Source organism: Motacilla alba, chromosome 4, assembly GCF_015832195.1.
Source record: "Motacilla alba alba isolate MOTALB_02 chromosome 4, Motacilla_alba_V1.0_pri, whole genome shotgun sequence".
Taxonomy (NCBI): Eukaryota; Metazoa; Chordata; class Aves; order Passeriformes; family Motacillidae; genus Motacilla; species Motacilla alba.
The window spans coordinates 38,190,664-38,441,909 of record NC_052019.1 but is presented as its reverse complement, the minus strand read 5'-3'; the positions used below and the strand labels follow the sequence as shown (position 1 = coordinate 38,441,909).

Genomic DNA, 251,246 nt, shown 5'->3' with positions numbered 1-251,246 from the left:
GTTAGCACCTGGTTTTCCTTAACATGCTACCTCTGTATTTCCCCTTAGATTGGAGTCCAGACAAAAAGGAATTGAAACACATAGGGTGGCTGTGGAGATGGGCAAATGATACTCTACTGTAAATGCAGCTCAAAGCTACTGCAGCAGTTCAACAAATGTAGGCACAGGCAGCAGCTGAGCAGTGGTTCAGGTCAGCACTTGGAGGATTCTGCCTAGTTCTTTTTATTTTGCATCAGATGCTTAGGAAAATTTCATAGTTATTAGGTTACTGAACTGATTTTCACCTGCCATTTTGTCTTAAACTGGAAAAAATATTATGGGAATTGGCCCAACAGTGAGCATTTGGTCCCCCAGCACAGCACAGCAGTTTAACAATGCCTGTGGGGAGTCAGACAGAGGTAGCTGGCCATACAGGAGCCCCAGAAGACACTCCTGGTACCAAAATGGCTCAGAGAATCTCCCATCATACAGCATTGTGCAGTGCAGATATACCCAAAGTATCTAGGCCAGGGCAGGCAGTCCCACTTCCAACGTTTAGTAAATCCGTCCCCCTATGTTTTGACCAGTGCAGAAGTGCTTAAAATGCTGAGTCTTTAGGGGTTTATTGAAGTATTTAATTTTATAAAGTGTGCTCATTGAAGGCAGGTTTTGCTGTCATCACTACAGATGCAGATCTCATCACTGCATCACTGAAGGTTGCTCTTGGGACTTGTAGCTGAGCACTTTGTCCTTGCGTTCCTAAATACAGAGGCAAGAGGTTTCAAAACCCCTCATTCACATTTTAATGTATTTAGACTCCTTGCTACCATATTTTTAATGATACCCTATATGAAATGAATAATCTGTGACACTTTCTATATTTGTGTGTTCCCAAGCTTTGAACACACTTGGAGCTAATCTTGTACGTACTTCAGCATCCAATCCATTTAAAATATATTTCACAGTCTTATTTTCCTTCATCAGAAGCATCTAGCTACTGCTTGAGGCATTTATAAATTATTCGTAGAAGCACATGCAAAAATTATATTGGATCAATATTCACAAACCAGCAAGGTTTCAAATAACATGCAGGCATTTTGCTCTAAGCTATTAAAGTCTGTTCCAGTTTTGAAAGAACTATTACTTTTAAATCCTTATAAATCTGTGGGAAATGATAATATTGATCCTTTTATTTTTGTCTTGCTGCACATTCAATTTGTATCCTACAGAGTGCACTATATAACTTTTCCTAAAGTAAACAGGACAGGATCATCTATACAGAAAAGAGCTGTGATATATTGCACGTATAAAATAGCTTTATAGTTGAACAATGATTAAAAATAAGATGTGCATTGAACAAATCTTATATTTCTGTGTTCCTACACACTGTCAAGAATTCCTAAGAAATGTGCTTATCAAGAATTGACGGAGTATTATGCAAACATTGACTTTTTATTGCAACTTCAATCTGGATTTATGCCTGAAAACCTCTGCTATATTGTTATTTTGAGTAATGAGAGGCATTTGTAATGCACTGAAGCATGAACAAATTTTGAAGGCAACTGTTATATCTCTCTGAGGTCTTTAGCATGCTGAGAGCCTGCAGTTGAAGTCTTCCAGGCCCAAGGATTTCTATGACAGCTACATTTCAGATTTTTTAACATACGAATTAGGGATTTATTTTTTTTACTCTATCGGGACATATTTTAAGCACTCCCAGTCATTTTGAAAATGGCCTGGGATTCGAGGTTAATTCAGATCCAGATTCACAGTTTCCTGAATTATACACCTATGCACAAAAAGATAAAGAGGTAATCTAGAAGGAAATCAGGTACATTTATGATCAGACCTGTCTGTTTTTCACAGGAATTTTGTTGGAAAGACATATTCCTGGGAGGTAGTTAATTTTAAAGTAGCATTTTTGTTTAGGGCAACATTCTGTCAGAAAATTTAGAGCTGTCATCACCAGGTTTTGCTGCTGTGCTTAGAAATGGCTGGTGAAGGTCCCAACATTTCTGCGTAGAGAATGGTACTGTTTTCCTTTGCAGAATGAGTTAAGCACTGCCACAGACAAAAGCTTCAGTCTCCGTTACAGCAGCCTGCTGGGACGGCTGAGTCTCCTCTCTAGTTCACATTCATGCATTTGGAAAACACAATTTCCCCCACATCTGCTACAGAGAAGGCAAGCATGTTGTTAGGCATTTTTAGCTCATCATTTGTTAAATGTTTGAGCAGAAGAGGTGGATAATGGCTTAATCTTCCTCTTCCAATCTGTATAAATAGTTCCAGAGATGCTGATGGCTCTGTGTCCTATAGCATTAACTGTTTTTTAAATTTAAATCTGAGGGCAAGTGCTGTCCTCTTTTAATACAGTTCTCAATTTTAATGACAGAATTCTGAACAGAAAGAAAAAGTAGTGTTGCTTTAATTTGGGCCTAGACTGGAAAGATAGAACGGTCTTTTGCTTTTCTTAGTAATTCTATTATCAGCTCACATAAGGTCTCTAAATGCTTTTTTCCTCAACAGCTTCACTAATGCCCTGACAAATTGAAGTTATTTACATCAAAAATTATCTATGTTACTAGGCCTTTAGGGTAGGACATATATAATTTTTGTTTATACACACTTGGGTACTTGTGATGTTCAAACAAAAAACAATGCATCTCTAATGGTATGCAGTGACACATCCCTATGTGGTGTCAGAGCAAGGAAGTGTCAAAATTCCCCGAGTTCTCTTTTGAACAAATCCCAGTATAAACCTTTTATTGCAAAGTAGACTGGTCACAAGCTGAAGTTCCTTACTGGATTGCTGTAAAAAAGGCATGATGGCTTTCTGCACTGGAAATTCAAATGCCTGGCAGATGGACTGTGCTCAATTTCCAAGCCAAAGAATGGGAACTTTCTTAATTGCCAGTAATGCAACTGAGGCAAATGCCTAAAATGCAGGAAGAGTCATAAAGATGCTGCCCTTAGAATTAGAATAGAGACTATTTAATGTACAACTGGAAGGAAAAAATTTATTTTTGTTGGAGTTAAGGAAATATTGTTTGTTAAGCAAGTGAGAACTAAAATTCAGAGGGTGAAGGGATCAAGCACTGTTTGATCAACTACCTGACTGGCTAGTATCTTTACAGATTGGCACTGGATTTTCACACCAATACAGACATAATTTTCAGTTTTGTTGGTGTATGAGGTTGAATTTCATAGCAGCTCAGGAATATTTTGCTGATGGGAATAGATAAGGAATAATTCAGATGTAGTTGAAAAAGTAACTGCATTTTTTTCATGGAATAGTACAGACTTTTTTTGAAATATCATGATGAATACTGCTTTTAGTTCTATTTTTAATGGGAAACTACAGTAGAATGTACATAATTTTTTTAAAGCTCTGTATTTTCAGTTTTAACTTTTATTTTCCTTTTCTTCCCTCATTAAAATAAGGAATTATGTCATCTGGGATTGTTGTGTATATGTTGCCTTTTATTTTGACTTTTAAAATCTTTGCCAAGCTTAGAAAAATAATTATGGGAAAGAGTGAAAAAACCCCACTTTTGAAACTTTGCCATTGTGTGCTGAAAGTATGGAGAGATTTTGAAAAGACAAAGGGAAGGCGAAAATATGAACATAATTCATTTTCTTGTAGCTAGTATCATAGAAATGGGAGTACAACACAAATCTAAAAGTCTGATATTTAAACATTTATGTTTCCAATGTTTTGTAGTTTCTTGCAAACTGTTGTTTGAAAAACAGTACCCAACTTTAAAATTTGTAATTATTTTCTAAATAGTTTTGCAATACCTTAATGAGTTCTAGATAACCCATTTTAAGGTCATAAAGTATGAGATTATCTTGGTCTCCTTGTCATTGTTGCCAGGTTCAATTCTTCAATGACCAGAAAGTACTCAGCAATGAGCACTCAGTAAAGTAGCTCCATTTATTTCAATTAAATTATAGAAATCTATCCCTGCTGCTGATCTGACCTACATTTAGTGCCTGCATGAGCAGCTATGAACAGGTTTGATTCTCGTTACCACTGAAGAAACTCACAGTAAAGTTAAATCTGTTGTAGTTTAGAACACCCAAGAAATTAAATTACTCATGTGATGGAAAACTTAGCTGAGTAATGGCTTGTGAACCATGAAATAAATTATATTTGGCTTCATAGCAGGACACAACAAAGTGATAAATGATTGAAATTTATTTCTGCCAGACAGTCTCAAAATTTTTGAAGACACTTTTTTTTTTTTCTGACAAGAAAAGACCGCAAGGAACTGTGTAACTTGTCCATGTCTCTTTTTAAGCAGCCTATTAATGTGGTGTACTGACAATTGGTACAGCTTTTGAAGTGGTGTTAGCTGCTTAGTTGAGATGAGAAAAGCATTTTCAGTTTCTTATTTTGTTTCACAAGATGCAAATTATTTTATCTGAGGAATCAGGGGCTTCTCTGTTTTGTTTATCATGGAGTTATTTTGCTCATTTAGCCTGATGATTTTTTTTTAGTTTCATTTCTAAAGCTATCTCATACCTAGTCTTAACAAAATTCTGTTCACAGTTAGGTGTTGCAATGTAGAATCTTAGAAATGTAGCATATTATTAGGAACTTAAATAGCAAATGAATGTGCAGTGATCATTACTGACCACTTATGTTGTGCTTAGTTTTGACTAGAAAAAAGTCTCCCTTAAGACATTCAGAAATGGAAATGCTACTGACATTTTTGGCCTTTCCATTGAATTTTTAAGACATATAGTTCAAAAGTTGAAGGCAGCCATAAAACTCATGAAAAGTGGCAACATCTTTCACAGAATTTCAATACAAGTAAGCCTTATTTGTTCCTGCAAAATTCACCAGGGCCATCTTCCCATGCAGAGCTAGCTACACCACAGAGCAAAAGCTGTATTCTGTATACTTTAACTCCACCCCACACTGAAGTCCCTGAGTACAGTATTCTTTGGCTGTCATTCAGTATCCAGAAGCCAAATCATCTGTGTTTGTGTAACTTGGTAAAAAAGAATTTTTAAAGTCTATTCAGTTTAAGGGAGCTTCTGCTTCTAGGTCAGACAGACAATAACTCTTCTCTTTACTATAAAGCCTTACATGCTGAATCAGTAATTCTAGGCCATCTGAACAATAATATCTGAACATTATGGTATCATTTATGTATTCCCAAGGAACTAAAATGAGTGCTTGAAGAATGTTTTTCAGGCAGTTTTTCCTTGAATAATTCTCCCTTGAAAATTTGAGGCCACATAAATGAATTGCACATGTAAAGTCTCAGATTCATGTGTCAGCTTATCTGAGCAAGCGCTTAAGTCTCAGTTCACTCTCCAACAATCAATACACAAATGTAAGAATTCATTTGTCAGTGCAGGTGTCTCAGGAAAAAGTGTGCCTATCTTTTTGAAGTAGTACACAACTATTTTTTGCACTAACTTTCTGTAAATAATAAGCATGTATATGACTATTTCAACAACAAATTGCTGCCACTTCTACATTAACTATTCATGTTTAATGCAACTCAAGTGTTTATATCTTGCATGAAATAGATGGTCATTTCTCCCAATCAGAAATGTCTGGGTTATTCTTGATCTATACAGCAGAGGAGTTTTAAACTCCTAACGAATTCCAGTATTTTTATTAGTTATTCCCTATCATGCCAGTCTGACATGTGATCAGGTCACGTAGTATAAAACCAGGACTTAAAAGGTGATAATAAGATAATTGTATGCATGTTATTGAAAAAGATTTTCCATGGATTATATTTCACTTAGCCTTAAAATCTGCCTCTGACTGAAGGAGGAACAGCAGAGCTTCTGGATTTTAAGACTACCAGCAACCCTGATGACTAAGAACCACGTTTTTCAGTAAAATGGAGATCCATCAGCTGTTGGTATTTAAAGCACATGTCTCCAGTTTGGCTGCTTAAGAATGGGTACCCAAAAGGTCACTAAAAAATAAAAAAAATTGATTCTGAAAGATCTACCATCAATGTCTTGGGGAAAAAAAAAGCAACAAACGAGCATCTTGGATCTTGCAGTCTTGTTGAGCAATGCAAAGTAGATTTTCTAATCTTCTAACTTTTATTAAGATTTTACTCAGATGGTTTTAGATTGAACTGTATGGATTCCATGATTCTTCTACTTTCTGCTAGAAATTAGCCAGAAGTTCCAAGAAAGCTTGGTTTTGAAAACATCTAGCATGCCTGGTCCTCCCTTAAAGAAAGTTGTTATGCACTCTGGCTACCCAACTATCTGCAGTAATAGTTCTCTTAAAGTGAAATTCTTGTGTGGTTTATCTCTGTGAGCTTTTTCAGTGGCCAGTAGCAAGCCCTGAAATCTTTCACTTCAAGTCTCATTCAAGGAGAATTTGCAGCAACATCCATTGCCAAGCAGGAATTCTTGCCCACCAGAGATACAGAGCTGCAGGCTAGTCCTGGATTTTTCAGAGTCTATATTCTATCTTTGCAACAGATATCCTCAAGTAAAATAATCTGTTCAAAAATCAAAGAAAACAAGCAGGAAGAAGGAATGCCTGGGCTACTCAAGAGTCAGAGCCCAAGAATAGCCTGAGCCATGGTTTTCTTGGGGCTTGCCCTGAATCCAGTGTCCCTTAATTTTTCCGAGTAAAACACCTTAATCCTGGAAAGTTCTTGGGAGTTTTAGGATTGTTTGGGGTTTTTTTTTGGTTTGGTTTGGTTAATTGGTTGGTTTTTAAAATTTGTTTTCAATTTTTCCTCTGAGGAAATTTCCAGCTATCCCCTCTGAGTAGTAAATTAAATTTAGGAGATGTATTACGTCCAGTATTGACTAGAAGCCAATTTTCATTTGATATTCTCTAAATGTTGATATTCTCTGAATTGGTGTCCACAAGGGTGTTACAAAATGCTTGACCCCACTCAGAAAGATGGAAAGGAGTTAATCACTGATTTAGAAGTAGCAGTCACCCAGGTACTTGTGATCATATTTCATGCAAATCAGTTTATATATTTGGAATTTTAAAAGTAACAGTTTCCCAAAATTTTATGCCTTGTTGCTGTAAGTGACAAGGACCATGAATTCAAAAGAGAAAATGTTCATGGAAACTGGTGTCCAATTAGACAACCCATAAGAAGTACAAAAAGACATGAAGAAATTGTGCTGGGCAAAAAGTAATCTGATTGTAAGTGTTAGAACAGTACTGCAAAACAAAAAGAACAAAAAGCTACATGTTCTGATGAATTTAAATAATTAGTGTCAATGACTGTAACTTAGAAGTTTAAAAGTGTGTCTGGCAAACAAGAAACTTAAACCCAGCTTCATACCAAGACAATCAGAAAACATTTAAAAGACAAAGAAAAAGAAAGCAGGAATTCAACTTCTAGATGCAGATGTTAAAATCAAGGATCATCAATGCAAAAATACAGTCAATAGTTATTCCAAGTCTGTATTTAAAACTAAGTTTCAGGTATCAAAAATTTATGGAATAGAATTACATTTAAAAAAATATTTAAAGCTTACTTCCTGGGGGAAAGGGAAGAATAAAACATATCTGTTTCCCCCACCACCCTCCCCACCACTCAATCAATAACTAAGTAACTAACTCTCAAAAACACATTAAAAGAGCTCACAGAGTCATATGAGAAACCAGAAATGTTTGTTGGGGGCTTTTTTTTGCACACTTTATAAATTAATAGACTATTATATGGTTTATCCTTTAGTCTAGTGCCAGATTCTGTTTACCTATTTCTTTTTTAGGTGAAGTTATTCTAAGAAAATTTTATTTAGAACTACAAAACATTTTATGATTGTAGCTATCCCATCCATTGAGGGATATTGCTGCATGTGGTTGAGGGACTGATGAGTTGGATAGGTCAGTTTCATGAGCTTCTCTGTGCTTGATCATCTTTGAATAATTTTCATATTAAGTTATTATTCTGTTCTAGGAATATTTTAGGGATGGGGAGTGGGGAAGTTTAATTTTTTGGTCTGAAACTGGAGAATTTCCTACATCACTTCAGAACTGATGTAGGATTGATTTCCATTGGCCAGTGGACTGTAACCAGTTAGCAGATGACAGATCACAAACCCCTAATAAAAGATGTGGAAGTGCTAAATTGGCCGAGATTGAGATGAAGTCACTGTATTTAATTGAAGCTTTGCCATAACATCCTTACAGTCCGTGATCAAACATATCCCAGTGCATTATACAGCTGCTCAAATATATCACTGGTTAGACAGCAGTATGTTTTTATTGGATTCAGCCCATGTGAATACCCTTTCTAGGGGTAGCATTTTACACAAATTACGTTAATTTCTTCCATGAGTTGTTAGGCTGGAAGTGAAGTCTCCTGTAGGAGAAATAAATACAGTCTAAGATCACCGGTTCTATTTATTGCATCTCAGAGGGGAAAAAAAGATTAAAATATGTTTATTACATTACTGAATAAAACAACTTTAAAATCATCCATGCCACAGGAGTCTCCTCTCCATTTTCTAGACATTTCAGACAGAAATACCCCTGCTATTTTGTGCTTAGGTCCTGACCTTCCTATTTTTTATAATAAAAGTATGTTCTTGCCATTGAACCTCTATTCAGCATGAAGAACTACTGCTAAACCTTATTTTTACTGTAAAAGGTTTCTTTTCATGCCTGCCTGCCATGTCTTTTTGAGCCACTGTACAGAGATGTACTCTGTAATCCCTCATGGCTCATGCTTTATCACCAGAAATAAAACTGAAATAGCTCTTCACCTAATTTTGTGTGATGAATTTGTCTGTATTCTGCTGGGGTAAAGAAATGGCAAGTTTTAGGTGAAGACACTATATTGAGAAGCATAAGCTGGTAAAGCCATTTATATTCAGTTATTAAAATATTATGAAGAGCTCTTTTCATAGTGACAATAAGAATGAAATTGGACGGTGGGAGTGTTGCGAGCTGGTAGGCAGAGGACCTCAAAGTTGCTGTCATGGAAGAGAAGCAACCTAAAGAGAATATTCTACCTTGCTTGTAAATGTTCACTGGGGACAGTAATGCAGCGCAGGCAGCTGTGTGCCATCCACAGTTTTGGCTGGCTCTGTGTGGAGCCTGGGAGTGTGATGGGTCTATGGCCACCAGCCTCTTACCTATAGTGGAGCTTTGTGTTTTGTGTGTGGCTTAAAAACTGCTGCTTGCCCAGGTAGGATTTGTGACTGGTTATAATTTCGGAATGCTTCCAAGGCACCTTGCAGATGCCTTGGTGATCATCATTTCTGCATTGTGCCAGTCACATGTTTTATACTGTATGGTGTTATGTGCCACTGCCTCATCATAGGTAAGGCGTAGAAAGTTGTAGGGCAGAAGAAAATTATCATCTGAAGGAGTATTATTTGGTTTAACTTGGGAAATATTTGCAGGAATTCTGTTGCTGGAGATATTATATTAAGGAATATAAAATACAGGTGCAGGAAATTTGCCTGAGCATGGCCAGATTCCTAGGTCAGAAATTTACAGAAACATTGCCAGCATGGATGTGCCTGTGATCTGTACAGAGGGCTGGACTATGGGAAACTGAAGTCAGTAATGCCTTTTCCGACTGTAGGAGATATGTGTTCTTCCACAAAAAAACTACTGTAAAGCATTTTGCTGCAGATAGGAATCTTATCAAATGCTTAGATAGGACTTCAGAGATAACTCACAATCATAAAAGTAATTGTGCTCAAACAGTCAAATATGATTTTTTTTAAAGGCTGGAAGTACATTGACACAAGAAAAAGTTTGGTTGGTTATTTAAGAAAGAAGTTATTTTATCTTAGTTGCCACTGTAGAACGTAGCAAGTGGTATGATTTAGCTGGTTTAATATTTCACTTTAAGAACTTCCAACAGAGTCCTTTCCTGCCCAACGCACTCAGCTGCGGTTCCCCTGGGCTGTTTGATTCATGGTTACAATTGCTTCTCTGACGTGCGTCACGTCCCTGGCCATAGGAAGCTTTGGCATTAACAGGTACAATTCTTTCTGAAGCCCATGAGATATCCACTCAAGCTGTGAGCTGGGTTTTACTCCTCAACTGTAACAGAACAAAAAGTTCTCCCTACAGTGCGGCCGAGAACACACCACGTCTTGAATCTTTCTTTGCCTTATAACTAGAAATTGTCTTTGCAGCTTGCTGTGAATATGTTAATATGGCACAGGCATGGAATTGCAGACTTTGTGTGCTATCTTCACTGCTGCTTGGCTTTGATGGTTTTACACACATTATTGCTTTAACAATTTTATCTTTCGTATTTGCCCTTGAATTTGACGCTAATGTATACAATATTTGTTGTGGCTTTTTGTCCCAGATGAGGAAAATTTTTGTTACAGAACAGAGAAAACATCACAATTTCTTAAAAAAAATATAACTTGGCTTTGATCCAGTCAAAAAAACCAACAACAAAAAGCTGCTGTCTTTATTAGCAAACCCAAGGGGACCACTAAATTGTCACTGATGCCCAGATGAAAACATTTGCTTTGCACTAAATTATTATTTTAAATCAGTATAAAATTTAAATTTAAATAAGATGTGTCTGGAAAAAATTTCTTGAACTGATGTTTTATTTAGATATTCCTTATCTCTTACTGAATAGAGATATTCCATATAAATTATACTTGTGGGAAATAGTTTTGTCTCTAAGCTCTTTTGCATTTAGGACATAGAATAAAATCAGTAGCTGTTCTCCTGCAAAATACCTGTTGCAACAGGACTGTGGTTTATTTTCTATCAGACTATCAGTACTTTTAGGATTTAAAAACATATTTCTAACTTTAAAAGGAGGTTTAAGCCATTATAAATAATTTAATGAAGTCATTAAATTTTCCATTTAGCATTAGGAACTCAACATTGTGCTTCTGAGAGAGTGACCTCAATATAAATTGGACCAGAAAGAGCTAGAAGGAGAAACTCTATGGGAACAAAAGGGATAAAGTAGGGAATATCTCTCTTGCAGAGCCAATTGCAACAAAGCCCCTAAAACAGGCTAATGAAGTTCACTAGATGAAAAAAAAAGAATCCCAAACCAGAAAGTCCCCCGGACCACTAAAATAACTAACCAGCAAGCATAGAATACCTCTAACATTTTCAATACTAATTACTTGCCTTCTACCTGCAGAATATATTGCTTGTCCCTTTCTCCATTCTTTGTCTAGAGCATCTCAGTTTTTGCCTTTTTTCTATAAACTCTTCAGGCTGCTATTTGCACATAATAATTTTTAGAACATCTTTGCTTCACTGGGCCGTTTCTCCCAGTTGTTCTCTCCTGTCATTCTGATGGTCTCAAGGACTCTGAACACGTGTTCCTATCCAATGAAACTTTTTTTCTCAAAAATTTCTTTCAGCCTGTTATCATGATAAACTTAACTAGAAGGATGGGCAGGCAAGCGATTTTATTTTATCACTTTGTTAATGTCAATCAAACATCCAGTCTAGGCTATGGAAGATAGTACTATTTTTCTCTTGAAATTTGTAGGACTCTGCACTAGAATCCCAACATTGATCACAGATGTATTCAACAGCAGTCATGGGCAAGGCTGGTGACTAGATGCCCATTACGAAACTATTATGGGGATTTTCACCTTTTTGTGTTTCAGTACAGAAGCTGAGTCTCTGTGTTGCAACCAAAGATCAGCCAGGTAGAAGACAGAGATTTTATAACTGGCTGAAGAGAGGTTCTGTCTAAAGGGTCTCAATGTTTTAGATGTTTCACTCTCATTTGATCTAGTGTCATATAAACAAGTAATTCCAATAAGAGATTACAAATTTTAATTAAATCGCAACATATTCCTGAGTGCAAACCCATGACTGTAAGTTATTGTCCAAGTAACACTGTGGGCCTTAGAATGTAGGCTAAATTTTCACCTCTGATAGATTGATATGGAAGGGCAATTGGAACAGAAAGGTCTTGTCTTGCTCCCACCTCAGGGACTTATTCTTGTCACTTTGCTTTGGAGATGGATGTGGTTAGGAATATCCTATTTTCTAAGCTCAGACCTTCACTCAGTTTCAAGAGACAGTTAATTATTATGAAGATTGGTAAATAATGCACATTGTTTTTCAACACGTAGAGCTCTACTGGAAAATAACTCAACCATCATAGATAATTATTTCACGTGATGACACATTTCCAGGGATAATTCCATGATGCTTAGTACATCTTCTTAAGTGCTTGGGCTTGTAAGTGGTGAAGATATTTTACAGAGTACACATTATATGTGGTATTTCTTGGATAGCAAAATTAAGTCTCTTTTGTTCTGGTTGAATCACCTGTTCCTAACTTCTAGTAAGAGTTATTGAGAAAAAGTCTCATTTGAAATTATCACTTAATGAATTAATAAATCTTGAAACAACATAGATAAATCCTGCCTTTTATTTAAAAACCTCTTATATCTAGTGTGATTTTCCAGAGGAAACTGAACCCAGATGTAGAACATCCATGTTCTGCATGATTGTTTTTCATTATGGCCTTTGATGGCTAAATGGGATTTTTCTTTTGGTGATTACTACAGCCAACATTTCAAATGAATCTTTTCAAATAAACAAGTGGCTATTGTTATGTTGAAATTCTTGTGTGGTCAAACCCTTCTCCTGAATAAACTTTGTTTAAATTTCTGTCACTTTTTTATGTGCATTATGAGCATTGGATCTCTGTAGGGCCATCTTTGATGATAAACTAAAAACAATCCTTGGGTCTTATTTTTAATCATGGATCCACTTCACACATGAGTTATATCTCTTTTTCCAAACAAATATTTACTAAGAATGCATGTTATAACAACTCTTGTGAATATGAATGTGTTTTGAATAATTATACTTTCATTTGTGTAGAGTTAAATCACATTCTGTAAGTGAAAGAAACTTCTCCAGTAGCAAAGGCACAACATTCAGTTAGCAGAACTGGGCCTGATTAAGTGTTTTTAAAAGACACCTGCTAAGTTAATATCCATTTCTCCTGTTGGCTCTGATCAATCCAGATCTGTGAGTAAAAATTTGTAGCTTAAACATTGGCTTGCATTAGTTCACACTGCATTGTTTTGCTACTGTCAAAAATTAATTGTTTTGCAAGACCTGACAGTTTCTTTACTTAGTCTAACTATGTTTATTTGTCAGATGTAGAGGTCTACCAGCAGTTTTCAAGACATACCTCTCAGTTGCATTATAACAAAGATGGAGGTGAGCACCAAAGCTGACAAATTCTTCATTCAAGAAATCAATTAATTATTTTTTACTCTTATCCAGTTATTTGGGTAAAACATAAAGACCTGGCTTATAAATAGTTTCTAATATATATTACTGTTCTGTAACTCTTAGGCATTTACATTTTTTTTTAAGCCAATGGATTAAATTAATATTTATCTGAACACTAGCACTTTCATGGAAGGGTCCTTATAGTGCAAAGGCTTTCATAAGTTATCCAGCTTGCAAGAGGGAGTTTTCAGGGCACTTAGAAGAGAAGTTAGCAGGGTTGTTTGATGTTGTGTCAGAACATCTGGGTTTTGCACCAACATAACACTGTCATATGGAAGCAGTACATTTCCTTAAACGGGCTTTTGGCTTTGTTTTACGGAATGCTTGTTACAGAATTTATAGGGGATAGTAAACATAAAAGATCTTTACTCTAAAGCTTAGTATAAAAACTTCTGTATGGTTTATTTCACTGTGTAAATTTATTTTCTTCTCAAGTGCTTTTGAAGCAACAACATTGTGAATCTCTGCATTCAGACATTAATTAGAATTTTTTAAAATATCATTGAGAATCAATGTAGATTGATCAAAGTTGTAGATTGTCCACTGAGTTTTTCTGTTTGCAATTAGAGGGTCTTAAGAGTGAGTTTTTTTCAGAAGTCATGCAAAATAGTCATCAGAGCATGGTCAGAAGATAAGTTTTCTCATTGACCTGGACTTGCTGTCACAGTAGGAGGAAACATTATATTGTAGTATAAGGCACACTGCCCAAGTCCAAATCTAAAGCCAGGCTATGTGGAACAACTGAACAAAGAAATAATCAAGAAATCGTAATGCAAGTTTGCTGGCAGATTCCTTATTCTGAAATGTTAGAACTGAATGGCACTTTTTAACTTTGTCTCTTTTTTCATTTTTCTCCCTGCTGTATAACCTTAATGAGCTTGAACATAAATAAAATATGTACTAATTCAGGTATGCTGACCCCTAGATAGTGTCATATTTTTGAGGGCTTTCCCTGAAAGTAGGAAAGGTTGCCTTCTTTACATTTCTCTAGCTCACAGAAAAGAATAACATAAAATTTTTACTGTTCTTAATGAGCAACATAATTGGATAATCCATATTTTAGAGGCAATCTATATCAGTCTTGCAGTATTGCTTGTGTATACAGGAAAGTGGACACTTAAAAGCCATTTAAGGCTGAAAATCAGAGTGCAGTATAACCAACCAGTGAAGGTGGCAAAAACTGACTTTCACTTAGACTAGGGAGAGGTTGCCCAGCTTCTTGATTTGGTTTATAGGCATCTGGTTTTCATCTTTTAATTTCAAAATTAAGTTTTAAATGCCACCTTTGTTTTGTGCAGGTGGAAGGTTCTGGATTGCCCTTGTTAGGATCTTACACTATTTTTTGCCTGTCTGGGGAAAAAAAAAAAAGGATTTTTCTGTTTGTTTGTTAGTTTGTTTCAGGCTGACCTAGGATGTTTTCAATTTTCTGCCCAAACACTAGAACAGAAGTCCTTTCCTGCCACACAGCCCGAGTCCTCTTTGCGTAACTTTATACCAGAACAGAAGTGTGAGCCAGTTTGCTTGGACCATATTCCCATGGACAGCCTGCTATTTTTCAAGTATCTTCACATCAAACAAAATCAGGAACAAAGGAAAGATTTGTTTTTCTCTTTTAAATCCAACAAAGATAGAAGAAGGGCAAATGAAACTCATGTGTGTTGAAGAGCAAAAACTGATGGGAGAGGTAAATAGTCCTCCAAGTTGGCACAGATTAGAAACAAGGTATTTTAACAAAATTATACATTTAACCACACAGTTTCTTTAAACTTCTTTCTGACTTGAATTGCAGCTTCAGCAAGGCTCATGATCTTGCTGAAGAAATGGTTTTATCTGTGTTGTCTGTGACAACAGAAAACAGCAGTATTACTGACAAGGAATTATTATAGAGATAGCTCATCATTTTAAATGTAAGACAGGAAGTAAATCATGGTCATATGTATCGTTTGTCTTGCTTGGAATTATCTCTATCATGTTGGAAGTTTTTATTCGGAAGTCTGTGTTGACTCTCATGATTAGGGACAGGAATCCCACAGCTGACAGGAAAGTGACCTATAAATAATGGCCCATGATGGACTTGTCATATAGTCACTAAATGAAATATTCTAGTACCAGTTTCCTCTGTCTTGTTTCTCAGTTTCCGTCTTGTTTAAGGTTATTTCTCTTGACATATCCCACTAGCTATCTGGTAGGAGTGAGCTTTGTGTTGTAAATGTATTCCATTTTCATCAGAAAATTATCATAAAAATATTATTGGATTTTTTTTTGTGAACAAGAATTTCACTTGAATATTATTAAATATACAGTTGATAACAGATTTCCAAGTCAAAAATAAATAACTTTTTTTTTTAAGTACAGGTTTATAATTACACAGATACCAATATTTTATAAAATAGGATTAGAAGGATTGTCTTACAAAGTATCATGAATTCGGGATTTTTGAGCAAATGAAAATGTTACAGTTTAATAACAGTTTAATAACAATATAAATGTACAACACACCAAATACACTATAGTAATAATCTACATGGATTTTCTTACTATCATGCAGTAGTAATAGCTATAGAAAACCAGTAAGCTCATGATACCAGCCCATTTACACTCTCTGAGTCAACAAAAAATACCAATTTTCCAGCAAGGAATAAATTATTTTATTTCATTTACTAATGGTGAAAAATGTGCATATGGGATGATAACATCACGTAGCAGATGTGCTCTGACTTTGCATCGTAATTTGTGTGGTCATGTCTCTAATGGTAAGAACCTGATGCTTCTAATTGATAGTTGCAATAAGGATCTGTGCTAAATCTGTCCTCAAAAAGGGGACGTTCCTGTTATTGAGGTGGAGAAAGATGTTAGGAGAGAGGAATCCTGCCTCCACTCCAGCCCATGTGAATTTTACCATTCAATTCATTGAGTCCAGGGTTTCACCCCAAACTTGTAGCTCAGATGTCCTTTATTTACTCATGAGTTAAGAGGCAAGCAGGAACAGCCATGCCAAATGTGCTTGGTTAGCCTTGGTTAGGCTTCAGCAAGCCTGCCAGGAGTGAACTCCCCTTGCAACACAGTTCAGTCAGTGTTGCACACATCACACTGGCAGCTGACACTGCTTAGAAGACTACAATAAAACACTGCATGAAAGAAGAGCCATAAATCTGGGGTTTGGGCCACCTATATTTCTGCAAAACTTGCAGAAAATTTATGTTGGCAAATAAATTTAGTCTGTGCTTAATAAAAAGTAGTAACTCAGTTGTTTTGACCTTTGTTTTGGTTTATAAGATTATGACATCTAAAATAAAAGATTATATGACAGCAAGACCCACATTGTTGCATCTGCCAGTCTCACCTTCCCTCCCTTTTGAAGTCAAGGTGATTTACTACAGGAATAGGAATAATAAATATGTCTGAGTGGCTTAGTGGACCAGATACTGCTGCTTGAGATTATGCTTGGTTGATGGAATAAATTACAGTACTTGTGGTTTTTTTCTCCAGTTGAACCTAGAGGATAAATTTTATCTCATTTATAATTGAGATCACTGTGTTTGAGTAACTCAATACATCACTGCTTAGTCATACTGAATTCAAGCTTTTGAGTCCACATAATTTTCTAGAGTAGAAAACATGCTGTGATCTGTGCCATGACCATTGCTTGTAATGCTTGTGAGACAACTGGAGTTACTAACATAGTTCTTTGAAGACTACTCCTATATGCAAGATGTACTTATGATTTAATTTGCTTTATCAAGGTTGCACATCTGCTCATTAAAATGTCACTTCTTGTCCAAGCTGGAAACGATGTTTTTCCACTGCAGAGCTGCAGTTCTTCTACTCATCTGTCTAGTCACACACTAACCACAAAAAAGAGGAATCACAGTTCATAACTGGAGATGGAGCTATTCCACTCCTATTTCCCTTTTGTTTAGTAAACTTCAACAACTGAGGAAATACAGCAATAGATGGTGAAAGGCATGCCTGCAACAGTGCTAATAGTAAAAGCCCTACAAGTACCAAAAATCAACTTGCTGTTTCTTTTCTTCTCTAATCAGCTCTATTAAACAGTCTTGGAGGAAGAGAAACAAAATACAATAGTTGAGAGAAAGTTGATAGAAACACAAGGTAGCTGATACAAACAGAGTGGCCTTAAATGTGTAAAATAAAGAAAACAATGGTTTCACACTTGTACTGCAAGAGTTTGCTTTAATAGCCATAATTGTATTAGATGGAGTCAGCTACATTTCAGTCAAACTCTTCCTTGTGGGCCTTATTTACGTACTTATTTTCAGTAAAAAGAGTGTAGATTCCACATTATGATCTGAATGGGCTGAATAACATATTAGTCTTGAAAAAAATACTAATATTAAAATAAGTTATGATCTCTCTGTGATGGGAAAAGATTGAAAGCACATCAATATTTCCAATGCACCATGTGTGTCCTTCCAGATTGTTCATGTATCAGCTGGGCAACTAAAGGAGCCCACTGCATTCACTGCCTGTTTTTTGTCCCCTCATCCTCGTGTAAAACAAACCTGTCCACAACCAGCTTGCTATAGTGAAAGCATGCTAAATGCTTCTTATCCAGACAGCTAGGTAAGACTAAGAGTATATAATAAATATATAATGAATTATATATTATGAATTAAGAGCCTATAATGAAATAAATAATTGCATGCATAATTCAATCTGTAAAAATCCTTTTATCTAAACAAAAATAGGTGGAAATAAGGCCTTTGGATTTATCACTGTTTGCCTAGTTGAGAAGACTTAAATGTGTTGAATCTTAGGCTCTTTAGCTTTCAGGATAAGATCAAGCAATTAATTTTAATTTAGGATATTTTTATAAGCTCAGAATCTCAAAGTTATATAGGAGTTATATAGGCATTGTATAGGCTTGTTGTCCATCTATTAGGAAATAGCACATTATGTTTTCTTTTCCAAGTTAAGGCTGGGTATTTATTACCTCATTTCTGCATTTTTAACTTTTTATTAAAGGATTCAAAAAATCCATTTTGTATGCTCAGTTAGGAAATCTGAGATCCTGAACTATTTCTCAGACTCCTTGAAATGCATTTAAAAACACATATGGTAAACTGTTCGATGTGAGTAGCACACCAGGAACATGTAGATTTTCAATGATGCCAGAAATAGAGTTTTGATTTCTTGGTCTTAGCATTTTACAGTTTGTTTATATCAGCAGCAAACATGTTTGCAAAAAACCCCTTCTTTTCCAAATGTGAGTTTCAAGGTGGCATCAGTACAAAAGATTTGAAATGCTGTGCCTTTTTAGTGAGACAATTTTAACGGATGTTCTGATGTAACTTCCAGCACTTACTTTTGCATAATTCTTTAGTTCTAATATACTTGAATGAATAGTAGCCTGTGGAGTAATGTCAAATAAACACATATTTCAAACAAGAGCAGGGGGAAGTGTAATTTTCTACGCAGTAACAGGCTGACCATATATTCAGAAGAGGTATTTGGCAGGAGTGTGATTCAATAAGTTATGAATAGCCACTACCTGCTGTTTTACTACACCCCCTACTCAGGGCTGCATCAAGGACCTGCAAAGTCTACAATTGCAAATGGGACCTAAATTCCAGGGTGGTAGGAGTCCAATATTTGACCTCAGCAGGAGAACTACAAAGCTAGCAATGGTCAAGGAAGAAACAGAACTCTAATCAAGACTGAATTAATGTTGACGTGACGATTTGAAACCCAACATGAAAAATAAAACAATTGCAGATCTGGTCCTATATGGTTTGATATTGCCACCCAGCCTGAATTGCTGTTGAGAGCTCATAATTTATTGCACCAGCATGTCTGATTGCTATCATTGTGCCAGAGTTTTGGTACTCCTGAAATCTGAATGGGGAAGGAGAGTAGATCGTATCTGAAAATAAACCACCAAATGAAAATTTCTGTGGCAGAGGCTTGTTTACCATATCTTCAGATAAGCAGCTGGAGGTTGCTGAGTATGAATTTCATAAGGATCATATGGTGCTATTAATACTCAGCATTTTTTTTCTGTAAATCTATACAATGAAACTGAGCATTTTTTTCTCTACCTTGTGGCTTTAGAAACCAAACTGTACAAGTCTAAGGAGAGATTTTGCATGAAAAAGGAGTTTGAATTCCAATTCCCTCTTGTGGCAGAAACCCAAGTCCACATAGGACTTGATCTAGAGAAAAACCAAAACAAAATAAAACCACTGGAAAATCTTCAATGGATTACAATTGAATTTGAAACAGACCACAAGTCAGCTGCATCAGAGAGGCATAACAGAGCCCTTTCTATGTCCTCTAGCTAATGGCCAAAGCAAAACAGTGCAGCAGTAACAGCTTCAGACAGCTATGATTTAACTCAAAGGACTGATCTTCCATTGATTTTCGTCCTTTCCACACTCACTGAATCAAAGACTCACTGAATCAGAATGGGTACGCTCGGAAGGGACCAGAGTGGCTCATCTGGTCCAGCATTGCAGAGAATAAAGCAACAACAGTACGTTACTGTGGGCCTGTAGGCTGATTGCACTGAAACAAACATCTCGTTAAAATTTGTATTACCAGTTGTTCTCCTTGTATGTCTCAATTTTAAGACAGTAGCCAATGAAACTGTCATTTTGGCTCTCATCACTTGGCTTTCTAGCTTAGTGTAAGGCCATCTCCAATCCTCAGGCACTGTTAGAAGTACTTTTCTTTAAAACAAACTTCCATGAAACCACTTCTGTGTCTACAGGTTCAAGAATCTCGACTCTGTGTTGCTGACATTTTAGGCTTCAGCAATACAGTAAAACAATTACATTAGGTGGGGTTTCCCTTCTACTTTAGAGATCTTGAGCACAACTTCTTCCATCCTGACAGCAGCTACTTGACATTCAAAGCATACTAGGGGTAGATAATGTACTAAGAACAATGACAAATTAATCCAAAAACATTTTGGAAAAGCAATGAATAAAAGGCTTTAATTGCTTCAGCCATGTTGGTCAAAAAATTTCCTAAATCTACTAAATCTAGATTCAACCACACCCTAGCCAGTTGTTTCAAGATTGCAGGACCAAGCCCATTAGTACTGGGTCCTCTATTTACATTTTCATGGTAGTACATAGTTCAATCCACATGTTAGTTTATTTATGTCCAAATACGTAATAGAATTCCAACTGACATGGCATACAGTTGCTTCAGAATTGAGTAAGCTGTATTGAAATCAGAGAGGCATTTGAAGTGCAACATGTTATTTAGAGAAGATAGAAGAGAAAGTCCAGCTAAAAAAATACAATGAGAAATGTTTCTCTCACATTTATTTTCAAATTCTTTGTAGTGGTTTGATTGCTTTGTCTCCCTTCACGGCTCATAAGAATGACATCTGTTCTTACTGATAACCTGCAAACTGCACATCTGCTATCAGAATTTCATATCAGGTACCTTCTGTCTTCATCACGGCTTGCTTGTTTATATACTTAAGGTGCTATGTTTGTTACTGAATATATAAGCTCTTTGAAACAGGTATTTTTGTAAGATCTTGAAGTGACCTGGCTCTGGACTTCAGGTCTCCTACTCTCTCTCTGTCTAATTATATCAGTCTTAGTGTGTATGTGGGTTTGTAAATATATATAATAAATTTATAAGCAAGTTGCTGGAGCTGAATTGTAAGAAAATATAAGTTAAATTAATTTAACTAAGTTTTGCATCCTTAAGTTGGTCTGACTTTGAGCATACATGGGGCTTAAAGCCCGTGTCCTATTGAAATCTGACTGTTCTTCATCTACAGCAGGTGGTTCAAAGAAAAACAATCCTTAGTGTACTTTAGCTTTGGGCTGTCTATTTCCAGAGAGATCCATAAACTTTGCAAAACAGATGGCTATACTGACAGCTTGCCAGAAGCCTAGGGACCACACTTAGTCTAAATAGAAACATGAACAAAATCGCTATTTATTTCTACTCATGACACGTCTAGTAACTGAATTAAACTGAACTGCTGCTGTTTAAACCTAACAGTGATGAGTTTTATTGTAAAAAGCTGGGGGTAAGTGCTGATGACAGTCCTAGTTGAAGACCTTTTCAGGTAGTATCTTAGATAACCCTTTCTTGATAAATAAATAAAAAGGGACCTTAGTAGAAGCCATTTAATCAAGCATGCTGGCAATGCGTGCTTCGGTTCTCTGAAGGGAGGAAATGGGATTTCCTGGCATGGTGTGCCAATGTGAAATGCATTACATGCTACTGAGGGAGCTCCTGGCCCACCCAGTGCCAGGAGGCTCATTTAAAAGTTTTGCTAACATGGTTTTCAGAGCAAGATACCCTGCTTCTCTAGCTCATTAACCTCTGCTGTGTTCTGAATACACGGGGTACAGACAAAAATAAGCTGCAAGCAGTGGTGTATACCAGCTATGTCTAAGATCAACAGCTTTCCCTTTATTCAGAGAGAGTCAAGCAAAAAACAGAGGACGCAGTCAGCAACCCTTGCTTTCTATAGCTTTCTGCTGACATTCAAACGTAGAAAGTTTTTTTGGTTTCATCTTCAAACTTTGAGCTCTCCATCTAACCTTGAATATCACCAGGAAGAAATGCCACCTAAGTCTGAGAGGAGCATACAGCAGAACATAACATATTGTAGCTGCAGTTCTTAGCAGGTTTTTGAGCAGCTGCTGAAACTGAAGGAATCAAATGTCTATCAAACAAATGCAGCAAAACAGACCAAAAAGTTTTGTGCTAGTAGGAGGCTGAGTACACTTTGTATCATACATTTTACTCCTTCTGCTTTCCCTCTTGTTCAAACAGCAGGACTTCAGGGCAAACAGCCAAGATAGATTCAGCCCTTTGCCGAGGCTGATGATTCTACAAGCCTGACATCCTTCCACAGGCACAAGGCTATGCCTTTGCAGAGCACAGCTTGATTGACACTTCAGTGTGATGACTCATAAAGTCAATATTAGGATGCTATGTTTACCAGTTGCACAAAAAAAAATGAAGATTCCCTTCTAGGGTCTTTTGAGCTGCATGAAGCCTCGAGTGCAGCCTGACCTAGAGCTGACCTTAGGAGCTGGCAGTAGAGGTTTCTGGTTAGTTTATTAGGCAGCGGAGGGATCTTTCTGTAGGGTGAAGTTTGGGGCTCCTGTGCAAAGGCCTGTTGGAAGAGGGGGTCTTTACTGAGCTCTTTCTTTCACTTTAAAATCCATGTGTAGAGATTTATCTTTTAATGACTGATGGGATTTGCAAGGAATCCCATTGCTATCATCCTGGACATATATGCAGTCCTGGCAGGCTAAAGTACTGTTGGCTGCAGGGATGGACCTCATGATAAGCACCTGCTTTTCCAGTATACCACACAGCTTAGAGAGCTGTTTTTCCCCTCAGTCTCAGTATTATGAATGGTCCTCGTGAAGATGAGATACAGTATCTCTGAGCAGTCCTCTTATTAGGTGGCTGCCTGGGCCTGCATCAGAGAAGCCTTATTACTGTGTTGCCAAGAACTGATTGGGCTGGGAGTTATCTACCAGATTTTACAACTGCTATCTAGTAGATAATAATTCCTGTCACAAGTGCTGTGACCCCTTAGCTCCCACTGCCCTCTAAGCTCCATAAGTTTTATTGTTAAGGGATTTCCAGCCCATCCCTATTCATTACCCTGGAAACATAAACAGAAGCATTACTGAAAATGTCTAATAATGAATTTAGCCTAAACACCCTGCTGGGAGGTAGAGGAACATTATTATCCCCATTTTACAGTTGAAGAATAAGTTGCAGAGTTCAAAGCTGTCTCCCAGATCTCCTTCTGCCAAGTCTGTTCTGCCTATATGACTAGGCTATTAACTTGAATTCCTCCTCTGACCACTAATACAACAGAATCAATTGCAAGATAGGTGGTCTCTCATGTAATCAGATTTGAAACCTTTGAGGCTTACTCCAAATTAAAAACAACAGTTTCAATCCTGCCCATAAACTTGCCAGCATTCACTACAGGTTTCTGCAGCATCACTTTAATAGACTCTCTCTGTAAAACACTGATTATCAGAAGGCAGAATGCAGCTGCTGGTGCTTGGTAAGTATATCATCTCTATATGCAGCTTCCTTGCAAATCCCAGAGCAACAGTTTAACGTGACTGAAAGCCATGTTCTTCTCACTCTTTCACAACAGAGATGAAAAAGTCATGGGTATCTCAGTTTTCCATGTAGCTACAGCTATGCTTATTTTAAGCATTGAGAAATCAAGGCATTGGCTTTAAAATAATGATATTTTAAACAGATAGAGTTCACTGAACCTCTTCTTGTTTTGTGTGAGGAGGATTCATGTTTTAAAGTATTTCTCCAAGAGCAAAAGAACTTCAGGTTGGGTGGGGTTTCTCAATACAGGAGAAAATATTTGTATAATCTCTTGAATCCTATTTTGTGGATTTCAGCAAGCCAGCACAATTCTGGTAAAGTTGAAAGATATGGAAAAATCTCTCTTGCAAGCATCTTAAACTCTGAGGTGGTTGTCACAGAAAAGCAGATGTTGCCAGTGGCACAGAAATTAAGAAAATATCTCATATGGGAGAATGGAACAAATAAAATCCCATTTTAGCTGAAATTTTTTGTCAAATTATAAGTCAAGTAAGGCAAGTTCAAAGAAATCTTGATTCTATATGCTCCAGCAATAAATGCTACTCAGAAGGAAAATACTGAAAGAAATGCTACTTTATACAGTTTTAGTCTATGAAATACTTTTCTGTTAACTCAGGCAGATAAAACAAAACTGAAGTTATAGTATTGTAATCTGGGTAAGGAAGTGTCCTAGGGTGATGGGAAGCAATGTGGAATGTGGAAGAGACATTTTGAGAGGGTTGAAAAGAAAAATTCTATTTGGAGCCCATGCCCATGTGAAAAGGACTAGCAAAGGGACTCAAAACATAAAGCTGATCTATATGGAGACAGATTTCAGCATGGCAACCAAGACCAGTTATGCAAGTCAAAGATCTGCAAAAAGAAACGCACGGGATGCAATTTGGGTAATGTTCATCATGAACAAAAAGGACAATTATACCACTCACTCAGATGAATGTTTTTTAGCTCCAAGCAGGTGCAGTTTCAGTGAAAGATGAGTCTTTCCTATAAAATAGAGGCTTTAGTGTGACAGAGAAATGCAAGAAAACACTTAGAAGATACACAGGTAGATTAAAATTCAGGACACAAGTAGGAACACTGAAACTAGAAGAGTACATGAATCACTTACACATAGTTATTAGATTAGAAGACACACAGGAAGGTGCTAATGATGAGTACATCCAAGGTTGGATTAAAAGTCCATAAAACCTTTGACCTCATGGAAGGGGGGTGTGTATTAGAGTGGAAGACAAATGTGGTGAGTGAAGAGCCTTTGATAGTTGTCGGAATCCAGAACATCCCTCTGGGTGCCCTGGATGGCCAGAGCCGCTGGCAGGGGCCTCTAAGACCCTGGCATGAAGCCAAAGACACACGTGGGGTTTTGATCGTAGCCCGTGGAGCAAGTTACTAGCTCTGTATGAAGAATTACAAACCACACACAAAAGTTTAGACAGCATAGTAAAGATAATCACGAAGTGAAAGGAAGGATTTTTGAGTGCTGTACAGGGGGGTTTTAAGCCTTGTACGCAGGGGTCCAAGTTTTGTACATGGGAGTCAGGGGATTCTAAGATGGAGGGATTTGGGTGTGCCCTGTCCTCTTTCTTTCTCCTTCCTAGCCTCTATGTCTTTGGTGATGTTGGCACTCACAGATTGGTTTAGGGTAGAAAGTCACTATTCAATATAGATAGTAGGTATTGGGGGAAAAGCATAAACATGTAGTACGTAATATATGATATAAAAGATAGCACCAGCCCCCTGAGAGGGCAGAGTGCCTTTGTCTGAGCTGCTGATTGGCCACAGCAGTTCAGGAATCTTTTAGATAACCAACAATAAACTACCTAAAGAACAGACAACAGAAGACTACTGAGTCTTTCTTCGAAGGCACGGGTTGGAGGAGGGACTTTTCCATCTTTTGGGGTCACCCCAATCCAGGGGTGAAACCCCACATCTGGCATTCCTGGGTGGGAAGGAGCCCCGACAGATAGTGTTTTCTTGGAAATAGAGTAATAATCAAGAAGAGAACAGAAGTATTCAAGCTTTCCATGCACTAAGTTACTGGGAGAAAATGAATTATGGAAACATTCATAAAAAAGAGGAACATTTCTAAGAAGGAAGGGTGCTGAGGATAAGGCAAATGCCACTTAACTGTGTATGCTTGATAAACCTTCAGAATTCTGGCAGGTACTATTTGAAGAAAAAGATCCATTCTTGCATGCATCACTTACTAGATTTTTTGGTTTTTCTCTGTCGCTTGAACAACAAAGTGTTTCAAAAGGATTCACAGAAAAAAAAATAGAATTCAAGGCACCAGGAGAACAGTTTTTCAATGACAGGAAAACAAAGTAAAGTGGTATAAAGATGGATTATTTCGGAAGGAATTTGAGCTGCTGCACAAACAATAAATCCAGGGTGCACTTACAAGAAAAATTAAAACTCTGAGTTGTATGGTTAAAGCTGGCAAAAGGCAGGATTCTGTGGCTATCGAAAAAGGTTCCGTGACAAGCTATGCAAAAAAAACCTGAAAAAAAGTGCTTACTGTGCTTGCTCAAAAAAGTAACCTGAGTGTGCTATTTGGAATAGATATGCAGAGTACATGAGAAACAGCTCCTAATAAACAGTTTGAGAGATGACAGTTAATTAAACTGCAGCCAGGAAGGATGTGGAATAATGGCATAATGAACCTTATTCTATTACACTTGTGCTGTCAGCTAGGTCCAGGAAGAAGGCTTGAAATGGGAGGCACTGGAAAGCCTTAGGAAACAAGAAACTTGTCCCAAACTATTCTTGCTAAATCAATAGGTATTGGGGTTTGTATACAAAGGTTAGGATAGCCTATTGGAGCTGTGGGTTTGCCTGTGAAGAAAACCACTGGTTAGGCCAAGTATTTATTTGAACTGTGCTTTTTTAAAAATCTTGAATACTGGGATTTGAACTCGTGGTTAGGAGTGAGAGCACAGATGGAGTGGATGGGGGCTAGACTGAAAATTTGGAACAAGGAGACAGCTATTTTGTTTTTCTTTAGAGTAATTTACCAAATTCCTATAAAGTGAAATACAAGTGGAGCTGTATTTTTCTCCAGCTTTCTGGGTGACATAGCAGAAATGTGCCAGGATCATGCTTGGTCTTGAATGGACCTAGGAGCAGCTGGGCTATATTTGTAACCCCCTGCTCAGGGGTAAAGGACTCCTTCTAGACAGGCACATCCCACCTAAAATATAAGCTTCTGCTGTTTCAACATTTGGGGGGCGCAACTATTTCTAGTGTTAAAGTACTAAAGAGATACCCTGGAGAAATAAGGTGCTGAGCTAGATATGGGTTGCTAGTCAGAAAAGAGTCAAGGAACTGTTGTCATATCCTGTGTTTACAGAGCAGTACACCTTATGTATAAATTCTACATTCACGGCATGAAATGTGAGGAAGTTGATGGCACTGGCTGGGAGCCAGAAGTGCTGGTCTTGCTCCTCCATGGCAACAATTACAACAGTCCAGTGAATAAATGTTCATTAAAATATTAGAAACTTACCACAACATCTCAGTGTCTCCATCATTTTATGCCAAATTCAGGGTAATAGTTGGTAGCAATGCCTTCCCCTAACTACCCTGCTGCCAGGCTCTCTAGTGGGAGCTTTTCTCAGTCTCTGCAGCATGAGCTCTTTAAATCTGCTTTAAAGCTATAAATACTAAGATATATATGAGGCCAGGTTGGATGGGGCACCTGTTTAAGTGCCTCACTAGATGGCCAGTCACTTGGACAAACAAGAGTGCTATTTTCTGTAACGAACAAGGACAGCTGTAACCACTACAGTCACCAGCACAGGTCAAAGCAAGATCCCCTCCTCCAAAGGTGGGATCACTCAGATTCAGAGTATTTATTTTAGCTTCTCTTATCCAATAGCTTATCCAATTTACGCCTTTCTGTTCCATAAATCTAGTTTCTGTAAAACCAAAGCTTTTCTGGCTGAAAATTTTCAATATTTTAGATCCAAACTGTTTAGTCATTTGGGGTGAACAAAATGACACCTTCTCGGTAAATGAGTTGTTTGTCCAAGTTACCTGCCTAGATCTAGCAGTGAACATCTTACTCATATTTTTATTGACAAAGGCAATAATCATGACCTCCACCACATTGCTCCTCATGAGACAAAGGCCCTTACTCATGTTGTGTGGCAATCACAGCATGGCTTTCAAAGCTATTTCCTTGAAAGTTGTGTTTAGCAAATAAGCTATTCAAGAATTTGCAATCTAAAAGGACAGACCAACACCAAAAGTGGAGAGTGCCAGTCTTTACTCTATTTGCACTCTACTGCAGGAGCTATAAGCCTCTGATTATAGCTATAAGCTGTTCATCTGTAAGTCTGCTGATAGTAGGGAGCTTGGTGCTCTGTGGAAGCTGAATCAGGAGAAATGACGATGCACACTGGCAGATGATACACAGAGAAAGGAATGGAAAGCTCGGGGGGGAAATTATCACATATGGAGTCAAGAGCAGAGCTGAAAATCTGGCACTTGAGGAAAAGGCTAAATGAATTGTGAAAGTCTCCTACAGTAAAGGATGCAGCTGTCTCACGTTATCCACCTAATCTTCCATCTCCTGGAGCTAAAGATCCTAAATGAATGATGCCAAAGTTGCTCTCCTTGCACGTAGAACATGATGTGTAGAACAACATTCATGAAATGGAATCTATCCAATATTTCTCTTTCTGAATATCCTATGTTAGTCTTCCTCAGACCTTGGTCTTCCTCTGGGGAAAGTTGTCCATTTGCCACCATCACCCTCACCAACAGAGTTATACACACATGTTAGCTCCACCAGTATCTCTTACAAAAAAATTAAAACTATTGATAATGCATATTCTGTTCTTCCTAATAGCTTCAAGACCCCCTGTTTCCAACATAGAAATACCAGCTAAAACTGGATTTTGGATAAATCATTAACAAGACTACAGTTGGGCCACCTCATTCATTTGATAGAGTGATTAAAGGAGAGTGAGTTAAGATCATTTTCATACAGGTGGGGGTAGGCATCAAAATATTGATTCAACTACTTTATATGCTGGTAACTCTGGGTATTCCTGCTGTTGTCAAGACAGAACATTTGCAGTAATGTATATGGTATTTAAAAATTAGCAGGTTATTAAACAGAGGAAAGGTACTGTCTGAAACTTGTATGAGAAATATACCATGTGTTCATGTCAGTAAATATTTTTCTGAATCATGTCTAAACTCTTGGTTAGTGCTTGGCTGAAAATGAGGGGAGGATGATCTTAAATGTAAATGCAAATAGAGCTGCCTCAAGTTAGTGGCTTTCTCTGAGCTTTGAAAATTCAACCCTTTCTTTTAAAAAAAAAAAAAATTGACAAGGAAAGAAAAAACTCTTGACTGGGTTTGGATTTATTGAATGACTTATTCAGTCATGAAAGAACATATATTATTATAGATTTTAATTTTATGCATCTATTTTATTACTCCTCAGTCTCCCCTCTCTTGACCATGCCCACACAGTTTAGATATATTGAGGGTATAAAAGTAAAAATGCTGTGTATCAGAGGCTGTCATCTCCAATTTGTTTCTAAAGCAGACAGGTAGGTAGCAAATTTTGTGAGTAAACAGCACATTAATTTATCATCTTTGGTACTTGGAAAGCCCCACATAATACATACATTTGGCATTAGTGCCACTTTTCATTAAGACCCCCAGGGTCACAAAAGGCTGTGGAAACTCTGAACACTCATGATAGAACCTTTAAATGAATAGCAGAAAGAAAAACTCTATATACTTTCAATTCTTTTTACAAGTCTGCTTGTTTTAAGAGAAGGGTTGGCCAGAAAACAAGAATTCTATTTGTAAAACTATTTGAGGTTTAAAATATACAACAATTTTGCTGTGGAACATTCACATGACCTTTTAGAATTTCTTATAAGTATTGATTCATTCTGGCATAACTAATTTCTTGGGCAGAAAACTTTTCTTAGACTGTGGGGGATTTTATACTCAAGGTCTCTTTCCTCTAGTGTATAGTGTTTTTTCTATCTGTCTTAATATTGGTATTTAATAGAAAAATACATAAAATGGATAAGATAGTACAGCTCTTATAGAACAGAAAACGTTGAGCTGGGTAGAAGATGGAGTCTGAAGCCCGAGTCTTCCAGAATCCCTTCAAGTGGTCAGGCTCTTAATTACTTTGGTTTTGGCCAGCCAGTTCATTCTGGACTGGAAAAAAAAAATTGCCAATAGTGCTGACATAGAAACCTGCATGATGATTTGATAAATTGTCAATTCTGTGAGAATTTTTGATGCTCTTGCACAACCTGGAAGTGGTTGTCTTCTGAAATCACAGTTAAGCATGATTTAAGAAATTGTTAGGGTGTAAATGATTTTTTTTTAAAATCAGTATGTTTTCTTTCTTCTTTAATGTGCCTTGAAAAATATGGAGGACATAATTCTTGTCCAAGCACAAGACTTGTAACTACAACAATTCAAAATCAGAACTTAGATTAAACTATGCTTCTAAAGTCAGTAAGAAAGCACATCACTCAAGGTTTATAAAATCTTTCCCTTCCTTGCTGCACTCAATAAGGATTTCTTTTAAATTTTTGGCTGGTATAAGTTAATTGCTGAGTGTGTGAGGAAAGAAAAGAACTACTTAGAAATTATAAACTGCATCAAGTTTATAGTTTATAAATCCTTTTAAACACACTGTAATCATTCAGTATCCAAAGTGCTGATGTCTTCTGGAAAATTCTCTCCCTCAAAGAAAAATAAAAAATAATACTATTAGTCCTTAATTGTGGGTGTGGAATACTTCACAGTTCTGGCTCTGACCTGAGCTCCATTACACCTAGTGATACTCATGCACTGACATATGGATACACCCTCACATCAGCATCCTATTTCTATTTGGCCCAGTTAACTCTTAGAAAAACAAATATTTCTAAACCAGCATAATTTTCTTTGGTTCTGGCATGAAATAACTGAGCCACAGCATCAGATGATGTGAAAGTGCTCTGCTTTCCCTGCCTTGCCCATGTCAAGCGTCAGTCTTCCACATGTTTTCGTGACACAGTCTTGTAGGAGTCAGCAGAGTGCTGTATAGACTTTGGCCCAAACAGCTGGATGACTGACTGGATCTGCTCACTGACTTCAAATCACATGTTATCAGTGAAACCTTTGCTGCTGTGTTTCCTTTCATTGTGTCCTTAAGCTGACCATTTCCTGTTCATGTCCTTTAAGCAGAGAATATGCAGAAGATCAGGGTCAGCCCCGACGCTGCAAACGCTTCGCTTATGGTTTGGGAAGATAAAAGTGTTATTTTAATAGGGTTTGAACAAACATAAAAGTTGCCTACACTTCTGTTTTTCCTAATCAGTCACAAAGAACTGATCATAAAAATCGCCTAACTCATCAATTTTTAGCCAATATTGAACTGATTTTTTTAAGTTTAGTGTGTAGTTGCAGCTGGATACATGCAAGCTATTGCAATCTGGTGGAGAAACCAGAGTGTTTTTAAATGACCCTACACCGTAACCTAAGCCAAGTAAATATAATGATTCACCCCGGGAAGATAAATTATTGCCTGGAAAAATGCCAAAGCATTTTAATTTGTAACTCCAACATGTCTCTCTTGGAACCCATTGCAGGGTGTCTGGGATACAAGTTTATTTTCCAAATTGTTATATAACTTCATAATTCATTGTGAGGTTTTTTTCCTTTCTCATCCAGCACACATATAAATATGCTTAATTTAGACAAAAAGTTTGCTTTAAATAGCCACCTGAAAATCTTCCGCTATAACAGCATGGGAGGAAAATTACCTTAGTTGTGATTATCAGTAACATTCAAGATTTCAAATTAGAGCTGCAGCAGGTGTCAGAGGACTACTTGTCACCACAGCTTGGAAATGTGACAAATCAGAGCTGGTTGGATGTCCTAGGCTGTTATTAGCCATCTGTTTGCAGCTCTGGGAGGGTCAGCTGCCTGGACTTGACCAATAGCACCCCTCAATTACAGAATTTACAGTTTCAGCCAATTTACAGCTGATTTTGTTTACTGTTTATAAAAGAAAAATGCGTCACATTCTGGGAAGGCTTGTTTCTGGGATTTTGTGGAAATTGTGATATACAGTTTAGGATTCAACTGCCTAAATCTCCCCTGGGCACAAAGTGGGTGTGAGTCTGTGCCTCTGTGCCCTGCTCTGAGTACCTTCTCTTCTGACATGTCAGAACTTTCAGCTGGGAGGGAGAAGTTACTGTTTGCCTGTTTACGTTTATTGTATGCCATCCTTACAGCAACCAGACTCAGGGTTACTCTTGGAAAGTCCCCTCGCAGCTCCCACTGCTTTCAAGAGCTAATTTATTCCTGCAATAGTTCCCAGAGAAGTCACTCACTCCACTGGAATTGAGAAGTTCAGTGGCTAAAAAAGATTAAAATACTGTTGTGTCCCATTCCTTTAGCAGAATGCTAAAGTTTCATCATGGTCCTACCATTTCCAAGACCAAATAAATACTTGAAAACAGAATAGTAAGAACTGTATTTTGATAGCTCTAGCAGGCTTTCCTTTTTTTTCTCCAAAACATGTTTGAAAACACTCTATAGCCAATTGGAGTTACTCTGCGAGCCAAAGGAAGTTGTGATGAGGTTAACCAAAAATAAATTATTTTATTGCATTGTATACTTCATTAACTATCTAAACTATATCATTATATTAATCAGAATAGAAGGATATTAATGATTCCACTTCTATTTTTAAAAATTTCTTAGTGTACTAACATGTCTGAAGAAATTAATGGCACACTTAAAGTCCTGACAAATTCTAGAAATTATATTTCACTGTGCTGGAAGAGGAAAGAAAGTTCAGTACATTTGGTTCTTGCTTTCTGTGCTGTTAAGTTTTCTACTTGGGAAGAAGTATGGGCAATGAAAATTATCTAATGAATTGTGCCTTTTTCTATTGTTTATAACATAATTTGCTTATTAAATAATAAACATGGACAGGAACATGTATTGTGTTCTGGAATGTTAGTCAAACTCACTCTGACGCCTCTTTGCCATAATTAGCCTGCACCACAGATTAAAATAGCTGTCATGAACTGAGTCTTTAGTATCACCTCCTCCTTCTGTGGTCATAGCCTTTAGAGCTCTGCCAGGGTATACTAATGCAATATGAATTGACATCTGCCCCAAAGTTTTGTTGGAAGATCAGGCAAGAGCTTTCCCTTCTGTTCAGGAATTGTACAGGACACATATCTAGAACAAGCCTGGATCTCTCCTTCTACTTCTACACCTATAGTGCACCTCTGGACATCAGAGCCATAAAAGCCTTAGAAATCAATAAAATAACAGTTTCTATGTTTTGTATATGATGTGCATCAAAATATAACATGGGCAATTCTGACTACAGAGAGTATAGTTCTACCGAGAGTTTCTGCTAAGATAATGCTGTAAATCAAGAATGGCTTGCACAGTTTAAAGAATATTAAGCTAGCATTCAAGATCCTTAACTGACGTTACCGAGGTTTTACTTCAACAGTGGATGGATTAGACCTATATTGTGTGTACCTGTGTGCCTCTGCACATGTCCTACCTATCTCTCAGAGCAAGACTTGGGTTTGTGAAACTGTATGCAAGATCTAGTGATCCTTTCTTTAGGGCTTGAAACAAAGATTTCTTTGAAATAGCATTTTTTCCTCACTGAAGTTACTAATTTCCCATCTTTCCACCTTTAGCATTTCACAGAAACAGGTGTTGGGAAATTTTCATTAGCCTGCACTATTTGTCTGTGGTAACAGAATATGTCTACTACGTTATCACATATCCAGCCAGCCAGGTTTTCCTTGGATGGTAAAGTGAGCAAATGCAGCTCAATGAAACTTTAGAAAAAATCACTTGCCAAAGAACTTTAGGACAGGATGAGGGGGTAATAGTTTTATACTGAAAGAGGGTAGACTTAAATTAGATGTTAGGAAGAAATTCTTCTCTCTGAGAGTAGTGAGGCACCAGGACAGGCTGTCCAGAGAAGCTGTGGATGGCCCATCCCTGGCAGTGTTTAAGGCAATGCTGGATGGGGCTCTGAGAAACCCATCTATTGGGACATGCCCCTGCCCATGTCAGGGGGGTTTGGAGATAGATGATCTTTAAGGTCTCTTCCAACTCAAATCATTCTGAGATTTTATGGTTCTAGGACAAGGTTCTCAACAAAATTCTATAATTTTGTAGTAATATGTTCTACAGCTTTTTACTAACATATGGAAGTGAATTACAGCTTATGCTTCAAATATATTGTCTATCTAGGTACTCCCCATCTATTCTAAATAGCAATGGAGATGCATATAAAGCACATAGCATTCAGAGTTTATGCCTATATATCTTGGCTCTTCCCAGGGAAAACAAGGAGGGAAGAATTTTATAGTAAGTGTCAAAGTATCCAAAGACATAATAAATGAATTTTCACTTATATGACACTTGCTAAGAAGTTGACATTGAATCAGTATACATAATCTGCCTGTGTAACTCTCATACACATTTAAGTAATTCCTTAAATTTTAGAAAAGCTTCTTTAAGTGGAAAGGACACAAGTAACGAGTGTGCCACACTAAACAAGTAACTGTCTTGCCTCACTGGGTATTGTGATGTATTTGTTGATTCACAGGGATTTATGGACATGCACTCACTTAAAATCAGTATGACTGATCAGAGCTGTAATTGGATGGATTTTTTTTCTTGATTTCTAAACTAAGAAAACACTTCCAGGGAAAGAGAAAATTGATATATAAGAATAAGGTGGGAGACAGGTTGATCTTACGTGTGTGTGTGTGTGTGTGTGTGTGTGTGTGTGTGTGTGTCTGTTAAACTCGGTGTCTTTCACTTAAAACTGAAAACAAAAGAAATGGGTTTTTTTTGTTGTTGTTGTTGTTATGTAGTAAATAGAAGTTTGTCTGGTTTTAAAGATCTGGTTAGTAAAAGATTTTTACTTAATTGGAGCAAGGAGTGTCCAAAATCGTCTTTTGTCTGTGGAAGGATAACTAATTTGTAATACACTCTCTCCTCAAAGGGAGCAGATTTATATTTCCTAGCAATAGTGGAATGTCTGGACCACAGAATGAGTCTTAGAAACCCTGTTTTGAAGAAATCTCTGCCAATACTGGATTGTCACAGCAATGTTTCTTTTTCCTTCTGTTTTTCATGCATTATTTGGGAGGACCACACACCATAGGGAGCAGTGGTGTACCATAACTGCCACTGAAATAACTGCAGTCTCAGAAACTGTGAGCACAAGGAAATAGAAGATATTCGGGTTGGAACTACTGAGGATTTATGCCCCAAAGGCTGCAGAAATGTTTATGTTTGTTTACATTTTAATAACAGCAGGTTTCCAATTTCTGCTGTGATCAAGTATTTTATGGATGGATACTCAAAGGATGCTACCAGTCACTGGCTGTGCTTAAACGTTATCCAAACACAGCCAATTAAGTACCTGTTACTGCTTGTTCCTTTTATTTGCAAAAACCATAGCTTGGTCTGCTAGGAGTCCATAAATATAAACACCAGATTTTAAGGCTTTTACTCTGAGTTTGGAGTTTTTAGAGAGTAGAACAAATTTTGTTTTAAAACTTGGTAATACTGTTTCAAAACTAAGTGGGAATACTTTTCTGGAGAACAGCTAAGTTTCATTATTAACAACAATAAAGACCTCGTCAATCAAATTCAGCACACTAGAAATCAATGAAGAACAAAAGTATAACAGCATCAGACACCATGCCAATGGTGTTAGGCACTAATTGGCCTAATTTTTATGTTATGACATTAATTACAACTTGGTTGTGTCTGTCAGGTTGAGCTGAACAAATACTAAACATGGCATGACTGAAATATCTGCTACAAACTTATTTGGCTTTTTATTATTTTTAACTGTTAAGTTTACAGGAATATAAAAGTCATGAGTAAAAGCTCACATTTCATAGTTGCATTCTCTGTTTCAAGTAAGATCCACGTTGAATGTTTCAAAGTTTATTAACATCTGTCAATAATTTGTATTCTAAATTTTGACCATAGTGTAATAAATCAGTGAACAAAGTAGAGTAATATAGATGTCTCCATGTTGTAACTATGCTTAGAAGGATATTTACATATGAATAGGTCAATCTTTATGCAAAAACGTACCTTAAACTGCACAAATTATTCCCAAGTGCATTGTATGAATTGAACCTCATTACTCTAAATGATACTGACCCAAAGACACTTCACATTGAATTTTGCTCTCATACCCTCATATATACATGTATTAAAAATGGTCATATTTAGCAATTTCATATGGCAATTAAGACTTTAAGCATTGGCAGCACTTCAAGTCAATATATATTTCAGAGCTATGTGTGTTGTGGGGAAGCTATTGATGGGGAAGCTATTTTAGGGCTGGATGTCTGCCTCTCCATGAATTTGAGCTGAGGCATTCTCTTTATGCAAACGCACACTCTTTTATTCTCCTTTTGTAGCTTAATTACATACCTCAGTCTTCTCCCCAAATATCAAACTTCACTGAAATTGTTAGTAATTCTATCATGACATATGCAGATATATTGGGGAAAATACACTGAATGTTTAGAATGTCCTTGTTAGTGAACTGGAAAACTGATGTCAAATTTATCTTTTGAAAAGTGTGAATTGTGAGCTTTAAGTGTAAAAAGGATGGTTTAAACAGTCTAGTTAATTCAAGTCCCTTGAACCAGTTCCAGTCATCTTGTCATTTTTTAAATCTTTGCTAAGATTAAAAGGTTTTCATTAAGAAATGCACTGGGCAAATTTTGCTCAAACTGTCAATAGCAGCAGCTGCTTTTCCTTTATGAATTATCTGTAAAGACAGACACATTTGGGAGCTTTCAACAGGGAAGAAAACGTATTACTTGCTATAGTGGCAAGTTTTCCATTTCACTATGTAGCACCACTTAAGGGTCATCCTGTCCCCTTCCAGAGCCATGTTTGCACAAGAATCGTTTAATGCAAAATAATAGGACAGGGAATTCTGTGTTCCTGCTTTGTCTGAGTGCAGTGTAGCAGATGAAGTAGGAGTGTAGTGGGTGACTAGATGACTCTCTCTGAAGACAGAAAGTAATCTCCGGACCAGTTATGGATTATAGGCCACAAACTACTTAACAAAGGATGTATTTGAGCTGTTCATTTCAGCTAGGATTTAAGATTTCTCTCTGTTTCAGCTAACTCATGGCTGCTTAATATTTGTGGTCAGTGACCAGATGACTGAAGAAGAAAAATCAGAGGTTTGAGAAAGCCCTAATGAACATTCCTAGGCGTGAGCCTTTGTACAAGGACTCATGAGACTTCTTGTTTTCCTCAAGCATTTTGGCTAAAAAAATATTCACATGTTTTCTGAAAATAAATACAAAAGGTCATAAATACCACTGAGGTGAATTCATGGTTTTACTGTAATACATATCTCTGAGTACTTACTTTGCAGTATTCACCCATGTCTGAGTAGTAACAAGGGAACTCTTGGAATGCAAATGTTCTTTATCAGCTGGGAAACAAGAAAAAATAATCTATGTTATACACAGCATCATGCCTCTAGATCTAAATCTGCCACACATGCAAAAACACAGAATAAAAGTAAAATTGTGGAAGTAAAATTTCATTATGCCTGGGAAAGGCTGAAGTAAAACACCATTAAAAGTAAATCACATTTAAACTGTGCAAAAAAACCTGCTGTATAGACTGCTAAATGCTACTGAGGGACTCGATGTGTTACAGCTGCAGATGTTGATTTGTAATAATAGGCTATGCAAATGTTCTTCTAGGGACAAATACACTGCAGAACTAAAATATGACTAAGTTAGAAAAAAAAAAGTAATATATAGTACAGTTCTTTGTTTATGGTAGAAGCCTCAAATCTGCAAGGAAAATCATTAAAAAGGTATTCTTAACCTAACACAGCTGATGCATGCAATCTTAGAAAATTATCTTCAGAAGTGTAAATTTTAATAGAACTACTGCTATTAACTAGTTCCTATGTACATTTTAAACGATTCATCACAGTCCTGCAAGCAGAGCAGGCAAATAGGAGCTCTGGGGACTCAGTGGACCTCATTGACTGAACAGTGAACACCCAGTTTTTCTTCATTCTGTCAGATGTTTTCTACAGAATGCTGAGCTGCTTCTAAAAATTAAACTAAATGGGAATTTTAGAAAGCCTGGATTTTCAAAATCAACTTACATTTCATAAGTGTATGTATTCTCCTTTAAATACTTTTATCTATAAGCGAATATTCTTTTCTTCCTGTTTTAAAAGAGAAATTAAAATGTTGCATTTGCTCAAAAGAACTGACTTGGTTTACAGAGGTCCAGAATGACTGTTGTTCTTGTATCCTTAATAAATGAGAAGTTCATAAGATTATTTTAAAGTAATTTTTATGAAAACAGAGTAGGTTAATATCTGTAGAAAATATTTGCCGTGATGTACAAAATGGGCAATTCCATAGCATGACATGAGAGAAAGGTTGCTATGCACAGAAATTCTTATTCTCATAAAAAAATCTGCTGTTGAATTTTTAAAAAACTGATGCGCTATGAATTTCTTTCAGCTGCAGTAATCTACTGGTCATGGATGCATTTTCTGAATCTTGCCTTAAAATTTCTATTGAGTTGGAAAAACTGAAAGTTAAAATCATCAGGGTGACAGGGAGAAAATGATTTACACCTTGTATTCAGATAAGAACAAAATAACTGTTTCCCTTTGACATTCTTGCCATTTTTTGTTACTTGACTTATAAAACGGGACATTCTTATTTGAGCACCCTTTTAACACTGCTTAGTATGTCCTTCAACGCATGCACTATTGATATCAAAAGTTCATTGTTTTAGAAACTTTTTATTAGGATTCATAGCCTTTGAACTTTGTATTGTTATCTGCCAAAACAAAATGACAATCAAATAATTCTGCCACGCCACCCCTTTTTTTCTGTCCTTCCACTTTTTTTCAACTTCCTTGCTTTTCATTATTACTGTTACTCTGAAACGACATTATCACAGTGGAACATAAACAAAAGATTAGGTATCTCATCTGGATTAGCTTCACAGCCTCTCTCCGTTTCACCCCCAAAAGCTCGATGACCTGCTAAAATATGATATCAGCTGCGTTTTCTTTGGCCAGCTTGGTTCACTTGACTTGACACTAGCAAGATCAAACTACTGCAGACTGTCAGCATAAGGGATATCCTTTGAAAAACAGAAGTTTTTCTTCTTTAGGGTCACACTTTTTTCCTAACTCCTTTCTCCTCTGTGTTTTGGATTCCCCTTCCCATCTTCACAGAAGGAAAATAAGTCTTTGTACAGCTACAGTTGCACTTTCAGTGTTGCTCTATAAAACAGCATTATATATTAAACATTGCAGCAGAAATGAAAAACCTATTCCAAAGATAAAAAGCAAGTAATGTTTTTCCTCTATCTTAAAATTCAGACCCCAAAATTAAGAAAATTTTACTTTCAAGTTTGCAGATGTTTAAGCAACTGAAAGGTAACTCCTGAAAATTATGGTGGTTTCAGATTCTGATATTAACATTACTTTTTTCTAAACTGCATTGTAAAAAGGAAAAAACTAAATAGTTTTGAAATATTATCCTACAAATAAAGCTAAGAATACATGAGCATGGAAAAGCTCTTCCAATGGAAGATAAGACTCTTTACTGGGTGAAAATGTGTAATTGCATGATACTGTCTGTCTTTACATGCACATTCAGAAAAAAATTGTTTGCATGGTTAATGATTACACTTGTTTTGATAATGACCAGTGCAGTAAAGTTCTGTCCTTCCATCAAGGATGCCATTACAGACATGGGTCTGAATATTCCATTTGGTCCTGAGGGCATCATGAATTCTGAACAGGGTATGGTTTTCCATTTGATTCATTCGTTCTGCTGCTGCAATTGCTCTGATATCAAAGGATTTTAGGGAACAGCTTAGCTTATGAAAGCTGACTATGATGAATGTTTTCAAACCTCTTCCACAAGTCTTGTGGAAGGAGAGGAATTATGACCTAGTAATTTCTTTTTCTTAATTAATCTGAAAATGAAACTGTGTGTCTGTAGAGCTTGGAACTCTATAATGGTAAAATATGAGACTTGATGAAATGAAGATAGCACTACAGTTAACAAATTCAGGGTTGAAAGAATCCAAATTAAAAATGGAGGTTGAATAGGAGGTTGAAGCAGCTTCTGCTGCTTCAGGCAATTCAAACAGATTTCATGCAGCTGCATAGATTGAGTAGGAACCCAATGGCATTACTGAAAATTTAATATTTCTGGTTGAGCTTTCCTGGGTGAAGGCAGAAACCCATTTCTATATAGTGCTATTTTCATTGTTGTTCTGAAAGATACACCAGCTTTATCTGTATGCTTTGCTACTGTATAGGAGACTGAGCTGTATACAAAAGGAAGACCTATATATAAACACATAGCCTGAGAAGCTCAGCAGGGTATCAAAGAATAAGTTGACCCACTAATATGTAAGGGGTATGAATTTTATAGCTGTGATGTCTATGAAATCTCTTCAGTGAACTGTATGATACTTTTGTGTAATGGTTATGAAATATTCAAGTTCTAGCCTTTGGAAATATTATAGTTTACTGAAAAATAACTTCAAAATAGCAGTTATTTTAGATTAGTAGATAGCAAGACAGATGGAAACAATATTGCTATGAAAGAAATTTCAATCACAGAAATAGAATACAAAGAACTGCAATACATACATATAAGAAAATATGTACATACTATCTGTGTGTCTACATCCTGCGCAACTCCAGAGGCAATGTTATATGATCCCAGTTTTTGCTTATAGGAGACTTTTTAAATTTATGATGACATCTCTCAAAGATGGTATCTGTACTTAGGTATGAGGCTTGGTGATTGCAGGTGTAAGTTTTATATTTTACAGTATATGAAATTACAGTGAATTGCAATCAGTGAGAAGCTCCAACTTCTGACTGCTTTTCTGCAACACTGTTCCAACAGTGTCACTTTGTGACAAGTCTCTATGCACATGAGGAAGGAAAAAACTGGGCAAAAGCTAATAGTTACTGGGGCTGCCAAAACCCCCAGTTAACAAAGGCTTCTGCCTCAAAGCCACAGCATTGACAGGCAGACGCCAGTGGTGGTCTGGCAAATGTCTTGGGCTGTGCCCCTTGTTCTGTCACCTGTAGCCCCATTTGTAGGGTCCATTTTTATCCAGCTCCTGCTGTGCACCACTAAGCTGGCTTTGCTTCATGCTCACATACACTTTCTTAGCAATTCCCGGTGTTGTGCCTATCTTCCCCCTCGCCTGCCTTTGGGCTGTGCTCTTGACTCGCTTTCTGGGATGTCTCCTTCAACCTCTGGCAGTAACCTTGTTTTGCCTTCTCCCTCGGTGTTTCAGGTCAGCTGTCTGTGCAGATGTGTCTGACCCTTCAGTTACCTGCCAGCAGCCCATGCTTAGCCACCAGGCCTACCTGGACATGTACTGCTGCAAAAAGCTCTGTCCTCTCCCTGAAGGCCAAAACTAATCTTGAACTCATGCATCAGGGGCTCACTCTCACAATAAAAGATTTTACACAGGTAACTAATATGGGATGGGAGCTCCACAGACCAACTTTGCATTTATTTTTCTCAAATAAAACAAACAAAACAAATTTGCTGTGTTTCATCAAAATTGGTGCACAGCCTGACTACAGAAAGGAGCTGGAGTCAGACATTCCACTCTGCTCAGCATTGAGAGTCCTCACGTTGTCCAGGCAGATGGAATATGTGCTTCTCTGCACAATATGTCATTGTGAGCAGGAATTTCCATCATTATAAATGCAATTTAAAATGCATTTCCATATTAAATTCATTGCCAAAAGTTGTATTAGAGATGTTTGTTTCCCCTCATGCAGGCTTTCCAGACACATCTTTCTCCTTCTGAGATAACCAATACTGGCTGTGAACTGCTAGTGTATAATGGACTTGCACTTTACAAGTCATATTCTTATAGCTAATACAATAAACATTGAAGTGGCTTGGATTGATTACAGTATGCTGCATGCACAAAACCCAACAGTTTCAGGGAATAATATATTTTTAAGAGATTCTGTCTATTCAGTGTATTCTCTGAAGAGGCAGGCCACTGAGCCAACGACTGCTAACAAATTGTACTTCTCAGGTTTTATTTTTATGATGTATTTTATGACCTAGTGAGCAGCATCCTTCTCCACAGGTGTGGAGGACTGGAGCTAGGTGATCTCTAAGGTCCCACCCAACTCAGGCCATTCTGTGATTCTATGTGTTTATAGGATTTTTTCTTTTTAGTCTCTATAAATTTACAGCAAAGTGCAGAGAAGCAGAGTGATTGTTAATAGGGATAGCAAATCTCCCTGTTGTAGGCTACTGCTTCTTAATCTGGTCCTGAAAATGAACTTCAAGAGGAGAAAATCCCTGCTGTGAACCAACAGCTGTGGTGTGAGTCACATATACCTTTCCAGGGCTGTTGGACTTGTATCACAGTTATACAAGACCTAAAGAAGACAATATTTTCATTAGTAACATGTTCATCTTGGAAACTTTGAAAGTAAACCAAAAAGAGAGTCACACATTCATTTCTGTTGCCCATATGAAATGATGGCCTGGATTGATATGAAATGATGGCCTGGCATAATCTGGTCAGCAGTTTCATTGTAGAACAACTCAGTCAAAATATTATTTTGCAGTCTTTATGAAGACTATTTTGAAGTAGTTCAGATTTGGGGAAAATTTTTTCTCTAAATTGCCTTTGGGTAGTAAAAGCTAGAGCTCTCACAATAAACACTCACAAAAGCAGAGGTAAATTTCACTTTGTTTTTTGATAAACTATTAGAGTTGAGATCTTAGCTTCAAGAAATTTTTGATTACAGATGATGCAGACAGGTGATCAGATACTCATGTTTTTCAATGTGAAAATGCACCCCATAATCTACATAACTTTTGAGATAGCAGCATCTGTGGGAGAGTGATCCTCTACAGACTAAATAAAACCTTTCTCACAGGGAGAATTGTAAACAGTGAGAAAAATTGGCAGAGGCATATACATGGTTGGGGGTTTGATCTGTGAGGAGTACTCTAATACATGGAGCAGAGGCTATTCATAAATATAATTGGAAAAAATGTTATATCTGTTGTGGACACATGATATTCTGTTCTCCTTTAAAACTTGATTGGAACTGAGTTTTCACTTTCACTTGACTGGAAAAGATATTTTGATCAGAAAAAATATTTACTATTCCTTATATCCCTGGCATTCTCAGATACTTGGGGAATGAGCACAGTGGTCCACATGAAAAAAGTAAGACAGAAAAAAGAAATCAAGTTTTTGCTTTGTCTTTGATTTCTGTGGTACTGGGTTCTTAAAATAAGCCTCCTCACATCCTTCTTAAAAGAGGAGGAGGAGGAAAAAAAGTAGTAACCATGCCCCATAGTTACTGGTGTCCTTCTAATAAAAAAATATAGCAGGGCCAAGTGGTTTGTTGATTGGCCTGGCTGCTGATCACCCTAGAGCTGATCAACCCATATCCTTCTCCCCCTTTCAGCCAAGTCTGTTATGGCCACAGAAAACAATGCTGAAGACACAACTTCTAAAAATATAATTCTGTCACAAAGGCAGATGTTTCATTTGTTCCATTCAGCAACTGTTAGCTTGATACATTTATTTATTCTCTATTAAAAGAATGGAACATACAAAAGGAGTAGCTTCCTGGATGATAGTTATGCCAGGCTCTGATGAAGCCTCTTATTTTCCAAAAATACCTTACAGCTAAGCAGATTCTGAGGCTTTTATATTAACAAGACATATATATATTAAAGGTCAACTTCATTGAATTCATGGCATTTGGATAATGTAAGTAGATAAAGGGAAGGAAGATAATCCCATTTGAAGTAAAAGTACTTTTAATAAACACAATAGGGTCTAGAAACATTGTACTCACTAAGCATGAAATAATCAAAACTACAAATAGATATTTGGCATGTTACTGATTTAACGCCAAAGTTTTAAAGTTTCTCTTTATTTTTAAGTTTTCAAATTTCATATGCAAAACTGATATACCTGTAAAATTTGTGAGTAAGGAAGAGAAATGTTTCTGATGCAAAGTGCTTTCAATAATGAATATAAAAATTTTACTCATGCAGTCATAAGAACAGTATCACAATTTATGCAGTAATTAGCACAAGTTTTAATTATATTCCAGATGCTTTTACTCACAGAGTGTTAGTATCCTCCAGTTACAGGGACTTGTAAAATGGCTTTTTTAAACTATAAAATGAAATAAACCTTCTCATTTCTTGATGTCCTTTACTATGCCCAGAGGTGAAAGGGAATATGTATTTGTCATTGTAATAATTTTCATTTCTTAGCCATATGGATGCTCCAGAGCTTTTATTGCAGACAGATCTGTCCTGTTTCTGCATGCTGGACAGCCTCCTGTCTAAACCATGTTCCCCTTGAGCATACTGTTGTGTCAGCTGTGCAACTGTTCAAGACTGGTGCTTGGCCTCAGTGTGCTTCCTTTTTCTTCCTGGTCATCCTTGAACATGTGCCTGGGGAAAACCCAGTTCCCAGCAGTACAATTTTACTTGCACCATGCTACCAGATCTAATCCTGAAGAGCTCACTTGCTAGTTTTGCCTGGAAGAAACTGGTGGGGGGATAACAATGGGTTGTAAAAAGGCAATTTCCTGCTCTTGGTGCTCTTGACTGTCGGACTCTGGTGTCCTGTGTCAGGCTGTACCCCTGCAAGCCCTAGTGGACCCCTTGCCAGGCAGCACAGTGAAGGTGTTCGTGTCACAGGGCTGTAAGAGTATTTATAGTTGTATTTACTGAACAGGTTTTCTGGTAAACCTTTTGCTGCATTTAGAAAAGATGAAAAAAGCAGGCAAGTTTAATTTAGCTACAAGGAGCAAATATTACTTGAGGATGCTTTCCTGTGCTGGTTTCTGATCATAAGGGAAAAGCCAAGGAGGATGAACATATGGTTTTGAAAGAGCTGAAGGGTCATTTTTGCCTTCAATTCTGCACCATTTTCTAATGGTGCTTTTTTTCTTTTTCATCTGTATTACAGAATCTTTATAATTAGAGGCAATTTCTTAATGTTTAAAAGATGTGGGAAAATAATATTCAGAGGAAGAAGCAAGTATGTTTTAAGGCTCTGTTCTGCTGAAGGTAGGAAAAGTCAGGATCAGGATTTGGAAGTGTCAAACAAAATCTGTGCATGCAGGGCTAAAAATTAAGGAATATTATAAAATATTGGTTAGAGATTTTAAAGATTCCACCGTTCTGATATTAAACATGCATGCTTTGAAAATGGGGATTTCTTACTTGTGAAATATTTTCTTTTCTTTTTCCTCAATATGACTCCCTCTAATAGGTCTACAAGAGATATCTTAAAGAACTTCCATTTTGAAATTACACAGGGGGAAATAATCTTGCCAAGATGTTTTCCATCTCAAAGTGCTAGTCCCAGCTGAAAGCATGGCCAGTCTCATTGTGGTCAGCCTTGTGGTCAGCCTTCTTTCTCTTTCTTCCCCCATTTCCTTTCTATTGTGGAAGAGCACAATAGAAACTTCACAAAGAGGAAAATACTTGTAGTATTTAGGGTGGACCAAACACTAATACAAAGACCAAAGAGGACATTCATCCAAATAGCAAGATATAAAAATTATGTCTTAACTAAAAAAAACTATGTTCTCCTAGACGTACCATGTTGGTAGTCGATACTAAATTCTTTTTCTCAAGTTAAGTTATTAATTATAAATCATCACAGATACTCTAAAAATACTTGAAAAACTAGCAATGTGGCAGGCTGCTGTTTATGATACTGTTTGAACTTCTACCTTTCTTTCCCCTTTTTTTCCACTTTTCCTTTTTTATTACTTTCATCACAGATTGCACCCAGGTGCCAAACACTGGAAAAATATTCTCCCAGAAGGAATAATGTAAGATGTGGGCTGAAAGCCTCGCTTTCTCAGGAGCTTTGCTAACTGTTTTCCAGATGCCTTTGCTCAGTCTAATCAAGGTGTCAGGGTAATGTGGAAACACTACAGTTTCCTGGAGGTAGATGAATGCAACAACTGGCTAAAGATATTTTGCTAAACTGCTTAGTATTTTCAAGGTATTTATTTCTTAAAACCAAAAACCATATTAATCAGTACAAAACCATGTTAATCAACTCTGGAATTAATTTGCTGATTCTAAAGAATGTATGAGCATTGAACATTTTGATAAAGGGCACTTACAGAAACCTCTTTTGGGACATGCTTTAGATTTTGGTACTACAATGCTTTGCTCAGTCTTTACTTTACATGTGTAAGTAAAGTGTAAGTCTCTGATGGAGTGTCAAATCCCACTGACTGTACAAGTAAGTAGTGAGGATTCCATCACCTGTAACACAGGCAGGGCTCCTTGCAGCAAGGATATGTTAGTACAACAGCAGTGTAGGAAGAAGACATGGGTATTATTTGGTACAGAGCCAGAGTAGCTGCAGGGAACTCTGAGCTATCTAGGTCACAAGAAGAACAACAGTATTTCTATGGGTAAACAAGACCATCACCCCTTTCCAGCTAATGACAGAATTATTTTGTTGCACTGGCAATGTTTATATGGGGAGATTATAACCAAGTCCTTCTCACCTATTCATGTACATTCCTATAAGTTTTGTTCCTTTGTTGGTAAACAGCTGGATTGTCCATTGTAGTTACCATTCTGTGAAAGACCATGTGTGAGTTAATGACAACAAGCTTTGTAAACCTCAGCTGCTGTTGCTGTAACCAAATAGCAAAAATACTGGGTTTAGAAGTAATAGTAATTTATTTTGTCTTCCTTTTTCTTTTCCCTGTAAAGAAGGTGTTTGCCTTTCTGGTTCCCTGTGTATTCAAACTAGATACCTAGGAAAAAAGAAAACTGTGTAAATAAATACCTTTTTAGAAAAAAATCATAGGGAGTCCATCAACATATGCTTCACCACCCAAATGGCCATCAGATCCACTACCATTAGGCACTGATTTTCACTCCCTATTTCAAAACATTTTCACCAGTTTTTTCCCTTTATTTACAGATCACCCTAAATTTAATTTTATTGCCTTTGCAAACCACTAACATTAAAAATAAATTTTAATATAACCTTTGCTAACAAAATAATATGCAAAGCATTGTCAAATTTTAAGACTGTTGCATTCAAATAAAAGCTCAAACTTTCAGGAATTGAGTATTAACTGGGTATAGATTGCTTAGTGAAAAAGAAAAGGACTTCAGGAGAGCAGCTGAAGCTGCTGAAGCAGCTGGTTTTGGTCTGATGTCTACATATTTTTCATAGTTTGCAGGAAATATTTTATTGGTTTTTTTTTTCTATAAGAATTTTGTAGGTGGGCAGCTGACAAATGGATAAAGCAAAAGGACCCATGCAGTGTCAGAACTGAGCTTAACTGAGCTTACTCGTCTGCTAAAGCACCATGAGCTCATTATATAGCACAGGCCAAAGCAGTGTCAAAGCTACGGTATAATTTAAGAACAAATGTGGAAAGAAGATGTGAAATACACAGAAAATTGAACACTGAAATTGTTAAAATAAATGCTGAAAATTAACTGTCTTTTAATTAAAGACAGAGAATAAAATGTGCCAGAGATTTGACAAAATGTACAGCTGGAATAGCACTAAAATGAAAACAGTTTCTTTAGTGTCTCAGGTTTAATACTTGGCATAGGTTTTGTAAATTAATTTGACTCGCAAAAGTCAAAACTTGTAGATTAAATTTTAAAAAGCATTTGTTTGGTGGGTGTAAATATATTAAGAGGGGTCAATAAACCTTTTTCTCATTGTGAGTGCATTATCAGGCAAACCTATATTGCCTCATGCTGTGATAGGAAAGCAGATAAGGCCTTTGCCATCTGTTCTGAAGGTCCTGAGTTTAATTCTCCATGGGAGTTAGTACATTATGCTGGTAGGAGGGAAGGTATTCATTTGGGAAACAGTTTATCTTTCCTTCGGAGAAAAAACATTTTAAAAACAATATTGTTTTAATCAGAAGAGATTTCAACTAATTTCTCTGCTTTTTTGAGGTTTACAGTGAACTTTAAGTAAACAATTCTTGTAGGAAATAAATGACTATAGGAGTCAGGGATATTTATCAAAAGTGGACTTTTATTTTATGGTTTAAAAGCAATGTATAAATATCCTGTTTGTATTATATCCATCTTCACAAATTTTGCATGTGTACTACTTTTTAGACCTTAACATTGTCATGACGATTAAACTCCATTCACACAAAATTAATAATATTCTTATGTCTGAAAGAGAAAGAGCAAATTTCTGATACACAGCAACTGGTCTCTTTTATTTTCTTGTTTTACTTTTTTCCCAAGTAGCAAACAAGTTTTCAGCCTATTGGTCAGAAGATGAGTTCTTTACTTCTGGTACTTTTCTTCTAAATAACAAACAAATGCAGGACACTCGAGTGTCTTCTTTCTTATCCTTCCCTACCAAAGACATTTTAAACAGATGATCATAGATGTCAGTCACATAGAGCTACCACCTGCTGACTTCTTCAAGTCATATGAGGGTTCACTTAAATCTGTGCCAAAGACCCTGCTTTCTACTTGTATTTCCACCTTTATCATTGTGTGCACAGATGTATTTCTGTATTTCACAGATGAAATATATACATGTGATAAAGATTTTGCACACCAGCACAAGGCGTTGGCTCTGGCTGGATATTTCAGAGGCTTTTTTACAACAATGTCCTTTTACAGCCAAAATTAACAAAGCCAGAAAGCCTCATTAATATAAAGTGAAGCTGAGTTTGTAACAACTGGTTCTCTTTACTGTGCTGTCTCAGAGTTTCATGACTTTTGCTTCTGGGATTGATTATGAGGGGAAGTGGTAATGGTATATGAGCTTATAAGTGATTCTGTCTCACATATTGATCTTCTCTGACTAGACATGTTCACAAGAGAGGCAGGAAAATGATGTGGATGTGGTTGTGTTCTTGGAGGAATGGGAGATGCAGTTGCAGAGTTACACAGCTGTTTTGTTCAAGCTGGGAATACTGAGATCAAAGGAGCTCTGCACTATTAAATGGGCTCTCTGGAGAGAGGGAAAGAGACAGTGAGGATAGAGGGATGCAAATAGGAATTATGGGTCTGCTGTTCTTGCTGACGAGGCGGACGTGAGACATGGATGTGGAGCCCAGGGGATGCAACATGAAGCATTTGCAGTGTTTCCCCAGCTTCTGGGGAAGAGTAAGAGATAGGGAATGATAGAAAAAAGTGCTGGGCTGTTTCAATCTTGGAGATACTTCTAATTATGCTTTGATCCAAGGAGGCTGCCAGGTACCAATGGCACAGCTCCTACAGGGACCAGAAACCATAAGCCACCACCGCTGTTCCAGTTGGCAGTGGCGAGAGCTGTCTGCACATAAAGCTTTGCTTTTGGGCGGACTGACTCCACAATCACACCCCGAGGGAAGTGACAGCTCTGCTTATGAGGCAGGGAAAGTGAAGTTATTTGGAATTGTTCTCTAGTGACATAGAGAGCTTTTCTTTCAGGAGGCAGTGAGACAACATTGCTGCAGAGAGACCCAAAATGGGTGATTCAAAATCTCACATTGTATGTACATAGGTAGCAATCTGCTTTCCTTACACTACACTTTTCATTAAGAAATTCTGTCTATTTTCTAGGTTTCATGTGTACAGAGTGGCTGAAAATCATTACTTTAACAAGACAATAAAAAGCTCTTAGAATTACTTTTCCAGGTGTGTTTTAAATAAAGCAAATTTTTATTATGATTTCTACTGGTTCTGATCATAAATAAGGTATAAGAGTTTGGTGATTGTAATAGTATTCAGGTTCACAAATTTACACAAATGTTTTGTTTCACCTTTGAAAAGGTCCAGATCCTTACAGTTAAAAGGCATAAATTGAAATAAAGGATCAATGACCTTATAGTCCAACAGCAGGATCTGTTCTTGTAATCAGAAATTACTTTGAATAGAAAGACCTTTCAGAAGCCAAAAAACCATAAATGTTTTGGTTCCCATCTGGGTTTAAAGTCACGGGATTTATAATTCTAACTTATTTAAGTGCTTATAAAAATGTTGCCCTTGTGTATTAAAAAATGCAACAAAGGTCCAAATACACTCAAAGTTTAGATATACCCCTAAGTTTCTTTGATTTCAAGGCAAATTGAGAGCCTAGAGGCTTAGGAAAATTCATTTAAACACCTAGTTCAGCTCAAAAGATGAAGCCCGAGTTTCAGTCTTGTGACATAACTCTATATAGAATTGATGCAAACATTGTGGATCTGGACCTCTGGACAGTTTCACCTCTATAACATTAATTACTGGTCAATCTTAAATGTAGTTTATTTTGAGATGACATATTAGATGAAATATTAGTGCTACTGGGACTTTTTTTTTCTAGAAAATTTGCCTTTTACTTTTTTTCAGGGTAATTGAGTGATTCTTTAAAGTTAACCGGATAAGCAACTCGATAGAATTACTTAAAATTACTTTAAAATATTTAAGTAATTTGCAATTTTCTAAACATTTTCCATAATTGTGTTTTAAGCCTGGATCACTTCCGTTATGTGCTCTGCCAGTATGGAACTTCTTGAATTAAACAAATGGCAGTAATTTAATTTGCAGCGTATTTCAATATAGTATTACTGTAACATGAGATTGAAAAGCTGTAATGTAATTTGTGTAATTCAAGGAAAAAACCAGTTACTTAAATTAGATTGCCAAGCACCTGTACTTACATTGCTTGTCTTTGCACAGCTAAGGAATGCAAAGAATAAGGTAGCAGAAGGAAGCTGTGCTGGTGTGTGTAGTGCACCTGTGTGTGCACACATTTGCAGACATGCTAATAAATTGATTTTTTTTTATACTTTCTTCCATGGCTGATGAGTGTGGAAGCAGGATGTACTGTAACTCAACAATACTACAGCTGCCTAAAGGTGAGATGGGCAGACCAACTGTGCAGTTTGGATGTGGAATGACTTGGAAATTTTCATGTTAAAATTTTTTTAGAAATTACTTTGAATAAGAAAACACATAGTGATTACAAGAACCTTTGCTGATCAATTTTAGGACAGAGTTTTCCTAAATAGGTGTTATCAGTTATTATTTTTATATCCACACTCATAAATTGGATAGTAGTAATGTATCATAAATATAGAAAATATTTTCAGTTATAATGAAATTTTCTGACACATCCAAATTGTTTTGACTGCACACATAAGAAAGCTGGCTTGAAATGCTCAAGAAAGAGGTGGTTCTCCTGTATGTCTGAGTGCTAGCACGCTTACTTGGGGTACGTGAAAAGAGCACAAATTCCTCTCTCAGCCTGGTAAGAAGAAAGTTTTCCCACCTTCCAAGCAACTGCCTTAAGCCTGGGGCTGCCAGGCATTTTGAAATGGAGATCTCCTGGGAAGATATCAGGCTGATGGAAGGAATGATCCTATAGCTGTGCTACAGTATGAATAATGCCTTATAAAAATGAAGCATCTTATCTGTTTCAGTTCTGTGTGTTTGGATTGACGTCAGACCATTTGTCCTTCTGTTCCCTAGCTCATCTTGCATGACCTTTTGAATAACAGCAGAAGAATATTGGTACTGCTCCAGTTTTCTGACGTTGACTCAAGTTATTAAAAAGTCTCAGAAAATAAAAACAATCCGTTGAAATCCTCTCAGATTCTCTTCTGGGAGTCCTATGTGGAATTTCAAAATATTTAACTCTAGATAGCATAAGGTTTTTCTACATATTCTGTAGTAACTAGCCCCCTCTGAAAACGTTCATTCTTCCTTAAAGATGGAGTATCTCATCCTTCTTTCCAGATAGAAAACAGCACTGCACAATTACCTGCACTAGTAAACATTTTATTTTTGCTTTAGTGATTGCCAAGTACATATACTTTCTTGATCTTCTCAGTTTTCTTTATGAATTTTGCCTAGGTCATTAATTTTATGTAGTATATTTCTCTTGTTGTAAATGTGGTACTTTCTAAATCACAGTGGAGTTGCTGTGTGCAGAGGAATGGAAACTGCCTAATAACCTGATGGTTGTAATATCCTACTGGGAGAGAGGAACCTTTTTCCAAGTCAGTGAGACTGAGCACGGGAGCCGCAAGTAACCTTTGGCTCTCAGACAGAGCCAGAGCCATTTCCGGACGCGCTGGTGAGCCTTCTCCCCGGCTAACCTCTGCCCAAGTCCCAGCATGTAGAGCAGAAGGCCCAACAGAGGGGTTTTGGCTGGCAAATCACTGTGATTTTTGAACTAGAAACCTACCTAGAAGCTGAACCCTCCTTCCGATGGTCATTTGCAAGATGTTGCCTGACACAAATACTGGCGGAGTTGGGCTTTGGCCTTCCCAGATTCCCTCCCTCAGCCTGTCCTCCCCCTCAATCCTGGTGCCCTTCTCATGCAAAGGCACCAATATGTTTATAGTTAACGTCCTCTGTGCTATTCTATTGTATGCAATAGGTCAGTGAGGAGTTTTGGATTTACTGGAAATAGTGCACACATTTCAGCACGCCATTTGCTGGAGAGGATGGTCAGCACATTCAGGTCTTCACCAATGCGCAAACCAAAGAGAGGAAAAAAAATCTCAGTCCATGTTTTCCTTGTGAGCTCTGGCTGCTATTGATTACTGTGCAGATGAACTGTATCCTGGTGTAAGCTTCTTTATCCAAATCACTTTATTTTTCCCACTCAGATGGCAACAGAATAAAATCAAGGCAGGAAGTACCTGAAATTTTCAGAGTGGAATGAGTGCATATCTAACAAGACCCAAAAAAAGTATTGTAGTGTTTGCAGAGCTAACAGCAATTTTGATGGTCTTCTAGAAACAGGCATCAATAGTATGTGATAAAGCTAGAGATAGGGTTTCATTTGATTAGATCAGTAAGTGCTTTGAAAGCATGGAAGAGACATTAAATGAATGTAGTTCTATTATACAGCTGGCTTTATAAAATGGCTTTGTAGTTTATTGGTTTGTGACATGTGGCCCACTTCTGGCACTTTCTTTAGATGTTCCAGGGATCTGTACTCCCTGATACTCATCAACTATCCTCGTGTATTAACGACAGTTTGTGTTGTTTTGGGATGGAGCAGATTGAGGAGAGGATCAGAACACAGCTTGTGTTAAATAGGGGGAACAAGTCCAGAAAAAGATAGTTGTTGGATATGAAATGAAAGTCATCAAAAGAAACCTTATACAATAAGGTTTTAGAGATGGACAAGAATACAAAACTCTCTGGCCTTATCAATCAAAGAACTGTATTTTGGAAGTTGTCTCAGCATCTACTTCTGCCAGAAAGAAAAAGAACCCAAATCTACTATGTATTGTTGAGCTGTTTTATTTTCAGGTTTGATGTTAGGATTCATTGCAAGTTTGGAATTTCATTGTTCTCTTTTTATTGCTTGATACAGTGAAGGGTCGAGGTGTTTGCACTGAAAAGTTCTGATGTCTAGTTGCTAGGATACTGCCTTTTTCAAATCTTTTATCAAGTAAAATAGAATATAATGCTGTTTATTTTTTTTCTAACATAGATTTTGCATCAAAACACAGCCATGAAAACTGGTGAAGATTTGTTTAAATCCTGTTTTTTGTTGTCTTGCTAAAGGTCTCTTAGCAGTTCAAACTCAGTACCTGAACACAAAGCTATTGCTACATTTAAGTCAAAAGTCAGTGGTTTGCTGCTATTTATATTTGGCAGACTACATCTCAATATCTGAGACACAATTTCATCTATTCTGTTTGTATGTACTAGAATTTTCTATAACTGAAATGTGCACTGTATATGTCCCAGAGTTACATTTCAGAATTTGCTAAATGTTCACTCATCTCTGAAGAAGGAGCTTATAATTTGTGTACATTTAAAATATATTTATAATATTAAAGAAAATTATTTAATTAATTTAAATGCACAAGATGAGTTGCAGTGGTGAATTAAATGTTTTTGTAATTATCAAAGTATTTATAAACAAGCATGACCATAATATAAAATCTCATTTGCCTAAAGATAAGTCAAGAGAGTAGAATCTGAAAATCACAGAATGGTTGAGGTAGGAAGGGCCCTTAAAGATTATTTCATTTCAACACCCCCTGACATGGACAGGGACACCTTCCACTATCCCAGGTTGCTCAAAACCCCATCCAACCTGGCCTTGGACACTTCTGGGAGTGGGGCATCCAGAACTTCTTCGGCAACCTGTTCCAGCACCTCACCATCTCCACTGTAGAAAATGTCATGCTTATAACTGATCTAAATATACATTCTTTCAGCTTAAAATTCTTGCCCCTTGTGTTGCTGCCCCCACTGCAGACCCTGGTAAAAGTCACCATCTGTCACAAAATCTCCATGAGCCTGTTCTTCTCCAGCTTAAGCAACTCCATCTCTCTCAGCTTTTCTTCACAGGAGGGGTGTGTGCTCCAGTCTTCTGGTCATATTCATGGCCCTCCTCTGGAATTGCCACTAACAAGGGAATTTTAATTTCTTCCAAGCCCTCCACCTCATTTCATTCTGATTTATACATCACTAAAATATGTTCTCTGCTTTATGCATAATTAAATGTTTGAACAGTTTCAATGTTGTATTTAATTTGAGTTTATGTGTTTTCTAACCAGAATTATAGTTCAGTTGCATCAAAATTCTCCCAAGAACAGCCTCTGCACCAGAAAGAGGACCAGAAAAACAGCAGTTCTTCAGGCATTTTAGTCCTACTTTGTATCATCAGTAGAATCTTTTAGTAAAACCAGCAGTGATGAAGCTGATCATTCTTGCTCCAGGCCAAATCTTGGCTGCTCCAAATCTGCTACACCACATTAATGAACTCACCTCACATACTGAATGTTTTTGAAAAGTCTGTATAAAGGGTTCCGTTTAGCACTGGCCAAATGAATTACTAAATGCATATTTATGAATTTTGATCATCTTCTCATTTAGAAAGCTCAGAGTGCACTGTATCTTGAAAATATATAGAAATATGTCACTAGAGAGAAAATATATAGAAATATATCACTAGATTGGAAACAGTCCACTGGAATAATGAAGATATGTAAAAATTCAATGATAAGCATACTTATCTAACCAGCATAATTTATTTTATGTAAGCAGTCAAATCCTGCATCTCTAACAGCTTGTTTTAACATCTGAATTGAGGTTGGATTTTCTAGCACTTGGATAGCTGTCCAAGTACAAGCACATAAGTCATGACACCACTTTGTTCACTCCGTGGTCTGTAAAGCATTTAGACCATGTTAGCAGGGAACCGTGTCTAAGCCTGTAAATCCTGCTTGGATGTGCTTCATAAAGAGGTTGAGAGGGTCAGCTTCTGAATCTCTGAAGAATTTTGGGACAAGAAAATCTTGTTCACTGCTTGGTCAGAGAGTGAGTGAACTGTTTGCATGCAACTGTACAGGGACAGATCAGCGAGTAACAGCAGGGGTGAAGTCAGCAGAGTACCCTGGTGCTACACCCATTACTCTAAGATGATGTGTATCAGCTGTGTTGATGGGTGCAATTTCTTGTTGTCACAGGTAAACATGGATTTTTTTGGTGTGACTGTTTGATTTTCACAATGTATCTGTACTGCTCTGAATGCTCGGTGCATCTGAAGTCCAGTGTTGCATGGCATCAATAAGGCCAGTGAAGTTCTTCCACACTGAGTTTCCTGTCTGCTCTGCCAACAGTTTTTGGTTCCTAAACAGGGAAAAGGAAACAGAACACAACTGAGACTATGAGCTGCTACCTTTTGTGTCAGAAATTATCCAGTATAGGATGGTGCTTTCTGGTGCGAAATCTTAAAAAAAAGGTGCTCTGGCAAAACTCATGAAACAGCACCCTAACATGCCCTAAGGTTCAAGTGATTATGAAACATTTTTTCACCATCAGTGCCACGCTGCTTTATTGTGTTGCTGTGCTACTCACCACTTCTTCTTCACCCTAGAAAAACTTAGAAATAGTTCTTGGAAGTGGAGCTCCAAGCATACGTGATGGAAAAAACTCCAGGAGTGAGGAACAAAAGGTTTCACAGACTTTTTGCTTCATTGGCTCTTGTTCCCAACTTTAATGAGTTCAACTAGAGTTGAGGAACTTGTCCAGTACTGCAGTCCCCAGAAGTTTACATTTCAACAAACATACAATATGAACAAAGGAGACAAAAAGAACAGAGAAAGGAAGGATATGGCTTCAAACAAATGAAGCCAATATAAGTCAAAATATAACTAAAGAAAGAAAGGAAGAGTAAATCCTTTAAATAAGTGATATTAGCCACAAAGCCCCAAATGAATATGGGAAAAAAAAAGAACAAATGGGAATTATTCATAGGAGCTCACACCCTCCTCTGAAGCCTGCAAACTACTGAACATGCTGAGGCTCTGAAGGCCCACCTATTCCTAGTTTAAACCCCAGCACTGAACATTCCTCAAGCCCTGAGTGCACCAATAGGCATTAGGGTCCCTGAGCACACTCACCTGGGACTCCCACCCACACGCCCTCCGCCCACAGGCCCTGGGGCTCCATAAAGCTCAGACCTGAGAGTCCAGTCCCTTATAGAGCTGTGTTGGGTCTATCTGTCTGTTTGTCCATCCCTGCTTCCCTTGCTGGACCTTGAATTGCATTGCAGGTAGTCTGTTGCTTAGCTCTATCCCCTCTGTTTCCTGCTGCAGCCTTAACTCAAGCCTTGTTTCCATCTGGTCCCTACTGGAGTGCCTGGATGGGCCATGTGTCCAGCTCCTCTTCTGCCCATGGTGTTGGTGTGCTGTGGGGCTGTGCCAGGCCTGTGCTGGGCTTGCCCTGGGCTCCAGCTCCTGCAGAGCAGTGCTGCCTGTGCTGCTGCCTGACAGCACCAAGCGCTGGAGCGCTGCTGTGCTCAGACACAAAACGTGAGGCGTGAGCGTCTGAAATCTGTTCCTCTGCAGCTTCAAAACAAAGTGCTTTCCAGATCTAGAATTTCAGGGAGGAGGGATGTTTTTTCAAAATAATCTCTTGCTGTGGGATGGCTGTCAGGTCTTGCAGAAGATCCAGCTCTCAGGAATAGTCAAAGAATAATGACTGCCTGAGTTTCAGGCTTTTAGCTTCCAAATGAGCTGTACATGTATCAGAGACTTGTGCTGTGGGAAGGGAGAATGACATCCATTTTAGGAGAGATTCACAAACTTAATATTAGAATTTCTACAAAAAATTAAATTTCCTTCAGAATGGAATGACCATTCTGTGTCCAACTTGACAGAGCACTCAGAAGAGAAATTAAAGAGAACAAGGTCTGTAAGATCTCTGTGTTTGTCAGGTAGGCCTGGGGAATATGAAGAGACTCAGCATCCTTCTGAAGTGAACAAGTCTGTGACCTGGTGGGAATCAAAAGGCAGGATTTGAAAACAATTTAATCTGCCAGAATTACATTAAAATTGAAACATCTCTGGAAAACATATAAACATTAATGGATAGGCAAATTGAGAATATAATGTTCAACAAAAGGAGCAGTGTTGTTGTTTTCCACTCCAGTTGGATCCACTGATAATTCTACTTGCACACCATAAAGCAGTAGTTGGTATGGTTCCATGTGGCTAATTTTTTTTGGGTTTTTTTTTTTTTTTTGTTTTTGGTTTTTTTTTTTTTTTTTTTTTTTTTTTTTTTTTTTTGTTTGAGGTTTTGGTTATTTTAAAATGTCTTTGCTCATAACTATTGATTTAGAAAACAAAAACCTCTTAATCACTCAAGAGTTAAGAAATAGAATTAAGACTGTTGAGGCCATTATAGTTCAATCCCTGTGTACATTATGAGATAGTCTTTAATTACATGATCTCATCCTTTGTTTTCCCACAGGAATGCCTCATTCAGTGTGCAGGATGAACAGTGCTTGGAATGAATCAGCACAACACAGTGAAAGAGTCTGTTGTTTGCAAGACTCATCTCAGTTTTGTTGAGGAAGTTGGGATATGTGTTTCGAATGAGTTGGGATGTCAAGAAAAGAAAGGATGGTCTTGTAGCTGAGGAAACTGTGTGTTGCCCTGGAGAATGAGTTTCTGTCACTGTCTTTGCTAAAAAGATCTTGTGAGGTACTGTTTTGGGAGAGAAAAAGCAAAACACCTAATTTCCTGAGAAATCTGAGGGCATGGGTCCACATCCTGTACTATCAATATGAAAAAAAGTGTTGAATCCAGTGATTACTATTATTCTTGCACTTTGGGGAAAATGTAATGTGTAATCACATTAAAAGTTGTTTTGCAAGGGAGCAGTGTAAATGTATCTTGTGCTTTCAGTACACCATATTCTACACTCATAGCTATTTGAAGTATTAATAACATATATCTTTAATTTAGTCAACTGTTAAATAGAAAACTAGAAAAAGTCACTAGGAGTAAGTTAGTCTTTGGTATATATGAATATGAAATAGTACTGCAAACTACCAAACATATTAATTACAAGTCTCCTAATTTATTATGACAATGTGCATTTATCTTTGATACTCAGATCTATATCCCACTAGAGTAGCTTCAAACTCTCTGTGAAGGACTTGTTTTCTTTTACAATGTTTTGAAATTATCTAGTTTCTTTTGATTGTAAGGAATTCTTTTAAAATCACAACCAAAATGAAAGTGGTGTACCAGCTTTCAAGAACGCAGTTTGCATCTGGTCTGTTCTCCATTTACCTCACTGTGATTACCCTTTCCATTTCAACACCTACTTTTAGACAACAACTTAGCCAATGTTACCATGATGCAGTCAGAATTAATTTTTCCTCATTCTAGAACAAAGTAGAAGTAATCCACTTGCTCCTGTGTAACTAGGTTTTACTTCGGAATAGTTTAATCAATGAAGAGTAGGATCCACACTGCACTTAAAAGCTGCACTGCTGGCTCCAGTCTGCTCAGACGAATTATTACTAAAATGTGAATATGATTTTTCTTCAAATCATAGTATCATAAGATCAAAATAAAAGTTTTTCCTCCTTATCTCTGACATCTTCAAACTCTGTCCCTTTCAGCTATTCAAACAGGATCTCTATGTCATAGCTCATAAGGGGATTCCCACCTTTCTAAGATATTATTGGTTTCTATTCCTCATGCTTTGAAGTCACTGCACTGAAAATCACTTTATTGCTTTAGAGTGGAAAATCAACCTGAGATTCCCAAAAATGCTATTCTTATTTTCTACGTGATTAAATACTTGGCAAATATTCCCATTATCTCTTCTCCTATTACATGACAAAATGTAATGTAAATGGCAATACATTAGTAATCTAAAAATATTTTCTTACATGTGATCATTTATCCAACTTGTTATTACTCTGCATATTGAAAAGTTTGTTTTAAGGAATTGAATGTTTAAATCCTTTTTAAAAATTTTTAGTAAGAATTTGGATTTTGGATTGACAGGAAACAATAAAGGAAAAGGTAACAAAAAGTGAGATCAATCTGATGGCTCTGCTGGATACTAATATATTTTAAAGTCATAAAAGGTTATCTTGCTTTTAAAGTAGTTATTCATCATAGAAGCTAGGCAAAATCATAAACTTATATCAGATGTTTTTACTTGAGTTTTTGTCTACAGCAATCAACCTTAGTTGGGGATAATAAAGACTGAGATTTATGAGAATATCCCAGGGTTGAGGAGGGTCTGGATGTGGCTGTGATTGTGAGCCTGGCAGTGTGTGTACTCAGCTCGGAGGAACAGAGCAATATCTCTGACACTGCAGCACAAGCAGCCTGAGCCACAGAGGAGTCAATCCAGCTGAGTAAGTGAGGCTTCCAGCCAAGGAAGGGTATTCTCAACAAAACAAAGCTCTACTGGGGGCCACATCGTAAGATGTAGCTTAAATCAAACTTCTCCAAAACAAGGATATTTGATTTAGAGGTTAGAGAATGACTTAGAGAAGGCCAGTTAAGTCATAGAGCTTATTCTGTTGATTTCCTGCTTATGTACAAAAAACTGTGAATCTTCCAGTACTCTACTGAATCTTACATTAGAATCAAATTACAGCAGATTCTCTTATTAAGAGTAATAGCTATGGGCCATTTCCAAATGGTCAGAGCCATCTGTTTCCTTAAAACTTTCTTTGGATGAACTCTGAGAAGTGTTTGATTTTTCCTATATCCTGTATCAACTATAGCAATCTGATGTAATTCAGGTGGAGGCCAGTATTTCTAAATCTGTCATGACAATGGGACTGTGTTGAAATAAATTAATTCAAAAATAATAATTAACCTTTTGTCCCATTGTTACCCAGAGATGTACAAATGCAGATACTGTGACAGATCAGGTGACATCAGCTTTTCCTTAACACTAATATTAGTATTTAGCCTGGGGATATAGAAAGTTCTGTGCAATTCACTGCCTTCTTTCTGAATGATCAAATCTCTTTGTACGAGAAGGGCTATAAATACTCTCTTTGTTTACTCTGCAGCTCAAGGGCAAATCTGTGATAGAGACAAGATTCTGCAACCACAGAGTTATAGGGAACTCAGCATTCTACTGTACCATTAATAGGAGCTTCTAAGTACTTTTGAGTTGACCTAAAAATAAGTCAGTGTAGCTCTACAGTTTTATGGACAAATTTATTAGAGACATGGTGGGAGGGGGCCAGAGAAGACAAAAAAGTTATATATAAACAAATCTTTAGAAGCAACATTTTCTAAATGGTGTGTGTTATGGAAATACGTAGGTAAAACTTGCACTTAAGTAGATGGCCAATGTGAAATCCTCATCTAAATTAAATTCCCTAACTCAAAAATATTGGTTGTGAGCCAGCCAGTGCTGAGAATCAAGCAGCATCTAAGCAAGGTGCTTTTCAGTAGGAGTGAAGAAGGATAAACCCAGTCTAAATAGATTCCAATCTACTACTGCAGAAAACCCACAAACTCTCATCTGTTCCATTTCTCTTAGACCAGCTCAGACTGCCCACAATCAATGGCTGTAAGTACTTGACTTCATCAATAGATAAAGGTACAGCGGCAGGTTCAAACCTGTAAAGGAAATGAAATATTGGGCCACTCAGGCCTCCCTGGGACACAGATTCCATCACATTCTTAGAGCAAGCAGACAGGTCATATGTTCTCTTTTGAACTCTCTTTGAAAAGTAGATGGGATTTCTTCCTTTATTATTCCTTTTGGGCAGTGGTGTCAGACTCTCTTTACCAGATTTAATGTCATTCTTGAGCAGTTTGTAGACTTTCTTTTCTTGAGTTGATTTTTTCTTATGTAGTAATTTGTTTCCCACCACTCTTAAAGGAACTTAACATATCCCTTCAAATGATTGTGAAGCTCTCTTAATAGTGTCCTGGAAAAAAGGCTCTCCATTCCTTTTATAAAAAGAATGGAATACATGCACCATTTCAAGTAATGTTCATTGAGCTTGTGATAATGTCATCAATGTTTCTTTTTTTTTTCATTGAACATATCTTGCCTCATAGATGCTTGGATTGTGTTTCTCTTTCATGGGTATAGGAGGTTGATAATAATTTTGTTTGACTATCTAATTAATATCATTCTTCAATCATTCTTTATGCCTGAGATCCCAGAAACAATGCTTGTTGTTATGCTTTATTTATGACCTTGTACTTCATACAATTCATTTTCATCCAATTACTATTACTTTGGCTTCCAAGATCATTCACTTCCAGTATGGTAGTACAATTCTCTTCTGCGTGGATAATTCATCTCAATAATGCATTATCAGCAGATCTCAGCAGTAGATTTTCTTTTGTATGGTAAGCTTATGAATGAAAGTATTAAATAATACTTGCCCCATAGTGGCTTTCTGAGAACTCCACTAGAAAATCAGAAGAACTTTTTGGGGTTCTTTTTTTGGGTCCAGTTTACTGTCTGTGTAAAGAAGGTAGACTCATAATTTATTTAACTGAATTGTTGCTCCTTGCAACATTTGAGAAACACAGGCAAATCTTATATGAACGTTGTGTTTGCATCTATACAGTTGATATTTATTTGAAAAATAACTACAATAGAAAAGTTTTAAAACTTGAAATGGGTTTATAGGAAAACAATGTAGGTTTCTGCAGTACATTTATTTTGGTAGTGAATCTTATAGTCTGACTTACATGGTAGAAAAACTGGCAGTGCAAAAGTTGTCTTTCATGTGGAAAATGACAAGTCTGCATGTCTTCTTTCTTTGAGAAGAAAAAAATACAGTTCTCTATAACAATATAAAGCAATGCTGACACCTACAGAGAATGTATGTAAATATCAACTTACAATTTGCATTTTTTTGTGAGAATTTCCAGAATTATTTGGTTAAAGAACAAATTACTTATAGAAAGGTTTTATAACAATTCAGAAAAAATAGATCTTCATTTTCTGCTTAGATCAGTCTTCAGTAAATAGATACACAAATCTGAACATAAACTATATGCTTTAAAATTTATATAATTTACTTTTAGTAATGTACACTTCCAATTGCATAAAGATATTTTTAAACAAATTGATTTGTGCAGCAGTGAAGGACCCAACAGCCTTGAACCAAGCCATCAGCCTGATGTACGTTGCTGGACAGAATCAGGTTTACTGTTTCTGATAGACTGTTTGCCCTCCCCTCTCAGTGTGACACAGCAGGATTATACTGGTATTTAGAGGGTTTGCAGCCTCTCTGCTCTGCCAAACAGTTCTACAAAAACTCCTGTGTAGTAGGTTGCCCATATGTGGCGTAAAGTTAAAGAAAAATTAGCCCAGCAGATTGAGGAGAGATTTTGTAGAAGAGACACAGCTCTCTTACTATTTGTTCATTGATGTACTATTACGGGTTATGCAAGCTGTGATATTCACCACACTGCTGCAGAAAGGTGAACTCCTTTCTTTCCTTTGAAGTACATAATAGATAGGTGTTTTAAATACATAAAAGAAGTATAACTAACAATGAATTCTCCACACTAGTCATTTTCTCAGAGGCAATATACAGGTTTGACAGTATGTTGCTTAAAGTGGTGATTTAGCAAAGTGAGCAATGGATAGGAGGCACTAAACCATGTAAAAGAAACTTTGGAAAAATAGGAGATGGCAGTTGTAGGCTTGTCTAACATTCATATTATCCATGCTCCCATTATACAAACCTCTGTGAAAATTTCAGCTCTGATAGAAAATCGTTTGAGTGAGTTCAAAGTAGGCTTTTAAATCTGAACTGCTGAAGATATTTAACTTTTAGTTTTGGTTGTAAGCAGACAAAAACTTTTACGAAGACTGACTAGAACGCTTGAATTTGGGCTTAGTGGGTTTTAGAAGGCTACAAATCAGAAGACAATTCTATTCATCAAAGGCAAGCCATAATTATTTTGATGTAAAACACTGAATAAACCCCCCTCATTCTGGCCTCTACTGCTTCTTTAGAAATGAACATATCACAAGATATTAATATGTGTCTTTGAAAACCAGGTGCATTTCATATCCTGGAATCTTTTAATCTGAAAGATAACAATGCTTCTCCAGTACGATAGTCAAGATCTTCCCACTGAAAAAGTGATATTATGTGTATTATAATTTCTATTGGATAATCACACTATTAAAGTTCTGGCATGTTTATTTTTAGCATTAGGAGAATTGTTTGCATGTTTTATTTGTTAATTGTAGGAACTAAAACAGCAGACTCCCCCCTTTCCTACTGCAGCTATGGCCCTACAAATGCGTGTACAGCACACCTCTGTACAGAACACAGTTTGACATTTACCATCGTCTCTCTGTTCAAACACACATTCTGATGCGCGTATACCAATTTGATCTTAGCTGAAGGAACTGAACCAAGTTGAGAAATGCCCTTTCCTCTTCAATAATCACATGTTTACATTTTCAGCTTTTAATTCATGTATGTGCTTAGAACACAACCAATCATTGTTTTAAACGCCATTGTTCTGGGGGATCTGAGCATGATGACAACAGCGTAAAGCTTAGCTTGCAAATCTGCATGCTGTGAGACTAACTTCTCACCAGTGTTTCCCTAGCACCAGCGGGCAAACAAATCCGTTTCCCTCCGGATCGTCACTATTTGCAAAGGCTTAGGCCTTACATGCGGATAATTAAGTAGAAGTGGAGCCGGCAGTTTTCTTTCTGTCGTCCTTTTCTTCCCTGGGGTATGTAGAAGATGAGTCCTGTCTCTCGCCTCTCCCTCCACTCCCTTGGGAGTTGACAGCAGCTTTTTGTGAAGTTGCCACACAATCAGCGCATTGTTTCGAAGCAAGCAAAGGCAACGCGTTATGATGTTTTTATAGTAGCTTTCAGTCGGTTAACGGGGGAAACGGAAATCCCAAGGGAGATGTTTTGCCCTCGACCTGGAAACAGCCGCAGCCTGGCGGGAGCCCGCCGGCGCTGGCGGCCCGGGGCAGGGGCAGGGGCGGCCCCGGCTCTCACTAGGGGTCGCAGGATGCCAAAAAATCACTGCTTGCTCGGAGGGCAGGGATGCCACCGCCCGTCTGCACCTCACCTCCAAGGCCGTCGCTTCCAAACTGGAGACGTTTCTTGGGAAAGCACGCGCAAGCGTCGGGACGGTGTCGGGGCCGTGCGCTGCCCTCTCTCCGGGTGGTCCTGGCGGCTTGCTAAAACCGAGCTTTGCTCAGGACAGGAGGGCTGGGTCTGGGAAGACGACCCATCTACTCACTAATAACTACATGTGTTGGTAATCTGTAAAAAAGGCCTATCGCTGGGACAGGTGAGATTGTTTTTGTTGCAGACCTTAACCTGGACGTTAACAGCAGACTTGGTCAGGGTGTGTTTTCTGTATTATGCTCATTAAGTGCTCACTGTTGAAAATGAATAATAAGTGTTATTTATAAGTACCAGTCTCTTTTACACAGAACCCTTGCTTGTGGCATTTTATCACTTCTCTGGCTAACTACCTGATTAACTCAATTATGTGTACACTGTTTGAAGAACTAGGCTTCTTCAGCATTAACATTCCTTGTTAATGTTCTGATACTAAAGTATAATCATAGATTTGATTAGTTTGCCACTCCTTTTTAAACCAAACCTCAGACACGTTCCAATATCTTTATTTCCCCAACAAACAGATATTCTGTTCCTGTGGTGACACTGACGGCGGAAGTTACAGGAAGAAACATAACAGGTGATAATAACCAAAGATCCAAATTTACTGATGGAGACACTTTGCAAAGTGATCTGTTTATTAAAGCGAATGGAACTTGGATAGGAGTTGAGAACTTGTTAGAAATACATAAAGCGGCTGTATTAAAATAAAATGAAATATGCAAATATAAAAACTGTATTCAATAGTTTGACATTTGACACCAAAGAAATAATTACTTATAGAGATCAAAATGAACTGACAGTATCAATTTCTATAGAGAGCTGAGTGACAAAGTAATGGGTTTCAGCATATTTATGACAGGTTACTCCAGTAACCATAATACAGAGAGAAGAAAACAGGTTTAAGAAGGAGGAAAAGTAGTAGTAGGAGAGTTTCCCACAAAATGAAGGCTGCTTGAGTCATTTAGAAGTCATGATTTCTTCCTTTAATGTAGGTTAGTCTCAAACCAGGAATATTTCTGACTGTTTTCACTGCTAACATTTTGTGCAAAGTTTATCTGCAATGTCTGTCCTGCAAACTGTGGCTCATGTCCCCCAGTGAAAAAGAGGATCCATGCAGATACAAATTTGGCTACGGTATATGAAGGTAGGGAGTTTTCAAGATGTTGGAAATTAAGTGCAGTTTTTATATGGTAAGTGCAATTCTTTAACAAATAACATGCACATGCACACACATTACCTGTTGTGCAGTTCTACATAATAATAAACAGGAATACAAATGTAAGCCTTGATTCTTATGCTTTGTACTCAAAGACTCTGAGTTGTTCATGTATTCAATGTTTTAAGCCTGTACTCATAAAGTAAGGGCTTCAGTGACTAATTTGACAAGGGCATTCCTGCCAGCACATGGGAAACACAAACTTAGATGTCTGGAGAATGTATAATAAATCCAACTCTTCAGAAAATCCTCACTGCTTTTGCAGTGAGAATGGATTCTATTAAGCGCAACACAGAACTGTGCATGCACAAGTGGTGCCTGGGACCTCTTTCACCCTTTTCTTGGAAAGATAAAAATTTTATGTAAATGCTGGTTCCAGATTCTGGAATTAATTTTGGAAGTGCTTCAGTCTCAGAGTTTTGTTTGGGTGCTTTGTATTGAGTATTCATAGATATGTGCCCCCAGTTGACAATAGCTATCTCTAGGCAGTCGTCTGTGACATCTCTGGTATTGCAAATTATATAGCTTTGAGGTGGGGGGGCAAAAAATGAATTGCAAGAGCTCAGTACTGTAATCATTCTGAAGGAAAATTATACTAAAATGGCCGCAAGTTAAGCTCAAATTGTAAAACATATGTGTATTCCATACATATGTGTGTAATTACTGTGAAATATGTATTATTTACAGCAAATATTGATTGTGCCTGCACAAAATTATCACCTTAGTGAGTGAAAGAGCATTCAGCTTTAGAATACAATATAATCCCTGAATTCTCCAGACAGAGGTTATTAATTATTGCTGCATGGTGCATCAGTGCCTTCTTTCAAAAGAAGCTCTTGCAGGAAAATGTTCTATTGTAGTAAAGAAGAATTGACAATAAGCAGAGTGCAAATAATTTTGGATAGGGCTGGATAATGTGGATGCAATTAAATTAGTTTTGCCATAGACATTTGTGATCTTATGATACTGAAGATAAGAAAGAAGTGCCAAGTAAGACACTTTAGGTATATGAGGATTTTTTTTTTTTGATAGCTGCACCATGAAATTCACTGGGTATTTTACCACCTGTATTAATGAGAAATATATGTTAGACATTGTTGAAAAAGGTAAAAGTTCTCTGCTGTTTAGAGAACTTTTGTAAGTATTACCACAGCTACAACAATGCTGATAACTACAGGACAATATTTCTGTCATTGATAGTGCTTGTACCATAGTTTCATGCTGCTTCCTGTAAGACAATTGCCATTCTTCTTCCCGAGCGCTGGTGATAGACCTTATTTATCTTCAGTGAGCCAGAGTTGGAAGAATACTTGTGTCTACATAGACACCCAATTAGGGCAAGGTTCCTCTATTTGCTTCGATTCCTTACCTGTCACTGTTACATGTTTTCTGACGTAAGTGCCAGAGATGTTATAAATGATAAATTACAATGCAAACTAAACCAGAGGATTTTCATCTGAGTGGCACATGGCTCAAAACAGTGACTCCTGTTTGTCAAGGTGCTGAGCTGCTTCGTCTTCCAAAAATGAATGGAAGATCAAAATGCTCAGCAGTCACTCAAGATCAGGCTCATTAGAGGCTTTCTTCTGTCAAAAATCACCCACTGACTCCCAGCTATGTGACAGCATGCTGAATACTGGAGGGTAAGATTAACCCTGCACACCCAGTCAGTCTAATAACAATTGTCACTTCTGAGTCTAGCAGCAACATTTGTTCATAGAAGAACAGGTCTGGGAGTAGTACTATCATTTTTATCTTTTATTACACTTACATTATCACAGAATTGCCAAAGAAACTATGTTCACCAGTTACCAGTGTCTACAGTGATGACTGATAAGTGACCCTGATCAGCTCTGATACAAATCAAATGCAAATTTGCTGTCAACTTTGACGAGGAGCAGCATCTTACAAAGCTGAGAATTGGATCCTGAGTGATTTATCAAGCTGTAAACATAAACTACAAACTTCAAACCAAACAGCTTTTAGCTATTGTTTTTGGGGGGTGCAGGGGGTGTTGGTTTTTTGGGGGTGGGGTGTTGTATTTTTTGTTTGGTTTTTTTGTTTGTTTATTTTATGTTAGACAATAAAGTAAAACATTTTGATGCCAGTTTTTCATCTGGCAACCTCTGTCTTCTGAAGAACTGCAAGCTAAGCTCTGCTAAGCTCAAAACTCACAGACTTTGTTTTTTTAATTAAGAGAAGGTCAGGATGCCTTCTAATACTTGGAATACAGCTGTTTTCAGACAAGTGAATATTTAATATGACCTCGTATACTAACCTCTGAGCTTTGAACATTGCTTTAACAATTAAGCTCTTCTGGCCTTGTGTTTAAAAAGCTGTCCACAGCTACTGCAAATTGATTTATTGCTTGATGAGGATCAGGGATGCTGAGCAAACACAGAACAGTTTCTAATTTAAGTAGTGCACCAGTGGTTTTGTTGTTGTTGCTTGATTACTTGTTTTAACATCAGTATATGTTCTCAATGTGGTTTTGCTCGCTGCAGCTTTTAGAGGATTAAAAATGGAGAGAACATAACACAAATCATGTTATAAACACAGTCTGGTTGGGTGTCTAATATTAAATTTTCTTGACAATCTCTGCTGGTAGATATTTTTTAAGTTGCTTATACACCTTTGCTTAATTGTGAAGATTTGGCATGATACTTTCCATGCTAGTGCCAGCTATGAGCTGATTTTCAATTTTAATTTCTTCATCAACCTTTCTTTCAGAACGTTAGCTTAAATTATCAAGACATCATGAAAATGAAACATGGAAATAAAAGAGTTTGATCCTAATAAAAAAATCACAGCAGTATTTTTGGAAGGGCTTCAGTATACTTAGCCTGTAGGAAATGTAAATGTTAAATCTTGAGCAGAATAGAAAGGAGAATACACCTTATGTAATGAGATGTATCTTTTTTTTTCCCTGTTAACATTGGTACGGACTTACACATGACCACAGCCAGCCTTGAATAGATGCAGTTGTAACAGCTCCCTTACCCGAGTGTGCCACCTGTACATGATGATTTTGAGCAGTGCCTTGCTTGGATCTGTAACTTAATTGAGAAGAAGCTGTAATTCCAGATGCTTAAACCACCTCAGCCATACCTGTGGGATGGGGAGGGGAAGGTTGTCTCACTTGAATAGATGGGGAGGAAGAACTGATTTTGCAGCATGGTAGAGCCAGCACGAAGCTCCTGAAAAAAATGTGGGGTGTGATCAGGAGAAATCAGCAGTGGGAATGATAGACGTATTTTGGGACAACAAAATTTTTCGTGTAAGGAAACTGTGCCTGAGAAGTAACAGAGTGAAGAGGTAGATGGAAGGTAGCAAACAAGCAAAAAGTGCCTCAACAACAATGTGAGGACTGGAGCAAGGACTTTCCCTCAGCAACTGGGAAATATGGTCAAGGAGCAAGACCAGCTTTGTGGTGCACACCTGGAGTAAAGAATAGACAAGGAGGGTGGATGTCAACAAAACTAAAAGTTAAATCAGGTGAGAAGACAGAAGAGAAAGATCAACTAGGTAAAGGGAGTGATAACAAAACAACAGCAAAAGCAACAGCAAAAGAACCCTGCATAGCTAAAGATGAATCTGAGTGAGAAGTTCCAGAATGAGATTAAAGTAAAGTGCAACTAGGGCAGCTGGAACTGGGATGAGAATCAAACACTAGCATTAACTAGATAAGAAAAACAAAAGTGGGATCAGCCAAGACTGAAGAAAGAATGAAGACAGGTTTGAAATAACAAGCAAAGATAAGGCAAAGCATGGACATGGGACTCAAGCAGATGGGAGTGTGCTATTTAAAAACACCCTCTCCCAGAGTTTGGAAGGAATCCCAAGATTCTCTCTTCTGCCATGAAACCCAGTGGTGAAGAGAGAAACATCTTTTCAAATGCTGGGCCAAACACAGCATGACATAGTCATGCTAACAGGTAATGTGTTAAGGAGCAGAAGATTCAAAGCAGTAGATGAATTATGTGGGTATTATTAATGATGGGGCTCTTGCTGGCAGGAGTCTAGCTGTGTTTATTCTAGAAACTGAAGGAAGCATTGAAGAAAAAGAATATGGGAAGACAAGTGGTGTCAAAAGTCTTGAGAGAGCTGAACAGTTTGAAATTTGTGTCTTAGCTCTTGTCTCTGCCACAGAGTTCCTTGACAGAGCTGGTTCAAGGCTTTTAAATTACATTTCTTGATAAATTGCTTCTCATTTTCAGATGCTTGAAAACTTCAGGGTTTGATTAGGTATAGTTAGTCACTGACTAAAATTACTACAACTGAAAGCAGTGGGAACCAGGCCTTGAAGAAATAAGCTTTTCTATAGTGCCAAGTCCTGACAGGTCTACAAGATATCAAACCAGGTAATTTGTAACTGTTTCTCAAATGCAATGTTCATATCCTGTCATAATATCCCCTCATCTGAGAGGTGTATTATAAAACTAAAATAGTTAATATTTTTGAAGCCCGTGAATACTGTAGCAACAACCTCCATAAAATGCCCATGAGGAAATTAATAACTCTGTATGCAGAATAGGGTCTGAATAAGTGCGTAATGAATAAAGCATGGGACATGCTTTCAAAAGTAAAAGAGAAAACATAACATTGAAGGGCTTTTTGTTAATTAAGCACAGAGGTTTGTAGGAAAAAAATTATATGTGAACATGCAGTGAGCAACTTTCATAATATATGAGTACATGTAGGAGAAAAGGGAGAAGTATGGTTTCTCTGGTGAGCTCACTGCTGTTATTTTAACTTCAAAAGTTTAATTTTAGTTTATATGGTTCACTCAGTATAGTGTTACGATTGTGTATGTGCATGTTTGTTACTGTAGACACTTCATTTGTCACAATGTGCTTTCAGCTTCTGTGCTTCCCTACAGAATGACCACTCGGGGAGCGGGAAAGTACTTAAACACAACTACAGCTGTCTCAGAAGTGCTCTAGGTACCTCAGGGTGAATGTGTTTATCAGGAGATAAGGCAGGAAGGTAACCAGCTTCTGCAGAACTTCTCTGTTTTAGCCTCCTGAAAAGTCCCATGAGTCCTGGTCCCAAGGAGCTGACCCACCACGGTCTTCAGCCTTCAAAGCCTTAGGCATGTGCTGAGCTTGATGTTTGTGAATAAGCCCATTGTGTCCACCCACCTAAAACTCCACACTAGATGGAGGCCTAAGCAGCAGACAGATAGCCAAAGAATGAGGAGGAGGTGTGAGCAACGATGTTTCATATGTATTTTTTTTAGTTCCGTGATTGTGTTTGTCTTTCATACATACTTGTCCTTTTTTAAAAGTTTTTTTGGTTTTGGTTGTTTCTTTTTTGTGTAGGAAGAGCTCAAAAGCCTTCAGCTTTCTGGATTGGAAAAAAATAGTAATAAATAAATACATATATAAAAATACCACCACTACTTTTAACATAACTACATTTACCATTATCTCTGTCCCTGTAATATACCCACAAACCAGGAAATTTAAAAGAAAAGGGAAAATGGCTTTGTTGTTGCTGTTGTTGTGTTCCTTTGGTTGGTTTCCTTCCAGCTTAAGCATTCTGTCTTCCTGGCTATGTATTCGTTTCTTTGGAAACGGCTGTAGGATGGATTTTTGATTGACTGTGTTGTCAGATGGATTATCAGAGTTGTGAGCTTTTTGGAATGGTAGACATGAATGTGTGATAAGGAAAAAAAATTTACTTAAAATGTTTCAAAAATTTGCATTATGAAAGGAGTTAAGTTGAATAATTAACAGGTTACTTAGGGAAAAAAGTTGTTTTTTTTTAATGTGGAACAGTTTAGTTACTAGGAAAAAATTCTTTTAATATAAAGAAAGCTTTTTACTAATGCAACTGATGGGAATATTAATACCTAGGCAATGTCGAATAGTTTCTGCAGAGCTGCAATGCATATTTTAAAGAGTAATTCTAATCTGTAGCTGCTCTGGTTTACAAGCAGAAAACAGCTTTTACCCTGACATATACACACATTTGTTACAGCACTCATGTGCCCAGATTTCTGCATGACTCCCATCTAGCATTTCGGAGTTTGTTTCCTGTCTTAGTCAGGGCTCTGCAAGGCCAGCTGTCCTCAAGGCTGTGAGTGCTTGGTGCTGCTCTGCCTGCGCTGGGGATGCTGAGGTCGGGGGCAGATTGAGGCTGAAGGTGACGTCAGTGCGTACCTTGCTGGGAGAGTTAATCTCCCGCTGCAGAGGCTCTAGTAATCTCATCACTTGGGAGACTGGCATGCTGAGGATTGCATGTTGTACATTCCTCTTCTTGGGCTGTAAAGCAACCAGCAAAACCAGTGTCTCTAAAGCTCTGTTGACAAACATGTGCTTGCTAGACAGAGATTGTTCCTTTTTTGGGGTGGAGGTGCAAAGGCACAGGAAAGAAAATTAACTTTTTAAAGGTGTGTATATATGAAGCAAAGTAACAAAACCGGGCTAGGGGGATCCACTTTTTCAAATGAGCATGCAATTAATAACACTGCAAAATAAACTGCCTCCTTTGCAGGCATAAAAAAATAACAGAAAGCCTATTTCAGATTGATCAGGCTGGTTTCTTTAGCAAAACACAACCTGCCAAACCATGACACTGCAAACAGAGGTAGTCATCAGCCCTGACACTGCTCTGAGGGACTGACAGAAAGGGTCTCAGATAACTTCCTTGGAGTCAGTTCCAAGTGTCTGAGATGGCTGGTCATAGAAAGTATATTGAGGAAAAGGGGAAAAGAGCAGGCCACAAGTTTCTCAGGCTTTTCTTTCATCTGGTATGTCGTGCTTTTTGAGGGCTTTATGAAGCACAGCAAACTGAACTGCTGGGACAAAGACTGCCTAGTGAAGGCTGCACCTTTTTAGTGGCAGCTACCTATTCCTTGGCTTTCAAGTTTGCAGTAAAAACACTGAGTTAGGAGCAATGTAGACACAACCTGCATGCCAAAAATATAAGGAAGCACACGGATGCTTCAAAGACACTGACGCCACTCGGTGCCAGACTTCTTAATATTGTTAAACACCTATTAGCTGTGTCTTAACCGACCTTTCCAGTTTTAATGTTATGACCTGCCGAGAGCGCCTATCTATAGCAGCGCTAGCCCTTCGTTCGCCGGACGGCAGGGGCAGACGCAGAGTGGCCGGGTAGGCACTACAGGTTTTCGTCACTCGAAAGGAGGCTTTGCACCTTGCCCCCCCCCGACCCCCGTATTTTGGGGGCAGCTAAGTCTTGTCAGCGGCGATAGGAAGCTGTGTCCCGTTCTTCCTTCCCTCGACAGCTGCGATAGCACAGTGGGCCCACCCGGAGTTTGCTTTAAGTGCCTTCGGCGCGCCCCCCGCCCCCGCGGCACCTGGAGCGGCCCGCGGGGCCAAGGGGCGCGCCGCCGGCGCTGCCTGCGCTCCTGGCACAGCCAGGGGAAGGGACTGTCTCCGGATTTCCACCCCTGCCACAGAGGGAAGGCTACCGGGAAGTGCTGCGGGGAGAGCGAGCCCGTGCGGGCTTGGACGCGAGAGAAAGACGAAGCCACTTCTTCGCGGCAGCTCTTTCAAAAGTCCGTGTTAAATGTGACACCCCGGGGAAATGGGAGCAGAAGAAACACCCCTCTACCCGCCCCTCGTCGTCCCCCCCGCCCTTTTCCATGGAAACTCGTAAAAGGAGGAGGAGTAGAGTTTGCTACGGAAAAGTCTCACCTTGGTCTGAAACAGTTTCAGGCGTTCCTGCAGGATCGGAGCTGCCCGTCTCGGGGGAGGGGAGGAGGCAGGCAGGGAGATCTCTAGCTACCTATACATGTATATGTATTTTTTTTTTTCCCCGCTTGATCTTATTTTATTCCAGCAGCACGTATCTCAACCCCTCCTCCCCCTCCCTCTCCCTCTCCAGGTTGATCGGCTGAAATGAGGCTTTGCGCGCTGATCCCTTCTCGGGCTTTAAAACAAAACCCGGCCCCGCGCAGCCGGCGGCAGCTCGGGGCGCCTCGGCGCTGAAGCGCGGCGGGGCCAGGCGAGGCGAGGCAGGACACCGCGGAGCGGGGCGGTGGCTCCCGCGGAAACTTCGCTTGGAAAATAAACCTCCACCACTTTTCCTGGAGATCCACGTGAGAGCAGGAAAGCCCGACCGCAAGATCTCTGCGCTGCTGCTGCTGCAATTTTACTTTTTGTTTGCCTTGATTATTTTTTTTTCTGTTTGTTTGTTTGTTCTTACTTTCATTTTGGAACCGGCTCCCAGCTGCGTGGCTGAACTTCTGGAGACCAGTGGACCTTTTATAATGCCTTCTTCTGTTTTAAACAAACTGTGGGCTCTTAAACTTTTCTCTTTCCCCCTCCCCCTCGCTCCTTAACCCCCACCCTTCAGCTCATGGGGCTAACACTGCAAAGCAGCAGCAGCAGAGGGGGAAATATACAGCCACTGATTTATTTTTCTGTCTCCTAAATTGTAGTTAATTCTTCCTATCGTCCTCCTCAGCACCCATTTTCTCGCGCTTTTTTGGCTGCCGGGTGTCGATCTGTGCATTGTTTTATCTGATCTCGATCCTTTTGTTGTTGTTGTTGAAATGCCATGCACCGCTTATCTAGAGAGAAAGCTATATGGAGATAGAAGCGTATAGTGAATGCGCGTGTGTTTCCATAAGACACACTATCAAGGGAGCAGATCAGAAGCAGCCCGGATCCTGACCCTGACTGTATGAATAAGTAAGCAGGATGCTGACGACTGTGTGTTAGTTGCCTGTAAGGTTTTCGTAAGTTAAAGGGGGACGGAGGAGGGGGGACAGGACAGAGACAGAGCTTAGAGTGTTTGTGCAGAGGGGGGCGAAACTCTGACACTTTGCTCCTTCCAGCATAGCTGCTGCCTCCCATCAGTAGAGCTCCGCGGTTTGCTGTAGTGCACCCCACCTCCCTCTCCCTCCTCCCCGCTCCCTTTTCTTCCCTTCCTCCTTTTTTTTTTCTTTTTTTTTTTTTTTTCTCTTTTCCCCCCTCTCCCCGAGGTAGTTTGCTGATGTGCAGCCCGGATCCATCTTCTGGCAGCATCAGCGGGACCGGGGTCGGCGGCGCGGCGGTCGGCGGGCGCGCAGCGGGGCGCGGGCCGGGCGCGGAGCGGGACGCGGGCAGCAGCCGCCGCCGCCGCCTCCTCCTCCGCGGGAAGTTTGGCTGGGTTTTGACAGAGACGAGGGGAAGCCCTGACAGACAGGATCTCCCGGACTGAGTCCACCCCCTGCGCCCACCCACACACCCAGCGACTTTTCCCCGGCGAGGGGGCAGGGGGGGCAGCGACGCTCATGCTCCTCACTCAGTGTCGCACCCGTCTGACTGGGGCTACCTAGGGAGCACCGTCTCTTGGAAGAGCCTCCAGCTGGAGAAGGAAAAAAAAATACCAACCTCCCCCAAAACCTATGGTTTCTCCATCCCTTACCCTCCTTTCCCAAGCCGGCGTGGACAGCAGAGCCGGCCGCCTAGTTCACCCTCGCCCTGCACGCCACCTCTCCGCCCGAGGGAGGATGAAGATGCTTTGCTGGAGGATGGCACTGTGGCTGGCCGGGTGGACTGTCTGCGGGAAGCCTTCTTCCTGCTCTGGCCTTGATTATGACTACACTTACGATTTCACTGAAGAGGATAAAGCCGAGGCGATAGATTATAAGGATCCTTGCAAAGCTGGTAAGTGACTTCCACGTCTAATGCAGCTCCCCGCCCCCTCCCCAGATGGTGACTTTGTCTAGGCTTTATTTACGCGGGGTGCGTGTGGGGGGAGTCCCGGGCTCACCTGCTCCCTCCCGGGGCAGCGGCGGCGAGCGCGGCCGGAGCCCTGCATCCAGCCGCCTTAGCTGGGGAAGGTACCCGGGACCTGCTTTTCTGGGACTTCCCACTTACTTCCCTCCGGTCTCCGGCTGGGCTGGGGAGAGGCGCGGCGGCGGGCAGGGCTGCACCGGCCGCCCCCGCTCCGCGGCCCCGGGGGCGTCGTGCCGGCCGAGGAGCCCTCGGGCCACGGCGCCGCCGGAGCCGCGGAAGTTGCAGAGAGCATTCGGCGGGGCTCGAAGGTGTCGAGGCGGGACTGCGCCCCGCAGCACCAGCCGAGAACACGGAGCGGCCGGGCCGGGCTCCGCCGGAGAGTGGCGGCTTCTCCCGGGGCCCTGCCCGCCCCCGCGGCGGGAGCGGGTGCCGCCTCCGCCTCCCTCTCGCCTTCTTCCATCCCAACCTGTCGCTTCCCGGCCGGGCACCCCTTCCCGTGGGCCGGGGCGGGCCCTCAGCGCCGGCCGGCCCATGGAGGTGGATGCGATAAGCGCGGCTGCCGAGCGGGCGGGTTGCGCAGGGGTGGTGACTGTCTGCCGGGGTTGCAGCCCACGCGTCCCGCTCCCATAACCCGGCTGGTGGTGCTGCGGGCTGGTGCTCCGCAGTGTGTGCCGTGGTGCCTCCCGTGTGCTCGCTGCCTGACAGATCCCTTTCCACGCTGTGCGGGAAGAGCTGAGGTACAGCCTCTTTTCGCTTTGTCCAGTGGTTTTCTAGAGCCTTTATTCCACCGATATAGGACTGCAGCCTCTTCAATGCCAGATACGATTCTTCACCCATTAAAGTTATCAGTAAGAAGAACTGACCTCGAGACCGGGTTCACTGGTATTTCAGTAGACGTGTATCTCGGTGATGCTTTTTTATCCTCTCCAAGGTGTTATCAACAGCAGTGGTTGTCCATTCCCAACAGCTCTATTGTTAAACAAACGCTCAAGTTTTCTAGCAGCCTCCTTTGCATTAATTAGTTATTTTATATTCTGAAAACTAGTTCATCCAAAGGTTGTGTTCTTTATATCTGTGTGGTTTTCTTTAATTTATTGAAGAGAATGTGGTGAACATATATGCCAAATATGCAGACGCTCTGTTTTTCTAATCACAAAAATATTTTGTTCCTAAGTGTGAATTGTTAGGTCTGACTTGCTTACAATTGAAGAATGTTCAAGTTCAAATAGAACAGAAGCAACTGCAATCAAAACATTACTTTTTCCTCAATTAACACTCACAAATAATTATAAGTAACTGGTCACTGTTAACATGAACTCTTTTCTTCTGGTCTGTAATTATTGAAGAGGATTCATATGCATCATTTCATATAATGAGAAATGCCTATTTACTCTCAAGTTTGCTGTGGGATTCTTGTTTCATAGTGGGATTAATTAGCAATTATAATTCATGATACTAAGTGTTTTGAGGTTATGCATGAGAGAAAGACAACAGTAGGAGACTGCAATTTGATCTGCATTGTCAATTCTCTGCCACCACTTTGTTTTGCCTGGAGAAAGAAGCATTCGTTTGGAAAATTTGGCCCATGGAAACATTTTATTGAAGTTCTTACTTGTGCTGCTTCACAAGTATAGGGAGCTAAGGTACTACAGGGACAAGAGATAGGTAGGTGTATGAAGAGTTACCGTGTGTAGTTCCTGTTAATCTTAAAAGCTGTCACTTTAAGGATGTCTATCCAGGAAAAAAACCTATTTTTTTTTTGTTTGCTTCTTAGTGCGTAGTTCTTCAGAAATAAAAATGCACCTCAATGCTGCACACTGGGTGTGTACCATGTACCCATCATTTTTATAAAAAATTGAAAACTCTATATATCAATGAAACTGATCCTCCCAGAGTATTTCCCAATTTACTTTCCCTGCTAGACCTTCCTTAAAGGCTCCATTAATTTCAGCCTGTAAAGTGCCTGATCAAAGACTCTGGGAGCAGCGGGCGCTCAGCCTCTTTTAGCAGCACAGCCGAAGTGTGTGTTTTCCCTAGGTCAACTCTTATCGTCTGGGGTGGGTTTTGGGCTCCCAGGAGTAATTTTACTGATCTCTACCATTAGGATGGGTTCCACAGTGAGGCCCTATAGAAGGACAAAGCCAGGCTTCACACTCAGGGGTGTGAGACAGTCACACTCAAATTTGTGTGTCACTCTATGCGCAAGGTAACAGGATAAAATAAGAGAATTCTTGCTGAGATAAGGTATGCAAGCTTTGTAGATATAATTAACACTTGCTTTTACTGCATCTTGAGGGCCTGCAGCTGAGCCTGTAAAAGTGGTTTTTTTTTTAGCTGTTCAGGCTGGTCAGTTGGGTCAGTGTTTTCTGTTAGGAACCAGATATAAGTGAGTTTCTGCAGCTTAGCAAGCACCCAAAGTCATTTATGGTTTTACCTAGTTCAAAAACTTCAGTGATACCCATGCAAATCTTAGGCATGTTAGAATAATTTGACCTACTCCCAAATATGCTGATGCAAGATTCTTTCACCTGTATTTTAGAAGTTATTTGCATTCAAATTTTCTCCAGTGAGTGGTGTTTGCTGCTTAGTTTTTTACTGAGTAGACTGTGTTTGCAATCTTGTGACAGAAAGCACTGCACATGAGGCATGAGATCCATAGTTAGATGAAGTTATATTTCTATATCTCCTTGTAGACACCTACTTCTGTTGAATAAATGTTCTCTTGGTGGGTCCCTTTCTCCCTGTTTTATTATGAAAAACCGGAAGGAGTCTACCAGAAACACAATGTGACAGCCTCTGAGGGGTTATTTATGGGTATTCTGTGGGGTTTTTTTATGGGTACTATATATGTGTTTTAACTTTTTCACAAGGAAGGGATCATTTTAGTGAATGTGCCTAGAATCACATTGTTGCTTTGACTTAAAACTCCCAGGAGCAGCACAGTGCAGGATGCTATAGAGGCTGAAAAGTACATTTTCTTACAATATTTCCAGCTTTGTGAAAAATCTACAGATAACAGATGTCTGTCAGATGCCCTGTAGAGCTAGGAGGTGTTTCTGGAGCTGGTGTTGCCATTTGCATCTAAAACTAAGCAGCTATTTTATGCAGCAACCCCAAAGTACAGTCTCAGTAGTAAAGTCAGCACGTTGGGAGCTTCAGGGCATAGAAGGGCCTGGAGAAATGCTGTGATGCTGTTGGGGAGACAACCATTGGAAGGAAGCTGTTGACATTATGTAGAAGAACTTGATGAGCTGTGTGGTTTCCCGTAGGTTTGTCTGCAGACCTTTAACCTGTGTGTGAATTTTGGGTCACGCTACTCCTCCTTATAAGAAGAATCCTGGCACACTGTAACAGCGGGATGTGATGTAACACAGTTTCTCTGCTTCTGATGTCTCGGATGTTTCCTTGTGTCTCTCTGCAGGATATTGCCCTCAGTGTTTACCACTGTGAGTTCAAGTGTAAGGCATTCTTAGTTCATCCTCAAGATCTAATTTGCCAGAAGATGTGAAGCTGCGAGTGCCATACTCTGAGGACATAGATCAGCATTTGTATAATCAGATACCATGCCAAAGAAGAAAATGCTGGGTTAGATTTCAAGGGGCATCATCAGACTTTTCAGATTGCAGCATGCACCTGCATTTCTTTGTGGATTCCTGAAGTTTTTCTTTTTTCTTTTTTTTTTTTTTCCCATTTTTACCACAGTTTATGACTTATTCAGGATATCTGCTGAGAAACAAAGAGAGTGAGGTGGTTAGAAAAATAATTTCCCATCCTGTAATACTTGTTCATGGCCTGCACTTAGTTGATATTTAAGGTTTTTTGAAGGCTTTTTTTTGTTTTCTCAACAACTTTGTGTTCCTAAAACAAAGCAAAGCAATGAAAAAAAGTAGTGGGTGTACTCTGGTGTGGTCTTCCAATTAAAATACCATGAACTGTGGGAGATTAGGCAAAAAGTCTTAGTTCTGTTGTATAGTTGCAGTGCTGAGGTCTGTTTCAGCCTCTGGACAGCTGACTGTCCTCAAATAAGTCTCTTTGAGCATTTCTTCTGTGAGGTATTTCATTTCCTAAAACAAATGTTAAAGGTTTGGGGAATAGGCTTGAAGTTGAGTCCCTTTTGTGGGCCTGTTTTTTTTCTGGGGGGGGTGTTTTCACTACAAATTTTGTCTTATACTATGAGAAATTATCCCAAGGAAAACGTCACTGAAATTTTTACAGTTTTCACTGCAGTTAGTTTGGATTACTCCCCCAGCCAAGACCCAGTTAATTGGGAATTTTTTTCCTTTGAAATGATGCATGAATTGCTTTTATTTTTTTTTTCCTTCAGTGAAGCTAGATAAAAATGTCAAAAAAAAGAAGAATATTGTAAACAAGCAATTAAATGTACAGCTCTATACCTTGAAACTTGGTTAGCATGCAGTTATTTGACTAAGAACAAATTCTGTATGTATGCACGCCTGCCTGGTTGAGAATTAGAGAAAATTAAGACAGACTGTCCTTACATGTCCATTTCTCCCTCCTATGAGAATCTAAGGAACCAGATTGTTTACTTTGCACTTTTCTAAATAATTATAAAAAAGTTTGGACTGTATGTAGCAGGGAAATTAGTATTTCCCACATCACTGAAGCATCTAACCTAATGATATATTTTATTTGTAAAACAGCTGAACAGGAAAGATTGATGGTAAATGTTGAGTACAATTATTATGCAGTGTCATCTGTAACTACAGTCTAACTATTGTTTTCTGATGTTGTAGCAGCAGCTTTCTATACTGCTATATTTTTATTTTAGTTTCCCTCTTGTGCTCTGGGATGTGTGTTCAGTTGTAAGCATTCTTTATAGTTCAGTCATGTACTAGACTCTTAAAGCTATATTGTGCAGTTTGTACTAATATAGAGGTTGTGCTGCTAATATCACTTGCCAGATTGACAGAACTGTGACTGTTCATGTAGTAAACGCACAGTGTAGGCAGCTGAAAGAGAAACAAGCTTTTCTGAATAGTCTTCCCAACTGGTTTCCATCCTGCTGTGGATAAACTTATAGGGTAAATAAGACTACTGACAAATTTAGCTTTTAAATATTTTTTTTCTCCCCAGAATTCTCCACCATTACTTTATCTTTTATGCCCTTAAATGTGGTATCTCAACACCTTTCAAAGAGATTTGTGAGAACATAAAGTTCTTTTTCTCCTCAGCTTCATTGAAAAGCTTAATTCAGTATGAAACTCTGGGAAAACTACATTATATGAGTATGTTTTATGTTCTAACTTTGTGAATGTCCTTCCACACCAAAGGCTTAATTTCATGTCCAGACCACTTTCCATAGGCGTCTGTCTCTAAATATATATCCAGTGACTCGAACGAGTGACTTACAAGGAGCAGTATTACATCACTGCAAAACAAGTCTAATTGACAAATCTAATTGAGCTTGGAATCAAGTCCCCAAGGCAAACTCTGAAACATTCACCACACCTGTATATCTGCATTATGTCATTCTGATTGCCCCTCTGGACAATAGGGTTGATAGGCTTATGACATAATTTCATTCACTTCTTTTTGGAGAGAAAGTCATGTCTGTGGTGCATGGTGGTGACAGATGGTCTGTTAAATGGAAGAGCTGTAAGATTGGAGAGTCAACTTTTGGTTTTCACAAGCACAGTGGATCTTGTGGAGAGGAAGACTTCTTTTTTTCCCTTCCTGGATGCATTATAGTAGTCTAAATTTTATAACAGTGAATGAACAATGGAAGAAATCTCTAGCCTTTGTTTAGACAAGATGTGTTTATGCTTAAACTGAAATAGCTTTTTATAGTCTGGCTTTCAACTTACAAAAATATTCTAGTATTTATTTTTTGTTTTTAATATGTAACTGTAGAAAAGATAAATTCTAACAGCAGTGTTACAGAGCAAAACTAAGTTTTGGCCTTTGAAAGCTTTCAGTTGGATGAGCAGCATTTCATATGGTTTTTCAGACTTTTCTCAGCCTCTTTAGGACTTTTCTAACCTCCTTGTTTCAGTCATTAGTGAATGCAGTCCATACCCCCCCATTCTTAACCAGAAGCAATCTCTCTCCACCTCCCTACTACATCTCTTCAGAGTAACAGAACTGAAAGTGTGACTAGAGAAATCTTTGTGTATTTTTAGTTCTGTCTTGTCAGGATATTTTTCTTGGCTGAGAGCTAATGGCCAATCTGTTAATGTGTTTTAATGCATATTCATTCTTTGTGTCTGCTGCGTATCTTCTTTTCCTATAATTTCTTTCATTGTTACTATGGCAAGTTTCCTTGCTTCTGGATTCCCCCTCCAGTGAATGCACTTTTCACTTCTTTTTCAGCTTTCCCTTGTGCTGCCTGACCGGTCTTCTACTCCTCCCTGTTTTCTTCCCTCAATGTGTTATTCTCTTGCTTACAATTATCACTTTTTCCCTCCAAATAGGGCTTCTAGCTCATCATCAGGCTTTCTGTAAGATTGTCCTCTAGTGCTTTGATAGCTCTGTAGCAAAGAAACTGGGCACCTGTGAGCACAGCTGGAAACGAGGAGGAGGAGAAAGATGAGTGGGCTGTGTGTGACCAGCATGTTCTCAGAGGCCTCATGCTGGATGCTCAGTGGGCTGCGATGATCTGTTAGGTACTGCACAGCCAATCCTGAAATATCCAGCTCCAAATGTCTATGCAGAAAGCATACGGGAACCTTCTTTCGCTGTTGGGCTCCCGTCCCTAAATATCAATATTGGATGTGAAGACAGTCCCTTGCTGACCAACAGGAGCAGGAGTACTCTTAAGTACTTGAAGTGTAAAGGTTGTATAAATAGTAGCACAGCAGAACAGGTTGAGCTGGGAAGTGTGAAGGTGGAGGCTGTGCTGGGGACGTATGCAGAGAGTGCCGGTGTGTGACCCATGTGAGTGATTGCTGCTGCAGGCTGCTACAGAGGCAGCTCCCACTCAAACAGATATTCTCAGATGGCTTTTTGGTTTTTTTTGCTTTTGGCTTTTTGGGGGGAGTTTTGACTAAGTAGTGGTCTGCAAGTGCAAATGTTGAGTGGCTATGAGTATCAGGTGTTTGCAAATATTTGAGCACAATCAGATAGTTCTTACAGAGCAATAATGCTCCAAAATGTAGGTTTGTGGGTTTTCTCTTCAATATTACAAACCAGAGATTCTCAAGACCAAAGTGCCAAAAAATCAATATTATTCTAAAATAACTCCTAATTTCTTTTCTTGATGTGTGTGAAATACGATGCCTAATAGGATATGCAGTGTTTATTAAACCAGTTTCTTTGCTATATATACTCTAATGATAAAAAGGTCCATCACTAATTGACTAGAATTGATTTTAAAATTTTTTCCTTCATTTTGATGGTCATAAATGATGCCTGATCAGGAAATAATCAGCAAAATCAGGACACAAAATTGCAAAGGAAGGATTTTTATTTTAAAATTAATTTTCAGTGCATTTAAATCTGACTTTGGAAATTCTCTATCTTGCTGTCCTCGTGAATTTCATGTCTTTTCCTACAGAAACTGAATGACAGAGACACATTGCTACATTTGAAAGTTGCCAGTACCTCTCCAGCGACATTGTGATTCCTAGATATTGTATATTGTATGGTGGAACTTTAGTATCAGCTCTTGTAAGAAGTGGGGGGACAAGGACATCAGCTGGGGAGGTTGTATCAAAATAGTTGCACAGGTGAATTACATTATTCTCATCCTGGTAGCAGCAGTTAAATATATTCCTAATAACAAGTTTAATTGCCACCAAGCAAAATTAAATCAATTTTATTGGTGTCTGATGTTTTAATAGGTGCTAATTAGGTGCGTTCTTGTGTCATGGGCATTGTAGCACTAAAGACCTTCAACACTTTTCCACTTTCCCAAAAGTATATAAAGACTTTGGCTTAGGGCACAATGATGGTCCAAAGAGTGGCCAAAAGGCAGAGTTTCTGGTGTTTCCAGATGATGTATTCAGATAAGCAAAGAAAATAATTTCAGATGGTTCTTATATAATATCAAGATTTATTTAAACAGTTTACTTGCAGAGTGAATTATATTTGCTTTCATGAGGAGTAGTTTTAGAACAACTCTGCGGGTGTGAGAACATGACGATGAACTGCCCAATTTCTCCATCTGGTAAAATGTCCTTATATTTATACCAAATTTGCATACGTCTTCTTTTTTACTTGTACTTGCTTTTTTCCCTTACTCAACACTATCCTTACAATTGTGCTCTTACTTCAGCTTTATTTGTAGGTAGGTTATGCCACACTACTTTACAACTGTTTCCATACTTATAATTCTGTACTTCATGCCTTGTATAAATGTATAGGCAAATGGATAAATTAGGTACCTTGTGTTCAGGTAATATGCTTTGCCTTTTCTAATGAAGAGTGTACTGTGTTTCCATGAAAAATTGCCAGCACCAGGGTGAAGGCATGTTAACCATTTTTTATGACCTTCATTTTAGTACCAGGATCTTTGGTATGTCCATCAGCCCATCCTTTTGTCATAATAGAAACTACTCAGTCTTTAACTATGGAACTCTTCAGGACTATTGAGTCAGGACTGAATTGTGGAATCCTTTTTCTGTTGTTACTGATGTGCCATATTTGCATTATGTTCTGATAACTTACAGAGATTAATCTTTTATGCTTGGAAAAGAAATTGTTAAAGAAAAACCCACAATAAACCCTTAGACAAAAAAAACAATAGTTCAGCCTGTAAATCGCTAAGGAACCAGGCTTGGGTTATTAAATGGGTATTTAATTCCCCCAAGGTTGCATTATTGGAAAAACTGTTTAATGAAAACAGGGTAAAAATATGTTCAAGCTAGCAAAGAAAAAATGAAAGAGAAAGAACATGATAAACATGAACAATTTCAGAAATTATACAAGAAGATAAAATAAAAGATATTTGTTTCTACTTCTATTAGTCTGTTAAATTCTGAAGTGGAAAATTCAAAACACAGACTAAGAGATTGGGGATTTTATGCAACTTTTTTTTCGACTGAAATCTGCTAAGGGATTCCATGGAGTCAGCGCTTGGATATATGATAGGACAATTACAGAGGTAGCAGGGGTATCTGGAGGGCTGATATTCAGTAATGGTAACAATAATGCTTTTCAAGTGGATATATACCTCAGGCGTCAGAGTTCAAGCCAGTATTTAGTAGCTTGAAACAAAGATGAACCCCAATATGTGGCAAGATTATGCCTGTCTACCTACTGCAAATTCTTGTTTGTTTCTGTGAAGCAGCTGGTGGTGACTGCTGTCAAAGACAGGACCTTGGATATGATCCAGTGTTGCAGTTCCTTTGTTCCTCAGCCTTCCCTAAGTGCTATTTCAAAAACTCATGTCTTGTAGCATGCCTAAAAGATAAATGCAATTTAGCTATTTTGGGATGTGAATGAATTTCATAGCTCAATATCACTGTAAACACATTGACCAACTATAGCTGATGAAAATGAATGTATGCAGGCATATAAGAAGAAAACTGCATTTAGCTATGTTTATAGATTGTCAGTATGGGTCCAGTGGAGCTCTTGTACACATTTATCTGTAAACCACATGTATGCACACACTCACCTGACTACCTAAGGAGCTACCATGGAAGCATAGATGCCTGTTGAACTATCTATAGAGGCTCTTTGAAGTCATGAGTACAGATTGTGTGGGTGCTTTTCTTCTTTTTGCGTTTCCCCCACTTACAAATGTCAAGGTAACTTGTGTGTAAATCTGACCTAGAGGCCATTGGACTCAGTGTGAGTGTTTTCAGTTAGAGATAATGTTTATAGGTGAATAAGTAATAAGCAGAGCTGACTAATTCACTTCTGTGTACTTGTATGCATGTGCTCACATGCTTTGCAGGCACATCAATGAAGGCAGTTGGATTTTTGCCCCATTTTCTGTAGTTGTCATCACTAACACAAGAGTATCATGAAATCTTGCATTCAGTGACCTTGTGATTACAGGTTCTTTCTTGCTGGACTGGGGTGTGAAAAAATCCAGCAGCTTGAAGAGCATCTGATTTTCTCTTTTTTCCCTTTATGAGAAGCTGCAGGATAGGACTGGATTTTGATTACTGCAACAATTTCTCAACCTTTAGAGATAGGTTTCTTCATGTCATAGCTGAATACGCTGTTAATTGGGCAATCTGATAAATGGCTCAAGATGCTGATAAACATGATGGTTGCAGTTGCATATACAGTTCCTTATCTGTATAATTTCAAGAAATGTAAAGTCAAAGATAAGAAGCCATTTGTTACAAAACACAACAGGCATGTGAAACTGCTGTAAATCATGTACCATTAGGTGAAGTTTGACAAGCCCTGAAATCTTCAATCACAATCAATCACAAATCGTCAGTGATTTGCAATATCTCCAAAGTAACACATTTTCTAATCCTGAGGCTGCTAGGAGAGAAAGAGATCTTTGAAAACTAGGAGGAACAGGTGTACTAGTGTTCCAAATTATTTATTAAATTGAAGAGTTAGTTAATGGTGGGAATAAAAATAAGAAGGGAGCAGAAAGTATGTTTTTCTCCGACAGCTATGTGTATACTTTGGATGGATTGGAAAAGCTCTAGATTGCTGTATAGAACTAATTAACCTTACAACATAGCCTAACTCTGTGCAAATCTTGCATTTAACCACATAGTTTGTTACTTTCTTGTTTTGAAAACTTCTGTTTCCTTTCTGATGTTGTTTCTTCAGAGTGTTGAACTTAAATCGTGGCCAGAGTAAGAACTGCAGGTGATAAATAAGTCTAAATTTGACTGAGGATTCTTGTTGAAGAAAGTTCTTGGCTTTAGTTATGCAGTTTTCTGGAGTTACTTGGTAAGGGAAAGAAGTAAAGAGAAAAATCTTTCTCCTTCATGAAAAGATTCATTTTTTACAGTTTTTTTTGTCCTTTGATTACTAAATTGCAGGAGCAGTAGAGAGCAGAGAGAGTAGGAAAGGTGTTTCCTGTTTTTTTCCCCAGTTTTTTATCTGCATTCTTGAGGATGAAACCCTTTCACACATGAAATACAGGTGAAAATACAGAAACCTAGTCCAAGCTTTTTGGATGTTTTCATTCATAATACCTTTAATTTGGAAGAAGCAGAATTAAATATGAATTGTAGTGCTGATGGATTACAGTCAGTGTGTCTACACAAGTGAAGCATGAGTAAAGAGAATTTATAACATACGCTTCCCTTTGCATTATGGAAGAGAGCCAAACACAAAGATGCTTCCTAGATCAGTTACGTGTTTATGGATATATGCAGATCTTTTAGCTAAAGCTAAAGTGTTAGGGAGAAATGCAAGCTATTCTATGGTGCTTTAAATCAAAAATGTGGAGAGCCAACTAAAGTCATGACAATCTTTATCAACTTGGACAAAATTAATTTTTCTTGGCTATTTTTTGAGATTTTTAATAACGTGTCTTAGATTTATTTGGTCTATGGTATAGCATTCCATCACATATAATATATTTTTACTGATTTATTGATCTAGACATTCTAGGTTCAAGTTTGTATAAGAAATGGAATAATTTCCTGAATTAGTCACACTTATAATCAAATCTTTCCAATTTGTTTGCTTGTCTTTCCTAATTATGAACAAGGTCAGACTAAGTAACAGCCACAAGGAAAAAAAAATCAACAAAAATAAACATAAATAGTAATCCTTAATTCTAACTACATAATCTTAGAGAAGAAGAAAAAAAAAATGATCCTTGGTTTCTGCTCTCATAATCTGGCTTGACTTTATTGACCTGAAATATCCTAGGTTTTATCAGTGGAGAAGTGTTTTTCTCCTTCCAACAAGCAGATGATGTGTCACCAAAATTAGCAAAGACCTAGATAAGATTTTGGATGCACTTGCAACTGCTAAAGAAAAAAGTTAGCATTCCCATTCTTTGTGTGATTCGTCAATTGTGATTCCTTTTATGCTGTACTGATATGGAAATAAACCCTTTGTACAGCTAGCTGTCCATTGGAAAGGAGAATGTGCAAGATTTGCTCCTGCATTAATGGAGCTACAGGGATTCCTTGGCCCCCAGGGCACAGCCAAACAAACACTGCATCTTACCTTCCTGCCCTCTTCAGCATCACTTCTGGATTTAGTTTCCCCTCCTGCTTGTTGCCTGAGGAGTCACAGGTATCGGTGTTTAAGGCTGGACAGGTGCTTAGAGAAATCACAGAGAATGGGTTATTTGCTAGGCAAAGCCAGGTAATCGGGTAAAACTGAGATGCAAATGATGGGTAAATTACAATGTACTGAACCTTCTGCGGCCATAGATGATTTCCAGCAGAAATTTCTGTGAGGGATTTTTTCTCTGCAGATCAAACTGCTCTCTGTAGGTTATCTGCTGCTAAAGCAGTGACTTTTAATTAATGATACACATATTGAAATTCCTAGTGGTATTTTGTTCCAACCTGTTGTTCAGTTAAATATGGATGAATTGTTCTTGCAGATCTTTTGGTTTTGCTTTTGGACACTGCTGTGGATTTTTCAGTAGCTCTTACACCTGGTAGAATGCCTTGGCTTATAAAGATTTTGTGTCAGGAAGTTTGTTACGCTTTTTCTTTCTGTGAGATTGATCTAAGAAAAGGTAGCTACTTTTCTTGCAAACCTTGAATTTCATCTCTTGGGGCTATCATAGCTAAAATAGCACTGCCTTGGGATATCCTGCCGCGGGATACAGCAGATCCAGCAGGTGGGATGTGGAAGAACCTGCAGCAATGATGTGTTACTGACCCTGGGTTGTGTTAGATGGGCCATGATGTGGACTGTACAGCAGGGAGTTGTGCTCTGGGCAGGGACCCACAACAGCCAGTGAAGTTGCTGTGTTTTGGGGTTTCTTTCCCTTTATGGTAAAGTAGTATTTTCATTTTTTATCTGACTTTTGTGTCCCGGCACATTTATGTATGAATATGAAATGCTTTATGTGCTGCAACCTATAAGGCTGAACTCTGCACTCAGGCTGTACTTCCTCTTAGGATCTCTTGTTGCTTCTAATGAGATGAATGGCATGGTGGCATTCATCTTAATGAAGTCAGAACTTAAGGCTGAAGAAAAAATTTAGGGTAACTTTACTGAAACTTACTGGAGGTATATTTTTTCTAACAATCCATTACAGTGGAGTCAAGAGGTAACTGGGTAATTGTGGTGTAACTTTTTTTTTTTTGGTGTTTTGTTTTCTATCTGTCTGTCTATCCATCTGGGTATCTATCTGTCTATCTATATGTGCAGGCATTGCAATGGGAGAATCTTTTGAAGTGAATTCCCAAGCCAATCAGCTGTTTTAAAGCAAACAAATAGTTGTTGTTAATACACAGTAAGAAGCAGATAATCCGTGTAGTTTAACCAGGCTCTTTGAATTGGGTGCAAAGAAAAACTAATTTTAAAAGCTTTTGTTGTTGTTCCCCCTTTACAGTAGGAAATTATATGGAGAGAAGATGTTGTAGCACGGGGGAGTGTAGAGGAACTGTTCTGTGCTGTGAGCCAAAGGACATCATTAGGAACACTCCTATTATCTGGAAGCCTGACTTCCTGTCTCAGTTTCCTCGTGGGTCTCAATGAATGGCAGAAGAAATGGAACACTTTCCTGCTTGGCCAAAAACTCTGCTAAATTACTCCTTTGGCTGCATGCCACACCATGCTCCGGAATAAATCCTGCAGCTCCCCCCTGAGTCTGGAGGGTACTTGCTGTAGTTCCTTGGGGCTGATGGAGTGAATTTTAGGAAGTCCAGGAAAACCATAATGCTTCAGGTGTCCTTTTGTATATCTTGAAAAATTCTTTTTGTGATAGAGACCAAGAGATGCATTGACATGTTATTAATTTAAGCTTCCATGGGATGCTAAAGAACTGCAAGTATGTTAGGATTTTGGTAAATGATTTTACTGCAATGGAAACAGTGTAGCATGCCTTGTAAAATCTACCAGAAACATGTGTAAAATAAGAAGCTTTTAGACATGCATTCAACTAGATAACTCATTTTCTGTTTTTTCCCCGCATCATTTTAGCACATCAACTAGTGTTTATGTGCCAAAGTTATTTTATTATTTTTATTCCAAAGTATAAAAATAAGTTAGTAAAGATTTTTGTATATAGAATAAAAAAAAATCAGACATCTTATTAAGTGTGGTAGATGATGCATCTTCTATGCATAGAGAGGAGTTCAAATATTTTTTTTTTAATTTCTGGTCTTTGGTACGTTTCTTTAACATGAATATTAGCCTCCAAAACTTTCAGTATCTTCTCTTAGCTCTGATTTTAATTAAACCTGCACCAAACTTTTGATTCAGTTGTTACTGTCAGTTTCTATACTTTCTATTTTAACTACATTTGGCAAGTAAGAACCTTGCAGCTGACTCAAAGGAAACTTGGCGAAATATACACCATTTCCCAATAGCCTTTCTCTATAACAGAAGATTTATGGGACAGTGTTTAATAAATTTTGTCTTGTTTTGCATCCAAGAAGAAAAATATTCTTAATTCTCTGGAGCAGGCAAATGCTTACCATAGTTAGTGTTCTGTATGTGTCATTTTTCAAGGGTGACAAGCAGCTGTCCAGCTGAAAATGTTGGGCATACTTGGAAAAAAGTACAGAAAATGCGTAATGCCACTGATATATTTTAACAAGAAAATATTGATCTGGTTCTGGTTTTTTCAGCTTTTGCTTTGTATTGTCTTGTTTTTTTTTCCCCTGCCAGTTTGTCTCGTAGGTTTTTACTGTGTTCCTTGTTCAGGCTTTCCTGAATTTCAATGCAAACCTACTCTGCATGACTTTCATGATGTACCAACACAGAAGGTGATGTGAAACAATGCTTCTGCCCCTGAAACAGCTGTCAGCTTCATCTGTGGGGATGCAATTGTGCTATACAAGCTTGATACTGAGATCACTGTTTGTTTTTCCAGGGGAGCAGAAGTGCTGGATTATGCTCATCATGCCAACCCATCCTGTAGTCTGTCTTCAGACTCCTTTGTATAGGCAGCTAAATGCTTTCTAACATTTCTTTCTAATGCCTTTGGCTGACAGTCAGTGCCCCCAGCCTTGATACCTGTGCATTCTGAGGCTTGGCACTAGTGGAGGCATAGTGGATGGACTTTTCTATCTGTTGGCTACAGGAGGAAAGCAGAGAGTTCCTTTTTTATGACAGTTTATTGATATTAAGGTCATGATTTTGAAAGCTGAAAGTTGGGAGACTTTCTTTTTTCCCATTGCTTCCCCTCCCTGAGCAGCAATACAACCTTGTTTTTCTGTTGCACCTAAGAGTTCTCTCCCAGATGTCCTTTTCCTCTCTTCTCCTTATTCAGAGGAAGAAGGAGAGACTTCAGTGCCTGTCCACAGTTTTCAGAGTCACCAGTAAGATGCCACCAATAGTTCCTCATGCTTTGCACTCATGGCACAAAATGTAAGATTTCAACTAACACAGTGCAGAAACATTGATTTGTATTGTTAACAGGGCTGTATCTCTGTGTCTGTAGTTAAGAATTTCTGGTTATTTTATAAAAGTGTCATGTAATTCCATGTGATAAATGAAAAACAACAAAAAAATCCACCCTTCTTCATAAGAGGATTTTTTGAGCTTCAAGGAGAGAGAACACTAATGGTGCAAAAAGGCTGTGTAAATACATATTTCCAACTTCTTTTGATTCTATGTTTATTTTAATTCACTGTATTTTTATTTTTTGCGCAAGAGGAACTCCTCTCACCTTCCATGGTTTAAATGTATTCCTATAGTTAAATGTAGATGTTCTTTCTGAGAAAAAGTTATAAGCTAGCAAATTCTGCTATTGTCCTTCTAACGGGACAGAATTTGGCTCAACTTTATCATTTTCATCGTCACTTCTGAAGTAAGGATTTGGGTCCAGCATTGAAGGTTTATCTTTTAAGGACTCAAATGTATTTAAGTTTTACCACTACTGCTTATCATTGTATTATTCAGCTGTTTAATATCTGTATTCACTATGTAACATATGTCTAAGGATTTCATATCACATCTATGATTTACCCCATGGAATTTTGCTTTCCTGAGTTTCTTGTGTTTTACTTTTTTTTGTTTTTTTCCTCAAAGAGTTCTCTGAGATAAAGTTTGCACCAAGTTTCTTCCTGATGTTTTTCTGACACTAATGTGGGAGAAAGTAGGTCTTTAATAGACAAAGGGTATTGCCAGTTTGTGAGAGGGAGTAGTGTTTCTTTATGTGGACTGGCCTATAGATTGATTTGTTGTGGATATAGCTAGTAATAAAATGCAATATTGGTGCACCCAGTGACGTGACTGTGAGGAAAGCTTGCCAGTGCATCACAGGCTTGTAAGTATAAACTGAATTAAAAATATTCCCAAAGAGGACTGCCTGAAGGAGATTGTTAAAGTTTGCTCTGACTAGATCTGTCAAGTTTCTGTTCAACAGCAAAGCTAGAAGAATAGCAAGAAACTGGATAATTCTAAAATTCTTATTCCAGTTGTTGCTTACATAAATGACATTTTGTTTAAATTCTTATGTATTTGGGTAGCTGTGGCAGTTTGAATTTTTTTAGATAATCAATAAGACTTGAAGTAGTTGTTGTACTAAAACATTATCCAGTCTTGGTTATAAAATGTCTGCTTCATTTGTGCTGTCAAAATGAACATAATGTGGTTACAGAGCAAGACTTCACTCTCAGCTCCATGAGGTCAATTAAACTGAGGGTGCTGGAACATCTAGCTGCAGTATATATTGACACAGAAACAGCTTGATAGATCAGCTGTAACTTGAAGAAGTGCATGAACTTGGGTTTTAATTGTGAAGGTTTAATGTAATTTGGTAAGGTAAATGAAAAATGGGAACTTGCTGTCATTATGTGTTCTAGCTAAAATCTTATGAAGTGTTTGCCAGCCAGCCACTTCACTGGTTTACAGAACAGTCTAATATTAAAATTAGCAGAGTAAAATCTGTATGGGGGACACTTTGTATTTGAAGATGACTTGCTTTATGCAGTATGCAGATTTTTCCTGGAAACAAAGCATGTCTTTCAGACCATTTACTGTACTTGCAGAAATGTTTCTGGAATAGGAGCTCGTGTTATTACAAAACAAGCCATTCCAGAGTGAACTGCAAGTACTACTGACAATGTTCATAAAGTAGAAAGGACATAAATTGGTCACCTGAATACATTGTTTCAATGTTCCAAGCAGCTGAAGTGGCTTGGTCTGTTCAGCCTGGAGAAGAGGAGACTGAGGGGAGGTCTCATTGCAGTTACAACTTCCTTGTGAGGGGAAGGCCAGGCACTGGTCTCTTCTCTTGGTGACCATTGATAGAACTGGAGGGAATGGCCTGAAGTTGTGTCAGGGTAGGTTTAGGTTGGTTTAGGAAAAGGTTTCTCACCCAGAGGGTGGCTGGGCACTGGGACAGGCTCCCCAGGGAAGTGGTCAGAGTACCAAGCCTGGACAGTGGTCTCAGATACATGGTGTGATTCTTAGGGCGCTCCTGTGCAGCGCCAGGAGTTGGACTTGGTCTTTGTGGGTCCCTTACAACTCTGATTCTGCAAAAACCACTTCGCTTGCATTATGGGAAGCAGAGTAATCAATGAAACAGCAGGCTGTTTCTGTGTCATATCAGTCATTTAGGGTCTTGCTCTCAGATCTAGCTGTGAGTCTTGCCTTTCAGCAGCAGCAAGCAACATGCCTGTGCTGCCTGCTGCCAATGCCCCATGAAAATACTCTCTGGGGACTCCAGTTCCCTGATATACAGAGGTTAAGATGGATTAAGAAGAAATCACCATAAATCTGAGGCTTTGTGGCAACTCTGAAGATTTGGCACTGTGGAAAGCAGTTCCTGTTGCTCAGCCTCTTAAAGCTTCAGCACAGAAAAAGAGGTGTGGACTGAGTAACAAGCTGGGACGGGCTGTAGGAGGGTGAGAAGCTGGATGGCAGAGGGAAAACGAAATGATGTCTTTGCTGTGCAGTTGCTGGGTAATTCCTAGAAAAGCTAGAATTCGATATAGCCCAGTTAAATGGTTGAACACACAGCTGGTCACTCTTTTTGCATGTCAGGGACAGGTTTTGGTACAAATGGCATATTCTAAAGCATATGGGTCCCTCTCTATGGTTCAATCACTTTTCCTGACAGTTTCATGTTCAAATTTGAGTGTTACAGCTCCTCAGTTTCAAAGACATTTTTTCTTCCACACTGGTCCTCCTCCTTTTCCACTCAGGACAATATGTAGTTTTGTTGTTGACAAACAATAAATATTTTAATTACTTTTTTTTTTTTAATTATTAAAAGGCTCTTTTCTGTATACAGAGCCATTTTAGGTTTGTCTGTTAAAATGCTTAATAGAGATATTTAATGAATTCCAGGATTTCTGTCGCATCTTTTAGGAGGATATTGCTGGAACACAATATTTTAAATTTGCTTTTGGTGAATGAAAATTTGGACAGGTCAGTTTTATTTGTTTCTTTTCTAGTTAGACACATTAATTCCTGAACTGTCTCTGAAAGCTTTTATTGCCCCCTCAGCCCATCACAGACATCCTTCCCAGGAGTGCACCTCATGGAGTCAGGCTGTTGTGCACCAGTAGTCTGGAACCAGGCATCACCTTTCAGTGTACCCAAGATGCAGTTTTGTTAATGGAAACAGCAACAAATAAAAGCTTGAACCATGACTTCTGAATAATCAGGTAAAGTTTCTTTAGTGTAGGTCTGACCTCTGCCTTCCATCAGCACAAAAAACACCCTGAAAAGCAATAATAGAAAAATAGCTTTCATCTTACAAACCACATTCAGCTTTGTGAAACAGAATTGCTGTGTATCTATCCAGTATTATTGTGTTTTCCAGTGGACTTCCCTTCTAGAGCTTGCAAGTTATAAGGTTGTCTTTGGTTTTGTTCAATATATTTAGAGAAGTTCCTATTATGTTTTTGTTTTCTTTTACTGTTTATACTGGCTGGAAGAACAAAACTAAAACTTTCATCTCAGGTTGGAGCATAATTTGGTGTGATTGCTCAGCTTCTGATCTCACTACCAAAAACGTCTTCTTTTAGGAGTTGATAAAAATATTTGGCTCTGTTTCACCTCAGTCACTCTTGGCAGTTCTTCATCTGCTCTTCTGGGGTTTCCATCTGCTCTTTTATGCTGCAGTTTCTTCTTCAAGCCCCAATTCAGCAGCAACAATTGCAAATAAGTGAAAACATCACTGATTTTTCTGAGGGTATGGGGTTGGATGCAGGTGCTGTTCTGCATCTCTGGCAGAATCTTCCAGGATTTTATCTCTTTGCTAAAAGGGAGAATATGGCAATTCCCTGAGGCTTTGAGTATTGCTTTGTTCTTCCTCCCTCACAGGTGTCCAAAGATTTAACCTACTGTATACACTAGCTGTATACACTACTAGCTGTATACACTACTCTAACCTGAAACCAACAAATCTATAAAATTAAAAATGTTGCAAGGGCTAAGGAAAATATTTTTTTAATCTAATGAACTTTCAAATTACAGTCCTCTTAGTTACAGAAAAAGTGTACGAATGCATGTGAAATTAGATTTATTAAAAAGCTTTTGTTAAGTTTTTTTCCCAGTAACTTATACTTGTTATGTTATTTAACACTTTTAACTTAAAAAAAAAAAAATCACAACTCATTGTAGGGGTTATTGATGCTGAATAATCATTTGCTCTCAAGTGATTAAGCTGCTAACCAGCACTCCATGTTATATTAAAAAAAAATCACACGTAAGACTGTGTGCTTACTTATGTATTTCACTTTCAAATGTGTTTGCCATTTCACAGCGTTTTTCACCTCTTATCCATGGATTTTTTTTTTTTAACAGAAAGCACAATCAAAGTTTCCTTCATCATCTAGCTGGTGAAAATGTAATTGTAGTTGTGTCGGGCTGGTGTACCAAAAGGCATATCATTATAGCAAAACCCCTATATTCGTTACTCATAGGAGACAGCTTGTCTGACTTAATGTAAAGCTTAATCAGAAGGTTTAGAAGGGGAAGTAACAGAAGAAAAAAGACCTTAGTATTGAATACATGCATAATGAATTGATTCATTCAGTGCTTTCCTTGTATTTTTTTTCCTCTTGCTCTTGCAATGTACATTTTATCATACTGAGAATTTAATTAATGGTAGGGGAAAAAAAAGGTAATAGTCCTGTGTCAGCCTAGCACTGACATTTATGACAGCCTCCTATTGAGATAGCAGGTTTTTTTTTCCTATAGAATGCTGACAACTTATCATGTAAAAGCTTTTTAATAACTTTAACAGCAAAAAAGATTATTGAACAAAAAAGTGGTTTAATAAAAATCTTTACATTATCCATTTACTGAAGCATGCTTTCTGCACAAGCTCTTGGATTCCTTTCAAACACCTATTTTATAAATCCCACTAGATACTTTTTGCTGTCTCAGAACTATTGTGTAAACTAGAGATATTTGCAGCAGAAATGTGTATGACAGATTTTTTTTGTTTAAATTTTATCTTGCTTTCACTTTCAAAAATAACCATGGATAGAAATGTTTTCCTTTGACCACTAAAATAGTGAAAATGTAATTTTCAGCTGCCTGTACTGGAGAGCAAGCTGAGGGAGCCTAGAACATCTTCTAAACTTAAAAGAAGAGTGCATTTACTAATGCATGTTGGCAAATGAGCTTTTCATGGTGTTTCCAGGCACAGTGATGTGATCATGGTAGACAAAAGCAGGAGGAGAAACGCTGCGCTGATTCATCTTTCATTCCTTACCCCCAAATCTTCCTAAGTCAGCTTTAAGCATTTCCTACCAACTCTGACACTTAAAGGCAGGTGTTTTTTTCTTTCACACTGTACCTGGGGGAGCTGCTGGAAAAAACAGGAGTGCAACTGGGAGCATTGCCATCAGCACTCAACAGAGTTTGCAGACCTGATGGCTGCTGCTGTGAGCCTCTTAGCCCGTGCAATCTCCTATCTTTCTCACTCTAGTGCACCTTGCTGACTAAGAATACTTTCTTCTGTCCACTTTAGAGTGTAAGAAGCCACCTGGTATGTGGAGTCTGCCTGGGAAGCTGCCTCTGTTATTCTTTCCAAAAACAGATGGGGAGAATTGATTCATTCTTTATCACAGGGGAAACTTGTTCCCTGCTTTTAAGCCCTGAGGGTTTAAATTAAACTTGGCAAGACTTGATGTGCCCTTAGTCACAAGAATCTGTTAGATAGCCCTACTACATCATCTTCTGTATTCAGAAGTGACCTGGTTTTCACACAGTTGGTTCTGCAATAAACAGATTAATGCAGGCAGGTGCTTACTATTACTGCCTGTTAAGTCCTGAAAAACTCCTTCCTGCTGATGTCACCATCCCTAAGGGCTGGTGGATGATCTGTTGCCTGCATGGCTGTGAGGAACTGCTAGCAGGTAGGAAAATTGTCATGGGGGCCCTTTCCCATGATGTGACAGGGAAGAAGGAGCGAAACAAGAAAAGATTCTTTTTGTTTCTTGTTTTTGGAGCTCCTGAGGAGTCAGGATCCTGAAGAACTATTTGTAAGTCAGGAAGATGTTTTTGAGGAAGGCACTTGTATAAAGGCTGACTGGCTTGTATGGGGTGAAGCAATACAAGTAGCGTGGTGAGGCAGAAGCTCTGGTCAGATGTCCATTTACTACTTCATTTTTAGTCTTAGCTTAATAGCTTGGGAGAAATTTTACTTCTGGCTTCTCTACAGGCAGAATTTGTCCTTTTGTTTTACTGGTAACTAAGGAATTGTCATAAATAGTTTTGTTCTGACATAACTATTATGGTGATCAGCATCACTGTTAGTAACATACTGGGTGTCACTGGATTGCAGTGTAAATCATTATAGTCAGTATTACCTATGTCTGCCTAAAATACATCATGAGGCAGGTGGTAATGTGTGTCAGTGGAGTTGTTTGGGGTTTCTTTTGGTCATTTTAACTAACTTTGTGGTCAGACAGCTGCTACTTATAACTTCACAGTTTTAGGTCTGACTTGAGTCCAAGAAATCCAATATAGTGGATGAAAGAAAAATTTTGAGAAGAAGATGATTGCTGAGATGAGCTTTGAAGGCTGAAAGGGAGAAGAACAGCTTCCCAGTGGCTCTGTGTTTTGATGTGAAGTACATTGTCTGCAATCTTATCCTAGTTATTTCTTCTACCTTATTCATGCCATTACAGGGATAAAAATAGGACCTTTTAAAAATGGTTTTGTTTCTATAGCACCTGAGGGCTTCAAACAAAATGTATCTTGCACTCCATCTGGAAGAATGATCTCTTGCAAATTCTGTCCAGGCAAATTCTATATTTGTCTAGATGGATCTTTGGCCTGGATGATCATCTTTGGTGACTCAGTGCATATGCCAATATGTTGCTATTGACAAAAATGGAAATTCTGGCTAGAATATTTCTTCCAGGCACTCTGTTAGGATTTGACCTCATAAGCTCAAATTATATTTACCATTCTTGTGGCAATATTCCAGCACTGGTTCTAGGTGGGAAACAAAACTTCCATGAAAGATATCAGTTATTGTATACTTAATTCCAGAAATTCCCAGTTCCTCTGCTGCCTGAAAATGCAGGGTGATGGTCTCTAAGATGCTCAGGTCAGTGAAACAGTGACTGAATAGAACTGTTTTATAAGTCATGTTGGTCTTGTGGGCAGGTGTATTGGCTGCAAAACATAAAGGAAAAGACAGACAAGTTTCTCAGTAATAGTATGTTTCCATGAAACTGATGTTAATAATTTTTCTGTTGGTTTAATGAAGTAAATGGAGCTCACAAATGCTGTGGTTTTTTGCTTTTGTATGTTTGTCTCTTTAGAAAGATGTATTATGCAAGTTACAGTGTAAGATTTGGATACTTTCCTTTACATCCTTCCATAAGTGGGATATTTATCAAATATTCTTGAAATCATTGTGAGTTGCTCACTTACTTTCCTCCTCCCAGTCTTCCTTAGCTTGAGAGCCAGCTTTTCACAATGAAGAAAACCCTTTTTAACTACACCAAAGACACAAGAGAAAACAAAAGAAAACAAAATGCTACATATATGAAATCAAATGTGAAAGCAAGAAAGTCTTACTGCCTATCCTCTTGGCCTGTTTAAGGCATGATGTGCTGTTTATCTGTAGAGCACCTTCCCCACCTAGGGGAAGTGGCCAGGTCAAGTAAATAAATAGTAGTCCAGATTCTTGAGGTTTTTTTTACTCTGGCAGTAAATGAAATGAGACTTTGCTCATGTTAAAAGCTAAATGAGTATTTCAGAGCAATAATAAGGTGATGGAAAATACCCAAATATGCTAGTAGTGAAGAGCAATAGAAGATCAGTGCCAAGCCCTGGATCAAACTGAACGCCCACAACCACAGCTGACACCAGAGGTAGGTGTGGAGTTCAGGGAACAGCCAAAAATGAACTGGGATTTTTACCTCCACCAAAAGAACTGTAGTTTGCCCATGTGGAAATCACGTAGGGGGCAATGAAATCTCTACTAGCTTTTAAAAAATCTTTTTGCAGAAGTTTGTTGATTTCCTCATGTGTAGGAGATAGTCTGCAGAAAGCAAGATTTCCCAGTCACACCAGGAATGTGTTGGTGGAATGGTATGTCTGACCTCTCTCAGTTGATGTAGGATAACTGGCAAAGTAGTAAAACCTGGAAAAAATTATGTCAAATCCTTTGTTAATGCTGTCCATTGTCCCAGGTAGCTTCATTTTTTGAGTTGGCTTCTTCTGATGCAGCTCTATTCCAGAAATTAAGACAAATGAGGCAGCCATGACACACAGAAAACACTTTGCATATTTCATGGATTAATACTTGAGAAGAAAAATGTAAGACTTTTGCCTAAAAAAATTTTAAAACCTTTTTTAAATGTTCAGTTTTCATCTAGACCCAGGTAAAATATGGCTCTGTACTAGAGGAAGCTGTCTTGCCTCTGAAAATGTGCTGGAAAGTGAAAGAGAAGAGGCATATAAGGTAGGAATGGACTCTGATAATAATTGTCATGATGTGATATAGCAAGAAGAATTGGCATTTGTCCCCATTAACTTGTGCAGGTGCTAAACTGCATTTTATGTGTGTCCTTACACCTAAGTCACTGTTCTGTCTCCTGTATGAAGGAAGGAGGTTCCCCTCTGCTTCCCTACTGCATTCTAGATATTTTTTATTCATTACCAAGGAAGGTGAGGTGAGAGGGGAAAATGTAAAAGCATGAAAGAAAAATCTGTGAGAAGACAGGAAGTTATAAGAAAAAAGGGAGAGAAAAGTCTTACTTTTATCTTTATTGATCTGGATGTGAAAATTCAAGCAAGTGAATAGAACAGTAGGGGAGAAAACAATAGGTTAACAAACCCATCTCTCATATTTTACACAAGTATAAAATCTGAAGAAGCTATGAAAAGAATTGGAAAGGTAGTTATAGGGCAGCCTGAAAGCAAACCACTGTGAGATTCCTAAGAATCTTGAAAAGGAGGTCTGTAGAGAGGTCTCTACAAGCTGCCCTGGGTTATCCAGCAGCTGGTGAGAGCAGTGTTAAGTGTTGCAGGAGGAGAGGGGAAGCCACAGCTGCATGCCCTGGGCACAAGGACTGTCAAGCACCTGTCAGTGAAGGAAGTGAGGTGGGGCCCTGCCTCCCTGAATTATGGTTTTCTCCCAAGGCACTATAACAAAAGCATGTGCACTGTCATCCACACAGGCTTCTATTATACAGAAAAAGGCAAGTGCTGCTGGAGAAAAGTTCATTATGCAGATTGCTTGTATGTGAAATTTCCTTTCACAAAGATATTCTTTTGTTTTGCTTAGGCATAGACTGTGGTAAATGAAATCTCTTTTGCTAAATGTGAATTATTTTCTGAGTAATGTCTTTATTTTCTTTCATGTGTGTTCATGTGGTGCTGCATAGATTTTGGAAAAAAATACTAGCCTATCCAGCCTTGGCTTGCCTGAGTTTTCATGTTTCAGTTCAGTGTAGTGGTGTGATAGGTATCCACTTCTTCTTCTACACACAGACTAGTTAAAAATCTCTTCTTCCGTGTCATGCAAATACAACTATCCTAAGAGCTGTTAGCATAGGGCAAGCTGGTTAGGAGGGAGTAATCAAACAAAGCCTTGTGTACCTAATCTGCAGCTCGTTTTGGATTCCTGGTCCATCAAGCTTCTCTCAGTATTCTTGAAGCCCCTTTTCAAGGGGCTGCTGTAACACAAAAGCCTTGTGTACACAAGAAAAGTGTAGTGATTAAATCACTTAAGTTTAGAGATCAGTTTAAACAGGGCATTGCCTTCTTTAGACATTCTTTCTTCAATTTAAGAGCGCCTCATGGTAATGTTTCCAAGTTAAATCAACAGAAAACATTCTTAAAGCAAAGAACTCCAGCAAACCTGGTGTGTAAACAACATTAATTAGTCTAATCAGTTGCTAAAACAATGTTCTCAGATACAATTGAAGGTTCTTCTATGAAATTTCTTCTCCTTAATGCTTTATTGAAATCACAGTAGGAAATTATGGATTAAGATAGGTTTGTTAGCTTTACCTTGATAGAACAAGCAAGGATAGACCTGGCGTGAAAGAAGAGGTTGCCAGCCCATCTCCCTCTTACCCATCAGTGGTGCCAAGTGCTGAATCCCTCTTTGTGCATTTATGTACTGAGGGGCTCTGTAGAGGATGGTGGGAAGACAAAGCATCCTAAAAGTTAATGGGAATGATCATGAACTGGTTGCCACTTAATGGCTTTAGATGAGAAAAGCAGTAGTACATAATAGAATGTACTTTTAGTTTCTATAGTTTGGAAATTTATTATTTTTCTCTAACATGAAGCACTTGGTCATTATAGTGAAATCACAGTGACATCATACATAGCTTATTTTCTAATGGGGAAGATTTTTCTGAAGTAGAATCTGTGAAGAAGTGTGTTTATTTTTGTCTACCCAGCTGAATTTAAAAGTGTCTCTTACCGAGTATGCATTTTTTCAATGTCTAATTTGCCACAAGCGTTTAGTTTTATGAGTTTTTTTGATTTTAGAACCTATGAGCAATAAAAGACATATTGAAAATCCATTGGTGTAATTTGTGAGATACTATTCTCAGCTGAGCTTTATAGTATCTGGTTATATACCTGCTTATCATTTAGGACATACAGAGGTTTTTTTTGGGATAAGCCAAGAGAAAGACTGAATGCTATGATTGAGGTGACCTGATTTGGCAGAGTGGAGAATAAGGTAACATAGATAGTGATTCCACTGAAATTTAAATTAGTTTGGTTTTGGATTAAATTAAATGCTTTGTAAAGAGCGCATCTCAGAATTGAGATATTTTGAAAGCATGCTGACTAAACACTGATCTGAGCTTCTGTTTAGGTGTCTGATTTCTATCAGCAGTGCTTCCAAGTGTGGAATGAGAGGAAATATGAATAAGGCAGAGTGTGTGAAATGTTAATGAGGCTGAATTAGTTATACACCCTCAAAGAAAGATTGGAGAAAGCAGCTGAAATATTTAATTGTTGCAGTAACTCATTATAAAAACTAAAGTATTTGCTTTAAGTTAAATCTGTTATTCTGTAGCTATGAGAAAGAAGTCTAATTCTTTTGATTGCATGGGTGCTTTCAGTTAGCCCCTTAATTTTTACAGTGAAGGCTTTGTTTGTCAAACACTTTTTGATCTAATTTAGCTGACAAAACAGAAGTTTTTGCTGTGAATAAGGGCCTGGTGAGATAAGATGTTTCAAAAGTCTCTGTTCCTAACTACTTTAAGTGAAGCTCATGGTTGTATGTTTGCTAAGCTTGTGCTTGTGGCCATTCTCCCACTTGCTCTGCAGCTGTAGTCAAATTATCTCAGCAGCTAAGGTGGGCCTGGAGAGTGCTTTTAAATGGAAGTGGTAGGCGTGGTCGGCTTCCTCTGACTTTCTAAGCGTGTTATCAATGAAGATAAGCAGATTTTTGTCTTGTGGGCACTTAGCTAAAGTCAATAAATAAAGCTTCTGTTGACATCCTTGGTCAGTTCCATTGGATGTTCTTGTAACTAAATATTTGCAGGAACACAATTTATCTCAGTACTTTGGTTGGATGTGCAGTGTTTGGTTCAAAGAGAGATTATGTATCCCTCTCTGTATTGTGTTTCTCAAATCAAGCTTGAAGTCATCTTTGTTTTGGAACCACTGATAACAGCTTATGGAATAAATTTCTGCAGTTAGTGGGAATGTAAAGTAAATATTTACATGACCAAATTTTAAATTTGAGCTTTGTAGGTGTAAAATTTGTGCTTTATAGGTATGTATAGAGCTCAATCCATTTGCTTATTTAGAGGGATAAAAATAAAATCAGTTTATATTAATATGTGCAAATGTCACCCTTGTAATCCTGATTTTTTTTTTCTTGCTTGGGTTTTTTATTTTTATTTTTTTATTTTTTTTTTGTTGTTGTTGTTTGTTTTTTTAGAACAAACTACACAAAGTTGTTATTGTTAAATGGGTTGGAAGGTAACTACTGATCATAGAATCTTAGAATATCTTGGGTTAGAAGGGACCTTAAAGATCATATAGTTTCAAACTTCCTGCTGTAGCCAGGAATGTCACCCAATAGTTGAAATTGCTCAGGGACCAATCCAGCTAAATTAAAGGATGAATATTCAAATAGGAAACTAGGAATGGTTGTAAAATTGTACATTTTTGAAATGTCACTGAAGGTGCATCTCAGAAGGATCTGGCCCTTTCTGTGTCACATCTGTATATCACTCTGATTAGGTATTCACTGAGGAATACATCTGAAAGCATTCCTGGTAAATAGGCTAGTGGGTGAATTTTTTCTCATGGCAACCCATGATGGATTTTGACACTGATATTCTACATGTGATTTCTAAGAATATTTTTCAGATTTAGAATTGCCATCAGCTGTGATACTGGTGGGTTTGTGTGTCTAAGAGGAGAAATTGTTTAGTCAGGAAAATAAATACATTTTACCTTTTTGTGAATTTGGATAAATGTGTTCTGTAAATTATGTTTTGTTTTTCTTCACATAAAATCGTCTCCTAAATACCAGCTGGCAGAGAAGTTGCCTTTTGCAGAACAGATGATTTTTTCACAGCATTTACTTGATTCATTCCATAGCTGTCACTTTTTCAAGGAACAGATCACAGCAAACATTCCTAAAATTAAGGATTTTCTTCCTGACCCTTATCAACACTGAGTTTGAAATGATGGAAACTTTCGGAGCTTTTTTGTTGTTTTCCTTTGGATTTTTGTTTTGGCTATTCTCATTTATTTATTTTAATTCTCTCACTCCTGGAGCAGTAAGGATGCTTTGTTGCTTTGAGGGACTAGAGATTATACCTAGCTTTCCTGATTTTGGTGTTACCTTTCATTAAATGTTAGTCCCTTTGTCAATTATGCACTAGTCTATTTGCCTTTCAACTTGGTTCTTTCTATTCAGGGATTTACAATATTATCGAGTTAAGGATTCTCACAGTAGATGGTAATGGAGAAATTCAGTTAAGTGAGTTTGTTTAGGAGTGCTGATTAAGCAAATGTTTCTGAGACTATTGCCTTAAGGCACTGTGTAAAGAGGTTTCATTTTACTTCTTTTAGCTGAAAATGTAGTTTTATTGAACTCTGTTGTTTGTTAAGCACTAGCTTTTTCCTACCTGATATGTCTAAGAAAAAAATGTAGTGATATCTTCATTGTTCTTAATAAAATGGATTACTAAATTGTGAGAGGATTAAGCATTTTAGCTTCTGGCCTTTGCACTTAATTGCAGAATACCTTTCTGGAGAGAAAAAAAGAGACCAACCTCCAGTGCTTTATGCTCTGGCTTGAAGTACTTCACTCCTGGAGATAGTTTCCAGGTAAACCAAGTGTTCTCACCTACAAGAATGTGGCATTTGAAAATCTATCTTCCATTAGTGGGTTAATGAATTCCTTGTAATTAGGCAAATTAGTAATTTAGTGGGTAGGTTAAGTTATTCTCTAAATTAAAGTAATTGAAGTGTTGCCAATTAAGAGTTGGTGTGATATCATAAATTACATGTGATCTTGCTTTTTGTTCAAGGACCTTTAAGACTTTTCTAAATGCTGAGCAGTGTTCCTTTGAAAACATACAGCTCATTTTTTGGAAAAATACAATCTAGTACCCAGAGATTTCAAAGGATTCTATTAAGTCTCATACTAAATACCCTTGTCTCTGAACCCCACTTAAACTTTGGCATAATGCTGCTGTTCAGACCCTATTTTAGAAGTCTTGAGAACTGAAGGAAATACAATTTTCATCATCTTTCAGCTTCGTAATGAGTCCCAACATTGTTTTGGGGACAAATTGATGATTGTTGTACTCTTGTTGGCTCAAAAAATGAAAATATGGCACGAGCTGTGCTGTGTTCTGCTGGAGTGATGGGTTTTATACAAGAGATGAAGGATGTGTGTGGGCATGCATTGCCTGCCCTGGGGCATGTCAGGAGAGACCAGGCAGCCTCTCGGGAACTGAGCTGGTGGGATCTGAATGTTTGCACTTTTGTTTGGAAGTGGACCCGGGAGTGAACATTTAGCAGCATGCTTAAATTTTGTCTGGAAAACAGCAAGTTGGAGCAATTTGAAATAGTGAGGGAATGACAGGGAGAATGGATAATCACATGCCCCGTGCTCAGATTTATTTGCTTTGGTCCCCTTTTTACTTAGCAATCAATGTAAGACCATGAGAGCACTATTTCTTCATGTCTCTGAAACTTCTGGAGTAATTGGTAAAACTCTTGACAGGCCCTTAGAACAAACTTTTCTAATGTACAGAATTTTATGTGTGGCTTAATTAATTTCAGAATTAAATCAAGATATGGGCTTAAAAGAAAAACTACACTAAACTTTGCTTTACAACAATTACAGAAATCAGAATAAAATTTGTTAAATTAACTGTGTTACATTTTATACTCAGTATTTTTTCAAGTTTGTAATTTTTTGGTCTTTAATTTTGTATAATTAGTCTAAGAATCTACAAGGAAGATTCTATCCCTTGTGGAACTTTTTTGCCAAAATTACTAATTACCTAAGTAAGTGGTAATTGCACAATGGACTGCAAATTATGTCTTAATCTTTTCATGGAGATTAAGACATAATTTTGGCAAGCACGTTTGAATATTCAAGTTTCTGCATAATAATAATAAATGGACCTATTGATTTGTCTCCTCAGTTTAAGTACACTCTTAGGTTAACATTTCAAATCCTAGAAACATCATTTAAATAGACAAAACAGAGGTAACTTGTATGTTGAAAAGTGCTGAATTGTTTTATAAGAACTTAATGCAGCGATATTTTTTGAACTCAAACACAGTATTTTAGGGTGTTTTATATCTGAATTTTAAAAATCACCTGCTCATGTATATATAGCCTTGTATTTTCTGATTTGCACACATGCCACACGTGCCTGAAGATCAGTTACATTGCCACTTGTGCCTTCATTGGAGAATGTAATTATGCTGCAAGAATAAATAAGGCACAACACACTGTATCCATTTTCTCTATTGCATCTGAAAAATACTGGGGAGGAAAGAATAAGTAACACTCAAGATAAATTCTATCTTCCTTAAGGCCAGGCTTGTAAAAGGCAGGTGTTTAGTTTAGTCTGGTCATCTCTCATCCTGCTATAATGAGTTGAAGAGAGATGTGGCATTATCTGTCAGTCACTAGGTCTGCCTATGTTAGACATCTGCATTAGACATGGGTGCATGTCCTGGGCCTGAAATGCCTGTTTTTCATCTTTCTTCTTGCTGGAAAAGTGAGTATGATCCAGTGAGATGTGCTTTGGATACCCTTGGGTTTGGAGGGAATAGCTAAACTTCCCGAGTAAGTGATCAGATATTCTATTTCATTAAAATTGTCTGTGCCAATGCCTGTTTACCTAGTGAATTCACATAAATGGTATTTCATTTTGTTTTACACAGACAATTTTTTCCCCCTCTGAGTTTTCCTTGTAAAGGACAACAGTTTAGAATCACAGTATCTGTGCACTGGATGTCACTTTGCAGGCATGGTGACCCTCCTCCCCCCCCCTTTTTTTTTTTCCCTCCTGGTTTTCACTTTTCCTGGTTTTGCATGTTTGGTAGGACTTGATATTTTTACATTAAAGAATGGGCTACAAGACATAAAAATGGTGTTGAGGCACCCTTTCCAAAGATTTGCTGGTCCGTAAAATGTCCAGTTTGAGAGTCAAGTTTTTCATTAATGGTTGAGATGAACTATTGCAAAACTGGATGGGTACTTTGAAGTTTGTCCAGTTACTGGAATTCACACAAATGGAAAGGAGATGTTCAAATAGATCTTCTGAGGCATACCTGAATCTTCCCTTTTTTGATCTACTTCCTGTTCAGTGGTTTAGCAGAGGTTTAGCATTAGACTTAGAGACTTTCAGAGGATATTCTAAAGTCAGTGGAAGTAAGTCCTGGCTCATGTGCTTCCCAGTCATACTCACTTATGAAAAATAAATGTGTTCCATTTTAGTAACAGATAATGCTGTTAAAGAAAAGAAAACATTTCAAATTTATTCCTCAATAGCTTTCCTTTGTGTTATGTATTTCTTCCTGGCTCCAACACTAACTTTGTCCTCATAGCAAAAGTAAACATATGGCAAAAGCTAAACACTTTTTCTTGCTTACAAATAAGGAAAATAGGCGCTTCATTTCATAAAAATAGCCAATGTTTTATTTAAAAAAAGAGACAACCCAAGACTTTTTTTTTTAAAAAAAGTAGTGCCGAGTCCTCATCCTGAGAAGCAGATGGGAAGCAAAGAGCTCTTTCAAACAGCTGATAGCATTTTAAAGTCTGTAAGGTGTTTGGTGTGGCTGGTGGGGTGGGATAGGGGAAGTAACAGCACTATTTCCAAAAACTTGGAACTTCCAAAAACTGTTTTACTAAACCACAGAAAGCAAGTAATAGATAAAACTGTATATTATTCATTTGTGGTTCGTGAATAATACTATTTTTGTGTAACAGGTAGTGACTACTGTTTTCCTTGATTTAAAATTTATTTTGGATTCAAGAAAGATGATAATTTGAATAACTGATCAAGTATGTATTTTAATATTTTCAAATAATTCAAGAAACTGAGTATTCACTTCCAAAGTTTCAGAATAGAGAGCTGATGGAAGCACCAAACTGAAGCACAAGGTCAAAATTGTGTAGAAAAAAGTTTGCACAAAACAAATGTTAGGACATAGTGAAAGTTGAGGAAAGGCTACGTGTCAGTTGCTGCTTTCAGTTCTCTGGGCTTTCATAGCCACATGTCTGCCTGTCTGTTCTTCCATTCACCAGTTACTTGGAACACAAGTATCACTTTGGGCAACAAAGACAAATCTGCAAAATCTGCATGAATCTACAAACACTGTGTAAATCACCAACTGTACTTCCTAGTTAGCATTTAGAAGAGAGCAAGCCAAGAACAGGAATTACGCTTACATTCGTGGCTTAAATAAATGGCAAATATTTTTTTGACTTTGCTTAGAAATTTTTTCAAGCTATCAAGTAGATATAATCAAAGAAGTATGAATGAACCCACCCCATTTCCTCAGAATTTTTTACAAAAATTCTCATTGATAAAATGTTAATTACACTATGGTTCCAGGCTAGGTACACAAAATGTATGGACAAATAAATTTCTCACTGTAGCTTTGATTTTTTTCTTATCTTTCTAGGTGCTAGGGAGTGATGCAGAGCATGGGTTGCCCTACATGGCAATTCTAGGCTGTTGTGATGACGATTCTGATGAGCCTACCAATAAAGCTCTCAGTTATTTATAGAGTTAACACGTGTACTGGTTGGTCTGGGCTGAGATGCACAAATGCAGTTCATGTAAGCTTCCTCATAGTTAAGCAGTAATGTCTGCTAATCATGACAGGTTTTAGACTGGATTTTTAGCTACTGATTTCAGAACAAAGCTGGGCTTTGATGCTGAAGAGATCTCTCTTGAACTGTCACCTGCCCTAGTCTCTGTTTTGGCATTTGTCCATTTTGCCCTCTCTGCCTTATTGCAGAGTTAAAGAATGGGGGCCACAATCCTCAAATGCAAATTCCTGCAACTGCCATAATTTTATAATTGGAGAGGATTAATACACTCATCTGAAGATTTGATATTGTCTTTGGTATTTTAAGATTATTTTGATTGTTGCTGGAGGATGGGATAGAGAAAAGCTATTACATTGCAAATCTTTGAAATTTGGAGGGAAAAAGACCCTGGAGCTAAAAACCCACTTTTTCATAATTCCCATCCAATTTTATTCAGATTTAATTGAGTTTAAACAGTTCAGTTTAGACACCCGATTTCCCTTCACTTGATTTTTTTTTTTCCTCAGGAAACTGGTTCGAGCCTGCCAAATCCATGTCTGAACTTGGCTGTTCCAGGGTGAGGGTCTCAGGCTGCCACAAAAGCACTAGACTGCATTATGCTGGGAGCTGACAGAGCAAGATGATTTGGAGTGAAGCAAGTTAGTGAAGTACTGCCTCCTATCCTTAGCTCCATCAGCCTCTCTGGAATACCTCCTGGGAGAAAAGCTTCTCACAATCGCTGGGAAACTTGGAGAAGCAGACAGCCTGACCAGGCTACCTCCGTTAAACCATAGTCTTTTTCCCTCCTTTGGGGACACAAATATGTGGCACAGATCCCACCTCCAGAGTGGGAGAAAAGAGTGGGATAAATGGAGCCATGGCTCTCCTGACTGATGCAGGAGGTAGCACTCAGCTCCATGAGGCATCTCCCTCTCTGGGGTAAGGCCTTCCTCTATGGCCAGTTGACTTCCTGCATCTCAGCTGACAGAAGTCTCTGCTGTCATTTCAGGCTGAAACCCAGGATGATGGTTGCATGGTCCTTGTTGCCGGCCCTGCTAGAAACTGACTTTCCACTTTTTAAAGCAAAAGCTAGGAAATTACTTTGAAATAATTTTTACTTGTTTTGTAACTATACATAATAGAAGCATATTATGACACAATCCATGATGTTGCAAATGATTGTTTCCAAAATTAATCCTACAATAGAAAATATTTAAAGTGTCTGTATATCTGTTATGTCTAAATTTAGATTCTTTTGCTGTAGAGTTTTTTTCTCCTAATCACAGTATATCATAATACAAGACCCCAAAACAGGAAGCACAGTGCAGTACTTTATTTTACCTTTCTTTTAAGGGATTAACTTATGTGAAATATCATGGGAGAGATGGAAGAGTTTCAGCTCCTCCAATGGGTTTGTTTCAAATGTGCACTCTCAATGAAGTTTAGGTACAAAGAAAACTAAACATTATCATGAGGACTGCTGTGTTTGCAAAACAGCCTTAGTGTTATATCTGTTTCTTGAATTCATTAGTTAAGGTCTTTTGGCAGAAAACTCTATGAGTTTTACTAGTGAGATAGTCTTACATTTTATAGTGGTGAAATGTGTAACAATGGCTAGATACTTATAATTTTTACAGAAAATTGTCTTAATGAGTTACACTATCACTTTCTTTTCAGAAAGAGTAGCTTTTGAATTCAATTTTATCTAAATGAAAGGTCATCTGAGCATACAGTTCAGATTAATTCTTCTTCCAAACAAAATACCATTAAATTTTAGTATTGCCAGGTATTCCTGTCCATGTTATTGTGAGGAAAGACCCGATGTGAATATTTGGCTGTCAGATCATCTGATACTATCTTTTCTATTAAAGAGCAGAATGCACATTGCCAACCTTTTGTTATCTAGCTTCCCGACTGCAGCGCAGTGTCGGGTTCTGCCAAACTGGCTTACGTTTGTTAAATGCTCACCGTGGACTTTAGTTATCTTTTCCTGGTAGTCTGCATCCTGCCACTTAGCTGTAAATGTCACACACTCTTCTTCATTCATGCTTCCTATTAGGAGTTAGTTTTATTGAAATTGTGTGCAGAAATATGCAAGTGGGCAGGGGAGAAAAATTAAATTTGTTCTAGCCATAGGTGCTGCTGAAAAGACTTTGATAGGGAAAAAGTAAAAAATACTGTTCTTGATGGTTGTACCCTGTCTGGTGAGTGGAAAAATGGGAAAAGACCCATAAAAAAAGTCTGAATGTAGAAGATTAAAAAAATTTATTCTGATACCTTAAAGCATAATTAGTGTGGACTAGTCTTTTTTCTGTATTTGCATAACCTGTACCTAAATTTAACTTTCATGTTTTAGCTGCAGGCATTGATTTTTCAGATGTAATCTTCCCCTGTAATTAAAGAGAAGACAGAAATAATAGAAAAAGAACTAAAGTCAGTATACAAAATGCTAAAATTTGTTACCATTTAACTGGTTGCAGGGTATGATTCTTTTAAGTATCTGATCTGCTGACAGATTGAAACTTTACTGTAAAGTACACCATCAAGCCAACTCCTTGGTACTTCTGAATAATACTTCACTATAAATCTCCAAGAGTGTTTTGCTTTTTAGGACATTTTACTGCAAGTAAAATCTTGTTATACATCCACACAGAAGATATTATGTAAGATTAGAAAAAAATGTTATTTTGTCCCAAACCAAGTGAAAGAGGATTTTCAAAATGCTTGCATAGCAGGGAAGAAATTCCATGTACTCAGAGGGGGAGAAAAACCCATCCCAACAAAAACCCCAAAACATCTTATTGTGAAAGCAAACTGCCTTTACATTATTCTGAAGAATGTAAAAATCATAATATTCAATAGCACAGCATACCTACATGTGATAACAGTGTGCTTTTGACTGTTACAGAAGCAAGGAGTGGAAGATGCAAGTGTTGGAAAAGATACATGGCTGCACACTAGTGTACTCTAGCTGATATTTATTGGTAGGAAATCAAGCATTTATCTCTAGTAGCTACCTATCCCTAAGTATTTGTTATATTTTGAGACTTGTTCAACATTTTTTCTTTTGTCTGACTTTTTTTACGCAAATTTCTGTTAAGGATTTTATTTTCTTTTTTTCCCTCTAAATCTAAGCTACCTTCTCTTTCAAACTAATCAGACCAAAGGCTAAGTCTTTCTCTTTTTCCTGTCAAGTGCGGACATGAGATTTTTGCTTTGTTTTAGTATTTCTCTACTGAAGATGAGGGTGCTTCTGGGAGTTGCAATTTCAGTAAATACCTTCTTCAGTGGTGCATTGTTAATATCATTTGTACAGTGCTCCATGTTAAATTTCACCTCATTGATTATCATAATACAGAATTGCCTCAGAAGTTTAGTTCTGCCCTGGTGGAAAATACCAAAGATTCCATTCCTGAAAGCTGCTTTTGCTTCACTGACAGATGACTTTGCTAGATCAAATAGGATGATAGGAAAAACACAAGATCAAAACTGTTCATTTATCTGTCCATCATGTATGGCCAAGAGATTTTTGCTTTTCACATAACTTTACCACAAGTCAAATCTTGTTATATGTGGTTTTTTTGTGATTACCTTAAACTCAAAGACCATGAGATTACTGTGAATCTTTACTGTCATTTCCTATGCCATTCAGAAAAATAATGTATATTTCTGTCAAGGCATCTGAACCAACTCAAACCAGATGTTAAGAATTTGTCATGTCTCTTCAATTCAGAATTTATATAGGTTTTTTAAGGTATTTTGTAGATCCAAGGTAGAAAGTGGTGGGAAACGTGCTGATCGTGACGTACAAAGTTACTCCAGCTGGTACCAAACGTGGTCTGAAGTGGCACAGCCACATCTTGGTGGCAACAGCTTTTGTTGTCAGCTGCAGAATGCCCACTCACTATCTGCTTGCCACAAATACCCTAAAAGGTTTTTGGGTGAAGCGAAGTTCTTCTGCAAAACACCAGGCATCAAGGACAGCTGAAAGAAGCTAGACCCATGAAACGTAGGCTGTCTTGTTAATGCGTTTGTGCTGACCTCTTACTGAGCAGTGAGAAGGAAAATGTTCTGTCAGTTTGTGTGTGTCAATTAAAGCACCACATGAAAACTGCCTTTTGTGACTGCTGGGATGCATTTTCTACATTTGTTAAGCATCAAAATGTTCTACAACAAGAAGTTTACTTATAAAGTATACACAGTAGAGAGCAGGTTTTCTGAAAGCACTGGAAAGGTATATTTGACTTAATATAAGAAAAAAAAAAGGGTGAAATTGATCCTCTGAAAGAGATAAAAGAAGTTCCACATGGTCTTCAAAGATGAAGCCTATTAGAGCTCTCTGTTATTTTTATTACCCATGCAAGATATGTTTTACATGCAGCTTTCTTGAAATTGAGATAATTTGCTGTTCCAGAGCTTGATGATGTTGGTATTTCCTTTGTTTAAAAGACTACTAACTTTTGTTGGCTGCTACTACTGATAAATTCATATAAGAGTGATTTTGTTTTCTCATTGTCTCTTTTCCAGATACTGTCTTTTGTCCTGCCTCCAAACAGAGGCTTTACTCTTCCATGGGATCTGTAGAGCAATGACAGTTGTTTCTCTTACCTTTATACTCAGGGATTGGAGTTCAGTAACCATAAAATAAGTATTTTGAATTGGTAATTCACTTATTGTAACCATCACATCAAGCACGTATACCTCTGACTGCCTGCTACAATTCTTTCCAGTTCCTCGCTTTCTATTATCTTAAGGTAGCAAAGGGTTTATTTACAACTCACTTTTTTTCTGGAGTGTGGAATACGGTCTCATGCTTTATGAACTACAGATAAAAATTAGTGGATTTATGATTAATGATTAATAAAGTTAATGATCATTGCTACACTGTAAATGCCTTCCCAGCTCCTGCATGCCCTATTCCATAACAATGTGTTATGTCCAGTTTGGTCTGTCCCCTTAGCAATTTCTGTTTTCTTTGCTGTTTGTCAGTGGAACTAAGAGAAGTCACACAATGAATAAGCTTCTTCTCTTTACTATTTTAATGGTGATAAAATGTTTTAACATTTTTTTCTGTTACATTTTACATATAGTGACTTCCTCAGGTCTCTTCTTGTACCTTGAAAATCATTTGCCCGAATCCCTTATGAACCTGTTCTAGCCTGTCAGCACACTGTTGAGAGAGCATGTATGAAAGCTGAACTAACTGTTCTGCCAGTGGCCTACTAAGTTTGTTTGCCAGGTGAAATAGCTGCTGTTCTTTCATACCATTTGTCTGCTAAAATAGGTTACACTTCTGGGGCCACAATGTTGCCCTGAAAATTATGTTTGCCTGGTTGTTCACCATTCTGCTAATTCCATGTTGTATTGGTAAGCGGGTCATTAGCAATTTCTCTTGTTTCTGTCCAGCTGCGTCCCCAGTGAACCCTGGCCTTTTTCCCAGCTCTCTCCCTTGTTGTTTTCCATTGCTTGCCGGCTTGATAAGATACCAGGCACGTTCTGTTTGATCCACATGCCTAATATTTTTCTGATGAGGTGGATAGAGGTATGAACAGTGAAAGGGTGGCCTCTCAGTTGTCAGTCAAGGCATGCTCTGCTTCTTGGCTGCTGTTGAACTAAACTGTTGATTTTTAGGCTGTATGTCATGCAAACTCACAATCCTTTTTGGGAGTTTGTTTTCTAGGATACATCTGCTTCCTATAATGTGATCTACATTCTTCACAGGTACATGCACCTGTATGCCCCTGTTCTGAATGTATGAGTTTTCTAAAATGCACCCGAGTTAGCTGTGAACTCTTGGTTTGGACAGCTGTGGTTTCAATTTAGCAAGAAGTCCAGGTCGCTCTGCATTTAGGACTTGTCTTTCTCATTGTGTACAGTTAATGTAGCCCCATGCTAAATGCTGATTTTTTTCCTAAATGTTTCTCTATATTTTTCTAGTTGAAAAATAGTTGGTTAGCTTTAAGCAAAGCTATGACTTACAAGAAAATAGATGCAGATGAATGATAATTCTTTGTACTTAATTGTGCCTTCTTTTGTCAAAAGGCCATTTTAATCAATTTAATATGAATGATTCTAACTAATGGTTGTAATATGAAGATAACAGCTTCAATTGTCTATGAAAGAAACATTTAGTTTCTGGCATAAAAGTGTGATATAGATACCAAATTAAAGACAAAGTTAGTTCCTCTCTCTCTCCTTTATTAAGCTAGAGATTTAGAAGTATGAGAGTAATTATTTTTATCTTTGAGTGTAAAGTTTTTCTGATAAGTTGACTCCAGCTGGCATCATGCCCTTCTCTAAAAGTCCACTTATCTTTATTACTTTGCTAGTAATTTTAAGCTATCTGCATCTTGCTTTACAAGAAGACTTCTATTATTAATATTAATGTTAATAGTAATAGTAATATTATTATTGAAGGATGTTATCAGTTAAATGCTCATACAGAATTTTTTTTTGCATGGTAGGGATTCCAGCGACTGTCACGAAATTTTACTCTCTGGCTTGATGCATTTTAAACTCTTATAGTATGAATGGTCTCTGCATTTGTATTTGTGGTATTGGTTTAGGAAAACTGTAGCTAACCTGTTTTTCAAAAAATAGGTCTAAAGCCATGTAAGAAAGGTCAGCTTCAAATTGAAAGACTCACAGGAAAAGTTTTCAGTAGGAACAGTGGAAGAAATATACTGTTTTCAAAGTGGTTCTTGATAAGTTATGGGAAGGTTCATGCAATAAAGTTGGTGTGCCAGCAGGGATCTGAATTTAGTAGCTCAACCAGCTGCATATTTCTATTAACAGAACTTCAAAGTGAAATATTTTTTATTGTGTTGCTAAGTACTGTGTTGTTACAACAGTGAAGTTCTGGGTATTCCATGAAATTTTTGATAGAATATATGGTTGAACTTTTATTTTGGACACTATTAGACAGAGAAACTGAAAGTAACATTGAAAAGAAAATAAAAGGTGTATTATTCATAAGCTAGGTTATCATGTTTTATAATTTCTGCTTTTACTCACTCATTGTTTATGTTTTGCAATTTAAATAAAAGAAAATTCCAATACAGCAGACTAACCAAAAATAGTGACTTAGATTTTAGTTCTGTCTTTGAAACATTGAGAATGGGAAAAATCCATTTACCAAATAGAAAACAATGTAATCATTAGAAAGAAAGGTTATATTCCTACTCCTATGCTGGAGCTAACAATATTCTGTTCCAAACTTGAAAATACCATATTTGTTGATCTAGTGACAATAGTCAGGCAGATGATGTTTTTGGGGTGGCACATGAAGCTTTTCTGGGGGCTATGGGTGCTCTTTAAAGAGCAGCAGTGCAGGGCTTCAGGAGAGAGAGATGCTGTGCAACACCTGCCAGGTGGGGGACAGGCTGGTTGTCACCATCAGCTCAGCAGTAGTTAGCACTGCTCTTTGTTCAGGGCAGGCTGGGGAACCAGCACTGGCTGCCGCATTTTGCTTTTCAGGTTTTTTATTTGTACTGAAGGATCCCTGTGGAGTTAGCAGAGTGCCTTATTTCCTTGAGATGCTTGTCTCATTTTATCAAGGTAAGTTATTTCAGTGCAAAATCCAATAAATACCTCTTGAGATAGCACAGATTGACAAAAATAGGTGGGATCAATCAAGTAACTTAGGCATATGACTGGGAATAGAAGTGGTTTTAGTAACTCAGAAGCTTTTGGTGTTCTCTTCCAAATGGACTGAACTGTTGCAGGTGGAGTAGCACTGATAATGTGTTCTGTAAGTTTTTCTTTTAATCTCCTGAAATCCATACTTGATAGATCTTTCATTTACTATATTTTCTCTAGATTTCTAGGAACCTTGCAATCCTTTCTATGCAGTCTTGAGCTCTAAGGTTCTAGCTCACTTTCTTAAGGTCAAGGAAATGTGAAGTACCCTTTGTCAAAGCCAAACAAGCGTTCAGAAAAAAAATCCAGCCCCCAAATCCCTTCTGCCCATTTCATCTCTGATGCCTTAAGTTGATCCAGAATGCTTTCCTGTCCTGACAGATGTTCCTCCCATGTTTTATGAAAACAGATGAAGTCATTTTAGCACATGAAGATGTCTTCTGTTCTCGGTTTTTGTGTTACTTCAGAGAGCAGTAAATGACCTGTCCCTTGTGCATTCATGATTTTCTAATACATTCATCAAAGTTAAAAGCTTTTGGGATGCCACAAAGACAGTTTTCTGGTATATGCACAACCCAAAGCTATGCTTCTTACTTTTGTCTGTCATGAAAAAAAACCAAAACAATTAAGTCCTGTAGTACAGGACTTTTTTTTTTTTTTTCCAACATTATGTCTTGTAGATTACCTGACAATTTTCTGTCTATCCCCATTCTGCCTTATATCTTTTTTTGGTATATGTTAGTTCTAAGAATAATATGTCAGTCCTTCAGTTGAAAATGAGAATGACATTTCTAAGATTCTGGTGATATATTTCTACTGATTGTACTAAAAAGCTGACTATCTTTAAATAAAGTTCTTTTTTTCCTGTTCAGGTATAGAAAGAAATGAACTTTAAGAACCAGTGCAAGAATAATTAATAAATCATGTCACTCATTTTCACAGTAGTGAAAGTGCTTCTAGTTGACACTTTTATAAATTAGCTTTTATATGTCATTAGGATGACTTGTCCACATGAATGTATTTATACTGGTAATAGTCATGATATTTTTTTTTCTTTTTGGGATCTGAGTTTTTGGGAGTATCTAGCAACTGAATAATTTATGATTTTCACAAGAGGGCTGTGATTCTACAGTTCTCTAATAACTGAAGCAGTATTCATGCTACCACTCCACAATCTGAACTCTTGTCTTCCTAAAAGAGCTTCCAACAGATCAGCTTTTAAAAAATGACAGTCTGCGGATAAGTTAGTTGTGAAAAGAAAATTTAAAGCATTCATTTCCAAGCATAGGGAGTGGCCCAGGATCATTCACCTGAAATCTTAACTGTCCCAAAATACACTCAAATAAAAATTTGAGCACTCTCATATTCAAAGACCAATGCCTTAAAGAACTCTGCTTTAGAGCACTGGCTCAGCAAATCCTTCTGTTTTGTTCTTTATTAGGAACTCTATTTTCAGTTACTCTTGTATTAACTTGGGGAAACACTTAAAACAAGTATGTGTATTGACACAGTTTGTACGTGAGAAACGTGGACATGGAGGATTGTGATTTATTGACCAGAATTCATATGAGAAGAGATAGTGGGTAGAAGAAAGCATGTTTTGTATGCCTGGCTTTTTTTTCCTCCCACATGTGGAACACAAGTCTCTCAAATATTTACAGGAGTATGCTTTTTGATAATATGGGATTTATCTCCAGCGCCACGTCCAAGAGTTAGATGAAAATGGTTTTTAGAAACAGTAATAATACAGATGGTCTGCTTAAGGGGTAAGTGATACAGTAGCATGTTTTCTGACTGCTCTTTACTTGGTCAAGAGCTTTTCCTTGGATTTCTACATATTCATATTTATTTCTGAATTCTTTGCTTTAAAAGCATAAAAGAATAAAAAAAGAAGATCACCTAGGAGTTAAAGAACCTACTACAGTTCTCCATTTCTAAAATGTTAATAGTCAAGGATTTGAAATATTAGATCCTTAGTGCCATAGGCTAAACAGCAGTCCTCTGAAAAGGTTAATATTTAATTTGGCATATTTGCTCTGAATGTTAGCTATATTAAATATTTGTATTTTCTCTGAGCTTGAAAGAAGCTTAGTATTTTCAGCATCTTGTGTAATTCCTATTTCCAGAGATATATTAAGAGGTTATTTAAGGTCACCACTGTGGTGCTGTCAAAAGACACAGCTCTCATAGCCAGCAGACCATGCTAGCCCAGGGTGAGCTGGCTAGAAACATCATGTTTGGCTCATGTGCTTTGTTTAAGCTGCTGAATTGTACTGAAAGACATCTGAAAATACTCTGAAAATAATGTAGGCAGTAACATCTTTATTAATTAAGAAACACATCCATTAAAAAAAAAATTAAAACACTTAGAATCTGTCTTCTCTGTATTCATGCAAACAGCAGCTGCAATTAAGGCTGTTGTAGCTGAAAGGGGAGAAGCAGTGTCTGTGAGTGGGATGGCAAATGGACCCGGGTACACTGTTCCTGCTAACATATGGGCTGCTATTAGAAAGGAGCACAAGAAATCTGGTGATGAGCAGTTGAGCAGTACATAAAGAACTGCAGTGGCTTAATGAAGGCAAGAAGAGAAGAATAATTGACATGGGGAACAAGTCGGGATCTGTTATTTGAATTGGCCCTTTGGTGTTTCAGTTTGACATGCAAGCTAAAATGTCCTATAAAATGAGGATCGGCATGAGCCTGACTTTTTGGAAATAGAAAGCCTAGCCAAGGTATGACTGCTTTCTTTTAAGATTTTTTGTGAAATTCTTGAACCTTCACAGAGCTACTGTTTTATACCACAGAATGGTCTGTATTTAAATTCATGGGACTCAGGTGTTTCTCACCATAGGATTGATTTTATCTTATTTTGCTTGTGATGCATTAGCCTGATAATCAGCTGCAAACAAGTAGGAAACTGTAAGTCCTTATGAAAATCCCACTGCAAATTTGAACGATTTAACATAATCAATTTGTGGCAGCCTGGGGGTGGCAACAGTGGTTGCAGCCTCACAAGTCTGGGGATAAATACAGTCTTGCAAAGAAATTACAGGCACAGGAGAAAGCTGAAGTTGTGTATTTTTTTATTGTCCTCTCCCCTGCCTCCCCTGCTTAAGTTCTGTGGATGACACTTGAATTGCCACCGTGCCAAAAATGAGGAAATGAGTAAGTGTGGACTCAGTGCCATAATTCTCTTCAGAATGGGGCGGGGATTCTGCTGGCTTGAAGCAGAGTACTTGCAAAAAGCTAATACTCTTTACTGGTTAGAAACAAGGATTTTAAAATGCTTTTAGCATTTATGCAGGATAGTGCTTTTCAAGAGCAAACAAATAAATGCAAATATGAAATGAGGTTTCATTGTTTCCATCAAGAGGCAAAATATTACAATGATGGAATAAGTTGTCTCAAGTATTTTCATGGCTAAAATTCCTCAGAATAATAAGCTATGTAAGAATCAGATGTATCGAATATTAAATTCTACTTAATAACTTGGTATTAAGCATTGGAAAATATCAATGCTTTTCCACTGTACATTTACTGTCACCTCACTAACTCTGAGGATAATTTTTCACTTTCTCTTTTACTTGCTGTGTCCAAAAAGTAATCAGCAGCTGTACAGAGTCTCCATGGGAAAATAAAACCCAAGCACTTAAATTACAAAGGGGGGAGGGAGAGGGAGGAAACAGTATTCAGAGGCAAGCAAGGAAAATAGTTGTGATGCATGAGACTCATAATTTCTATTTTAAACGGTTACATGAATTGGATGATACAGAGTTAAGGAATTAGGCTTCAACTTTTTAGCTTTATTAACTAAAATTTGTACTCTGGTAAGAAAAAAATGTGGTAGGAGACAACTACTGAATATGAAGACAGAAATGTAGAGTTGCCTTGGTCCAATACCCAGAACTGACTGTATTAAGCACTGGATCACTGCCAAAAAAAGCAGCATTAAGAGCTATTTAGTCTCTTTCCTTGTCTTTTTCACAGAGCCAAGTCACAGAATGATGTGCTAAAATATGAGATGGAATGACTTAAGTGAAGTTCATAACAAAAATGATGGAAACAGGAAGCTGCAGCTGATAATGAAAATCACTTCTGAAACCTATAATAGGGGTTTATTTATATACAGTTTAATAATTCTGCGTGTTTAAATATAAGATGATGCAAATGGAGCAATAGTTATTTCATGTGGTATGATGACAACCTTGATCCTGAATGCCAGATAATCCCTTAGATATGCACTTTCCTTTCTGTGCCATTTGGCTTTCTGTATAAATCTTTGGTTGCATTTAATGATTATTCAGGATTTTCTGTTTTCGAGGTACTACTTTAGCCTACTTGGGATTTTATGTCTGTGAGAAAATGAACGTTTTTTTCATTTCCCATAGATGAGGAAAAGGTACAGAAGGGGAGGGTTTCCACCCTCCACCCCATATATCAGTGCTGCTTTATTGTAACATTATTGTGACATGCTTCTTATGTTCTAATGCCAAGTTATGAAGAAAGTGTTTCTGTGGCTTCCTATTGTCGTAGCAGAACAAAATTACTAGGGGAGTTCTCTCCCTAATTACTGAGTTCCTTATGCCCTTCTACTCCATAGTAACAACCTGTAACACTAGAGGAAAGATGTTATGGTTGTGGAATTTCTTGAAGACTGGTATTGCCAGAGCCAGATAGCTTATCTTAGTAGTTATTCCTTTTTAAATTTTTTTAAAATTATGTTTCTTCTCCCCAGATTGCTGCTGCTGCTTCCCCCTCAGGGTTGCTGTGCAGTGCTTGTGATCTGCTGGCTTTGCCCATGATTGTGCTGTCCTTGTACCAGAATTCTTTCAGGGGGGAGCCATTCATATCTGACTTGCCTGGGTGTTGTGGAAGAAGAAAGCACCCAGGGAAATACGCTTACAAAGGTGTATGACCAGGAAACTACTCTTCTGTAGTGTATATGAATTTAATCCTTCATCTTATTAGAAACAATAATTTTATACTTAATTTTGTGACTTACTGTCACTGAAATGCTGGGATGTTAAATTGAAGTTGAGATCAAATCTGATTTGCCCCACAACAGCAGTGGTCTATTTATGTATAAATGTTTTATTAGTTTTATTCTTCATCTTTGAAAGGGATTTTATTCTCTGAAATTCTTACAATTCAATAACACCTCAATTCCATGGAATGGTTTGGAAGTTACCTTTTTTCTTTTCTAAAGTCTGCAGGTTGGAAAAGCATGTAAAAGGTTTTACCTCTATCTTTTTAGCTACTTAAACTAATCTTTTGACTTGTGCCATGCATTATCTGTTAGCTTGTAATTCACTTGGTTTGGTGCTGGTATTCTGTTTTCTTGGTGTTAGAATGAAAATGTCTAAGACTTGCATCTTTGGGGAGGCCTTGTGCAGCTGTTGTGTCTGTCTCAGACCTAACAGCTGTTTCATGTAGGTGGCACACTCAGACTGACAACTTTCTTTCCAACAAGGCTTTTTCTCCATTCATCTATATGTGGCTTATTTTTGCAGTTATCCATTTCCCTATTCTCTAAGTAACTGAAATAATTAAAATCTGTTCTTAATTTCAGAAGAAATTAGACTTTTTTTGTTTCCATTCTTATATGTTTGAGTTTTCAATATTTTTAAAAAAAGATTTCACTTGAAGAGTAATAATTGTCTTTTTTTTTTTTTTTTTTTTTTTGTAAGAAAGCGTAGCCATAATAATTAATTTTGTAGATCTTGACCTAAGGCTATCCAAGGTAATGGAGTTTGAAAGTAAAATGAAGGTGAATATTATAGCATCATAGTGGTCACACAGGATGATCTGGGGTAATTGTGACTGTTGTGATAATATAGATCTGAATTGCCCCTGGTGTATCTTTCTAGCCTCCTTAATAAAGCTAGCTATAGCAGAAGAAGTCGGCATTTGCAGGTGCCTGGGAACAGCAGAAAAACCCTCATGACCTGTCAGCCTTCTTTTCCTATGCCAGAAGTCACAGTCAGCTATCACTAAATTGAAGTTCAGCTAATGTTGCTGCAATGGTTTCTGCTAGGGGTGATGAGCAGCTTTCCCAGGAAGATGGAGAATTGTTTTCTGTACTCTGATACTCAGTGGCAGAAGGAGTAACAGGGCCAGGAAATGATGGTTTTCTTGCATGTGGTTTCACATAAAGCGGTTCAGCCTTTTCTGTGGTAACAAACATTATCTGTGATTGCCCTATATTTTTGGCTCTCATGGATCTTCCTAAATGTCACTGGTTTCTTGCTGTGGCTTTCCTTTCAAAGTGGTTAATAACGGCTCTGAAGAAAGCCTCGTGTTTCAATTTATTTTTTCTTAAGCTTCCAACTGTTTCTGCATACTAAAAACTTGAAACAGTAGAGAATTATAATAAGACATATTAATAGTAGGAGGGATAAGTGGGTCTCCTTGAGGTGATTTCTCTGTAGCATTGTTTTGCCAATATCTGGCCAGAGGCAGTAATGAGTGGTGAAGAAAGTTCTCTGTGTTAGCTGCTTGTTTTGCCAACAGTGTGCACGCTCCTTTAGTGTTTGCTGAGCAGTGTCCTCTGCATTCAGTTCAGTGGTTAAGCCATTATATGAGGAATCAATTTTACCAGCTACAAAGCATCTGTGGTGTTGATGATGATCTCACACAAAAAAAGAAAATAGATACTGAAAGTCAGGAAGCTTGCCAGGTTGAGCAGCTTAACCAAGAACAAAACCTTTCACAGACTAGCTGTTGCAATATTGAAGACCCTGTCCTCAAAACACACTGCAGTAAATTTAGGAGTAAAGCTTGTCCTTTTACCTAAGATTGCAACTTCTGTCAGAATTTTCTTTGCTTTTTTTGAAGTTTTTGGTTTTATTTTACTAATTTTAAAGAAATGTGAAAATTGTCACTACAAAACAAAGCGGAAGGAAAATGGAATTGAAAAAAAAATCACTATTTTTAAATTAAGAACAAAATAAAAACTAGAATTAGCTCAGAGTAAACGGATATCTGTAAATTGAGATTTATCTGTGCCATGAAGACACATATTTAGCAAATTAGTGTCCCCTTGCAAAAATATCAAGCTCTACAAATGTCTCTTTTGGTAAGTGAAGGTTCTACTCGGATTAAGGGTGTCACAGTTATTCCATTTTCCTCATGAGTATTGCTTTATATGAGAGCATTTGCTTTGAAAAAGCAGGACATGCTCCAGTTCTGCATGCCACTCACCCTGTGTCCCACCTGCACTGTGATGTGACTGCCATGCTCCTGGAAGGGCTATTTGGAACGAGTTGACTCTGTAGGATGGTGGATGGCTTTCCAGCAAATACTTCTCTTCTCCTACCTTTGGCTCTACAGCTGTTTTTGTGTCCCCAGTCTGACACTGTTGAGTCAGGGATGGACAAAATGACTCCGTGGTTCAGAAGGTGAAAAAAAGAGATTTTAATAAAAAGGTAGCTTCCTTTTATAACCAGGATCTCTAAGGTGAAACCTGATTGGTCTCAAAGTAAAAACCTTTCACATTATTGGCGAACAATGAATAGCACACTCTGAAGCTACATATCTATAAACAACATTAACAGAAAGAGAGATAATAATTGTTTTCATTCTTCCTCTCTGAAGTTTCTGAGGCCTGAAGCCTGGGAGAATTCTCTTTGACTGAATCTCCACACCAGCCAGGTCCTATGTGGTTATTTTTCTGTCCTAGTTGGTCAGTTTGGTAGTCACTTCCTGGAAATAATGTGGAGTGGCTGTAGTGAAATGCTACGTACCTCAGATGGGGCTCCATAAGTGTGACTTGGGAGCAGCAATAGGGAGTAAGTTCTCAGTTAGTTCCCCTGTCTTGTTTCAATGTTTTCTAAGAAAAGTATATTGTACCTGAATATCCCAATAGGGATGTTGCCTTGCCAACATCCTACCTATAAATGTGAACACATGGTCAAAGGAAGGAAGGAAGCAAAAAGTGTGCTTGGGGAACACTGGGAAGATTTCTAGGGGTGGATGACGTGAGACGTAGGTGAGTTGCAGGTAATGCTGTCAACATGGAAATAGTGTCATATAAGATTCTAGTAAATTGCATTAAAATTTCTTCTGAGGCTGCATTGCTACCATATACAAACTAGCTGATTTCTGGATAACTTTGTGTGTCCATGTGAGCTGTTGTCAAGGGATTTGAATGTTGTCACATTCAAAAGTATGGAGGAATGAATTTCCAACTGGTGTACAGTCTGGAGATATTTAAAGTATTCAGTCATCATTATTTTGTTTTCGGAAAGAAGTGGAAATGATACATTGCTTTAGGGAAATTTGTTTCCTGATTGTGAGTTTGAAAAATAGAATTGGTATGAGCGTTGATGAACTTGCTATTTTATATCATTTATGTGGAAACATGAAAGGTGCCTGTCAGAGCTGTTACATCCCTTTTCCGGTGTGCCTATGTGAGCTTTTTCAAGTATGTAAGTTATTTCAGTATATATCTGTAATTTCTGTTACAATTGCTTAGAGTTGTGCAGGTTTGGAAATGCTGCATGCTGAAAATAATGAATAGCTAAATTTTGATGTGTCTTTGAAAATAGGCAACCTTGGTCATCTCTTTTATGCTATTAAAGTTTCACTTTTCTGACATATTTTTGTCCAATAAAAAGGCAAATTGATTTGGATAATTATTTAACACTTGATTAAATTAACTTGCGCTTGAAAGTTTTGTGGGCTCTGTATGGCAATGTGGAAATATATTGCACAGTTACAGCTGAAGGTAGCACTTGTGAAGAACAATGATAGAGTTCAGGGTATGGTGTGCAGGGTTATGCTCATGGTTGCACACAAGATCTTTTGCTCTTTATTTACCCTGTTTTGTTCTCAGTTTGATAATTTCTAAAAAAAGTGTATTGCACCTGAGAATCTTGAAAAGACTGAAATAATTTGAAGACAATGGTAATACAGAATAAGGTTAGTTGCAGTCGTGTATGTTGCTGTCCTTGTAATGAGGTAAAATTGTCTTTACTTACTTAGCTTTAATCTTTCCATTTTCTGTTCAGATTTAGAGGCAGTTATGTAAGTTGTGAACGGATTGTATGGAACAGAGTGACTCACCAAGATAGAGCATAGTGCACATAGCTGTGTTGTTACAGGGAAGTGCTCAATGACTCAGCTATAGAAGAGTCTGCTAATTAGAACTGCTGGACATGTGGATTCAGGTGAATATCTGCCCTGAAGCTGTCCAGCACACTTTCTGGCACCTCCAACTGCATGAATTACTGGGCAGGCTTTGCTTTGTGTTGGGCATTCCATCTTTGAGGATGTTAAAGGAGCTCTTCAGCTTTCCTTGTAATGCCTTGCAGTTTTCTATTTACTTAATATTTTTGTTGTCAGTTCTTGGTAGCTTCTGCAAGAGGGATGAGCACAAACTCTTTGTGCTTTGTGCTCCCAGTAGCATACCAAAATTTGAGGCTCTGCTTTTGAAATGTCCTCTAGTATTGCCTTAATCCTTTCATTGGTATCTTCTCAGTATAGGAGTAATCCCCCTGTCAAAATTCTGTGTCTGCTCATAGGACAAGATCACAGTTTACATTTCAGTTTGAGAAGGTCTCAGTTGAACATGTTTCTAGCCTATGGATTCCTGGGAGTGGTTTCTGGGTGGTGTACCCCGAGGTCAAGTTGGTTTTCTTTGGCTGTGCTATAGGGACAAACACTAGGAATCCCAGCTTACTCGCATTTTATGTTGTTACTACTATTGGTATGAATACTAGCAGGAATATATTTTATTAAAAAATGGCTGCTTATGATTTGAGTTTTACAAAGCAAAATTGTAGGAGGTGTTGCGATGAAGCTTGAAGTAGATAATTTTGTTATTACAATAATAAGAACATACTCCTTTCTATGTTTTACAGACTTGCATGTTAATTGATATTTCAAATCCTAGAATAAGCCATTCTACTACATATTACAGCCCTATAGTATTTAGCCAATAATTTCTTTCTTCCAGACATCTTGAAAGTTGTGAAAGATGTTTTTATTCTCACTGTGTGTGTTCATTGACTCATACCATGTGTGTACATCTGTAAACATAAAATAGTTCAAATCTCTTTTTTGAAAATTATACAACTTACTTATTTTCCTGTTTGTTTTGTGCTTGTGAGCTAACTGGCTGCAGGTCGCAAGCTTGGCTGCTTTTGTGGCAGTGTTTTGTCTTTATAAGACCTTTTTGAAGGTGCTGTTTGACTGAGAGGTTTTGAGTTGAGTGAAAGCAGAACTGCGTCTGCTGGTTAAGTGTCTTCTCTATTTTAACAGGTGCACAAAAATCCTTCTCCACTATTAGAGAAAAACATGCCTTTGCTGCGTAACCAGGTTTTGTCCACCTTTTAGAAACAGCTGCATGTATTTTCTCTGTTGAATTTGTTTAAGTGCATCTTGTTGAGGCCATATAAAACATATGAAAATAGAAAATAAAAACTACCTGGCATGAAATCTGGTACTATAGAGTATTATCTTTATCTGCACTGGACAAAAAGGTGAATTTTCTTTTTTCTTAAGAACCTTTATATAATAAAAGCTATTTGAAATATTTTCTCTGCAATTAATATTGTCTCAGATTTTCAACAGATATTTCTTAAGTTCATTGGCAGTCTTGCATTTTCAAAATAAACAAAAAAGCCTTGGTATCTGTAATATCAAGTTTTTGTGATCACTGAATAAATAGGTAGGATAAGAGATAATGACACAGCCTTAAATAAGTAGAGAGACATAAAGTCCTGTTTGGATCACTTTAAAAGTTTTTCTATCCATTTGTTTCAGTTTTTTTTCCTTGCCAATCAATTGATTATCAGATTCTTGCTATTTTTCCAGATGAAACATAGGAATTAAATACATGTGAAGAGCTCCTTTAACTCACAATGAGTGAACAGCTGAACTGATCAAGTCTGTCAGAAGTTCCTGAGAGGGAGCTGCTAAAGCTCTTAATCCTAACATACTCTTAGCAAAGCCTTTAACATCATGCCTTGCATACCCAAACAATCCTCTGCTTGCTTTCTGTAACGTTAACATTGGCTTGTGACATGATGAAGTATATGGAGTGACTTCTTCAAATGGTTTCAGGCCATAAAAACTAAAAGGCAGGAGATAAAACTATGGTCTTCTCTTATTACAAAGTATTTTGACACTTAAACTGGCATTCCCAAAAATTAAAGGATACTTTTAATAGTTATTTGTGACAATTTTTAAACTTTTTTGATAATTCTGTCAGGGTTGTGCTTTAAGGGCAGAATTAATATTCTGTGCTGACCTTTAACTGGAAACAAGGTGAAATTTTGAAAAACAGTTATCAGCTTCCTTTTTGTCTCAGCTGATGATTGCCTTGGACTACATTGAAATTAAAGAACATCCAGTTAACTGTTGTTTCTTTTGCTAGGTAAAGTTAAATGAATCCAGAAGATGAGAGGTTTAGTTCAGTAGAAATAAAGTATCACTTATTAGATTGTTGCTAAAGTCAAATGAGAGAATTTTATCAAGGTTTCTGTGTTTTGGCATGTTTATTGCCTTCTGCAAAAGAGAATTGCCTTGAGTAAAATGAGCCAGTGGCCTGAAGAAAGTTCCAAACTTTCCATTGTATTTTAATCAAATAATCTTATCTATTTCTGATGTTAGTGGTTACTCATATTTCTTTAGTATCTCAGAGAATGTGGCTGCTATTGGTCACATACTTTACTTGTTTATGGCTATGTGACACTTGTATCAGGACTTATTATATTACTGTGGTTATATTATTGGTGAACTCAACCTTGTCCTTGGTTGCTAATCAAAACGTTAATATGAGAACAGTGATCCTTGGAAGGATAGTATTCCACAATGTGCTAGACCAAACAATTTCAGTAATTGTCTCAAGTTCTTGTGGTTTCTAAGAACCATTATCTTGTGTAAAAAAATTATGTGGGTGCAAATATTAATATTTGGAGGAGACATAAAATGTTGGTTATGTTTTGAATCTAAAAGGTTCATTTTTAATTTCACTAATCATTTCATTATTAACGCTGTGTTGATGATCTGGGGGCCTTGTAAAGTTATTTTACAAGGCAGGCTAAAGGCATATTCAACGTAATTTTTCATTTGCCTTTTGTTCAGGACAAGTCATGTGAGTTGGAGGAGGTAATACAATATCTTGGAGTTATTTAAAAATACCTATCTTTTAAGTAAAAACTTTTTAAAGTGGATTTAATTCAACATCAATGAATGTGAGCATCATATTCTGAGAAATGGGTAACTTTTGCAGCAACATGAAACTGCTGTGATGAGAATATTATCTGATGAGTGGTCTTTAAAGTGTGATATAAAAAACAGAGAAGAAGAATGCATTTAACAGCAGTGTTTAGGATCAGCGTGAATGGAGGAAGACTAGAGATGTTGATTTGGTAACAGCTGGGCTTTGGACTAGGGTGGAAGTAAAGAAGGTTTGCTGTAGAACTGTGTAACAACCAACCAAGCAGTTACTGATGTCTCCCTTGATGGGGGAAAGAAGGGAGTTGAAGATGACACTGAGATTGAATCCAGGGATTCTGTGACTCTGAAGGAACAGGAAAAAGAGGAATTTGGATTAAGATGATAAACAACCACTTTCAGCTCCTGTTAATTGGTACATGCTCTATTGACTTCATTCCCAGCAATTGAGAATATGGCTGTTGAGTTCAGCTTTAATGCTAAGTTTGTAATTGGCAGGGAGGTCTCAGGATAATGTCTCAGCAAAAATAGGTGGAGATGAAAGTTTGAGGTTATAGATCTTAAATTATTGGAAGTGGGATTGTATCATGGTCCACTGAATTGTAGAGGCAACTCAGGGAAGATGAGTTACCTATGAAAAAGTGAAAAAGAAAAAACCTGAAAGAAAATAGAGCAAAAGAAAAAGCAAAGAGAGAAGAATAAATCCACCAAAAAGGCCAAAGGAAGGATAAAAAGAGATTGGAGATTTGAAAAGTAAAGAATTTGAAAGCATCCTAATTGTGAGATTAATTATAAAAGGAAAGCATACAAATAAACTAAGAGGAAAATAAAAAATAAAGGTTTTTTTCTCAGTTTAACAGAAAACAGATTTAATTATCTGAGCAAGACATAATGTAATATAGAAAGCAACTGAAACATAATAAAAAACTCCTTGAAATAATTACTATTTTTAGAAAGATGTTAGGAAACAAAAAGATTCAGTTTCTCAGAAATGTGTATATTTTACTTCATAGTTCAAATATTCACATCTCAGGGTCTTTTATGCTTTGTTGTATTTATATAGAGAAAACTACATGCTAAAAAATTTTTGATAGAATGATTCTAGATTTAAGTTATTACATTTAGGTTGTGTACAAAGAAACTGAATAGACCAAGATTCTGGAATAAGTTATTAGTCTTTTACTAGGTAGGTTTCTTATTTTCCCCATATTAAAATATAGATCACTAAGGAAATATATGTGATGTCATATACTTTCATGTCATATACTTTACATATGTTTGTTGTATACTTTCCCAGAGGTTGTAAACATGGCATTATATTCTTCAGATTGGCTTTATTGTCCAAATAATTCTTTAATTAAATTGAGCTCTTTTTTATTTAAAGCTGTCTTTTGGGGAGATATTGCCTTAGATGATGAAGACTTAAAAATCTTTCAAATTGACAGGACGATTGACCTTACGCAGCACTCCAACGAAAGACTTGGCCATAACACAGGTATGTTATTTCAAATTTGTTTTAATTTATTTTTTCTGTTAGTTAATTCTGTGCAGACGGCAATCTGTGTTTTAAATGTGGAAAGTCAGTATAATGTTTTGGATAACATTAGTTGACACTTAGAAAAGTTATTAAACAAAAGCTATAAATTCACATTAGGGAAAAGAGAAGCAAAACATTTAATTTTATTCTAGCATTTCTGTTTAAAAATGTCTTGTTGAATTGAGGAGCAGAAACTGGTAGGAAGGTTAGAGTCTACTCTGCAGGTGGTCATGTGGGAAAGGAAATTGTACAAAGCATTGATTTCATCACTGAAAGTTCCTGATAGCAGAGCCCAAACACACTATGGAGAACATATGTGGTATCCTGGAGGCAAAATTGGAAGCCTGGCATTGCAACCCCTCCTTTTGCTTTTTTTTTTTTATTGTTTCATCCAGTTCTGTACCTAGACCGAGAGGAAACACTAGAATGTGTTCGTCATCCTTGCTAGATATGCCTTGTCTGAAAAACCAACTATTTATTTGACATTTTAATACACGTTTCTGTGCCATTGTTAACATACAATGCGTTAGCACCAGAAGCTGCAATCTGATTAGCAGAGGCAGCTGTGTATTCAGACAGATAGATAAAGAGATTTTTTTAATGTGTAAATGTCTGTTTGCAAGAGAGAAAACATAATCCATGCCTAAATGGATGTCTGTCTAATGTCTAAAAATATTTATGCTTTCAGGCTGTGATTAGTAAATTGATAACTGAGAATTCGTAAACCTTCGGGTTATGATACATAAAAAGCTATCCTACTGAGAAAAAGTCTGGAAAAACATTATTAGAAAATGTAAAAATTTATTACTGAAATTTGTGTTCTGTTATGCATGTTTTATGTATGCCTGACCTGAGCTAACATAACTTATTCCTGATATGTGGAAAAAAATTTTCAGACCAGAGAAGCAATTTTGAATTTAAGCTTTCAATATTGATGTATTTTAAAATATTTTTATTCATTCTAGGTAGATGCTGTGATTAGAGTATTTTTATGACAACTTGAAAATTTATCTCCTTTTACATCCACTTGTTTTTCCAAAACAGGAAAACTTTTGATCACATCTAGATCTGGACTGGATCTTAAAATGTTAATAGAATTAGTGGTCTCTCTGCTCTCCTCTCCTCCAAACAAATATTTTAATTGCCTTTGAAGATATCTCCTGCACTAGTTTTTGTTGAAAAAATGTAGAACAGCATCAGTCATTTCCCCTTAAAGTGGATCCAGTCAAGTGATTTCTTTGGCTTGCTGACTCCTGCTTCTTTTTGCTTTTCTACTTTTTCTTTTAACTGCAAAGTTATTATTATTTTTTAATTTCCACACAAAAATATACATTTATAAGCATTTTAAAATCATATTTAATTTTCTGATACTTAGTTTTTCCTTTCTTAGTGTTTTTTTGATGTGCACATTATCGTTTCTTGTTGATGGTGTTCTTTTCAGGATATTGAATCACTCTTAAGTATTGCTAATTCATTTGCACCAGTTTTTTCTACCTTTATTGAACAACAAGAGTCAATACAATTGTGATGATCAGTGGGACTAAACTTTGGAGAACAAACTCTCCGAAGTTAATGACTTCATAACTGCTCTCATTGAACCCTCAGCATTCTTGATTTCCAAAAAAGAGCATTAGAGAAGTCAATTTTACACTTAAGATACATAATTTATTTTTCTAAATTTACAACATTGTTGATGTGTAAACTAGGAATTGTGTGCTCATCTCCCCTAATTCCAAGAGCAAATTGTCAACTAGCTCATTAGTATTAGGTAGCAACTGGAAAAGGAATAAAAGCAATGCTAGATATCTGTAATCTAGAAAACAAAATTTAGTCTTAGTTACAGACACAATGGCAATGAATTGTAAGCTTTGATTTCTGAGCACTTTCTGTTGTAGATTTTCACAGACTAAAGGTGACATCAGGTAGAAGGATTAGATACTTGGTTGTAAACCATCAAGAGGTAGTGGTGGAGTCACAGTTGTTTTTGCAACTCTAATTAAATCCTGAGGCTCACAGGCTGTGATTCACATTATGTGACTGCTCCTTTTCATGAGGATTATCTGCCAGGATTTGCTGGGTCAGATAATCTGTGAGCTTCTTGGAGTGTGGCTCTGTTATTTTATTTTTAATTTTGTACAACAAGATGCGTAATCACTGTAAACAGAAAACAGTAAAGCTGATAACATTTATGTGTATAGTTTTATAAGTCCAAAGTGCCAAAAGTATCCTCCTTATCCTGCCTGAATTATGAGAAGATGCAGCGAGTAGGAATTAAAACTTTTTTAGTCTATATGGTTTAGCAAGGCTGCTTGTTAGACAGCTTAGAGACCGCTTAGTTAAGTGAGAGACTTTTTCTTTGGTTTTTCACTAGATGAAATACACAGACTGCAATAAGACAGAAGAGTGTTTTGGGGGTTCCTCCCCCCACCCCAAAAAAAATCTAGTATAACACTTAAGTAACTAATGAATTCTATAGGAGTTTTCTGTTATGTTTGACAGTTGATGCTTATAATGATTTTTTAAATATTTATATGGAATGCTTAGCTATAAGCCTTATTTTATAAGATGAATGTGAACATGAGAGACAATTACATTAATGATGATCAACGTTCTATCCTCTGCACTTTATGGTATAGTTACCCTGTAACTTGTTGGAATGGAATGTGTTGATGTATTACCTCATCTATTTAAAATGTTTTTAAAAATTTGGAAAATTTTTCTCAAGAGAGCCAGCCACTATGTGACAGCATAATGCAAATAATTAGGCACATTGTTATTCACTGAGTAGCCACACACTCATTTGCCTTATATGGAATTTTCTCATCTGTAATATGAATTTAAGTTGCTGTTTAAAAACATATTTTCTGCATAGATATTAAAAAAAATTATAGAAAGTTGGGAAAGGCCTTTTTAACGGTGTTGGATGTTTCAATGGTCTGGTTTTTTCTATCTTTTTACTTTTTCAGTCATTAAAGTAGTTCAGAAACTCTCTTGTCCTATAACAAGTAGTGACTGTAAAATACAACTTATTGCAAACCTGTAAAATCACAAAACTTTCAGAACAATTCTGAATTATTTAATTGACTCATGTAGTGTAGTCAGTGTTACTGCTTCTGGTTTCCTGGTGTTTGAAAAGCCACTTGTAGCCGCAAAAGGTTTAAGTGTGAAGGGAAGATGCAGCAGACCCAGATGCAGTAAACCCAGAAATGTGCTTTATATCTGTAAATGGCATGGTAAATGTTAAAATAAACTAATTTTTGTCTTAGGTTTTCATTGGCTGCTGTAATTACACAGACATATATGTATATATACCTGCCAGGTCTTACTGCAATATACCCCAGCATGTGATGTTTCAAGGCCTTAACAGTTCATTGACATCTCCATTTGCATGCTAGCAAAGAAAAACAAATATTTCATTGGCAAAATCAACCATATTAAGTTTTGCTGGGTTGGTTGGTTTGTTTGTTTTCTAATGAAACTTTGGCTGTTTGCTTTTTCTCCTTCCCTTCCCTTGAAATGAGAAAATTATGGAATGCATTCAGGAAATTTCTTTGAGAGTAACCCTTTTAGCTGTCAATCAATATGGCTCTGAGGATGTCAAGGTCACCAGGAAGAAAAAAAGCTCCAAATTATAATTAGATGATGTAATTGTCATGACTTGCCTGAATAACAAAGACATGTTGGCTTATATTCATGGAATGCATATTAGAAAAATTTTCAGCTAATTATGTATTTTTAACGCATTGTCAAGGGTACTTGAAATGTTTTTAAGGAAATTATCAAAGAATATGAAGCTTCTTTTAGGATGCCTCTCTATGCTAATATGGTTGCTGTATGTGTAAAATTCCACAGTTTTAACTTTTGGAAATTCCTTTCTTTTTTTTTTTCTTTTTAAAGGTGGCTTTGGAGAGCATGGAATGTCAAAAAAACGTGGTGCCCTCTATCAGCTTATAGAGAGGATAAGAAGATTTGGCTCTGGTATTTTCACTGTTTAAATTAGCAAGTTGCCTGATGTGATAGTGTATCATGAACATTAATGATGATAGTACTTTAACACTTTAAAGCCTTTCTGTATTACTCTTGGCATAAACAAATTTTAAAATTATTAGTGCAAGAATAGTAATGAAGAGATTAGCTTTTCTTGCCATTTTCTTAGAGTTCTTCTTCCAGCATGAAATCTGAAAGCTAAAACATGTAGTTTTAAATGTTATATTAAAAATTGCTTAACTTTGTTTTATGACTGTGTTCACAGTTATGGGTTTAACTAATGTCAATACAGTGTCTTTTCACTGCAAGTAGACTATGCTGCAAAGCTGCTGATTTAGTTTGTTTCCTACTTTTTCTGGCTCCAGGTGGGGCATTCTGATGATTCATACTGTGAAGCATTTGTGGTGTGTTGTGCTGAACAAGCATATTTTTATATTAATCATACTTCTGTCAGTATGAAAGTAGTTAAATTGAGCAGCACATGGAAGTGGAATCCCCCCTAACTCTGGCTGAATTTACACTCTATATTTGATGCAAGATGACATCACTTTAATGTTGTGTGAAACCTGACTTCAAAAAGGAAATTATGTGCAACTCCATTGTAATTGCCCCACATTGTGTTAATCAGAGCACGGTAACTGCCTTTGCAGAGGTGCTTTGATATATAATCTTCATTCTTTAAAGGAGAATTAAAATTTTAGTATTGCATACATTCTTGTCATCTTTTGGGTGCAGTTTGGAATAAATTTCTTGCTTAGACCTCTAAAGAGCACAAATGAAAATAATTTGGAATTATAAAACGTCTAAATAAATGTGTGATGTGGTTCAGAAATGGCTGCATACTAAGTGTAAAAGTATTCAGTTAAGAGTCTGCCGATACTGTAGGCACTTTGTGTATAATTTGTTGTGTAATTCTCATTTACACACTCTTTAAATTACAAAGATGAGTCATTTCCTTCATTTCCTTTACCTGTTTTTGGTTTCTTTTTGGGTTTTTTTTTGGTTTTTTTTTTTTTTTTTGTTTTGTTTTGGTTTTTTTTTTTTTTTTTTTTTTTGTTTTTGTTTGGTTTTTTTTTTTTTTTTTTTTGTTGTTTTTTTTTTTTTTTTTTTAAACCCTGGAATTTTCTGTATAATTCCTGGTACAATTCAAGTTACATGTTGGTTGTCACAAAGGCAGGCTTTTTTCCCAAGTATCAGAGCTCCCTCCCTGCCTTGTGCTGTGGCTTCTTCCTTGTCTTCCTGTTGCTGCTCTCCCAGCCTTGGGGCTATGCCGACATTCCTTACCATGACTCTGCCTTGGAATCCTCCCTGATTCTGACATGGTCATTAACACCAAAGTGCAGCTGGTACCACAGGGGATTCTCACAGAGGGAAAACGTAATCTTCCACAAGGAATAAGACAAAAGGCTTCAACTGCACTGAGTAGGATTTTTAAACCATTTTTCAAGGGATCCACTTTGATTAACTGTCCAGATCTACAAACAAACTTATAAATTGTTCAGCACCTGTTCTGGTGTCCAAGTCCTTGTCTAACTACCCTTTTCCTTTTCTGTTCTTACATTAGGTTTCAGCTAATTCAGAAAGATTTGCCTGTAATGGGATGAATGGTGGTAGTATCCCTGAAAATGGTAGACACTTTTTACTCCTGTAAAGAAATTCCAGCCATGAGTAAAACCTACTTGTGGGGTTCCAAATGTTAGTTTATAAAAAATGTCTGATTTCTTACTGTCCAGAGCTTTAACGATGGTCATTGTACTTGCTTTTTCCAGATCATACATTAAAAATGAAAGGGATAGTGAATGTCTTGATTAACTTGAGTCTGTCCAAAGTCTGATGCTCTTTGCTGAATAAAATCCTCATTTATTTAAAAAAAAAAACAGACCAAAACAAAAGCCAGAGAAAATTGAATGCAAAAAACACCACAAAAACCACAGGGAGTGTGATTTCTTAAATATTGTTATTAAATGAGAAAATTTAGTTGCACTTACGCAATGCACATTCCAGTTGATAAACATATGTGCAAGACTGTTATTCTAGATATATTCCAAAAAAATGAAGATTCAGACTTCATGTCTTTCTCAGAAAACTATGTAACAATAGACTGTCATGTAACAGCCATGTCCTGCTTTGAAAGGGTATAAAGAAATCTGAGTTTGACCTGCTAGAAAAGAATTGCTCTCCTTTTTCATGTGTGTGTGAGCTCATTCAGTGTTTTAATTATCATTGCAGGTTTTGAGCAAAATAATACATCTAAAGGAAGAACTACTGTAAAATTCTCAGGGAAAAATGAGAAAAACCGATTTCCCAGAGCTGCTACATCACGAACAGAAAGAATATGGCCAGGTGGTGTCATTCCATATGTAATAGGTGGAAATTTCACTGGTAAGCTTTGTGCTTTGCATGAAAAGAAGAAAGTTTTTTTTTTTTTTTTTAAATTGCCTTCCTTGTGTTTTTTTTTTTTTTTTTTTTTTAGTTGTTAAAAGTGAAGTCATGCTATGGAAGTCAGTGGAAGGGTTTCTGTTGGAACAGGCCTGAAGTACATCTGTTTTGAAAATATTAGTCATACTTAATTGTTGTCAAAGGCAAGCTACATAATAAAAAATTAGCAACATTTTAGAGAGGGAAAGCTCTATTTCTTTACCTAGTATTTCTTGTTGCACATTTGTTTTCATGAGCCTAAGTAATGGAATGTCAAGGAATTTTTTTTTTAATGCAGTATATTTAGCACAAGAATATCTTCAATTTGGTGTGACATGTATTCTTCTAAACTGATTTCGCTTAACAAACTGACTCAAATGTGTTTTGTCATTCCTCAGTTTGGTTTTCAGATGGGTACACACAGACACTGTAGATGACAGAAAGAAAGACTGGCTGCCCTACATATAAAATTCTTAGCAGAAAACTGTAGAAAAAGTTACAACATTTGTTATCCTTGGAAAAGATAAATAGGTCAATATCAATGTGGATGTAAGAGATAATTTAAAACAAAAATGGAGCAAGGAAAGCAAAGTGATAAGGGAAAATATATGAAATAGCATCTTATTTATTGTATATGATAATACAGGGAACCAAAAGAAACATGCAAACGCTCATACACTGTATATGGAGAAACCAGAGTCATTCTTTTCAAGCTGACAGCTACTTCAAACTGTCAGGCTTTCAGTTTGGGTATTTACATAGTACTATGCCAAATATGACCTTTGCATTAGGATAAGTCTTCTGAAATAACTGTAGGAAACTAAATGACAGCACCATATTAAAGATTTTGCCTTTTTCTTAATGAAAGATAAATTCTAAAGCTTAGAAAAAATATCTTAAAAGAAAAGGGCAAGATGGGATGGAATAACCTTTAACTTTTAGAATCTGATGTGATTTGAACTTGTTGTTTTTATGAAGTTTCAGGTTTTGTTGTCTGTAAGTTTTAAAAAGGTTAGATTTTTTTTGTTTGTTGAATTATCCTATGTTTTAACCTGCAACGTGAGTGTATTTCTGCTAGCACACTCTTGCCAGATAATACTCTGTGGATTTTCAGCTCAGAAGCAAAACAAATATATTCTCACATGTTACCTTTATGTCAGTAAGCCTTGTTTTTTGTCACACAATGAAATTACATTGCTCTGCTCTCTGAAGTTTTGTTTTGTGCTGAGAGTTGGCCTGGATGATTCTGCATCTAGGGGATACTTCTGACCTTTTCTGAATGTATTTCTCATTTTAAAATCAAGGTGTGCTTTTACCAAATTCTGAATTTCTCACTGTTGGTGGATCATTTGTTTTCTGGAAGATTTTGATGCAAAGAAGGGGAGACTGGTCTCTGTTCACAACAGCCTTATTTTAATCAAATGTTTTTACCAGTATGCCTGTTTGCATGGCTTAGATTAAACTGGTGTCCAGACATAAAGGCTGTAGGAATTTTTAAATTTTTTTTTTAAATTTCTACTAGATAGACAGCTATGCTGTAAAGCTAGTCAATTTTGCTTGTTCTTTTTCTTTGTTTTTTTTGTCCTCCCCCAATGTGGTTGACTTGATAGTTTCATCTGGGAAATTGCTTAGTGAATGTTGTGCTGATGCAGGCACATAAGCGATGCTGTATTTCTTCTGCTGTCTTCCTCTGGTGTAACATAGTCATGATCTTTATTGCAGGATTTATATTTACTGGGGTGTGTCAGGCAGTGTCAGCCCCCTTGCAGGCACATCTGTTATGATGAACTGATGGCCTGAGTATCCCTTTAGCTGGAATCTTGCCATACATGGGACTACTGGGACACACAGGGCTTTGTGATTCACTGACTACTTCCAGGCCCGTATTCTTAGTATTGGTTGTAAGAAGGAAGGTGCAGTTGGGAGGATGCTGTGCTTTCATCTGCTGCAATTGCCATTGCAGGCACGCAGCGTGCCATGTTCAAGCAGGCCATGCGGCACTGGGAGAAGTACACCTGCGTCACCTTCATCGAGCGCAGCGACGAGGAGAGCTACATTGTCTTCACCTACAGACCCTGTGGGTAAGTGTGCACCTGTGGGAACACACAGTCCTGCTCTCAGCCATGTCTGCCAGCTTTGCACGCATAAGGGAATATAGACTTCACAGGAAAATCAATAATTACTGCATTTAAATGATGCACATGTTCTCCCTGGCTTTTAAGTTCATTGAAACAGGTATGTGTGGTAACTTCGTAAGGTTGCACCTCTTTGGTCTATTTCTAGATAAAATTATCTTAATATATACACATGAAAGACATTTTTTGCTTTATGTCATGCTTCTAATATTCATATGTGTTGTTCTAAAGGTGTTTCGGGTTTATCATTCTTAGCTTTCTCCATGTCACATATTTGCTGCTGAATTAAATATGAACATCTACCCCACATCCTTTTTCCAGCTAAATTGTTGTTTGTTTTAATTTTGACTCTCGTATTGCTAGACTGTCCTTGCCCAGATTTGTTTATTCACCAAATTTATGGCAATTTTGCAAATTCCTTCTTCTGGGTCACTGATGTGTAAAAGTGAACAGAACAGGTTTTATTACTCCGCTTTCCATTAATCACTGTGTTCCATCTTCAGATATTACTGCTCACAAATACCTCTGTCAGCTATATTTGCTATTTATTCCACTCAGAATTCTTAATTTTATGTAGTGCTCAGTGAATGTCCTGTGTGCACCACGTTCATTTCCCAAGAAGAGCGCGCACTGCCTCTGGAAATTCTGTACATCTGACAGTGTGTTTGAGTTGTAGGCTCTGCAGTGAACAGCTCTCTATCTTACTGACTTCCTGATCATTGAGCCCTTTGCATGTCTACTTTTGAATCATAATAGGATAGGATAGTGAAAAAAAGTTTTGGGACCTCCTTGTGTTGTAGGAATGATCCTGGGCGTTTTTAATTTATTGCCTCTAAAATTACATGTAGAATTGTCTGTTTGAAGCACCCACTGTATTTTTCTTAAGGTATCAGACAGCATAATAAAATCGACCCCTAGGCTACTTTTGAAAGTATAAAAAAAGCATTGCCTTTGCCCCTGAAAGTCTCTGAGTCTCAGATCCTTGCAGCAGGGGAGCTTCTTCTGTGGTTTCCTGTCATGTTCTTGTGCCACTGTAGGTTTGCTGTAGACCCCCCTTAGAAACAGTGCCAAATGAAATGGACTTTTCTTCTGAGCCAGCATGGGCATTATTTTAGTTAACAACAGCCCTGAAATAGGATTCACCCATTAAGATTCAGGGATACTGACACACAGCTGGAAGAAAAATGGAAAGCAGAGAATAATCATGATGGTTCCCTTGCACTCGCAGAGGCAGAAAGCAATTTAAACAGAAGAGTGTGAAAAATATAAGTGTTTTCAGACACTTTAGAAAGAGACCTATGGGGGTATCTCCCAAATGTAAATCCTACAACTTCAAAATATCCAAGGCCAAATGACAAAAATATCTCTCCAGCCAAAGAACTGTTCCTTAGGCTGCTTGATGTTTCATGAGATCAAATCGTTTCAGGGGAAGGCGGTATTATAACTAGCTTTAACCAGAAGGTTGGTATATACTCTGTATCCACTCCTGAAGTCTAGATTACTCTTTGTCATTAATGTTGCTTAATTTAAGGGTACTTTGCAAAATACAAATAATTTACTAGGGCTGTAACAAGTTTAAAATAAAACCAAAGAAGAGTGTAGCTATGAAAAGTCTATCATTGATGAAATAAAGCCTGGCCAAACATAAGGGACAGCTGAATGATTTTTCTGGGGGCCCACAAGTAATTCAGGAAGACCCAGATAAATAGACACATGCATTCTCTGGGTGAGCAGGAACTGTGCACTACCCACCAGCATCCAGTGCTGACGCAGGATTTTCCACGGAAAGAGCCCAGACTGAAGTGACACCAAACCAACTGCAAACACTCTCTGCTGCATGGCCAGTCGCATTGAAACTGATCTTCAGCTCTTTCCCATGGCACCCTGCTGTGTTGGTTTGTTAGCACATTGTGTCAGTATTGTTTGTACTACCATGGCAGCTAACATTCACAGATGGCGGAGACTTTATTGTACTTAGCACTGTTGAAATTAAAAGCTAAATGATAAACCCTGCCCCAAAGAGCACACAGTCAAAACATAACACATTTAATGAAACAAAGTGGACAGTCATATATGTGGAAATTCAGGTGGCAGTATCTACAAAAGTCTCATGTGACAGCATTAGCGCACTAGTGAGTGAAGTGTTACTGAGCCTTTGTAAACAATAAGGATATTTTGGAGTGTAATGTGTCACATCTTGAAACAGGTCATGGGAAGATCATCCCAAAAGGGCAGTGATTAAAAAAGCATATATGAAATTTAGCAGCTGGTTATAAGAGATACATGACTTTCTTAATGTTGAGAGGTTCCATATCAGCAAGGAACGAGAGATAAGTTTTGATTATCATAGACCCATAGGACTGTAAGGGATCTCAGAAAGATGTGTAATGTATTTTTAAGACAGAAACAGTTATTCCTAAATTGTTGCTGATATATGTTTATCTAACTTGGTTCTAAAAACCTGCAGAAATGAATAATTCACAGCCTTCTAGGAATTGTATTGATTCAGCATCCTTAATATAAGAATTGTAGGAAGTTTGGGCAGCATTTTTTGTCATAGCTAAACAAGGTATTTCTTATTGCAATTACAGGACATTAACTTTTTTCCCTATGGTCGTAGAAAAGAAATTCCTTTTACTTTTTGAAGAAATCTGTTGTATAGTTTGGTACTGTTATTAAATCCCTCCCCCATTGTATATTCTTGTGGGCTAGAAAACACCTAATTAATTTAAGCTTTCTTGGTAAATAGTGTTTTCTAGGCCTTTAATCACACTGCTCTTTGAGATTCTTTTCAGCTAGCCCACATCATTCTTGAAATAGATAGCCCCAAAACTAGGGCATATTTGTCCACATGAGTCATCACTTCTGAGCCAGTGCAAGAGCACTTGTAGCCTCTCCTTCCTAGTAGGTACCTAAGCACAGCGCCTCCCTGTTTCTCCACAGCTGCCATGTTCAGCACATGGTTGGTTGGGATGTTATTCCAAAAAAAAGCCAGAGCTCTTTCCACAACACAGACACCCCATCATTGGTTCCAGTCTTTACCAGCTTTCACACATCTTAAGATGTCAAGTAATTCCATATTTCCCTTTCCACATCTCTTGCATAATTTCCTAAAATTGCTTGTCTTCATGGCATTTAGCAGTGTTTTCTATGACTGCAAGCTTAAAAAGTGTCTTCTCTGTGTAACTTCATGTAATATTCCAACCAGCTTTATATCTCTCTTGATATCAACTTCTCTAGTTTGCTTACAGACAGTTCGGAAAAATGTCAAAAGCTTTACGGCCGCATTCCTTCTTCCCATGAGAATAACTTAATCTGCTGAAATTGCAAGCTATAATTATTTTTCATCATGTGTGGTTTATTTAACCTGAGTTTGATAACAGATAATTATTAAAATATGCTTTAATAATATAGCTGAATCACTAATTCACTATTTTGAAATTTTCTAATTAGTGATAGTCATTAGTATCCATAAGCTGCAGATGTGAAAGTAAGAATATAGTATTAAGGTTCTAGTGTTTGTGATTCTACTATCAAGGAGTGTACACTGGCATAAATATAAATTACAACAAGTATTTGTGCATCTAGTTGATTAAGGCAAATAAAACTCTAATGGGTAAAAGATTCAAAACACTCTTTGCTCATTACTGCTTCTCTATCCTTGTGTTTCTTCCTATCAAATTAGAAGGGCCCAAAGACTCAGTCAGTACACTTCTCTGCATGCAAAGCCAAAAAAGGGTCAGCATGGCATCTAATCACTATGTGTTAATAAATATTATTGAGTACAAGATCAAGCTTCTTTTTACGTAGTAGAACAAAAAAAAGAAGAGCAATTATTCATATTGTTCTGGTAGCTCAGCATGCCATTGATCTTAATTTGTTCTCCATTCTAAGACTTAAACAATTTTTATGATAAAATTCAGATGACTTATTGCAATTGCTACTGTACCCTCTTGTTTAACTATTTGACAGATCCATTTGAGATACAGGAAAAGAAAATCTCTTTCATATGCTTCTCCAAACATTGTAGAGTGAACAGATGAATATTTTAACCTTTTTGAACTTGCCAGTGTGTTAAAAAGGCATTGCAGGCAAGTTCTTAAAGTTGGTGAAACAGGTTGATTCATTGTCTGAGGTCCGCCTTTGTAGCATACTTCAGCTAAAGAACATGTTATAAAAGGTGCTCAATCACTCTTATAAAATGAGAAGAAACCAGAGTTGTTCTAAATAATCTGTGCATGGGGGAGGGCTGACTCATGCTCTCAGGAGTTAAATAACCCTGGCAGCTGGCACAGCTTCCCTGCTGGCTGTGGTGTGGTTCCTGTATGCAGGAGAGGTATGATCAAGGCACAGGTTGCCACAGTCTAGAGCATGGTGTGCTGACACAAACGGTGAGGGGTGACTTATATAAATACACTGGGATAGGCAGCTGTTAGCTGAGGAATGCTGGTTGTAGTACTGGGGTGGTTATCTCCACTGACAGATGAAGATGCAAGGACACTTCTGCCATCCCAACAAGTCCTCTTAGGGCAGTCAATCAGAACATTTAGTAACCACAATTGTACCTTGATCCCTGAAAAAAGGCAAATTCATCAAGCCAGGTCATAGCCAGCATCATCTTTGTATAGGTAGAATTACATCAGTGATTGAAAGAGGTATTTTCACCAAGAAAAACACTCAGCTTTCTGAGTGAGATTTTCTTTGCAAATTTTGTGAACCTCTTTTTCTTTGTGTAACATACAGGTGATCATACACAATCCTAGTACGCTTATGAAATTCATTCACACCTTCACACAGTCAGTGCGATGGCAAGCTGATGTCGTGGTCTATGATTTTTATATTGTCACATTTTCAAGGGTGCAGCCTTTTTAAAAAAGGACAACAATGACCCTACCTGATTCTCTCTTCCTTTGTATCAAGAGTATTTTTGACGATAGTTGTGAAAAATAGTATTACTTAAAAGAATCAGCTTATTGTTCCGTTCATTTCACTTTCTCTATGTCATTTGTTTCTCATTGCTCACTATCATTGATCAGCTAGACTGATTAAATGGAATTAGAGATTCATAAATAGTTACTGTCTCCAAATGCTGTCTGGTGCAATAAAGATTAAAGAGATGAGCTTTAAAACCTGCTAAGGGGTATGACAGTGCTCATACAGCACAGAGATCTTGTTTTTTTTTGTCAAACGCACCTGGGGTCAAACCCATAATATTACAAATTAATGTACTTCATAGATTTTTTTTTTTAGTTTTAGTTTTCCTTATTCTTTGTTTCAGTGCAATTGTTGAAGTAAATTGTTATAGCTTAATTGGATGTATCTGGTGTGCTTGAGAAGACATTCAACCTAACAAATCCTAATGACCCTCTGTAAGTCATGCTGCTGTTATTTTAAGACTTGGTGTTAATTCTGTTTTCCTTGGCATGTAAAGAAACACTAAATAAATGTCTTTATATTTTCTAGGGAGTACTTGAAATCTGTCAAGTAACCAGTGTAAGGGAACTCTCACCCTCTGGCTGCTTACTTTTTAGGAGCAGGTTAGCATTGAAAAAATAATTCCCAATATGTTGGGGTTTAGATGTACAGTGTTAGACAACCTAGAGGAATATTATATAAAAGATTGGAATTAATTTTTTTCTTCTGAAAAAAAGCCTTCTTTAAGAGATGCCCTAAGTCATTAGGGCAGATGAGATGCCCTAAGTCAGGAAACACATTTGAGAATGCTCAATCTTTATTTTTCATTACTATAAGAGAAAAATGTCAAATTATTTTGTCAAGACACTTAAAAATCTATCTGATTTATGAAATACCACTAAAAGCTGTCAGCGGTGATGTAAAACACTCTTAAAAAGTTAGACCCTCATTTGGTCCTAAAGAACTAAGTAGGACAGGAAGAGAAACTGTAGTTAAAATCTTGTTTTATTATTTTGCCCTTGTTATCAATAGTGTCAATAATAGCAAAGCAGGGGATGTCACAGAAGGTACTAATTATAATAATTTCTTTTTCAGTTTTTCCTTTTATCTCTTCATCTCCAAAGTATCACTGTGAAAAAAAAAAACTATATTCAATATTTTTGAGAATTTTTTGGTCACCAAATATATCTTTTCTAGCTGAAGCATGTAATGTATATGAAGTCAATGAATAGGCATGTTAAAAATATTGAAAATGTATTAAACAGTCTATGACTTTAGGTCTCAATAACCTATAGATTTGTTTTAAGTCATAAATAATCCTTAATGTTCTTTAGTTCTGCTTTGAAGTTTTTCTCTGTAGAGTTTCCACACAGTGGCAAACATGAAGGCTCTGCAGAAGTGTTTAAACTGTTTTAAACAAAAGGATTCTTTCTGTCTTTTCACAATTCTGTGTGCTTATCCTAACTTTATTCTCATCAGTCCTTTGCTCTGCCATCATGTGTTGTATTAAGATCATAAAGGTTTTTAACTACAAATTAAATTCCAGGACTCAAACAAATGTGTTTAAATATGTTGACTTTGCAGGATTATAGGTGAATGGAAAACTGAATAGGTTAAAATTGGTTTCATGGTTGGGTTTGAAGGGTTGTGGTAAATGGATTGGACTCAAGCTGTGACTGAAAGTGTGGTATCATGGGCTTATCCTGCAACCTGTCATTATTAACATTTCTATCCATGACCCACAAAGATAGGATGGTGCATGCTGCCATCAGAGCATTGCTTATTTTTATTCTTTTGCTGAAAACAAGTTCCTGTGCCATTCTATAGGATGACTGAATAGACTGTCATGACAGTGAGAATTCTGTTGATGAAAGCTGACATCTTTTAAGACCTTGAATAATATAAAAAAAACCACAACCCTCTCGTGTGTATTTTGAATAATCAATTGTTCTTGTAGAAGATCTAGAGTTTGTGAAACATCTGAAATTACATTGTGCTTTTAACTGTTGAATCTTTATAAACTATTTTTGCAAGTTTTAACTGAATTTGCTATGTGGTTTGTAGACATGTATGAAAACTGTCATCTGTGTTTGTGTTTCAATTATAGGTGCTGTTCTTATGTGGGTCGTAGAGGAAATGGTCCTCAGGCTATATCTATTGGCAAGAACTGTGATAAATTTGGCATAGTTGTCCATGAGTTGGGTCATGTGATAGGTTTTTGGCATGAACATACACGACCAGACCGTGATGACCATGTCACCATCATTAGAGAGAACATCCAGCCTGGTGAGATATTCTGACAAGTATTTTGTGTAGAAAACCTCATGTGTTTGTTTTTGGTGTTTCCTTCATCTGCTCAACTCTGTTGGAACTGAGTGCTGAATAGCTGAAATAGCAATTAAACCTGCTATTCTTCTTACCTTGACTGATCTCAAATTGATTGACAAATAAAATACTGAAATTATACTATACTGTTTTCCAAAGGTCTGGCCAAGTAGCAAGCCATTAAAACAGAGGGCTAGAAGGAGCAAAATAACGATCATGCTCAAAAACTTTGAAAGAAGCCATTGCTCTTCAGGCTCTTTACGAGTCATATTGCTGTGCTTGAGGAAGGGCATTTCTCTTGCAGGCTTTAGTGAATGATAAGTAGAAATACAGTTACAGAAATACAGCTACAGTCTGTAGCTGCTCAAGAGGCTTTGATCTGGGAGGTAAGGTGAAGGACTTTCGATTTGTGGCAGACAGGCACAGGTCTTGCAGTTTATACTTTGTTCACTTCATTCTCTACAGTCATGCAGCTATAGTCAGCAACCTTGATAAAGCATCTGAGGAACTTGAGAACTTTAAACTGTGACTGTCAGCTCTTTGCCACCCTAGCTGTTTGTGCCCTTGCTTGTGTTGAGTAGCTAAGATGGGAGGGAAGCAGGCATGTTTCATTTGCAATGTTCATAAATGTGTATGGTCTTTGCAACGCACTTACTTTGACTTACAGCAATTCTGTACTCAGAAAAGGTGAAATCAGAACTGTTCCAATGACAGCTTGGAGTATTTGTCTGTTTCCTTAGAAAAGATTTTAAAATATTTGTGATACAATGCATCATTGCCACTTCATCTAGGACTTGGAAGGAGACTGGCAGCTGATACGCTCTCCCTTAAGTCTCTAAAGTCTTGAAATGGCATGCATGTTTGAGCCTTCTTTCTTGTCTCACTGTATTATTGGCTTGTGCAGATGCCAAAAGAGCTCCTTCCCTTTTCTTTTACTATGATGAGAGAATCAGCTGAAGTGCCATCCTCAGCAGCATGCTCTCCCTTTCAGTTGTCTCTCTGGTTTCTGACTAAAATTACTTTTTGTGGTGTGGCATGAGCTTGAGGCTCACTAAATGGGATCAGGAAGCCATGACCACTGACATTTGGTTTTTGTTATATCATGCAGCTTATGTTGGCTAAACTGTTAATGTCACTGCAGGGTCTTTTTGCGAGTCTCCAGTGGAAATATGAACTGGAGTAAGGGGTGTTTTGTATTGCTGATGTACTGATTAGGTCAAAGAAATTATGGTATGGATTTGTGAACTAAGTACAATTCCTTTTCTCCTGTTCTGCTTTTGTTAATTTGCAACAGCTGGGTCTTGAAAATGTGACTTTATAGTGTCTGCATTACATGAAGCTTCACAGAGAAAGCTTCAGACTTTGCTGAAGCCGAGTCTCCAGTATCCCGTAGTTTAGTGCTGGATTTAGTATCCAGTTAGACTCTTAGTATCCAGTCTAATGAGTGAGAAGGGTTCTTCTGGAGTCTTTGCTGTCAAAATGATTTCTTTTAGGAATTAAGAATCAAACCAGAAATTTGTATGGACTATACATGAAGCACATCATGATGTGTGGGGCCTTAATGTATTAGGTGCATTAAACTAGTCTTTCTAAATCCAAATATACAGATTTGATGTGTGTTTCAGATGTCTGCCCTATCAGTTAAGAGGGCATAATAAAGTCACACACTTCCTCCCAAATTGCAAAGATTTATGAATGTCAGTGAGTAATTAGGTTAGAATCTTTGTTGGTTTTCTTTTCGTGTTTGGTTTTTATCTTTACAGAAGAAGACATTAAAGAATATATAATTATCAATCATTTGTAGGTCAGGAATATAACTTTTTGAAGATGGAGCCTGGAGAGGTGAACTCCCTGGGGGAACCGTATGACTTTGACAGCATTATGCACTATGCCAGGAACACCTTCTCAAGGTTGGAGTCTCAGGTTATACCTTTTGGCTTTTAATTCTCTTCCTGTCTGTGAATGCTAAGAACTATGCTTTTTGAAGTATTTTTAAATCCCTTAAAATGTCCCTTGCGACATAATATTCCTACAGCAGTCAAAGCACAGCTTGTTTATTTTAAGTCAAAATAATTTAATTATATTTGAAAATGCATTTCTTTTCTGTTCAGTTTCAAAGCAGCCTTTTGATCTTGCCTCAGTTCTTTAGATTTTCAGACAAGATAAACTGGAAACATCATTTTGTATGATACTCGCTTTCTTTTTGTGTCCACAAAAATTTGAATTTAGAAAAATCAAATGAGTGAAATGGCTAGGAATGTTATGTGTAACGTGATCTGTTTTCTAAAACAAAAATAAATCTCCTTTGATGCATGGAGTTTCATAACCATGGATTATGCAGGTGTAGAGCACAGGTTATTTGGACATCTACCACACAAGCCACAGCCTTTAAGGACTGCAATCAAGCATTTGGAACAGAGGCTGCAGCCTCCTCTCTTTATTTGTACAGATTGTTACTGTCATAAAAACCTTATAGTAAAGACTTCTGCTGTTTTCGCTCTGTCCTGTTGCAGGCTGATCCTTTCTCAGCTCCTTAGTAACTCAGTGGGGTTCTCTCTGAAAGGTTGCAGGGTTGTGGGGAGCTGTACAATGAGCTCGTCCCATAGGTCAGCCCTACCCTGGAGAAGAAGTGAAGGAGGCACTCATCCAGTCTTCTTTTGCATTCCATCAGCTAATTATTCTCCAAAAGTAATGTAATGTTAAAAAACCTCACAAAAACACCCAGCAAAAAGTTTTAGTTTGGAAAGATATATGATTGGGTGTTTTTTTTTTCTGTTGGTTTGGTTATTTTTCTGGGGTTTTTTTGTGTTTTGTGTTTTTTGTTTTTTGGGTTTTTTTTTTTTGTTTTGTTTTGTTTTGTTTTTTTTTTGGTGTGTGGGGTTTTGGTTTTTTTGAAAAATGTTTTTCCAGTTCATGTATTTTAAGGCAAAAATACTGGACATTCTGACACATTGAAATAAACTGAGGGCCACAAAAACCTCACCAGCCTTTGCAAATTTGTTTGGCTTGTTCTCTTAGTATAAATTCCATTATTATATCAAAATCCAACCAAAGGCTCTATTACCCAGCACACACATAATTCACCCCTGGAAGACCATGGCAATGAGCCACATGAGGTGGCTATTAGTCACATTGCTTGATCCAGTTACACATAGCATTACCTTAAGGAAGAGATTATAAGAACCTGTATAAAATAGAGTAGTTGAACAAGACAGAACCCCTCCAAGTCCTAGGGCAATGACAACATCAAGGTAATTTGATTTGTTGGCCCTGATTTCACCACTTTCCAAGCTGGCAAAAACTGATAGTGCCAGGAATAGGCATGCCCTGCCCCAAGGTACAAGGGCTTGTTACTTCATACCGTCTAAAAATAGCCAGCAAAGCCCTGAGGTTGGGTATTGATTTGCACTTATTCCTCCTACAAGCATGAGTGATGCCCAGTGAGGCATATTGCCAGCTGTTTGCTCACCCAGAAATGTAGTAGGAAAACAAAACATCATAAAGTCCTTGTTGTGCACAATGATTTTGTTCGTGCTGTATTTAAACTTACAATATGTTCCTTTATTAAAGTGCTAAGGCATTCAAGAGAGGATTGTTTTCAAAATTTTTGAATGTATGAAAAGCATCACTTTGATGTTGTGCTGAAATTGAGTGGAAAATAGAATTAAAATTTACAGATGCAATCACTTTCTAAAGAATAATGTGCCTTTGTTCTAGAAAATGATGAATGCCATATGTAGTTAATTTCAATGTTTAGGATAACATCCTGAGATTATTCTGTCTTTACAAAATTTCTAGTGATGCCTCAAAAAATCTAACTGGATAAAGAGAGCAGTATGTATCTGCAATACTCAAAATGGTTCATCAATTATAATTTAAAAACCAAAATGTGTTTATAAATGGTATTCCTAACTACAAGGATCCTTAACATTCATTAATGTTTGGATCTCTGTTATGTCTGAAAGTACTGGTTTTACTTTTCAATAAAACCCCTACAGGTATACCAGTGATTATAAAAAAAAATAAATAAAAAGGGGCTATAGAAACATATTCTTTTGTTAACTGCTATTTTATGGAATTTGAAGGCTTTTAAATTCTGCAACGTGATAATAGAATGTAGTTTTGTATCTTACTCTATTAAAACTTATTTGAGAATACCAACATGTTTTAGATGATATTTAAAATCTGGGAAATTTTGAATAAACTGCACATTTGGAACAAGTGTGCTTCTCTATGATGTCTTGTCATTTAAGGTTAATGTCACGAAAATCACATATGGTAAGTTGATATATTTTATTGTGAGGCAAGTAAAGGCTGGCAAGTAAGCATTTCTGTTTTGAAAGTGTCAGCAGCTACAGTGGAGTTAAATGTCTTACAACACTTAACAGAATCATGATTGGCAAATGTGTTTGACTTACCTGCTCTCACATGTAAGTCAGACTATAGGATTTCTTATAAAAACTTTGCTAGAAGTAGGAGCTTTGTGGTTAAGAATTTTGTGCTAGAGATTAACTTATGTATTTAATGAAATTTTATATCTTTTTTTTTCCAATATAGCAATAGCTTAATGGCAGTGTCTTTTCCCTGTATAGTCTTAATAGTAGTTAGAGATCTTCTTCCTCTTTTTTAGCAGAAATATAAAAGCTGATATGTTAATTGATGTACTGAGAGAAGTTTCTTTTTTGGTAACTTTGCATAAAGTTTGCCATCCTGAGGAATTTTATGGCACATTGTCTGCATTTATAGTTCTGTATATTATCCTCTTATTTATGCCAAATGTAAAAACCAGATTTACAAAACAGGTATACATTCATGGAACTCAGACAGTTTTATGAGAGAAACCTGATAGGGGTTTTTGGGGTCTATTTTGATTTTTATTTTTTTTAGGGGCATGTTTCTGGATACCATTCTCCCTTCCCGTGATGACAATGGTATACGACCTGCCATTGGCCAGCGTACCCGTCTAAGTAAAGGAGATATTGCACAGGCAAGAAAGCTGTATAGATGTCCAGGTATTGCACCACAAACAAACAAAAACCACATACTAGCAACTGTTTGACTTGTTGTTCAAGAGGAATGATAAACTTTTTGAGTCAGCTGCTCAGTATTCTCTTGCTATGTTGGCAACTGACATAGGCTGCTGAGGAATTGAATGATAAAAAAAATCCTATGGATAAGGTCACTGGAATGCAAAGTACCTAAGGACAGATGAACTGTATGAAACAACATGACATTTCAATCTGCTTTTCTTAGCTGTTCAACAACTAGAAAAATATGTTTAATATCACTCCTGGTTTGCATACTGGCTGGAGTCCTTTATTTGAATTCAAGTTGAGTGCACAAGGAGCAAAATGAATTTCTGTGCTTGGCTGTGAATCTGTTATATTTTTTAAAATGTGTAAATGAAAGAAGTGAAGACAACAAAATTGTAAACTCTTGTGTGGATAAGATGGTTAGATCTTTCTACAAAATTTCTATAGTTTTAACAGATACATTTAAAATTTAAATATCTTCTGCCTAATTCTGTCATCCTATACTTTGAATGCATATTAATTTTTTTATCTCAAAATAGTGTGGTTGAGTTGCTGTCTGTCTCGGAGACACCAGTGGCAAGCCTGGAGTAACCCAGGGTCAACTGTATTGTTCATGTTGTTCTCTAGTGCTCTTTCTTCACTGAGTGCTGCCAGAATGGTGGAGATCTCAAAGGAAAAGATTTTAATCTCCTTGCTATAATTACTGCTGATACCGCTGTTAACCTTTGGTGTCAACCAAAGAAGTTCAGAAGTGCCATCTCTCAGTCAGAATTTACCAGCAAGATCCTTGTGGGAGGCTGGACATCCCAGCTCTGTGTCACATAGGCTTACAGCTGTACTGCTCTTCCTGGGAATGAATGACATCTCAGGAACTGTTTTAACTTAGGTACATTGCCACTTTTAACCAACTGATCAACACAAAAGTACTAAAGAAAGTGATCCATGTTTAAGTAATGGAGTTGCTTCAAGTTTGTACCAGCAGCAGTGAGACCCACTGAAGATGTGGGGATTCTGATGTGCGTTTGGTTTCCACTGTACAGCTGAAATGTGCTTTCCCTTTGTGCTGTGAGCACCCTGAATCATGCTCTTGTATATACTGAGAACAGGCACAGAGATTCTGGGCCTGCCAGAGCAGAAACCACTTAAACACCTTTTCTTTAACAACTCTTCCTTTGGGAACAATTTCTGCTCTTTCCTTTTGGTACAGAAAGTACTTTAATAATGACAGGCTTGGCAGCAGTATTTCTAATGAAAGCATACAGAGAGCAACAACTTCATGAACACAAAGAATACGTATATATTTTGATAAAAGACAAGTTTTGGAGGAAAAAAGTATAGAAAAGTAAAACTGCTGGGCAAGTAGGTAGTATCTCATGATCATATTGACTTAAGAAAGAAAAAAAACCAAAGAAATGATAAACTAGTCAGTTTAGTATGTATATAATACTCTAATATGCACTTTCAAAACTGTAAAAGGTGCAATTTAGAGCTAATGTTCAAAGAGTTGTTGAGAGAAAATATCCTTTTCTTATATGTCATGAAAATATACTGAGAGTTATAATTTCTTTCAATGTCATGAAAGTCTTGTTGAAAGTTCATTTCACAGTAGTGTAAAACCACTGTGGTTGTTCAGTAGCAGTTTGCATTTGAAAAGTAAGATATTTTTTGCAGCACCAGTGAACATGCGTCACATGAACAATAAAAATGAATGGTGGTTATGGATTATGCACCTTTATTGGCACCCAGCTTTGCAAAATTCGGGATAAAACTTATTGGCTTTCCAGCCTTACTTAAATGAGCCATGCCATAAAAGAAAGTGAGTTTTAAGAGAGAGAAAAAGGCAGAAGTTTTTTTCTACAAATGTTAAATAGTATACTATTTAAAATGCTATTTTTTCAGTTCATATTTTTAATAGAGGCTGCATAGCTGAATAACGCAACTCAGACTGAATCCAATAAAGAAAGCAAATCTCTGAAATTATATAGTACTTTTCTTCTGATAAATTTTGCAGCAAATAGTGAAACTGAAAATTAAGAAGGGCATAAATCTTATGTTTTTATGTAAAGAATCAAATGATCATTGTAGTACATAACAATAAAATCCTTGATACTCTGTTGGTTTTGGAGGTAAGTTTTATTTCCTATTTAAGACAAAAGTTATTAATCATGATGCCTGCTATTATAAAACAGCAGTGAATATTTCAATCCTAATAATATTTGCATTGTTTCATGTGTTCATTTGTGCTGCCTTAAATGCAATGCAATGAAAATGCAGACAACAATGACTTAATCAGCTTTTCCCAGAGACCCACACTTCTGTGATAAAGGACTTTATAGTGTTGTGCATGTTTTGTTTGGAGTTCTAATTATTTCTGCAAACAGTTGCAAGCCCAAGTCCTTTTCTGGGGCCCATGAACATGAAGTTGAGCTCAGGGTTGCTGGAAAATACAGGTGATCCTCTCAGCAGGGAAGAAGCTGAGCCTTCCTGGGTGTTTTAGATAGTCAGGATATTCAGGGTCATTATTCAGGAAGGGGCTTACTGACCAAGAAAACAGTTTTGAGACTGGTGAAGCCAGAGTGAGATTTGATAACCTGCCTTTCAGCAGCAGGGTAAGTGCCAGGTCTCTAAAATGTAGCTACAGCAATTTTAGTTTGTTTTTAACTTTTCCTTAGGATTTTTGTAAAAGGAAAACAGAATTGCTGATAGGGATCTGTTACATTTTAAAACCAAATTATGTTGTTGTTTGATGGAATAATAAGGGGAAAGAAAACAACTAAGTTGAAGTTCTTCCTCTGCCAATCAGATTTTGAATTTCGAGTGTCTTGGTATTTGAGAATAAAACTTGAAGTTCAAGGTTGGGTGTATTACAGTGGTTTTCAGATAGTCTAATTGAGTAATAAAATGTGTTTTCTTCTAGCTGCTAAAATTCCAACACAGGTCTGCCTCTACAGTTTATATAGAAATTGTAGTTAACATTTATATGTAGCTTAACAGGAGCAGAAGAATAAGAAAGGCAAATAATGGAGAAAGATAGTCATATGCCAAAAGAACAAAAACAAGTGTGTGGAGTGGGACTTGCATAATGGACAGGAAAGTCTCGGACTGGTGGGAGAAATCTGTTTAGAGGAAGAGAAGGTGGATGGACGAAGTTCAGCAAATTTACAAATTGCCTGGGTCTGTGAGGGTGTGTGTCAAAAAGACCAGATGAATGCTGAAGCCTGTTTTTTTTTTTTTGTGCTGTTCTCACTGTTCCTCAGCCTTAACTTGCTGCAAACCCTATTAGATTTTAATAGAATGTTCACCTTCCAAGTCAGCCTTTATTTACTGCATAAGGAGAATTAGGGTTTTTAGATTAAGACAGTTTCCTTATAACTATGAAGAGGAATCAAGTCAATAGTAAGATGCTGAGTTGCAGTAAACAGATTGAAGTTTTTGATTTAACAAGAATATGATCAGGAGTGGATATTTTTAGGGCTCTGTGGCAGCTTTATATGCCATAAATGTATAGTTGTACAGACTTGTGTCTGAGTGTTAAAGAACTTAAAGAAAAAGGGCAAACTCAAATTAGCTATAACTGCATTTGCTAGTGCTGTGTACAAAGGAATGAGACTTGGTTCCCTAAGTGTCCTGGGGTATCTGGGCTTCATCATTTGCAGATTTCACAGTAATCCATGATGGGGCTTGCCCGTGTGTGTAGGCCAGCCCAGAGAGGTGTCATACTCAGGCTGTGTAATTAAACACTGCTGCAGAGTACACTGGTGGGGATTGCTTTGTATAAGCACATAATCTACCTGCTGCCTACACCCAGTGCTAATCTTTACAAGAAGAAGCAAAAATAGTTTCCCTCTCCTAACCACGGAAAGTCTTATTAGATGTCTAACCTTCTCAAGCTGTAAAGCAGAGGAGAGTGGCTTTTATGGCTGGAGTATGTGTGTGGGGAAAGCTCAAGCGGTATTTCTGCAAGTGGTCTGGCCTAGTAAAATTGATATAAGACATGACATTTGAAAGGGGGGGGGGGGAAGCATCAGAGAAAACTGTAGCAAATGTTAATGATTAACAAAGGAATAAAAATGTACAAATCCTTTATAAAGCAGAACCATATAAGATTGAAGTTGTAATTGATATCTCCTGACTTGGAATATACTAAAATAAATATGAAATGAAATTTAAATAAGTGGCCCTTACCACTTATTTTCCTTCCACATTTCTTTCCCAAAGTGGATTTCATTACTAGTGGACCATTATACAGTAAAAAAAAAATTGTAATATTCTGTCTTATAAGCCTAGTCATGAATACTCCAGTTACTACTGTGTAAATGTAAAAAAAAACCTTTACATTCTCTAGTGATAGAACTTTAACTGTTTCCCGTTGCCTAGAAATGTGCTTTTCAACAAGAAATTTCCAAATATCGCCCTGTCTACTGCAGCTTTGGAAGCCAGCCTAGAGCTCAGATCCCATAGAAAATTAATTCAACTATTGATTGGTATAAGCTGTTCCTGTTATAGCTCCCTTGTGTAATCAAGAATTTACAATTCAAAAATAAATATGGCAAAACACATGTAGCCCAAGTGCATTTTATAAATTCTGATTGTGTTAATTCTTAGTAGAAGCTATCTACTTACAAGTTTTCTTATGCTTCTGTTAAATTTAGAGATATTTCTGAAAATAATTTTTATTTGATAGATAGCTTCCAGGAATTTAATAAGAACAGAAGGCAAATTTTCATATTAAATAGCTTTATTCTGTAATTCCTGAGGAAAAAAAAAAGTTCCATGACTCCTTTTGCAGCCTTTCAAAAGCCATTATTTAAGGTCTATACACATCTTCTGTATATGGAGCATGGAATGTTCCAATGTAGACTTAATGAAACCATGGATAAGAGGAAGAATAACAGAGAGCTCTAGAAGGAGTTAGAGGACTGCTTGGATCCTTGTGAATGTCTCATCTTTAGGCCTTACTGTCCACTACTGCAACAATTTCAGTGTTGACTTTTTCTGAAGTGCTTTAATAATGCACGTAAGCTATGGCACAGTTCACCAGCTCTGGGGGAACCCATTACAGGACTCTGCAAATTAAATGACTTTGCATTCATTGTTGTGCTAAAAATAAATTGTGGTCAATGACAGATATAGCCTTTTCATTGAAAGGGCTTTGTGCAGAAATGTCACTTGCTGTGGCTGCCTGCACTTTTTTTAAAGATAAAACCGCATTGTTTTAAATGAAGGGAGGAAAATATTTTATTTTTGTGTTTAATTCCGAAAGGACACGATGATGGTGGCTTCAGCCATTACACTTCTTGAGAGCCATGCCGCTCTTTCCTTTTGCTTCTCATAATGATAACCATTTGAGTGGCAGAGAGCATATGTAATGCCTTGAATATAATTTACACCTGATATAACAGTGTAGTTGTCCAATTGCATCTTAGATGCATTTTAACAAAACAGCTTTACACAGCTGTGTTGTCTGTCTTTGTCATAGGCAATCCTTTCCTTTGTCCTCTTTTATTTAGAGATTTACCAGAACACTTATAATTCATCGATAATTTGATGACACGGTTGTTCACCTGCTGGCAATGGTAATTTGAAAGCACTGCCGATCTGATTACATTGTTACATGAGATTCAAATTCATATCTTGTATCACACCTGCAAAATCAGGGGATGAAAAAAATTTGATTAAGGTCAAAAAAGATGACTGACTGAGGTGCAACACCCTACCAAAATCAGTTTTAATGGTGGGGAATGGCAGTAACTTCCAATGTTATATTTTAGTGTGACAATGATTTATTTTCCAGCATCTAGCAGCATGATTGACAGGTGAGAGAAGGGTGCTAAAAGCTTCAATAATAAAGAATATAAAAGCCTTTGGTATTTTAAGACCTTACATTTGCTTTGCTTTTATTACTTGTATCTCTACAAATCACTCTTGCTAAGAGACTTTGTCAAATATAGGATTTAGTTTTCTATACCAACATAAATGAGTTTAGGTCAGATCAGTTTTTCATGTGGATAAAGGACTAAATTAAATGAAACCACTGACAAAATTTCAGTGTGATGCAAGTCATGTTGTGCTAGCATTTCTTGTAGTTCTTAAAGGATGTCTAACTTTTTTTAATTACCAAAAGAGTTCTATGTATAAAATTGCAGTTGATTGACAGCAGTGATATTTTTAAGGCTGCCATAATTTTGGTTATGTCAGCAGAAAACACACAAGTGAAATAGTTTATGGAATAGAAACATCCTGCATAAAATGGAATGAATGTCAGACTGGCTTGAAACCATGTCTTTTAATAAATTGTAAACTAACTATTTTATTTTCCATTTTCCATCTGCAGTGAGTTAAATGTATTCTGAGTAGATATTGGAAAGATGCATTATTCTCCGTTAGGCACATTAAATTTTATATTTTTGCTGTAATTTGTTTCTTTCAGCCTGTGGAGAAACACTGCAAGAATCTACAGGCAACTTTTCTTCTCCTGGATTTCCAAATGGTTATCCTTCCTACACACACTGCATATGGAGAATCTCTGTGACCCCGGGAGAGAAGGTATTTTTAATGTTCCTTTAGTTAGACACAGATACTATTTTCAAAGTAAAATATTGTGGTTATTTGGCTTTTTGTTTAAGTTTAAAAGATGCATATTAATTGAAAATAATGGTGTGTCATAAAAAATGGGACCATGGACTATGTGCTATTGACTTTACTTTGACCTGTAGCATTAGAACCACATCATCAATTCAGTGGATTTACTTGTGAAATAGACATGATTTCAATCTGCTGTATGCTTGCACCGTGAACTCCCTTTAAAACTGGCTCCCAGTTAAATTTATGGTTCAATATAAAAGTAGAAGAGGTGATTCAGGCTCCTGAATGGCCCATTTTCCAGCATGGGCTCGGGCAAGCTGGCTGAGCTGTATGGGGCTGATAGCTGGGCTGTAACTAAGAAAGTTCTTACTGTATTCAATAGGATGTTTCTAAAATGAAACCATAATAACGTGAATAAACAATGTGTCATTGTACGTGTTCCTTGGAACTGGTTCTAGTGCATTGAGTTTTACTTTTTGGGGATCAATTTTATGGGAAAAGGAGTGGGGAAAAAAGTGAGCTCGGTGAGAGCAGTTTGGAGAGAGAAGTGTGCCATCCTAGTGAAAGTAAAATCTTCCCTTCTTGTGTACACTTTCAAAATGTGCTAGCTAAATCTCATTTTAAATTATTGGCTCAAATGTCAGGCTGCTTCAAAACAAATAAGGGTAGAGAGGCAGTGATAAAAAGCTTCAGCTGAGACAAAATATGCAGGGAAAAGGATGTAAGGTTCCTTACATGAAGCAGCGGCTAGTATCAAGCAGTCAAGTACTAAAGACTAAAATACAGAATCCAAAGACTGAAATACAGAGTATAACAGATTCAGTCCTGGCAAGTTTCAATAGGAAGACCCAGCGCTTGCCCCCAGATAGTTCAGTAATCTGTCTTAGAAATCTCCCACTATGTATGAAATGGACATTCTTTTCTCCTGATTTTATTACTTTGTTCCATGTTTCTTTCAGGTCAGGGTCCTGGTAGACACCAAGAATATATACTATTGTTGTTCTAATAGATCCTGAGGAGCTGTAAGAGCATTTGTTACTGTGGGGAATGAAAGAAAAGTCATTTGGAGAGTGTTTGCCCTCCTCTGGGCAAGAGCCAGAAACAGGAGGAAAACTAAACACTCTCTGCTGGGAGGAAAAGGGTGGCTCAGCAGGTTGTTGGGGCAAAAAAATGAAGAGATGAATAAGAGAATGTTTGTGCAAAAGATGAAGATTTCTCTAGATAGTAAATTTATGTCCCCATTATTTGTGTTGCATTTTAGACATCACTGTTAACAACAAAAATTACTTTTTTCCACAGCTCCATTAAAAAAAATTACAAAAAAGCATGTTCATCTACAATTATTTCCTCTTGAAAAAAATCCTAATGTCTGAGTTAACGTTGGTGTTTAAGTATTTATAGCGTACTCCAACTTTTTTAAGCCTATCTGTAGGCACCAGTGTAATATTAATATGTTTGTAATATAACAAAAAAAATATTCTTGAGTTTGTAACCACCACTGAAGCTGCATTATACTGGACAAAGTCTTAATTGGGGAAAGCCCCTGTGTTGAAATCAGCAATGTGAGAGGACTGGCTCCTTTCCCAATTTGCTCCTTTACCTTTTACTTTTGAGACTTAAGACTACATGGTAAACTGTAGCTGTAAAACCTGTACTCAGTACGTCTATACACAGAAAAGTCTTGGAGGGAGGATGGTGTTATTAATGCTGTATGCCCCCAGCCAGAGAGAATCCTGCCTTCTGGTGTGTAGAAATTTTATTGGCATAGGGAGTGTTGCAACTGTGCTGGTGTTTTATTTGAATCTGCCTTTTTGAATAGGTTACACTACTTTTCAGTTTTCCTTAATGTTATACATGAAAGATAAAATAGGCCAGAAAAATCCTTGATTGATATGGGTAAAAAAATGCCAACTGCAAAAACCTTGGTTTGTATTACTGGTGTTTGTTGTATATTTTGTGCTTTCTTATCTCAGGCAATAGGAGGTATGATATGTTCTCTTGGAAGCTGCAGTAGCACAATCCAATCTGCTGCGTAATCAATAATTCTTTAATTATGCTGACAAATACCCATTGATTTTTTTTTTTCCCTGGGAAGCCTCTCACCCATCCTGTCCCCTTGAACAAGCTCTGCCTTGTCTGTAACTCTATTTAGTACTTTGCAGAATAGCAAATTGCAATCTTAAATATATTTAAACTTGTTTGGTTCATGACCAGAAATCATGCTGTGACAGATTGGGGGTTCTGCCTATGTACAGCTAATGAATTCTGGTCAGTGTTAAGAAATTGCTGTATCATCAAATACCTTGGCATGTCAGAGTAAGAAAAGGCTGTGAAGGTTATTTCGTGTAGTTTCAAAAGCAGGGGCCACTGAGGAGGCTCATTAAATTTTAACCGTTTCCATTTAGATAGCAGCACTTTGAGACATTGACATGATCACAGCTAAGTGAAACCATCCGTTTCCCAACCCTATCTTGGCAACTAAGGTTTGGAAAAAGGTGAATTCCCAAACAAACGCCAGAGAAGAAATCTGATGTTTCAGCTGTGTCATGGAAAAAAAGGGAAACTTGTGGTTGGACTGGTGAGAGACCTCCAGGCTCTAAGGAGCTGAAGCAGTGGAGGAGGTATAGGTTGTGGCTTCTGTAGCTTGCTTCCAGCAGAGCCAGCTGGGTTAGTGTAAGCAGCTGTCTGCATCTCATCGGGGCAAAGAAAAGGGGCTCCCCCTTGTGAACCCCTCTGACTGCACAGGTGGGGGGGTAAAGTTGGCATGGCTGGGAAAGGACAAGACTGAAGAGGGCAGCAGGCTTTCCAAGCAGTACAGCTAAATACAAACAGATACCTACTTATATTTTGAGAACAAAAGAAGGTAGAAGTTTAGAGGGAATCTGAACTGCAAAGTGGATGATTTGGGGAGAACAAAAGTTTTGTACGTTCGTGTGGTCTCTTTATTTGAAGGAAGAGTTGAAGGAGAAAAATTCTGCCAAGGACAGAATTACTGTGTGAATGAGAGAATGATCTCTCTGCAACCCTCTCAAGTAGATTCAAATAGAATTTGGAAATATATTAAAAAAAACTGAAGAAGAGTAAAGCATATAAATGATTTTACTTTTAGCCAGCTCTTCATATTTCTCATTGTAAATAGGTGGTTTTGGAATTCTGGCAGTATTTGTGCATTTATTTCTTCAGTCCATCTTCATGAAGGACTGTTCAAGTAGTAAAGGCAAAATGTCCCGTGGGTTAAATATCCATGAAAGGGTGCAGGAAACCAATAAGTTTCAGATGGAACTAAACCACCTTATCTGACTGTCTGGGTTCATTTTTCCAGTTACGGTGTTAAAATTTTTTCCTTGCATCTGGACTAAGGGTGGTAAATCCCGCTCCTTTCAACTGGCACTCACAGCTGCTCCATAGGCTGCCATGGAAATGTATTTTTGCAGTGTGAGGTACCTGCTCCTGTGCAGCAATTTGTATCTGTTTTATAATGGCAGGTTTCAGTTGTGAGTTTCTAGGACCAAAGCTAATACCAGTTCTGTGCTCAAATGTGAATAGAGAAGAATTTCAGTTAGTTTAAAATATTTATTTATGTACACTGAGAAACTGTTTCTGAAGAAGATTCATTGTTTTTCCAAGTACACCTAAATCGAATAAAAAGGTATTAATTGGAAATAATGTTATAATACAAAATATTAATAACTTTTAATCTTCTTGTTTGGATTTATCCCTGTAATTGCAGGACATGATGCTAAGACTATCCCAGTTAGTCAGGGTTTGAACTGTAGCTATTGTGTCAATGTGTGATCAGGAAAAATCCTATTCCTGTGTTAAAAGTGTAAGTTTGTGGCAATTTAGGATTATTATTTCTAAAACAGGGATAATGTAATTTAATGTGGGGGTAGTCCTTGTAGTAAGTATTGAAAATTAGCCTGTTTACAGATATTCTCAATAACACTTGGAGTCCAAGTTCTGAAGTTCCAGAAATGCGCAGAATTCCGATTTCTGTGTAAAAAAGCTTTATTATAGTTTCATTAAGGGATTGTACACTCTTTCTTATTAGTGAACTTTCAGAATTACTGTCCAACATTGTCAACATTTATGTGTCTAAAAGTAAAATATCTTGTCAAAACAGTATTGGGAGAAGCACAAACCAAAATAAAACAATTATTTCTTTTTTTTTTGTTTGCAGCTGATTATAGTCAGTGCTGGTTATAGTCAAAATGTAATGGAAGAAGAATTGGCAGTAGAATTATCAAGTAACATACTTAAAATTATATTACTCTAATATTTTGCCTCATTAGAATTCTCAAATTTTTATTTCTCAGTGAAAAACTCCCTGTGAGCAATTAAATGTGAGTAATTTGTCCTGAATTTGTGCAAATATATACCATTAAATAAAGTTTTCATGTTCCCAAGAAACTTTTACTTAGTCAAAGAAATAATTGAGGAGTGGACAATTATATATCTGAATGGTTGGAATTCCATTACGGGTGGCTACTTTGGCTTCAGTTCTTCAGAATCTTGTTGAGGTTATTTTTCTCTTATTTACCCCACATGATTTATTTAGGCCTTCTCATCTGATTGCAGATTGTTTTAAACTTTACCACCATGGACCTTTACAAGAGCAGTCTCTGTTGGTACGACTATATTGAAGTAAGAGATGGCTACTGGAGAAAATCCTCTCTGCTTGGTATGCAACTGTTAAACCTGCACTGTCCACTGCACCACACTCATTGGGCTCAGTGGACCTGCTGTTGAAACCACAACAAACTTCTTGGGTTTTGGGTATCTAGAATGGATCTAAACTTGGGGTTGGGAAAAAAACCCCTCTAAATGGCCTTGACTTCATGCCTCAAGCCTTCCTTTTGCTGCAGCTTGCCATTATTCAGCTGCAAGTGTGGAAAGATGCCAACTACAAAATGTGGAAGATTTTGCTTTGCTTACGGATATTAAATTATGAAGCTGCCATAGTTGTTTGTTGGGGTTTTTTTGTTTTTTTTTTTTTTTCAGAGAAATAGGGAAGAAGTTTACAGACAAATCTATAGAGCATGTGATGGGAGATTCATAGGTCATGTGATGAAAACATGCACCTGCTGCAGAGCTGTTCTTATGAGCTCTGTGCCTGTGCCTTAAAGATTTGGGGCAGATTGCTTCTCTTTGTTCCGTGTGTGTCCTTCCCTGCTCTTCCAGAGAAGAGAAATGCAAAGCAACAATGAATTAAGTTTGAGTTGCAACTGAAATGTAAAAGCTGCAGTCATCCTATTTTAATTCAGAAGGCTGGTGGGAAGATTTCACCTCCCATTATGCTAATGCCCAGATACAGAGGACTGCTCTCTAACAATGAATGTCTATTTTCTTGGCCTTGAACAGTAAATAAAGAAGAAACAGTTAAGACCAGACTGTAATTATCCTTGTCTCCTGTTCTCTGTCAACTAGAAAAACAGAAATTTTACCTACCTAGGCAGACTTTGAGGGTAATGTAGAATAGGTCATTGAGATGTTTCTTTTGTATTACTGTGACCTAAATTTGTTCCTTTTTTAAGATTAGTACTCACTTTCCCCTTCCAAAATGCATGTGTTTGTATGTATATAAACAACCTCTAACAATAATTTTTTTCATTAATTCCCCTAAGGTTTTATGCTTGGCCTTGTGAGCCTGACTGCAATAAAAAGTTCTGAAAGCTTTATAATAAAATCTTTGTGTTAGGTCCTGATCTGCAGAAACACGTGTGCTTAACCATAAGCGTATGAATAGTTCCACTGAGTTGGTTCTGCTACTTCTGCCTATAATGTTAAACACTTGTATAAATGTTTGCAGCATTTGGCTTCAGAGGCGACAGAAAATGCAGTTACTGGTTGCATGTTTTTAGGCAGGTTTTGTGGTGACAAACTGCCAGAAGTGCTCACATCCACCGACAGCAGGATGTGGATTGAGTTCCGCAGCAGCAGCAACTGGGTTGGGAAGGGTTTTGCAGCAGTTTATGAAGGTAAGCCTCTTACAGCATTAAAAATAAATTGGTTATGGAAGAATAATATTAACTAGATACCTTTTGATATTAATCATCCCCCACCAAAACTAATGTAGGAAATTAGTATTTTATCACTAAGAGACAGTAGGTGCTAAATTACTAGACAGGCATTTTGAAGCTCCTCCTGTGATGGGATTTCAGCTGAGCTCTTTTTCAGGGAAATCACTGATAATAATCATAAACATTTTTTACTGGTCTTTAATTTACTAAATATGCATGTTCTTGTGCTTAGTGTTTGCAAAGATTTTGGTGTGTACTTTCTGTTTATCCTTCAGAAAAATCTGTCTTATATTTTCCTTATACTCTGGGAGTAGTTAACAAAGGCGCCCATGCACATTGGGTATCTTAGCAAGGCAGCATTTACCTGTTTAAAATAGAACCTGTACTTTTCATGAAAATATTTTTGAATTTATATTAGCTGTTTCTTCAAACTGAATGCAAGCTTGAAGTGATAAACTGTAGGTTAAAATGCATAGATCATCATAAAATATGAGATTTTGCTTTCATTTGTCTCTTTCTAAAGATTAGTAAATATCACTGAAGAATGTTTATTAAGTATATTTCAAAGGTGAACAAAAATTTAATTATTTTGACCCTTTAAATATATTCTGTAAAATGTATAGATTCAGATTAACCCTAATTACAAATTCATCCTCAACATTGTAGACATGTTTAGAGCTATTAGAAATGCTAAATTATATTTGCTAACTAATGTACATATAATGATTTAAATGGATTGGGTTTTCAATAATTTATCCTTGGTAGATTTAAGTATTGTCCAGAACAATTTCATTATTAGTTTTGAATGGGAGCATATAATGTCACTTTGGGCATGGGGAAATTACAGAAAATGTCATTATTGACAGTAAAATGTTATGCTTTTATCAGCTATTTGTGGAGGTGAAATCCACAAAAATGAAGGCCAGATCCAGTCTCCCAATTATCCTGATGACTACAGACCAATGAAGGAATGTGTGTGGAAAATAACAGTGTCAGAAAACTACAATGTAGGATTAACCTTTCAAGCATTTGAGGTAAAGCCTTTTAACTAATCTCAGACAAGCATCTAGTGGCTAAGTGACAGTGAAATTTGAGGGAATATTTATTAACCTGTGAATAAATTTAAGAGTTCTCTATGAAAAATTAACTCCATAATCCATGAAAGTTTCTCTTCCCCAGAAATTTTCAAAATTGTAGGTTTTTTATGTTATGTCTAATAACATAGGTTCACTTGGACCAGTTCACTTCTCGATTTTTACTGAGATGATGAGGCAGACTTTATTTCAAATTGGAATATGATGTCATTGAATTAGAATGTTAAAATTACTGAAGATAGTCAGATTTTACCAAGTACGTCATCCAGCTCAGCAAGGTTCCTTCAATATTTGTTAAATAACCTGGACTTTTTATTTTTGCTGAATCTTATCATCAAAAACGAATGCATGGCTGGAGGAAAAACCACTGTGTTCTTTGGCTTCTGCTTTGAAAAGGAAAAAACCCTAAAACTACTATTCAGATCAAAAACCTATGTTTAGTGAGGAAAGAAAAAAGATGTGTATGTGAGTTGTCATACCTGCATGTTTTTAGTGTACGTCACACTGTGTATAACATTGCTAAACTGTGGTAAACTATTACATAAAAAGGAAAAAGTAGTATTTCATGTCTGTTTTATTCCTACACAATACACCAGCTTGAACTTCGTGGATAAGTTTAGTAGTGTACTTGGAGTTAATTAGTTTTATTTGACTATGCTTCAGCAGTAAGGGCATGAAGAATATTTTTTAAATATCTAGACTTTTTGCCTTTATGTTGTACATAGATTGAAATACAGGTATAGTAAACAGAGCTGTAATTTCCAACCTGACACTTTAGTCTTGCAGACAGACTTCAGGGTTATGGCACATTTTTGCAATGACTGGTAGAAAGATTTGAGTATGAGACAATAAGGGATTGGGACTTTATCAGCAATTATGAATGTAAAATATAAAAGTTTTAATATTTTCATAGATTATACTTAATTTTCCCTTTTTTTTTTCTTTTTCTTGTAATCCTGAATTAATGTCAGTTCTAGTGCAGCCAAGATCAGCTTCCCCTGATCTTCTGAATCTGCACGATCTGGCTCAAGATTACTTACCACAATATGTTAGTCTCTTTATTTAAGCCCTGTTGAAAATGAATGTTTTGAGTACCTTTTATATAATTTACTGACTAGATATGGAGCTTTTCTAGTCTGCCATTGCTGCTCAGCATTTTTTAATGTGATGACAAGGGAAATGGCCCTATTCCTCTGCAAAAGAGACTTGCTGCAATATTTGGTCTGGATCACCAATGATCTTCATGTGCTTGAACTGACTTCAGTTCAATATCCTTGCTGGGAGAATCGAACATCCCTCCCTATCTTTCAGGACCTTTTTCTAATCACCAGGTTAGGGACTGTTTACGAGTGTGAAGACGGCATGCTTGTGCCTCACCATACAGGAAATAACCAGAAGCAAAGGACCAGCAAACAACAGAATATTTTAGTAGACAAGTGATTAAGGCTTTAAGAAGAAATGTCCAGTTTTTCCTCCAGACTGTTTAGTGTTATGGCACTCTCTAGAGGTGAGACATGTGGACTAACACCTCATGAGAAGAAAGAGGAAATTGAGCAGAAATATAGTCAGGGGACAGTCTCAAGTTAGGTCTTATACTTCATGTGTTTTTGAAAAAAAAAAATAATTCCAACAGTAGGGACTTGAAATACTTTTCCAGGGAGAGTCTGAGCTGTAATTCCAGAGTGGCCAGATGCCCTTGAGTACCAAACCAGGCACCCCAGACAGGCACAAGACTGTTATATCTGTCTTTGTGGCATCTCATACTGGCTCATCCACTGGGCTCCCTGCTGAGGATGGGAGTTGCTTTGGGAGCTGCTCTGGATTGCCTGGACATTCACCACTGGGTCTGATTTCCATTTCTGCTCCCAGCTCTTGAAGGTAGGTGTTCTGGTTTTTGGTACTGAGTCCCTCTCTGGACTGAATCCTTGGTGCACTGCCCAGTAAAACAAAAAGTTGCTTGAAAATCACTGTTCTTGGTGCCAGCTGAGATAGAAAGAAGTAAATGTCAGGCCAGAGAGTTATTGCAGTGTGTTTGTGAGAAAATTACTTCTCTGTCTTCTGAAGGGTACAGTTAAGTAAGAGGAATTCTCATTATCCCTATGTAATATTAGAAAAAAAACGACTGTATAAATAACCTTCATTCTGAAATGAAAGCACTAGGGAAACTGAGAATTTCAGTATCAATGAGTCATCTTGTTTTGCCTGCTGTGGGCAACGCATTTTCCACTGAGTGCAGGATTACACTTTCTTATTTGGCTGCTACAATTTCCACTGTCTGTGTGAGAGCTGAGATGTTGGGACTGGGAACTCCATATTTTTCATTGTTAGAGTCACCTTTATAATATTGTTCTTTGAAAATTAGCAGGTTTTTTTGGTTAGTTTGTTTGCTTTTTTATTTAAGAACTTTCTTTGGCATGCAGTCTCATCAGCTAAAAGAGTACAGAGGGTTTGTAGAGCAGATTCATATTAATCTTCCTCATTTGAGTGATGTTGTTAAAATCTGTGCAGATAGTGATAATTTAAATTATTTTTACATAAATCAGGGAATAAAATTTATCTGATCTTCTGATTTCATTAGGCATATATTCCACCTTTTATGACTGAAGTGTAAAACCTGAGGCAGATATGTTTACCTGCATTGCAGTTTGGCTTTTTGAACCAAAAAAATTAGCAATGAAAAAAAAATAATGTAAATATTTTTCTGCAGTAGAATTGCTCCCAGATTTGCCCTTTGTGCTTTTTTCTCCTTTTTTTTTTCCCCTTCAGTTTTAGGTTTTTTTTGTTTGTTTTAATTTTTATTTTTCATCCTAATTTTTTTCCTGTTGGAGGAGTGCTATGAGACAAAGGTACTCTGGATGTATATTTTTTTGTTTTTGTGTGGGTTTTTGTTTGGGTTTTTTGGTTTGGTTGGTTTGTTGTTGTTTTTCTAAACCTGAAACTATCTATGAGGCCTTTTTTTTGAGAAGGGATGTAGAAAATGTCTCTGGCTTGCCATTTCTCTGGGACATTTCATAGTGTTTTCCTGCTCTTCTGTGCCTGCTTTAGTAATTTTTCTGACATTTTCTCAACTTAGTTCTCTGATGCCATTTAAATTTTAGGTTTCCTCCAAGGCCTTCAGGAGCCGAGGTTAACTTTCAGTTTCCTATAGGAAATGCATTTTTCTGTAAAAAAATTTTAGATATAATTTCCTTCTTAAAATTTGCTAATATTCCACATATTTCTTCTCATCAACATGTAACATCGTGTAAATATCTTGTGAAATTTTAGTGCTCCAGTAAACAAGATTTATGGAATCAGTCCAGTTACAACCAAACTCACCAGGGGTCCTTTGATTAACTGGAAGAGATTTTCCTCAAGGAACAAATAGGAAGCAAGAAGAATAAGAAAGATATAAAGTATAGGAGGAAGCAGGAGGAATAGGAGACTATTGTAAGTGTAACAGACCTTTGTATGGCAGTGTTTCCTGATGAGAGTACCACCTAATCTTAAAACTTGAGGTACAGAAAAAAACCCCACGTTTTATAATATTTTCTTTCATTGATTACCAAGCACCAGTTATTTCTCAAAACCACAGGACTTATCTGTTAGGTTACATATAGGTGTAACACTTCAATATTGATAATACTGGCATCACTTGCACTAGTAGTAAGCTAAATGTAAGTTAATATGGTAGAACAGCCACCTTTCAAATGGGTTTTTTTTGAAACTCAGTAGCACTTTGCAAGTTGGTTGGTTCTTATAGTCTTAGCAAGTTCAGAAACTTAATCCTATACAAAATGTATTTTTAGCTGTTCTGCCCAAAATAAAGTGATCCTCAGAAAAGAAATTACTAATTCACCTCTATGAAAATTTGGCACATGTAACTCAGAGCCACACTGGGCTGGTGGATAATCATAATTTCCATATTGCCCATAAAAAATGGAAATCTGGAAAAAACGGATATTAATTAAATGTCTTAAGTACTGAAATGATCACAGATGTGTGGGGAAAATGCACAATTCCTTCATTGATATTAGTGAGCTTTGGACCAGTTCGTTTCTTGATTTTTACTGAGATAATATGGCAGACTTCATTTCAAATTGGAATATGATGTAATGAATTTATTATTTAGATTAATGAAAATTTGGAATTGGTGTTGTCAAAAACTTACCAGTGCTCATGTACTCCATTAGTTGCATACAAATGCCACTAAAATCAGCAATAGGTGGTTGCATCCCAAATCTGCCTGGCTTTGCTCACTCATTTCCAGACTGTCCCAGAGCAATTCCTGATCAAAAATTTAGGAAATTACAGTAAATGGCAATATGGTTTGTGACAGAGGAGTGGGTGGGAGAAAACTATGCATGTAAATGCCTGGAGAATTGGAAAGTTGGAAAGAAGACAGAAAAATGTTGTGTGTAAGTGCCATATTTTGATGCCACTAAAATGGCATAAAATCAAACGGTTCCTTCCCCCCAGTTTTCCCCCTTCCATAAGAAATCTTAATGTGCTAAGTGGAAGCTCCTTATCCTCAGTCTGTGGTCATTCCTGAGCTTCGTGTTGGTCATGATGCACAAGTAGAGCAGAGAACCAGTAAATACTTCTGCTTCCTGTGAAGCTTAGGTGCAAGAAAAACTCTCTCTGGAGATCAAATTTAGATTTTTCTGGGCTTAGTTTAGTCTTCTGTATTGATTTAACAGAATGTGGATGTGCTTAATTAGATTTGAGGCTTTCTCCAACCCTTCTACTTGACTGTGATCCTGTTACTCTCCCTACCCTCTCCATCCCTAAGCTTGCCTCTCCCAGTTCAGCTGGTTAGCTTAACAAGAATGTTGTTATAGGAATTATTTTTGAATGCTTGGATCTAGTTAATTCTTTTATAAATAAGACTGAGCGATGTGAAATATTCCAGCAGTAAAATGACCCAGCTCAAGAGGGTTTTTAATTTTGTTGAGAAAGACACACTCTCAATAAAGACAAGCATCGTAAATTATCTAGCTTCTGGACAAGGTCACATTTGGGCTGCTACTGCTTTCCTCTACTGGTGCAATTCCCATTCTGATGGACTCTGCAAGTACTATTATGTGAAGAGCACAAGGCTCACTACTCAAGCAGACATGCACACATGCCCACTCACATATTAGTCTGTGTTTGAATGCCATCCAGCAGAAAGTTTAAATAGAAAGGGAAATTTTCAGTTCTTCTGATTTCAGTAGGTTTCTCCATCAGTGCAGCAAAGATTCGCTCATTGGCCCAGAAAATCAAAAGAGGACATCTGAAATCAGGAATTGTGCGAGAGAAACTGGTCACATCGGCCACAGAAAAAGTAGTTTCTTTTTTGTCCTCTGTTCTGTTAATTACTTAAGAGCTGATCATTTTAGAGGTGTGTTTGGATCTAATTTCTCAGATGCATCAAATTCCTTACACACCACAATTTTTTATTTTACCTTTTTCCTGCAACATCAGTGAACAGTGACAAAAGCAAAATTTTGCTCTGACTGCAGGATAAAGGGAGATTCTAAAAATCTTATGATATTGTTGAAAATTGAGCTTTTTAATATTGCTAAAACAGTGAATATTTCTGACCTGTTTAGTTGCTGAGTCCTTAATCTTCTTTAGTTGAGTGTATGTGAGAAAAGAGGACTTTACTTGAGATGAGAGTAGAAGTTTAACAGAGCACTAGGCAGCTTAGAGGTGAGCATGTCTTTTTTAGTTTTTTTCTGTTAGACTAACTAGACTGTTGTGTCCTTAGTAACATTTCAGTATTTTTTTTGTGTAGAAACCATGTATAGTTAAAATCCATTCAGTGATGTTCGTTTATGTTCCTGCTGCTTGAACCCTAAACAGAGACCTTAACCTTAACTTTGAAAACTTTAAATTATTTTTATTATCTGACTGATATTTATAGTCAAGTTCAGGTAGGTCATTTTGAAAATTATGTTTTACAGATTGAAAGGCATGACAACTGTGCATATGACTACTTGGAAATCCGAGATGGAACAAACGAGAACAGTCCTTTGATTGGTCACTTTTGTGGCTATGACAAGCCAGAAGACATTAGATCTACCTCTAATACCCTGTGGATGAAGTTTGTTTCTGATGGAACTGTTAACAAAGCTGGGTTTGCAGCTAACTTTTTTAAAGGTAAGTGTTAAAACATATTTTGGGAGTTATGAACAGCTTATCACTTCTTCTTGGACTAGAAAATTATGAAGGGGTATTAAAAATATTTCTTAGTCTTTTGTTACTACTAGACTGAAAAGAATAATTTTTCCAGGACATACAATTTATTCAAAATGAAACAATAGAGATTTTTGAATCTCCTAGTAAAATGCGTCCAAAGAATGAAGGAACACTTCATTCAAACAAATATTCAGCACAACTTTCTACTGTCTTCAGGTTCAGTTAATCAACTTAGTTCTGAAACATATCTAATTTTGTAAAATGGCACATTTTTTGCATTGCGTTATCAAATATAAAGTTAAACAGTGTAACTGCAAGTGGGTTTTTTTCCTGTTTAAGATTTTTTCCTTTTCTTTGTCTAAATCTTGTCAGTTTTTTTTCTAATCTGTTTTCTGGATAGATATTTGGTCTGCTTTATTGATTTATTACTCTCTGTAAGGAGAGAAAAAAACAAGAAAAAACAGATCAGAAATCATATTGACCAATAATCTCATTGTCTTCTGTGAAGCTTAGGTGCAAGAAATGGTGTTTTTTGGGGAGAGGAGGGTGTCATACAACTGCACGAATGCCTGAAGCATTTGATACATAGAAAGTTTGTAATTTGCACATGGTGCTTCTGGTGGCACAGTTAAAGCCACCGGCAGTGGTGTGGCCATGTTGACACCTGAAATACAGGTCATGCCATCAGGAAAAGAAGCCATGGCTTTTCTAATCCTAACTGATGGTTTTCATTGTAGACAATTATAACTTTGAAGGCTATAAGCATGAGAGTAGGAGCTCTTTTTTTTTTTTTCCTGAGAAATTACTTGTCCTGGTGTAAGGAAACAGTATTTCCAGCAATATGAGGAATATTTAATGAATCTCATGGGTGTATTTTAGAGCTAGTAGAGAGAACACACAATTCCTTTCCCTCCCCCAGCCCTGATTCATCTTGTTCCTTTTAATATCAGTAGAATAAAAACCTAGGATTTGAGGATTCTGTTAATCTGTTTTTGAGTATGAATTCAGGATAATGTACAGATTGATTCTGAGGGAGATAAAGTGCCCTTCAAGTGACCCTACTGTGGATTTTCAAGCTTTCCTTCAATACTTTGTACAATCTTTAGATTATGGCTGGCTGAATTACTGTATGCTGCACACAAAGTGCTTATAAATTAGTTCTGCAGCTGTTAGTAGACATAGTTAAAAAAAAAACAACAAAAAACAACAAACAAAACAACCCAAAAAAAAACCCACAAAGAACAATTTTTATTTTCTCCATTGCAGGTCTCCTTAGCATTTGAAAATCCTCTAGTCAGCAACCACAGTGGTTTATGTAGTGCATCTTATAATGACATGCATGCAGCTTTCTGGGTTAGTATTGATCCAGCAGTTACAGCTGAGGAAGGTAATTCTTTAACACATTTTTGCATTCTTGGCAGAGGAAGATGAATGTGCCAAACCTGACAATGGTGGCTGTGAGCAGCGCTGTGTGAATACCCTGGGCAGCTACCAGTGCGCCTGCGATCCTGGCTACGAACTTGGTCCTGACAAGAAGAGTTGTGAAGGTACACTGTGCTGCTGTCTTATGGGCTCTTAAAGCTCTCAGAGTGCCATGGCCTGAATAAAATGCTACACATTTCTTAGCTTTGTCTGAGCAGCATGAGATCTGTGGCATCCAACCCAGAAAACCAGTGCTGTCCTTTTAGTAGTGGTGCCAGAGCCATGTTTGTCCCGTGTCTGTCAGCAATTTCATTTTGCAGATTTTGCTGTTAGTCAATCAGGAATAGTGCAAAGTAGGACTTCATACCACTTATTACACTGTCATGGTTTGACGCTGGCCCAATGCCAGTGCCCCCATGAAAACCTATTCTTCCCTGGTGTCTGCTGTGAGATGCGATCAGAGACAGAGCAAAGCAGGCCTCCACTTGTGAACAAGACAGAAAAAAACTTTATTATCATAGAACTACAATAAAATTAACACACAGAGCAGAATGGAAACCTTTCAAACATTTCTCCTCCCCCCACTCAATTCTTACAGAATATCACAAAACCTTAGATCTTAATCCAGTCCATCACCCTTCAGATAATCAACTCAGTCCATCTCCACCCTTCCGACAATCACTTCTCATTTCATCAAGGAGAGAAGGAGCCCTCCTTGTGCCACCACACGTAAATCCCCATCACTCAGCAACTACACGTCGTGACCTCTTCCTTCCATGTTCAGTGCTCTCACCACTGCACATGGACCAGAGCTGCTTTTAGGGTTTCCCCTTTCAAGGATGCCTTGCCCAGTTCCAGAAGAGAACGACAGTCTCTCACCTTTTCGGGACACCAGTCCCCCCCAATATTTCACCCCCTGGGGCCGAGGGGTCTCACCATCATTTCATCACCTGTCGTCTCCGCTCACATCACTCCTTTGGCGCCGCCTCCCCCTAAAATGCAGTCTCTGTATTACAGGAAAGGTTCTATCCATGGCTATACAAGAAAAGTCCAGCCAAAAGCCACTCCATCATCTCCTCCACCTAGGATTTTCTCAACTTCTCCCAGTCCTTCTTCACTTGCACAACTCTGCATCACACTTGCGCATTTCCTCTTATCCGTCTCTTTTTCCTCGACTCCCGGAGGATCAGCATTTATAAGGTTTCCATCGTCCCACAGAAGGGTTAAAATCACAGTCTCTGCTCATTCCGAACTCCCACGCTAGCTCCGCCGGCTCTGCTGGGCACTCTACCCATTGCCCCCCTCCTTCTCTTCCTCGGCCAGGCCAGTGCTATCGAATTTCAAGGTAGCACTGGCACCTCTCTCTCTCTCTCTCTCTCCCTTTTGAGAAAGGGGGGCTGCCCACTGCCTCTCCGAGTTCTTCCACCCTTCCGTCTCTGTGGGGAACTCACTCTTATCCAAGCCATCGCCTCCCGTCTCTACCCAAGGCTCTGGCCCACCTCCCTCGGCCGCATGGCTTTCCCCTCCCCCGCCCAGCCTGAAGCTGGGCAGGGGAGGTCTGAACTCTTCCATCCACCGGAACCAAGAGAGAGAGCGATCCCCTGGGAGCTCTCGCTTTTAACCCCTGTGTTCTCAGAGGCGGATCCATATCCTCAATGGTCAAACCAGATGCCAATATTCACATCTGGGCACCTATTGGTTTGACCACCACTACCTCCCAAAAACTCATTTCCTCTCAAACCATGACAACACTATTCTTACTCACTAAAGCAAACTAAAGCTTTCACTAAAGCTTTCAAGGAGACAGTTACCAGCAGACTCATGTGTACTTTCTCAGAATCAGAGTGTTTAACGACCCCTCTGACCACCTCTAACTGGCATGTGCCTGGGAAGCTGGCAGATCTAGAAGAGCAAGGTCCTCTATTTTAGCTCAAAGCTCATACAAATCCTCCCCTCTCCTAGTCACACTGTGGGCTGTTCTTACTTTTTAGGGTGAGCAAAGCATGTTCAAATAATAATTTGGAGAAAAAAGATAAGAAGAAATCTGTGCAAACATAGGATCGAACTGAGATAAGATTTTACATTCTATGCATATTTCATATCGAAGGAAAGACCATAAGCTCTTGATCATTACACACCAACTATTTGATTTTTACTCATAGACACCAATAAATCAAAGGATAGCACAAATTTTTTTTTTTGTAGCTCATCTGTTTGACTAGTGAATGGATTTTGAAAATTGGGGTGCTTAAAGTCCTGGTTTTCTTTTGATGCAACTCTCTGGTCTCTCTTTTTTTCTAATTTCTTGGCTTTAATTCATTATTTTTCACAGTTAAGGGGAATTTTACCTAGTTTTGTTGCAATTCTTTCTTGTTATTTTGCTTTTGGATCTGTGGGGTTGTTTGGTTTGTTGGTTTTTTTGTTTGTTTGGTTGTTTTTTTGTTGTTGTTGTTGTTTGTTGTATGTTTGTGTGAGCTGGTGCAAGTCCTAGATTAAAGGCATGTTAGATTGTGGTTCTCATCAAGCTGGTTGAGGTTTTTTTTTTGGTTGTTTTTCCTCCCTCATGAACCTTTAGTAAAAAAAAATACATTGGAAAAACAATTCATTTGGATGTCTGCACATTAGATAGACAATAAGAAAATGAGTTCAATCAAAGGAGGGGCCGTGAAGACAGAGGTTTGATCTCTGGGCCTTTTGATCATCAGCCCAAATTTACGTAAGGAATTGAGTTTAGTCTGCTTTCTGACTCCAGTCAGAATATTAGAGGAGTCTTTCTGAAGACTCTTCTCTCTGCCTCCGAAAAATAAGTAAGAGATGCATTCCTGGCGCCCAAACAGTAAAGCAACTCTGTCAAAAGAATTCACTCTAAGCACTGCAGTGCAGTGTAGAGCAAAAACCCTGAGCTATCCCTAAAAGTGTGTATGTGTTTGTTCCAGTTGTGGTGGCACTCACTTTTTGTAGATAGTACTTGGAATTGCTGAATCAAAATTACTGTGTAGTCACTCTGAACTTTACTTCCTCGTTATAGTTTGGGCCTTTTGGGTGAGCTAGCTGTCTTAATTCACACGTGAGTAGAAGCCTCTAATCAGAAACTTTGCCTTATCCTTCACTGTAGTGTTGACATGGACAGAAATTTGTTTTATCATCTTGTAATCCAAGTCTCCACCAAAGGCAGCATATTAGAAAGGGTTAAGATTTTCTTTTTTCACTATTACCACATTTCTCGCCCTTGCCTCAAGGATCAATAGAACAATGTTCAAAAGCAGAAATTGAAATGTGGCAGTAGTTTCTCTGACGCAGATTGGATCATTTGAGGGGGCAGCTTGTTCCCTCGTCTGGGTTCGGTCTCTAAACCTATGTCTGGTCTTTTTTGATACACTGAGGTGTAATACAGGGTCTTAGTCCACCCATTCCCGTCAGATTGCTTTACATGTGTACCAAGAAGTGTGCTGCATGGAAAACTAGGGACCAAGAGAAATGCTGGTGTGTAGCTGAGTTGACAAAATGAGCCTTGACACAGTAACTGGTGAATTCTCCCAGCTGTGTTAGACGGAGTAGATGCCGTATGTGAGATCAGCTAGACTGGAATAGCCAGTTTTTAAAGCATTCAGTGTTAGTGGAGAGCAGTTGAGTATAGCTCTCTCCTTCAGCTCTTTGGAAAGAGATTTGTGGATGATTTCCAGTGCTGTCACAGTGCTGTAATGGTTATCAATGTAGCAGAGTGTGATTGAGAGCTTCTCTAAATCCCTTTACTTTCCTTTAAAAAAAAATTGCACAGATGGAAAAGATTAATGAGTTTATCCTTTGCTAGTTGAACTGCATTCAAGAACGTAGTACAGTATTTTTCTGTTTTATGGAGGTGATTATTTGGCTCATATTTGGAAATAAGAGGCATTTTCTCTTTTAATTGAACATCCATGATTCAGCAAAAGTAATTGTGACTGAAGTGTACGTGATTGCTCTTCCAAAGAAGTGACCCTACCTAGTGGGTTATGGGAGGCATACACAGCCATATGAGCTGAGACAGGTAGGGCTGATTCTGCATCAATAATCAAGGAGAGAAGCACATCTTAAGTATCCCTCTGTCAGAAGAGGGATGGTCAAGGTCTTGTGGAGGGCAGAGAGGTCAGAGGACTTGCATGGGAAAGGCTGTGAGAGAATAACCAGAGTCTCTGGAGGGAGGGGAAAAGAATGAATATGATAACGCCTCGTGTAGTCCTGAAACTTATCTCTGCCCACAAACCTGCAAGCTGTTCAAGATAGGGGCTGTCTCTTTCTCTTTGTTTGCACCAAGCATGATAAAGCAAGATTCTGATTAGTCTGTCTGGATATTGCAGCATATAAGTAATGAGAGGACTGATTCTTCTCAGCGTGCTTCTGTATACAGTAAAACACACTGTCAGTCAAGAAATGATGTTCTCTTTTAATTTTACAGCTGCTTGTGGAGGACTCCTGACAAAGCTAAATGGGACTATAACCACACCAGGGTGGCCAAAAGAGTATCCTCCAAACAAAAACTGTGTGTGGCAGGTGGTTGCCCCAACGCAATACCGAATTTCAATGAAGTTTGAGTTTTTTGAGTTAGAAGGGAATGAAGTAAGTAACCGTGAATGAAGAGCTGCACAGTCTGTTACACTCTAAGTGGTTTCACAAGCATTTGAAAATAGATATTGTCTTATAAAACCCTTGCTGACCTTTCATATGCTGACAATAAGCATGGATATTCTTGTTTTCGTTTTGGGACTGTTTCTGGATTCTTTCAAAACAAACATGGAAAGAATAGCTCTCTTTTACATATCATCTAAATGTATATGTATTACAAGAAATTTTTTAAAAATGTTGTCTGCTGAGTCTCAGCTGACTTTTTTATCAACAAAATAAAACAGAGCAAATGGGGCTGAAGCATGTTGGAAAGAATTCAAGAGAAGAAAATCTGGAGAAACCAAATCATCTTTACAGACTGACTACAAAGAATACACATAAGCTGTGATTAGTGATGGAGTGAGGGAGCATTTAAATCACTTACAAGTATCTCACTGGGGGAATACTTTGAAATGAGCAGTACCAGAAATAAGTTACAATAGAACAGCAGCAGTTTTTGAGCTGGGCAACCCCCAGAGACATGGGGGATCTTCTGCCCAGGTAGGAGGAGGAACAGGGCAGAGCCTTCCATGTGCTAAAGGATGCTCCTTACAGCTTTAAACAAAATGGTGGGTGTTGCAGTGCTTTTGGGATGAGAGCAGTAAAATGTAGTTTTCAATGTCCTTTTTTAGTATTTGGTGTGCTTCTTAGGCAATTCTCTGTCATATCATTGAATTCCCTCACCACACTTCAGCCATAACATGCTGTAACCACTGAGTTTATATGCACATTCTTTACATGGCATTAAGAACGCAAATCCCAGAATGTTATTTCTGACATTTCTATTTATTTCTAAATAAATTTGTAGCAATGTATTTAGTATAAAGATGGCCCACCTTTTGGGCAGAGGTATTTGAAGGTACAAAGCTGGAGTTTGATTTAAAACTAAGAACCAAACTAGCCACGACTTCTCCAAAGAACCTCAATATTATTTTCAGAGGCAGCAATGTCAGATTTTTTTTTCCCCCATAATTTTAAGTGGGTTCTCAAGTCCATGAAATTCTCATTTGCAGTGATGTACACGCTACTCTCATGTCCTGTTATCATTATGACTAGAAGTGCAAGAGAGGTAATAAAAGCTTAAAAGTCCCAAATAATTAAAATTTAATTACCATTTGAACAAGTCATAAAAACCTTTTTCTTGTACTTTCTTGGTGCATCGGCAAGATTAGCAAGGAAAACACCTGGAATGTAATGAAGTTAAATCACTTCTATATGGTCATAAAAGACATTCAACATAAGCAGACAGAAAAATTCTAAATGTGTTTCAACAATCAGAACTGGAGTTTGATCATCTCATGTGCTACTAAATCTTGGCTTCACACTATTAAATAGTAGCACAAAGGATAGATGCTACTATTTCACAGATGCCTGTGAAAATCAAAAGAAACATATAATATCTGGAAAATTCTGATATATTGTCTGAGTGCAGACAAAATGTATACATTTATCAGGTACTCTATTTTTTTTGTTATCGGAGGGATTTGTTTGTAAATTCATTTTATTTGTTGTAGGTCCTCCATTTATGACCAAGTTTAATATGTCTTTTACATAATTAGTGTCTTTTACACTATTACCATTTTAATATTTTACATTGACATTGTGCAGTTTAACTTGTAATTTTTTTTTCAGTGCAGTGTAGTATAGAGGAAGTTAGACCTATCTAAAATTACATTTGATTTCTGATCTAAACCTAGGCAACCATAAAAACTCACCACTATTATATTGCTGGAATTGGTGAGATTTATCAATGTAGTGAGCTATATTTGAAAATCACATGCACTACCAGAAATATGTCTTCCAAATAGCATAGATCAACATGTGGCAGTAACTCATGTTTTATGAATCCTTGTGTTCTTTATACTGTACAGAAAGAGTTTCAACTGAATTAGTCACTTTTCAACTCTGCCGCATGTGAAAATTCTTCCGGTAACAATAAAAGTTTAATCTGCTTCTTCAGTGTATTATATTAAAACCAACTGGAAATTATGATGATTTTTAATAGAGAGAGAGAACAACAAAGGCCAAAACATCCTTTTCTGTTGTTCCCTTCCAGCTCCCCTGACACTTTTTTTTGACTAGAAATTGCAATTTTTCAGATACAACTTGGATTTAATGGACCAATATAAGCTCTGTATGAATCCTCCTGGCCAGTGTTCTCTCTTAAGCTATTAATTGCAGACAACTGGTACATTTTTGATTACATGATTGATAGTTGAGCCTAAGAAGCTTAGAAGTTTTTGACTGGATGGTTTTAAGTTGGCCAAGGGATTATGCATTGAAAGTATTATCATTAGAACTAGGCCTTGCATAAGGCTTTTTTTTATTACATTATATTACTTTATTTTTAACCTTTTAATAAAAATGGCATGCATTGTGTTACAAATTGTAGCTATGCTACTGTTGGTGAAAGTTGCATGGTTTTAATAATGGAAAGTTATATACTTGGAAATAAATGAATATATCTTAAATATGTAATGATGAAACCTTACCTTGTAAGTTTCTAGGTGAAAATAATTATTTTGAAAAAATCTTTGAGATGCAAGCAGTAGCAGGTTTTTAGGTTTGGGATATGTGGTTTATAGCATGCAGATAGGTATAATTTTTAGGATGAACATTTCTAGATCTTAGTTTACTGTCAATGGAGTATTTGCTTTTTAAATGAAATGGAAATGATTCTAAGCATCTTGAAATTTAGATATTAAACACAGGTCAGCATCTATAAAAATATGAGTTGGATCATAATTTATAGTATAGCTATGTGTTAGTGACTTTAAAATATTCTTACCTAATATCAACAAACATAAGAATTTACAAATGCTTTCAGAAGCAGGAGAAAGCGAAGAAGGATATTGGTAATTTATTATTCAGCAGCAATATATATACCAGTCAGAATTCTGGCATTTGTAAACAGCTTTACACTTTTATTTTGATTAGCCAAGTATTTTTTCTTTCATTCTTTTCTCAGGTTTGCAAGTACGATTATGTGGAGATTCGCAGTGGCCTTTCTTCTGATTCCAAGCTCCACGGTAAATTCTGCGGTACAGAAGTGCCTGACGTTATCACCTCTCAGTACAACAACATGCGCATTGAGTTTCGGTCTGACAACACTGTCTCAAAAAAAGGCTTCAAGGCACACTTCTTCTCAGGTATGGAACTGTACCCTTATATACCTGTAAGTGCCTCCGGGTGTCCACTGACTAGGTGGAGTGACCATAATTTTGGTATGAAAATGAGTGGCTTCTTTGCTTATGGTTTTCCTGGTAGCTTTCAATTAGTTTTATTTACATAAACATAAAACACTCTTCTGTCTTAAAATACCATTCTGAATTGTAATGTCTGTAGAAAATATATGGAACATATCTGTATGTACTTAAATAACAGCAGAAGCAAGTAAACTTTGTGAGATACAGAGGACAAAAGAAAATTTACTGTATTTCTATATTTTTAGTAGATTTCTTTTATCCTTAGTTTTGTAGCTATTTTTTTCAAATCCCAGTTGTAAAGTGATACGAATTGCACACTCTGTACTCTTGTATTTTTTCTGCTCAAGTCTCTTAATATATTCCATTTGTTGGGAAATTACCACTTTGTGGTACAACATTTGTTTAACATTATGGCTACATCTCTGCCAAACTTTGCACTTCTTAATGTTTTGCAGAAGAACAGGGTTTAAGATCTTGATCTTGCAAAAAAACCTGTGTCTTTTTATTTATGAGCGTAATTTTACTGAGGGAGATCAGAGAAGTGGAAGTTTATATCGTATGAGGACTTACACTGTTGAATAAAGTTACACATGCGTGAAGCTTAAGATGTGAGGAAATATTTGCTCAACAGTGGCCTCTGCAATTACCCATTGAGTGAGGAATATAGAAATCTGGCTCTGGCAGGCAACTACTCATTGTTTGTAGCTAAAGTTTGCTTTTTGTTCTCCTGCCGGTTTACACACACACATAGGGGTAGGTAACTTACCTTGTGTAAAACAACAAAAGCCACCAGTTCCATCTGTCCACCTCCCAAAACCAGATGTCAAAGAGAAGAATTTGGGAGTTGAATTGTGCCCCAGATGTTTTGATAGCAGTGAAAAATCTTAATCTGGAGAATCCTGAATACACTTAGTGTGTAGTAAAATATACCACCATTATTAGCATTTGCTTGTTTAAAATATTTAATCAAAACTGATATGAAATGGCCTTTCATTGATTACTGCTAATAACTAATAATTATGACTAATAAGAATCTGTACAATGTATAAGGAATGTGGTTTGGAAAGCGAAAAAATATCTACCAAGGCAAACAGTTTAGACTTTCAGTATTTTCTTATTATGACTATTTTGACGCCTTTATTAAGCAACTGTGAAAGATGGAAAGAGGTGTTTTGTCTCATACAAAGGCGTAACAAACATTCCATCTCTTTAAAGTATCTCTTTCCTAATAATTACATTTCTCTGGCCATAATCTTCTGCAGATCCACCTTTACCTACAGTAACACATTTTACTTTTAAATTTATGATTTACATAGCAAGAAGCATTCAAGGTTTACTCATTATTTGTAGTAAATACATATGGGCACACAGCAGAAGCCCACAACTAGTCATTTTATGTTGGTCTAGTTATGACAGCAGGATTTGTCACATTGGCTTTTTGCAGGAATATATATTGATATGTACAAGTTCTAAAGACTGCAAATGAAGTTTGTTGAATCTTTTTAAGATCTTACAGATATTTCAGATAAGACTAGCAATGGTAGTGTAGTTATTTATATAAGCTCCTTAGTTCAGAAGTTGTGTTTCCTGGACATCCTGGTCATTTATACAGCTATAGTTAGTTAAATTTTGGTTCTCATTAAAGTAATAATTCATCTTCAGATATGAATTTATTTATTTTGCTCAAGGGACTTTATTTAAATGAGTGGGTTCCACCAATGCTGTATCTTGGGGAAGGACTAGGCTGAAGGTCATGGATTACAAAGCGTCAAGTTGTAATTCTTCAGAACTGATTTTTGCTTGTATATTTCAGTTCTGGATGAAATGTTCTTATCTTTCCCTCACAAGGTAATTGCAAAAAGAAATGTTTAATTGATGTCATTGATCACAGAATAAATTCTTTAGTCAGGGATAAGTTTGAATGAACGTGTTTTGTAGTGAATAGAAATGTGTGATGTTCCTAGATATAGTATATATCTAATCCTTTTCAAAAAAAAAAAGATAGTTTGATATAAAAAGCCTTTGAATCTGTAAGTATGTAAATTTGCTGAGTGCTTCATAATGCATTCCTGTCAGCATTTCATATGAGTTCAAAAATCTGAATATAGTATGAGTATTTTTTTTATTCTTTCTCAACTATCTTCCATTTGTTCTAATTTCTAGCAGATTCCATTCTTCTATGTCATCTGGCTTTCCCTGTTTGACAATGTTTTCTGAGTAAAACAGAAATTTTGTAATGCTTGAGAAAAATCAAACTTCTGAACTTAAAGTATCTAAAAAGAAGATGTCATCTCCAAATAATTATTCAGACATCTTAGGACTGTCAGAAAACACTGTTACTTTCTTATCCCAGAATTCCTTAATATGGGCATAATATGCTGTTGTCAATGAAGAACAGACTTGAGACTTCAAGTATTTTGACTTTTGGGAGTTGATGACATAATTTTTCAGGTGATGAAGTGCTGGTTTTTTTCCCTGTTTATATGTATATTAATCTTCAGATCGCAATAATTTTAGAATGATATCTGGGTAGAAATACTTTGACTGACACTTGATTGCAGGCATTTACCAGTTGTATTAATTGAATCACAGTAGATGTGAAAGCATTTTGTTACAAAGACATAAATAATGACAAAAAATTTAAAGAGTAAAACACTACATCTTGCACTCTATTCACCAGTAAAGGCCATATGCAATGCTCAGCAAGATAGAAAGGTGGATAAATTAAATTAGTGTGGAGATTAGGAACTGAAAAATGTTCCTCAAGCACAGCCAAAAACTACTATTTTCTTCAGCTACTCTTTTGGTGGTGAATTCTGCACCACAGCTAGAGATGAGGAAGCATGGCCCAGCTCCAGCTCAGACGACAGAAAGCAGTTTTTGGGTGGTTGAAACGTACTGTGATAAACTGTGAAAGCAAACAGTGACATAGGGCAACAGATGACCTGCATTAGAAAGGTATTTATGTTGATACAAGACAACATGTAATTATATTTTTGGCTGTAAAATAGTGTTAACAGCCAGACAGGTGCTACTGGAAAGTGAGAATTTTTTTTTCAGCTTTCTGTAAAATTTACATTTGATGGGACAGTTCTGAAGAAAGCTCAGTTAGGAGTCTTTGTGGGATCTAACTGAACTACATAGATTCTATTGTATATTTATAATCAAGTTTCTTAGATAAAGAGAGGAAACTAGGGGGTCACTATATATATTGGGTTTTTTTTAAAATTATTAAAACTTCTTGGAATTGGATATTAGGCTTCTAAACAAAAAACTTCAAATAATTAGTTTTTTATTCTTCTCCCTCTGTCTGTCTTCTGTCCTCCTCTGTCTCCCACTTTTGTAATAAGAGCAAGACATAGGAGTAAGTCCCTGCAGGACTCAGCACACACTACTGGGCCTGTAAGACTAGAGAAGTATTAAATAATTCCAAAATATATTTAAATACCCTTTTTTTCTGTGATCTTTCTGAAAAGATGACCTAAGGATTAGTCATAGTTTGTCGTTAAACTGCTTCCATTTATCATAAGTTTCAGACTTGAGTGTTTTAAATGAACATGACTGATTCTTTGCCTAAATATTAAAAATATACATGGGTTTTGATATAACATAAAAATGAGGTTTTTTGGGACATCTCTTCTTGGGTGGTGATTCATTGAGAAGTTAAAAAGAGAAAGCTAGAATGTTCCTAGCCTTGAACAAAAACTCATCTCTGGTGCCATCCTGGTACATTTTTTTCCACAGACAAGAAAGCTGCCTGCAAAGAGAAAATTTTTGTTTTTGAATCTTGCATGGACTTGGTACAGGTGCCTTCAGGCCGAGTACGTATTATTCACAGACTGGTGGCCTCTGAGGGTCTCAGAGGTACGACCATTTGTCCTCAGAATGATTCAATCTATTATTTTCTTGAGAATGGATCTTTTCTTCTTCTGTGTACTGAAATGAGAAAAGAAAGTATCCATTTAAAATTGGGGGTACTCACTTCCATCTGTCAGCATAACAAATGGCTTTGTTTTTACATGGCAAAACATTTGTTCTTGTAACTAATACAGACTAATTGTTTTTTTTTTTTTTTTCACAAATTTTTAAACTGGGCAATCAGTTTGACAGAAAGTCTGTTCTCAATTATGAAGTGTGAGGAAGGCTTGTTCAACAGTTGCATCCTTGATTAACTATATACAAGTAATTATTGTAGGTCAAATGTGTTCCAAAACTTCTCCTTTCTACCTTCTGTCCATTATTTTATTTCTGAGGACATCCAACGTGGGACTATTTGTTTATGCACTTGTCTCCTAAGAGATTATTTTACAGAATATAAGCATATCTAATGTTAAAATACTTTTCAGTGTTTTCGTAGAGTTTTGTGGATGATGAAAATGGACAGGGCTTTTATTTATTTAGAATTTATGTACGTACTCTGTACTTGAAAGCCTAACTTGAATGCATTTTGAGCTTGCCTTCCTTTCATTTTGTTATTCTGGTGGAAAATTACAAACTAATGCTCAGGAGGGAAATATTGAAGACTTTTGTTCATAATAGTTCTAATTTCTCAGTTGCTTGCTACTGTTCTTCACTTGCAATGTGGAATTAATTCATGATCGTGCTTGCTTTTGCAAAATTATGACTTTGGTTTGAAATTGCATAGATTTGCTACCTCAGGGATTCACTTTGTCAGGTGCATAAATAGTGTGTTGTGGAGCTTCTGTGCTTCCTTTCCTCATCAAAATGACAAGTAATATCTCTTTGAATGTATGGTTCCAAGAGGTATCTATGTTTTCAACTGCTTCTTAACCTTCAGATCTGCGCACATTTGCAGAAAGCTTCCATAAACTTTCAACGCAAACAGGTTTGAGAGTTACAGTACAAAATGCAGTGGATGCTTGGGTTTGACTTGCAGAAATTACCTATAAATGCACATTATCATCTTGTATTATAAGTAGAAGCTGATTTTTATGGAAAGACCTGTGAGTCAACAGGTCGAGTGCTGAATACGTTTCAGCAGAGGAAGATGACGTGTATGCAATTACAATGCAAACTTCCTTTGTTGTGTTACTGAATATGAACATCACTAAGGGCAGGGAGAAAATGCACGAATAAGACAATGAAAAGAGTCTTAAATTATCCATGGTGGCTTCTAATCTATAGAAATTCTGGCTCTACCTGCTGAAGTGTGAAATATCACATTGCCTTGTTTGGAGATAATGTTAACTGTTGCTTTCCAAGGTAAATAAGACTGAAGGTGGTAAATGGTCTGCATTCCAACCCACAACAATCAGACCTCTGGGATGACCAAAATTCCTTTGCTCTTTTTCCTCCTTTCTTTTGCATGTTGAAATGGCACATTTAGCAAAATACAGTGGAGGTTTAATATGTGTGTATTTATATGCATGCATTCATAAATGCATATAAATATATATGTGTGTATATATATATTATATCTAAGAATGTATGCGTGTGTGTGTTTATATTTATAGTTATATACATGTGCACACGTATATGCATGTATGGGTATATACATGTGAGGAGTAGTCTGCCTCTTTTAAAGGGACCAGCCTCACCTAAAGCAAGAACAGCTGAATGACATAGGAGCGTGGCAGCAGAGGCCTCTTGCTACAATGACAGCCTGTTAATCTAGTTTGGCTTTTTTCCATGCAACGAATTTGTAGCTGTTTAATGCAGGTCATATTTCCTCCACTACTCTCTGCTTTATTTCTAACACACTAAAAGCTCTTTTGAAGGATTATATGTTAATAAACAGAACTGCGTGCTACATTGTAGCTCTTGAGCTAACTAATGCCAAATTCTTTTTTTTTTTTCTTCCAATGAAATGTTTTTCTTTTTGTGATGGTCTATAACGTCCAGATTCATTAAAAGTAAAGCACACTGTCACTCTGCTGGGGAAAAAGCCTAACTTATTAGAAAAGCTTATGTAAAATCTTTCTCTTCTTACATGTTTAATATGTAGAAGCTGAAGTCTTTTTTGATCTATGTGTTCCCTTCAAGATATCACCATTAAATTATGGAATCTGCCCAAAGCTGGAATAATTTGTGTTGTCCATAAACTACACTACCATTGTTTACTAAGATAAAACTGGATATTTATGAAACTTTTACCAGCTAGACCACTTGAAAGAGTAAAAGCTGGTGAATCTCTTACCTCCTTTGTTCTAGTTTGTTTGTTATACTAGTGTTCTTCTCCCTTGGGAACTAATGCTCATTTCCTAGAAAGATGAGCCAGACTCTTTGTGCCACAGTGCAAGGCTGCAGGCTGAGCAAAGAGTGACCTAAAACTAAGGCACCACAAAAGTGCCTGACTGGGAGGAGTGACTGTGCTGTAGCTTATCCTGCTCTGGCCTCAGGCTCGGTGCTCCTCTTGGTAGCAAGGTCTGCTGGGAGCTGTGTGCTCACCTGAGCTTGTTGCGTATTTTGTAGACAAGGATGAGTGTTCGAAGGACAACGGTGGCTGCCAGCACGAGTGCATCAACACAGTAGGGAGCTACGTCTGCCAGTGCCGGAACGGATTTGTGCTACACGAAAATAAACATGACTGCAAGGAAGGTGAGCAGGAAGGCAGTGGAGTGGTTGGTTACACAACTGTCTTGCAGAAAGCTTTCTGCAGCTCTCCTTTCAAACAAAAGAAAGGAAAACAAGATCTTGGTAATGGGATTTTAGACATTTGGGCTTAAACACAATAACATCCCTCCCCTTTCCCATCCCCTCCATCCCCGGCATTTGTGTGGGCTGATTTTGAGGTCCACAGGAATGAAGTTTGGAAAACTTGGGATCGTTGGTACTTTCAATAGTTCTGTGAAGTGTAGAATATTTAAAGCTCTGATAAATTATTTATCTAAGGCTGTATTAAACACAGGGGTAGAGGTTCTAGAGAGAAGCCTGGTAAAGTTGTGATTAGCTGCTCTCAGTAACAGTTAATTTCCTCATAGCCAGGTTGACACCATATCTACCCTCTCTGGGTTTGGTTTAGGAGACGTATTTAGACAATCTAAGTTCCAGTCAAAGCCTTGCACATCTTTTTTCCTCTTGGCTCTCTCGAGGTGTGGCTACCTTCAAGAAAATATTAGGCTTTGGGACTTAAATAGAATTTAAATTCTCTGCAAATGAACCTCAAGTGTGCAATATCATGAGAGCAGCTGTAATGTCTCAATGTTTTCTAGCATGGATTTAGTCTGAGGGTAAATACATGCCCTTTGTGAATCATTTGCATTTTCACTGGTTTTGGAATGCTACTTGCTTACTCTAAAAGTCTTTTTCTCAAACAATTCTCTGATATTCGGAAAGCAATTTGAGATTGTTAAAACTAAATACAAAATGCCTTCTTTTAGTTCTGGGTACTAGTGGTTTAGTTGCAAAGTCAGTGACTAAGCTGCTCTTTGTACATAGTCACAGTTTAGTCTTAGCTGTTCTCACATTGTGTATACATATACCTAGAAACAGTGGTTTACAAATCAAATTGATTGCTCTGTAGCTGGAGTGAAAACTACCAAGAAGAGGAAAAAAAATTGTTCGAGAAATTTCTTTTGGAGTAGTGAGATTTTCATATGGATTTAAACACTTGTATATAGGATGGGGGGAATAGGAAAATACTTGATTTTTTTAAAATATTTATCTTATCTTTATTCCTGTATAAGACTTTTTCTGAAAAAAGCCATCACTTGTAAACAACAGTGTATGTTTCACAACAATCCAAAAAGAAACATGCTGGGTTAATGCTCTAAAGCACATGCCTGAGGGGAATAACATGACTGTGCACACTGAAAAGCATGCTTACCTATCTTCCTAAAGATCCTTTTCAATTGGTGGCTGCCCTGACAAATAATATACTTTTTTGACTACTTCTGAATGCTGACCCCCAGACTAACTGATGCTATCCCTATTGGCACAGCTGAGTGTGAGCAGAAGATCCACAGTCCCAATGGCATCATCACAAGTCCCAACTGGCCCGACAAGTATCCCAGCAGGAAGGAGTGCACGTGGGAAATCAGTGCCACCCCTGGGCAGAGGGTCAAACTGGTGAGTCTCTGCCTTCCCTTCCTTTTCAGCTTTTCTTCCATCAAATCAGCTTCTCAAATGACTGCTCAATGATATGAAACTGTTACTAAACTTTACTGTCAGTTTGCATCCCAGAGGTAAACTATTTTAAAAACTTGCTGAATCCTGTCCATTTCTGGCCAACAGGGACTACTCAATATGATAGAGTTGTGATTTAAGTTTATGGTGATTGGAAATACTCTGTACAGTGAAGGCAGAAGGAACGCTTTCCTCCTGTCAGACTTTACTATATCATTGTTGCAACTCATAAAACTTCTTGTGCAAAGTTTTGGCAAATGTGGCAGAGGCCATTTACACAAATTCCAATATATAGAAAAAGCAAAATTTTGAGTTATGAGCAGTCCTCTACACACACCTTTTCCTGTTCTGTTTTCTTGAGGAGGAAGAAAGATAAAACCCCGGGAATCTGGATTTCTCAGTTTAAAGGGATTTCAAATTTTAGCATAAGTAGAAGAGCAGCCTGGAGTAGATTTGTGAATTTTGTGTCCAGCTGGCTGAGGACAGTGCTGGTGTCCAAAGACAGGCCTAGCAGAGCTTAGATAGCTTTGCAGGTTGACTGAGGTTATGTAGCCTCTGTATGAGACCACAGGCACAGTCCTGCCCACAGGGTTTTTGCTTTGAGCTCAGCCCCAGCATTTCTTCTGCAGCTTACTTGCAGGACACGCACAACAAAAGCTGGCCTTACAGATATTTAAACTTCTTAAATTGATTTTTCAACTGTTTAGGAGCAAATAAAGTTAAGCAGAGAGATGTCTCTGTTTCAGAGGTAGAAGCAATAGCCAGTACTTATGCAGGGATGAAAGGTGTATTCCAATCTCATAACTACTGCCCTTAGCAAACCCTAACCTCTTGTCCTAGTTTTGCCTGGGGTAGAATTAATTTTATTCACAGTGGCTGGTATGGATGTGTGTTGAACAATGTTGATAATACAGAGATGTTTTTCCTATTGCTAAGCACGGCTTATGCAGAACCAAGGCTCTTTCTGCTGGCAAGAAAGCTGGGGTTGCACAGAAAGCTGGGGGGAGACACAGCCAGGACAGGTGGCCCAAACTGACCACAGGGATATTCCAGACTGTATGACATCATGCTCAGGATATCAAACTGGGGGAAGAAGGAGGAAGGGGATGGTATTTGGAGTGGTGGTGGGGCCCATGTGATGGCTGAACACCTGCCTGCCCATGGGAAGCAGTGAATTCATTCCTTGTTTTGCTTTACTTGTTTGTGCAGCTTTTGCTTTCCTATTAAAATATCTTTATCTCAGCCCACAAGTTTTCTGTCTTTTCACACTTCCAGTTCTCTCTCCAGTCCTACTGATGGGGCAGTGAGCAAGCAGCTGTGCGGGGCTTGGCTGCTGCCAGGGGTTAAACCACTCCTGTTACTGGCGCTGATGTGGGATTGTATATTGATCCCTGTTTGCCAAATGTAAACTGTACTGGAGGGGATGATGGTGGTGGAGAAGGAGTGGTGTGCATGCTCTGTCCATTCCAAGGGTGAAAAATAGGTTTCTAATTCAGGCAGCCTTCCTACTGCTGCTTCTGAGCAAGTATTCTTCATACTGGCTGAATAAACTAAAGCCAGCCAGGTATAGGCATGTTACTGTAAAAGCTTTTCCATTGCTTATACCCACAGCAGGCAAAATTCCAACCTTCAGATATCTTCAGCAAAATATTCCATGGTCTACTTTACAAAGAAAAGGTTTTTTTTTTTTAATTGGCTGTTGCCAGTGGAACTGGAAAAATAGACAGAATTTTACTAGATAGAATTTTCGACAATACCTCCATGATTTAGAGTCTGAGATCTGCTCTTTTGTGCAAACCAGTAGGGTCAATTGCTAAATTCTGTCTGTACAATATATTTAAGTTGTGTAGAACAGCAAGGTCCCGCATCAATATTATTAATACCATAATTCCACATAGGATGATTTATTTTTTCTTCTACACCGTGTTTAAGTTTAATTTTCATAGTTTTCTTGTTCAAATTGAGGAAGGGAATTGGTTACTTTATGTTAACAACCCGCAAGAATTATGAGGCTGTGCTTTCTTTTTTGAGAGGGGTGTGTGTATTGAAACAAATATTTTGTTGTGATTGCCCTCACTCTGCTAACCATTGAAAAGTGTCTTCCTGAACGGGCTAAATTCAAGTATTTGGTGCAATTAAGAAGCCTATGAAAAAAAAAGGATATGCACTCCAGAACTTTTAAATGAAGCATGTAGATAAAGATGGCTTTGAAAATGTACATAGCAGAGAGACTGATTTCCATGAGCTAATCAGCCGGATGTTTATAAGACACATACTTAAGTGTCCCCTCCAGGCAGCTGTCCATAAGTGCCACCAACGTATCTACTCGGTTGAGTGGTGTAGATAGAAGGGGCTGGATGGTCAGAAGCTATATGTAACATTTCTGAACACCATTCCCACTAAGGAGACAAATCACATGCAGTTAAAATAGTCATGGTGGGGTAGGAATTCACCAGTATTTGTCCCAGGAAGAGAGGGTGTGATTTAATTATACTACCAATTTTATTAGATCATTTGTGAGCTCTGTTGGCAGCAACTGTTCAGTTATGTTTAAGGGAAGTTTGTGTCAGTTCTCCTCTTTCAAACCAGCAAGGAACTGGCTGACCTTTAAAAAACTGAGACTGTCTTTGGGTATTTTAAAATATCAGACATTTTGAGATTTTAAACGACTGTGCGCATTAAGGTCTGGTTTTCCTTTAAAAAGCACGTTTTTCTTGCATTCTCTTTGGAATTGCTAGAATAGATTGCTATACCCGCAACAGATTTAGGACTTTTCCTGGTCATGTTTGAGGGACCCAATATAACATGTACTGTGCTTCTGCAGGCTTGGGAATCCCAGTGAGAAGTCAAATATTAAAAATAATAGGTGTGCCTTACAGTTCATAATGAGATATGCTTCCTGGAAAGGATAGGTTTTGTTGGGAGTTTTTTCATGCTGGTGAGAAGTGAACAAAACAGATGTAATTTTCCTCTAAAACAAATGAATTTCTGCAGGCTGCTCTTAGATCATGGCTATTGCTCCCATTGATTGGTTGGCTTGACTCAACACTGTGTTTAACTAACTCCCTTACTGAGACTTAGTCTCTCAGCTTTCTGAGTTTTCTTAATCCATCAGATTTTATTGTGGTATAAATGACAACACATAGTTGGCATCATAAAAGTAGGATGGCTGACCACAATTTAAGAGCAGCAGGAGTGACTGCTGTACAGCTGTTTTCATTGCCTCTGCACTTTCAGTCCCTTAATGTAAACCCCAAACTTTCACAGTGAAACGAGCCTGCATCCACTACATCACACAGCTCGTCACATAAAATAAGTGTTATTCTGAATATTGAAGTTCTCTGGGGGAAAAAAACCAACTTTGTCTTAGCTCTTTAGGTCAGCTTTTAATATAAATTACCATTGCATTTCACACTCTCAGGGTTCCACAAGTGATTTGGTAGGTCAGATTTGTTTTGGTGTCTCAGAGAGAATGCTTAATTGTGGTATTTGCTCAGTATTTGATAGTTCAGTTTTATTCTTTTTAATTATTGTTTCTTAATTGGGTTATGGGATTTTGTTTGGGGCCTTCTGGAGTTTTTCTCATAAACAGTCAGCTACATGACTACCCATGAAAGCATGTGTACTTGGTAGTTTTATGCTGTTTTGTTGAACAAAATAGATTTTGAATTCCACCTTAAATTATAGCTTACTCTATACAAAATTCACAAAGATGTATATTGCCTTCACAGTGTTTACATGAGGAGAAATGACCAGATATTAAGCTTCACGGTTGTTGAAATTTAGCCCTGGTCAAAAAGTCTTACCTGAAAAAATCTTACGATATCCTCTTCAAATAAATTTGTTTGCATCATTCTAGTCTTGGAAGAGAGACTTCCAGATCTGAAATGCGGGTATTAGTTGTATGTGTGTTAACAGTTTCTGTCAGGCATGACATACGCTTTTTGGAAGTATCTGAAGTTTGTTCTAACAAACAATTAACACAATTTTGTTGTTTTTCACGATGCATTTGCTGGCAAAAACGTGACCTTAGCATGAAGGGTGAAGTCTGAAACATCATTAAGTTGAAAGAATAAAAAAATAGATTTCTAAATAATAGATTAGACAGTATAACTTTCATGCATAAACCTTCATGTGGAAAAGTCATTCTCAGAGGTTGTAGTTGCAGTGTGATGTAGGTTTTTGAAAAGGGCAGGGGGGAGCCATTATGCTTTGCAGATGTTTCAATCAATCCTCAACAATGCAAGGAACAGTAATTTCTGACTGTTTGCTGTTTTCAATGCTCTGTGAAATTTGGAATAATCCTAAAAACAGTGCAAATTTATCAGAAAGGCAGCAATATTCTAGATTGAATATTCTCTTATAGCTGGTAGTTGTTACAAAGATGCTAGTGCCTTTCTGTATGAAGGATGATGCACTCTTGAAGTTCAGTGTCTTTTATTCCAATAAAAGTTCAATAAGATCAATATGTTAGTCAAATCTACAGGCTTGTAGAAGCAGTAATGTTAAATCTTTCATTTTAACTGCATCCTTGTATTCTGTAACATATTAACATAAATATGTATGTACTGTGTAAATACAGTCCCACAATGGGTAATTTTACTTTTTCTCCCCTAGACATTCAATGAATTTGAAATAGAACAACATCAAGAATGTGCTTATGACCACTTGGAAGTGTTTGATGGCGAAAGTGAAAAATCACCAATCCTGGGACGCTTATGCGGCAATAAAATACCAGATCCTCTCATTGCTACTGGAAACAGAATGTTCCTCCGCTTTATTTCTGATGCTTCAGTTCAAAGAAAAGGCTTCCAAGCAACTCACTCTACAGGTCAGAGATCAGGATGTGCTTTTTACTAATAACTTACCCATTGTTCTTTAGTGGTAGATATGCAGACTTTTTTTTTTTTTTGTAAGAATGGGATGAGTTCACAGATGTAACAGCTGTGTCTAATGAAGCCTTAAGCCCAGTAGGAAAAGTCTGAGATTGCAGAAAGTATTCTCTAATATTTTAGATATTCCCTTCTCCCTGTCTGTCTCTCTTATAGGTGAGAAATTAAAAGGTGTTGAAACAGAGTCAAATAAGAAATGAGGTTCCTCAGGATTCATGACTTGAGATCATTAAAAAATTGAATATCTTTTCAGTGTGTTTGTGATGACAACACTTAACTGGGACATGTGATGCACCTCCATTATTTTCCTGTTCTAACTTAAACAAAAATCTGGGTTTTGTGTAAACAGATATTTCTTTCCAATAGTGCTTAAAAGGAAAGATAAACCAAAGAAGAATAAGAAAAAACAAAACATTAAAGACTTTCTCAGGACCTTTAGAGTATAATGCTCTTCATGTTTACCATTCAATTTTCTTGTTTGGCAGAATTTACTGAAATTGGAAACAGTGGTTTGTAATTGCATTTATGAAGTTTTTGGTACATTTTCAGTGTATAGATTTTTTTTCCCCTGATGTTGCTTGACTTACAGTGGCCTCTAGTGCTGAAGCTCTGAACATCCAGTGCCTGCAGTAAAACAAGGGGATTTGGGACTTTTTGACCTTTATTTTAGTCTTCAGTTATAATGTTTGTCTTTACTTTCCAGAGTTCATTCTTATTTATCCAGGCAATAAATAATTCAGAAAACATTTCATAAATTTATCTTCTAGAAGATAAGTTTTAATGACAGGTAATAGTTATTAATAGAATTATCAAGGTAATGAGTTTTATTACATTGTAGTAAAATTAGTAATATAATATATATTATATAAATATAATGATATTAATAGTATATATATATATATATATATATATATATATATATATATTGTAATATTACAAGGTTAATGTAATATGACATTACCCAAAGTAACCATCAAGTTGATGGGTAATGCTGAGCTAAAAAATCTTCATATATATCAATGCTCTCATTTTGTCTTTTTTTCCTTCTGATTTGCTCCAAATAATTAAAAATCTTTGGTAATTTAATTTCCCTTTCAGAGAAAGACAGTAGACAACAGTATATGAAATCTTTGTGATCTGGGCCTTGAAAGTGAGAAATTTAGCTACCTGTAATTCAGTTTGTTTTTCTTGTGGAAAATCCTCTTTTACAAGCATGCAATGTTTTGTGTTCCCTACTACAGTAACATTTTCTCTTAGATACAAAATTGGATAGAAGTACTAATTACCCATTTTTAATTACCTGAGGGTATATAGTTAAAGGTCAGAACTCTTGCTAGAACAGGTGTTGTAAAACTGCTGTCTCATTTATTGTCCTCACTTTCAGTTTGCAGAATTGGAGCAGTCAGTATGTGAACAAAGTTCAGATGTATACTCCCTAAATTCTAAAGATTTTAAGTTTTTGTATGCCTTGCTGAGTTTTATGTGCCTTAGATATGAAAACATTTATAGCATGGACAAGCATGTGCTTTTCTGAGAAACTGAGAAAAATAAAATCTACCTGGATTTTAAGAATGCTATAAAAAACTACAAAGTTTACCTCCTTAAGAGAGGACATTTATTTCTGTCAGCTGCTGTTGCACAGACTGCTCCCTGTGATGAACCCTCATCTCTGGCGTGTACCTGGAGGTGGTGTTTGAATGAGGGACAGCTCAGGTCTCACAGTCTGTGAGCCAAACACTGTGAGAATTTTACTCCTGTGCTGTGGGCACAATGTGAATAGCAGATACCTAACAAGTGTATGGACAGAGGATTGTGTTCCCTTAGTTCATCTTTTCTAGGAAAAACTGATTGATGGTGTGCAATGGAAGTAGACAAGGTTGTGTTCGATCCTGCCCAGCTGTGCAGACAGACAGGGAGTGCTGAGGAAGCTGTTCCCGTCACTTCTAACATGTTGGCAGAACTCACTGACTGAAGGGACTGCTGTAACACAACAGCAGTGAACGAGGAGCTGGATTCTGTGCCCAGAGCTGTCTCTGCTGCTGCATTCCTGCCTCTTCATGATTTAATGGCCCCTTATTATTCCAGTGGATACTGTCGATGATGATGATTTCCCTTCTGTGACACTTTTTGGCTTGAAGCGCTATCCAGTTTCCAAATTTCTATTTCATATTTCAGAAAACAGGATAAAAATGTTGCAGCAAATACAGTAAAGTTTAAAAAAGTAAACTGGATAGAAAGGCTTCCTTGGGTGGAGTAAAACTTATAAAATGCTGTTTTGAAAGTGCAACACAGTTTTAGAAGGAGATTCTGTCATATTTTCCCCTCTCAGAAAAGGCATAACCCATCCAAGAGGAATTCATAAAAATGCTCCTGACAGAACATTAAACATCATTGCTCAGGGAGTGATCTGTCTGCCCTAACTCAGGCATCTAGTTCTCTTCTGGACAGTTTCATTTATGGTGCCTGGCTTCCAGCCACTGCTCTGGAAGGTTGCAGATCTACTGTAGGTCCTATTTGTATCTTTCAATTCCAGGAGGATGTCTCAAACAAATTTGGCTATCTCAGATGTCACTCAGTCTAGATGCCTGCATTTCTTCCAAAATAGCTGTAATATTTCAGTATGGGAGTGCTGAATCAAATTTATAATCTTGTTTCATTATTTCAGATGGTGTGGGTTTCACCTTTTCCCAACTGTCTGGCTTGTTAAACAATCAGGAAACTACTGCTTGATTTGTTCTGATGTTTGTAAGAAGCCTAAAAGTCCCCAGAAAAGTCATGAAACATGAGAGGGCTTTTGTGCCTTAGATGATCTAGAAAGAGTCTTTCACTGCAGCTATGAGATCACCATGGTTTTTACAAGTTGGACATATTTCCTTACAGTCAGAAGCAAACACCCTGCCTACAGCAGGGCAGCTGTGCCTTCACAGTGGAAACCACAATGGGTCAGCTCTGGTACCAAGGCCAAGCAAGCAATGCTGCACAGCTCTGCTCTGTTCTGTGCCTATCCCTTGTGTCCCAGTGCAGAGCCTTGTTGGGCAGGCTGGATGTAGACTTCTGAAACTACAGCTTCATTCTTAAGAAACTGAAAATTTGGCTTGTAATTTCTATTCTAAAGTATGAGGCTATAATCTGTGAGAGAAGGGCAGGGGAATGGGAATTGCCATTTTCTGTGGTTGTATGGCTGCAACTTTCATTTAAGCTCCTGTCTTCTGTAGCAAGCAGAGGGAGAGAATGCAGACAGTTCATTAAATGTTTTCTTGTTTGCAGCTGCTTGGTGTCTGAGGCAGTGAGATGTTCCTAATGTTGTCAAGAGTCCAGTCAAACAAAAAATAAACCCAAAACAACCCCCTCTCCCCTCAAAAAAAAAAAAAAACCAAAACAAAAAACCCCTAAAACAGCAACAACAAAAAAACCCAAATGAAATTCAGAATAGGGAGAAAAAACAGTAAATTAGAATATCAATGAGAAATAACTGTTTGAACTATCTTTCTTGCCAGTGTTTTATCATGTATCATTATCTTATTTCATTATCTTATATCATATATCATTATCTTATTTGCTCTATAAGAGCAAAAAAAAATGGAAATTTCAGATTGAACTGATCATGCATAATGGATTACTTATAAATTATATTTCCTGGTTTTATTTCTTCATTTCCCTATTAAGAAAAAAACCCCACTCTTTTTAAAAGTAAGGACTTGGTGATTACCATTTCTTAGCTGAAATGTGACTCCTTGCAATATAATAGTGCAATTGGTCATGTTTACTGGGGGTGGAGTCCGTGAAGTAAAATTGAAAGTGTCTCTTCACCAAAACTTAGAAAGATTTGAATCTTGCTCTTTGTTTCTGGTTGCTCTAAAATGATCAATCAATAATATTTACATATTTTTAAATGCAGGTAAAATTATCTGTTTATTTATAAAAATTAAATCTAAACTTGTTATTCTCAATATTTTGTTCAAGCTCATTTGCACTTGCTATTTTGATCAAGTGCTGTAAGAGGTGATTTGTTCTTGATGAGAAACCAAAACAAAATTATTCTGTTTGCATTGAAATCTTCATACATGTAAAGTAAAAAAGCCTGCACCCACCTTTTGTAAATATTATGCATTTTGGAAACAATGCATTTTTTCTCTTAAGTACAATTTTTGTCTGTTCTTCATTGGGTTCTAATAACACTTTTACGTATTTGTTTTACACCTTATTCACCTATACACTAGAGCTAATTCATATTTAAATTCTGAACTCTTTGGGCAATTATAAACAAGCTCTAAAGCCCCACATCCATTTTGCAGCTGTGTAAAAATAGAGATTTATGCTAAAATAATGGTTTTGAGAAAAGACACGGATCTGCTGACAAAGGCTTACCTCATGAACAGGCAGGCTTTCAGCTTCAAGACTTTCTCTGATAGCAGGAACTTTTCTCCTGGCCCACTCTTTTGCAGAGAAAGGCCTGCCTGTGAACTACACAGCAAGCAAGGCAGCAAGCTTTGCATCGGTGTTTAGTATTGAGCTGGCTCTCCAGATGCCACATTATGGTTAAAACTGACGCTACTGTGAAACAAAAGAGTTTTGCACTCAGTCACTGACTACGAGTGTGCTGGAGCTGATCCTCCCCTATCACTTGCAAATGGTGTCATTAACTCCTGTGGAAGCATCACCACTGAAATGTGGGTGTCCTTACAGCAACTGTCTTGCAGGCCACAGGAACCTTTCCATGCCTACTCAAAGACTGTCATACTGCTTGAGCCACATTCCTTTGGTGTTCCCTGTTGTTGTCTTTCAATTGAAAATTATGAACTATGTTCAATTCTCTCTAGTTATAAAAGAGAATTTATATAAGAAAACTCAGAATGATGGAGTTCTATTCATACTGTGTAGTACTTCTCTCCCAGCTTGTTTGATTAACCTGCTTGTGACTTTAAAATGCGCACAGCCTGAATGAGACTGGGTATCTATGAAAACAAAACACAAATTTGCACTGAATAAGCTTCTTCATGTTTTTTCCTCCTCCATTTAGAGTGTGGTGGTCGCTTGAAAGCTGAACTCAAGCCCAAGGACCTGTACTCACATGCTCAGTTTGGTGATAACAACTACCCCGTTCAGGCAGACTGTGACTGGCTGCTGGTGGCCGAGCGCGGCGCTCGCGTCGAGTTAATGTTCCAGACTTTCGAGGTTGAGGAGGAGGCAGACTGTGGCTACGATTACGTGGAGCTTTTTGATGGTCATGATAAGACAGCAGTGAGACTCGGTCGATTTTGTGGATCTGGGGTAGGTAAATAGGTAGAAACGGTTTTATTTTTCATTTTTACAAAAAGAATAAAGGCAGGGCAGAGGAAGGTAAGGGTCATGAGATTCAGTTACTACACTCTATAGTAAAGGTACTAGATTATCTACCTCATATTTCAATGTATAAATTTGCAGGCTTCTAGTACAATCCCTCCCTTCTTACTTATTTTTTGAACAAAGTATTGTAATATTATGTTAAACTTTTAGTAGCTGGCAGTGGCATGTTCATCAGCACACAAAGAAAAGTTAGAAGAGGTTTTTTTCCTTATATAGAGGGAAATGCACCAATGTTGCAAATCATTACATTAAAGTTCTTTGAATTGGAAAGAAGCCACATTTTAAAGTAGGAGGGGCAGCTGGGAAGTATTTATAGTATGTTCATTGACTTTTAAGTCTGATTTTAGGGAAAAAAAAAGTGTTCCTAACTTGGGTGATTAATATGGGCCTTAAGAAAACCTTGAAATCCTATATGCATTCTGGCACGTTTTAACTGCAAGACATGGAGAAAGTTGGCCAGATGACACCCTGAAAATGCTGTATCCTATTTCTCATTTTAGACTTGCATTGTTCTACTGGCTGCCTGCCTTGGGAAAACTGGTGCAATGATCCCACAAGTCCTCATCAATTCTTTATATGTTTGCCAGTGCAAGCACACTTTTGTACAAGTACTGTTTGCCTGGATAAAAGGCTTCAAAGACTACATAAGATGACAGGAGCTCTTAAGTAATTATGTGTCACTTTTTTCAGCCTCTGAGCTGGATCAAACATCTTAGTCATTCTGACAAGTTACCTGTAAACTGGCTTAAATCCTTTGAGTGGATTTTTGAACACTAATTAATGATGCACAAAAGGTGCTTCCACTTTAGCTGTAGGGGATGTATTCCTAGGGAAATGCTACAACTGAGTCTAAAATCTACTAATTTACAGAAAACAATATATTTCTTTACAAGTTACTGTATGTTACAAGTAGAAGGGCCACAAACATGAAAATGGGCTGAATTATTTTCTCCTTTTGGGGGTTTGGGGTGGAATGATTGTGCATTGGTGGTGGTTTGGTTCTGATAAGATGTAATTGAATGGTTTCAGATGCCACATAGGATAGATACAATTAAATAGAAAAGCTATTATTGAAAATAAAAAGCAAAATGATCCAAACTGGAGTGGGAAAAATATGTATGTTAGTACATATTACCACTTTCTCAACTTAAGAATAGGGTTTTGATAGTTCAGCTGATACTTCTGATCAATGCACTTCAGTAATAAAACAGGACATCATGAGGGCTGTGAAGAATAAGATAGAAAATAGGTATTGGCCTCTGTTTTTTCTCTAAATGTAGAATATTGTATATGGTCCTGCCAAGTCACTTTCTCCAGCAGAACTAGAGAAAAACTAGGAGTTAGGTTATTTCCTCAGTCTGCCTCTAGCCTATAACTGACAGCACAGTGAGATAGAACTGTTCTGTCTGATGATGTCAGATGGCATTGTATGAGACACAGTGGAATTACATGATGAGGTGTAGCAGCAAAAGGAAAAGAGAAATATTCATAAGGAGAAAAATATTGTATGAATACACAGAGAGGACAAATAATTTTTTTCTTTTTATTAATTTATTTTAGCCACCAGAAGAAATTTATTCAGCAGGAGAATCTCTTTTACTTCACTTTCACACTGATGATACAATCAACAAGAAAGGATTTCATATACGATACAGAAGTATAAAATATCCAGATAGCATGCACACCAAAAAATAACACAAGAACCTCTATGCCAGAAAAGAAGAGTGAGAAAGAAAGAACGCACAGTGAAAAGAAAGGAAGGCGTGTCATTTTTTTTTAAACTGAAGTTATTAGCACAAATGATTAATATAAGTTCAGTTGAAATGCTGACTTATAACTGACTTTATTTCAGAGACTGAAATAAAATAAAAGAATAAATTCATCTACCCCAGTGGAATAGTCAAGACGATGATGTGCAGTCTCCATACTTGACTGTCTCTGCAGAGCTTGTGAAAGGACTTTGCATGCAGGGAGAATAGAAAAGCTTTTTTTCATGGTCTGGTATTTGCTGGAACCACATGTGGATTCAATCAGTTTCATTCAGGGGAAGTGACCCTCTAGATCATTCTTGCTTCTGACAATTGTATGGTGTCTAGAAGGAAAAGAAGCTCTTTTAGGTCACACACTCAAAATACTGTCCTTCTACCTAGTTGCTTTGACTTTGAATCCTGCGTACGGTGTGTACAAGGACTTGGAAGAAGATACAAAATGGGAAGGCCTTCCTGCATTGTTCTGTGTTTTTTACAAATTCACCTGTCATATCAGGTTATCAGTGTTTTGAAACTGGAAAATTCTACTTCTGAAACGTAACTGATCTATAGAGTATTTTGTTTTACTAATGACTGAGAAGTCTGAACTGTTGCATCAGTCATCACTAGTGACCAGTCACTAGCTGACTGAATTTTAATGGCGTAAGCATCTGAAAATGTTTGGTTTACTGGTTAAGTAAGCTATCTCTGATGATGTGCTCTTATTTTGCACTGAATATAGAAAGAGACTGAAATGAAAACCTGTCCTGAATCAAAATCTGTATCCATGAAAAAGAGAAATGGTCAAGGATCATCTGAAACTCCTCCTACTGATTTTTTTTCAGCAGTACATTTGAAACCACTGCTAAGCTTTATTTCTTTGGACCCTTTTGTGAATGAGCTGTTTGCCTGATTCAGTTACTCAGAAATGAAGCTGCAGTAGTGTCCAAAAGACAAGTTTCCCAAAGAGGTTTTTGTTAGTTTTTTTTCCTAAGAGTAAGACTATCCATGATGGTGAAAAAAGCAAAACGAAACAACAGACCCAGGATCTTTTTGATATCAAGTGTGAATTCCTATGGTGCTATTCCATGAACATTAAAAAAAAAACAAACCAAGAAGTTTTAGACTTTTGAGCCAACAGTTTGCAGATCATGAATGTCTCTCTATACCTGGTTGCATCTGGAGAAGGAAGGCTTTACTGCTCCGATGGAAAGTGGGTTGCAATGGCAGTGCTATTCCTGTGGAACAACTACTATTATTGCCTTAGAATCCTCGCACACAATCAGACAGATCTTCCTGTAGATACACTCCTAATTTGATAAATAATTTGACAACTCGAGCATCTTAGCGTACGCTAACAAAAGGATCTTCATGCAAAAGCCCCATCTGCAGAGAGAGATCATCTGCTGTAAATACAGAGACCTGCTTTTGATGTAGAGATATGTTACATTTAGAACTGAGATATTCTATGTGCTTTAGGCCGTACATGGCTCTAGTCATAATGTATATGCATTATGTAAGTATTGTATGAATGAGTGCTCCAGGAGAGTGAGAGGAATTGTGTGGGTGAAAATGAAATTGTTTCTTTATGTGCCAAGTTCTATCAGGACCCTGTTTGACTGTAGCAACTTTTCTTTAAAGGCTTCATAGACAGATAACAAGGACTTCTAGTTTGCAAGAATCAACTTTAAATGAAGTATTATGTTTCACTTACAAGAAATATTATTTTGATATCCTTTGATGTAAGTTGCTACTCAAATTAGCTTAGTTTTTGTTTCCTTCTATGAACATACATTGGCACTAATAAATCTGACCTTTTTTATAAAAATAAAAACTGAATGTCCATATAGGTCTCTTTGCTTGTTTTAACAGTCTTGTTATTACTCATATATATTTTTCTTTTTAGATAGCTGATGTGTGTGAAGTTCAAAAACTTAATCATTTCTGTGTTTTTATAATGCTGCTCCACTGTCTTTTTGGCTCATTTTTCAGGTTGTTTGATCAAGAAATGACCTACAAACATTTTCTCAAAGGTATTTTACTACAAAGTTCAGGCAGAGACATTACTAAAGTTAAAAAAAAAAAAAAAAGTGTATTCTTGATGTTGTTACATAATTTATCAGCTGGGTGGAATTCCAATGCTTGAATTTCTGAAAGGAAAGCAAGCAGCAGCAGAAGCAGTATCTCCCTGGCATGGTTAATCAAAAGAAACTGGGAAAGTCTGAGGCTGAGAGCAAATGCAAGTTTCCATGCTATCTTATTTTCCACTTTTCTGTTCTCGTCTCCCCATAATATTATCTCTCTCTCTCCATTTGCTAAAGTCTTCCTTTTCTCTAAATTTGGCTTTCTTATTCCCCTCAGGATTACTCTAATAACCACAGGGTTGAGCCAAGATCATAACTTTTTGGAAAGGTTTCTTTTGTTGTTGTTGATTCATACAGGCCCCTGTATAAATCCTGCTGTCCTGTATTAAATAGCGCAGCAGGAATGGATGGAGAAGAGGTTGGACTGGGGGCAACACGTTATGGTATATTTCCAAAACCCTGTGGAAGGTGATTCTTTATGGTCATGTCAAAGTATTGCTTTTGAGCACACCATTGCTGGGATTTTTTCACATGGAATATGTAGAAGTCAGAAGAGAGTAGTTGCCATAACGTTAAATACGAAGTTTGATTTTACTTCTCTGATTGGTTCATTCCTTTGTAGATTTCATATGCTTCAGAGTAGCGAAAATGCAGAAGGTGTTTTTAATGATTATCTTGCTGATAAATGGACCATATGGGTTCTATCTTCTCGCTGGCCATGATCCTAGTCAGTGTCTCGTGGTGCTATCAGATGCTATTAAAAACACAGCTATTTACAAGTCCTAGGAGGTTTTTCCTGATGTAATGAAAAATGACATATGCAGTGAACTCCTCCCTTACAGGGGAAGTATGCCTTATAACTAGCCTAACAATAAGAAAAAAATAAAAAATAATTCATTTTTATTTTTGAAATTTTGAAAAGCAGTGTGGGTTATCAACATGTGCAGTTCCAGCTTTGAGATCTAGTTACAGTTCATTTACTGACAGCATTCCCATTAGGGTGAAGATGATACTTGTTCTGCTTCCTATTTGACGCAAACTTTTTGTGACTGTGGCAAAGTCACTGGATTTAAATTACTTTCCCTGGAGTATATCATAAAGTTTTCTTCTCAACTACCTAAAGAGCTTCTGGTGTGCTGAGTATTATTCTTTAATGTTAAATTTAGCATAAAGTGTTATTTTGATGGAATGTACTGGTCTGCATGACTGACAGGCTCTTAGAGAATTTAAGTCTGTGGCAGACCAAATCCTGTGACAAGTATCTCACTCAGATAAGAGGGAAGGTAAGGTATCTTTGTGAGAAGCTTTTCTTGTGTCCTTAAAAAACCCCCTAAACAAACAAAAGAAAGAAAAAGGTTAAGAATAAAAGTCACCAGTTAAAATGGTTGCCTCACATACAAGCTGTGGAGGTCAAGCTCAAGTGAATAAAGCAAGGTAGGTGCACACACAGCAGATTTTCTGTTCTTTGCTGGCCTTTTGTAATAGTCTACAACATATTTGAGTAATATTGCCTTGCTGTGAGACCCATGAAGCTGTGAGTTGACCTAAGCATGGGTGAGAGCCAAATCAGATCCTTAACACAATATTGCAGCGTTACTTTTTCATTTAAAGCAGATTGCTTTTGAACCACTGTAAAAATTAAATTCATTGGATGGAAGCTTTATCCACCTGGGGAATCAGTTTTGCACTTTTGCTATGCTGTTGGGGTGCAAGTGGCACACCCAATTCATTCTAACAGAGGAAATTGTTGTTGACCTCACAGGCTGTGTGTGTGCTGCACTGTGTGCTGCACCACCACAGAGAGTGGTCACTGCTGAGACTCACTGGAACTTTTATAATTAGATGGTTATGTGCCAAAATGTACAGATCTCGGAGTTTGGAGACCTGATATGTGTATGCAATTTCAGGAAAGTATTCAATCTTAAAATAGACCTGGCCAGTAACCAGAGGAGAATTTTGCTTTGACTTCAGGTCTGAAGTTGGGTCCAAATGAATAATAGGAGTGGATGGTTTATATCACCTTAACATACCTCATCATACAGATTGGCAGAACCTTACCAAAGGACTTGCTCTGATTTTGATTTTATCATTGCTGATTATGATTCGATTATTAATTGGTCAGTCAAAAAAAAAAAAAAAAAGAAATGAAAAGAAAGAGGAGCCAGAACAAAGTGCCTGAAAAAGCAAAATATAAAGCTATCATAGATACAACTACATTACATCAAAAAAAAAAAGAAGTCTCTAAAGTCAGCTACTGATATATTATTTTTTCAAAGCATCCTTCATATTCTTTAAAAATGCTTTATGATGTATTGCTTTCACCTACCTAGGGAACAGTTGGATGACTAATTGCATTGGTTAGTGAATTTTTTAAAGAGAGAAGTGAAGACAACCTAAGAAAATGGCTTGCTATGGTTCCTAATCACGTGTATCACAATACCCATTTGTGAGAGAGGGTAATGCTGGGCTCTAGATCTTACAGGTTGAGGTTTTTTTCCCCCTCTAGCACCATCAAGTTTTTCTACTCTAAATTGTATACTTGTGACAACATTTTAATGTTACTCTGCTTGATTTAATTCAATTATTCAAAATAATAAGCAGCTGCTTAATAGTGTTTCATGGAATTGGGATGAAGTCTGATTAAAAGAAAAAGGAAAACGTGTTTTGAAAGTTAGAAAATGTTCTCATTTCCCCTGATTTTTTCAGTCTGAGTTCACAAAGAAAACAAGCTATATCAGTGGCAAAAAATATTTAGTGGTTATTGGGTGGACAGCAAAAGGAAGCATTAGCAAGGCTTGAGTCTCTCTGTTTGGATCCCATTTCTGAAGTTGTATTCCCTGGTTTTTATTTGTATCCTATCAAATCTCATATAATGAAAGATTAAGTGATATGATAGACAAAAAGACAGATGACGGGTTTTTTTTGTGCATGTGACTGTCTTCAGTGACCTGCAGCTGTAGTAATTCTTCCTGTGTTGTTACACATCCTGGAAAGGATCCCTGAATTTATGCATGTATGTTAGAGGATGTTTACTGTGTGATAGCAACATCTGAAATACAAGGAATGCTTATAATCATTAGGACTATAAAATTTTTCAGAGCATGCTCATTGACCTTTCTCTCCTTCCTCAGTAATGTTTTCTAGGGACATGTCAGGTAAGTGTCTACACAGTGAAATGCAATGAAGGGAAAAAGGAAAGATGAAAAAGACATTTTGGCTTGAATATGGCATGTTATTCATGGAGTAGAGTGAGATTGTTTAGAACATATTACAAGAATATATGTGGAAGTGAAAAAATTAATCTGAACAATACAATATTTAAACTGAGTGTCAGGAGACCTCTTTAGTGTTAGAGACAGAATAGTTTCCCAGGGATGATAGTTCCATCTCTCAAATATCAGGAGCCATATTGTACAGAATGTTGTCTATTGGAGAGAGAGCAATGCCCAAAGGTGCCTTTCAGTTATGAAACTCTGCTCAAATTTGTGCAAAACATTTGCTGTATGTTCAATTAATTTAATAGTAATAGCAATACACTTTTGTAATTGAAAGAACTGTAGCTAGTGAAGACAAAAACACTTCTATTACAATACATAGGATACAATAATGACTCATGTCTGCAACCTTGAGTAATTATCTTGAGTAATAATTCTCTAGTAGAATTTTAATATATAGCAGGTGTTGACAGTTGTTAAGATACTTTTACAGAACTGATGTTCTGAGGAGCTGAAGGGACAAAAGCTGACTTCTTTGAGACATCTTTACTAATATGCTTGCCTTTCTTACATTTTTGCTATTTCTTCTGATGGTCATGAGACAAACAGTTTTAATTACTAAAATCCAGAGCCTTGACTATGCTATATAGGAAGACCATACAGAGCTGAAAATATTACCTCTTGACATTTAATTAATTGCTTAAAAATCTTACTGTTAATATGTCAGCAAAGGCAATGTTATCACAAAGGCATTGAATAAAACATCTTTGGAATATTTCTAGGTAATCACAGTAGTAACTCAATTTTTATCCAATTAATGAGAAACTTCCTTGAGATTACTGCACCATTGACATAATACTTTTTAAAATGTGTATTTTAGAGCATATAAATCCAGAATTTTCTTAGTCAGTTTGCCCTGTAGGTCATAAAATTACATTAGTGTTAATTTTAATTTACAGCTGTTTAAAGTATGGGCTGATTCATGATATCATTGGAAGGAGTTGTTTTGTTGGCTTTTTTTTTTTTTTTTTTTAATTCTATAAAGGAGGATCTTAACATTTGGGAAATTTAGTGAGGGTAAAATGAATTTAGTGTGTGGTAACCCACCATTATTTCTATTAATGGTGAGGGAGGGAGAGACGCAAGAAGGGAGGGGCAGCTCTCAATGTTGTTTACACAAAATCTGGCTCTCAAATTCTCTATTGCAAAGGGCATATTAGTGTTAGGTTTATGCATAGACACAATGAAAGTTCTGCTGAGAACTTTTCAAAGTACTTTTGTTTCAGGAAGCCTTGAGAAAAATATTGATTATAATTAGAATAGCTGTCTGAATAAAAAAAAATTTTCTTATTTTATTTTTTTAAAAATTTATTTTAGAAGCATTGATTCCAAGTCTTTCTTAGTGTTGGTTTGGCAGAACTAGGAATGAAAGGCTATTGGGTTTGCCTTTCTTAAAGGTCCTTGGCCTGAGGATCTCCTTTCCTAAGGAGACGAGCAGAGAAGATGATTAGTTTCCCTCTTGAAAAGACAGCTGGCAATCCCTGCGGTTGCTGTTTTTTACCCAAAAAAAAAACCCCTTGGATTGGTTGTTGGATTCAGTGTATCACACTGAAAACAATGGAAAAAGACATATAAATTGGATTAAATTTGTTTGCTTCATACTGAGACTACTTAACCAAAGTCAACCGGTAGCAAAGACATTTGTCAGAAGTAAGATATGTGTAGTTTCCTCTCTTCCTTTCCTTGAGAACAGCATATATCCTGTCTCTTCTGAGAAGCCACAAATTCACTGCTTTTATTTAAAATCTTGAAACAAATGACATTGCAAGAACAAGTTGGAGAAAAAAAGGTTTTGAATCTCTAAGCTTCAATTGCTAAAAACAATTTGACCATTGTCACAATGTGCCTTCATAAGGAACTCCTGAATCTGAAAATAAGATTTGACTACAGTGTGGAATGACTGGGGAAAAACAGAAAAACTGAAATGTGGAGATAAACTACCGTGGTGTTATTGCTTCTGTGCGTAAGGGAAGACCTTTTTTTTTTTTATTTTTTTTTTATTTTTACTTTTGGTCATGATCTTCATAGAAGTTTGCATACAAATACAAAAAGTACCCCAAATGTGTCCTTTAAAATCCCTTATTCTGTGTGAAGTTGTTGAATGAAGAACAGCTGTTTGCATCCTAAGTGAGATTGATTGTTTCAAGTGAAAGAAAAAAAAAGTATCTGGAAATAGTGTTCAAATGAAAAATGTGCACTATTGCCAACATCCCCAGTGCTTGATGTCCTTCCAAAAAGGAGGACTACAGTTGCCTGTTATGGCACTTCATTAAATACTGTGTTCTGATACAAGTCACCTGAGAAATACTTCAGAATTTGTTGTTCTGTTTCCCACTTCATTTATTCAAAGTGTAAGAAACACAGTGGAAATCAGACATGAGTTTGTAGCAAAATTTATGGTAGAATAACATCAGGATTGCATTTTGAAATGGATCCCTGGCATGAACAGTAGAGTTCTGAAAGAGACCTACAGTTACCCCAGCCTACATTCACATCTTGCCTGTTCTGTATTTTGTCATATTTCTTCACTGAACTGAATTCCCACCCAGAAAATCATTTATCAAGATGCTTTTTAAAAGTTGGTGTCATCTTTCCCACTGGAAATTTCTTTTGAGGGAAATTGTCTCTTCTAGACGATCATAATTAACTGTTCTTTAATTAATCATGAAGAAAGGAGAGACTTTGTTTATACTCATTTCAGCTAAATCTTAGTGGCTAACATGGCATAGTTTGTGACATTGTTTCTTTTGATTATTCCCTTATGGACTCTGAAATAAATTGTGAGTGCTTTGAAGAGGATATGCTGGATTGACTGAGTATGAGTGAGTTTTATGTTGGTTAGCTGGCTTCTCTTATTTCATTAAAATGCAGCAATTTCCATTCTATTCCTGCATGTCTGAAATATATTTCAGTGCAAGAGCAGCTCACCAACTATTTCATTATCAAGCATGTCCCTGCCCTTGTACACAGCAGTGCAGGTTGTAAATGGCCAGTCTCACTATCTTGTTTGTAAGATAAAGGCTCTGATAAGCAGAGTCTTCAGTCACCAAACAGTCACTAAGAAGAAGCAAAAATTACATAAAGAACAGGATTAAAAATATAATCTTTCTGCAGTTTTTTGTAAGAAAAAGAAGGGCTAAATAAAGAAATGGAAAATTAATCTTGGAGTGAGAGAAATCTAATGAATACAGGAGGAAATGGAAAATAGAAGACAGTTTACTTTCTTAAACTGGTGCTTTTCTGTTGTAAATAATAAGTGAATGGCAGGACAAAACCACAGCTAATAAAAATGTGAAGAGGTTTGTGGTGGGTTTAGCTATAATAGAGTTAATTTTCTTCAGAGTAGCTGTCTTTTGGATTTGTCCTGGAAACCTTGATGACACAGGGATGTTTCTGTTATTGCTAAACAGGACTTGCACAGAGTCAAGGCCTTTTCTGCTCCTCACTCCACCCAGCCAGTGAGGAGGCTGGGGGGCACCAGGAGTTGAGAGGGGACACAGCTGGAACAGCTGATCCCAGCTGACCTAAGGGATGTTCCATACTATAAGACATCATGCTCAGCAGTAAAAGCTGGGAGAAGAAGGAAGGGGAGGACATTTGCAGTGATGGCTTTTAAATTCTGCACCAAAGGTGCATTTCGTAGAAATTGGAGGTGGAAATAGTGGTTGTGGCTAGGCACCCCACAAAAGCTTCAGTGACATTTATGGAGGTAAAAGCATTTCACTGAGGTTTCTTTAAGTGTCAGTCATGTTGTTATTTTTCACGTTTTTCTATTGATCACAATATATCACCTAACTGCATTTGGCTTAGATTGGTGGATGAATAGCAAAGCTTTCCAGTTTTGAAACAAACTTTATCACACTTTTTTATTATTACTATTATTTTGTACAGAATGGTTTTAGTGCTTTTTACCTTATTTTTATGAAATGTACAGACTATAGCACTCCTATGAAATGTACTCCTATAGACTCCATGGTCTGTGCCAGGACCATATGTCATTTATTTGGGATCACGTGATCAGCATAGGTAACAACTAGTCTGATTTATAGAGCTGATGATTGCTATTAATAAGCATCAGACTTCTTCAGTAACTTTATTGCTGTATACCATAGCAGGGCCTAATGGCCATATCCAGCCAATCTGTGTTTTCCCAAAGTCTGTTTTTCATCCTACAACTCTATCCAAAATACCGGTATGTGACTCAAAAAAAGAGATAGTATCAAGTCATTAATTAAAACTTGTGAGAAAATTTGTTCCCACAACTAAAGTGATTTGAAAATTACATGCTGCAAAAACATAAATAACAAAGAGATAACATTTTTTTCCTGGAACGCTATTAGCTTTTACTACTTTATGTGATGGATTTAAGGATGATGTGGAATTTTGAAATTTTTTGCTATTCCCTCAGAAGGCATACCATGTCAAAGAATAGATAGATGAATATCCAAAAATGGGATAATGTAGTTGTTGTGACATCTATGGAAGTAAGAAATGCAACAACACCTTCCACTGGATTCCATATTTGTCATATCTTTTATAAAATAAATCACCAGCAGCTTTCCTTTGGAATTTTCTTTGACAAATGTTGGACAGAGAAACACCTTGTGTGTTTTCTGCCACTGTACATTTGTCTTTAAAGCTGCTATCAGAATGAAAAATATTTTGTTTGTATGTTGAGAAATGTAAATTAATAAATGTAAATAAAAGTGGTCATGTGGGTTTTGGGGTTGTTGGATTTAAAAAATTTTATTTCCTATCAGGCAAAATTTTAGGAATACTTCCTTTAATTTTCTGTGTTTCAGCCTATCAGTTCACTCTGCTTTTTTCCCAAAATGCAGTTTATCCATTTGTATCTTTGGAAGCAAAAACATTTTTCTTACTGGAAGCCAGTCTCTTTTTCCTCCAATTTCACTTGCGTACAGTTTTCAAGAAAGACATATTTTTATCTGAAGAGCAGTCTTTCTAATCTGAATTCAGAGCACTTTATGATTTAGCAATTTGCTTTTCTCCTGTCTTAAATATTTATTTAATCTGAAGATTTATTAATGTTATGCCTTTTATACTTAGGCCTGCACTTAACTTGGACTGCAAAAGGTCCTTCTGCTTTTCTCATTTCCTCTAAATTCAAAGCTAGTCCATATTTCTTATAACTCTACTTCCTTATTTATCTGCTTGTCAATCATTATGTCTCTTGGGACCACTAGGAAATCAGGTCTTTTTAGCTCTCTGTATAGCTTAAGTAATGAATTTCTGCTCTGGAGTTGTGCAGGTCAGAATTTGACCCTTGCAGTTTATCACCCAACATCCTTCCGGGATGAAAAGACTTTAGCACCATTTATCTACTTATTTTTAACACACTGATCAAAGTTAATATAAAGCATCTCTGAAATTTAGTGTAACCTTTAAGTCCTAAAGGAAAAAAAGGTGGCTATCATTTGCAGAAGGCACTTATAAATGCATTATGTAGACTCAAAGTAAAATACATACTTGAGTGAGACAATAATCTTCCTTTTCTTGGAAGGAACTGTTCACCTCCTGTGTCCCATCCCCTTACAATTCCTTAAATAAGTTTTTATACAAGTGCTATTGGCTGCCTGTGGGCAGGGCACTGGAGTGGTCTTGGGGTGTCAGTGATGTGGAGGAACAAGGCTGAGGTGGGAAGGGTTGTTTGAAGTCCACCATCATTAATGGGAAGGTGAGAAGTTGTCATTATGCCCTTGCAGTGGGTTGGACTTTTCATTCAAACATAGCCTTTGTTTACTGGGTGTCCTGGCAGGGGGTTGGGAGAGAAAGGAGCAGAGCAGTGCCTGTAATGTGCTGGATGCAAGAAGTGAATGGGATTGATGCAGCCTCTTTTCCTGCTGCACAGGGAGGGGACCGTTCAAAGCAGAAAATGACGAGAAACTTCATGTGGTTTAGCTGTGGAGCATTGCCTCAGTTTCTTGCTGCCTTTCTGCATCTGGCACAAATGAAAAATCATATACACCATTCTCGGGCTCTAGCAACCTGTCAGGAAAGGGGCTAGAAGGTACAAAGCCCTACCATTTATATAAATCAACACCTTCAGCAGTGTATTTGGAAGAAAGAACGAGAAAGTCATGTCCCAGGGAGGGAAGGGATTTGAAGGACCATACGGTAAGGAACCAAAGGGCTGTGCAGCTCAGTCCATGTAGGGAATTGCAACTTCACTCAAAATCCTTTGCCAAAATAAAGTAAAACAATGTTGACTTTTGTGGTTTAGGCCACTGACCAGAGTACTATGGTCCAAGGTAAGGAATTTTAATTTCTAGAGGGATTTGTGATTGTATCTCATCTTTATTTGCTTTACTGTTCTGGGATAATGAATTTGTGCTAATTACCTGCAGCTGGCTATCATTTAAATTAGTAGATAGGGTGAGCTGTCTTCTGCTTTCTGCATGTTAGTCCAGCATCTAAATACACTCTTTTCACTTTAGGATTATATTGTTGGTTTGGTGCCCAGCATGAAGAGGAATTTTTGTCCCCACATTCCTGCTTAAAAGAAATTGCTCCCTTTTCCACTGGTGAGGAAGATGGTGAGATATCAAGTGGACTAACCTTCATTTTAATGTCATTTCCACTTAGTCCTTTGGACTCTAATGACTACAGGAAGGGGTCTGCAACTCTGCTGGCCAGGGGCCTGTAGGGCTGCTTCTGCTGATGTATTTGGATAAATATGAAAGGAAGAGAGAGGGGCTATTATGAATCACATCCCCACAGGAAGAGGCAAATGAATTACAAGACTCAAGGACACCAGTTACCGAGTTAAACATCTGTTTACACCGACGCACAAAGGAGCAACCTTGGCTCATGCTCATATAGGGTCAGGTTGGGAAGACAGTTGATTTTCTTATGAAGCATGAGATGAGCAAATGAACACAACTAGTGTTCTTGGCTGGACGTTCTGTTTGGATATGCAAAGAGAAAATGGAAAAGTCTTGTCAGGAGAAAATAATGATATAAAGCAAGGATTAAACTGTTCAAGAGTGTTCCTCATTTTTAAAGAATTGAGAATGTCACCACAGATAAACCTTGTTGCACTGTTGCTGCCTCCTTAGACAATGCCCTTGCTATCCTAGTGAAGTGCTCTCCTCTCCTTCAAGTATCTTCTCTTCTTTGATGTCCAAAGCATCCTATGCTGCCACTCATTAAAGGGAAATCCCTTTCAGAAATAGCTTTTGGGTTTTGGCCTTATTCCTAGGCAAGGTGAAAATTTAAAAAAAAAAATAATTTTTTTTTTAACTGATCGTATTTGTTAACAGGATGATTGAGATCTAATTAGATTATTATCCTCTGGAAAGTGTTGATGACCACAGCTGCAGACCTGCCATAAAGAACAAGTATTAATACACCAGTAGTTGTTGCTTTTATTTCAGCTTCAGATTGCCTTCAGAATGTAAAATTAAATCATTTACTTTTGCATAGCAGTCAAGTAACTTCTGTAATGACAGACTCTGAAAATCTCCTTACTTGTGTGCTCTGATAACAGGAATTGCTTCTTTGACATGTCACCCTGAAAGCAAATACAGGTCTTCCAATTACCTTCACCATTTGTAGCACAGATGCAAGCTCTATTTCTGTTTCACCTGCAGTATTGCCTGAGCAGGTAAACTGAGGGCCACCATCTCAACACCACAAGCTGTATAAGACAAAAAAAATAGATGAAGAAAGACCCACAATTGACTTACAGTCAAAATCCAAGAAATAATAGGTGCATCTTCCAAACACATACTTTTTGATGTTCTTTTGATAGCAGATATTTATTGTCTTATAAAATGGAATTGGTCAAAGAGATAACTGGTCTTGCATAATTTTTTTTGTGATGATGTGGGTTTTGCACATTAAGTCTAATCTAGACAACGACACAACTTTACTAGTTGTTCTGTAGACACAAATTAGATCAGTGGGTCTCTCCCAGAAATCATCCATGAAGTTCGAGGAAAAGCCATCTATAAATGATTCATTTCAAAATAGATAAATGCACTGCATTAATGTGGAGACTTTAGGCGGGATTTAGGTCACTCCATGGCAGCAACACTGGTTTCCCTTTTGTTCTCAGTGGAAGTAATATGAATTTTACTTTTAAAAAAAGATGTAAATCTTTAAAAAAGATTTAAGTTGACTTACGAAGAAACGTCAGTGAGATCACTTTTGCAGCATCCTCAGATGTGCAGTCTCTTAATGTTTTTCTCATGTATTTGTAAACAGGATAGTAGATTGAAGTGCAAGTTTCTAAATCTTGGCCTGAGGTATTTGATTTTCTTTTTACAAACATCTCTTTGGCTACTGAAGAATAACCTAGGTAATTTTAACAAAAAGACTTGGAAAATTCTGTCTCTCCATCCGTTAACCACTTAACTCATAATCCTGTGTGTAATGCTATTACAAATGCATAAACAATCACTTCAGCCTGAAGCTGCATGCACTGCTCAAACAATTTAGGAATATATTACTTCCCTAGCAGTGGCTATGGCTTACAAAACACATACAGAGCTGCAGCTTCCTATTTCTCTTCCTTACCTAGGCTGACAGCTTTTAGATAATAAATACTTTGTTGTCATCTCTGAAGCAGCCAGCATTAAAATGAATAGTGATTTCCCCCTTCTCCATGTGCGGCTGTATTGGACAAGCTCCAAATGGCCTGGGTGCCCTGCTGTTCACGTCTTATTGTTTTCTGTGGGGAAAGCAGTTTACTGAGGGCACTTCAGGAAAGGGGAGCCAGCAGCCAGTGGCTCAATGACTTTTACACTAGACATCATGTAGATGAGCTAACAGTGTTGGCTGGGTTAAGAATTACTAAATATTGTGATCAGCTGCTGAAGGCATGAAAGGGATAGAAGGGTTGTTGCAAATAAGATAAAAACATTATTTTGGATTAACCCTCCTCCCCTTCCTTCAAATCAAAAAGTGTTTCTCATATTTACCTAGGGTTTTTTATGTCTTTGAAAATACGATGGTGATGGATTAGAAATAAAGCAGTGAATGTCTCTACTGGAATAATTTGATACACATCAAGTATTTCAGTTCTGGTTTCAATCTCACTTTGTGCCTCTTAGGGAGGAGAAAGTAAAGAATGTAATTTATTTTAAGCTTATTTTTGGTATTTCATTTGAGCCTACATTTGGATAGAATTTACCGAGGAGATGAAAGTGCTTATGAGTTATTTGGTGTCTTTATTAGTCATTTAAATCTACCTTAAATATGTCCAATACTTGAGAAGAAGTTAAATTTTAAAATGCAATACTATCTGCAATTAACTAAGTGTTGGTTCTGGTTAGTACCTATCCAACATTTCAGAAGTAGAAGACCTTATCAGCTATCACACCATTTTTATTCTACTATTTTGTTCTCTTCTTCTGCATGAAGAAAACAACCCTTGCTCTTTTTTCACCTCCTAGTTGGTTTTCAGCTTGAGCAAATGAGTTATTGAACTGTAATAACCAGATAGCAGAAGGAACTGCTGGGGCTAAAAGCTAGTTTAACACTTCAACAGCTTCTGCTTTAGGGTGATTAGTCAGTGTCTTCCTCCAACTGAGTGGCTCTGCTTCCCTCAAAGCAGTAGCTGTTACACATACAGATATATTTTTTAATATGTAGTAGCAAACTTGGAATTTTATAAGATTTGCAAAGTTAATTTCTTTTATGTTGTCTTCTGTATGGAAAATACAGTCATTAAATGGTCTCTCTTTAATTTTAGAGCTTGTTGACTTTTAAGCACTGTAAAAGCTATTGGTGTCCTTTGTTGGTAATATTTTTTATGGTCTAACAGGACACTGGTGCTAGCATGATGCTAGCTAGAAAGCTTCAGTCTTGCTCTACTGTTTTAAGAGATGACCACAGTTTTGACTTAGGCTTGGCAAGCTTTCTTATCATGAGGATGCTGCTTGGGTTGATGTTCTACTGACGTGTCAGTGTCTGTATGCCTGGCAGAAAGCAGTGCTCTTTTGGTCAGTGCAGTGTTATGTGATTTCTCTCTCCAGTGATCAGAAGGTCCATGCTGACCTAAACCTCCTGTGCATGTGACCCGAACCACCTTCACTGCAGCCCTCCACGAGCACTGGTCATGACCTGTCCTCTGATCCCCATGTTCACATTCCTCCCTTATCCTTGGCCGTGCAGCATCCTGTGATTAATAAATTGATCTCAATTACTTACTTCTGACAGGAGTGTGTGTTTTGTAACATTCTCCTGACCTTGCTAGCACTTTGATCTTGTGTAAACAGTTTATCTATCACTCACAGCTCTGTGCAGTACCTTTCGGCCAACACTTCAGGCAAAGATTTTATTTGAGCAGTGGGTGGTCTGAGCTATGTTCCAATGAAACTGATACCAGGGATACAGATGTATACCCTAAAATGGGTGTTGTAATAATTTAGTATGGTATAACTTCAGTTTAGACAGTATTAAGATAATGATGGTATCCACAAAGTAATTGGAATGCTTTCTTTTTCTTAAGAGTATTTCCTTATGGTCTCTAGTTGATATAAAGGGAACGTCTCTTTTTTGTTATGCCTATTAAAAGATTCCCTCATATACCTCCAAGCCAGAAAAGACAATGACAATATATATTCATCAGAAAATTTTGTGATAAGACAAATAACAAAGAAGGTCCCATATAGATAACATGAATTTTATTGGTGTTTAGCAGTCTGGTTGACTAAACACCTGAGACAAAGTCTAACCTGATTTTTGAGACAGAAAGATAATTTAAAAATTCAACAGTTTCCTAAAATGTCCAGATAATTGTAAATATTTTTAGACAATGAATATAACATACATATGTTTAAGTACATACTGTATGTATGTATATAATATACATATGTTTAAGTACATACATAAGATTTTAGTGGAAAAGTGTAATGGAAAACATCAGACTTGACATTTGATTCAATAACATTGAATTGCCACCTTCCCCCTTTCCATTTGCATGTGCTTTTGGTTAAACCTGTAATTACCATGATTACAGGTCCCTTCCTATTCACTGCAAAGAACAGAAAGCGATCATATCATGTGTGTGACTTTTTTGTTCCCCTGTGCAACCCAACACTTATTTCCTGTTCAATTGCTCTCTGAAAGGATTTAAGAGATTTCTTCATGATCTACATTTTCCATTTAATCTTTTTTAATGTTTGGAAGGACTTTTGGAAGGATGACTTTCTTTTGAACACTCCTTTCTTAGTGCATTCTCCTTTAATAGGAAAAAAACATAGCTGTATAAGGGAAGTGAGAAGTGTGTGTGTCACACACTCCTGTCTTGAAGAATCATGCTTCTGTTAGTGATTAAAGGTAACCAGCAGCCAGCCCTTCAGCAGTCCCAAACAGGCAGGGGTAGCAATTACACCCTCTTTATATTCTTCCTGGCCAGATGAGCAGAGGTAGGTGGTTGTGATGAGAAGCAGGAAAAACGGAAAAAGGTATTTTATTTTTCAAGGAGGGGAAGAGGCCATCAGGTCATTTCATGGTTTAGCAGCCTGCACTGGATGCAGTTGAGACCCTCCATTTCAGACTTTTGCATTGACTTGTGGCATCATATAGGACTGGGGGCTGGATTCCTCTCTGTGTTTGAGAAAACTGCTCCCTTTTTCTTTGGGTTTAGAGAAGTAAAATATTGATCCCATGTTTACAGCTCAGAAGAAATTCACAGTTTTGAGCTATGTGTGCTTTTCTTATGACCTGAGTTGCTTTAGATAATTTCAAAATTCAGTAAAAAAGTTCTTAATGAAGGAAAAGGACACCTTTTACAAGTATTACTTCTGTGAATACTGAAGTAAATATATTAAAAACCAAAGAAAGCTTTGATTATTTCTGTGGTTTTTTGCTCATTTTTTATTTGTTTGGAAAGTAAGAGATTGCTCACGTTTTTAATGTTGAGAGTGACCTTTGTGATTTGAGTTAAAAACAAATGGAGCCGAGCAAATTACTAGGGCACTCAATCATGTTCTCAGCTTTGCCACACTGAAACGTCTGTTTGTTCTGCAGGGGTTTGGGATGACAGCCCAAAGGCTTTGTGAGATTGAGGACCATAAAAGATGGAACAGGTGGGAATGCCTCATCTTTCCCTGTAGTAGCTCTTAATGTACCACTGCTGCATCTTTGGGGCATTTTCGTAAAATATGTGCATGCCAGACAAAAGAGAAGTGATGTAGACTGTATGTCAATGAGATGGCAATACAATTACTTGTTGTAGATGATGCTGAACTGCATCCATCTGCTCCTACTAAGTGAAATGAGATGTACTCCATTCTCTTTATGGTTAGATGACAACAGAACGCAGAACCAGGCGTGTCAGAATTATTGGTTACCAGAGGCATTATTCAGATTATTCCATCTTTATTATTCCACAACTCCATTCTTTTCTGGCTTTCTGTATACACATCATATCTCCTGAATTCTGCAGTCTGCACGTCATTTTAAAATAGCCTAAGATTAATGCCCGTGGGCTTTCAGCAGCTATTTAGAAATATGAGGGGTTTTTTTTAAAAAACATCTTTTAACTTCTTTGATATCACTTCAAGTGCAACAACTGGACCACAGAGAAAAGTAATATAAGAAATCTTGCAAAATGGCTTTCTAAGCTAATAATCATAAATCTACAATGATTTAACTATTAATGTGGTTTTGGTACCTCTGTTGAATGAGGTTCCTCAGCTGTGTGCCATATAATATTTATTACTTCTAGCTACTGTTAGGTTCTGATCACAGCAGCTTTAGTTGCTGAAGGAACGAAAGATTTGTAGCCCTACCACCGACATAAAATCACAAATGAATGTGCTCTGAAAACAGGAGTGTGGATTAGGTACACCTTAAAGCCTTTTTTTTTTTTTTCAGATAAACTTCCAATGAGGATTCAAACCAATCTTTAAACTGTGTTCTTAGTGTTTTTCTGATTGCAGGTTGATGTACAATTTCTTAATTTCTTCTTAATTTCTTTAGCCATCTCTACATGCATTTTTAATCTAGTGCTGTTTTGAAATAGCACATGATTTTTTTCATGTGACAGATTGAGATTGCAATAAATGAGTGAAATTCTATCACTGGCCTGTGAAGTGCTGTGGAGATGGAACTGAAAGCACAAAGTCCGAAGGATCATCTTACCTCACTTCACTCTCCAAACTGTTAATGGGGATGATTCCTCACTGGAGTTTGTAGGTATGAGCAGAAGATGAACCTATTTTCCCTCTATTGGAAGAGACATAAATTTTTAAATTTTCAATTTCACTTCAAAATGTTCAGTTTTTCAAAAGCACCTGAATGTAAGTTATCTAAAATATATTCAAAAATTAAATATCTCCCATAAGAATTTGTGTTTAAAAGCCCTATAAAATTAAAATCTAAAATGAAAGAGTGAAGGTTTAAGCATATTGTTTAGTTACTGCAAAGGGAGCTAGTTTAGTCTGCTTCTGATCAATACAAATTGGATCTGCTTTTAATTCAATGTAAATTGAATTCCATATTAGCAGACTTCTGTTGTTAACTACACATTATGGAAAACTAGTTCCTTCTTTGGAGCCTTAAAAATTGCTAAATATCTTTGTGTGATAACCTTTAATTTTTTGATGCTGTACCCCTAAAGTCATACCAGTATGGGTGCGCTGAAGTAATTTCTTAGAACATGAAGCATTAGAAAATCTTGGTCAAGAAAACAAAAAAGTCTGGGTTTTTTAGCTATCATGCACAAATGCTGCGAAAACACACTCATTTACCTACCACTCGTTGGTCTGAGTTGCTCATACTTAATTCAGTTGTATCATTTATACATTCTCAGTGGGTTTACCACAAATGTCTGTCTTCTCTGTTCCATTGCAGTGTACAAAATATAAATCTACTATGCCTGTGACCTCTTTGTGGAAAAGCTGGAAAAGAGGGTGAATATAGTATGCTGTGTATTTTACATACTTCTCTGCTGCAAATCCTTGGTCCCAGCTGAACTCCCTGTACTGAAAATCCTTTAAAAGACTTTATTAGAGCTCACGGTGGTGAGACTATGCAGACAACCATTTTCAATGACTGGTTGAATTTAGAGACCATTACTTACTCTAAGTTATTGGTCAGTAAAACAGCCCTGAAAAAAAGGAAATTGTTTCAGAAACAGACTGCAGATGGAAGAACCAGGCATCTGAAGACCTGTAACCCTTGTGTAAGCATAGAGATAAAAAAAGTTATCTCTGAGACTTGGTACAGTATTTAAAGCCTTGGCTGGTAACTGTAGGCCAAGACCAAACATGGATCATGAAATAAAAAATGCAGTTGCCCCTCCATATCTGAGAAATATTTTTCCCTATGAAAACAGCTCCAGCTTCAGGTCAGACAAAGCGTATTGCTGCCTCATACGCAAACTCACATTGCCCTTGAATAATGCAAATAAGCCAGGTGCAGGTTGCTCAGGGTCATGCAGAAGAACCGTCAGCAAAATTATACTCCTTGAAAAATATTTTGTGCCTTAGACAAATAAATGTGATACTGGCAATTGACCCACGGCTGGCAGTATTACACACTCTTCAGCTTCTTCATGGGGGGTAGAGTTTACATAGGAGTTTGTAGGAGGTGGACCTGCTATTGCATCAAATCCCATAAAAACAGCTAGTCTTCTGTCAAGAGCCAATTCCCACAAAAGCCTCTCTTTCTTGACTGGCTCAGAAATGTGGCAAAACCTTCATAAAGTGTGTTTTAATCCCCTCCTGGGTCATTCTCGCCAATTTTTGACTGCAGGTACAGAGAGTCCCAGTGAGGCTTCTGAGTACCGGAGGCTTCAGGGCACACGTTCTCCACAAACCTTTGAAAGTGTAGTGAAACAAGAAAGTGTTAGAAGAAAATACTGGATGGAAGAGGAAGATCAGCGAGTATCTAAGAAGATGAAGTAAATGGAAGATAACTTCGAAGAGTGTGTGAGGATGAGAGGTACACAAGAAGTAAGAAAAATAAAGCTGGTTCTAAGTGTAGTTAAAGAAGAAAAACAGCTCTTCAGATCTTTTTCGAAGATGTGAAGATAATGTTTTATTTGAATTAGGAGGTGGACAATCTGTGGAGATACTGGCAATACCAGGATGATGATGATGAAGGAGGAGACTGAGTACAGTAACTTGCCCCTGAGTCCACAATGAGCTGGTGACAGGACTTAAGGCTGTAATTGCAACAGGAGATGAAGAAGATTTAGGGAGAGGATTTTTGCCAGGCAGAGAATCTTGCAGAGTCATCTGAGAAATCAAGCTATATGTAATATGACCATAGAAGTGGAAAGAAGAGATTGTGGCTGCGTTCTAGGATCACATTAGAGACAGAAAATGATGAGAGAGCAGCTTTTTCTGGTTTTAAGGCAGTCAAGTATGTAGCCTTAATCATTAACCAACATCATACTTGATGGGAGAGTTTACCTTTTAAAAAAATGTAAGTTCAGGCATAACAGGAATCAAAAAGTGAAAGCTTTAAAAAATCAGTTATAAAAGCAAAAAAAAAAGTGAAAGCTTCAAACTCAGAAAAAACTGAGGGGCCCATGCAAGGTTTCATGGTTCCTGCTGAGCATAGTTTTAATAAGTCATGAGCAGGGAAAGGCAGACACAGTGGTGAATTCAGGGAGAGGACACTTGTGGTTTAATTTAAAATTTCTTTTGAGGTGAAAGTTCTGGCTGAGGTGAGAGGTTCCTGCCCAGCTGGCAACCACGTGCGGGCAGGATCTGCTGTCCACGGGGGCAAGCATGTGTCACAGACCTCCTGTAACTGTGATTTACTAGCTCTTGCTCCATTGAAAACATGAGATCTGGTTTTGGTTTGGCTTGCGACACAGCATTTTAATAACTCCAGTGGCAAACTTGTCAGAGTGTAATATGATCCTTTCAGTCAAAAATCTGCTTGATTGTATTTATCTGTGATTTTTAAAGCTGTGTTTGTTAATTTGGGTTTGCATTTGTGACAGCCCATTTGTACTCTGAGATGATGGGTAAGTATGTGATTCCTTTTTGCTATGTTATTGATATACTTCTCTTTTCTCCTGTTGTTAATTTCCTCTGTAAATTAAGTATTTCTAATATATTTTTTTTTTTTACTACAAACCTCCAGATGTCACTGAATAATTTTATGTTTGTCCCTTGGGCTCTTCTGGTTTTGCTGCATTTCCCTGGCATTTCTTGATGTCTGGAAGAAGAATCCTCACTTGAGACTGGCTCAGGAGAAGGAAGCCAACATTCTTTGCTCCCCATAAAGTCACCATCATTTTCATACAGGTCTTATAGGCTGTTTTGCTTTAAGTTATAAGATGGTCAAAAAGACAGTGGCAAATGAGAGATAAATCAGACTCTCCTGTCTTGCTTCCAGGTTTGAAGGATTTAACCCCACAACTGAATAATAAACAGAACAGAATTCAAAACTGTTCAAAACAGTTCAAAGTAATAATTTCCTCATGATTCCTGACCATGACTCAGTCCTTTTGGAGTTTCTATATATAGCTGACAAAGCAATTGTGACTTTGGAAAGTCTGTAAATTTCCATGGCATACACGCACAGAATCAGCACCATAGTTCTGGAAAATGTTGGCTTTACTGTGCATATATTACACAATGTGTTCACACACAAATGTCCTCAGGTCTTTGGATCCACTGCACATATGCAAAGCAGTAGGTCATCATGTTCTCTGTATTGGAGCTCCTTGAAAGAAATAGAGCAGTTCTAATTTTCTTTTTCTAGATAAATAGCCTTTCTCCTCCTTTCTTGAGCCATAAGGATCCAAAAAATTCTTCAGCAATCAAAACTGACAGCTGAAGACGGTCAGGGATACTGAAAAAAAAATGCAAATGTCTCTAGTATAGGTAAGGCACTTCTTGTAGGACTGTCTTCATTGGCCAAGTGGCCACAGTGTGAAGTGACAATGTAAAATCACAAGTGCGAGAAGGTAGCTATAGTATTTATTTCAGGGTAACAGGACAAGATCTATTTTGCACCTTCACCCATGATTCATCTGAAGTAAAACTAATATTTAGCCAACAGGAGCTGAACAAATGTGATCAATGCATTTAATCCTCTGCTGTACCTCTATTAAAATGCCTCAGCATTATCATCTTCCTTCGTGTTCCTTTCATGCCATTTTAACAGCAAATAATAGGATATTCTCTGCTTTCCTCATTCTAACAGAATGATTAACTATGACTGAGCAAATGCCTCCTATTCAAACTCAACAGCACAGTTTTAGTTTTTGTAATGCTGGTGGCAGATCATTCCGAAATTTCTGCTGAGCCTGAAATTGTGATAGAATTAACTTTCTTTCACACATTTGAGCAGCATTATTCAATAAAATGTGAGTTTTGAACACTCAATTATAAAAGCTTAGGGTACTATTTTTTGGTGTGAAAAAAATTGAAATAGTTTAATTCATTTAATGTCATCTCCTATATTTATTTCTTCTTCCCCCTAGCCCCTATATTGTTAGACTTGTAATTTAGGGGTCTTTCCTGTGTGCTAACATCAGATGATATTGTCATTCTTTTATTTTTCTTATCTTCTTCAGATGTCTTGAAATTGTTCTCCCTTTTCCTTTTCAACTATCTTATTTTCTCTTTTGCTTTGCTGAGCAATTCTTCAGGTAGCCTTCTCAATTTTTTCCCTCCCAAGGCAGTATTTTTATTCTCTCTTTCATCTACACAGATTTCTATTTATCTTTCTCCTTTTCCTTTGCATAAGAGCACCTGAGATCAGTGACCCCGGTACAAAACTGCCTGTCAGGACCGCATGATGGGTCCCTTTTTCTTTAAGAGCCCATGAGAACTAAACAAAAGTTGCATTTCTCCCTTTACAGTTTGTTTCTCTTCTACAAAGTGTTTATCTTTTTTTGACTGACTGACTGAGACTTCAGAAATTAACATCAGTCTGGTAAAGTATAGCATCAAAGTTCATGTAGTAAATTTAGTTTGCAGAAATTTGACTGCAATGAATTTTACCTCAGTATTTGAAAAAATGAAAATAAGGTACCAAAGCCATTTCTGGGCCCTGCCATGCAACATTATTGCACTAGATGTCACTGTTATACTTCTTAGATTAGCGGTGGTCATATAAATACAACATAACCTCATGCTCAAAGGCTCTTAAAGTCTGCTGTGTATGAGAAGATGTGACCAGGAAAGTATTCAATAGCATGGTGCTTCCTGGAAGTACTGGGCGTTTTTTGATTTGTGTCTAAGCCACTGTTCCTGAATACTGAATGGAAAACTTTTCTTCTCTTTACAACCAAAGACGCTCTAACTGCTGTGGATGTGAATGCTCTACAAACAATTTCAGTGCAAATGCTTTTTCGGCTACAAAAGCTGATTTTTAGCAGTGAAGGATACTGAGAAATGATACAGAAATTTCCATATTGACTAATGTGAAGTGGAAGCTCATCTTCATGTCCCTGCTTTTTAAAAGAAAATGCAAAAGAAATGCAAAGTCATTATACTGCCTGAAACTAGGTAATATTCAAGCAGATGAATATTCATACCTGGCTTCCTTTTTGCTTATCTTCTATGTGAAGGAGTAAGAACCTGGTAGATGTCAATCCAAGATGAACATTACTTCCAATATCTGAGGAACATTATTAAATTTGTATGATACACAGTAATTGACAAGATTAATTAGGTTTAAGGTTGAAGTGTCTCAAGGTTCAGAGAAAAAGAAAATTTCAAATATGTAAACAGAGCTGCCTTTGACCGATGTCTGCTCTCATTGGGTTCTCGTCAACTGAAGATACATGCCACCACGTCAGAGTATTTAAAACCAATACAAACAGCCTCCTCTCTTTCGTTCTTTGCAGCCTGTTAGACAAGTAGACCAAACGGTATATCAGTTCTGTGAATGGCTGCTGAACGATCTCTCTGCTTCTCAACAGACAGACATCAATTCATCTTGGCATGCCAAAGGAGATGAGATAAGCTAGGATTAGCTAGATGTTGCAAGAGGAAGCAGTTGCAGGCTGAATTTTGGAGCTACAAGTGGAGCTACATCAGACAGTCTTTGCTGTCTAAAATTTCTGACACTACAGCATATATAGCAGAGCCACAGCCACTTGCCTCCCAGGATGCACTTCCAGAAAAGAGCTTACCTTGCCTGTGCTCAGGGACGGCAGGACATCTCTGTGGGTGTATCCCACATGTGTGAGAGGGAAAGTATTTAATGAAAGTAAGATATCAGTTCTTTCAACAACGTCTCTGAAACAGTATTGCAGTTTATCCTGCTTTTTCTGTTTATACAGTACGCTGAGAGAAAATCAGGGAGAACAAGTAGTTCACATGCTGCTTGGAGCAAAGTTGCCCCCAAACACCTATTTAGATTTCTTACAAGCTTGAGAGCCTGCACATAAAAATTGTCATTGTCTTTGTATATATGCCTTACATGACAATCTCCAATCATCTTTTCTGTCTGGTTTAAATTTACCTGAAGCCTTTGCATCTGCTACTTCATTATCATTCATATGTGAATGGCATTTTTAACCACTGCTAGACTTCTTTAAATTCCTTTTTCCTTCCTAGTTCAGCAGTGCACATGCAGAGAAAACTGATCTTTAGTGTCAGGTAGATATCCAAAATTATAACTTTAGAAGAGAACATAATCCCACTGAATTATTTCATAGTCATTTAATTGTTGCTTTTTAAAGAAAACAAAGCAGTTTGTACATAGAAGAAATTAATAACGCAAAAAATATTTATTTGTTTGTCTAAACATTCAGGGAGTCTTGCCTTGTCATCTGAGCAAAGGCATAGGCATTTTTAGCTTTAATCTTTTCTTATTGCAGTATCACCCAGGAAAATATAAAGACATTATCTGTTCCACCAGTTGGATAACTGAATTTGTAATATCCTTGAATGTTAACGCCAGGCAATGTAGGCTCTTCTTCAGCTAAAAAACCCCCACTTATTATAAAAAGCATATTGATCTAAATTATAAAAAGTATTATACTTAATTATGCTGAACTTTGTTTAAATTGGAATGACTTCTATGGTTAAGGTTTCATGATATAGACTTTTAAGAACATTTTCCATCCTTATGTGCAGTGTACAGCAGAGTAACTACATTCCTAGTGAGAAATAGGCACTTATCCTACAGGTGTTATGCCATCCTAGCAATTATCCTGAACAAAAACAGGCTGCAGAGAATTAAACTCTGTTTCCTCCTTATGTGAATTCTGAACTGCATGTCTGAACCATTAGAAAAAGGCAAATCTTTCCAGGCAGACAGTCTATTATTCAGCCAGCTGAGTGCACAGGCCAGAGCCAGAGGGCAAACTTTCACTTGACTAGGTCACTTATTTCATCTTTACCATATGCAGTGTTTACATAAGGAGGAGGATTTTTAAAATTACTCACAAATTTCCTAGCTCAGTTGGTGTGTAAGTGATTTCAATTCAAGCTGCTCCAGCAGTATGAAAATCCATAACTAACTGCAGCAAGTTTACAGCTCCAATATTCTGTGAGAGAGGAAACCTTTTTTGTTGATGGTTTTGCCTCTGTGTTTAGACAGTTTGATTTTCTCAATTAAAATTCTTGCCTTTAAAGACTGCTAAATCTATAACAATCTAACAAATAGTGTAAATATATGCAGATTTGAAGGTCTGTTTTATACTCAAATAGTATACAAGCTAGATGTCCTTCTTGATTAAGTCCTGTCTTGCCCCATCTTCGCTGAGGGAAACAAGTGGGTTGTCACTGGAATTTGCTCATGCTGCTGTAGACTGTGTATGCCCCTTGTGCATGTTTATTCTTTCCTTATGCCCACACACCAGATGGCTCCTGCAACAAGCAATTGAAGGAGTTCAGTATTCTTGATCATATTTAATACACACCAAAGACCACAGAAAAATAAAGAACATGCTGCTGAATGCTACTGATGAAGGCAAGTAAATGTGTTGCACATTACAGTAATTTCCAGATTGTTGTATGAAGGTGTCTGTCTCAAAAAATGTAAAATTTAAGTTGCCAAAACTCTAACTGAAATTCCTCTATAAGAGAAGATGATAGTATCTTCCTATCAGCTTACAGTATACTTATAGTCCAGGGCTGCTTTTACATTATTATATAATTTAAAATATCCCTTAGGAAACTGTTGGGAAAAATTATGCCAGCTATGAAGAAATGCTGACTAAAACAAATACATACAAACATAAATCAATCAATCAATCTATCTGTACATTTTTGCCCTTGAGTAAATCTAAACTTCCATATGAAGTATGAAAATTTTGTTCTTATCTTAGGTTGGATGTTTTCAAACATAAGAATACAACAATCATTATGATTTATTAGAAGCTATGTCTGTGGGTGTTCTTCATAAGATTGATAAAATAGTGGTGCCCCTACATGAAGAGAGAGAACAGGACGTAGGTGATTTTTTTGAGTTACGATTAATAGCAATCATCTTGATAGGATTCTTCAAAGACAACATATACAAATAGTATTTGTGGGTTTTTTTTGTAGGTAGAAAGTAGCCACTGAGAAAGCCAGTGAAACTTGGGCATACAGTTAAACATAAGCATAGAGGTATGTACCTTGTCAAATAGTAATTGTTAAGGTGTGCAGGTCCTGGCACGTGAATTGGCTAGCTGAGAGAACCATAAGAAACTGCTGGACGTGGCATGAGAAACTGCTGAGCATAAATAATAGAACAAGAGACTCACAAAATTGCATCTAGGACCTTGAGGAAGGACAAGATTTCACAACTATGTAAGTGGAAGTGATATGAGAGACTGCCACACTCCACACACAATTTTAAAGGAGCATTGGGACATTTTGGAGAATTCACTCCTGCAAGGCCAAACACAGCTAGGTGTAACTGCTTAAGTTAAGAGGAGACCTAGAGAGGGTTTAAGGTTGATGAGAGATGACTCAGCATAGAGTTATGGAGAGACAGGTGGGAAAAAGGAAGCTAGTCTCTTGCCAGTAAGACGAGCAGCATGCTCACCAGACTGAGCCAAATGTTTGATCACTGAGGGCTTTTCTTGCTATTGCCCTATTATTTTTCACTCTCTGTACTTTCATGTGTAAGAAACATTTAAGATATCCAAGTGCTAGAAACCAGAAGAGGGACCACAGGTGCCTTTAGACTCTGTGAGTGTTTGTGTGTGTGTATCTATGTGGGCTGGTTTTGGCTGGGGTAGAGTAAATTTTATTCACAGCGGCTGGTCTGGGGGTATGGTTTGGATTTGTGCTGAGCAGAGTTGACATCAGAGATGCTTTGGTTTTGTTACTGCTGAGCAGGGCTTACACAGAGCCAAGGCCTTTTTCTGCTTCTTGTACGGCTATGCTGGTGGGGAAGGTGGGGGTGCGTGTAAGGCTGGGAGGAGACACAGCCAGAACAGGTGATCCAAAGGGCCACAGAGGTATTTCAGACCAAATGACATCATACTCAGGATGGAAAGAGGGGGGAAGAAGGAGGAAGGGGAGGATATTTGGAGTGATAGTGTTTGTCTTCTCAAGCAACCATTAAATGTGATGGGGCTCTGCTCTCCTGGGGGCAGCTGAACACCTGCCTGCCCATGGGAAGCGGTAAATTCCTCGTTTTGCTTTGCTTGCAGGCAGCTTTTTTTTTTTTTCCCTATTAAACTGTTAATTTCAGCCCATGCATTTTCTCCCTGTGTGTGAATTTATGTGTCATTTGCTAGGGAACTTCAGCCGCCCAGACTGGGTGGCTGAGTAGAGGCAACCTGCACCTGGAAAATCCCAAGCTCTGAGTTAGTGACAAGGGAAGGGGCTCAGTGGTTAGGCAGGGATAGGGGATTATGTGAAAGCTGGAGAGGGACTTTTTACAAGGACATGTAGTGATAGGACAAGGGGAAATGGTTTCAAACTGACAGAAGGTAGGTTTAGACTAGATATTAGGAAGAAATTCTTCACTATGAGGGTGGTGAGTCACCAGAACAAGTTGCCCAGAGAAGGCCAGGTTGGACGGGACTTTGAGCAACCTATTCCTAGTGGAAGTTGTCCTTGCCCATGACAAGGGAGTTTGGATCTAGATGATTTTTAAGGTCCCTTCCAACCCAAAACATTCTATAATTCTTTAATTTTTTTTATTGGAAGGAATTTAAGCCTTTATTATCCATAGAAAGTGGCAGTCATATGACTCTAGAGAGTGAAGCTGGAGAGGTGATACAAGCCTTGGCTATCTGTGCTTACATGTCTGTAAGACTGGGTTTTACATGGATGCTGGAAAAGGCACTGTGTTAGCCAAGTGAGAGAATGACAATATTGAGAGTGCCTGCATCTTGCTGCTTGGCCAGACCTGCCCATGGGAAGAGCAGCAACTGCATCTGTCAGGTTGGGATGAGAGAAACCTCATGAATTTGAGAGTACATAGGCCTTAACTCTGGTGGGTTGAGAAGGATGGATGCTTGAGCTCGTAACGTGCATTTGAGTCAGCCACTTCCTAGCAGTCACGAAGTTTAACTACAGATTGATGTTGAATACATCCTTACCAGGATTAGCAACAAGAGACAAATATCAAGAGCCACTTGTCATATTTCTGAGGACTCAGTAGATGTGCCTGGAAAGATAGAGGTCTCTTCCTAAATACACAATGTCTTTGTGCAGCTTTATAGACTTACCAACTCAAAAAAAGATGGAATTTTTTTCCCCATTTCATTCTGGAGGGAAAAGCTCTATGCTTAAATTATCAGTCTAGCAGAAATGGGAGAAGTACAGCAACAAATGTTGCTGTTTCATACTATTTGCACAGCTTCTTTGGTACTCGATGATTTATATTTTATTGTCTTGTTCTTTTTTATCTTGGTAACAGATATTTATTGCCTCTATCAGGATCCATCTGCACAAGGAAGAAAGATTATCAGTAAATGGCAGGAAGGAAGTCTACAGCTTTCAGATATGTTTGTCTGGGGATCTGAAATTTCCTTCAAAGAAAAGAAAAGGAAAATGGGATCCAGAAACATGTCAGGGCCCAGATTTCTCCTTATTGATATCTTTTTGCTCTTTTCCCATTATGTTTCACATCTTTCATTAAGGAATGTGTTACAAACTCATGCCTGTGGCAGAAGACTGAGGAGAAGAAAGGGGTGTTAAGTTACAGAACACATGCAGAGTATATGAAAAATTGAAATTATAAGGCAGTACATTTCTTTCTTGTAGCAGGAAATGGAAAATGCAGAGCAAACAGGGATTTTTTTTTTCTTCTTTAAACCAAGATACCCCTTGTTTCCATTTTGCATGTTTCATCTGTTGTATTGGGGTTTACATTTCAGGACAATGATGGGAAATTACTAGATGTAGGGAGGGAATAGAGTGCATAATAAAGGGATCTGGACAGACTGAATCAGTGAGCAGTCATATGAGGTTCAACAATGCCAGTGCCACGTCCTGCCCTTGGGTCACAAAAAAGCCAAGCACTATTACAGGCTTGGAAAAGAGGGGCTGGAAAGCTGCCCAGCAGAAAAGGAACTAGGAGTGCTGGTGGACAGCAGCAGATGCCACTGGCCTTCCTGCCCAACTGGGCACACTGCCACCTCACATCCAGCTGGCTGCTGCCCAGCACCACGGGCCCCATTCTGCTGAGCCGCTCTCAAGCCACTCCACTCCAAGGCTGTAGCAGTGCACGGGGATTTTGCAAAACAGCAACAATCCTTTCTTACACGTGCTTCTTGCCTTCAGGAACTGCTTTTGAATGACATTGTAACAAGCACAGTGTGACACAAGTTCCAGGGATGTTTTCCTCATCTTGCTGCTTATCCATCCAGCAGCTCTGCCTTCCTTAGGAACAGTGTGATGGTTTCCAGCAGTGTCACGAGAGCTCCCACGACAAAAGGAATGAACTCAGCTCTGTCCTGGTAAGACTGGACATTTCTATGTAGTTTTCCTGTGGATCCCCTGCAGTCTCTCATCTGCAAGAAGAAAGGGTGTTGTGTGAATTCCCTGTGTTGAGCACAACATGGCTAAAATCTAAAAGCAACAGTTCAGTGGTCTGCTTTCCCAGGTGATCATTTATGTTCTACATTTGAAGCAAAATCTTGCTGTCTTATAAGGACTTGAAGGCTCAGGGATTGAAGCTGTCTCTACCATGATAGAAAGGAATAGGTTCGTGACAAAGAAGCCTTGCAGAAACAGCTGTGTGCTAAATTAGAAAAATCAGTATCTACTTTGAATACATACCAACAACTAATCAGGCAGGAATCGATGAACTACCTGAAAGCTCTGCAAGTGTAGCTATAACACTTTGCGTGGGAAATACATAAACAAAATCCAGGGTATCCTAACTTGAAGGCTACTTCTACCTTAATGTTGTCTCACAGGATGTACAGCTGTACATATAAGGGTGTTTTACTGCTTGCCTAAGTTTTCTCTCTGCTTTTTACTGTATCTAATTCATATTTTAAATTCTAACCACCTGCCTTTAGGGTTCCCTAAGTGTTTTAATAATTCAGTGCTGAACAGTGGGAAATAGAAAGATGTAATTGAAAGTTCTGAATCACCTGCTACAGGAGGTGCAAGCCTCGTGCTTGGCTAATTGTCAAAGTGCTAATTGATAATGGTAAGATGGTCTAAGCACAGTTCAATCAGGGGGACGAGGAGGGGGCTCAAAAGTGGAACTGTACCTCTTGCCTATTACACTGCTTAACTCTTTTTTAAGCTTTTGCATGGTGTAGAAGGAAGGAGGAGTCTCAGAGAAGAGACACAGCATTTTCCTTAATAGGTATCAAAAGCAGGGAACTAAGAATTTGAGAACAGTAAAATCCTGGGTTGCATCCTTTAAACTGGAAAAAGATTCTTCTCTCTGAAAATTACTCACATTGTAGATGGGCATGTTTTTTTATGAATTGGTAACATGCAATTTATGTCATTTTGAACACAATCATGTAGCAAGTACATTTAGCTGAGTGAAGAAATGCTCTTGTTTATTCGTGGAAATAGCAATGACATACAGCAAGGAGATAGATTTTCTCACACAGAAACTTTCTACCTTATGACATAAAATAGAGTCACAAAGAAAAGTATGTTTTCCTTGCAGCAGAAGCATTCAGTGCAAACAAGAGCTTTCTCTTTATCAGTGTCAACCATATTGTAGCAACAGCCTTTACTCTCCACTTGTAAATTTTTTAAAAGCTACCCTTAAACCTTGACCTATGATGCATCTCCTACTCTGGAGACGTGTCATAAATAGCCACAAAGCTGCTTCATTATAATCCTTAAAATTTCCTTCTACTCACAGAAAACCTTGAACAAAATATGTTCCTGATGTAGAAGGATGATTGTTAATCCTGGTGAGTAGAATTCCATTTCTATCTAATCCAGGAATCATTTCTTTGTCTAACCAGGAAACAGAAAGTTCTGTTTCCTTGAAATGTCCATTATTTTTCACAGTATCTACCTGTTATCTGTTGTCAATCTGGTTGTAGAATCTTTGTGCCTGAGACTGTTTTTATAAATTGTATTTGTACAGACTCTAGCACATGAGTGGGTTGGTTCTTGACAAAGGATTTTATTCATAGAGATCATATAAGTGATAAATAACAAAATAATTTTGTTGCTTTGTTCTGCCATTTTCTATTAATTGTGACACATAGACTTTAGGACACTGTTTTCCATCTTTGGGGGCTGGGTACCCAAAGAACAACTGGTTTTACTATTGAAGACTGAAGCAAAGAAAACATTAAGTACCTCAGCTTTTTTCTCCTCTTCTGTCCCTATGTTCTCTTGGTATCCAGTAAAGGATGGAGATTCTCCTTAGCCCTCTTTTATTTACTGGTGTATTCATGGAAACATTTTTTGTTGTCTTTCACAGCAGTAGCCAGATAAATTTCTAGCTGATCTTTGGCCCTTTTATTTTTTTAAGCTGCATAACCTCACAAACATCCTTGAAGTTCCAAGTTGCCTACCCCTTCTTCCAAAGGACATAAACTCTCCTCTTTTTTTCCTGAATTCCAGCCAGTCCAGTCTTGTCTGCCAGCTCATCTTCAGCTGGGGGACACCCTTCTCCTGCACCTTAAAGATTTTCTTGAAGAATATCCAGCCATCCTGGATTCCTCTGCCTTCAGGCTGCCTCTTAAGGAACCCTGCCAGCCATTGTTCCAAACACACAGATGAATGCTCTCTGAAAGTCCCCAGTGGCTGCTCTGCTACCAGAAAAAAATGGAATCCAAACTCTGGTTTCCTATGCTTTTGCATTAACCTTTCCATCACAGTGCTATTCTAATACAGAGAACAAACTCATAAAGCCTCTAACACAGATAAATTTGAGTTATTGTAATGTCCACAGAATGATTAAAAAAGTCTTTCAGTAAATGTGACTGAGCTAAAGGAGAATTCTTGAAAAGAAAACACAACTTATAAAGATGCTATCTAAACACAGGGAAAAAATCAAGGTAGGATAAGGCAGGAGGTGAAGATGGAGAGCGGCAAAGGAAAAGATCCTGACATGAAAGTAACTATGAAAGAAACCTGTAAATACATGAAGCCTTCAACTTCTTCAATGAAGTAATCTTCTCTGTTGAGACAAAATTGAACTATATATAATGGTGGTGCTTCCTTGAACTTGAAGTTTCAGAGGAGAATTTAAATACAAATATATTGTGCTACTTTTTGTACTTCTGTTTTACAAAAACTTAAAAAGTATTTTATCAAGTCCCTGGACTTGTCCAGAAAACTAAAGAAGGTAAATATTGAGCAGACTATACTATCTTGATGATTTTCCCAGCATACTTGTGCTGTATCACTGGTGAGAAAGATGCCAGACAAAGGATCCCTTATCTTACTAATGCTTTGCTGTTTGTACCATAAATACAGCTCATTCAGAAAAGTCATTCTAGTCCTGAAACAACTCATTCCTGAAGAAGGAATGCATTAATTTCCTTAAAAAAATTTTAAATATTACTGCACTGCCAGGAATGGTAGCTGAGCATTCAGACTATATTATGCTTGTTACCTGTCTATCATGAGACATCACTAAGCACCAAGTTAAAGCAGCAAGAGGGAATGTGCCACATTGATGTGGCCCTACAATTTCCATTTCATCTATCTGAGAGCAGTGGCAAGTTCTGAACGGAGTTAAGCTAAAAGCAAAATCAAAACTGGGGAAGACGTACTGGGTTTGGGCTAGCAGAAGAAAGGAACATAGCTCTTGCAGAGCTGCAGTGTAAAGCTGATTCAGGTGAGCTCTCAGTGCAATGTCTATTCAACTGTGTCAGGTGGAGCACAGGCAGTAACATAAAAGCTCTGAAGTGTCAGCCTTTGATGTTCAGGAGACAGACTCCCCTTTCAAGCTGAAGTACAGAACATAGGTTTGGTGGTAGAACATGCAAAACTTAGTAGTCTGAGAGTGGTGATGACAGGTGTTAAGTGGTATGAACATTGTTGAACAGAAAAATATCACTTAAACATTTTTGGCTTTAAAAAAGTCTTAGCGTGCAGAGTTGACATAGCATTGATATTTCTATTTATAACTATCAGAAGAATTCTGTCCTGAATGATATCAAAAACTACGACAAAAATTAAACAATGTTTTGGTATTATATTATATATCTAGAGATCTATATCTATCTATCTATGTATATATATATATATATATATGTAAATTTTAATGGAATCTGCTATTTTATATAAGCAATGCATAGTTAGAATGTTTGCCCTAAGGAATTGCTTTTTATTCCTAAAGATTTTTTTTTTCAGGTACACGTAAATGTGAAGTAATTTCATGGTAATTGTAGACCATTGAAAGTTTAATTCTGCAATACATGCTCCAGAGAGATTAGTTGAGCTATTTTATCAGGGTCACCCCAGAATCTTGAATTGTTATATTAGTGTAGCTTTAAATGTAATTTTCCACTTGCTGCTAGCATCAGTTTGAAACATTCAGTCTTGTTTCTTTGTCTTATTATTTTATGAGCAGTTGAATGTCAAGCATCTCCTGGTGTCACTAACAGGAGCTGCTCCCTTAAGTTAGTGAGAAAAGTAATGACCCCGTAAATCAATTTATGTCTGAGTATGTACTGCTGTGTATTCATGCTGCTACCTGATTGATTCTGGTTGTGAAAGTCACTGGAGAAAATACTTAGCTGGCATTACACATTGACAGGAACAATTGCCATAAACATAAACACCCCCAAAGCCCCCAGACAGTTTTCAGAAAGCTCCTCATCCTTTAAAGGTAAAGCATTGCATTTTTAATACTGCAACACATAAAAGCATGTCTTTTGAAACACTTCAAAGGAACCTTGTCTCCAAACTAACATGAAAGCAAGCAGAGAGCTAATTTAACATGTGTGTAGATATTTGATGGTTAAAAGGTATCACTTAGAAGAGCGCATCAGCATTTTTCAGGAACACTCAGCATCAACATTCATAGGGCATAGAATGTTTCTCCTTTTTTTTTTAAAAAAAAAAAGTATGAATTCAACATTCCTGACATTAAGAACAGCAGACAAGACATTTAGTAGAGGACAAAAGGACAGAAAGCGTGCACAGTGTTTTGTTGAAGCAGTGAAAACATAGATCACACAGAGAGCTGATAGGAGTCTGAATAGCATGGAAAAAAATCATGTTGATGACGGGAAGCCATGACACAAATTACCTTGATTAAGAGATCATCAACGGCTTCAGTAGGGACATAAAGACGAGGAAAATTCTTGTGATGATATTAAGACTCTCAGCTGTTTGTGGAACTAGAAGACTGTGGAAAAATAGTGCTTAATCCAGGAAAGAAGTTTTTTATGCCAAACTACCATCGTGCCCTTTCATGATGAGGAATTGGAAGGAGAGAGTGAAGAAAATGTATGGTGGATGGACATGTCTTCTGGGTTGGAGATGCCCAGAGACTTGCTGAGGGAACGGTCTGTAAGGGATGAAAAGACCTGAAGGAGAAGACAGGCCAGCAGAAGTTGTTCTGCCTTTAAATCCCAGAATAGACACATAAATATTTCTTGCTTCTGCATGCATGTGTAGGATGGAATGTGGGAACTAGCGGGACCTGGAACTGTTAATTGTTAATCTTTGCTCTAGGGGGCTGACAGTTCTGATCACTTGAGTTTCCAAGACTTCCCTTGACTCTCCTGGTGCTGAAGGAGACCTTTTCCCAACAGAGCTTCCACAAGCGAAAAAATCTGTTGAGAGCCACCACAGTGGCAACCTCTGCTTTTGGGCCACATAGAAAAAGGTTGGGCTGTTAGCTGTGTCTGAAACTCAGTAGCATGAGTTTTAAAAGAGACTCTGCAATATCCTGTAGATAGCTCATAGCTATGTAGAATGGAAAGAAAGCACTAAGGTAGAAATTTTTGCTGTGGTTTAGCTGCCAGTTGCAGAGATGAAGAATTAAGGGGAAGCAGAAAATTTTCGCAAAAAAGATATATTTTTTTCCCTGTCAATTTAAAATAAATAATAATAATACATAATAATACAGAGGTATTTTTTTTTCTAGGGGGACAGTGAGCAAAAGAAGGGACTAGCACTAATCATCCAGATGTCTATTGCCACTGAAAAGCTACTTTTTCTTTGGAAAAGCCATAATCCCAGAAGAATTCATGTGACAGAGAAGGGGTGAAAAGTAATGGAGAGAGTCTATACATTTGGATTTCTTCATACAGGGACCTCATTTGATGAGTATTAAGGAGGCTAAGTGAAAATTAAGGTATCTATAAATTAAGATTGTTGCATGCCTTGCAACATGAATTACAGTAAAATAAAGGCTTTAAAGATGTGAAATAATTTGTAATTCACTGATGCTAAGATACTGACATAAGAGCCCTAAAAAGAAGGGCAGCAAGCATAAAGTAAGAAGATGACTTTTTTCTCTGATTTTAGCAATATGAATCCCAGCTGTCTTCCCAATAAAACTTGAAATTTTTCTTTATATTTTTAAAATTCTTTCTGAGGCACACAGGGAGGCTTTGAACTTTGAAAGATACCTGTGTTTAGAAGCTGTAAACTCAGTGGAGTTGATCGTGGCATGTACTACCTACCTTATAAAGAGATTTCTGATGGTATTTGGTTCTCAATAGCAAATGACCTAGTTGAAATCTGCAGCTGAAGAAATTCAGATTCAAAAGAGGGTGCAGGTTGTCAATGGTAACATTATTTTGTTTATCAACCTACCTAGAATAGTACAATATTTGGAATTAGTGGAGTAAAAGAGTACAGCTCAGGAGTGCTATAGCTCAGAGCAGTATTCAAGAGTGTAGATCTCATTTGGTTCTTGTTTGCTATATAGCACATGAAGTGCAGGTTAGATGAGATGGTTTTCATTCTCCTCTTCAGCTTTAACATTTCTGACTTGATAAAAGGTGGCCAGACTGGCTCACTGGATCGTGAGCATTTCCCTTTGTTTGCACAACAGGGACCACACAATGAGCTCCAGTGCACACATCCTTCATAACAACCCCAAAAACTTTCTGTAGGGTCCAATTCTGTGGAAAAGGGGATGATTTCTTGAGATGTGTCCATCCTGCAGGGGGACAAAAAGGTGGAGGCATGCCAAAAAAATCTGGAATACTGTCTCTCTGTGAAAGGGAATAATTTTACTAGGATTTAGACAGAGGACTAATTCATATAGCCACTAATAGTCAACAGATGGTAATTACAACTGGCTACTAAAAGCTAGGTCAGATTTGAGCCCAATGACCCAGAACTAAAATGCTCCATATGCCATCACTGTGCTGTCTGGTATGCTCACTAGCTGTGACCCTCCCACTGAAATAAGGCCTTTCCCTTCAAGCAGGAAGCTTTAATGTTCTCAGTTAGATGAAACAACTGCTTGACATTTCTGCTCTGCCGTTGATTTTAGCTTTTGCTTCATGCTGTTTATAACACTTTAGTATTAACCTTGGGGTGACCAGGGAAAACAAGACACTGGGAAAGAGAGGAAGTCGTGGAAAATAGTAAAGGTACTCTTAGAAGAGGACGTCTCTCTAAATCCCTGCTAGCCCATGAACTAGAAATTAGGTTGGAGTTTTTTCCCTTCTCACTGTGCCCTTTAAGGCCTTTTCCAAGGCCTTGGGTGTTAACCAATTGTTAGCAAATATCAGTCTTCTTGGGGGGTACATTTAATTACATATCATTCAGTTAATTTAGACTGAAACTATCTGGATTTAATCAGTTAGGTATAGTCTGATCAAAATCTAGCTGGGAGTTGTTCATCAGCCACGTAGCGATGAGCAAAACAGCTTGCTGTGTCTGGAAAAATATGAGTATTGCTTACTATTAGGACATGCAGGACACATAGCAAATTTATATACCCAGTCATTTATATGTTCCTCATCACTATAGCATCTTGTGTTTTATATGCATCCATAAAAATTCACAGTGTTCTCAGGCATTAATTTTCTGCAGATTAAGAGTTTGAAGAAGTTGCTGTGTGTTAAGGATTGAAATGTTGCTACTTCAAGTGACAATTAATAGGGAGGTAAGTTTTCTCTGTGTAGGAGATGAACCCTGGCTCCTCTATTTTTTAGTTTCCTGTCTGACAAAACACAGTCTCTGTTGCCTACTGTAACAGCCACAAAGTTTTTAGAAGTCCTGACCTAGGCTTAACAGTCACTCTTAATTACACTACAGCACCAAAGTCATTCATTTATTAATGCATGGGTTCTTTTCAGTCTTCTCAGGAAATGGCCCTGAACTGTCATTGTATTTATGGTACGCCATATACATGATTAAGAATTTCCCTGGTAGGAAACCACATGTCTTTAGGTACAGATACAGGATTTACTTGGAATCAGATCTGCTGAATGCAGGCTTTCTGAAAAACATGTATTGAACCTTATATATAATTTTGTTTCTTCTAGCTATTTTTTTATGGAAATACCTGAAAATGCATAAGGTGTCTTCAGGACGTTGCTTTTTTCTTTGACTGCTAGAGGGTAAGCACTTCCATTTTCATTATTATGGCCTATTTCATAATAGTGTAAACCCCAGCCTCTTAAAGAAAAACTTGTTAGCAATTACATAACAGCAGTGATGCTGTATTTTATTTTTCTAATTTATTATATGTAAAGTCCTAGCTATGTGTTAATGCTTCCTTGTGCCTGTGTGGTAGCTAAATAGATAATTTTTTATTTTATTTCTTTTTTCCTTATGAAGCTCATCAAATATCAACTAAAAGGCCAATATGTGCATTAATGCTAAAATAACATAATGCTGTGTCAGCAGATCTTAATTAATAAATTAAAACAAAGGAAACAATCCAAACAAAACTCTTGTAGTATCAAATCATTTTTAGATGCTAACACATGAGATAGAGCAAGAAAACTGCAAAATCTGCAGTTTTATAAATGAGGAAGTCAGCAATAGGATAATAAGCCACAGAAGTACTAAAAAAAAAAGAAAAAAAACCAAAAAAAAAAAACAACCAAAAAACAAGAAGGAAAAAAGAAAAAAATGAAAAACTCAAAAACATTTTTATAAGTATAAACTCTAATTTCAGGAAGATGCATAAGAATTTAGTTTTCAGAAAAGTACTGTACAGACATCTTGGATGACACCCAAACCAGAAAACCTAAAGTTATTTGTGACTGTCAAACTAATGTGCTGAAATTCCATCTTCTTCTCTTGAGTACCACTGCAAGGCATGTGCTGCAATAATTTCCCTGGACTTATTTTTTTCCACAAAAAAAACCCCACCAAACATTACCAACCTGTACTCATTAGCAAACAAATTAGAATTGCAGCTAAAGGCTGTACATTTAAATGTTTCTTGCCTGAACAGTTTATGTATTTTCAAGTGTTTTTAATTGATACCTATAACTATGGAGAAGGTCTGTGCTGCCACACTGCTACAACTTTTTTGTCCACCTGCTCAGTGGTAAAATATCTGGGATAAAACCCTTGTCCCACTGGCATCAAGTAAATACACTTTTGAGGATAGGGCTAAGCTTTGCTTCTCTTCTCATTTGAAAACTCCCTTTGTTTTATAATCTTGGTTACTTAGGAACCTAGAGCAGTCTGTATTTAGCATGAAAATATCTTGCTGGGTTTTCTTTTGTTGGAGAAAAGAAACTCTTGAAGAAGACTGATTCATATGTCTGATTATAATTCTTCATTGTGGCTTGTCACAAGGACTCTGAGTACACCATCCCAGAAACTGCTCAGACAATATAATTGCATATGTGTTTTTGTGTAAGGTTGGAGGCTGTTGAAATGCAGCTCACTTTTTTAGCAGAGATATTTATGCCTTTCTTCTATTAGAATATTGAACTATTATTCATATCAATCACTAACCAACTTCAGTATTCACAGCAGTAAGTGTTCCTCCTGCTCTCGGTGGCATCGCTTAGTGTCTTGTTATAAGGGATCTTGGGGTTGATGCCTCAAGCAAGGCAATTGTCAACAGTTAACATGAGCCAGAAAAACTTGAGATCAGTAAAATAAATGCTTTGATTCTTTGAAGGAAATTGAAACATGCAGTCACTCAGGAAAGAATAATTAGAAAATGTTAAAAAAACCCTCTACCACCCAGCCCCACACATATGTCACTTTGAATGACACACAAAAGATTTTACTAAGAAGACTTTGCCTTTTCTGCCTTTTTTTCCTTTCTTTTATTTGTTTTACAAACCAATATTTTAAATAAAATTAAGTCAATTAATAAAAATGTCAAAGCAGTATTTTTTTATATGTGCATACCAAACATCAGCTGAATCACAAAAGGCTTGGCTGTCAATCAACTCAAGTAAAACACTAATGGATATCCTAATGCATAGCATATTCTTCATGTGCTACAGCTGGGTCTTGTGCATGGGAACAAATTGATAGTTAAGTTAATGCTAGATTTCCAGTCTTCCACTGATGTCTTAATTCCTCATGCAGACTGAGAGATAATTACTGTTTTGCATGTCAGCTCATTCCAAAGCTGCCCTGAATTCTGGGACTGGGCGAAACACAGGAAGAAAAAGGAGAGGGGGGTGGTGTGTGCCCTGGCTTCTCTGAAACTGCAAAGGTGCTGAGTTGAAATTGGGCATCCACAATGGAAAAAATATGAAGAGAGAATAATTAAAGATGGCATTTTGGGGTTACAACTGTAGAGTGTCTGTTCTAACCAAAATAAAATTAAATTAAAGCTGAAAGAAACAGCTGCACATTAAGCCCTATTTAATATTGATGCTAACTGAAGTATGGATTTGGGTGAGTCCTTCCTCAAGGTCCTTGCCTTGTATCACTGCCTTATTGTATAATAAAAAGGATTTTTAATTAAAAAATCATCATGATCACTCATGTATATGTCCTCACTGTACTTTGAGAAGGAAAAAATCTTTTCCCATTGTAAGGCTCTTTCAATGATGCCAAAATGGTTATAAAGTCAAAAATTAAAGTTCCCATGAGCAAAATACCCTCTGTTTTTCAGTGGGAGAATGAATTTCTGTAGTTTACATAGATCTGATACTTTAAAAGTAGAAAATTCTGTTGAAAATCCTTTTAATCAAAGCTGATTTCTCAGACATATTAATTTGCTCCACATATGTCAGCTTGTTTACAGAGACACTTTTTTTTATTTGGTCAGTTAATACACTTAGATGGTGAAGGATCTTGTCCCAACAGCTTTTCTTATTGAAAATCTGATATCCAGGTAGTTAACAAGAAGCATCTTACCCAGTAGTTACTTGGTACTGAGTGGTATGTACTTAAGTCAGAAGCCATTGCTTTGCAGAGATCTGCATGTACTCCCTAAAAGAATTAAGCAGAAAACACATTGTGCTGAAAATAATAAGCGAACCTTCATCCTTAGTGCAACAATAGGAGAGGAACTTTTTATTTAGATTTATTGATATTGGTGTTTTAGTTGGTATTTTCTATGGCTTTCCCATCCTCCCCGTGTTGGTCATCCGGTAAGACAGTTCTTTTCACAGCACATTTTCAGGTCGACTTGGGTTGCTCTTTTATTAGATTAGTGGTCTTTGTAATGATAATGAAGAAACACTTAATTTTACCTCTGTAGCAGTAGTGCTTACACTAGCTTTGTGTTTTCAAACCTAGTCTCTTGACCAGCCACAGAACCCATGGCTTGTTTTTGCATCAGGGGAAGGTGATTGGCTGCATAAATCTGATCCCTTCAGAGGAAAATGTGCTTGAAGTCCTGTGGGGCAAAACCAGCACATTAAAATTAGTGTTCAATCTGCAACACCAGCCGCAGCCCAAAGGTGTGTAGCTGAAGTGGTCATTGACACCATCTCTGCTGTTCTTCAGATCCAGTTCTGATGAGCTGCAGCTCCTGTTAATGTGATGTGGCTATTGCTGGCGTGTCAGTAGCCTACGCAGACCAGATAAGAGTTGCCAAGTGAGAGACAGAAAGATGCCCTTGATCAGGGAACCGCTGATGAGTTTTCTGGTATCACAAGGTGAGTGAAAAAGTCATGGCATTGTGCACATTTTTTCTCATGCTATTGAAAGGAACAATAGCAAACAATTATTTCAAATTTAGCTTAAACATTATTTGGTTAAGTTAGTGGAAATCATAATGACAATAGTTTTGGTTGGCAATAATGACAGGGTGTGGCCTTTGGATATTTTCAGGAAAGCCAAGTAGACTTTGGACTAAGATTAGGAAATACTGCCCTTGAAAGTGCTTCTGGACAACTGTCAGTCACATCCTTCCCTGTTCAACATGACTCTGAAATCACTTTGATGATTATTAAGGATGGCATTGGCTGAATTTATTGGGAGAGTACGATAGTATTTGGATTAAAATAAACTCTGAGGGTTAACCGCCTAAGGCTCTACCCAAAGAACATTTCAGTACATTTGGGACATTGGAAAATGGGAAATAAGAACAGATTTGTATTAGTTCCTATGATTAAGAAAATGAACATATTATGGTGGTACAGGTTGAGAGCATACCCTCACTGCATGCCTGGCTGCAGCTAGAGTGGTGCATGAGTATATTTTACCATTCACAGCTGGTGAAAATAGTACAAGTTTCCTATACTAATTAGTTTTATGGCAAATATTTCTGTCCTAGTAACTTCAGCAGAAGAATATACCTACTTACAGAGGGACTAGCCTGTCTCTAATGTTCACTGACAAATTTTTTTACCTAATTCTGCTGCCTCCTATACTTATGCAATGCCAGGACTAACAATTAATGATTTTATTTTTTTAAGGAAGGAAATGTTATTAATGGATGTTAAAGCATTCAGTGCTACTGTGCCACCAAATACATAGTTTTAACAGTTTTCTAAAATTTTCTGGTTTTGAGGGAAATTACTTTCTGCTTTGTGTATTATTTTCCAAGGTATCTAGCTTTAAAGGTATCTATGTAAAGACCTAATGAAGCTAAGAAAGAGATGAAGTAATGCGAGGTATTATTTTTTCTGGTTTTGTCTTTTACTGTCTTTGAATTCCATTATTCCATTTTCTAGCAGTGTTCTGGATTTTTTTGCACTCTTATCAAAATTTTATGAATCAAAAAAATAACCCAGTGAAACAATGAAAATTCTCAGTTATGGAACTAAGGGTAGTCTCTTGACAATAGAGGATGGTAGGCTATGCAAATTCATTTATTTTATATAATAAATGGAATCTTGGTCCTCTCTGCTTGTCTGTCTCATATTAATATGTAAAGGAGTGTTTGTAAGCATTTTCTCAAACATTTTAGGGAAAATAATCTGGGTTAGTATAAAATATTTATTTAAATTTTGAAGACTAGCCTAGCTGATTTTGTCTGAGGATATCCAAAACTATTAAAGTGTAGGGATGGAATGTTCAACAGCAGAGTGGTAGACAACTACTAGAAAGGAATGCCAATAATTTATACACTGGGAATCATGGGGGATTCATATAGTAAGTAAAAATTTCGATATTAGTGTGAAATAGCCATACCACTATTCTTTTATTATTTGTATTTTATTATTTTCTAACTAAAATCTGAGAGTGATTAGACTTAGGGGATATTTATTTTCATTGAAGGTGATCAAAATGTCCCAGTCCTCATGTTTCCTTTTCAGTCATCTTCCACTGGAAAAATGATTTTTCTAAAGCATGTGCTTGCTGTTTGTAAAGCCTTTTACAACCCTTCAGACATCTGATGTTTTACAGAGCTCTCCAGTCACACACATCTTAAAAGAGGTGTTGTGGTTTAGGTACAACTTCCATTCGTGGGACACACAGGAGAAACATGTTACTGAAAGGAATCCAGGCGGATATCTGCACTTTAATGAGAGAAAGAGGGCTTTGCTATATAGGACACTTAAGAGCCTTGGAAATCTATTATAAGAGCTTTCAACCTCCTCAGCCTCAAGCTGCCATTTTACAGGTAAATGTACTTCAAAGGCACAATGAGGTCAAACAAGTGCTAGAAGCTAAAAATCCCTCAGATTGCTACTTGCAATTTGCTGCGTGAAATTCAGTGAGTTGTTAGTCTGCGCTTGAAATTATTCATCCTTACCACAGAGATAAGAAAACATACAACTTCTGGCTGATGGAAATATTCCAAGTCTTAATTAATTGTGCAGTCCTTTCATGAGAAGAATTGCCTTTGCATAAAACTCCAAGACCCTATCCCCACCTAGAATTACTCAGAATACTTTCAAGGTAAATCAAATTAAGAGTAAGATGCGTCCATTCCAAATAACTAAGTTTTGGACTATTTTTTGTGTACAGACAAGCAACATAAACATCAGTGTCCCATGTTCTATTTCTATCAAATGAACTGCAATCAGCTATTTATATTCAGAATTATATATGGTTGAGAAACAGGCATTGAATAGTAATATTGTAAAATCATATTAAGGGTGTTCAATGAGATTCCTGGAATTATGCATATAATAATAAGCTAAACATAATGCAATCTTTTTTCAAAAACATTACTAAGCAGCAACTGAAGGATCCTCTGGACATTCGTGTGTGTAACGTACTTGTATACATTCTGCTTTGATTACTAAATATTTTAAACAAAAACTGTTAGTCTGTACTTAGGTATGTCTTTCAAAGTCCTTTCCTGAGAAAGAGGTGCCAGCAGACTAACAATAGCATTTTCCTCATTAAATAATCCAAACCAAAGTAAGTCATTACATAGGATTCAGATTTCCCTGCATTTTAGAATAGCAATAAATTTTGGTAAGTGGTACAAAATAAAATCTGCCACTGTTGGTCTCCTGAAAGCCCTTTCTGTGATAAATTGAACATTGTGTCATACCTCAGCACAGTCAATCTGTTTCACGATCAGCAATGTTTCAGTTTATCATGTGTCTATTTTTTACCATGGTGCTTTACGTCCTAAGATATTCTGTGGTTCTTTGTTAACATTAGTAAAGGGTATATTGAGCATTAATTCAATTGAACTCTCTCCTACATGCAAGTTTTGAGACATTGTCATTTCAAACTTGGAAGTTCCCGGACTATGTTCCACATTTTCTGCTTCTGCTCTCTCCACCTTTCAGAAAACTACTTCTAGAAAGCAGCTGTTTACCTGGAGTTTTAAATATATGAAAAAAGACTTGCAAGGCTTTTTTTTCTAACTACAATATTAAATTATTTTAAAAATAGTATTGTTCTAGGACAATGTTCTGAAACAGTTTGGGAATGAGGAGAAATACTTTTTTTTTTCCCTGACTCATTTGATCCCTGAGCTTTGAAATGCAAATCTGATTTTATATTTTAGGTGGTAGAGGCAATTTAGGTTGTTTACGGTTTTTGTTGCATGTGGGAACTCTTTCATGATGAGCCAGCATAATGATCGTACTTGGATGTAGTAGCACAGCATAGACAAAACTGGGCTCCAGGGCAAGGAATGAAATGTTGTAATCTGTTCAAGAGGGTTTGATGCTGATCTTCTGCCACCTTCATAATCTGGCAGCTGCCTCTGGCCTGTAAGACCTCAGAGAGGAGTTGTACCATGTGTAAGAGGACTCATTTCTGTGGGCTAGTGTGAAGGGGAGGGGAAAGTATAGGATGCATTTGAGCATGTTTTTCCCTCTAAAAGTTTTTCCTTAAAATTTAGGAGGCAGGAGAAGGAAATCTTTAACTAGCATGAATTATTATGGCTATAATGACTGTTCTTCTCTGGTAAGAAAGAGTTTAGTGGTTGCAGCAAACACTGGGTTGCCACGGAACAAAGAGAGTGGTGCAAGAACACAAATGGCAGGGAGAAAACATAAAATACTTTTCAGAAAATAACTGTGGATTACTTTGTGACAAAATGTATATACTCAGACCAGTTTTATGCTCTGTATTTTTGAGTCACTTATAATTTTTCTCTCCATGTAGCTAGAGTCAGCCCCTTGGTTCTTGGTGCTGTTAGCAATTATGGTTTCTTTTACAGCTACAAGAATTTTCAGTCACTATCAGATTAAATATTAACATTCTCTTTCTCAGAGAGTTTATATTTACTTTTGATATCAAGACAAAGGCTATACTGATCCATGATGTCTTTACAGAGGCTCTGGTGGAGACTTTGGCTGTCAGTAGACTGCCATGGGAGGGACTATAAAGAATGTACAACACAGAGCCCTGATTGTTTTATTTAATTTGAGGATGAACAGATGTTGCATTACCATATCAACAGATATGTTGTAGTAACATTGTATGTTTTTTCCTTCCTATCATTGCTGTGTGGAAAAGTTAGGACTCAATATCTCCTAAATATGTAAAAGTACAGCGAGGTTCAATCTCAGCAACAAAGCTGAATTGTCCAATTTCCGCACTTGCAAATGAAGGTGTCTGCTTTGTATCATAAAGAGGACTGTCCTTTTGGGAATGTGAGCAGAAAGCAGTAGCTCTGACAGTTTTGTTCACTAGTATTTTCCTGTGGGTAGTGATCAAAAGTGATTAACATGCCAGAATGGATATTTTCTGCACCAATTTTTTTCGTTTTTAGCACTTTGGGCATTTTGAAATATTTCTTCAAAGGTCCTGAAAACTGGATTTTCTAGTGCGCTAAAGTGAACTCAGCAGTGCAGATGCTAAGGGGTAAATATATTTATTTCATGGTTGCTCTGGAGCTGATGATAACATGCTATAAAGTTGAAGATAACAGATAATATTTCCAAGGGACTTTCAGCCCTGCATAAGCAGAACAAGGTCTCCTTACCTTCTAGCTAACATTTCTGCACTTAACAACTTCATCGAACAGAAATTGCTGTCTGGGAAATTTGGATCTACAAGGCGTCTCATTCTGTATCAGGGAAAGGAAATAAAAATCCTTCATTTCCTCTCTCTATACCACCAAACCCAAACATAGGTCAAAGAAAGAAAGAAAGAAAACAACCACCACACATTTCCTATGCTTTCTTTGGATTGCTTCTTTTCCCACTCTCCAGTCAGGTGTACAATAAAAAACAATATAAGGATGTAGAGAAAATTAGGTTAGGAGTTCCTGTCCTGATATTAATCATTATAGGGTGCAGGCTAATTTCCCATTGCCAGGTCACAGTGATGCTGCCTGCTCAGCTGATGTGGTGTAACAGTTATTCTCTTCTGCTTGGCTGTGGAGACCTTGCTGCAAAAAGCTGGCCTCCCAAAGTATGCTTTAGGGTGGTGACATCTGTCTCTTTGTACCAATTCTGCATATGAAAAGATATCTGCAGTTCCTGTTTCAGAAATATGTCTTTCATCCTAATAAATCCAGCTGTATTTGTCAGCATTTTGACAGAAAAGCTGAAATATTTGTCAAATCACATCTCAACATTGATGCTAATTACAGGATTTTGAGAATATGATTGCAAATTCCCATTACTGTTTTGTTTTATAAGATCAAATCTTTACATTAAGTTACCAAGGAAAATCTTTTCCAAGGAAATAAAACTATTTGAAATGCAGGCATAATAATGCTAGGGTTCTTACTATCATCCAGGGAGCCACCTGTGTGGACTAAAACAGCACGACACGTAGTAGAGAAAAAGCTTTTCCCTGATAACCTCACTTGACCACTGCGTTTTCACAATCGATCTTCAGTCTGGCTCTTGTGGGTTGATTAGAAGGGGCCATTTCTCAGTTTTACATTGATTTATTCTGTCAGGAAACAAAAAGATGTCTTCAGTCCCAGGAAGGTGAAATGAAACTTGGAGTATTTTGCTCTTCCCTTATATTATAAAATGTGAATCACCATCATTTTGCACAGCTATATTTTCTTTCTAAGCAATTTGTTTGCGTTTTTTTTTGTTCCTTTAAAATAGTTTTGAAAACTGCTTTCATACCTAGGATATGAAGGATCATAGGAAAAACTTTACTAAGGTTTTTCTCTCTAGTGGTATAAAGAAAATTCTTGCCACATTCTGTGTTGAATCATATTTAGGAATTATAAATGTAGACAGAACTATCCATTTGAAAAATTGGACAAATAGTCATGAAGTTTTACCATGAGTAGTACTAATACTAGAAGTGGGGTTTTTTGTTATTCACATTAAACAGATATACTGCCTATTTGTCTGCTCAACCCCACGTCATGTTAGTTCCAGACAGCAAGTGTGCAGTTGGCTTCTCTTTTACATTTCCAGTGATGTGTAGAACATTGGTTGTGAAAATATTAACGGGTGGTGGACCTTTATTTTACATCTGCCATGACTTCTTAGGAGGCACCTAGTATCATGGAATATAAGATTAAACTTATCAGAAGAAAATAATTGAGTTTCAAATTAATATTTTTATAATGCCTCCAATTTACCAAGATAGACCATCTGTGTTCACAAAATGAAACTCATCATAGCAGTCAATTCATGACCAGCACAGATTCTATTACAAAGACCTATTGAATACATGGTTATAATGAGATGCAGTTAATGAGTATAAATTACTTGTTTGCTAAAAAAGAGAAATAGTATTTTCAGAAGGATTAATTTCTCAATCTCAGTGCAAATCTTGGTAAATCACTTAACCAGAGAACAGCAGTTTCAATCCATGAGTGTTCTGGAAATGCTCTGTAACTATGATGCACTATTTGTCTAGACATAGGGAGATTCTTAGTGAGAAAATGTTACCAGAGATATTCTGAATATTAGATACCAGTTTTCTATTACTAAGGCAGTAATTTTATGTCTGTCTTAAAATTTCATTTCTCTATTGGTTTTCAGGTATAAATACATACAAGAATTTTATGAAAGTAATATATCTGAGACATAGAACTTCTCTGAATAGTGCTTCAAAGATCTTTTACAGACTATATCATCCTGGCATTTTGTTGAGCATTTCATCACATCTCCTCTCTTTCAAACAAAGACTTCTGTTTTCAGTCTGTAACAGTAACCACTCAATAAATAATGAAAAATATAAAAGAAAGGAAACTTTGATGTAGAAAGAATTCTTAAAGGGTAAATTTGTTTTCAAATAGTATTTGTCTTTTGTCTGTGAAAAGGGAAGTTTTCGGCACTTCTTTTAACAGATTCCTTTTACTGCTCAAACTGTGATCTGGTTTTCCTGATTTTTCCTGGGAGGCCAGTCTGAGGGTGGTGATTAAAAATGCATAATTACTTATTATTCCCCTAAACAACAGGTTCCACACACTAAAAAAAAAAATAAAAAATTTCCTATTTCCAGGCTTCTCTACCTTTGTGATGACTTTGGGTACTAAGACTTCTTCCAGTGCGGTTCGTGAGTATTTAGCAGTTTAGCAGATGTTTAGCAAGCTGCGTTCTACCACTTTGTCCAGGTACATTTTGGGTGTAATGACAAGCCAAAGTTACTGTCATGAAATAAGGTGGCATAATAAAATGAATGAGTGAAGGTAAATAATATCTCACTAAAAAGTTAAACACATTTTATCATGATAGTTCAGGTACAGATTAACTAATATTTGGCATAAATTTTCATGCCACTACCAAATTGCATGCTAACTACCATTAGCAGTATGCTTCAACCTTTTCTTCATGACCAGACATAAATCTGCAGTTTTGTATCTATGTCAGTATTTGTTTTTCTTATTTCTATTATTTGAAACTTTACCTTACACATTTTTCTGTTCCTCATTTTGCACATGGATATGTTAAAAAACTACCAACTATTCAGTTTTTTAAAGTACTCATTATTTTTCTGACTGAAACATCAATATGACATTGAATTCTGACATTTTTGTTGTTAACTACTTTGACAATGAAAGTGCAGCTCCTACCTTAGAAAATAAGTTATGATCCTTTATTTCAGTATTTGTGTCAGACCTTTGCATCTTGCTTTAAACCAGACCAGCTGTAAATTATTGGATTGTATCATTTTAGTTGAAATACAATAGAGGAAAATGAACATATTTACATGTCCTTTTTCAGATTAATATCTCAGCAATTTACTCTGTTTAGGTAGTAACTGTGATGAGAGTAGCAAGTTCTGAGTTCCATGTACTGCTAAACCAGATTCTTCAAGGAACAATTGAGGTGAACATTCTTTCAGAAGTCAATTACACAACCACTAAATTTAGTTATGGTTGTTTTAAATATCAATACATTTAAATTTTCAATTACAGTTGAACTATGTTAATGGAAAATAAGGCTAGAGTTGTACTCACTATTCTACATTGTACTGAACCTGGACATGCATTTTTCAACAAAGGGTATATATTTCTTTTTCTCTAATTAGGAAAAAATAAGAAAGTTTAGACAAAAGGCAAGAGCCCAGTGACCAAAATCTATCAAGCACAAAAACTGTGGTGTTAGAAAACAGTTACATATTATTTTCATTTGCTTCTGAATTTCCTATCACTTGGGAAATCTTCTAGAAGCTGACTTCTTCTAGAAGCTTCTATTACAGGTTATAAATTAGGGTTAAAAGAATACCATTAATTCCTTGCAAACTGGATCATGTCCCTACTGTGTTCCTGTAAGTAATAATGGGTTTTCAGATTAATCCTGTCAAGACTGGGAGGGGCAGTCCAGTAATGTCTCAGATTTATTATTTTGTACTGGCCATTATCCAGATTATTGGGGGTGGGGGGAGGCAGGGGATGGGAAGGCAGTGATGGGGGGACCAGGAGAAGGTGTACTTTGCTAAATGCATATTTATGCCATTACAGGAAAGGTCAAATGAGTTGGGATGGGTGCACTGATATGTAATGCAGAGAAGAAACAAAATTATAGCAGCTTAAGTTACTAGTAATGTGAGTAAATCATACAGTGCATATACATTTAGAAGTTAAACCTAAAAGCAATATCAAAAAAGATGGGAGTTGTTTTAAGAAACCCTTTTCTAATTACTTCACTTTGTAGTCACATGGCCCTTATAAAATAATTACAATATTTTCATTAAGTTTTAGCAGCTGGAACTAAGTTGCAGTCAACATTCTGAATGTGTTTTTTCCATATCTTGGTACTTTATATTTTAGAAATTTTAATTTAAACCAGAGAACACAGAACAAGCTTATATGTAAACTTGTGTATGTTATGTACTTAATGTGGAACAGACTTTCTGACTTGCATTCTTATGTTTGATGTTTAGTCAATGAAATGTTTATTTTGCTGAAGCATGAGGTCTCTCTCTGACTCATAAAATCTTTTAGAGCACAAGATGACAAAACATGTTTCTCTCTAGTTTTTCAGCAGCCATCATGACCTATGTGATCAAGCGCAAGTACTTGAAAGGTTGTACAACAGAATAAAGGTGAGGCTAATACTTAATGTAATCTGACTCATTTCTTGAAGAGTCTGCATGAGATATCACAGTTGAAGCACAGAAAGCAGCAGTAACATTTCATTTTGAACAGTTAGCCTTTTGTTTCCAATTTTATTCCATGAAGTAGGTTTCCATTGTGATATTAAAGATATTAAATCATCATATTAAGGACCAGCTTAATTACACACTGAGAAAGAACTTGAGAAAATATTTCACACATTCTCTCTTTCTATGTGGCAAGGTAATTCTGTATGTTTCAGAAAGCCAACTTTATCTCACGGGTGGTTCTCTAAATAGAGAATATTAACAAACCCACTAATAAATCAGGTGAACTTTGATAGGAAACCTATTTGAGATTTAGTTCTGTGCCTCATAATATTAGTACTCTGGTACTCTGATGTTTAGCTTAAAAACTGAATAGGCTTTTCAGAAATATCTGTGGAAAAATCCAAATCTTGATTTTAGTGATACTGACATAGGTCCTGATAGTCTTATGGCCAGAGCAATATGCGTGTCTCAGAATGGTCCAGAACATTTTTATAAAACTCACAAGATTTGCAAAAGAGAAGTATCTTTTGATTATCTTATATTGTGCTTGATACCCCTTTCCTAAAAAATTCTTTCTTCTGGTTTAGGATATCATCTTTAATGCACAGTATTTGATTATCTCATCTGTTTCTAGACAGATAAAAAATATCAGTAGATCTGTGCTCGTTATTGCTTGATGTCAGACATGTTTGATGAACAGCATCAGTGCTCATTCTTTGCTCACATTTTACAAGCTTGCAATGTACAGAGTTTACAGTGTAAGCTCTGATACTTACATTTAACACCGTTTTACTTCAGTGAAGCCCCCTAGCAATCATTTGGCATTCTGGACTTCAGGTAGCTATTTCAAAATGTGGTTAACGTGCTGTAAAAACTGCAGAGATGTGGCTTTTTTAAAGCTATTTCTGGTCAGTCTTGAAAGAGTTGCTGTTAAAAGAAATATCTGTGAGGAAATCACAGTCATTGTATCATACTGTGTATGACATTAACAGTCTCTCATCAACAGCATATATGGAATTATAGAGATATCCATGCATACATATTTTATTGCATGGAAAGAACCAGATAATTCTTAAATTAGTCATCCTTTTGTAATTATTCTTTATTGAAGATATTTAATGAAAATTACCTACTTGATAAAGAGGTGCAATGACATGTGGCCAGACCAGAATTTCTTAAAGGTACTGCATAAACACTCTGAAATACTTGAGTATGTCCACCACATGGACAAGCAGACTAAGAATATCCATAACCTTAAACATTAATATTTATTATTTGTATGCACAACTCCTGTGATTTTTGTGTGATTTCTAAAATTACATTTTCCAGCTAACTTCATTTTGTAGATAAGAAAAACCATAAAGTGATGGTAAACAGAATGTCACTGTCAATTATTTGTGTCAATCACATCTTCATGGGAGCCTAGCAGGAAGACTCAGGAGGGCAAATAAGATTATATATCAGTCCTAACCGTTTCTAATTTTTATCCCTCCTGTTAAATTTGCATTGTAATTTACATTAACTTTCAACTCAGAGGCTCCTTTTCCTTTTGAATGAA

General features: G+C 37.3%; 1 protein-coding gene across 4 annotated transcripts; it reads left to right on the top strand.

The window, feature by feature from the left end:
* Positions 1-72,641: 72,641 nt before the first annotated feature.
* Positions 72,642-200,642, top strand: TLL1 (tolloid like 1). 4 transcript variants are annotated; one of them, XM_038134891.1, is made up of 22 exons: positions 72,642-72,783; positions 72,875-74,643; positions 128,643-128,753; positions 132,693-132,773; positions 135,012-135,164; positions 137,164-137,281; positions 144,357-144,535; positions 146,379-146,484; positions 149,462-149,586; positions 156,038-156,153; positions 160,771-160,873; positions 162,054-162,170; positions 163,101-163,246; positions 169,234-169,429; positions 170,890-171,015; positions 175,326-175,486; positions 178,500-178,680; positions 185,170-185,295; positions 186,638-186,765; positions 191,440-191,653; positions 196,735-196,985; positions 198,621-198,755. In XM_038134891.1, exons 2-22 carry the CDS (start codon positions 74,382-74,384, stop codon positions 198,753-198,755), a joined length of 3,135 nt encoding a protein of 1,044 aa, XP_037990819.1. In that variant the 5' UTR covers positions 72,642-72,783; positions 72,875-74,381. The 4 variants fall into 4 exon arrangements, with proteins under 4 accessions (XP_037990819.1, XP_037990820.1, XP_037990822.1 ...); XM_038134892.1 differs by lacking the exon at positions 72,642-72,783 and having other exon boundaries at positions 74,382-74,643; positions 198,621-200,642; XM_038134894.1 differs by lacking the exon at positions 72,642-72,783 and having other exon boundaries at positions 74,573-74,643; positions 128,704-128,753.
* Positions 200,643-251,246: the final 50,604 nt, after the last annotated feature.

Excerpts from the sequence above, each read along its gene's own strand:
- TLL1 (XM_038134892.1), top strand. The coding sequence starts at position 74,382 with ATGGTTTCTCCATCCCTTACCCTCCTTTCCCAAGCCGGCGTGGACAGC. Across the intron at positions 135,165-137,163 it reads AATAGGTGGAAATTTCACTG|GCACGCAGCGTGCCATGTTC; the intron begins GTAAGCTTTGTG and ends TTGCCATTGCAG. Across the intron at positions 191,654-196,734 it reads CCAAGCAACTCACTCTACAG|AGTGTGGTGGTCGCTTGAAA; the intron begins GTCAGAGATCAG and ends TCCTCCATTTAG.